Genomic DNA, 288,358 nt, shown 5'->3' with positions numbered 1-288,358 from the left:
CAGGAGGTCCTGAAGTATAAGAACTTGGTTAAGGGCCTCCGCTCCGAGCTTGCCACCCTCCGCAAGGAGTATGATGCCCATGCCGCATCATGCACCAGCACCAGCACCCTCCAGTAGTGGAGTGTCCCTTGCCCTTTTTTTATAGACTTTTGGGGGGTGGGATTTGGGAGTTGGGATCGTTTCGGGACGTTTCAAAGACAATCGTTGGGGTTAGGGTGGGTGAGGGAGATTATTTTGTTAGGGCTAAATAAATATATTTTTAAACTTTATCTGACCATACCTGTTTTTTACTGCTTTTCAGTCTGGTGGGTGGGGGGCGGGGGTGTAACAGTAACTTTGTTTTCCTGAACAGTCGTAGGACTTTAGTAGTACAACCGTCAATCTCTTGTCTACTCCGAAATAATACTCCATTATACTACCTCCCACCAAACGCTTATCTTACCTGTAATTTGTGTTAGAAATTAGGGCTAGGCCCAGGGCTGGCTCCAGGTGAAATGGGGATTAACGTTGTCAATCCTGGGCGGGTGACATTTCCTCATTGCGGTGGTACTAGTGGTGTGACACAGTGGCAGTTGCTATGGAAAAAAAGAAAACAAAACCTTGTTTGTCCTCCTTACTGTAGCATTACAACGGTTACGGTACGATCGAGAAAATAGCAGGTGACAGTACACTAGAACAGTGCCATAATGTAGCCTAACAAATGGTAAAGTATTTGCTTGCAAGTATAACTAGTACTTGCGTTGAATTTATTTGACATTGGCTACTACTACTAGAAGATATAGTACTGAAGCTGAGTAAGTCTAGAAGATATCCTCGTATTCCTTCACCAGCCTGTTGCTATGACCTTATCCTCCCCAGCAAGTGTGTGGAATTATTGATGTCATTTTAGTCAGACATCAAGTAAAACAACACAGCCCGGGGGAAGAGGGTTAGGGTTTGTAAAATGGATGGGAATGGGGGTTTCTTTTTGGGTAGGTTTTGTTGAGAGAAGAAAAAAAAAGCAGAGCATGGACAAACAATAATTGAAGATACAGACAATCTTTGGTTACAAACTAAAGGTAAGCACATGCAGTCACACTCATAGAATAAAAGACAACAATGGATACTGTATCTGTATTGCGTATGTTGTTGGAGTTGTCCTGTTGAATTTGGTAAGTAAGTTGCATGCAGCAAACAATTCCTCTTATTGGCGGCACTCCTCCATTCCAGCTGACGCTTCGTCCATCAATGTGGTGACCACTGACAGAAGACACCCTGTCCACTGCCTGCCTGGCGGATGTTGACTGAAACCCGGCCTGTAATTATTGAACGGAAAACAGGAAGTGCTATTACAATACCACTGATAAATAAATAAAAGGTATGTACGCTGTGTGGTTCAAAAAGTGACACTTTGATTTCCCTAATAGACAGTACAATATTTTTGAAATTGCGTGCTCTGTCTGAGTCACCTTTTTAAGGATCAATAAGTATGGCCAAAATATTATAGCGGATCTTTCCCCTCAAGGTAGGTGTACTACTGTGTTTTAGAACAAAATTTGACCTTCCCAGCAATGCTCCCACCAAGACCCTTACTAAAGCCAGTCGCAAAAATGTAGAAGAACCCCAATCAGATCTCCAAAAACGATGCCTAGCAGAAAAATGGTTACAAAACGTACTTTGAAAGTAACAGTAGGCCCAAATACAGACCGTGGATTGTATTCAAACCACTTGCAAGCAAGCAAAAGTATCCATAGCCAGCATCGCTCCAACAGTGCTCTACAACAACAGAACTGCGTTGCAATAGAACCCCCCGAAACACATGCGATCCTGCTGCTAGGGCTAACCCTAACGAACCCTAACTTACAAAAAGTGCCAAAACTGGTGTTTCCTTATGGATTTTGTCCAACAAACTTCTAGCCGGTATTAGACCTTCCCAGGAATGCCTCAGGCAAGACCCACCAACCCACCCGCAAAAAAACACCCGACAACACCCCCAAACAGTGAAAAAGCTAAATCTCATACTTACAATGTCTCTCGGCCTTCGGTCCAAACGCGGCGCTGTGCAGCTAGGTCATCATCATCATCATCATCATCAATCATCATAACTCCTGTTTTCCACCACGGATTTCCTGAAAAGCAAATGCAATCAAGATTAGACTGTCGCAGCAGTGCTTCGACAGAGACCCCGGCCGCAACCCACCCACGAACAGCAGGAAGCCCCCCAAAACGCTACATTGAGCAAGATGTCAGAAGAAATAGCAAAAAAAAAGGCTGTTCCTTATGGATTTTGTCCAAAACACTTCTATCCGGTATTAGACCTTCCCAGGAATGCCCCAGGCAAGACCCGCCAACCCCCCCGCAAAAAAACACCCGACAACACCCCCAAACAGCGAAAAAGCTAAATCTCATACTTACAATGTCTCCTGGCCTTCGGTCCAAACGCGGCGCTGTGCAGCTAGGTCATCATCATCATCAATCATCATAACTCCTGTTTTCCACCACGGATTTCCTGAAAAGCAAATGCAATCAAGATTAGACTGTCGCAGGCTCGCAGCAGTGCTTCGACAGACACCAAAAATTACCCACAAACACCCAGAACCCCACCAAAGAGCACCTCAAAGGCAAGCAAGTCAGCAAAAACGGCAAGAAATTTCCACCTCATATTTGGTCCAAAACACTTTTGTCCATTATTAGAGCTTCACAGCAATGGGCCCAAATCCGTCAACTCACCCGCAAAGAAGTACAACACCCCCACAAGTGCTGAGTCTTTCTTCATTGGGCGTAATCCAGCACTCTGCTTGGAGGGAAATCGCAGTCTGGAGGAGGAGGATAGAGGAGCATGTTCTTCAGAACTTGTGAACCTGAGGAATGTAGACTGCGGCACCTTCAAATCAATAAGCAAACAAGTGAAGACAGTTCTGATGATGGTCTTGTTTTTGGGATTAGGTGATTAAAGTTTGAATTAAATTAACTGTGCAAAACAAAGAAAGAGAGACACAAAGCACACAGGAATAAAAGTGAATAAGGACGAAAAAGAAAGTTCTTGATTGATTGTCTCATTTTCAGGGCTCGGTGTCAGGGAATAAGAACAAGATTTCGTCATCATACTCTGCGAATTCAGGCTGGATGAGGTCAGTGCCACCGAACAGAGAAAAAATCCCCTCATCTACGTTGCCGTCCTCCTCGTCTTCATGCGGCGTGCTTTCTCGTACTTTGTAATCTGGTGGTATGAGGTGCTGATTCATCTTGATCATTGTCAGCCGCTCCACATTTTTGGGTGAGAGGCGGCTCCGTTTGGGAGTTACAATGCCACCAGCAGCACTGAAAACACGTTCAGAAGACACACTTGCGAGTGGGCAAGACAAATAGTTTATAGCCAGGTTGTAGAGCTGTGGCCACAATTGTTTTTTGCCATGCCAATACTGCAATGGCTCATCATTAAGAAAGACCACTGTTGAGTCATTCATATAGTCCTGCACCATCGACTCAAGGTCATCAACGGTTCCTCCACTTTGCTTACTTTTTGCTGTGGCTGTGACATTTTTTCGAGAACCATACCCAAGCAAACTTAGCCAATCCTCTACAACAGCCACTGTTTTTGTTGTGTGTGGTGCAGATGATCCAGTTGCCGGTGTCTTTAACGGCTGAGAGGTCACTTGTGCCCCAGCCACAGGTGCAGAAGTGGATTCTTGTGACTGGGGATGGCCTGCTGATGCTGATGCTGATGTACTGGCTTCTCCTTCAATAACCTGCCGTTCTTTTTCAAACCTCTTGGCTGACCAGGCTAACCAATGTTTGTACTTTTGAACATCTGCATCAGCAAAAGGAAAGAATGCTTCGCCTGACAGCGCCTTTTTGTAGCGTGGATCCAGAATAGTAGCACAAATGTAATGCTGATCTGACTTGATCTTTTGAAGACGTTCATCACCACGTAGGCGCTCTAATAATTTCTCTGACAAAATGAAATGGGTTTTTTTTTCTTCATCTTCTTTTTCAAACTCAGAAGACACCGCCATCAGTTGGTGCTCCAGCATGCACAACAATGGGATAGCTTTTCCCAAATTACAGTCCTCCTGGCTGACTGCACGCGTGAAGAACTCAAAAGGACGAAGCATGTCTGTCAGGCTTTTAACTATGTCCCATTGCGCCGCACTCATCCGCAGGTCCTCCTTCTGAGATGTACCCTCTGTGAAGAAATAGTGATCGAGTACCGTATACTGCTCATACAGACGCTCAAGCATGTAGAAGGTTGAGTTCCAACGTGTTGCCACCTCCTGGATGAGTGCTTTCACTGGCATTCTACGTTGAAGTAGCAGTCTCCGCAGATGCTTCCGGGCCTTAAAAGAATGGCTGAAATGGTTGCACATTTTGCGGCAGGTGGCCATTACCGCGAACGCTGCACTGTCTCTATCACTCAAGAATTTTTGAACTACCAGGTTGATACAGTGCGCCAAACATGGCACTCTGAAATAGCCACCCTCCGACATGGCCTTAACTACATTGGCGCCATTATCCGTGGAAACATAACCAATCTTGCGTTTTAGGGGGGATAGCATTGTCAAGACCTTTTTGTTAAACTCTTGCAAAAGGTTTTCTGCTGTGTGACTTTTCTCCAAGCCAAACATGGCTAGTGTTGCATGTTTCCGAGCAGCTTTGAAAACTTTGTCCGGGTCAACACCTGCGTTTAGCTTTGCTTTAACACCTGAAAAAGAGACCCAGTGTGCAGTGATGCACATGTAATCATGGCCTGGGCCACTGGTCCACATGTCTGTTGTCAGATGTATTGTGTGAACAGCACTCTTCTGCAAAGCTGCCCCAATCGCCTGCAGCACATCTTCATGTAGTGCTGGAACCGCAACTCTGGCAAAATAGAACCGGCTCGGAACTTTCCATTTAGGGCAGAGCGTTGCCACTAATTCAAGAAAACCTACCGCTTCTACAAAAGAAAAAGGTAGAAGGTCCACAGCTAGCATTTTAGCCAGCTTAGTGTTATACAGACTCGTCAGTGGGTGGTTGCGTTCATATGGCACGTCTGAAGTAAGCATTGTTCTAATGTTGCCCTGGACCAAGCATTTACGGGCTGATAATGACTTCGTTGACCCAATTTTGCTCGCTGGTGAACTTTTGTGCGTTGGTGTCTCACTCGCTCCAACACTCTTAGTGTGCCTCACATTGGGTGTGCTGCTGACAGGGGTACTGGGTGTAAGGGAAGTGTTTGACACGTCTTCTTCCTGCTCGTCATCATCAGATGAAACATCAACGTTTCCTTGATTTTGGCCTTTCTTGATCGCATCTAGGTGCGCAAACCATTTGACAGCGTGCTTTCTCTCAAGATGACCACTCTGGCCGCCGGTACCATAGTTGGTACCTGACTTACCACGACTAACTGCAAGCTTACAAAGGGTACACATGGCAAACTTTGGATTTTTGGGACAAACAGTAAAGAAGTCCCAAACTGGGGACTTGAAGTGTCTGTGGGACCTGGAGGAGGCGGCGATACTGGTGGTGGTGGTCATGAAGCTAATGCCAGATGAAGTGGAGGATCTGGATTGCCCAACTTTTGTACGTTTTGCACTTTCACCGCCACTAATTAAGGTCGAGGTTGACGGAGGTCTCTTCTTGCCAGAAAGAAATATGGAAGCGGGACGAGTTGGTGTACTACTTAACTCCAATGATTGTGGTGTTTCCACTGCCTCCTCATCGACAACATCATCATTATCATCACGCGCAGCAGCTCTTCGGGCTAGGGTCAAAATGTCTGTTTGCTGCATGCCCGCTGGGGCTGCAGTGACCTTTATGATGACTGGGTCGTCGTTGGCAGAGTCTTCATCAGCAGCAGTATCCGCCACTTCTTGTTGAGCCTCATCACACTCCATAACTCTGAGACTTTGGACGAGCTTCCTTTTACGCTTAACTACCTTTGTTGGATCATGGTGTGCCTCACTCTCAGACGGCTGTGGTGCTGGTTCCCAAGTTTGATCCGTATCATCAGAAGGAGGTGTGCTTGAAGAGGATGTAGACACCACCCTTGATCTCTTCCTTGCTAGGGGTGTGGAAGACAATGAAGGATCATCAGGAGGAGTGGCTTCCTCAAATGATACCTCGCCTTGATTGTCGATTTCCTGATGTGCCCCTACTTCGGGAGGAACAACTATTGTGGGCACTTGTGACCCTCCATGCACCTCTGCTTGCGCATCTCCTTGCGCTGCCTCTCCTTCCACATGTACTTGGGCTTGTACTTGCACATGTGATTGTTGTTGCGGCTGTGGTTGTTCAACACTCGTCAGATGAGCTACAACAACCTGTGTTGATTGAGGGACATTGCTGCTGCTTTCTTGCGATGAGCCAACATCACTGGTCGATGGTGATTGAAGAACTATACTGGCTGCCTCTGCAGCACTCAAGGGCTTGGACTTAAGTTGGCGTGGTGGTGGTGGTGGCACTGAGCCCAATGGAGCGGGGGTGCTGCTGCCAGCTTGGTCCCCAGCAGATCCCGCTGCTGCTGCTGCAGGCATACTTTTTTTTTTACTCCCAAAAAAAGGGGCGGGCGGCACACCAGTCTCCTTGGTAACTTGCTTCTTCTGCTCCTTACTGGCACCTTTCTTGCTAGAGGAGCTACGGGTTACTTTTTTTGGGGCCATCCTCTTCAGAGCAGGTCAGCAGGCAGCAGTTGCACGAGTTGCAGAGGGTTCTGTGTCCAGACGTGACGTCGCGTGACGTTATGCTGCACACACCGCTGCAGGACTTCTTCCTGGCACTGGTGGTTCTCTTGAGTCTTCTTGTGCACCTAAAAGCAATGGAAGACAGAGGAACATCAGTTCAGTTATACACCCCAAAAAATCGACAAAACACAGAAAAATGAGCACAATCCCATGCCATCCATGATGTTTACATTGAAGACACCCCACAGAAAGACTACGGACATGCAAGTATGCAACACTCACTACCCCTGGGCATAATGGATGAAAAGTAGGCAAAATAAGTGCAGGCCTCAGACACTGCCTCTCCTCAAAATGGCCCCTTACACCCCAAGCACATGTTGCCTGTACCAGCCAGCACTCAAGATGGCCACCACCACCACCCACATGGCCAGTCCACATCAACAGTACACCCCCAAAAAACAGAAAAACAGCCAGAAATCACCACAATCCAACGCCATCCATGATGTTTACATTAAAGAGAGTGAGACCACACCACAGGCACACTCAGTCCATGCACCACCACCCCTGGGCAAAAGGCCACACCAGCAGCCCCCCAAAAACGACAAAAAACAATAAAATAAGCACAATCCCAGCCCATCCATGGCCTCAATTATGTTTAAATTCAAGAAGACACCCCACAGAAATACTAGGCCCATGCAACACTCACCACCCCTGGGCAAAGGGCCACACCAGCAGGCCCAAAAAAACGACAAAAAACAATAAAATCAGCACAATCCCAGCCCATCCATGGCCTCAATGGTGTTTAAATTCAAGAAGACACCCCTCAGAAACACTAGGCCCATGCAACACTCACTACCCCTGGGCATAATGGATGAAAAGTAGGCAAAATAAGTGCAGGCCTCAGACACTGCCTCTCCTCAAAATGGCCCCTTACACCCCAAGCACATGTTGCCTGTACCAGCCAGCACTCAAGATGGCCACCACCACCACCCACATGGCCAGTCCACATCAACAGTACACCCCCAAAAAACAGAAAAACAGCCAGAAATCACCACAATCCAATGCCATCCATGATGTTTACATTAAAGAGAGTGAGACCACACCACAGGCACACTCAGTCCATGCACCACCACCCCTGGGCAAAAGGCCACACCAGCAGCCCCCCAAAAACGACAAAAAACAATAAAATAAGCACAATCCCAGCCCATCCATGGCCTCAATTATGTTTAAATTCAAGAAGACACCCCACAGAAATACTAGGCCCATGCAACACTCACCACCCCTGGGCAAAGGGCCCCACCAGCAGGCCCAAAAAAACGACAAAAAACAATAAAATCAGCACAATCCCAGCCCATCCATGGCCTCAATGGTGTTTAAATTCAAGAAGACACCCCTCAGAAACACTAGGCCCATGCAACACTCACTACCCCTGGGCATAATGGATGAAAAGTAGGCAAAATAAGTGCAGGCCTCAGACACTGCCTCTCCTCAAAATGGCCCCTTACACCCCAAGCACATGTTGCCTGTACCAGCCAGCACTCAAGATGGCCACCACCACCACCCACATGGCCAGTCCACATCAACAGTACACCCCCAAAAAACAGAAAAACAGCCAGAAATCACCACAATCCAATGCCATCCATGATGTTTACATCAAAGAGAGTGAGACCACACCACAGGCACACTCAGTCCATGCACCACCACCACCCCTGGGCAAGCAAAAGGCCACACCAGCAGCCCCCCAAAAACGACAAAAAACAATAAAATAAGCACAATCCCAGCCCATCCATGGCCTCAATTATGTTTAAATTCAAGAAGACACCCCTCAGAAACACTAGGCCCATGCAACACTCACTACCCCTGGGCATAAGAGATGAAAAGTAGGCAAAATAAGTGCAGGCCTCAGACACTGCCTCTCCTCAAAATGGCCCCCGCCCTTACACCCCAAGCACATGTTGCCTGTACCAGCCAGCACTCAAGATGGCCACCACCACCACCCACATGGCCAGTCCACATCAACAGTACACCCCCAAAAAACAGAAAAACAGCCAGAAATCACCACAATCCAATGCCATCCATGATGTTTACATCAAAGAGAGTGAGACCACACCACAGGCACACTCAGTCCATGCACCACCACCACCCCTGGGCAAGCAAAAGGCCACACCAGCAGCCCCCCAAAAACGACAAAAAACAATAAAATAAGCACAATCCCAGCCCATCCATGGCCTCAATTATGTTTAAATTCAAGAAGACACCCCACAGAAAGACTAGGCCCATGCAACACTCACCACCCCTGGGCAAAGGGCCACACCAGCAGGCCCAAAAAAACGACAAAAAACAATAAAATCTGCACAATCCCAGCCCATCCATGGCCTCAATGGTGTTTAAATTCAAGAAGACACCCCTCAGAAACACTAGGCCCATGCAACACTCACTACCCCTGGGCATAATGGATGAAAAGTAGGCAAAATAAGTGCAGGCCTCAGACACTGCCTCTCCTCAAAATGGCCCCCTTACACCCCAAGCACATGTTGCCTGTACCAGCCAGCACTCAAGATGGCCACCACCACCACCCACATGGCCAGTCCACATCAACAGTACACCCCCAAAAAACAGAAAAACAGCCAGAAATCACCACAATCCAATGCCATCCATGATGTTTACATCAAAGAGAGTGAGACCACACCACAGGCACACTCAGTCCATGCACCACCACCCCTGGGCAAGCAAAAGGCCACACCAGCAGCCCCCCAAAAACGACAAAAAACAATAAAATAAGCACAATCCCAGCCCATCCATGGCCTCAATTATGTTTAAATTCAAGAAGACACCCCACAGAAAGACTAGGCCCATGCAACACTCACCACCCCTGGGCAAAGGGCCCCACCAGCAGGCCCAAAAAAACAACAAAAATCAGCACAATCCCAGCCCATCCATGGCCTCAATGGTGTTTAAATTCAACAAAACAGTTGTATCATGCACCCATAACCAACCCTGGTCCTACTGGATACTGTGGCTACCCACAATATAATTTATTTAATTTTCTGAAAAAGTTCCAAAATTGTACTTGCAGCAACTGTAATGCCCCAAACAAACTTACTTGTGAAAGTTGATTTCTAATCCAAAAGTGATCCAAAGACAGTCAAAAAGGCCTCAAATCCAAATATCCAGCAGCACCCACAAAAAGTAATCCTTCCAGCTCCAGATCCAAATGAAAGTGACCAGGAGATGGACAAAGCACTGGGAGGAGCCTGCTGGACAGGAACAGGAAGTTGGAGACTGTGGGGCACTTCCTTCCTCCCCCCCCCCCAAAATGGACTCCTTGCAAAAAGAAAGGCCATGCAAATGTCAACCTGAGGAGTGATTCTGATAAAAATCATAATTTTCTGAAGGTTTATCCTGTTTGCTGGTGATTTTCTTGTGCGAAATTGCAAAATCTCTACTTCGCAAGTGCGAGATTGTTCCTTTCCGCCGCAACTACGTGTTCGCAATTGCGAACTCTCGCGAGATGTGCTGTGCAAGGTGGCAAGCCGCGATTACGTATTCGCGGGAGCCAAACTCCCGCGGGAACACGCAGCAAGATCCAAAATGGCACAGCACTCTCAAAATATGATAGAGAAAAACAACTCGGCAAACGCTAAATGACGGAAAGTGAACGCCGTGCACCACGCCGCGCGCCGCAACCAAGCAAAAAATCCGCCGCGAGCGGATTCACGGATTTTCGACAAATTCGCGAGCGTTCGCGGATTGCGAATTTGCCGAAAATCCGAAAAATCCGCGAGCGGAGCGGATTTTACGCCCATGCTTAATTGCAAGGTCAACATGGCAGATTAACTCTACATTAAAGCTTACATTAAAGCTTCAGTGGCAGAGCTGGGACATGTTTTGAAGTGCTACTTAACTAAGTGCTGCAGGCTCATTAGTAGCATTTACTTTATGGGCACTGGGTATACAGTATAAACCTCTACAAGGGACTTAAAAGTAAATTACATTTTGCCATGGGGTATAAGCCAATGTAACCATGTTTGAGAAAGTGAGCATGAGCACATCAGCACTGGTTAGCAGTGTTAAAGTGCCCAAAGTTCTATGGCCAGCAAAGGCAAATGTTTGGGGGTGATCCAGCAGAGAGGATCAGGTTCCAGCAGGTATAATTTACTTCCTTAGATATATTTGTCTGCCTCAAAGTATTTCAAGTAAACATCCTCTTCGTCTGGAGGCTTTAGAGAATGTATCTACAGAGGAATATACATCTAACAACAGAACATGGGCTGGTGAAAAAAGAATGGTGTACTCACACACAAGTCACCCACCAATGTTACAATTGAATTAATCAGCTAAAAACAGTTGCAGCACTTCAGGTTAAAGGTGGTTAGAAATGTGCCTTGCCTTCCCAGAGTCGTACGTTACATGGTGAGGAATTTTGTCTTCAGTTACTGTGAAACTATTTCTATTAATTAGAAAATCTTTTATGGGTATTTATTTAACTGAATAAAGAAACATTTTCTTCTTCTTCTAATTAGAATCAAATTTTTATTTATGTGTGTTTAAGTTATTTATATTATAGGGCTTCAGCCTGCTTGCACTGACTTCAAGTTAGAAGTTGCTGAAGAAATGTGGGGGCATATTATCAAGGAGGGCGATAAGATATTAATTCTATCACCCTATTAGCAAGCTGTCGCTTACAGCAGTTAGCGACAGTCTGTAGACGATAGCGAGCAGTTTGGGGCCCGCTTTGCATGTCAGCGATATTTATCGCTAATGACATGCAAATTGGGCGTCCCCAACCTGTTAGCGACTGAAAGCAGTCGCTAACATCGCTATCGCCTATTATCAACGCAGGCGTAGCGATGGAAATATTCGGGCTAAGCGCGAATATCTCCAAAACCTAATGCCTGCTCAGACCAGTTCTTAGCCATTATATCCAATGGGAGGTGGATATTATGGCCAAGACCCTATTGGCGTCAATGCGTGAATATCGCTGTATTCTCAGCGATATTCACGCATTTCGCCGCTATCGCCGGATATTTTATCGCTTTAGAGATAAACGTTGCTAATAGCACATTATCTCTGCGATAATATCCGGCGATGCTTGGCGATAAAAAAAACTTGTTAAGCCCATTTAGCGATAAATATCGCTAGTTGTTGGTAATATGCCCCCTGGTTTTTAAAAGTGCAAAAAGGAGTTTTCAACATGCATGCTTCCCCAGTGTTTTTCCTTTAAAAAATTTAGATGACACAGAATTCATTTTATGGTGTGTTGCCAGCTCAAATGAAAAGTTAGCTGTCTGATGAGTCTTGAATGTATCTATAACATATTCAAGGTTCTGCTCTAAATGGTTGTACTGTGTATAGTTTTTCCTTCCTGCATAAATGTGACATTATTTTCACATTTCATATGCATAGTGGTTGTCCCTAAATTGTATCGTATTGCATATTCCAAGTAAGTTAATGCCATCTTTACAAGATACCATTTTCACCAGATCCCTCACATCTGACAAACTATAGGTAGCACCCTAAAAGTTTAGGATGCCTGAATGTAATCCTAAATTAATTCAATTCATATTTCAGCTCCATTTTATGTTGAAATTAAATCATTAAATTGTAATACATGAAATTACATCAGTATAGTTGTTTTGCAGAAATGTGGTAAGTACCTTTTTGTACCCTTTGAAAAATTTAATGGATGACATTCTTACATTCGGCTCCATCATAATTACATTAAAATAATATTTTAAATGTTTCATTTATTTCACATTTCAGGCATTACTTTTATATTAACAGTTACATTTGTTTTGGTAGACCTTAAAATCCAAAGTCCAAATGTGCAGGTCAAAGTAATCGATTTCAACATACTGGCAGTCAAATTAAAGGTGAAGGAGAAGTGATGGCAAAGGGAGAGGCAATAGCACGAAGAAATGCCAGGCAGAAGCAAGGATTTGAAAACATGGAGTGGAGTGCATGGTGAGCCTTCTAATGATACATCTTTGCATCTGCAGTAAGGTGCTCCTGAGTGAACATGAACATTTTCTCAGTATGGAAAGGCTTCAGCAAGAGTCCAACTTCAGTGCTCATCAACTTGACACCTAGGTATTCAATGGAAATTTGGAGATTACTGAGGGCCATTTCAATATTAAAGTGATGGTGCCTTATGAACAAAGGAAATTATATTTCATGAGGATTCTCAAGCAGGCAAGTCAGCAGTCAGAAAATGTAACTGGAGAAATGTAAATGTATACCTCCAGGGCCTCAGAAAATGTATAAGATGTTGTTTAGTTCAGAGAAGTATTTCATCACATAAAACATGTAATAAAAAAGTAATCACAGTAATATTAAAATATGCTTCACTGTATGATAAACAGATGTTATTTCTAGGCAATTCAAAAGGTGAAACTAAAGACCCCCAAATACATTGTACAGTATATTTTTAAAAGCAACGTTCTTAAGAGATTACTTTGCATTGTTAAAGTGCAATAGAATTTTATAGGATTATGAGATTATGTTGTGTATTTACTGCAAAGGTCGATTTTTGATACTGATGGCACGTTGACACATGGTTACAATTTTTGTTGATAGATCATTGTGGTTTGCTGAGGAAAAAGGGAGTTTGCATTCAACAAAGCAATTCAAATTTGTGTAACTAATTTGGCCATACAATAAGGACCAGGAATCAGTAACTGAAATCAAGTGGGTTTATTACAAATTATTAGAACATTGTAATGTTGAGAACTCCTTCTAAGATAATAGAGCAGCAGCGGCCTATATGAACTTTTATAGTCCCTCTGCACTCAATATTTCAAAGTTCTAATAAACAGCCTCTGACTTTCTCTTTCCCTGCCTCTCCAACATACATGGGTTTGGTAGGGGAAAGAAAAAGGCTAAGGCTGTGTTGCATGGCACACTGGAGTCTACCCCCTCCCTAAATCAAAGCCACTTGAGCATAGGAAGGAGGAAGACAGAATGCTGCTCAGTTCCTGGGTCTCTCTGGCTTGGCTGAACTACAAAAAGCAATTCAGCCAAGTCGGAGAAAACCAGGGGCCACCTTTCAAAGCTCTTCCTGTGATTGTTCAAAGGCTAACAGTCGTGGCCCTGTGCGCGGCTGTTAGCTGCAGAACATTCACAGCAACAGCTGTGAACAAAGGCCTCATGGAGCCCAAAGGAATTTCAACCGCCTCGGGATCCCTGAGCCCTTTGTTTTACCAATTAGAATTTTCTGCCCTGATGGGGCAGAATGTTCTAATAGCCTTATAGTCTGCCGTAGCTGGGCTATACAGGCCATTAAAGGCCCGCTCCCTTGTAAAAGGCATTCAGCTTGAACCTTTAACACTGGGATGGGCCTTAATTACCCGGTATAGCCCACGACGGTGGGCTATAAAGCTATAGTAATCAATTCTAATCAATGCAAATTAAGCATCGTTCAAGTACAGAATTAAAAAAGGAAGCGTTAGTCAACAAGGTATCCAGTTGATGCATCAATATATGACAAGTGCAGCCGCATAAGTACAATCAGCAAAAGTCTTAAAGTCATCTAAGAAAGGATCTAGGTTTAATTTGAGGATGGACCCAATGGGAAAATCTCAAGAAAATTTAAGAAATAGGAAAGTAAAGCAGGAAGGTGTCAGCATTATGAGGATTTCAGTAGAAGACCTCTAAAAGAAAACAAGTGTTTACCATCTAGCTTTACAGTCTCAAGAATGGAAAAACAGAGAGGTCTGCACCTCTTAAAGGCAAACGGGATCTGCTCTAAACTCTAACACTGTGCACATCAATTAAAATCACACTGATACATCCTCAACAGTGGATCCTCACACCAGATTTCCAGGAACCAATAGAATTGCACTTCATGTGCATCAATTGCAACATTCTTAATTCTTCCCATCCCGAGAAACCTGGACATTCCCACGACCTTGTGTGGTACACTATTACTGATACCCAATAATTAGACACCTTTCTCCAACATATTAGCTCTTCACGTTAGAGGAGAGAACATGCAAGGCAAACAGAAATGTACATTTTGGAATTCAGGCCTAGTTTAGTTAGCATAGGTTAAACAAACAATTGTGTACTTTGAATACAAAATCAAATGTGCAGGTATCATCTATAAAAATAAATGCAGCGATATAAATGTAACTTATGTAAATGAGGCAATGCGCTTTCAAATAAATGCAACGTGACTTCAAACATAAGTCTAAATATGAAGAACTATGTTTCCTTATAGTTAAACTAAACATTATTGTGCACACCTTTATGATTCTCTAATTTCTACATTGAATGCATTCCAGAAATATAGTTGAATACTTCACTTCTCATTAATAAAGTTAGGCACACAGAGTATAAGCTGCTAGATGCACATATATATATTGCATTTCTGTGACATGTAAGGGTAGATCCAAAATTACGCTGCTCCAAAACTTTGACACCTTAAGTGGCACCCTACCCAGATGTCAGACTGCTCAGTTATTTTCGAGACAAGATCTACTGGCAGCCAACTTGGTGTGATAATTTCCACTGTGTGGTCACTTAGAATGTATTACAAGTGAAATGTCTGATCTTGTGGGTTCTTCAATGGCTTTGTCCACAAGCAAATTTCAGATGTAGAAGATTTCAACATGGGATTCCTCCACTCCTGAGCTGAAGAAGAACAGTTTGGTCCAGACTGAGCAATGGAGTTTGCATCAGGTGACATTTAACTTTTTGAAGAGAGTGTTACCCCAGCTTTTACATCACATTTTTCATCCCATCAATAATTTTAAGTATCCTCTATCACAAACAAAAGACGGCCAGCAGAAGAGAAATGCACATTTTAAAAAGCAAAGCTCTCTGCTGCTGCAATTCAGCGTGACAAATGCAAAAAGAACAGTTGATGGGCAGAATGCAGAGCAATGTCATACATTCACCCCAGTACAGTGATCTCGGCCTAAATCCATAATTTTTTTGCTCCCCATGCCACTCGGCAGCACTGGCTCTGCCCCATTCTGAAACTTAGGGGTCTATTAGGATGGCGGATGGATGGCCGCTGCCGGGCCGGCGGTGGGAACTGCTGGACCAGCGGCAGACATCCACCCGCAATCGCAACCCGGAAAACCTCCGGTCCCATTAGCAAGGCGATGACGAACGCGGAGGTGAGATTTTCCACCCGCCACTTTTTCGCTGGTAGCAGTCCACATGCCTGCCTAGCAGGTGGAACTGGACCGACACAATGATGCCTGTGCAGGGCCAGGCTCTGCCAGCATGATTATAATGATCGTTCCACCGCGGTCGGATTTCGACTGCGAAGCATACTAATTGGACCGGCGGTTATGCCGCGGTCCTGGCGGGCGGTCTTTGCCCGCTACCATGGTGGTCAGGGTGATTTCCCGACCGCCATCCCAATAGACCCACTAGTTCGGTACGGGTTGCTGAAAAATAAAATAGTAATGAATAAACTTCATTACCATTTTATGTTTCAGGTGTGGGGCTTGTGGGGTGATGCTTTTCCACTCAAATGGAGGAGCCACCCTGAATTTAAATTCATCAAACATACATGACACACATACACCCAAGCACTCAAAAGTGTGTACATGTGTGTGTACACATGCACACATATGTATATTAAACAGGCAGCGATTGAGCCTGCGTAGCTATGGTTAGGTCAGAGTTGCTATCGAAAGGACATTAGTTATTTTTTTAATACCTTTGGCGCGGTTCAACAAATCTGCAAAAAAGATTCCAATAAAAAATGGTCAACCACCTTAGTCCAACATGGCAAGTTTTGTGCTGATCTGTCAACCAACGAGGGCCAGATAAAAAGGGGAGGTGGGTAATAAAAGTGACATGTTGCTATTTTAATTCCCCTAGAATACTTTGCTCTTCAGTAAAAAAAACGCTAAAAGTAATGACATCAAACCTTGAATGAAAGTAGGCATCAAAAGGTTAAATGACAGTAATATCTTGACAGTGGGAAAGGTGTATTTTGTTTTACTTGCCTATAGCTCTACTGCTGTGTGATGAATTTTCACAAAATGTTCCAACTGCTTAGCATGTTTGGTATTTCCTTGATATTTTTAACCCCTTCACTGCGGCGGCTATTCCGCCGCAGTGCTAAGGGGGCGGGGCGGACGCGCGGCGCTCCCGTGCTCGTGACGGAACCGCTCCGTCACGAGCCTCGGGTGAGGTGTACTTGTGATAGAACGGTTCCGTCACGGCCCCTCCTGCCCAATAGAACGCTCAGCACAGGCGCGGAATTCGCGCCGCGCAGGCGCGGCGAGCGGGCCGTGACGGAACCGTTCCGTCACAAGCACAGCTCACCCGAGGCTTGTCACAGAACGGTTCCTTCACAAGCATACAAGGGGTAAATTTGTGAGGGTTCGTCAAAGATGGGGCACAGTAAAATCAGTGTGGTCAAAAAAGTGTTCATTTACTAATAACTGTGACACCTTTCTCGAATCTGCAAGAAATTTGGTTAACCTTTAGCATGTTTGCTTTTCGATTTGTACACGAAGTAAGCAGATCTATCGAGGGGGAGCAAAGAGAAAGTGTGGTGATCCAAAATGTTTGATTTGCTATTAACTGCGGTACCTTATCACTGAGAGTCACAGAGTAATTATTAATTCTGATAAGGGTTTGTGAACCCTGTTTTAGGGTTCATAGTCCCAACTGTGGTACTATGGACCCAAAATTGAGGATAGGAACAAAAAGCTTATTTTTTCATTGGGGGTGGGGGATTTTTAGATGTATGTCCGCAGATGGCAGCCCTTTAAAATGTATGTGTGTAAAATGCAAACTCTGGGTTTGATTATAAGTTTTGGTGGTGCAAGAGTGGGCGGTGTTCCACTACCACGCTCCTGCACCACCAAGACTCGCTGTCACCCGCCCGCCAGATTATGAGTGTTTCTCATGTCTGGAGTGTTTTTCTTTGGCAGTCCCACGGTGGTGCCTCTGAAAATAGGCAGTGCAATGGGAACCCCAAAGCCAGTATCTGCATGGCATGGACTATAAAGTCAATCCTGGGCAGGTACTAGATTGCATGCACACAGGGGGCACACCTTATGCCCCCCCTGCATGCACCTAAGGGCCCAAAGGCACAAGGCGTCCTTGTAGGGCCCCCGCGTTTCCTTTTTGCCATGGTTTTCATGGGGGAGAAACTGTCATGAAAACCGTGGAGGAGAGGAAACTCCTAATGTGCTTGGTAGGACTGCAGTGGTCCCTCCAAGCATATTGTGGAACGCCGCATCACCACCAGGGGCAACCAGCCGCGGGCCGTGGAGGGAGTTACGGTGGGGCAGGGAGGCGGGGAGGAGAGTGCTAAAAACCGTTTTTCAGCCCTCTCCACCCTGCCCCTCCCCCTCCCCGCCTCCCTGCCCCTCCGTAACTCCCTCCACGGCTCGCGGTTGGGGATCACTGATTCCTTGCGGTTACGGTGGTCCAACGGTGGTCCGCCCTCCCAACTTGTAATGGGACTGTCTGAAAGCTGGTGCGGCGGTACCTGGACTGCCACTGCTGCACCACCGCGAGTATGGCGGTCCTCGGCCCGCCAGACTCGTAATCAGGCCCTTAGTAAAATAAAAGTATATGCAATGCACACATATTGGAGACGTATCATGGATATATGCACAGTGGGTAAAGCTTTAACAGTTGCAGAGTATGCACACCTCAATTACATGCAAGTATAGAAACTTCAAAAAGATGCACAGCATATATGCGTCCATAATATGCACAGCAGGGATGCTTCAGATATATGCACAAAGCCTCAGATATATGTACAATATGGAAGCCTCAGCTAGAGGCCTTTACCTCTGATATATTAAGTTTATGAACCTCTCATGTATGCACAGAATACAATTCTGAGGTAAAAGCACAGAACCAAGGCTTTTGAGCATGGTCATTGAAATTATGTGGCGGTGGAAGTCCAAATTATGTGGTAGGTTTGACTAAATTATGCAGCAAGAATGTGTAAATTATGGAGCGTAGAACAGCATATTTCGTGATAGCATTACTTCATTTGTTTGCCATTTGTACACATTGTCTTGCCAGAGGTTTTAGGTCATTACTTCATTAGTACCAGTTTCAAACCCAAATACAGCAATCTATACTAATATAATATAGAGAGAGCCCAAACCTTTGAGGCGGGTAATCTCAGGAACGACAGCACCAATCACAACACCCAATACAGCGTTGGAAAGGGCAGTTTATTTTTTTTCGTTTTTTTACTTTGTATCTATCTCTTTTTTTTTTCCAGATAATGATTGAACTGTAATGTGTATCTACTGATGTTTGACTGTATAAATTGCTACCTGGTCTCGCGGGGGGAGGTGGGTGGGGGGTGGGTTAAATGTAAAGTTAATAAAAATGTGTAATAAAGATTGTAAAAAAAAAAAAAAAAGGAAAGGCAGTTGCAGCAGAAGGACATAGGCTATGCAGACGCCCACCGTATACATTTAAAAGGTAAAAGAACCGTGCCAGTAAGGTAGTCCCTTGTGGGCGTGTCTGCGTTGTGCTGTGGGCGTGTGCTGGGGGGGCGTGACAACCGCTGGGGGCGTGTGGTACGATCCGCTCTTCATGCCATGTCTCTTATTGTGTGTTGTGGGCGTGTGCTGGGGGCGTAGGCGTGTGCGGGGCGCGGGATTACGGAAAAAAAGAGTTTGTTGCCCAATATTTCATTGTTTTTTCTTCCCAGGTTCTGTACATTCCAGCTCCGGGTGTCCACCCTGCTCCCTTAAAATATCCCTGCACCCCATAATCATAACCCATTCTTACTCCTTAAAATACCCCAACAACCTTAAGCACTAACCCATCTTAACCCTATAAATTTACCCTGTACCCCAAAACCCAAACCTACCCCTGAACCCTAAAAATACCCCTGTACCCCAAACCTACCCCTGAACCCTAATATACCACTGTACCCCAAAACCCAAACCTAGCCCTGAACCCTTAAAATGCCCCTGTACCCCAAAACCCAAACCTACCCCGAACCCTAAAATACCCCTGTACCCCAAAACCCAAACCTAGCCCTGAACCATAAAAATAATCCTATACCCCAAAACCCAAACCTACCCCTGAATCCTAAAATACCCCTGTACCCCAAAACCCGAACCTAGCCCTGTACCCTAAAAATACCCCTGTACCCCAAAACCCAAACCTAGCCCTGAACCCTTAAAATACCCCTGTTCCCCAAAACCCAAACCTACCCCATAATCCTAAAAATACCCCTATACCCCAAAACCCAAACCTAGCCCTGAACCCTAAAAATACCCCTGTACCCCAAACCCCATACCTAGCCCTAAACCCTAAAACTACCCCTGTACCCCATAACCCAAAACTATATCTGAACCCTTAAAATACTCAAACACCCCAAAACATATACCTTAGTACCCCAAAACATATACCCCTATACCCATACTTACCTTATCCAAACATTTTAAAAAAACATGCTTTTACCATTCATGCATTTACAACGAATTTCGTTGTGAATGTATGCGTGGTAAAAGCATATAAAATGTAATGCCATGCGTTATAATGGCATTGCGGAGTCATGGTACTTTCGTAATGAAAGTATGCGGAGTGATGGTATGCGGAAAGAAAGTTGCGGAATAATGGGTGTTTACCCTCCCCGGTAAGTACATTGGTGGCACGGAGGCCCACATCTCCAGCAACATACTCATATTTTTTCACCACCGATTTGAAAAATGCACAGGTCTCTCTCATTGATGGCCAGCACCGACATACACTTTTAGACACATCTCCCGCCACAAGTTCTTGAATTGTGAACTTTAGAGCTGGGGAGCTACGTTCGAATCTCGGCATCAGCTCAACATCCTGTGATTCCAGGCAAATCGCTTTGTCTCCCTGTGCCTGCCACAAATGAATGTGTTCTTCTGTAATGTAAATTATGCTCATGCCATGTTGTCGAGTTCGAGCTATATAATATTGCAAGGAAAAATAAAGTAGGGAAACTCGAGTTCACACACTACTGAACGCGCACTCTTAAGTGCATCAGCAGTGCACTGTGAATCGGAGCGTTTCACAGGCCTGTCACAGATAAGAAATGCTATCAAAACGAAATCCTACAAAACAATATACTACTGGCCGGCAGCAATTCATACCCGGACAACGTTGGGACGGGCTGCTAGTAAGCAAATAAAAGGTGAGCAGTTAACCTTTGCATGGGGCCATCATATATGCAGCAATACGTAACGTGTCGTAGCCTTTTTAGTATCTTTTGGTCCATTTGAGCTAAAGACTATTTATTTTTTAAATCGGAAAAGTATGAAGCAGATGATGGATTATGTGGCCAAAACGCAGCAGCCACAAACATGTGTGAATCCAGAGGTCCTGCTTTTGAGATATGTTCATTATGCAAAGCTGCAATATATGCAGGCATTAACCCCTTCACTGCGGGGCTGTTTCCCCCGCTGTGCTGGGGGGCGAGGGGGAGCGCACAGCGCCCCGGTGCTCATGACGAGCTCAGCTCGTCATAACCACGCCCGTTTCAGGGGAATCAGCCCAGCATGCGAGAGTTCCATTAAACGGGCGCAGTCATGATGAGCTCGTCATGAGTACCGGAGCGCCGTGGCTCATGACGAGCTGAGCTCGTCATGAGCACAGGAGGGGTTAAAGTATTGATAGCTTGGAAGCCTCGTCCTCATTGTTTCGCTGCTCATTGCCGACTCTTGCGTTCCTGTACAGCCCAGGGACCTCGTTTATGGTATTCTGGCATAGGGCTACGCATAGGGCTATGCAGCAAGGTACCAAGGCACCTTTCTGTGCTGCCCTACTCCAAAGTGGAAGTGCAAGAATGCACTGTATTTAAGCAATATGGTGCATTCCTGTCCTTTTGCGTGCACTGGTGCCTAGCATCAATGTAGGCACCTTTGCACCGTGGTGCAATTGTGCCTCCGTTGCAGACAGGATTGTTTTTGTGCAGGAAGGGGCACCTTCCAGCACAAAAACAATCCTATGAGGCGGTTTCCTCTTTCCATGTGTGTTGCAGAATGCAGCACACATGGAAAGAGGAAACGACGAGGAGACATCAAAATATTTCTCCTTGTTACGCCTCCCTTGGGAGGCATACGGATTTGACACTTCCCCAGGTTTACATCACTTTGTTAATCTAGGGCAGCGTCAAATTCCATGGGTGTTGCTTGGGGAAAACCCACGGAACGCCCATTGGACACCTTTACGCAAAGTAAGGTGATGCAGCGATTTGCTCTGCGTCGCTTTACTCATGATTTATGAGGCCATTCAAAGCAGCACAGGGTGGCTTTGCACGGCGTCTCTTTACTCATGATTTATGAGGCCACTCAAACCAATGCAGGGTGGCTTTGCACGGCGTCTCTTTACTCATGATTTATGAGGCCACTCAAAGCAATGCAGGGTGGCTTTGCATGGCGTCTCTTTACTCATGATTTATGAGGCCACTCAAAGCAACGCAGGGTGGCTTTGCACGGCGTCGCTTTACTCATGACTTATGAGGCCACTCAAAGCAAGGCAGGGTGGCTTTGCACGGCGTCGCTTTACTCATAATTTATGAGGCCACTCAAAGCAACGCAGGGTTTGCTTTGCACGACGTCTCTTTACTCATGATTTATGAGGCCACTCAAAGCAACGCAGGGTGGCTTTGCACGGCGTCGCTTTACTCATGATTTATGAGGCCACTCAAAGCAACGCAGGGTGGCTTTGCACGGCGTCGCTTTACTCATGATTTATGAGGCCACTCAAAGCAACGCAGGGTGGCTTTGCACGGCGTCTCTTTACTCATGATTTATGAGGCCACTCAAAGCAACGCATAGTGGCTTTGCACGGCGTCTCTTTACTCATGATGTATGAGGCCACTCAAAGCAACGCATGGTGGCTTTGCACGGCGTCTCTTTACTCATGATTTATGAGGCCACTCAAAGCAACGCAGGGTGGCTTTGCACGGGGTCTCTTTACTCATGATTTATGAGGCCACTCAAAGCAACGCAGGGTGGCTTTGCACAGCGTCTCTTTACTCATGATTTATGAGGCCACTCAAAGCAACGCAGGGTGGCTTTGCACGGCGTCGCTTTACTCATGATTTATGAGGCCACTCAAAGCAACGCAGGGTGGCTTTGCACGGCGTCTCTTTACTCATGATTTATGAGGCCACTCAAAGCAACGCAGGGTGGCTTTGCACGGCGTCTCTTTACTCATGATTTATGAGGCCACTCAAAGCAACGCAGGGTGGCTTTGCACGGCGTCGCTTTACTCATGATTTATGAGGCCACTCAAAGCAACGCAGGGTGGCTTTGCACGGCGTCTCTTTACTCATGATTTATGAGGCCACTCAAAGCAACGCAGGGTGGCTTTACACGGCGTCGTAAATCTTCTACTTTAGATGGTGCAAAAGTGACTCAGGGCTCTCATAAATAAGCCCCAAGGGTTTTTTCCTTCGTCAATAGGTTTGGTTTTACAAATATGAAATGTGCACCAACGGAGACTATCTACAGGCGTAAATTACTGTCCGCAGTTATATGAAGCCAGATGAATAATATGGACTATTGCTGTTCCGGCACCTAGCCCAAGGGTTGCGTCAAACATCGCTGGCTATACTATAATGGAGTATTAAAAAAGCAAATCCTTTTTTGTACCACTTTTCACTGATGCTTGTAAAAGTGGGCAGATTTTGCTCCAGTCCATATCGCAGAAAAAAAGTTTGACCCATGAAAGGAGAAAATTAATTGTAAAACCATGGAACAAAATACACGACTATTGTTGTCAGAATGCAAGATGGCTCCATGAGTTAAGTGTTTACTTCTGACATCTAATGTGATCTTCTTCAGGTCAACCATTGAATCACAGGAAAAACTCAGCATTTCATCCTTCTGAAGTCGAAAATGACATGAGTACTTGCTAAATAGCTAGAAATAGTAAAAATGGTGGTGCTAAGCGCTATTTAAAGAACTAATTATCATGAATAATTTTACATCAAGTAAAAAAACTTTAGTAAAAGAGGAGCGAAATAGTTTAGAATATGTTGATGCTTCCATAATCAGACATTAATTTATTTTGAAATGTCAGCCAGCACCCTGTCAGCCATGGGCTCCTAAAGGATGCCATGTTAATCAGAGCGCCTAGTGATCTTATCATGTTATCCAAAAAGTCTACTTACAGTAGTGTACTTATTACGTAATTTAGCAAAAATAGCGTACAACCGGTACCATCAATTTTATACCTGGAGCAAAAACTTTGCAAACATCTTGGGTGCCCGCTGCTTATTTTAGAAGCAGCAAAAATGGTGCAAAATGGATTTGCTTCACTTTGTCAAATAGTGAAAAGATGTATGTGTCGTGACCTTTTATGCGTGGAGCTAGACAGCTGCAGGAATCACTTTCACTTCTTTGTTTACTCATTTGGACAGAACACCCTTCTGCACCCTCCAGGTTAAACATTACAGATCTCCCTTCTCAGCCACCGGTTCATGCTTTGTGTGGTCATTACACTGGAGGTCGGTGCTCACCTCCTCACAGACCTGTCAATCTCTGCCTGCGCTCCCCACAGCCATGCGACGCCGGCCGCTCCCGATACACAGCATGTTCTTGGTGTGGTGAGTAAGGGCAACTCAGAGCAGGGGGCAGGAGGCACAACGTTGTTTGCAGACTTGTGTAACTTAAATGTGCAGACAAGCAGGTTTGTGGATTTTGTATGATCATAGTGTGCATGGGAAACAACCTTTACAACGCAACTTTTACAATGCACTACCATTACAACGAAACTTTTACAACGCAACATCCATTACATAGCATGCCATTACAACGCAACCATTACAACGCATGACACTACAAACCATACCATTACAACGCATGTCATTACAACGCAGTCATTACAGCGCATACCATTACAACGCATACCATCCATCCAACACATACCCTACTGTTGCACCCCCTGGAGTTAGAATAGTAATTTTTACCCCTACACTATCCAATACTTACCATATATGCAATGTAATGTTAAGCGTTGTAATGGTATGCGTTGTAAAGGTAGTATGCGTTGTAATGGAATGCGTTGTAAAGGTAGTTTTTAAAAATTTGTTGTAATGGCATGCGTTGTAATGGAATGCGATGTAATGGATGTTGCGTTGAAAAAATGTGTTGTAAAGGTGTGCATTGTAAAAGTATGCGTTGTAACGTCATACAAGCGTGTGCACTTCCGGCAGTAGAAAATACCTGAGTGTGTCATACTTTACACCACACTAAATTAAGGCCAAGGGCAATATTGTGCCCCTTGATGGCCCCCTGGGGAAAGTACAGTTGCAGACTACTATTCCCCTGGGGTGCTTTGTACAGAAACAGGATGTGGGTGGGATAGGTTGCTTTGCGGAACAGGCGGACTAGTGCTAGGGATAGATAAGGTTCAGGAAGGTTGTGTCTGGCCTCTTCCTGACTTTGGGCACCTCCGGGAGGTTAGGAGATTTCAAAAGAATAATTTGTGTCCACCAGGGGCGGCCTTAGGCATGTGCAAGCTGTGCACCTGCACAGGGCCACCAAACCGCCATCATTTCACGGCTCTAGCGGCCGTTTTCGGGCTTTATTGGGCATTATTTGGGGATTGGGAAATCTTTACACGGCGGCCATCTTGAGTGTGGCCCAGAGCGGTGAGAGCGCTCTAGTGGACCCCATAAAAGGAGCCCTGTGTCAGCGCTCGCGAGATTCTGTGCCAAATACGATCTGGAAGCGCTACCTGCCAAGGGCTACCAAAAATTGTTGTTCTTGTTAGCTGTTTGAAGCTTTTTTAATCAAAAATCGTAATTTAAAAAAAATAGTTTTTTTCATCCTGTGATGCAGACAGCACACCCCTAGCCCTCCTGCACGCATTTTCGCCATCATTTCACGGCTCTAGCGGCCGTTTTCGGGCTTTATTGGGCATTATTTGGGGATTGGGAAATCTTTACACGGCGGCCATCTTGAGTGTGGCCCAGAGCGGTGAGAGCGCTCTAGTGGACCCCATAAAAGGAGCCCTGTGTCAGCGCTCGCGAGATTCTGTGCTAAATACGATCTGGAAGCGCTACCTGCCAAGGGCTACCAAAAATTGTTGTTCTTGTTAGCTGTTTGAAGCTTTTTTAATCAAAAATCGTCATTTAAAAAAAATAAATGTTCATCCTGTGATGCAGACAGCACACCCCTAGCCCTCCTGCACGCATTTTCGCCATCATTTCACGGCTCTAGCGGCCGTTTTCGGGCTTTATTGGGCATTATTTGGGGATTGGGAAATCTTTACACGGCGGCCATCTTGAGTGTGGCCCAGAGCGGTGAGAGCGCTCTAGTGGACCCCATAAAAGGAGCCCTGTGTCAGCGCTCGCGAGATTCTGTGCCAAATACGATCTGGAAGCGCTACCTGCCAAGGGCTACCAAAAATTGTTGTTCTTGTTAGCTGTTTGAAGCTTTTTTAATCAAAAATCGTCATTTTAAAAAAATTGTTTTTTTCATCCTGTGATGCAGACACCACACCCCTAGCCCTCCTGCACGCATTTTCGCCATCATTTCACGGCTCTAGCGGCCGTTTTCGGGCTTTATTGGGCATTATTTGGGGATTGGGAAATCTTTACACGGTGGCCATCTTGAGTGTGGCCCAGAGCGGTGAGAGCGCTCTAGTGGACCACATAAAAGGAAAGGGATGCTCTACCGCACTAGCGGACGCGTTTGCGGGAGCGCCGTCCCTAGCGCCGGAGTCTCGCCTGAGTCAGCCCGTCTGCGCCCATCCGCGACAGGACGGGGCACAGGGGCCATGGACTCCGTCTCAGTCCGCCCAGCTCTAACAGGTATGAGCAAAAAATATATAACATATTCCGCCCAAACTTTACGGGATCTCAAGCCACCATTTGAATGTTGCACAAAAATACCCTGGTCGACAGTCGAGGGAGGTTTTTCATGTCTTCAGTGTCGACGTCATTCACTCACTAGTACTATCCAACCAGAGGTAAACACTCCCTTAGATGGATTAAAGAGCTTCCTCCTAAATGTACGATCCCTACCCAAACACCAGCATCAGGTTTGGGATTTAGTTAATACTATTCAGCCGGATATATGTTTCCTCACTGAAACATGGATGAAGCCCCACACAATTACAGCTATAGCAATGGGGATCCCATCTGGATATAAGTTCAAACATCTAGACAGAGAAGTGAAAACAGGTGGTGGTTTGGCCATAATACATAAGGACGAGATAAAGGTCACAATACTCGAGCAACATCGAAGTCTACAACTAGAAATCATGATCTTTAAAATCGACCTAACTAGCCACACTTCCTGGAAAGGCGCTCTGGCTTATCGACCACCAGGATCAAACCCTGACTTTGCGCTCACTCTCCAAGAGCTTTTAGCTCCCCGTCTTAAATCTAAAGAAGACTTTATTCTCCTGGGAGATTTTAACATCCATGTAGATCAGCCAGAACTATCCGAATCCATTTCCCTACTCACGGATCTATCAAATTTAGGTCTAGAATTACAAAATAAAGGACCAACACATAGGGGCGGCCACACGCTAGACTTAGTTTTTTCCAACTGCACTAAATTAACCTGTCTTCCAGCAAAAGAGATTCTTTGGACGGATCATTTCTTGTTAGAATTTAACTTACTGACTCCAAAAAGATCCACTAATAAAGCACCATCTTCTCCTACCTGGCGCCGTCAATGGCATAAAATCTCAGTCAATAAACTACAGGAAATTTGGATACAACCTGCCATACTGGCAGATGACACAGCAGATACAGCACTGGCTAAACTTAATGATTCAATTAAGCGAGCCATCGACATCATAGCCCCTTTAAAATCACACAAACAGCATCCTTCCTCTAAGCAGGAGAGCTGGTACTCACCTGAGTTAAGAGAAGAGAAGCGGAAATGTAGACGAGTAGAGAAAAAATGGAGGAGAAGTAAAACTGAGGAGACTCGAGCAGTTTTTCTAGATGCCCAAATAATATACTATAAAAACATAAAGCAAGCTAGGAAACACCATTTAATGCAACAATTAACAGAAGCGGGTAACTGTCCCAAAGAGCTTTTTAAAATTCTGCAGAATTTTATAAAACCCGCAGCATGTGAGAGCTCTGACGATTTTTCGCAGATTCTATGCGATGAAATCTCGCTATTCTTCGAGGAAAAAATAAATACTATTTATGGAAGAATAGTGGCAGCTAACAATAACATGGGTGATACCAATAAGCCCCTACCCCCGATTCCGCCAAAGCACAATAAACATTCGCTGCTAGCTATTCCTCCAATTGATAATGCAGAGCTCCTTTCCCTTATCGCCCATATTAAATCTGGATCTCCACATGACCTCCTCCCTGCCAAGATGGTTGCCCCTCTGATTTCTCTCTTAGGACCCTCCATAGAGAATGTTATTAACATCTCTCTTAAGGAAGGACAGGTCCCGGCAGACTGGAAAAGAGCGGTGGTAAACCCAATCAGAAAAAAAGCGGCTTCCCCATGGACAGACCTCTCAAACCTGCGTCCCATTTCACTTTTGCCTTATATCGGCAAAATAGCAGAGAAGCACGTGAACACCTATCTATCAGGACATCTAGAAGTGACGGAGGGCCTGGACTACTCGCAATCTGGGTTCAGGCCTAACCACAGCACCGAATCAGCCCTCCAAACAGTGACCAATAACATCAAAATGGCACTGGATGAGGGCAGCTCTATGATTCTGGTGCTGTTGGATCTCTCCGCCGCTTTTGATACGGTGTCTCAAACGGTGCTTCTCGATCGTTTAAAGGACGTAGGTTTGGAAGGAGTGGCTCTGTCATGGATGGAAAGCTTTCTATCCGGTCGCTCCCAAGAAGTTTGGCTGGGCTCCCACAAATCCATCTATAGGGAGCTCAACAAGGGAGTGCCACAGGGCTCATGTTTAAGCCCAACACTTTTCAATGTGTATGTGGCCCCTTGGCCAACTTAGCAAGATCATTTGGGTTTACCCCGGTGTCGTACGCCGACGACACCCAACTCCTCTTTCCTTTTAAAAGTCTGACCCCTGCAATAAAAAGATCATTTGCAGATGGAATGAGAGCAATATCAGAGTGGATGTCATCAAACTGTCTCCAATGCAACGTAGAGAAAACAGAGGTCATGCTGTTTGGACAAGCGGCAACACACTGGTCACCTTAATGGTGGCCCTCAGAATTAGGTCCTGTTCCCAGCCCTAAGAGTACGGTAAAAAACTTGGGAGTGTTACTTGATCAGACACTCACGTTTAAAGATCATGTAAACCAGGTGGCTGGTACCTGCTTTCGGGCAATTGGGATGCTAAGAAGAGTGTTTCCCTATTTACCAGATTGCCACAGGAAACCACTTGTGCAGGCGCTAGTCATCAGCAGAGTGGATTACTGTAACGGTCTTCTTTTAGGAGCCAACGAAGGACAACTTAATAAGTTACAAGTAGTCCAAAATACGGCGGCAGGGATAGTCCTGAAGTTCCCCCTAGGACTCCTACCCGCCCCCTGCTGACTAGACTCCACTGGTTACCGGTGAGGAAACGAGTGCAGTTTAAGACCCTATGCACCATCCACAAAATTGTGATAGGCGAAGGCCCAAGATATTTGGCCGAAATTTTTCGTCCACACGTACCTGCGTTCTAGCAGTCAACAGCTACTGCAGATACCTAGAATAAAGAAGTCCAGACAAGGAGGCCGAGCGCTGGCTCATGTGGGACCAGTGCTCTGGAACTCTCTACCTCTTGAGCTGAGATCACTCACTAGCCACCTGACTTTCCGGAAGACCCTAAAAACATACTTATTTACCAGTAACTAATTTCTTCCCTGTATGATGTACTATCCCTTGAATAAGACCATCTGGAGCTATATTATGACTGGCAAAGCGCGGAGATACCCCTTTGGGGGTTTATTCAGGCGCTATATAAGAATATAAAATAAATAAATAAATAAATAAATAAACCCCAGGGGCCACCACGCCAATATATATCCTTAATATATGAATCCTCTGAGGATGGACACATATTTGAGTGGCGGCCCCTGGCAGGGATTTGGTGGCCTCCAGCTCTGTTCCACTTCCAAACACCCTGACTCCCCCCCCCTCATCACTGGCCTCCGTGCTCCGCCCCGCCCAGACCCACTCTTCCGGGGCCCCATACCAACGCTCCCTGCCCAGGGCCACCATGAGCCTAGAGCCGCCCCAGTGTCCACCCACCAACCCTACATGAATATGGGATGGTGTGGGGGAAGGTACACCCTCTGCCAATTTAGGACAGATTGTAGGACATAGGCCGTGTCTTGGGGGAGGAGAGTCACAGGCAGGCGTATCCAACCACTCATGTTGGAGACCAGAGCACAGGTAACAAAAGACGGTGTGCAGGACTTCTTCAAGCAAGAAAAGACTTTCAGTGGAGGGTGTTTGGTAGGAAAATGATGGAGAGTCTGGTTATATGGGAAGAGCTCAGTGAGTGTAGGAGGGAAGCATGAAACAAGGTATGAGGGCTGGGGGATGGAAGTTGGTGTGAAGTGTGGCTCGTTACGGGAGGTGTGGGGGTGTCATATTTACAAAGTTTGATGGTACTGTTTATATATTTATTAAAGTTCAAATTAAGTGTATGCAACCATGTCCTAATAAATTGACTTTTGCTAAATCATGGAGTCTTTTTATTGCTCCATGCAGCAAGTAGGATGCAATAAGCTGCAGGTACCCTCACAATCAGATATTCAAACCATTTTATAGGTAGTTTCCTGCACAACAAAGACACAGATAGCAATTGCTGCTTAATGGCGGGAAATGAGTATAAATGTCCCCATATTTCATTGGAGGGCGGGGGCTGGAGGGGGGAGTGAGGGAAATGTGTTTCTCCATTGGGGAAATTGGAGAAAAATAAACAAAAAAGTTATTATTTCTGCTAAGGCACGTTACAGCATGATTTGCTCATGCAGACGGTACTCACTTTTAAATCCAGAGTACTATTTATCACATTATGTGACCTATTGATATTCTAAGACGTTTGTAGATTTCCAGGAGTACTTCTGTTTCTTTGTGCATCCCATAACATTTGTAAATTTAATACAAAGAAAGAAGAAGCCACAGGGAGTAGACATTGCCTTATAAATCCTGATTGATTGATTGATTCCAAACTCATCTTTGTGAATCTGGCTAGGGTTAGATTGAAAATAGCTTTGCAAATCACACCATATTGATTATTTTATTTGTGTCTAATCCTGCAATATTCATCAGGATTCTGACATGACAATGTCCAGCAAAGGCTTTAATGGCCCTATGCGGCACGCAGAATTTTATGAAATTTATGAATTTTCCACGTAAAGTAACTGGATGGTTTTACCTTGATTAAGTTACATATCTACTATTACAAGTTGTTTGCACTAGCCACTAGCCAAGCTTTTAAACTTTTCCTAAAATATGACAATGACATCATACCCCAGAATAGGGTGACCACTTCCTGCCGGGCCCCCACAGGTACTGTTTCCATTAATGGAATTTCATGTGATATACTACTGCATTCTGGGTGCTGTAGTCCTGTTTTGCTTCCATTGACCTAATCAGAGTAACACACCTGAAACCCTATTCATGAACTGTATTTTGTAGCATGTTTAGCAGCACTACAACAAAACTACTATAGTAATACAAAATGCTATTCACAAACAAAGTGTAAACGTCCACCTCTCCTTTTATACTGTCAGGAGATCCTCAAACATGTAAGTTTACAATGGAGTAGTAAACACGAGAGAAACTGGGGGACTGGCTGGAAAATGGGCTCACTTACTACAAAATGGGAGGGGCTTGGGATGGAGAAGTAGTGATTTACAGCTGGGTTTAGCGAGGGACATACAACCGCCCACCAAAGAGTAAACCTGTTGCTATTTACAAACTGCCCTTCTAAATTTACTACAGTTAAAAAGGGATACAAACCAATATTAAATTACTCCAGCTTAGAGCTGGAGTAAGACCAGCACCACGGATGGCCAACCACTACTACTGTAATACCCTTCCATTGAAATCAATGAAGTTAGGGACTTACATAAAACCCCATAGGAAAGAATGTTACACAATTAGATTATTTAAAATACTTAAATATATAAATATGTATATTTTAATGTAAAAAACAATATCTTAAACACATATTAATTGCTTAATATGTAATATTTAAATATTTCAATAAAGTGTATGAATTTAACAATTTGAAAAATATTATTTTCTCATTAAAATATAATTACTTCCAATTGTGGAGATCTTAATGCTAGGGGTTACTGAATTAAAAATTAAGCGGTAGTAAATAAACCCAGCCTCACTTTAGTGTGCATTGCAAACATGCCTGCATTTAAGTTACAATATCATAAGTGCGTTTTCCTCCTGTATAAAGATATGCTTCTTGTGAACAAGAAAATCTGTAGACCCTCCTCCTAGTAATAAGTGTGATAGCATCTGGTATCCTGTTTTTAACTTTCACCTGGTGTCACACTGATCTAAGCCTGTAAGCAGATCCCTAGGCCTGCCCCTGACTATGTGAGGTCCTGAACTTCTCATTGACCTGGTGTAAGAGCAGAGCTTAAAGTGGTGGCAACATCCAGAATTTATAAGGTTTCCATGGTGTGACCAGACGTTTTAATCTGTATCACGGGGGTGAGGTCTACTAGCCCACCTGTGTAAAGTTATGCTTTTATTTGCACTTCAAAAGGTTTGTGTTGGCATCCTTTGTGTGTGTCAAGCATGTGCGTGTGTTTGTGTCATGAGTGTAACACATCGATGGTGAATGATGTCACCAAATTAATGGAGGCCATTGGGTTTTGAAAATGTCTAAATGATGAATGCCCTTTTGTGTATCCCTGATCACATCTTCAGTTGAGCTGATAACTGCTAGGTGCAAAAACCTCATACCTCTTTGTGCCTATGTTGTGGATGCTACAGGTTGGAGAAGGCACCAGCGCTAACTTCTCATGAAACTTCACTCTACACAAAGGTGTTTGCTGGAGAACAGCCTCTGAAGAGCACCTGGAAGGAGAACTACACCAAACGGGTTCTACAGTTAGAAATAGTGGCTCCACATCCCCTGTCCAGATGTTGTGAATAAAAGTGGGACTAAACAACCACACTGTGTTCCAATTCCAAGTCATTTATGATCAAGGTAATGGAGTGTCCAACAGAGTGCTCAAAGATCTGCTGTACAACCAGGGATGGTGTCTGCCTGGCAGCCTCTATCCCAGAAGAGAGGGGGCATCCCTAAAGTATAAACATTGTACAGGAGAAGCTGTGGAACTGCCCTGGGGCACATAGTTGCCTCCTTGCCTAACTGCTGAGAGGCAAGGTGTTGGCCTGGTCCTGGAGGAAAGCAGACTGGTCAGCAAGAGCAAAACCAACCACACCTCCTAGGACTTCCAGGGAGAGAAAGGGAGGACTGCTTAAGAATAATCTAGGGATGTTCGATGTGCCTGTCCCTTACCTACCTTCCCACACTCCTTGGTCTCTCATTTTGGTATCTGACATGAATTGCTAAATTGTACTCATCGAAGGCCAAATTGGGCCGCAACTGTGTGATTGCTGTTGGCTCAGATGAGGGCTGCAACTACATGATTTCTATCAGCCTGGATAAGTTCTGCAAATGTGTGCTTGCTGTCGGCCTGGACATAGGTTTCAACTGCCATAATGTCATCGGCCAGATGAGGGCCGAACCTGCATGATTGCCGTAGACCCGTCCATGACTGCACCTGCCATTAATCCAATTGAGAGCATGACCTTCAAGACTGTTTCATCCTGTTCCTCTTTGTGCCCCCACTCTAAAAATCCTTTCTAGACACCACTGCTAATATGTGTAGAACTTTTGACAAAAACTAGCTTACCAAGTCGCCTCAATCACACAGTTGTATTGTAATAATTAAACCACAGTCCAAACCAAACAGTTAACATGAAAATGTTCAATGGGAAAAGTCTGTTTTGTACATGTTTTTGACTCTCATACATTATTTGCTAATGTTAATGCATTCACACACTTGGGGCCTTATTTATATTTGGCAGATACAATACTTCGTCAAAATGTGTTGGATATCCGGCCCTCCAGAGAGGAGTACTATAGCTATAACACTCTTGAAATACAGAAGGCTTCCACATTTGTGACCAATTATCCAGTCTCCCAAACTCTAAATAATGCCCAGTTTCTTTGAAATTTCCTTGCATCATTATATCCTGATGATCTGGTCAGTTTTAGTTTGAGCCCATGGAAATTCTATAAACACTTGGCACATTGTCATGTTAAAGCAACATTAAGCTTTAGGTATATATTGAAAACAATAATAAGGTGGTCACATTTTCAACATCCTAAGGATACAATTCAGAATTTACCTGACCTTTAAAGAATTCCCCACTACAGATTGTCAAACAATATAAATATTTTGATGTATGATTCTTAGCAAATGCCTTGTGGTCAGTTCACATTAAAACACTACCACAAATGTAAAGATTGTGGTGGTTAGAGGCCAACGGCAATTTCTTTTTACAGAAACTGAGAATGAAACGTACTACTAAGGATATATGTAAGTAAAATTACTCCAGTCCCTTTTTATTTTATATATTGGACTGTTTCCTATATAATATTATCATTCCTGTTGCAACCTGTCTCCCTTCAGCTGTAGGATTTTAATTCTGTCTCAAGATCATAAAATACAAGCGTTGATCCAATTAAGGCATTGTCACATTTTAGAAGGTGCAGGAGGTAATCTTATAATATTACTTATTTAACCCCATTGCTGCTGCCGTCGGCCGCTGACAGGGCCGGACTGGCCGTAGCGGGCACCGGCCAATCCCCCGGTGCGCCACACGGGTGGGGGCTGGTTTTGGCCCCCTGGGGGCCGTTTTTGTTACAGGGCCGTTTGCAGCATAGCAGCAAAATCGGCCCTGCAACAAAATCGTCCGAAACCCGGCCCTGGCAAAGAGCTCGGCGGCACCCCCAAGCTTCGGGGGGAGGGAGGGGCTGGACGAGCACTTTGCCGGGGCCAGTTTTGGTTCCCAGTCCGGCCCTGGCCGCTGAACATTCGGAGCACTACCTGGCTGGTGCTGCGACCGTTCAACGGCCGACGTGGCCCCGCCCACTCTTTGGGACACCCAGCACTGCACCGAAATAATGGCCGCAGCTAAGGCGTTAAAGACATAGAGATTAATTTAAAGGCTGGCAGCCTACTAGGTAATTTGTGGCTGTGTTCTCTGCTTCCCTGATGGAGGAACACCAGTCCAGTTTAGAGATCTTCTCCTAGCTGTATCTGCAAGCCTTAATTGGATACCCTGCAATAGTGGCTGTAGTCTAGACTCAATGAAATGCCAAGCTGCTCTCATGTTGTTTACACCCTAGTTGGCTCTTCTGTTTATGTAAATATATATAAACATATACACATATATATATATATATATATATATATATATATATATATGTGTATATACGTATATATATATATATATATTTATATATATGAGCAAATGAAATTCTTGTAGATGAAAGAATTCACTCGAGCCAAGTAACTGGATGCAGCGTGTTGGTTTATTTAAAACATGCAGCAAGTCAAATACCTGATGCGTTTCGGTGCCCGAAGGACCTGTGACCAAGGTGCTTCGAGCACCGAAACGCGTCGGGTATTTGACTTGCTGCATGTTTTAAATAAACCAACACGCTGCATCCAGTTACTGGGCTATTCCCAATCCTGACTTAGGCTGCAGAAGAACAGGCACCGACTCCGTGGGTCAAATCAAAGGTTTTTATTCACCAATACATACGATCAGACGCGTTTCGGCGGACAAGTCCGCCTTGTTCACTTCATATATATATATATATTTATATTTATATTACCTACTGGCGGTTGCCAGTAGGTAGTTATATTTAGGACCAAGTTTCGATAGGAAGAGCATTTTTCGTTTTGCTTATACATTTTCCAAACTTTGTTCATATCAGCTCCTATGTTGAAAGTTTGAGGGTGATTTGTCAAGGGGGGGGCCGAGAAAAAAGGTGGGGTCCCAAAACGTGTTTTCTCCATGTTAATTTCCATAGGAAACTTCAGACAAGGCTACAAGTCGAACAGGTGAACGGAATTACTCCAAACTTGGCAGAGAGAAGTGTCTTGGTCTAGAAAGCACGCTTTTTGGTGTAAATCCGTTCAGTAGTTTTGGAGAAATATCAAATTTACAGATGTTGATATTTGGGAATTCTGCCATCTGATTGGCTGAGGAGTTACGAGCAGCTTATTGGCTGCAAGCGGGGTGAGCGGTTGCAACTAGGAAGTGTTGGCAGCCATTTTGTGATTCCGTTGAAACGAGTAAGGGGAAAAAAGGGCGAGAAGAGTAGGAAACAGGAGCATAGGAGCACTGTAACCTCGGTGGTGGAGTGTGAAGCTAAGTAGTCACTCCTACCGGTCTGAAAGTGTGGTGTTGCTCAGAGTGAGATGCTGCTACACTCGGGTATGAAACCGAGAGCCTAAACCGTGAGCTCATTGCTGTAAAGTGATGTGCTCTGGTCTTGGTAGCATACGTGTGCAAGTAGTGTTAGTAGGATTTTATACCATACAGCGAAGCGAACTACTGACCCCTACTGTGCGTTTATACTATACCGGAAGTGGGAAGTGGAGTACTCACGCCTACCGGTGTGAAGACTCGAGGACAAACCAAGCTGATTGCTGTAAAGTGATAGGCTCTGGGCGCTGTAGCATACTGGCCGCTGTAGTATAACTGTGTAAGTAGTGTTAGTATGCGTTTACTGTATAGGGAGTGGGAAGCAAACTACTCACCCCTGCTGGTGTGAAGACTCTGGGATTAAACCGTGAGCCTAAACTGTGAGCTCATTGCTGTAAAGTGATGTGCTCTGGGTGCTGTAGCATACCTGTGGAAGTAGTGTTAGTTTGTGTTTATAGAATACAGGGAGTGGGAAGCAAACTACTCACCCCTACCGGGCTCAAGACTCGTGGATGAAACCATGAGCTCATTGCTGTAAAGTCATGTGCTCTGTGTAGTATTCCAATGTAACTCATAGTAGAATGTTAGTATGTAATGCTACTAGAATGTAAGTATGTAATGTTAGTTGTAGGGCTGTCATGAGGGGAATCTTGGAGAGTTTGTAAACGGTGCTGGAGAAGACGGTTGCCTTGCTGTCTGCTCCTGTTGGTGGGTAATGTTTCAGGGCCAATCCTATTATTATATTGCGGGGTCTCTGCAGCACTGGGGACCTTAATCTCACATGTAACTTAGGCGCCGGAGGGCACAGAGACGTTTCGCAGCCTAGGGGATTGCCACATCCCCAGGTATTGTTTACTAATTGTTCGGGGGGGCTTCGAGGCCAACTCAAGTCCGGGGATCGACCATCCTCCGGGGCTTTACTTAAATATGCAGAGTGGGCCTCCCCAGTCCCTTTAGCCTCTGTGGCCCTAGGCATTGCCTTATTGGTTCTGTAATCACACGGGCAGTACTCATGGTGTTGTAAAGTGATACACTCATAGAACCCTTGCAGTTGTAGAATTACCCAGGCTTCATTTATGTAATAGTCTGTTGGTTTATATTTTGTAGGTGCACCACAAAATTACAAATGTTTTCCCTAATAACCTCCTATCAACCGCCGATTTTCACAATAAACTACAGACAAGTGTTGTCAGAAAAAGAAGACCCATACACTCACTTATTTATTGGTAAAAAAAATAACCTTTATTAAAACAAAACAAATAAATGGAAACACAACTTTATTCGAACAAATAACAGTATAACATGAAATAAGTGGGTGGGACTCCTCCGGAAGCAGCGTACAAAACCTGCAAGACAAAAAAGAAACATAAGTATGTGTGCCATGTCCAAGAGAAAAAGAAAGGTAGTCAGAATGAGAATGGGACAGAGAATAAGTGGGTGGAAGGGAGAAGGGGAGGGAGAGTCAAAAGAACAGTGGGAGGAGGAGACAGAGCGTCGACCTACTGCACCCAGCCCTCACTGTTCTCCTCCCGTCATCCGTGTGCCTGGGATACTGGGGTCAGCGAGAAAGAGTGCGGTCCAGCAAGTCCTTAAAATGAAACAGATATGAATGAGGCCAGAGATTACATTATTATCTACAGCAACATTGCCTGCCTGCACCTGTGCACCCAGGCTGCTGTGTCTCAGCCCCTTCCCCCGCACTGTGCTCGATTGCAGCTCCTGCGCACCGAGGCTTCACTCCTCATCTGCCACCACCAGTGTGTTAGAGTGGCACAGCAGGTCTCCGGTCGGGGACGGTTTCTTGATACTACGATGGAAGGCGTCAGAATGCCCAGGGCTGCGTCACGGGGTGAGCACTCGCTCCGCCCATTTTGGCGCAACCAACTCAGTGTCTGAAAAGGGAGAAATAATATAATGCTGGAAACGTCTTGAGGTAAATGAAGGTTTATTTCAAGCTTAAAAGAGAACACCAGTGGAGTGCATCCTTCTTTTCCTGACGTACGATCTACCAACTGTTAGTGGTAATCGTGGTTCAAAGAGGAGTTCGAGTGCACGAGAATACACAAGGTTAAATAATAATATGTTATGCCAACGTTCACAGACAAAGGAACAAAGCGCATGCTAGAAGCATAATGTGCATGTGAAAATGCAGTGGTGCAAGCCTGTGTTCATGTACACTCAGTAATCAGCTCACTACAGTGCCCCAAAAGCCAATGCCACGTGTGTTTGTAGGGCAGCGCTGCCCGCTGGCTCAGGCCTACAGTATGGTCCAGCAGGTCCTTAAAATGAGACAGAGATGTGACTGAATGAGGTCAGAGATCACATCATTACGCATGGCAACATCGTTTGTTCGCACCGGCGCACCCAGGCTGATGCACCCCACCACTCCCAGTGCACCACGCTCAATTGCAGCCCCTGTGCACCCAGGCCCCACTGCTCACCTGCTGGCATTGTTGTGTGTCCAAACACGACAGCCAGCAGGGTTCACAATTCAGATCCAGTTTTCATTGCCAGGATTGTGTACACCTCATGGATCCCTTTTTTATTGCGCATTGTGATATGCGAGGTGGATGCAGCCATATCACCTGAGGCAGTGTGGAAGAACTGGGACATGTGGCGTCGTCGTTATCCTATTTATACATACGCAAAGTGGGCTGGGCTTGTGTACGCCAGGCCAGCATAGGGGTGTGAATAATTATTCTGGGGACCTGGGCATTGTTCAGTTCCCACTTGGCCAGGAAGTGTACTTATGTGTGTGTCCCTGTTGCAGTTTTGATGTCGCAGAATGCGCAATTTACATTAATGTAGTATGCACCGGGAGGTCGGCAACTATCGCTAATGAGATGCTGTCCGAAAACATTGAATGGCCAACATCACATGTCGTTGTCAAGCTTGTGGATATGCGCAGACATGCATGTCAATGGTGTGTGGTATTATTGAAAGTGTTGCTATCGCGAAGCGCAAACATGTGAATGTGCTCAAATGGAGGGAGGATCAGCAGTGAGGCTATGTCATACACAGTGATAACGCTCATTACAGTCAAGCAATGCATGTCAAACGTGAATCTGAAAGTCTCACATATGACACACTACTATACTTGTAAAGCCTGACAACAGCGCATACTGCAACACAAATCTACACATTACTCTTTACTGTTTGTCACATGTGATCTAAGATGTGCACTCTGCCTGTGGCTGATGATACCCCTTCGAGCCACCAATAACCAGACCGAAAGGCAGCACAATAATGCACACACATGTGAAGACAATAATCAAAAATATGAAAAGAATTACTCCCAACTTTGTAACTGAATTTCTCTGTAGGCAGTAAGACATTCAAAACAACACATAACCCATCACAAATGTATATATACAAGTTAAACATATATTCCATTAAATACAATCATATAAAACCCGGAAAAACCCTCCAAAACCCTAAAAACTACAAATAGAAAAACACTTCAGGAAAATGACAAAAAACAAGGAGATATAATATAAAAAGTTGGTTTAAAAATTGCCAACTATTTTCCCATGTAGGAATTTAAACATATACATAATGAAAATATAGAAGTTTGAAGTCAATAAAAACATCTGTAAAAGTAAGCCCAAAAATCCTACCCTCAAAACGGACATATACCACCTAAATACTAGCACACTCTTCAGAGTACCTAAAGATAGACACAAATATAACATACTTCCTACAAAAAACTACTTACCCACTACAATATATTTAGGTCTACTGCACGAACCTCAAACAGGCCTAACTAACAAGCTACTACCCATTCCCACATATAATGACTATAAAAATGTATTTGAATTAAACTTACTCTTGCCAGAGAACAGAAACACAGAATTGCTAACCTGCAGGCACCGGAGTCCCAAAAAAATGAAAACAAACTACAAAATAAAGGAAGAGGTAAAGAATGGCAGAATAAAGGAATGGAAGAAAAGGCATTCTTACTGTACAAGTGAATGAATACAATAGATATATGCACATTACGAATATGTTCTAAAAGATTTTTACAACATTTGATAAAAATTGCAAATATATTTAAAAACTGTTTTAAAAATGACTTACAATAATTTGTTTTCAGTATCTCAATATATAAAAAAGTATAGAAAGACAAATATAAAATTACAAATATAACAACAAAGTGTTAACATTTTTTAGCAGCAATATGCATGCAACTAGGCATAGCCAGTCAACAAAAATGTATAGGCAACTAAATATATATTTTATGACTTCAAGCTTTCAAATGTTTTGTAAATTTAACTTTCTATTTTTAATAAATACAAAATAAAGAGTTTTAAGTCTAATCTAAACTGGGCACATTTTTCATTAAATAATTCCACTCTAAACTTAGCTACATTAAAGTAACTGTTGGACTTGGCGGAGGAGGGGTATATTTATTATTACCATTGAAACGTGTTGGACTTTGGTGGGGGTTGATTTACCATTCCTACTCCGAGCATGGAAATAGTTGTTAAAATGTTGCACTTTGGGAGGTTTTGATTTATTATTGCCACTCCAAACTTAAGCATGATGGGAAAGTGTTGTAATTAAGTGGCGTTGGATTTACTATTGCCAATCCAAACCTAAACACATTGGGGAAAGTATTAGACATTAGGGGCAAGGATTTAGTACATTCCAAATGTTACCCTTTGGGGGGAGGGAGTGGAGGTAGATGTGCCATTCCCACTCCAAACCTCCAACCATAACCCACTTTGTGGAAAGTGTTTTACTTTGGGCAGTTTGATCATCTATTCCCACTCCAAACTTGAACCACATTGGAGGAAGTTTTGGGTTTGTGGAGAGGAGGGTGGTGATATAAGATTCACTATTCACAGTCCAAACATGGAAGCATTGTTTAATTAATAATTAAGTTGCACTTTGTAATGGTTTAATTTACTATTGCTGCTCCAAACTTCATCAGAGAAAGTGTTGGACTTTAGTTAGGCTATTACCATTCCAAACCTAACCACGCTGATGAAAGTGTTGGAATTTGGGTCTAGATTTAGTATTCCAATTTCAATCTTAAATACATTGGGTAAATTGTTGGTCTTTAGATAGGTTACATTAACTATGTCTTTTGTAAACCTAACCAAATTGGGGAAAGTGTCAGATTTTGGGAGCTTAGATTTACTATTCCCACTTTGAGCTTAACCATATTGGGGAAAGTTTTTGACTTTGATGAGGGGCTAGATCTACCTTCCCAACTCTAGACTTAGGGACTGATTATGATGGTGGTGGGACCGCCACCGTCAGGCTGACGGTGGTGGTCCCACTGCCATCCAGTCCATCTGACCTGACCACAGCATTATGATGCAGGCGGTTGGATCACGACTGGCGGGGGAAAGACCGCCGCATCCGACAGGATCAAGCACTGCTCAGGCACTGCCGTAGAGATTAGGAGGTCCCTTTCCAACAGCCCTATCATGGTCTTTTACTCGAGATGAAAAAGCAGGTGGAAAGTGACTTGGAGGCCCCTAGCAGGGCCCCCTTGCCCCCTGGACCTCCACAATGGGCCCTGGGGGACACCCATGGTGCCCCCTACATATCCCAGCACCATGTGGCAGGCACCATGTGGCATGCACCACATGGTAAGATGTGTATATTTAGAAATGCGGCGTGTGCTGCAGCCGGCAGCACACGCCGGAATTCAAAGTATACACAATGCGACTGCCATGAAGGCGGTCACATTGTAATGCGGGCAGTGGAAACACCGACTACTATTAGGGCGTTCCTGCTCTCACTGTCTGAATAACAACATAATAAGATGCTTATTCACACTGGGGAATGTGTCAGGCTTTTCAGAGAGAAGCTAAATTTACTCTTCACACTCCATTTTTAACCAGACTAGGAAAGTATTAGGCTTTGGCATATTCACTATTTCCACTCCAGACTTAACTACATTTGAGAAAGTATTGGTCTTTGTGGAGGCGGGAGAGCTAGATTTAGTATTCCCACTTCAAATGTGGAAACATTGGGTACAATTAGCATTTTGGTTTACCATTGCTGTTCCAAACATAACCACATTGGGGAACGTGTGGGATTTGGTGCTCAGGGAGAGTTTGATTTACTAATCCAACTCCAAACGTACCCATCCCTGGAAAGCGTTGGGCTATGCAGGGATTACATTTACTCTGCCTACTCTGAATTTAAATAAATTGGGGCAATTGCTGGACAGTGTAGGGGTGATAACATCTACTGTTCTCCCCTCAGACTTAAGAACATGGGGGTGTTGGACTTTGGAGGGGCCAGATTTACAATTTCCACTCAAGACTTAACCACATTGGGGAAGTGGTGGATGTTTGCAGCGTTAAATTAACTAATTTTGTTCCAAACCTAACCACATTGGAGAAATGTAAGACTTTGTGTGTTCCAGATTAACTATTCCCACTCCAACTTCACACATTGGGGAAAGTGTTGAACTTTGATTAGGTTAGATTTACTATTCCCACTTCAAACACAAACCAAATTGGGAAAAGTGTTGGACTTTGGCGGGTTACATTCACTGTTCCTTCTCAAAACGTAACCACACTGTGCAAGGTGCCGCACTTTGGGAGGATTTGATTTACTATTGCTGTTCCAGACTTTACCATACGTGTGAAAGACTATGGAGTGGTGAAATTTACTACTTTACTTACTCCAAACTTAACATAGGGAAAGTGATGGACCTTGGGATTAGCTATTTCCATTCCCAGCTTAATCATATTGGGGAAAGTGTTGGAATTTCGTAGTGTTAGATTAACTGTTCCCACTCGGAATTTAATCACAATGGGAAATATGAGAAATTGTGCTGTTGGTTGACTGGGGTGTGAGTCCTTGTCAAGCAACAGCCACAATCCTTGGCAGGGTTAATTTAGAGGCAATGTGTAAAGTTTTTGTGAAGCACGTAAACAGTAATATAGAAACACAATAAAAGGAAAATCCCACATTTAGAAAAATAGAGTACATTTTAATAAAGAATTTGACACCTAAACAACAAAAATACAATCAGCAAAACCAGAGTTATGAATTGTTAAACTTTTCAGTAAAAACAGGGGCCTAACAGATGAAAGCATCAACCGTTGACATCTAGTCATACAAGACTCAGTCAAAGTAAAAAAATATGGCCCACCGCAATGGAGCGCAGGTTTAATACAAGAAGTGGCTTGGGTCAGGTCATTGCTTGCCTTCCAACTCAGAAGAAGTTGCAAGAAAAATGTTCTGAAAAGGTAAAGTGCAGCGGGACAAGGATACAGGCAGTGTCCGAGGAAGGAGGGTCCTTGTGGGGAAGACGCAATACAAAGTAGGGGTGTGGATTTCTATTTTCCGAAATCTCTAGTGGGACAAGGCAGGAGGCTGTAGCCAAAGATAGTGCCAGGAGGTTGACTACCCTTTGGCGAAACCTAAACAGGATTTGCTGCTGCGTAGAAGAACAAGGCAGGAGCAGCTGCAAAATCAGGCCGGAACGGTGATGCACCTTGGGCCGATCCACAAGCAGGTTAGTCCCAGTCTCAGAACAGTTTTTAACCAAACATTTTCTAGGTCCAAGGTTTGGATTGTTGCTATCTGGTTACCTTTAGTACCACAACCAAGGGTCCAAGACTGGTAGGACACCACCTGGGGGTTCAGGACTCACTCAGGGTGGGTCCAGGTGCAGACTCAAGATGTTGGGAGCCTTTTATGTCTCTGTGGCTCTGAAATAGGAGGCCAGCAACCTAGCCCTTGAAGTCACTCAGGTAGGCCTGGGTTCAGTTGAAGATGCAAGGCTCAAACACCAGGGCTACATTCTGAGTGTTCAAAGCTGGTGTCAGGCAGCAAAGCAGTGCTTCCAGATGCAGCAAAGCATTCTGGTGGAGAACACAGTGGGCCACATCAGCATCCAGACCGCTGCGAGTCCTACCACATGTCCAGAAAGTGAACTTAATGGTGGATCTGAGGGACCTATTTTTATATCAGTGCCTCTTTTTTGAAGTTGGGAGAAGTTTCTAAAGGTTTCTCTTTGACGTCCTTTCATTTCCTGATGCCCCCCTGCCCTGTCTCCAAGCTGGCTGCAAGGATCAGTTCAGTGTTGACAAGCTCTTTGTGTGAAGTAAGAGCCCAGCCTACTGTGTGGCAGATGGCCCATTAAGGCACACCTAGTCCCTCCATTATGTGACTGTCCGGGAGGAATTTGCAAAAGTCTGTCAATTACTTCCAGTCATGTGACTGTAGGAAAATGCCAACTTTCTAAAAGTGGCATTTTCAAAATTGTAATTTTAAATCTCACTTTACCCTTAAAGAGGATTTTTTATTACAATGTCATATTTATCACAAATGAAATGCTTATCTGTCCTCAATCAAAAGTTGGGAACCCAATGTTATCCTATGGGATTGATGAGCCTCACAGTTTTTCAGTACTAGGAAATGTAAAACTTAAAAGTACATGTCCAACCTCCTTTTTAATTATGAAGCACCCTGACCTATGAGTTATATCTGCCCTACTTTATGGTGACTTACATGCAATACAAGGGGAGCTTAGGGCTTGGCAAGGGATTATATTGCCAAGACAACAAAAGAGAGTCGGTCACAGGGTGGTTGGAGTTCCCTCTTGATGCAGCATTGAGCAAGGGGTCGGGTGCCAAACTGATGACAAATACGCCTTGGCAGCGGTAAGCACAGATTAAAGCTTCTAGAACTTCACTAGATCCAGGGCAGTGACGCAGCTGCCTGAGACTTCTGGGCAGGCAAGACTACAACTCCCACAATGCACCCGACCACCAGGATTTGCTTGATCTCATGCAGGGCCCGATTGCCAGTGATTCTTTGGATCCGGTGAGTGTTTCTACCTACAGTTTGTAGAGAAATAGTGCCACTAGTCCAGGTGAGACTATGGGGTCCATTAGGATGGCAGGCAGATTGACCCCGCCAGGCCGGCGGTAGCCACCGCTGGCCTGGAGGGGGCGATCCACCCGCCATCCTTGCAGGAATGACCCCCGCCATATTATTATGGCTGGGGGGTCCGCGGCGGACAGAAAGACCGTCCGCCGCATTTCCGCCCCGGTCGCCTTGCGACCGGGGCGGAAAAGGCTGCAATATGGTGGCGGTGTCTGTTTGACACTGCGAGCCATAATACAATGTGTGCTGGGGAATGCCTTTCCGTGGCGAATGCCTTTCTGTGACGGCATTACCGCCACGGAAAGGCATGCGAAGTCTACCTGCGGGGGCCCGTTGCGGGCCCCCAGGGACTCCGGGGGGGTGGGGGGTGCACCTGCATTTCAAAGAACAACTTGGCAGGCACCGCGCGGTGCCTGTCATGTTGTGCTTTGAAAAGCACAACATGTATTTTTTGCATTGCGGCGGGCGGTGCTTTCACTGTGGCGGGTACATCCTAATTTCCCCCACGGGACCCCCGCCCTTATGGCGGGCAGTCCCTTTCTACGATGGGATGTCCGCCCGTCATCCTAATGAGCCCCTATGTGTGCTTCTGGCTTCCATAGAGGTCCCTCACATCAGGAGAGATGAGTTTTAGTCCAAGACGAGGGTCCTTCACTCTGTTCCAAGTCTGTTGCCAGAGGAACAATACATCCCTCTTTTACTTTGGTGCTGTGGGTAAAGTCTTGTTATCAGCGACACCGGTCTCCTCTTGGTCTTTCCTTGATGCAAGTTGTACAGATCTGAGGTTTTGGTGTCAAGAGGGTCCCTTAAATCCTAGATTTAGGGGAGCAGGGGTGTGAGAGCTAGTAGCCAATGGGCAGCTAGGCCCTGCAGTGGATGTGCCCCTGGGGTGACCACAACTGGGGATGTAGATCACTTTTTCCACCCAGACCCTACTATTTCTGCCCGCCTAAAGATGGCAGAATTTGATTTTAGGTGTCCACCTTAGAGGTGTGGCCAGCCTTCCTGGGGGTGTATGCCTACTGCATGTCTAATTTCCAGCCTTGCCTGGGAGAAAATGTGCCGGAGTCAGGGGAGGGCTGTTTTCTCCAAAGGGAGTCAGCCCTGATGCATATCAGAGGTGGTGGATCCTTTGAAGCTCACAGCATTGTAGTGCCACTTAAATAGCCTGCTAGGGAGGAGGGAGTTGTGACCTCCTTCCTGGCCAATCCTTTGTTTCTGACGCCTGGAGTGATCACTCTGCCTGACAGGAGGCCAGACTCCTGTCTTGGCAGCAGCAGGCATGGGAAAGTTCTGTCTGGCCAGCCAGTAAAGAGGACAGTAAAGCTGAGGGAGGCAAACAGGTGGGCAACCTCTAAGGTACCACCTGGGTGCATGCCACGTCACCAACAGCACAATAATTATGCCAGGAGTGAGAAGGCATGCTTTTGATACCAAATATGACATATTTTACTGGCACCATAATGGAGCTGCCAATCTTGAGAGTGCCTAGTTGGCAGCCATGTTATCCTATGAACTGCTAACACCTATATTAGTTTCCAATGGGGAACGCCACTATAGGGACATATAGCTGGAACATATGTGTCACACCTTTAATATAATACACCCTGTCCCATGGGATGAGGAGATCTTTCTCATGGGTGCCTGACATGTATTAAATGTTAGGGGCTCAGTTGATTTCGAGCAGTTTTCACTGATCCTACAGTCTTCAATTGCAGGCTTGCTGACAGTAGTTTGCATGGGTCACCCAGGGTGACACAAAAACGTGCTACAGCCCTGGGGACCTCTTTACCACCAATACCCCGGTTATCCCTGGTAACATATACTAGGGATTTATAAGGGGTAAAGTCTATGCCAAATTTGGATTACCAAGTCAAACATGACAGTTTTAGGAGAGAGCACAGGCACTGGGGTCAGGGCAGCAGACTCCAGTGCGCTATCAGAGTAATAACCATCAGCATTTGGACCAAAAAGTGGGGGTAGACCGTACGAAATAGGGCAATTTCCTACAATGACAAAAACAAATTTCAGGATTAAAATGGAGGCAAGTAAGCAAAAATTCCACCCTAAGACCACTCGAAGGCTGAAATGTCTAAGAGGGAAAATGTTGGACTTTGGGATGAGACTATATTTACATTAACAATCCACATTGAATCACACTTGTAAAGGGGAGAGGATGTAGCCTTACGGCTACAGCAGTTGACCTCGAAGCTGGGGAACAGGGTTCGAGTCTCAGCGAGGACACTCAACAACATGTGATTCTTAATCTACCCTTGCCTACCAAAAATGACTGTGTCTGTAAAGAAACTGGTGCTCATGTAAAGCGCTCTGATACCCAATGTCCCGGGTCTATTTTGCGCTATATAAAACTCTTAAAAATAAAAAATGTGTTGGGCACTGTTGGGATAGATTTATTATTCCAACTTGGAAAATTGGTAAAAATGTTGCAACGTGGGCTATTTTGGCTTTCTATTCCTACTCTAAACTTAGCCCTATTAGGGAACATGTTGTACTTTAGCCGCTAGAGATACTATCCCACTTCAAGCATAACAACATAGGGGAATAAGCAGGACATTGGAGGAGTTAAATGTACTATGCCCACTCCAAAGTTAACCAACAATATTGTGCAAAGCGTTGGAACTATAGAGGAGTCAATGACCTAGTCCAGTTCAAACTTAACAACATTGGGGAAAGTGTTGGACTTTAAGGATTCAAGATTTACTATTCCCACACCAAACATCACACATTAGGCAAAGTCATGGTCTTTGGTTAGGTTAGTTTACTATACCAACCAACCACCAAACTTAACCACATTGGGTAAAGTGTTGGACTCTGTTGGGGGCAAACTAGATCTACCATTCACACTTGAAAGTTGCCCACACTGGGGAAAACTGGTTGGAAGGTGCTAGGGTTAGATTTATCTCTCATACTCCAAACTTACTTAAATTTGGGAGAGTGCTGCACTTTTGGAGGTTTTGATTTGTTATTGTAGCTCCAACGTTAAAGACTTTTGAGGGGTTAAATGTACTATTCCTACTCCAAATTTAATCATGTGGGGGACAGTGTTGGACTTTGGGAGGTTAGAGTTACCATTCCCTCGTTGAACTTAACCACTCTGTGGAAAGTGTTAGACTTTGGGGGAGGGGCTCAGTTTACTATTCGCACTCCACACTTAAACACACTGGGGAAAGTGTTGGACTTTGCTTGGATAAGATTTATGATTCAACTTAAAACGTAACCACAGTGAGGAAGTATTGGTCTTTTGGAGGGCGTGAATAACTGTTTGGACTGCAAACTTGACCACATTGGGGAAAGTGGTGCACTTTGGGGGTTCTAAATTTGGTATTCCCACTCCAAACTTACACATTGGAGAAAGTTTTGGACTTTGGATAGATTAGGTTTTCCATTCCCTCTCCAAAAATAACCACATATGGGAAAGTGTTGGACTTTGGTGGAATCAGATTTACTATTCCATTTCCAAACTTACCCACACTGTGGAATTTTGGGATATTGGGGCGTTGATCGTAAAGAAAAGGGGATAAGACTTATGAGGTGTTAAATTTGCTATGCCTATTCCAAACTAAACTGCATTGGGGAATGTGTTGGACTTTGGAGGACAGGGGTGGAGTAGATTTACAATTTACCCTCCAATGTGGAAACATTAGTTCAAATCTTGCACTTTGGGAGATTTTAATTTGCTATTGCTGTTCGAAATTTTGGCTGGGAAGGGGTTAATTGACTATTTTCACTACACACTTGACTACATTATAGAAGGTGTTGGACTTGGTACCTACTCCAAATGTAACCACATTGGGAAACATTTTGCACTTTGGGAGGCAGCTGCGGTCGGTCCGTACAGGTAGAGTGGCTACACTCCTACCTTTTTTCCGACAAGAAGGGTGTCTGTCAGGCTGAGCAAAGGTCAGTCTAGCACAAACTCTTCTTGTTCAGGTCAGGCAGCTAGGAGCTACACATGCGGTAAATGTGCAGATGCCTGGCTGCCTGAGCTGAACTTTACTAGGGTGAGGATTTCACAGCCCTGTGGGCCTGTCCTCCTCCGCCAGGCAAAAGTGCCTATGGGCCCTCCTACCTTGTGAGGAGGGGGAACACAACTGATTGCCTCATAACTGGTGCTTCAGTTTTAAGCCCTGAAGTGCCCAGGGCCAAGTGTCAATCAGTCAACCTTGTCAAAAAGTGTGGTGTGGGGCAGCTGTCTCACTGACCCCATCCCACACTGTGATGAGTGAGGGACTGCTACCTTCTCTCATTGGCTGTTCAAAGGTCTGCCAGTGAGAAGAGGAAGCAGTCGGAACCCTCCTGAGACCTCTGAGACCTCCCTCTGCAGGAGCTGCAGCACGTTTTATGTTTTTGAATATTTGAATGTTTGGTGCATGTATGCATGAATTTATTGTGTGTGAGTGTTGTGAACGGGTGTGTGTGCACATTTGTGAATGTATGGATGTGAGATAGTCAGCAGTTTTGTCTGCGTGTGTGGCCCAATCCCCCGTTCTCTTCTAAAATGACCACCCTCCGCTGCTGGGAGGTTTTGATTTGCTATTGCAGCTCCAGACTTGAGGGTGGATTGAATTTACTATTTTTGCTCCCAACTTAACTTTGTTGAGGAAAGTGTTGGACTTTGGGGCTGCAGATTTACTTTTCCTAATCCAACCGTTACCAGTTTGAGGAAAGCATTAAACTTTGCAGTGAGAAGGCTAGATTTGCTGTTCCCACTACACTTGTAACCACATTGGGGAAAGTGATAGATTTTGATAGAGGTTATTTTACTATTCACCCTCCAGACTTTAGTACATTGGGGAAAATGTTGGACTTTTGGGGGTGCGAGCTTACCTTTACTATTCCACTCCAGAACACATTGGGTAAAGTCGTGAAGTTTAGAGGAAATTAAAATGTACTATTTGCATTTAAAATTGACCCAATGTCCTACAATTAGGAACATCTGAGTGCTATACACTTACAAAAAACATTGCATAAAGATACATTAAAACAAACAAATAACCAATAAATATAAAAAATATTGACATTTAAAAAAAATGTACATTCCTGAACAAAAGCACAATAGCAACAATTTGGGCATCGTAAGATTTATTAACTAAAAAAGTAAAGTATGTTTCAAAAACTGACTAAAATAAATTCCCATAAAAATATTTTTTTAAACTTTTTTTCCAAAACATTAAATTATTATTTACAAATCTATAACAATAATCCTGGACAACTAAAAAAACTAAAAACATGGAAATTGAACATATTTTTAAAAAGTATAAACTGTTAATAAAACAACAATTATTATAAAACATTCATATTAATTATACCAAAATATATTACATTTGAAATAAAAAAAATATTTCTGAATTAAAATTAACGTTAAGACAAATACGAAAACCTTGAAATAACACATAATTAAAATAAATAGAATTTGAACCATTTGGCTACTTAACAAAAATAAAAAATGCACACATAAACAACATTATATACAACAATATGTACAAAGTTGATATTAAAACAATGAGATTACAAATTAAAGAAAAATAACAACCTTACCTGCAATAAGATATGACATGATATATATGCCATAAAGACTGACAGCACTTTTCACCCACGATAAAGGAATAACATCTTTAAATAAATAACTATTTCTATGCCCTCAGTTTAATGGGACGAGAAATGTCTTTTATTCTACATTCCTCAAAAATGCATTTTGAAAGTAAAAGGTTCTCTGTTTTATTACCTTCTATGAAAAAAAATTCTTCTAAATAGTTTAAGTATTGAGTTGTATTTTTGTATGTTTGTACATGCATTGTTTGTGCTGATAAATATTAAAAATGCCTTTTTTTAAACTCATATCCATCTTTCCTTCATAAATATTCTTGATTGTCCCACCAAAATGATAAAGGTAGCAAATGTGAGTCCACACTGCTCACAATAACCTTTTGCATTAATAATAATAATAAATATTGCTCTCTGCCCATAGGATATGCTAGTATTCTCTCTGTTATAACAACCATAGAGAACTTAGCTGCAAAGCCTGTGCTTCACGTAAAAAGGATTGGGGCTACAAAATATCCTCGTGCAATGTACAAAATCTATTTTGAAAGCTGAAAATAACTGTTGTAGTCATATATGAATTGCAGAGAGGAGAGGTCCTGAGAGACATAACCCCTTTGTATTGAAGCGGTATGTATAATTGATGAATTACCGATCCCCGAGTTGAGGTGGTAGCTGATTTGCCAGCGATTCACAAAGGAGGGGCTGTCCTCGGGTGATAGCTCCCTTTGGAAATCATGTCCTGCTATCTCATGGGAAGCAGATCCTGTCCAGAGGACCAATACATGATCGCCCAGATGGTTTTCCTTCAACAAGAATGAATTCAAACACATAGATGTAGGAGGGGTTCTGTCTCTTGCAGACTACCATGGCTTTGTTTGAATGCATGCGGGTAGGGTCACCAAGTGCTTCATGAATATTTATGAGGCTGGGGGTTTTGCAACTTTCTGCAAATATGTGTTTTGTCATCTGAGTGATTAGTACTTAGGTCACATCACAAAATTTAGGGCACTGCGCAAAACTAGCCTGCCCATTATACACCGGGCCCTAAGTTCTCTTTTATGTGGATTTGTAAACCTAAAGTTGGAAGGCTGGGAAGAATGGTAAACAATGCTGTCTTGTGGATACTAACATGAAAGAAAGTTGGGCAAAATTATCAATTGTGCTATTTATTTAGATCCAGTGTTGTTTAGGACTTTCCAATGATTAGCTGCATGACAGGACATTGTTAGCAAAATATTGTCTGGCAGGAATATTGGGGCATATTAGCAAGAACCTCGTTAAAATTATCGCCGTTTTAGTGGCAGGAAACTGCCGCTAAAATGGCGATAATGGCCTTGCTAATAGGCATTATAGAATTCCAATAGAAGCCCAGGTTAGATGTGCAGAACAGCTAACCTGGGCTTCTACTGGAATTCTGTAATGTATATTAGAAAGCCCATTATCGCTGTTTTAGCTGCAGTTTCCTGCCGCTGAAAAACGGCGATCATTTTAAAAAGGTTCTTGCTATTATGCCTCATTGTGTTCTAAAAACCGTTTGAAAAATCTCACTCTACTGGGTTTAGATTTTATATTCTTATCTCGAGAGGGATGATGTTTTGTAAACAATGTGTATGATACAATATTTCTGTCTGATTATATTTTGGTTTGAATATGTTGGTATCTTACCCCAATGATTTGAATTTAGATGGCAGCTAGGATTAATTACAAAGATGTTCTTTTTTTATAGTGGAACCTTTAGAAAGTGAGTTCCATTATGTAGTAACTGCACAAGAACACAGTGGAGGATGCAGCCAGATGGTTGTTGAGTTGGATTTTCTAGATTCTCATCTTGGGTTTTCTATGGTAGTTAGGATTTTCTTTACTGTTGAGATCTTGATTGATGGGGCAGATACTAAACACAAATTGCCTTGAAGATGAGTCAGACCAATTCAAAATTAATGTGTACTCCTATCTAAAGATAGTTTGGAGCTTTCTGCACTGCAGTAATCAGATCAGGTTCATTCTTCACAGTGGTGAGTCTGGCAGTAGAATAAAGCACTGCCTGAAGGGACATCAAGCATATTGGTGGAAACTCATTCAGTCTTCCTTAACCCTCCTCTAAACAAGAAATCACTAACATTTGTACCACAGAAAGGTCACTGGGGTTTAAGAATTTGTTTAGTTTTGTTACAACTTGAAAAGCTGATATCATGATGTTTAGTGTAGGATCATTATGGGTTTTCATGGAAAGTTGTTATGGAGGTTTGGTATACAGGTTCTGAATTAGGATTGATGGAGAAGATTTTCATGTAAATTTGGGTGTCTTCGGCATATGGTATTGCATTTGGCGCAATCTCTGAAATGGGCAGAAAAAGCTCCTTTTTTAATAAGTTCCTGGGGCCTTTTAGAGGGGTGAGATGTTGAATTAGGGGCATGAATTTAAAAGAAGTTCTCCAAACATGGTGCAGTGCTGCACAATACATATGCATGAAGTGATGTGGTGAGTGTGAGAAGAGGTGCAATTGGGAGTGGTGATTGCTCCACTAAGAGGCTCTGGGACTTCACCTTCAGGTTGAACTTTGTGGGAGCTAGGATCAAATCCCGTGGGAAAACAAAAGTGAAAAGGACAAGTTTTGCATCTTCTCACAGGTGGTGGACCCTCTGGTGGCACGTCCTCAAATGAAATCAGGTCAGTGAGATTGTGCACCACTGAGGACAGGGGATGAGTGAAGAAATTGATGAACATAAGGTGGCTTGAACCAACTGATGGTCATTTAGATGAGTAAATTCTGTGTTACATAAATAAGTGGATGAGCAGCACAGCTGTGCAGAGAACAACTCCTGCTCTCATGTTGACAGCTCCTGCTAGCAGTTTCTAGTAGTTGGTGGGACACCTCCATCACCATACCTCACAGCACCAAAGCAGATGCCTGAGGCAGGGGTTCCTTCTGGGCTCCCTCTGGACAGACTCCTTAGCAGGGTTACCACAATCTCTTAGCACACATGCCTGGATGGATGAATAGATAGATGCACGGGCGACGGACAGATGGATAAATGGGCAGCAAATTAGATGAGTGAACTGATGATTAAGTAAATATTCAGATTCATTAGCGGATGGAATACCAAATTATTGTTATTATGTTTTCAGCGTGCTCAAATTCCCCCTTGAAGCTTCATGTAATGTTTCTTTTTCAGGGTTTTCTTTTTTCTGCTGCACAGCTCCAGCAAGGCAGTGAACATAAAGCCACAGACTAAAATTGGAAAGATCTCATACCTAATCAACCAGAAGTGCCCTGAGAGTCCATCATGCAACCAGACGTGGCACCTGAATGTGGCACATGGCTACCAGATAAAACTCCACTTCACTTACTTTGATATCGGTAGAAATGAGGATGTGTGCCAAGAATATGTAAAGGTGATTTTATAAAGACCATCTCTCCATTTTCTTCTTATGATTCTTTTCAATTCTCTCGATCTAGCCCTTACTTCAAGGGATAATCAATTTCCTGTCAATGTGCCCTCTTATCAGAACATTCTGCCTATCCCCTGTACTAGAGTTCTACTCTGCCAAATGATTCCCCTCATAATTCCATCAAGGTGATCTACTTCCAGAACTGTCTCTTCTTCCAGTAACTTTATATCCATATCTGTCTCATTTCCAGAACTGTTGCCCTATCTCAAGTTTAAGTTGAATCCGTATATGAATACTCTACTTATCCCCTCCTTCGATACTTCTGTTTCCTGCCACTGCCTTCAGAATACCTGAGATCAGGCATAGCAAGGTCACTGCCATGTGTACCAAAGACTCATCCAGGTGTATCTATTGCTGTGACTGTCTAGTTACAACTGGCATCAAGAAGATCCATCTCCTAATGCCTTCCTCATTATGATCTCCTCCAATGAACCAATCATATTAGCCCTTTTAACTCTCACTTAGGGCCAGATGTAGGTAAATAGTATTTACCGATTCGAAAATACCGAATTTTACCGATTCGGTATTTTCGAATCGGTAAATGCTATGTAGCAAATTAATCTGTAAAAATTACTGAATTGTTAAAATTAGGTATTTACCGAATCGGTAATTACCGATTCGGTAATTGCCATTCATTCCTATGGGCCTGGAGGCCCATAGGAATGAATGGCAATTACCGAATCGGTAAATACCGATTCGGTAAAATGGGGAAAACATTGAAGGGTGGTAGGGTGTCACTTTGACACCCTGTTGCATCCCTCAATTGTTTATGGGTGCACATGTTGCAGACGTACATGCCCTATTGGCATGTATGTCTGCAACATGGCACTGAAGCAATTTGCATAAAATTGCTTTTTGTTTTTTTTCCGTTATTTACCACCAACTTGTAGTTGGTGGTAAGTAACGAATCCTAACATGGGATAAGCACTCATTTAAGTGCTCCCTACATTAGGAATTCGGTAATTTACCGAATCAGTATTCAAGAAGTCGGTAATTTACCGATTCCTTAAATGACCAATTCTGTAAATTACAGAATCCTTAATTTTGGCCCCTACATCAGAAAAGCCTATTACCGGTCGGTAACGGCCGAAATTCGTTAATTTCGTCCGTTACAGACCGGTAAAAGCCTTCCTACATCTGGCCCTTAGAACCTTCTCCATTCCCTTCCATAAAGAAGATGCCAATCACCTCTACATGTCTTGCAGTGGAGAGATGATATTATCAGACCAGTGTTGGTATAACAAGAATCATTTTTTAATCAGAAATTAATCCTACAGAACTACAGACATCTATGAGTAGCGACATTGAGGAGGCGTGGATCAGTGTCTCCATCAAACAGAGGTTTCTATAGCAAGACCATCACCATCTTTCTCTCTCCCTACAGGTGATGGATGGATGGAACCCGTCTATCATCCTCTGCGGCAAGCAAAATGTGCCCTCTGGGCAGGAAACCCAGGCTCCCATGGTCTACTTCTCTTCTTCCAATACAATGACAGTGATTTTCCAATCAAGCAATCAACAGCGAGAACACATGGGAGGTTTCTCTGCTTACTACACAGCAGTCGGTACAAATCCAATTTTGAGATTCGTATATTAAGTATTGTATGGAGCTTCTTTGATGTGGCATTCTGAGATTGACACCTCACCATATAATCAATAGTGTTGCTTTCTGACTCCTATGTTATTCTTCATTTTCTTCAACAATTTTATGTTCCATTATTTCCATAATTGCATTAGCTTTAACATAAAATATTTAACTTCTATAATTGCATCAGCTTTAACATAAAATATTTAACTTCTATAATTGCATCAGCTTTAACATATTTAACTTCTATCTATTCTAATAGATTACATATCTGATGGATTCTGATAAATTCCTCTCCCGTGCCATGTAAGGATCCCTTTGAGCCCAGTGAATGAATACGTCTGGTACTAGAGATTTTGTAATATGGTGGACACGCTTGACTTCAAGTGGTTGTCTCAGCCTTTCATCAGTCTGATGTCCATAAAATGAATACCATTTTGCTGGTTAATAATTAACACTTGCGATCAATGATTAAGGACTGGGCAAAATCGAACTTGCACTAGGAGTATTATTGTCGACGAAGATTTCTAATAAAGAACTAGAGCGCTAACCTAGCTCAAAATGTGCCAGCACTGGAGCAATGCTGCAGAACAAACCTATTTCAGAATCCTTCCCTTTCCTATGCAGTAGACTGAATTTGTAGAAGCAAGAACATTATTTGTTCATATCTAAGTTGTCATAAACTTCCCAGCTTTCTGCAGTCAGTAAAATGTTTTACTTGTAGAATCAAGTAGAGTTTTCACTAAGTTTTAAAGCAATTGTTACATTGGTTACACACCTTTTTTTCTTATTTTTCAAGCAGCACGTTTCAAACAGTATGACCAAAACTAGTAAGATTGAACTCTGTGGGCCCGATTCACAGAACTAACTTAAGACAAATTCCTAAACTTACTACTTTTGGTATTCACAGAAGTTAGGATTTTGTCTTAAGTTTGTCTTAAGACAAACTTAAGACAAACTTAAGACAGACTTAAGACAAACTTAAGACAGACTTAAGACAGACTTAAGACAAACTTAAGACAGACTTTAGACAGGTTTAAGTTAGGATTTTTTTTAAGTTTGTCTTAAATCTGTCTTAAGTCCGTCTTAAGTCTGTCTTTAGTTTGTCTTAAGTCTGTCTTAAGTCTGTCTTAAGTCAGTCTTAAGTTTGTCTTAAGTTAATCATAAAACAAACTTAAGACAAAATCCTAACTTCTGTGAATACCAAAAGTAGTAAGATTAGGATTTTGTCTTAAGTTAGTTATGTAAATCGGCCCCACTGCATTTTTCTCTACTATAGGGTGCTCCATTTTAAATGCTGTGAATTCCACAGCGACTACCCCAGCAGCACAGCAAACATTGACACTTTATGCTTGTTCTGTGATATAGAATGTTAGCGCTATAGATTTTTATTAGAACTGTGTGCGTGGCAAGCATGCCTACCTCTGATGTCACGTCCATGATGCATCAATAACACCGGCTATCTTCTTTGATGCTATACTATGACGTCATGCTACCCTAAGCTGTCAGCTTCCTATCCCCTGATGCCTTCCTCTTAACTCCTGAGGTCTATTGTTTTCCACCCTTGTAGATATAGATGAGTGCGCCTTTAGGAATGGCCGGTGTAGTCAATTCTGCCACAATTACCCTGGAGGCTTCTCGTGCTCATGTGACGTTGGATATTTTCTGAAGGAAGACAACAGGACCTGCGAGGAACAAGGTATGGGCTTCACTATTGAAAAAATCATCATTTCTTTTAAAGTCGACTTTGCTGAATTTACCTAACAAAATTCAGCATTGATGCTGTTTTGGTTACCATAGCCAACTGTAGAATTATAGAACATTGAAATAACAACACTCATGTTCTTTTTGAGACTGCTGCTAGTAGCTCACAGCTTGCTGCTGAGAATCTTGTCTGTCTTACTCAGATTTTACAAAGCCTCAGCAGAGGAATCAAGAGTGCCAGTCTTGTTCTGCAAGCTGTGTTAAAGGCCCATACTTTATTATTCTAATGAAAATGGTATATTTAGAATAGATGTGTATATTGGCCGGGTTTACACCTTATCCTAAACCAGCAGATTTGTAGGTTGAGGATGTAATAAAATTATTAAACCAAATAGTAGTTATCTATAGGCAACTCAGACAATATGTGCTTCAGACGACAGTGGCCAGCTCCACTAGGACCTGTACAACAATCTCGGATTGCCATAGAGTCCATACACTTTAAACGCTATTATGGGTAAAATACCTGTAAAATGCAAAACAATTAAATTATGGACTTTTCACAAGAGAAACCAGCTAAAAGTGTCTATACCCACAAACACCCCAAGACAAACATAGAATTTTGACTAAGTGTCTTCCCCTTGGGATAGGGCCACATTTAGAAGAGTGCAACACCTGAGGAAGTATATTTGTGAGTATCTATACTGCTACACTCAGCACACTAATTAGTGATACTATCAGCTGTATTAAAACATGTACAAAATCAGCACATCAGCTCTTTATTTAGTGATGAAATTAGTGGGACATTTTGAAACAGTTTCCTCAATAATTGAAAGTAACATTTGCAGAGAGGCCACAGCTCTGGTAATAAGGATTGCAAAGGTTGCTGTTCAGGATCATGAATGTGAACTAACAAAGGTAGTATCAGAAACATATACCTTGACACACTGGGATCATGAGCCCTAAAAACGTCAACTCAAAACAAACAAAAAGTGGGATTGAGGGCTCTGTCAAGGAAGAAGCCGAGCCAGGGAATAAGAAGCTGGAGAGAGCGAGACAGAAAGAGGACTAGATCTCCGTCAATCCATGAGACCAGCCGGGGTGGTAAGAAATGAGGGACTGTGATACAATCAAAAAGTTGCATCGGTATCAGTAAGTACACTGATAGCTGTTCTTCCCATTCTTTTTAGGGCCCTGACAGTCAAAGGGAAAAAAACTGATCAAATCAAGTATTATAGAAAGGACAAAAATGTCAAGCAGAAAAGTGAATCAGGATGTGAAGCTGTAACTAGTGTAAAGAATGAATGGAAAGGTCCAGACACACTTTAAAAAGAAGTAGTAGTTCCAATAGCACACTTAGGGCTAGATGTAGGTGGGCAAATATCGGTCGGTAACAGCAAAAAATCGGTAAATTTCCTGTTAGCGACTGGTATTTAGCCCTTGGCGATGTAGGAGGCTGGATTTAAGGATTCGGTAATTTACAGATTCCTTAATTTAAGGAATCAGTAAATTAATCGAATCCTTAAATCCTATGTAGGGAGCATTCAAGTGAGTGCATTTTTGGGTTAAGTATTCGGTATTTACCACCAACTTGTAGTTGGTGGTAAATACCGAATACCTATTAAAAAACAATTTTGTGCTTTTTTAAAAGTGCCATGTGGCAGACATACATGTATGTGCGCCAATTGTGCACACATGCATGATTCAAGGGTGCAACAAGGTGTCAATGTGACACCCTGACACCCTTGAATATGCTTCCCCTATTACTGATTCGGTACTTACCGAATCGGTGATAGTGAATGGCTTCCGATTCATTCCTATGGGCCTCCAGGCCCATAGGAATGAATGGGAAGGTATTCCTTATTACCGATTCGGTAAAAACTAATATTGCCGAATCGGTAAAAGTTACCGATTTTTTACCTACATTCTATTTACCGATTCTTAAATACCGAATCGGTAAAATTCGGTATTTAGGAATCGGTAAATAGAAATAACATACATCTAGCCCTAAATTGCCAAAAAACAAATACCATGTTGCACTTCTTAAATAAATGCAATACGTTTTGTCCACTGTACACCCTCCATTGTTCCTGAACTGGTGGTCAGACAAGTTGGTAGGCAATATATTTATTGGTTGGTTGATAGCTTTATTTCGATATGCAGATATCATAAAAGCATTACAAAATATATAAAAACAGCACATCGTGAAAGACTGTACATTTAAAAAACAGAGCAGATAAAAGGTAGCAATAAAATCAGCAATAAATTATTTACAGGTATGTTACATAGATAAAAGCAGTCTTTTTGAACGGATCAACCAAGCCCATTTTAAAAATTTGGATACAGCACAAACAACCCGAGAGGATGTATCAGATAGTAAAATCCGTAGAGCCACCAAATGCTGGCGAGTACCCAATTGTCTACACAGTGGTTTCAGCCAATAGGATCTTGGACGGGCGTAATCTGGGCATTCAAAAAGGAAATGGATCACAGTTTCGGGCCTATTGGTACATAGGGCGCAGTAGCGTGATGCCTGCGCAGGCCTGTTCCATCTAGAGAGGAGGTCAGCTAGAGGCAGTGTACCTAGTCTAAATTTAATGAAAAGACCCCGGTCCATAGGTGCCGTAATTATGTCCAGATAAGGCTCAAGGGCAACAACGTCTTTTATTTGCAAAAAAGCTGCGGTGGAATTGCAGTGACGCCGATTGCTGATGAGCTTAGCAGAGACCCATTCCCAGTATAGTTTTTTTAGGGTCGCCTTCGGGGGGCACAGTGTGTGGACCAACACGACCCCAAGCCTAGGTCGCCTAAAAGATTTTTAATGTCCCTAAGCCATTTGATCTTGTTCCAGCCGTCCAAGCCCATCACCTCTGACAGCCCGCCTGCATATGATTTTAGTTCCGGAACCCTCCACAGACGAGCCCAAAGGAGGAGAGGCCGTAAGCGGGCCTGGTCCTTGATTGCTTTACAACCCGTATCCAAAAGCACAGGAACAGTCGGGGTGCTCATCGGGATGGCCAGGAGGTCCTTTAGAAATTTATTCTCTGCCTTGGTCAAGGCCTCCACGTTACCTAAGCCCCAAAGCTCGGCCCCATAAAGTGATGCGGTTACAGCTCGGGCTTTGTAGATGTCTATTATTGGAGCTACACATTGTTTAGATGAATTATTGTACTCCTTCAGCAGTGCTCCCCCCACCCTTTTGTGACTGATGGTCATTTTGTTTATATGGGGAGTCCAGCTCATGACATCACTCATTCGAATTCCCAAGTAATCAAATTCTGACACTCTTTCAAGAGGGATAGAGTTCAGGATAGGAGGGCGGCCAAGCTTACGGGGTGGGTGCATAATTAAGTATTTGGTCTTATCCACGTTGATGACAAGTCCTCTCATTTTACAAAAGTCCTGGAAGCGGTTCAAAAGCTTCTGGAGGCCCTGGGGGGTTTTGGAAATGAGGAGGGTGTCGTCGGCAAACAACAGGGTTGGAATCCTAACTCCCGCCAGAGAGGGAGCGTCTGCTGGTTCGCCAAGCAGGTGCTCTACCACCCCGTTCACATACAGGGAAAATAAGGTGGGAGCTAGTACACATCCCTGCCGGACGCCCCTAACGACCGGGATCCTATCGGTCTTTTCCCCATTAAGTCCCCATCGCACCTGAGCATAGTTGTCATTATGCAGTTTGATGAGGAGCATTAAGATGTAAGGGGGCATCCCAAGATCATACAACACCCTCCAGAGTTCCTCCCTAGGAACCAGGTCAAAGGCAGTCTTCAGGTCTATAAAGGCCAAGTAAAGACTGCTTTTGCCCAGCTCCACCACCTTCCAATAAAGTAACAGGAGTCTAAAGACTTGCTCGATAGTTCCTGTACCTGAACGGAAACCAGCTTGCATATCGGACAATATGTGGTTGTCATCCACCCACTGGAGAATCCTCCCTAGAATAGCTTTACCCGCCAACTTCTGGGTTGAATCGATGAGGCTGATTGGCCTATAGTTCCCCGGTGAATCCCGACAACCCTTTTTAAAGATTGGGACTACCTCTGCCCCTTTCCAAGACTCAGGCACAGAACCTCCCTCGAGGATAGCATTAAGGAGGCCAGAAATCAACACCCCCCATTCGCCCGGGTAGGCTCGGAGAAGGTCCCCTGGCAGGCCATCTGGACCAGCTGCTTTTAATGGTGTTATAGATTTAATCAAATTCGTGACCTCCCGTGCGGAAAAGAGGTCGATGCCTCTGTCCACGGGTGAGGGGGGGAGGAAAAAAGGGTCGTTAAGTGTGCCTTCTACGGCAGAATAAAGAGCCTTAAAGTGGTTAGACCACGCCTGGGCAGTGATAGTACAGGTCCTCAAGGTGTCATCTGGACGGTTTCTGCTACCAACCAGGTCCCAAAACCCTTGGCGTCTCTCCCTCGACTGGCAAACAGGAGGTCCTGCCAAAAGCTATCCTCCCATTCCTTTTTGGCATTTTTTAAACAGTGTGAGTAAAGCCTTCTGGCCTCCCTAGTCCTAGTTTGGGATTTGGATTTAACCGCTTCGACAAGCAATGTCTTTGCTTCCCTACACTCATGATTAAACCAGCCCTGTCTGGCCCGGGGCCGTAGTTTCTTCCCGTTGGCGCTGGCTGGGACAATAAATTGGTTGCTTAGCGCCTGAGTTAGATTACAAAACCTGTCGGACACCCCCACCACCCCACCCTCAAGAGAATAAGATTTATCTAGGGCTGCAGCTAAAAGCTGCGTTATGGAGGATGTTGTCTCGACTGAGAGCGACAGCCTTGCCCACTTTAGCCGTCGTCCACAGTTAGAGACAGATGACAGGTCCGAGACGGTGGCACATTGGGTTCCATTCCCAATACCTTCTAACCACCAAGGAGTCATGGCGAGAGAGAGCAGATTGTGATCGCTCTCGACAGAGGGTATGATCTCCATGTCTTTGACCGAGCTCCATAGGTTGACGTCAAGCAAAATATAATCGATTCTTGACGTATGACTGGGCCTATTATATGTATGTGCTCCCTTTTTGTCCGAAATGGTCCTACCGTTAAGGGCCCTAAGGTCAAACTCCATTGATAGAGAATTTACCTGGAGCACCACTTCCGTCCATCTTCTAATAGGGCTGATCTCTAAAGCCGGTATCCCCCTCCTGTAATCAGCATCCTCTTGATCTTGAGTAACATCTGAGCCAAGAGGCTCAAATGTACAATTAAAATCACCCGCTACCAGGGTACAGGACTTGAAGGGAGAGGATCGAAGCAGGCCCTCAAGGCGGGATATAGTAGGGGATTCTCTACCCCCCTTGGTGCCTCGTGCATAGATGTTATAGATGTTTAGAATAACATGGCCCTTGGGGGATTTTATGGTGATATTAAGGAGATCCGGGCACTTTGTGTCATGCTCCTCCACCCTACAATTAAGTGAGGAGGCTACCCAAACAAGGAGGCCTCCCGAGGGACGACCCTTACCAGTCTCTGAGTGTACAGCTGGTATATAATGGGATGAATATCCTGCCTTATGCGGGGGCTCCCTACTCCAGGTTTCCCGGAACAGACATATGGAGTACTCTTCCACAAGTGCGTTCCAATCGGGCAGGGCCAGTTTCCTGTCCAGACCAGCCACATTCCAACTGAGAACCCTAACAAGTGGGTCCGTCACAGCCGCAATGCTACTGGGCTCGACAGGGCCCTCCATAACTGTCTCTCCCAGGGGAGGACAGACAATGGCAGGCTCAATTTGGACCCTCGCCACCCCTGGTTCCCCTGTATCGCCTGGGGCGACCTGCTCCCCTGGGATAGGCAGTGTGTCGTTTCGTGCTACAGATCTGGAGTACTTGATGTTAGATGTTCCGTCCACTCTGCTATTTCTTCCCCTATTAGTATTCGGGTGAACAAGGGTTTGTCAGTATCCCCACCCTAAGTCTTGCCAACCACCCGGAGGATTACAAATCGGACCAGTGATATGGTTATAGTGCTGTAGCAGTGGAGCTGATGTAATAATCCCTGGCCACGAAAAACTTGAGGGGCGATTTTGCTCATTAAACAGACTAGTCGAAACACTGGTAGGACGTGGGTAAAAGAAAGTAAGGTCAACAATGCCAATTCCTCCATTACTTGTGCCCCAACCCTGTCTTGTTAACCAACCTACCACCCTTGGGTCTTGAAAGTTAACCACAATGCAGTCCCCCCTAGGCTTTTGGTGGTAGAGCCTAACCAATCTATTCTCCTTACCCCCAATATGAGACCATCAACTTCCCCTGGTAGGGGCCGATTCACCCTTAGCCAGTGCATAACTTTATTTTTGAGCATCTGGAAGGTTTCTCTCTGTCCCGGTAGAAGAGGTGGGACATTTATAAGGACTACTACAAAGGGGAAGGAATCTGGGGTGAGGTTCATGGGGGGTTTCTTATGAGGTGGCTTTGTAGGTGGTGGTACGGGCGGTCTGGGAGCAATAGGAGCAGGGCGGGGTGTAGATTTATTTACTAAAGGCTGGTTACTAGTTAATGGGGCAGATGGTAAAGCAGTGCCCATTCTGGTACACTCGTCACCCCCTGCTTCTACGGTGACCAAAGGGTTTAAACTAGGCAGCGGTTTTTGCGCCGCAATCTGAGCTGAGGCTACAATGTTGGAGGGGTTTTTAACAAGTCCCCGTGGTGCTAGGTCGGGAGGCTTAAGTGGTCTCTTTACAACCGCACTAACTTTCTTTGATGGCATTGGTGAGTTAGTTTGTTGCCTTTGTCCATTGTCTTGTGATACACCTTGGGTGTTATTCTGACACTTACTACTTTCGTCCAGCCTTGCCTGAGCTTTTATCAATGCCTTTGTTGAAAAAAAGTTATCTAATGTTACCTGCTCAAAATGGTCTAGGCGGTCAGAGAGCTTACTAATTCGTTCCTCTAGTGGGAACAAAATTGACCGTAACAACCTTTCTAAGTCAGGAAACAGATTGCTTGGAGGTGGCGGTTTATCTGCCATTGCCAAACCAGTGTCTGAAAGATTAATAGTATTAAGATCTGGGCTGTCTAATATCACAACATCCCCCTCTTGTGTAGTTTCCCTGCTACGGCTTACTTCGGTGACAGCCTTACTGGGACACGTACTTTTGTTTACTTTTCTAAGTTTGTGTGGGGGTTTCGCTGGGTAACATTTCCTAGATACAGTATTCCTTTTTCTTTTTGATCCTGATTTAAGATGGGCCAAAGAAACCTGAGCACATGATTCCGCTGTACAAGTTATAGAATCAGTGTGGCTCACACAAGATGGAATCGGTTCGCCCACAGTACCCAGGTTCTCCTCATTAGTAATAGCATCATGAACTGATTCAGCTACAACAGGCAAGTTTAGTGATGACAAGGGTGTTACCAATGCAGGATAGATTTGTACTGAGCGCTTATCTATAGGATTTTTAAGGAGTTCAATGGATAATCTCCGCTCAGCACGCCTCTCTGCAAGCGATATTTCTTTGTCAATAGTCTGGTTTGGGCGGTTAAAAAATTTATCTAAAGGACCAATAACTGCTGTCCCAGCCTCGCCCGATGGAGTCATCAAAGCGGTACTACTTGGGAATTCCGGCATTCCTTAAAGTTACCAGCCCTTTTACAAAACTTACTGGTGCATGGTATATGGCACAGTAATGTACTAAAGATTATAATGCCCGTTTGGAATCAAAGTCAGAGGGGTGGCCCAGCCCGGCCTCCTCCGGCCCCGGATGGCCACAGACGGTCCCGCCCTTGTCCCAGGCTTCTCCCGGTCACTCCCGCGCAGCGGGGCTACTCAAAGCAACTAATAGGTCTATGGGTGAAGGGGGAGGGGCAGGCGGGGAGAGCAGCCCAGGTGCAGATGATCCGGCCGCCTGCGCTTCTGGGCAACGTAGTCCCTGGCCGGCGCTAGCACTCTGCTCGCAGCCCCGCTTGACCCTCAGCAGCCCCCAGGAGCAACAGGCAGGGGTCCAGGGAGGTGAATTAACAGCCCCGCGAAGCGGGTTCCGCAAGGAGTAGAGATAAATACACAGGAGCCATACAGTTAAGCGTCCAGAGTCCTCACAAGAGCAGCCACAGCAAAGCGTCCTCAATATATTTATTGCTTTTGGAGCCATGTGTCCCAGAAGTACTGACTCAGTGCTCAATCTTTTCTTCATAATACAGAAAATAGGGCTGTCTTACCTTCACGTAAGGTATGAGTAACTCAATCTATCTACACACACTTTGTACCAAGTAAAGTTCTTTTCACTAACAGGCACATACTACTTGTTCTGATCACAACTCTGAGCCATGTCCTGAAGAAGACCGTTGGCAATAGTGCTAAGGGTTTAAACGGAACTTGTCAACTAACCCCTACTGGAGAGCCTGGGTCTAAACCATAAGCAAATCTGGAGAGAAAACTAAATGACTTTGTATATTATAATGTTTGGCCCCCAAGAAGCATGCCACACGGCCTAGGGGAGTAGGGCATTTCTACCCTACTTTCTTATATGTATTTTCTACATTTTTAAAGACAGCGGACGGAGTTTCCAAGTAGTAAAATGGCTGCCACTACATCTTTGTTGATGTGGTGGCACCCAATCAGTTCATTTCTTTTGATCTGGCAGATCTGCAAATCCACTGCAGTGTGAAATGGACACATTTTTAGAACTCGAATTTCTCAAAAACTAGGGAGCCAATTAAACCTGAATCAGAAAAGGTATGTTTTATGAATCATGATCTAGCTTTCTGCAAAATTTGGTGTGATTCCGTTTACCAGTTTATACGGTATCACTGTTCATTTGGTGATGTCCTGCAGCGAACACAAAATGCCGCTGCAAGGATACTCACTGGCACCCCCCGTAGAGTTTCAGCCAAACCTGCCCTTAAGACACTGCATTGGTTGCCGATACGCGAAAGGGTCAAATTCAAGTCCCTTTGTACCACCCATAGAGCTATGCAAAACCAAGGACCCCCAATGCTGAAATCCTTGCTCTACCCATACACCCCGAACAGACCCTTACGGTCAGCGCATGGCAACCTGGCCAAGGTCCACCGAACTAAAAGAGCTCGTACTGGTGGACGCCGTTTCTCGGTGGTCGCCGCAACCCTCTGGAACTCTCTCCCAATCCAACTCCGGTCTGAACCTAATCATATGAAATTCCGAAAACTTCTCAAAACTCACCTTTTCCCACAATAACCTTTTCTCTTCCCCTCAGCCTCTACCCTCAGTAGTTGGTCTACAATCACAGCGCTGGGACGCTTCCGGGCAGCCATGCGCTATACAAATCCCAAATTCATTCATTCATTCATTCAAGTGCGCGCAACTAATTTCATTTTATTTATTTTTAGGTTTACTTACTTGTAGTCAGCCATAATCCATAGTTTACTACCCCCTACCCTGTGGCTCCTCCTCATCACATCACCGCCCAGCAGCACTCCCATGTCCGACCTCTACTGGACTTGGCTGTTATGGCATTCATCACATTATAAAACCAATTCATACTCTTTATTTTGACGGCCTCATACTGTTTTGTATTAGTACCATATATCAAATTGTATTTAATGCCTCGAAAAACAATGGGCCAAATTCACAAAGGTAAACTAAGATAAAAGTCTAAGTTTACGACTTTCGGTATTCACAAAGGGCATTCACGAGTTGTAAAGTTAGACTTTTGTCTCAGTTAAACTTACGTTTTGGTCTTAAGTTTTCACTTTTTGGTCTCAGTTAAACGTACGACCAAAACATAAGTTTACCTGAGACAAATGTCTAACTTTACTACTCGTAAATGCTGTTTGGGAATACAGAAAGTTGTAAAGTTAGACTTTCGTCTTAGTTTACCTTTGTGAATCGAAGCCTCTATGTTTCCCAATTCACCACCAATAAACAAAAATACATTCAAAATTGCCAAATGTTATGAACAAACTGTATATGACATATGAATGTACTCCCTGCAAATCAAAGCGCAGATTCCATTGACATTACTAATATTATACTATACTAATATGCTATGAATGTTGCTGTGTTCTGTTTTGCTGATGTTGTGACATCACAAGGTACAGGCCTAGACAAACAAACCCTTTTGCCTTTTAGTCGTGAGCTGCATGACACCTCAGGAGTTGACCAATGGAGTGTACAAGTATCAGACGTCACCTGACGTCAGCACGTACGGAGCGGTGATTAAATACGAGTGTAATGAGCCGTACTACAGGATGGTGGCCCGGACTGGAGACGGTAAGTGAGTGTAGGACACAGATATATCTTGTGAACTCTGGACATGTAGTGCCCAGAAGAATAACGGCATTGAAGAAAGTTTTCTGAAAGCCCGATTGGCTAATAAGATTCTTGACTGCAACTTAAAGTTGGCATAATACTATACATTTTTTTAATTCAAAGGGTCAAACAAGAACTGGTGTCATCACCAGCACGTTATTATAAACAGCATTATTGTAGCTCTAATCTCAGTCCTCTCTGTTAACCCTCTAGTAAAATCAGCGACCGCTCCTCCATTAAGGCGGAGGAGTGTTGACCCACTACTGTCTGAGCAGTGCAAAAAGGAAAAATAATATGATAATAACACAATATTAATTTTTTATTTTTGGGTACTGCACCAGTTTAGGGCATGCTGGGTTGTCGTCAGCAGGCGGAGGAGTGGTGGGCACCATAAGTGCGCATCACAGTTTGGCCAGGTGTCTTAGGACGGCCAAACCGTCATGCGCACTTAGTATTTTCCTGGCTGTGTTGCACAGCCAGATAGAGAGCAGGCTCCCAGGTATTGTCTGAGCGGCCAGGCGGTTCAGACCAATCATGACAGCATCGTCGTGATTGGCTTAGGGGAGTCTGGGAGCTGCCAGGAGTCAGGAACGGAAGAGGACAAATGAAGGCAGGGTAGTGATTTTTTAAATGGTATTTTTCTGCCCCTATGCACCCACCCCCACTGCGCGGCCCGTTTTTATTAGCGGCAGCAACTACCGAGTAAGGTTGGGACCTAGTATGAAATGACAACACTGGATTACACCAACTAAAGGTGTTTTTCTCTTCCTGGTCTTTGTCATCAGTGAATTGGATTGTATTTTTGTTGAGGGTTCTATTCAGATGAGAAGGGAAGAGCCCAAAGTTCTTCTCCTAAACAGCTGACGGAAGCTTTATTCTGTTCCAATAGTAATTAAAATTATCTCATTTCATGGTCGGTCATGTCAATAAAAAATCACTTTTTCTGATTGCTATGAACATCAGTAAGTAGCACATGATCCATCAAATCTGTATTGATGACAAGGCTCAGTGACCTCTTCTGCCTTCAGCTCTTTGTTAATGTGACACCCGAGGTGTCCGCGTACGCCCCTAACTGGTTTTGCAGACCAGAAGTTCATCAATTATCTTGTTTCCAGAGACTATCTGCAATCTCTAACGTGAGGAGCCAGTGGACTTGTTTTTGGTGGTGGATGTTGAGTGGACCACTGTGCACACAGGATAGAGTACAATCCTCATTTAGGGCCCATGTTGAAATGCTGATGGTTTCAGTTTGGCCTTGGTAAAGTTGTGAATGGTTTTAGCCATGTCTTTGCTGTGCAGCCGGTTAATTTTCAGGTATGCACTGCAGCTGTAGCATAGATGTACAGTGGATGCAGTTAGCTAAAGTGTGGCTCTCATACCCTATTGTATATCCTAGATTCCAACTAGGATTTCCTCCCTCTCCCTCTAATATTTGTTTGAGCAACCCATGCACATATTAAAGTATTTTGAAATAATTTTCCATGTTTAGGCAGCCATCTTGCTCAACATCTGCTAGAAACCCATTCGCTGACTTTTATTGGACATTTTAAGCAAACCAATAAAAAATGTGTCAAAAAGCTTTAAAAAAAGACACAATTCTGCAAACATGCCACCAATTAAATAGGGTTGTGGTGCTTGGTTTTCTCTTTGATAATCAATGTTTTTGCTGCTTCTTCTTGGGCTGACCTAATACAGCCTCTGCACTCCTTAAATCAAAGACACATTGCACTGTTTACTCAAATGAAAAGCACTTCCTGGATTGAAAATCTCTGTCCATTTCACCAGTGCCACCTGTTTCTTGATTTATGACAGATATAGTGAGGATGGGTCTAAACGGGGTAGGGTGATTGCATCCACAGGTGGGTTGCAATGTGACTCCTCCCCTTTCTAAGGCAGCTGTGTAAGTTCACCTCCTGTATGCCCTTCTAAGACCCTATCCCGCCTCTGTTGTATTATATTGGGACACCAGTGGCCACCCCTTGATCCGGTTGGGGCGGTGTGGGTGTGGGGGGTGGGTCTCCAGAAGTGACCCTTAGACAAACATTAACTGGTTTTCCCTTGCAAATGCTTCAATGCAAACTTCCACTTTACTATCAATTTGCAATGCACACTGGAAAAAAACACATACAGGAATTTCTTCCCTTCCTGGCTACATCTCATTTAAGGGATAGAAATTTGTAAATACCGCTAGAAAATAAAGGTAAAAAGGGAATTCATCATAGAGTAACTCCAGTGGCATTTTTACATTTTATTTATTGATCTTTATAGTGAAGTAGAAAACTTGCACACCCCACACTTTAATTAGGTACAGTGTTTCACATCCATTTTGAGTTTTTTTTTAGGCCAAAGCACAGTACTTTGAATTATTGAGAATTTATCAAGTCCTCTTCAAGTCCAACCAAAGAACCATTTATATCCCTCAAATTTTTTTATGCTGCAGCAAAACATTTTGAGATGAAGATTCAAAAGATCTGTGAAGGGATGCTAAAACATTCATATTCCACAAACTGAAGAAGGAACCTCTACAGGGGACCTTGTGACTTGCCCCCGTGGTCTTCCTTTAATGCCCCTGAATTGGAGGAGGTCAAAACTTTGTATAATAAAGCCAAATATTGTTTTTTACAGTCTTGCCACATTGCAAAGTTACTAATGATAAGAGAAATTACCTATCCTTGGTAACCATTTCTATTCTAGAGGAATGGAAGAAAGGGAGTGTAAAGCTTCCACAAAAGAAGGACAATTTGGACAGCCGCAATGTAGAACCTATTGCCCGATTACCTTATTAGAATTTCTAGGCAAAATTACTGAAGAAGTTATGAGGAAACAGCCAACTGCCAAAAAGAAAGTAAGATATTACAACCATGGCAACTAGGCTTTAAAGTTGGCAGAGACACAGAAGTTACCCTTGCTCCAAGGAAATGGGATCTATTATCGATCAAGAAGATTCTACTGCTCTGCTGTTTATCAGGCTGTCAGTCAAAACTTTCGATACAGTCGCCCCATGACATTTTACGAACAAGTGTGGTAAAAAGTAGAAAGTCCTGTAATGGCTGATTTTTTTTCTTACGAGCTGTACTCAAGTGGTGGCTGGGCCTCCCTATCAGTCGCAAGTGCAACACATTTTTTGTCGGGTCCCTCAATGCTGTTTCCTTTTGCCTATGTTTTTTAACATATATTTATTCAAACACTGATTACCCAAATCAAATCCCCTGCTTGTTCTGCCTTGTCCTAGACCAACAACACCCAAATAATCCTCGGATTAGATCATGATTTACTGGTGTTTACAATGCAACTACCAAGATGTCTTCTAGCAGTTCAACACAAGCCATAGCAAACATCCTATGTTAAATGCAAGCAAGACAGAGCTAATGCTGGCTGTTAAGATTGGTAACAGATCTATGGCCAGCTGATGTAGGCATTATGTCTGTCCCTGCCTGGTCAGCATAATCCCTGTGAGTCTTTTTGGATCCTCTATTATTTGTGGTGCTGCAGATTAAGGGTGTGAACTCTTCCTGTTTCTACCTATTTATACATTCAGAACAGGAACCAATGGTTTCTATCCCAATGCATATGGGTACGCTGTCTCCTCTTGCATCTTACCTAACCTTAATTATTGCCGGCTGCTGTAGGTGGTCTTCTTGAGTGCCCTTTTCTCAACTACAACGAGTTCAGAATCACACTGTTTGAGGAAGTGTCTAGACCATCAAGAATTCCGGAAGCAGCTCAAGACCTCTATTTTCCTCACCTACTAACTGACTGGAGTCACTCCGCTACCCTCAAGTTCCGCTGAAGCGCAGAGATACCCCTTCGGGGGTCGATTCTAGCTCTAGACAAACAAATAAATAAATAAACTGGTCCCAGGCCTGAGGAAAGGGATCTCAGTGCTGCAGCTCAGAATACCTTGCACTGGCTCAGTTTAAAAAAGAGGATGACATTTAAGTTTACATGCCGACATGCATAGAGTCTTTTATGACATGGATCCTCTCCCCTACTAGCTTGCTTCTGCGAGCACAGCTGAACATGGAGCGGACACTTTCAAAACCTGTTCCTCTTTTTTAATCCCACAATCCAATGATCAAGGGCTGGACATAGGTTGCTTGCTGTCTGTGGTCAAAAGCTTTGTAATGCATTGACAGCAGTCTGAACGATATCTTATGTCATTCTAGTTTCAGGGAAGCTCTCAAAACTTTCCTATTCTGGTAAATGAGAAGGACAGTGTTCCCATTTTTAGCGGCAACCCACTTCACTATTTATGGAAGTCTTCTTCTTCCTCTTCTTCTTCTTCCTTTCCTCTTCTTCTTCTTCTTCTTCTTCTTCTTCTTCTTCTTCTTCTTCTTCTTCTTCTTCTTCTTCTTCTTCTTCTTCTTCTTCTTCTTCTTCTTCATCTTCTTCTTCTCCTCTTCCTCCTCTTCCTCCTCTTCCTCCTTTTCCTCCTCTTCCTCCTCTTCCTCCTCCTCCGTCACCTCCAATTCCTCCTCTTCCTCCTCTTCCTCCTCCTCCGTCACCTCCAATTCCTCCTCCGCCTTCTCCTCCTCTTCTTCTTCCTGTTCGTCTTCTCCTTCCTGCTCATCTTCTTCTTCCTGTTCATCTTCTCCTTCCTGCTCGTCTTTTTCCTCGTCTTCTTCTTCCTGTTCGTCTTCTCCTTCCTGCTCTTCTTCTTCCTCCTCTTCTTCCTGCTCGTCTTCTTCTTCCTGCTCGTCTTCTTCTTCCTGCTCGTCTTCTTCTTCCTGCTCGTCTTCTTCCTCCTCCTCTTCTTCCTCTTCCATACACTAACTCACACAAGCAAGGGTTGATTTGGAGGCAAATATCCATTGACTAACAGAAGATTGTTCCCCTCCAGCCAGGAGTGCCTTAATTCACAGTCAATCTCAGATACCCGAGGGCCAAAACACAGATAGATGATCATGGAATCACAGAGGGCATGAGCTAATAAAGACAAGTGTGCATGGGCACACAGACTTGTGTTCGCTGGCTCAGTGATAAGGGTGCAGGCATTGAGTTTTAGGGCCAGACAGTTGTGCACTGCATTACAGGAAGGATTAGAGGAGTTCACAGAGTAAGGCTGATACAACCTCATATTGTGGATACTTTTACTTTCAGAATATCATTTGCTCAGGTGCTTAAATCAGATTGGACTCAGGCATCTGTGTGTCTGTCCATGTATCTGCAGAATATCTAACATTCATCTATCACTGGTCTGTTCTCCTTTCCACAGGCCAATATACGTGCACCGCAGAGGGTCGCTGGAAGGACCACCTTGGCTCTGAGGGCATCCCGCAGTGTCTACCAGGTGAGTGTTGACTTAAGATGAGGGGATATTAGTTAACACCGAGTATTGATGCTGCCAGGACCTGGAATTAAATCCCCGCAGCCATTAGGATCCTTGCCTTTTACCTTTGTTGTAGTGTTTCTGGGCCCATTTTGAAACTTTGATTTCTCCTTGTATATACCACTCTCTTTCTTGGTCCTCCGATGGACCTTGTTCTGTGCCAAGAGGGGTAGGATATAAGGAGTTTCAACAGTAATCCACTGAGGACCAGGAATTTATGGCTGTACTACACACTTGAAATCAGACTTATTTGTATTACTATCAGAACCCCCCAAACAGGCTGGGGTGGAGGGGGCAGGCATTACCTGAAGTTAGAAAGAGCCAGGAGTGGCAAAGACCAAACCGTCAAGGGAAACAAGAGGTCAAGTAGTCTCCATTGTGATGATGATTGTAAATACTTGAATGTGTTGTGTAGGAATGTCAGGAAAGAGATAGACAGAGAGGCACATAGAGACAAAAAGAGTGAGATTGAGACAGAGTGGGAGATAAAGACAAAGCAAAGAGAAAGGAGGAGATGATGAAATGTTTTGCATTCTTGAGTTGTGTTCTTTTCACCTCCCTGAATCCTGTCTGGTTGATGAGAGAAGGAAGATTTACTGGAACAGACTGGAAAGGAGCTGGGAAAGATAATGTGTTCCTTCTTCTTTTATAGTGTGTGGGAACCCGAAGCACCCTGTGGAGCACACCGGGAGAATTATTGGCGGGGACAAAGCAAGGGCTGGAAATTTTCCTTGGCAGGTGTATCTGACCACACCAGCCGTAGGTGCTGGTGCATTGATCAGCGACCGCTGGATTCTCACCGCTGCTCAACTGCTAGTCTTCAAAGAGGACGGTAATACAGAGAAGAAAGTGAGCGATGTGGCTGATGTGAACGTCTTCATGGGCGATATTAATAGGCACACGCAGATTGAACTGGCCCCGTACCCTGTACAAAGCATATTCTTTCACCCCAATTTTATCCGTGTCGACCACAACTTTGATAATGACATTGCCCTGATCAAGCTGAGCGAAAGTGTGCCCATGAGTGCTGACATCATGCCCATCTGCCTGCCCTGGAAGAACAGCAGCCAGGCTGTTAATGAAGATGGCCACTTGGGCTATGTCAGTGGATTTGGTGTCACTGAGAACTACACAATAAGTAGCCACCTAAGATACGCCAGACTTCTGGTAGCTAGCAATGACGAGTGCAAGGATTTCCTCAAGGGGAAGAACGTAGGCGGTGAACCCCCGGTGTTCTCTGACAACATGTTCTGTGCAGGCCTCCGACCGGATGGGAGGAGGAGGAATAAGGACTCATGCCAGGGTGACAGCGGAGGAGCCTTCACGGTCTGGGACCAGGAAGCAAAACGCTGGGTCGCCACGGGAATTGTATCCTGGGGGATCAGTTGCGGCCATGGCTATGGCTTCTACACCAAGGTTAACAACTACAGGCAGTGGATGGAGGAGGTGATGAAGGGGGAACCTCCAGTCCTCTGAATCCACTGACTGAGTTGTATACAACCCCAGGGCAAATAAAGGTATTCTGCATTAGCCCACTCCACCCAGTTTCCAGCCACTTCAGATTCCATATTTGGAATAGAAGCTATGCCAGCATTGCCTGAGTCTTTCCCAAAGCAAGAAATCCTCCCAACTTCCTCAGTCCCTGCTTCTGCTAACAAATCAGATATTAATTTTAAAAAAGGGGGAAGCCTCAGCAATTGTGCTAAATCCTTGCAGCCAGGTAATAACTTACTTTGTAGTTCTGCACCGCCAGATTCCTCATTCCTGCTGCTAGGGAAGCATTTAAGCAAAGGTTTATTGGTGCTTGACATTCTTTTGTGTTGAGTGTCCTTGCCTCTAAAGTTAACATGACAATTGCTGTTGCAACAATAAAAAACAAATGCTGAAATAAGAGGTTTGCTGTCACTCATGTATCCACCAGCAGTTAACGTTGACTTCTTCTCTAGGTCTTGGCTGTGGATCAGCCAATCTCAGCAAGCTGTCAATGGTTTTTCGCCAGACTTTGCTGTGATGTCACAGACTCTGCAACAAGGTTAAAAAATGCATTGAGCTATGCTTGTCCTAGGTAAATAGGTGCAGAAGACCAGCTTCTGATAAGGTAAGAGATGGCACTGGTGAATTATAAGTTATTAGATCATTGGAATGTTGGGAGCGCCATTGAAAACAATGGAGTGCTCTGGGCTTATAATGGCTGGTATAAGCCTGGAGAGCCAACATTCCAATGTTTCTTTGTTCACAGCTCTGGTTGTGAACAAAGGCTTCAGGGAACCTGAGGGGATTCCAATCCCCTCGCGCTCCCAAAAGGCTTTGTTTTTTTGTTAGAACATTCTGTCCTCTAGTGACAGAATGTTCTAAAAGCCTTATAGCCCTTCGTAGATGGGCTATACCGCCTTTAAAGTCCCTCTCCCTTGTTAAAGGCCCTCGCCTTCGGCTCGGGGCCTTTAATGCTGGAGAGGGCCTTTAATAGCCGGTATAGCCCTCTACGGCGGGCAATAAGGCTATATTATTTGAGAGAACACATATTTTATCATGATAGAGGTTTCAAAATGTATTTGTCTTTCTAGTGTGTATTTTGTATGTTGCTAAATCTTGGCACATGGGCATCAATTAGGAGTTGCCAGGGCTGGCACTAACTCCCCTGGGCTTGCTCTTCATCTCTGGCACCTTACTCGCTCTCAGGGGTCAAGAGATAGGGGTAGAAAAGTCAATCAAAAATGGCTGACATTTTTTAAATGTGCATGTTGGCTGTCCTCTTTCCCTGCACCAGCGAAAAGGGAATTGATGTTCTCAATGGTCTAAATGTCACTACCACCACACCTTGCACTCAAGTAAATCAACTTTCTCAGCAAAAACTCCTCAAAGGAAATGTTCTGAATTGTGAACCCCTTATTGAATCTGAAGGCTTCAAATCCTAAGTTGGTCAGCATTCAAGTGCTCTATGATAGGATGACTACATGCTTGCCTGAAAATATATTGAAAATTAGGGGCACCATTAAGCATTACTAAATCTAAGGCTGCTTCCTATTTCCCCAGGTATGCCATTGAAAACATAAGCAAGATCAGCAAACCAGGATCTCACACTTCACTCCTAAATTCGAATTTCCCCTATAACTATGGGTCGATTGATGCCTTTACTCAGACATTTGAAACCACCGGTGTGGGAACTTGTCAGTGCTCCTTGCTGGTTAAATCACTCTAATATTTGTTCACTCCCTGGTTGTTGAGCATTTCAAATTCATCTTTGACACAGGGGTTCATCCCAGATCCACTGAAATAAGCTATTACTACACTACTTGTGAAAATAAAATATATTTGGATAAAAACTATATAGTGAAACATAGACCAATTGCAGGTCTCTAAAAAACAGTGAACTCCTGGAAAAGAATCTTACCCACAGCTTCAAAGACCTCAGATAACACTGATGCACTGGACAAGACATCAGTCAAGAGTTCAGTCCTCTTTTGATGCTGAGTCCATTATTATCAGTGGTCCAGCAGAGAGAGAGCTGCAAAACATACACTTTTTCTGAAAAAGCTCAACAGATAACTGAGGTAAGTATCTCACTCAACTGCTACAAGAACATGACCACCTACTCATCAGAAAATGAAACATGGGCGCATTGCAGCTCTTACAGTATATGGATATAAGACGGTTAGCAACCAGCAGCTACATGGCTAGTTTTCTCTTTTGTTGGCTAAATAGTCAATCTCCAGAATGAATAAAGGCGGGATGGGGGACACAGAAGTTTGAACCATGAGATCAAACACACATCCCTGGAGTAGCTGCTTTACCCCCAGATTCATCATGCTACTCTTTTGCGATTCCTTAATAGTGATTATTAAGGAATCGCTATTAAAGACTCGCAAAATGGGATGCATGTAGAAATCACAAAATTTATAGTGATTTCTACATCTTCCTTATTTGCGATTCGCTAATTGCTAATCGCAAATAAGGAATGAATGGGGAGTCAATCTTATTTGCGATTTGCAATTAGCGAATCGCAAATAAGGATGCGATTTCAAGGGTGCCAGGGTGTCCAAAGGACACCCTGTAGCACCCCTGAAATGGTGATTTACACTGGTGTTGCGCACACACATGTCCAAAGGACATGTGTGTGTGTAACATCCAACTTAGAAAAATGCACTGAAGTGCATTTTTCTAAGTTTTAGATATTTACCACGAAGCCAGACTTCGCGGTAAATAGCGGCCAAAAATTGCGATTTCGCAAATCTAAAATGGTTCATGAATTGCATTTAAGGAATCTCAAATAGAGATTTCTTAAATGCAATTCTTCGCAATTTAGCGATTTTAGAATTTGCGAATTTTGCATTTGGGATGATGAATCCCAAATGCAAAAAAAGCGCTTGCAAAGGGCCAGATTCGCAGAATCTGGCCCTTTGCGAGCCGATTTTTCCTTCATGAATCTGGCTGCAAGTCCACTAAGACACCAGCCCCTGTTACGATCTGTAAGATAGATGTAGTAGCCAAAAAATAAAATTTCAATGGTTCTACTAAAGAGAAATTATGTATTTATTGATTCCAAACTTAGGATCACTTGTAATTGGCTCAGTGGTTAGCTGCAGCATTAATTATGGCAATGGTCTCAATCTGAGGGCCACCAAGAATCTTCTGCATAGCTTACAAGTAACAGAATTCTGCGGTAAGACTCATTACCATTTTAACTGATAAAATTACATTTGATTGTGTTGAGCCAGTTATGCTATTTACTGCTTGCACAATACTAGTTGCTATCTGTGAACAATATTTTTGTGACCATTGAATATGTTTGTGAATGACCTAAGTACAAATAGGTTGGATTGGAATATTCAGATTTGGTCGCTCACAAATTGCGACTCACTCCGATTGAAGGCCGTCACTGAGATGGTTGTCAGCAGGTCACCATGTCTTTAGTTACCTTTCAGTAAAGTACTTAAAAACAATAAATAACATTTACCTTAAAGGAAAAGAGAGTGCATTTAAAAAAGAAAAGTTTTTTTTTTTAAATAATTGTTTGAGAGTTGGCAGTGGTCTTGTAGACCACAGTCGACTCCCCAATAATACACTCAAAGTGAAAAGGCCCGACTCACAAAGGTAAACTTAGAAGTCTAAATTTACGACTTTCGGTATTCACAAAGGTAAGTTACGAGTAGTATCTTTATATCCGCACTCAGGAACGAATCTCCACCCAACGGTGTACTTTCTGGGTGCGGAGTGGAATCTCCAATTTAGAAAACTAGAATAAAATGTAATAAGTCATTTGAGACAAAACAAGAAAAATCCAATCAGTAGAACTGGAGTAATTAATTTTTAAACTTGTTAGTGAAAAAAATGCCTAAAGGATCAACCTTGGACATCTAGTTGCGCCAGACCAGGAACAATTCGAAAGTTACAGCCAACCACAATGGAGCATGGTTTGAATACAAGAAGCAGATTGGGCCTGTTCTTGGCTTACCTTTGGATTTAGATGAAAATGTCTGAGAAGGTAAAGTTCAGTGGGGGAAGGCAGCTAACGATGTCTGAGGAGGAGGCACCAACTTCAGGGAGGCGCTGGACAAAGTTGCGGTGATGATTTCTATTTTGGTGCTTTGTCTGTTTTTGAAAGTCGAAAACCTTCACTAGGCAGGCCCGGACTGGCCGTTGCGGGCACCGGGCAATACCCTGGTGCGCCGCAAGGGTGGGGGCCGGTGTTCAGCCCAGGGGGCCGTTTTTGTTACAGGGCCGTTTTTGCAGCATAGCTGCAAAAGCGACCCTGTAACAAAATCGGCCGAAAACCGGCCCGACAAAGAGCTCGGTCGCACCCCCAGGGGGCCGGCCGAGCACTTTGCCAGGGCGGGTTTTGGTTCTCAGTCTGGCCCTGTCAGTAGGATGAGGCTACAGGCTGTAACCAAGAGGGTTCCTCAAGGCCAGATACTCTTTTGAAGAGGAGCCACTGAACAGGATTTGATGATGCAGAGAATACAATAGTGGGAGGTACCGCAGAGTCAGGCTGACCAGTGATGCACCTTGGGAGGCCCAGGTAGGTCCTGGTCTCCTGTCAGTTCTGAGAGCATTTTTAACTGGAATTGTTATGTCCCAAGTTTTGTTCTTCAGCTGTTTGGGCTCCGTTTGCACTGCTTTCAAGGGTCAAGGGCTGGGTGGGCACCACTTGGAGGGTAGGAATCAATTCAGACAGAGGTCCAGGTGCAGGGTTCAAGTTGCTGGGGCTTTAGGAGTCCCTTTATCTTGAACAGGAGGCCAGTCAACTAGCCACTGTAGTCACTCTGGTAGTCCTGGGTTCAAGCAGCAAGGCAGGCCTCAAGTAGCAGGGCAGTCCTTTGAAATACAAGGCAGTCGTTCTGGGTGTCCTCCGCAGGTCCAGAAGTGAACTGAAGAGTGAGTTTGAGGGTCCTATTTGTATGACTCGTGCCATCTTTGAAGTGGAAGAAATGTCTGGAGTTTCCCTCCATAGTTGGTTCTGGAATTTCCTTCCTCCCTGCCCAGGTCACAAAATGTCTGGGGTGACAACAGCCTGGGGTCAGTTTCTTTGTGAGTGCGCTGAAACAACTATTTTGAAATGTAAGTGGGGCAGAGAGCAGCTCTGTCCCTCCCATTCTTACAAGATGACAATCCTGCCAAAACCTAGTCCACCTTTGTTTCACTGTTTGAGAGAAATACAAAAAGACCAATTGCCATCTAAACCTAATCCTGTGACCCACTGACACAGGCTGCATGTGTGAAATGGTTATGGCAAGAAAATGCCAACTTTCTAAAAGGGGCAGTTTCAGAATTGTGACTTAAAATCTGGCTTTACCATTAAAGAGGATTTTAAATTACAATTCATTAGAGACCCACCATTACATTGCTACGTGTTACCAAACACAAGTTGTGACTTATTAAATGTAATACAGTAACCATTTGTTATACTTTGGGAGAGGTAGGCCTTGCAGAAGTGAACATTTATTATGTGTGTTTTTCCCCACCAGGGAATGTAAAACTTAAAAGTAGATGTTCAACTTTTTAAATACACTGCAACCTGCCCTAAGAGCTGTTTCATATCTTAGGGGTGTTTTATATGTATTAGAAAGGAATGTTTAAGCTTGGCCAAGGGTTTATTTTGCCAAGTCAAAAACTGCACACAGGCTGCAATGGCAGGACTGAGTCATGATTTAAAGGGCTACTTAAGTAGGTGGAACAGTAAATGCGTAGAGCCACTAGTAGCATTTAATTTACTGGCCCTAGGTAAATGGAGTGCTACTCTACTAGGGACTTATAAGCAAATTAAATGTGACAATTGGGTATAAACCAATGTCACCATGTTTAGGGGGTGAGCACCAGCACTTTAGCAATGGTTAACGGTGGTAAAGTGCACAGAGTCCAAGAGGCCAACAAAAACGAATTCCAGCAACCAGGAGGGAAAAGGCAAAATGCTTGGAAGGAGACCACACCAAAAGCTGATAGGTCTAACACACCACAACTTGGGGGTCAGTTTCTTTTCAGTTGTTTATAACTGATGCAGGGCATATAAATGATTAATATGTATGGATTGGAATTGCTATTTGGAAGGACCACCTACAACATTCCCTTCCAAACAGCAATTATTTATCCAGTTCTGAAACCACTTTAGGAGATTGAAAAAAGGTACAGACCCCCTAAAATTGGTTTAGTACATTTCATAAAGCATTTTATGTGGCCTCAGACTCTGTTTTGGAATGTTTGCGACCATAAAAAAATGCTTTGCACATCTGGTGCCTTGTGCCTTACTCTAGTGGTTTAAAGTAGATGACGGGGATCACTGTCAAAAGTTTATGCAAAATTGAAAAGGCCTTAAATGTCACTGACTCCCGTACATAAGAGAGACAGTCCTCACCATCCAACACAATAGTCAACTATTTTTACTTGAATAACTCCAAAGCTTTGGGTAGGTACCTAAATGCCTTCGAGGACTTCTGTCTTTAAGTGTTCTATGCACGTGTACTACTTTCTTACGTACTCACACCACTGGTCCACCTATATTATGTGTGCTTTGACAGGGCCAGATTGCCAGAGACTGAAATTACACAGTTAAAGCCCATGTATGTTATTTAAGGCTCGCCAGGAGTTGTAGCTGTGACCACTGGCATGCCCTTTGCAACCCCTGGTGCTGCCTTTGTGACCCTTGGCTTCAGAGGTGGAAAAATCAGTGCCAAGAACACATGGGTTATTCCACACTCTTTATTTTCCGTCCATTTAAAAATGGAGCACAATTAACTGGAATGTGACCTTTTGTGGCAATTAAGGTAAGTAAAATGCTTTTAAATGTACATTGTGTTCGTGCTTGTGGGTGACAGTGTGTTTATGTGAGATGAGTGAAGTATGTGTATACGTGTGTGTGTGATACAGTGACTGTGAGTGTGTACGCCTGAGTGTCAATTAGTCTGAGATATTCATAATGGGGAAAATGAGTGCCTGCAAGTGAGTGAATGAGATTGATTATGGATCAATGTAAGGGAGTGTTAGAGTGAATGTGAGTGAGAATGAATAAACAAATGAGTGTGAGTTTGTGAATGTGGAGTATGAGTGACTTTATGAAGGCCATCTGAGATCACTTCCTGTGATGTGATTAAGGTTAAAGAGTATGTGATGTCGCGTCCGCTACCCATGGCACTTTTATGAATCGACACAGATGTATGACGTTTCAACGCATGCTTTTACAACGCATGCCATTACGACGCAGGTTTTACAACGCAAGTCGTTACAACGACTTGCGTTGGGGGGTGCTGGATAGTGAATTGTTTAATTTACTATTCCAACTCCAGTCCCCGTGGATAGTAGGGAAGGTGTTGGATAGTAAATTAAACTATTACCTATCCTAGAGCGCCCCCCAGCGCAATGCATTGTAATAACTTGCGTTGTAAAAGTTGCATCGTAATGGTAGTGCGTTGTAAAAGTTGCGTTGTAAAGGATGTTCCCCATCGACACCCATGTTGAAACCTATAGGTGATCAAAAACAGGGGGAGAAGGAGGATTGGACTAGGTTCACCCTCCTATGTGTTCAAAGTGTAGCAAAAAGGATCCATGAATGACGGATCAAAAGAACCTAGCCAAGGACAAACGGGTTGTTCACCAATTGGGTGGAAACCAACCTCTATTAGCCGAAAAGAGAAATTTATTTTCTTGAGTCCCCTCACTCACCCAGATGCGGTCCGCCCTGGGAACGAGTAGGTCGTATTGACGGAGGGTTGCTGAGCACAGGTTCTACAGGCCCCTCCACCCAGACAGACCATGAGGCGCAATTTGGCCATAAAATAAATACTACCTGTTCAGAATCAACCGTATGTATTTATTAGAAATGCTCACACAATAGGTGTGCATTCATTATCTTTATTTCCACTTAACTATAGGTCCTGCATGGAGTGGTACACAAGGGGCTGGTCCCTTTGTTGTCCTGAAGAAGAGGTTTAGGGTATACCTTGAAACATGCCGACACAATACTAGGGATTATAATTGCATAACAGTTATTTTTCCCTTTTATTAACCCCTTTTTATTCTTGCCAACTGGGAGCAGGAATAAAACTTTGGCTCACTAGTTAGATACGTTTTTAAATATCACTTACACCACTCCCCCTACACTGCACTACACATATTCAAGCATTAGGATGCATGCTGAAATAAAACATGAACACAGGTTTTGCATTGGCAAGCTCAATTTGAGCCAAATGGCTTGTTTTGAATGAATGAAACATCAACCCCTGAATAAAAAGAAGGTCATTGGTGAAATAAACAAAAATGAACAAAGAAAAGAGATGAAATATGTTGGCCTGCTACATTATTGAAACAAATCACCTGAGAGATACACAAGAGACAAGTAAACACAAAACAATTACAAACCCCGGGAGAGCTTGACTGGAGTAGGAAACACCACCCCTGAAAGAGCAAGAGATAAACTAATCTGCTGAGTACAATAATACAATACAGACTGTGGAGAAGTGTGGCTCACTGGTTAGAGGCGGCAGACCCTGAAGCAGAGATCAGGCCCGGGACCAGGGTTCAATTCCCGACGCGGCAGGGTCTAGGATCAATGTCCGCGGACTCGATAATTCTCGCTTCGGCGCCTTCTCTAATCATGGGCCCCACGCTGCAACTCTGGGCAATAGCTTGCTTAATCTCCACAACGGCCCCACCAGCGCTGGGATGCCTCGCTCCGCCCCTCACAGGGAGAGCCAGGAAGGGTTCCACAGCCTAAGCGCCGAGATACCCTCAGGGTTGATTCAGCGCTATATAAATAAATAACTATAACTATAACTACAACTGACAATGGGGAAACCCCAGTTACAAGAAGCATCAAACGCAGAATGAGATATGGGAACATGCCCTATTACTTACCAGTACTTACTCATCGTCCCATTGTCATCATCCCATTCATTACATAGTGAATATGTCTATCTCACAGACAGAAATAAGAATGAAAGGGACGCTGGATCCCTCCCCTACCCCTCCCACCGGGGGTACTAAGTTGTACTTACCCAACATTCCCTCTGAACTACCAAGCCCCAATATGAAGGCCGGTTGTCCAGGTGGGAGGGAGGCGAGTAATGAATGGGTCAAGGACATCAGGACCAGGAGTAATGAAGATTACTGGTGAGTATTAGGGCATTACCACCAGGTCCTCATCCCATTTGTTAAATAGGGACAATACCGAAACCAGAGACCTGACAATCATAGTAACAGAAACACAGGGACACACCGACAACAGTAGCGCCCAAGTGATTCATTGGAACAGCAAATGGCTGAAGTTAGGATTTCACAGCCTACAACAGCCCCAATACAAAATTAATATCATCACACAGAAAATTCTGAAGCCTATAATGCTGTACAAAAGTATTAGAGGAGGCCCAAGTAGCTGCTCTGCAAATCTCAGACAGGGAAACCCCCGTAATTCGACCCAGAATGTTGCCATCCCCGAGTAGAGCGCCCCTATACCCCTGCAGGAGGGGGAGACCCCAAAAGAGAGTAAACCAAATCAATGAGCTGGTTCAGCCAATGACCAATCAACAAAAAAGAAGCCTTCGCACCCCAGGGGGAGACCACAACGGAATCAAACAAGGAGTCCAACTTCCTAAATGGACCGGTACAATCCAGATAGATTCACAAGGCCCTCCTGACATCCAGCAAAGACCAATGAAGATCATCCCCAGACTCCTGCTCCACCCCTAAAGCCGGCCAAATAACTTCCAGAGAACGATGGAATTGAGGAGCCACCTTAGGCAAGAAAGAGGAATCCAAACGCAAGACCACCCCATCCTCAGAAAAAGACAGGAAGGCTTCCCTTGCCATCAGAGGCCCCAACTCACCCAGGCACCTGGCCGACGTGATGGCCACAAAGAAAACAACCTTCAAAGTAACATTTTAAGGTCTGCCGCGGCATTAAGGTTACTCCGAGCAACAGAGAACAGGACTAGGAGGGAATAGGAAAACTTAATTGTATAAAGTAAAACAGGAGGAAAGGACCGCGACCGAAGTAAAGAACAAGGGGGCATATTACCAACAACTAGCGATAATTATCGCTATGTTGGTTTAGCGGCGATATTTTTATCGCCGAGCTGCGGCGATTTTTATCGCTTAGGAGCCTTGATATTATCAAGGTTTATCTCCTAAGCGATAAAAATCGTCCGAAATGCATGAATAGCGCTGAAAAGTCAGCGATATTCATGCATTACCGAGCTAATGCTCTTAGCCATGTTATCCACCTCCCATTGGATAACATAGCTAAGAACTGCTCAGGGGCAGGTGTTAGCTTTTGGAGATATTCGTGCTTAGCGCGAATATCTCCAAAAGTTGATAATAGGAGATAGCGATGTTAGCGACTGTTTCCAGTCGCTAACATCTTGGCACATCCACTTTGCATGTCATTAGTGATAAATATCACTGACATGCAAAGCGGGGCCCAAGATGGTCGCTATCTCCTACTAGCTGTCGCTTACTGGTGTTAGCGACAGCTAGGTAATAGGGAGATAATTTTATCTCCGCTTTCTTGGCTTTTAAAGCCAAAAAAGCGGAGATAAACCCCCTTGATAATATGCCCCAAGGTTCAGAAAGATGAACTCTGACTTTCAGCTCACGCATAAATTTAGCTGGCTCCAGCACACTTGTAAACAAGAATAGATTTCAGAAATACTTGGACCACCGGCACGAAAACATCGAGAGGTAGAATACAGTTATTTTAATGGAAACCCCAGTCTTATAAAGAAATTCACGACCATGAAATAAAGAGATATAGCTGATGAGGAGTATCATCATTTCAAAAGAGAATCAGAAAAAGAGAATCAGAGAGCCCTAATGAGAATCTAGGCAATCATAACCTAAGATTCGAAACGCGTCGGCACATCAGAAAGAGCATAGAGGAACAAAAAGAGACTTTTTCCCTTGTATAGATAAAAGAAGTGTTTATTAAATACATGCTCTTATAGATACATAGATACATGTTCAGTTTTTCATGAAATTAGTTTGTCCACTGCATGAGTTACACTTAAAAGTTATAATTGATTTAATGTGTTTTGTATATAATTGTGTGTGTATTGTGATGTAAAATGTACAGTCTCTCTTTGTGATGTAAAATGTACAGTCTATTTAATGTAGTTGAATGTAAATAGATTTGTTAAAAGTGTCTTTGGAGTATATGTAAATGTTGCACCATCTTTTCCTTTTCACACAAAAAAAAATTGATAAAACAAAGATAAGAAGTTTAAAAACATGGTATAAATAAATAAGAGGTTCAAACATAAAGAAACGTGTTTGGCTGTTGAGCATAAATTATAAGAGCTCTTAAGTAGTAGAGATTCAGGCATTATCTGTTTGTTGTCTTTATCCTTCAATGCACTCACCTCCGCTCTTGAGAACAGGCTTCATTTTCTGTTTTCAGTCTTCTGTCTGTAATATAGAAGTGTGTCCAGGGGGTTAATGTGAGAGTGCTTTCGGAGGCACTCCAGAGTAAGAATCATGCCCTGAGGATTCAGAATGCCCCACATCTTAAGGTTGAGTGTCCGCAACTGAGCCTGTGCCAACTTTTCAGACGTCGCAGGGAAAAGTGGGTGCCCCATCAGTGGGGCAAGAGGGGTGTGCAGTGGTCTAGTGTTAGAGTTTCTTCTCAGCCCTTCCCTTTTTGCATGTAAAAAGCCACTGTATCTATTTCTCTGCTATTAGAAGCCTCCTATCCCATAGTCCAGTCTGTAGGAGTGCAGGGGATGCAAAAGCATTTTCAACAGCTAGGTAAGCCATCTACTTTTGGGGAGGTGAAAGCAAAAATGCATGTGGTGTGTTTGGGCACAAAGATAATATAGGGCTAGATGTAGGTAATTGTAAATTACCGATTCGAAAATACCGAATTTTACCAATTCGGTATTTTCGAATCGGTAATTGCCATGTACATAAAAAATCGGTAAAAATTACCGAATCGTTAAGATTCGGTAATTACCGAATCAGTATTTACCGATTCGGTAATTGCCATTCATTCCTATGGGCCTGGAGGCCCATAAGAATGAATGTCAATTATCGAATCGGTAAATACCGATTCGGTAAAATAGGCAAAGAGTCAAGGGTGGCAGGGTGGCACTTTGACACCCTGTTGCACCCCTGATTAGTGCTTGTGTGCACATGTGGCACACATACATGCCCTAAGGGCATGTATGTCTGCCACATGCCACAGTTGAAAATGCATTGATTTGCATTTTCTAAGGTATTCCTTATTTACCACCAACTAATAGTTGGTGGTAAATAACGAATCCTTAAAGCACATGAGCACTGTTTAAAGTGCTTTCTACATGTCACTTACCGATTCGGTAAATACCGAATCGGTAAATGATGATTCGGTAAATACCGAATCGGTAAATACCGATTCGGTATTTACCGAATCTGTAAATTGGCCCCCTACATAACAAAAGCCTATTACCGGTCAGTAATGGCCGATTTCGGCCGTTACCGACCGGTAATGGCCTTCCTACATCTGGCCCTTGGATACATATTGGGAATGCTGAACCCACCACTGTGGTACGGCAAGATGAGGATGTCACAGGCTTCCCTCGGCTTCTAGCCTGCCCACATGACACTAATTAAGACAAAGTTCAATGTATGAAAAAAACCTGCTTTTCAACTTATTTAGGATATTCACAAAGTAGTATAGGAGCTTTGGGAGTACCACCATTATGATTAGATGGATTCTGCCAGCCATAGACAGCAGCAGGTTAGCCAGCAATCAATCCGTTCTTCCTGGGAGATAACTGCTCTGCCATAATTCAGGGCCGGGATTTCCTACGTATCATGGCTGATCTATTTGATCGGAATACTCCAGGAGGTATTCCAAAGTGAATCTAGCTGTACTCTTCATCAGCAAGATTTGTGCCAGTATATTGTCAGTCTGGAGAGACCACTGAATCTGACCAACTCCCTCAAACTAAGGGGCCGATTAGGAAAGTCCGTCCGCCATCCTGTCATGGCAAGGGACCGTCCGCCATAATGGCGGAGGTCCCGTGCATCGAATTAGGATGCACCCGCCACAGTGGCGGGTGAACCCGCATTTTTAACTGAAAGCACCGCCCGCCGCAATGCTAAAAATGCATGTTGTGCATGACAGGCACCGCGCGGTGCCTGCCATGTTGTACTTTGAAATGCAGGGGGGTATCATAGGTACCCCCCATGTGCACCCCCCAACCCCCTTCACCCTGGGGGCCCGCAACGGGCCCCCAAAGCAAAGACCTTATGCCTTTCCGTGGCGGCATTGCCGCCACGGAAAGGCATTCCCCAAAGCCCATCCTAATATGGCTGGCGGTGTATGATAGACCATATTAGACCTTTTCCGCCACGGTCGCAAGACCGTGGAGGAAAAAGCGGCGGACGGTCTTCCCGTCCGCCGCGGATCCCCCAGCCCCCAGCCATCCTAATGTGGCGGAGGGTCATTTGAGTGAGGATGGCGGACGGATTGCCCCCGCCGGGCCGGCGGTGGCTACCGCCAGCTCGGCGGGGGCAATCCGTCCGCCATCTTAATTGACCCCTAGGTTCGAGATTGATGTGTGGGTTCCTGACATATTGGGTAAGATCATCCACATACATCAGTATTAATAAGGGTAGATCACAGGCTCGCAGGGCAGAGCTCGCATGATGCTGCTCCAGCTTGGCAACTAGGGGCTCCTTCGCAAGCACAAACAGGGCGGGCGACAGGGTGTCTCGCCGACTGGAGTGTGTACGACAATCTTGAGGCATATATCTTTCACTGACTGCAAATTTCAAAGTTTCAGATTTCAACCTATGAGAGAACTCAGTCAAGCAGTGCAAATTTATAAGTGATTCGGGATTCATAAAGCATAATGATTTAGTACCTGGTCGATAGTGTTGTAAAGGAACATCTAATGCAGTGTGTAGACATCAGCTAATAGGTAGCAAAGGCGCCAGTCCAAAAACTTGTGACCACTCCAACAAACTATCATGTATGTAATAGTCCTTCCTCGCTTTCTGGCTACCCATTGCATTGTGGCGCTTTCAGTTTTATATTTCATACCTTGTCTTTTGCATCCAAATCACAGGTTTCAAAAGCACCCTTTTTTATGTCCCAATGCATTTTGGGGTATCTAGTTACTTATTTGATAAACATGCATGTCTTCGATATTCGGTTTATGGACATAAAACTAGAAAGTATAAAATAATACATCGTAATCACAAAATAAATTAAAAACAATCTATAAGCATATTCACACACTAAGATACATTCCCCATGGTAGTTCCCCCTAACAATTATAACTTGGCAGCATAAATTCTACTCTTATTGACCAACAGAAGGCTTCTAAAGGCAGGGGCGGCAGGTGACATTTGAAAGTAGTGAGGCGTAAAATGCTAATCATACTGCACCGTAGCAAGCGAGCGTAGCGAGCGAGCCCGAACTCCCTAAGGAGGGAAGAAAATTTTGAAAAAAGCATGGACAAATGGTGCGTTTTCAAGCAAATTTGAGAAAGCAGGAAGGTTAATAAAGCAATTGTGAAAGTGCAGTTATTACATTAATAGATGTCATAACATAGGTAGCTGCTTATTCAGTATAACCACAGAGCTTCATACATTCCGTCCTATTTCGCTGCTGAATTCAGACTATAAGACTTTCATGAAAATCTCAGCTCTAAGAGTAGAAGAAGTTGCACAGCAGTTGGGAAACTTCTCTTGCAGGTCAGTGCAAAACATGTTTGTTGCACTCTCTCGTCTTCCTGCCATGGAGCTTTCTCCGTGCTCCTGACAACAATAACCACAACTGCCACCATGGTAAGAACTAGACAGCAAAAGCTCAAAGCTCTAATTAAGGCAGTGATGGTATATGCCACCATGACTTTTACAACAGCGTCAATAACTTTGGCATGGATTTCAACCATGAGAGCTGCTCTATTCCCTCTGTTAGTTAGCAGATGAAGAGATTACCCGAACTGCATTGAGCATGCATTACAATATGGGTGCCTCTTTCAATGTGAGCATACCTTTCAGTATTAGTGGAAGCGTTCCTGTGTGAGTCTGCTTTGCAGTGTGAGTGTGCCCTGAAAAATGAGTATGCTTTGGATTGTATGTATAAGCACACAACATGCATACCAACCCTCCCAATTCAGGTGAGAGAAAACCGATTTCAAGTCTAGTCTCTTGCTTCAAATGCTCCCACATGCAAACCACACATTCTAAGCGAACTTCTGCCAGCTGGGACTAGTATCGGGTATGTATGCACTGCGAGTAACCTGATATTAAAACATAGATTGCCTTCAGTTATGTCACATCCTCCTTGCAGTCTTTACCTTGGAAAATACTCATACAGCCTGTCTTAATAAGTTCAAAGGTGCTTTGATTTCCAAACAAGGCGCACCTTTTTTAGCTTCGATGTTGGCGCCCAGCCCTATTTTTGCCCCAGTCCGGCCCTGACCAGAGCCATCTCGTGAACACGCCGATCTACTAAAAGGCAAAGCCAAAGCACTGTGAGTTGGAGTTCATACAGAACATGTGGTCAGACAAATGTTAGCGATCAAGGATGGGTTTCATGGTTTGATTTGAGAAGCAAAAAACAAAAAGGTTTGTGGAGGGTCAAGGGGCATATTTACCGACCTGTCTGCTATCACCCCTATTTAAACTATGAAACATACAACAAAGCAGACCAGGTCGAGCAATGGTGTGTAACTGTACCAGTAACTGGAAACCAATAGCATGCAAGTGCGCATCTGTGCCGAAGGTAATAAATGGCAACTTATAGCTAGAAATAATCCCATCAGACCACCCTTCTTGGTGGAGTTTGCGTCATATGGGAGTCATTGATCATACCATAACACTTATGGCCATATAGTGCCGCAGTGGAAATGGATGTCAGTGATCTAGCCATAGTATATGCCATAAAGTGGACATACTACTGTGCAGTGCTCAAGTGATGATAGTGAATTTGAAAGTGAAATAAAATTGACTACCTTAGTTCTGGCAGAATGTACATACATAAACCTTGGTGTCAAGAAATTAATTAATTAAAAACGCCTGGTGAAAAAATCTACCCTATGGCGCTGTGCAGGTCGGTCGACATGTTTCAGCCTATGGGAAGATCTCCCGGCTTTCTTCAGGACCATAGAACTACAAAAGCTACTGCAACTGTAACCACAGTAAAAGTGTTGAGTAAAAAACTGATACTTATCAATCCAAACGTTTTAGGCGTCCACTAGTGGGAGAAGACTGTCTTCTTCCTATCGACAAACAAAAGATGATTGTACAACAACAACATAGAATTACACCTACATGACTACCTGAATACAGAAAGACCGCATACAGGAACACACCTGCGTGAATACATTATATTCCGCATATATAAGAAAAAGCATAGTAGCTCAATCGCCTAGAGGCATTTCCTCTAAGTGATACTCACCCAGCCTTGTGTGGGTGAAGACCTCACCTCACCCGGCAACCGCTCGGGAGTAGGAGGCCCCGCTCTATGGTGTAGAAAAAGTACACAGTAAGTAAAAACTTTACGGTGCCCAAGCCAATCGCTCTACACACTGAACCCAACTAAACTGTAGTGCGCCCCCCTCCGCCAAGCCCAGGTCCCCACATATCAGCACAAGCGACATTGTGTAATCGCATCTCTTGCGAAATGTCTCATGTGGCGAGACTTAATATAGACCCTGAGAAGTGTCTATATATAGCAATTACTGTTCTCATTAAATAACTGCTACATCCCAGACATATGCTCAAGTTGTAAGTATAGGCTAGGAGGTAGTCCTATGGTGACTAAATAAGACTGCCCAAAAACTACTAAGGTGAAATGGGATGTGAATCAAGTAAGTTCCCTGAGACTTCCCAAACATACAAAAAAGCTGGGACCATGCAGGCTCCATTCGATCTAAAAATGCTTAGGGCAGCTGTCTAGTCTGCAATTATCAGGTGGTCAAAGCCTTCAGACACTCACCTGTCCGTCGGTGCCCCAGCATGTGAGCCAAGCGGCATGGGAGGTATCAAACTAAGCGCCCCGAACATTTAAATAACTTCCAGGCAACGGAGAAAAACGCGATAGGAGACACTGCTCCCTCGCGCATGCGCGGGCGGTAGTCAGGCGTCGATCCCTACTACTCGCCCGTTTCCGCATTGCGTTGCGCAATATAAGGAAGAGAGGAAAGAATATATCCTCAAACTGAGATTGGATGCAGCTATAAACCCCCTTAGGAGAGGGCCGACCTGCGTTATTATCCAGTGTTTATCACAGTGCCGGGGAGCATGCCCAACGCGGGAGACACTGTTCTCTGGAGCATGCGCCCGGCAACTGTGTGTCCACAGCCCCGAGTCTGTTCGAAAATGCTTTGAAAGCGCAACGTATATCTCCAGATAGGAGAGTTGCCATTGTGTCAGAGAGCAGCTAACATGGTAGGTGTCAAAAGCAGGTACAAATGTTGAGTATAACCTGTGCTCTCATCATAGAAATTATTATAATTATATTATTGATGCAAACAAACAGTAAACATGCTGTAGGAAGTAAATACACATACTCATGTAAGAGCATTGCGTATTAATGTGTAATACATCAGAAGTCTGGAAGAAATTCATTCAAAGTTCTAAGGCGACTCGACTAGAGAGTCATGATTTCCGCAAGCTGAATGTCAAGGGAATGAGTCATAGATGTGAAAATGGACTCCAGATGTCACTTGGGAAGGGATGCGGAGGAGAGGGGCCGGGCAGAGAAGGAGCACACACACAATCAAGTTAGGGGAGCTAACAAGGTGCGAATAACCAATGATTCCACCTGAATTTAATGGACCCGCAACTGAAAAGTTGCTCTCAATACAAAAAACAAAAAGGTTTGCGGAGGGTCAAGGGGCATATTTACCGACCTGTCTGCTATCACCCCTATTTAAACTATGAAACATACAACAAAGCAGACCAGGTCGAGCAATGGTGTGTAACTGTACCAGTAACTGGAAACCAATAGCATGCAAGTGCGCATCTGTGCCGAAGGTAATAAATGGCAACTTATAGCTAGAAATAATCCCATCAGACCACCCTTCTTGGTGGAGTTTGCGTCATATGGGAGTCATTGATCATACCATAACACTTATGGCCATATAGTGCCGCAGTGGAAATGGATGTCAGTGATCTAGCCATAATTAATTAAAAACGCCTGGTGAAAAAATCTACCCTATGGCGCTGTGCAGGTCGGTCGTTTTAGGCGTCCACTAGTGGGTGAGGTCTTCACCCACACAAGGCTGGGTGAGTATCACTTAGAGGAAATGCCTCTAGGCGATTGAGCTACTATGCTTTTTCTTATATATGCGGAATATAATGTATTCACGCAGGTGTGTTCCTGTATGCGGTCTTTCTGTATTCAGGTAGTCATGTAGGTGTAATTCTATGTTGTTGTTGTACAATCATCTTTTGTTTGTCGATAGGAAGAAGACAGTCTTCTCCCACTAGTGGACGCCTAAAACGTTTGGATTGATAAGTATCAGTTTTTTACTCAACACTTTTACTGTGGTTACAGTTGCAGTAGCTTTTGTAGTTCTATGGTCCTGAAGAAAGCCGGGAGATCTTCCCATAGGCTGAAACATGTCGACCGACCTGCACAGCGCCATAGGGTAGATTTTTTCACCAGGCGTTTTTAATTAATTAATTTCTTGACACCAAGGTTTATGTATGTACATTCTGCCAGAACTAAGGTAGTCAATTTTATTTCACTTTCAAATTCACTATCATCACTTGAGCACTGCACAGTAGTATGTCCACTTTATGGCATATACTATGGCTAGATCACTGACATCCATTTCCACTGCGGCACTATATGGCCATAAGTGTTATGGTATGATCAATGACTCCCATATGACGCAAACTCCACCAAGAAGGGTGGTCTGATGGGATTATTTCTAGCTATAAGTTGCCATTTATTACCTTCGGCACAGATGCGCACTTGCATGCTATTGGTTTCCAGTTACTGGTACAGTTACACACCATTGCTCGACCTGGTCTGCTTTGTTGTATGTTTCATAGTTTAAATAGGGGTGATAGCAGACAGGTCGGTAAATATGCCCCTTGACCCTCCACAAACCTTTTTGTTTTTTGTATTGAGAGCAACTTTTCAGTTGCGGGTCCATTAAATTCAGGTGGAATCATTGGTTATTCGCACCTTGTTAGCTCCCCTAACTTGATTGTGTGTGTGCTCCTTCTCTGCCCGGCCCCTCTCCTCCGCATCCCTTCCCAAGTGACATCTGGAGTCCATTTTCACATCTATGACTCATTCCCTTGACATTCAGCTTGCGGAAATCATGACTCTCTAGTCGAGTCGCCTTAGAACTTTGAATGAATTTCTTCCAGACTTCTGATGTATTACACATTAATACGCAATGCTCTTACATGAGTATGTGTATTTACTTCCTACAGCATGTTTACTGTTTGTTTGCATCAATAATATAATTATAATAATTTCTATGATGAGAGCACAGGTTATACTCAACATTTGTACCTGCTTTTGACACCTACCATGTTAGCTGCTCTCTGACACAATGGCAACTCTCCTATCTGGAGATATACGTTGCGCTTTCAAAGCATTTTCGAACAGACTCGGGGCTGTGGACACACAGTTGCCGGGCGCATGCTCCAGAGAACAGTGTCTCCCGCATTGGGCATGCTCCCCGGCACTGTGATAAACACTGGATAATAACGCAGGTCGGCCCTCTCCTAAGGGGGTTTATAGCTGCATCCAATCTCAGTTTGAGGATATATTCTTTCCTCTCTTCCTTATATTGCGCAACGCAATGCGGAAACGGGCGAGTAGTAGGGATCGACGCCTGACTACCGCCCGCGCATGCGCGAGGGAGCAGTGTCTCCTATCGCGTTTTTCTCCGTTGCCTGGAAGTTATTTAAATGTTCGGGCGCTTAGTTTGATACCTCCCATGCCGCTTGGCTCACATGCTGGGGCACCGACGGACAGGTGAGTGTCTGAAGGCTTTGACCACCTGATAATTGCAGACTAGACAGCTGCCCTAAGCATTTTTAGATCGAATGGAGCCTGCATGGTCCCAGCTTTTTTGTATGTTTGGGAAGTCTCAGGGAACTTACTTGATTCACATCCCATTTCACCTTAGTAGTTTTTGGGCAGTCTTATTTAGTCACCATAGGACTACCTCCTAGCCTATACTTACAACTTGAGCATATGTCTGGGATGTAGCAGTTATTTAATGAGAACAGTAATTGCTATATATAGACACTTCTCAGGGTCTATATTAAGTCTCGCCACATGAGACATTTCGCAAGAGATGCGATTACACAATGTCGCTTGTGCTGATATGTGGGGACCTGGGCTTGGCGGAGGGGGGCGCACTACAGTTTAGTTGGGTTCAGTGTGTAGAGCGATTGGCTTGGGCACCGTAAAGTTTTTACTTACTGTGTACTTTTTCTACACCATAGAGCGGGGCCTCCTACTCCCGAGCGGTTGCCGGGTGAGGTGAGGTCTTCACCCACACAAGGCTGGGTGAGTATCACTTAGAGGAAATGCCTCTAGGCGATTGAGCTACTATGCTTTTTCTTATATATGCGGAATATAATGTATTCACGCAGGTGTGTTCCTGTATGCGGTCTTTCTGTATTCAGGTAGTCATGTAGGTGTAATTCTATGTTGTTGTTGTACAATCATCTTTTGTTTGTCGATAGGAAGAAGACAGTCTTCTCCCACTAGTGGACGCCTAAAACGTTTGGATTGATAAGTATCAGTTTTTTACTCAACACTTTTACTGTGGTTACAGTTGCAGTAGCTTTTGTAGTTCTATGGTCCTGAAGAAAGCCGGGAGATCTTCCCATAGGCTGAAACATGTCGACCGACCTGCACAGCGCCATAGGGTAGATTTTTTCACCAGGCGTTTTTAATTAATTAATTTCTTGACACCAAGGTTTATGTATGTACATTCTGCCAGAACTAAGGTAGTCAATTTTATTTCACTTTCAAATTCACTATCATCACTTGAGCACTGCACAGTAGTATGTCCACTTTATGGCATATACTATGGCTAGATCACTGACATCCATTTCCACTGCGGCACTATATGGCCATAAGTGTTATGGTATGATGAATGACTCCCATATGACGCAAACTCCACCAAGAAGGGTGGTCTGATGGGATTATTTCTAGCTATAAGTTGCCATTTATTACCTTCGGCACAGATGCGCACTTGCATGCTATTGGTTTCCAGTTACTGGTACAGTTACACACCATTGCTCGACCTGGTCTGCTTTGTTGTATGTTTCATTGATTTGAGAAGCAACACAAACAAGGAAATATCGATCTTTGTGTCTTCATGATATGTGATAGTGTGCATTGTTGAGAAGTGTGTGTGTTTGGGTGTATGTTTGAGTGATTTTTTAATGTATGCACATGTAATATGGAATTTGTACTGGTGTGTGTGTGCAAAAGAGAGAATGAGTTTGATATAGTGTTAGAGATGGTGGAGTTATGAGGATTGGTGTGTCTGTGTGTATGTGTGTGATGGAGTTTGTGATGGGTGTGTGACTGGTGGTGGTGCTTGTGGTAGTAATTGTCATGGCATGTGTGTTGGTGTGGAGTAATGCTGCATGTGCAAGATTGAATATGGTAGGTGTTTGTTAGGGGGTGATGTTTGTGTGTGTTCACTTTGTGATGCTGTTGTGTGATGGTGGAGTTATGAGGATTGGTGTGTCTGTGTGTATGTGTGTGATGGAGTTTGTGATGGGTGTGTGACTGGTGGTGGTGCTTGTGGTAGATATTGTCATGGCATGTGTGTTGGTGTGGAGTAATGCTGCATGTGCAAGATTGAATATGGTAGGTGTTTGTTAGGGGGTGATGTTTGTGTGTGTTCTCTTTGTGATGCTGTTGTGTGTGTATGTGTATTTGTGTGTGAGTGTTTTTGTGTCTGTGTGTACTTGTATGACAAACACAGAATATCTCGGGGTGAACTACCAAGGAACCACCACAATCCAGGGACACAATCCAGGGACACAAGCACACCCAGCCATGCAGCCACTTCCACAGTGTTACAGTGATGTACAGCTTTGTTCACTCATATCCCCCTTCTGGGCCTTTCAGTGGCTCACTAGGCATGCAGTCTATATGTCTTTTGTGAAATATGTATGTCTTTATTCTATGCAGGTAGAAGCAATTGTTGCTTTGGCCTTGCTCCAATTCCACATAGTGGATATAGTGGATACGGTGGACATGGTGGCCAAAGACTGGCCACTACTTGTGACCCGCTCCAGCGGGTGGCAATTTGGTTGCATCCTGCCAACTCATCAAATGACTCTTGCCTCTTGTTACAGGACCATATGCACGCTAATACGTGTCCATTCAAGCGTGTCCGATTCGGGCACTTTATCCTTTTGGATTAGGTAAATTTTGTACTATCTAAACTGGCAAATACACATACCAGTCTAGTGCCTTGGTTTGTTAATTTCTCAGTAATGGCACACTTCTTGAAAGACTACTGCAATAATTAGAGCATGGCGAATTCAATGGACCACTGTACAAAAACATAAAAATCCAGCTAAGATAAGATTTGAGAGAAGGCGAAATGGGAGAGTGAACAGTGGGAGATAGGCAGGTGTAGAGGTAATTTGGGATGTAGCAGCTGTAGAGATTGGGCTTGAGATAATAATATGAAAGAAGAAGAAAAAGGGCAAGATTGGAAAAGTAATGGAAAAATAAGAAAATAAATAAGGGGAGGAAGTACGGAGAATGCTACCCTACTCTAAGCTTGCCTATTCATTTGTTTCTAAATATTAGGCAGCTCAAGTATGCTTAATGCGGAAAAAGGTCTGCCATTTATCCCTAAACTTGAAGGTTCTCCACTGTCTCCCTGAATTCAAGCTGCTCTGCTCCCTTCAAAATCATTCTGAAAAAGGACCAACATAACATTACCTAAGAAAAAAACCTTCACACTAGTGTTTCCCCAAAAACTTACATTCCAGCCAAGTGTACCTGAACCCCAAAAGGTGTCCAAAAGAAGAAACCTAGAGGAATTTATTAAGCATTATGGAGGAAGAACATTCCGTGATTTAGGGCTAACACTAAAACAATATGGAACTGGCTTCGAGAGACCAGCAGAGACCACCCTTTCAGGAGGGAAACGAATAGCAGATGCAAATTGGGTATATTGCACTGCCCTCCTCCTCTTCATTGAACACTCCTTCTGTCTACTTCTCAATTTCCAATTCCCTCTGGGCCTCAGTAGTCTTCAGGGGCCTCACCCACCTCCCGCGCTCTTTCCAGAAATAGTGGACAACCTGTGATTTGCTAGAGAGGTAATGTAATGGTGTCTTGGTGATATTTAGTCTGGGCAACCTTCACCATAAGAATTGGTTTGTTTACTAAAAGGGAGTTGCAGTTGACAGGGTTATTTTCCTGTTTATTTGCCTGCATGGCGGATGGCTGTAGTGCATAATATTCCAGCGTCAGCCATTGATGAAAAGATTGCCAGGTCATCGGGGGAATTTTGCGATCTGGTGCTGATGCGAACAGAAACTAGTGTGAGTAATTTTGGAAAAGGAGACTGGCACTGAAAGGTATCAGACAAGGAGCAGAAATGGATGAAGGCCAAGAGCCGCAGTTTGTAGACAAGTAATCAGATGGAAGCCTTTGTACAGGTATCTTTCTGAGTAACTCATATTTTGAGAGTTACTAAGGAGCTCTCTCAAACACATCCTGAGACAGGCCTTAGATTCGTTGGGCACCAAACCTTTACTCAGTAGAACAGCGCCAAAATTAGAGATATATCCTGAAAAACATTTAATGGGAAGTGCATGATGCCACAGTATACAGCAGCAGTGCTGTAACAGAGCTATTCCATTGTGTTTCTGAAACAAATACAGGATAATCAGTCGAGAGAATGTAAGGTGGATGAGCTTGAAAAAGAAACAAAGCAGGGAGCGATGACGAGACCCCTCCGTTAGCACATTCTCAGTCATCAAATGGTCAGGAGACACACACGGATTGAAGACCCATCTGTCCCCTTTACGGTTTCATTCATCTGCCATTAGTAAGTTTAAAAGGGTCACCAACTTGATGAAATAGGACTTGCAGCAACTGGTGTCAGCATGATGAACCAGTCCAGACTGCACACTAAACCCACTGACTCTCCGCCTCAACTAATCGAAGAGCCCATGGCAATCCACAAATGACATAAACAGCAGACCCACCACCAAGTGTACTGTACATCCGTTCCGACCCGAAGAAGGCATCGCGCCACACCGTTCTGCTTTGAGTACATATACGCATGCTGAAAGGCAGACTTTTGGGAACGTATCTGTGCCAGCCTTTCCCTGTACTTCCGGATTGCCGATGCCACGGCTTCTGTCTTATCCCATAATCAGAAATTTTTATGTAACAAGTAACTAGGCTTTCCCTCAGATCACTGAGAGCCGTCACGGAGCCCGCCGGTGTGCTGAAAGCAGAATACACTAATCATCCCCAGTCTCCTGAGATCCATTCATCTTTTCCTTAAGCCATTAAGCCAATATCTGAAATCCTTTACAGTGAGCACTTTTCGCCGCTGCCCCCTCCGCCTGCTGTCCTTGTACTTTTCCCACTCGTGATGACAGCCTCTCTGAACTCAGACTGCCACAGCCATCCCTCAAAGAGAGGCGTCGCAGCCCGCAGAGGAGGAGACACATTTCAAAGGTGCAGAACTAATAAGAGCAGCTGAAAAGATGGGAAACACCACTGAGTCACAAGCAACCCATAAAGATGACACACAAGTGACAGCTTATCAAACATGACCTTAAATTGTGTTTCTGTTTTTTAATAACTGCGTTCTGCATGCAGGTGGCCCTGACACACGGGATCTCTTTCCATCTTGCATCATTGGCAATTGTGTGTATGGGTTTTCATTTAATTTGGGGTTGTCACACATGACCTAATTAAAAATAATCAGGGAGAATGTCTCTTTTTTTACAGTATATCGCCTATCCTGTATATGGGCTCAGATTAAAAGCAGAGTGACAGTGGTGCATTGCTGTTAAATGCTTCATGGGTTGTTCCCATACATTGTTTTTGCATGAAAAAGATTCTGTACCGTAGCCAGCATCACTGTCAGGGTGTATGGGGGAGCAAACTGCCTTTCCAAAGAGGCCAAAAGGCCCCCGACAAGATTCAGAATAAGTACAGTCCCTATACATTTGATTTCCAACACAGTAGCCTCATTCCGCCATTTTAGTCAAGGCCAATTTAATAATGTTATCATTATACTGTACATACTACACTTAGTACACTAAACTGTATGCACTGACTGTGGCCTTACTTACCTGGTACTAACTGTACACGAGCGGAGCAGAGCACGATAACAGGAGCAACACAGGCACAGCACAGTGACAGAAAGTCGCGGTGAGGCGCCTCAGGCGGGAGTCACGGTCTGCTTCTGCCTACGCACGAGGCAAGCCCCAGGCTATGCTGACAGATAGAAGATCCGACGTCACAGCGGCACGCGAATCAAATGGCCAATCACTGCATGGCTTCACATGAAGTCAAACAGTGATTGGCCATTATGCAGTGCGGCTGGACCACCCACGCGCCGCATCCAATAATGGATTGCCCTGCGGTGGCCCAGCCAATCCTGGCGCTGCATGCAGCGCCAGGATTGGCTAGGGGGGCACAATGATTACTCGCCCAGTCGCCCTTTGTAACGCCGGGGGCTGCTACCCGGCAAAACCAGCATCCCCTGGTCCCTCTCTCTTAGGGGAACTTCCACAGCCTAGTGTTTGCGCCTGCTCGGGCAAGTTTCAGCCCCGCAATTCACTTGCGCAATGCACACTGTCTGCTGCAGCTGAGTGTGTGGACTGTCACTCAAGCTGCAGCAGGCCAGCCCCCCTGTCCCTGCGCACTCCGGATATGTCGGGTGTGTCCCAGATTCCCGGCGGCGGCGGGTAGCGCCGCTTATAATTCATGCAATATTTTTAGTGTCCTCTTCAACGCGACGGTGGGTCCATGTGTGGCTAGTGGGGCTACGTCCCTACGCCTCAATGGACGCACCGCGGCTGTCTAAAGGGTCTAAAGAACATCACAAAATCGGGTGGCTTCAGACCCTTCCCAGTTTCCGGGCGGTAGACATTGAAGTCAAATTATTAAGTCAGAAATTAAGAAATAATGGGTTGCTCTAGTTACTCATATGTTAGAGCCTCGAGGTATGCTAATTTTTTCCTTCTTCCTATAGCCATTGTAATAAAAGTTATAACAGACAAGCAGATATCACTTTTTTCCAGGGCACATAAATAATGAGAAGCGTCCTTATAAAATACATATTTGCCACTTTTAAAAAGGGGGGGGCTAAAAAAAGTTTCTGATGCTTGTTTCTGGTCCAGGGAAGGCATGGCTTGGCAGTTCGGGCTGGACTGTTCCCATGAGGAACAGGGTCAGACTGATTTTCAGATGGCCATGTCTGAACTGGGGTGGCAGAGTGGGCAAAAGAATGATGATGGATTATACCCAGATCAGTTGACTGGGGGTGAGTGCTTGCAAAGCGAACACTCCGTCCATCATCCCCCTTGGTTTTGCTTTGTTTTTAACAATTGTCAGATCGTTTGACTGGCCTTCATGAACATAATGTTGCAGGTAACTAGCTACCGTAGATTTTTTTACTCTCATTTTATTCTCTCTCCTTTTCTTTTTGCCCCATAAGTATAGTCCTGACCTCTTTTTTGGAGTGGGGACGAATTTTGGCTGTGTCGCTTACGCCTATGTCAGGATCCAATTTTCTTAGAGAAACATCCAGATAGGACAGCCATTTAATTTTCCTCCAGGCAGCCTAGAATTATCTCCTTCGTAAACTGTGTCTCTGTTTAACTCCATATATGGTGCCACAGGATTGCAGGTCTGATTTGTAGATCATCTTCTAAAAAGGGGACAGCCAGTTCCTTATGTGATAAGTATGATGAAGTTGATTTTGGTATTGCCAGTAAACGTGCCAGAAACAGATCTTCTAGTTTTGCACAATTTGTATAACCCCATAAGGAACCCCCATAACCAAGACTTGGTAAACATTTATTTTTGTACAGCAGCAACATTTCTCTAATCGGTTTTTGGCCTATATTACTAGAGAACCTAGACATCGATTCTACCACCCTTAAAATTTTAATTTTTGATATGTCTAATTGACTTTCCCAAAAGCCTCATGAAGTAAACTGAATACCCAAGTATGTAAAGTTTTGTGTCTCCCCTAGCCTTTCCCCCTTAATGTGATGTATCCTCTTTTTTGCTCTGCCTTTTCCAGCTACCATGGTGACAGTTTTCTTTAAATGAACTTTCATATCTTCATCATTCATAATTTTTACAAATGTATCTATCAGCAACTGCAGCCCATTAACTGGTCTTGAAAGAAGGGCTCCATCATCTACATAGAATAAAATAGGGACAGGGCGAGTGCCAACCATGGGGATATCAGCTTTAGTTTCTTGTCGGTATGCATCCACCCCACTTATATAAAGTGAGAAGAGGAGGGGGCGAGGACACAATCCTGTCTAATACCACCGGTGACCTTAAAGCTGTCTGTGCTCTCCCCGTTTGTGCCGTATCGTACCTGTGCTGTAAGGTAGGAATAATGTAATGTGTATACTTGTAAAGCACACTGTTGCCAGCTGGCGTCCTGGCGCTGTATACCGCTGGGGAACCCGTCCTGGCTTTTCCCTGTGGGATGGTCCCTGCTGGCAATCCCCAAGGTGGAGCCAGGCATCCCCGGCGTTGATGGGGCCGTTGTGGAGATGAGGCAAGCTAATGCCCAGAGTTGCCGAGTGTGACCCCTGGTTAGAGTAGGCACCGAGGCGAGAATTATCGAGTCCGCTGACCCTGGTCCACGACCCTGCCACGTCGGGAATCGAACCCTGGTCCCGGGCCGACTTCTGCTTCCGGGTCTGCCGCCTCTAACCAGTGAGCCACACCACTCCACTGGGATAGGTAATTGATGATACCCCGTGGAACTTCTAGGTCCACAAGTGTTTCCTAGAGTTTGTTATGGTTTGCCAGATTGAACGCACTGCTCAGATCGGCAAAACACAGATGCACTTGTCCTGTCCTGGCTACGGTATATTTATTATTGCGTGTCTTCAAATTTTGCTTCAACCCACCTCATAATTTGTTGTTTGGGGCTCATGAGAGCAGTGAAGTTGTGCTGATTTGTAAGCAGTTAGTTGTCCTTAATCATTGACCTTCCTTTGATATTGTGTCTGATTCTGGCATGACTTATTCCAGTAACATCTCACTCTTGTCATCTCACTCTTGGTCCCAATAACACTAAAGAGTGTTGAGCACAAGGTATTTGGGTTCAACTTCAATATCCATTAAATGTTACCCTTTCTGGACATCTGACCTTGATATCTTAAGGCCCAGGTGGGGGTAAATTTACCTGTGGACTAGGAAGGGATCTCTCAGCTGGAGGACAAATCAGCATCATCGTGATACTGCATCCAGAAGAAACTGGAAATGTGCTATAACACAGGAGTCACCACATCGGAACACAGCCAGGAAGTCAGAAGTGACGCGGACATGGAGATGCAGAAGGCATAAGGGCAGCAGAGGGGTTGTAATAAGGCGAGAAGGGTGTTATGGCAGGGGAGTAGAAGGGTTAGTAAAATAGGGCGCGTCCCAGAAATAAACACTCCATATGTGCTAACACACCAGGAGGTCAGCCATTTAAAGGATGGGTCAAGAGCATCCTATGTAAAGGGTGATGTATGGTGGGGGACAGATGATGACAGGCAGGGCAATGGCATATGATGCTTGTGCAACAATAACAAAACAAAGGGAACAACAATCAAGAGGCAGGAAGGGAAACAGAGAATTTAAAACATATATACTTTTATTAAGGTTCATACATGGATAAACAGATAAACAAACCCCTCCCAACTTTATGAGGCATGTATTAAAAAATGCATTAAAAAAGAACCAGTCCTCATGTATTCGTTCCAGGCTGTACCACATCCCTCGGTGGAGAAGTACATGGTGGTTTACCACCCCTCGCCGCCCTCTCGTCTCTTTCAGAACCTCCCACACTCCTTTGTCTTGCTACCTTCTACCTCTCTCGTATCCTCATCATGTCACGCCTCTTGCTGTCATCCACGTGCCCCAATTCACGTGAACAGCCCCTTGCTATACCAGTCTCTCTGCCCCCATACACCCTCCATGCCTTCTTCTCCCTCCTGCAGGGTTGGCAGCAACCTCTAACCCCAGCATTTGAGTTGAACCCTCCACACCGGATGTATGACATTACAACGCATACTTTTACAATGCATGCCTTTACAACACATTTTTTACAACGCAAAATCCTTTACAACGCATTCCATTACAACGCATGCCATTACAACGAATTTCCTAAAAACTACCATTACAACGCATTCCATTACAACGCATACTACCTTTACAACGCATACCATTACAACGCATACCATTACATTGCATGTATGGTAAGTATTGGATATTATAGGGGTAAAAATTACTATTCTAACTCCAGGGGGTGCAACAGTAGGGTAAGTGTTGGATAATGTAGGGGTAAAAATTACTATTCTAACTCCAGGGGGTGCAACAGTAGGGTAAGTGTTGGATAGTGTAAGGGTACTATGCGTTGTGATGGTATGCGTTGTAATGGTATGGGTTGTAATGACTGCATTGTAATGGCATGCGATGTAATGGATCTTGCGTTGTAAAAGTTTCATTGTAATGGTAGTGCGTTGTAAAAGTTGCATTGTAAAGGTTGTTTACCTCCACACCACCATCAGGATATTACTAAAGAGCAAGCCACAACAATCAAGGAGCTGCTCCCCCATATGCCTAGGGAGATCAGACTGAGCATCACCCTAAAGTCTGACATCTTCAATAACTTGCCACCTATCCTCTCCCAGTATTATCATGGCCCCCAGACACTTGCAAATAGTGTGAATCAAGGTACCCCTCATCCCAGAGTCACCGGGGACAATGGTCTTTGGCCGTCCTCCCTTTCTTGAATGACTGGCTCCTTGTGTAGTACACCTTGTGAAAAAGTTTCTGTTGAATTAACCGAAAACCTGCCCCGATCACTACCTCCCCGGGTATCGACACACCATCCCCAATCATCATCCCTAAGTAGAAACGGATGATTATGGGGTACATAAGGCAGTTTGAAGTCTGCAGATGGGATAAACAAGACATGGGTGGTACACTAGATGAAAGGGCCCTAGCATAGGATAGTGGGCCCTACTCGGAGTAGCGGATGCAGGGTACACTTGTCGTGCCAGAAACTGCAACAGCTTCCTTTCTGCAAAGGTTCCCTGGACCTAATGACATGAGAGGTCTCTCCTACACTTCCTTGAATGATGTGGATATTCTGTCCCTGCTGTGAATTGTCTGTCACTGATTTATCCTTTGATTTCTTTGTTGTTGGAGAGGAGGGTTATTCCCCAATTCTGGCTGAAAATGTTCCTCCAACACTGCACCATTAGAAGTCCTGCCCTAATTAGTGTTATCCTTCAGAGGCAGTGAAGGCGTCTGCCCTGCGGCGGAGGGATGTACGTTGTTACAACGCATGCTTTTACCACGCATGCTTTTACAACGCAGGTTTTTCAACGCAAGTCGTTACAACGACTTGCGTTGGGGGGTGCTGGATAGTGAATAATTTAATTTACTATTCCAACTCCAGTCCCCGTGGATAGTAGGGAAGGTGTTGGATAGTAAATTAAACTATTACCTATCCTAGAGCGCCCCCAGCGCAATTCATTGTAATGACTTGCGTTAAAAACCTGCGTTGTAAAGGCACTGCGTGGTAAAAGTTGCGTCGTAAAGGATGTTTCCCGCGGCAGAGAGACGCAGGCAAAGGGTTTTCAGTGGCAGACCCAGCTGAGGTGCCATGGTCAGATAAAAAGTGGTTGAGAATCAGGGCAGAGGGACAAGCCAACTTTTGGTGGGTTTGATGTCACCACCCTACTCTAAATGACAGCCTGGATATAAATTCTCTGTGGTGTGCTAGATGTCACTACACGAGTTCTCCTTCTCAGTAGTTGAGTTGGGTATAAATATAAGCTAATCTCTCCTGGCCCAGGAACTAGGTAGAATTTAGTCATTTAGAAAATATTTATTTATTCATGTTAAATTACAGGGATTCAGGACTCCATGTCATGGTCACAATGTCTTCTCAACTCTGCATTTCATCTGCCTAACTGAGAGCCCTGAAACCTATGATTGCATAAATTACACTCTGGATTTCAGGCACATACACCCTGTATTCATACATTTTCAAACAAAATTAAACATCAATAGTAATGGTTAAATTGTAATACATTTCATTAATCACATAGCAGTTTTCTTTTCCTTTTGTGATAATAAAAAAAACATACGATCTAAAATGACAATCAAATGAACAAAAGTACAAAGGGGTTTCAGAAAGCCCTGCACTCAAATGAGAAATTAAATTTGCTCCTCCCCGCTAAGCCTCTCAGTATCCTCACATTCCAATATGTTTTGAAAGCCATCCCAGTGCTACAATTTACACAGCCTGCACCAGTGTGATTTTGCAGGGAATCATGGGACAGATGTACAACCATTTTCGCAAAAACAGCATGGAGAATGTACAAACCCTATTTTGCGAGACACAATTATTTGCGACTCGCAAAATAGGGTTTTGCGACTCACTATTAGGAAGGGGTGTTCCCTTCCTAATAGCGATTGCAACCCTATGTAAGAATGTTTTGCGTACGCAATTGCTGGTGCAAAACACTCGCAAATGACCACCCTCTTCAAGTATTATTTCTTTGAGTGTGAGTGAGAGGAAGGCTCTTATGTTCTTTATGAGTATGTTCGTATGCCTCTGATATCTTGGGGTCCTGATTTATCTTTGGGGGGAAAGAGGTATGACTCAGATTTGTTCCTATGACGTGCAAGGTCTGATCTGAGTTTGTCCATAGATGTATGAATCTAGCTCCCATTTCTTTGTGTGAGGTGAAGAGTGTATACCTGATTACTCATTGAGGACAATAGCAGTGGCCCACAATTCCTGGTAAGAGGTACAAAGTATGTCCTTAAGGTAAAAAGATGCCCTACATTTCTCTGGGTGAGGTAAAAGGTATAAATCAGATTTCTCTCGCTGGGCAATAGCAACGGCTACGATTTAATTGTATGAGGTACAAGGTATGCCCTTGTTTTGCAATATGAGGTATACAGATGCCCCTCATTTATTGGTGTGAAATGCAAGGTATATACCTGATTTCTAATTGGGGGTGGAAGTGAGAGGCATGGCCCAGATATCTCCATACAAGATACAATGTATGTCCTTGATTTCTCCATGTGAAGTATGAAGACTGTCCCTCATTCCTCTGTGAGAGGAGAGAGGGATGTCCTTGATTTTTCTTTAGGAGATGAAATGTAATTTCTCTCTCTGAAGTCCTGTTCTTGATTTCTCTATAGGAATGAGAGGTCTGAGGTTGGTCAGTTCTCTGAGGGAGCCCAGAGGTCTGCTGTAAGAATTCTCCAGGAGGAGAAAGTTTGTTCTCAAGTTTCTCAGTAGAGGGATGGATGCTACATGTGTTTTGCATTGGAGGTGAGAGGTCTCTTTCTGTTTTTTCTGTTGTGCAAGAGAGTATGTCTGTTTTTGATGCAGTAGATAAGAAGTCTCTCCCAGACTCAGACCTGTCTCCAATAATGTCTTCAAGGGTGGTGAAATGTAGTGCAGTGTGTGTGTGTTTGTTCTGCAATATGTGGGATTAAGGGGCTGTGTCCTTAACTGCTAATTTAGAGGCCGATTAGGATCGCGGTGAATCCGCATCCTCCGGGCCGGCGGAAGCCACCGCCGGCCCGGAGGATGCGGATTCACCGCTGCGGAGGCTCCAAAGACCCACCGCCAGATTAGGATGGCTGGTGGGTCAGGAAGACCGCCCGCCGCTTTTCCGCCATGGTCGCATTCCGACCGCGGCGGAAAAGCTCTGATATGGTGGCGGTGTCTATCAGACACCGCCAGCCATATTAGGATGGGGCAGAACACATGCTTTTCCGCGGCGGCTTTTCCGCCGCGGAAAAGTATGTGGTCTTTTGTTTTTGGGGGCTCGTTGTGAGCCCCCAGGGTGTTGGGGGGTGGGGGCTGCACATGGGGGGTACCTATGGTACCCCCCTGCATATGCATGCACTTTTAACCTTGCGGCGGGCGCTGCTTCAAGCAGCAACCGCCGCAATGTTAAACATAGGGTATGTGACCGCCAGGGTGGCAGTCACATCCTAATCTGCTTGGAGGGAACGCCGCAGCCCCTGCGGATGTTTCCTCTACCTCGGGGGTGGCGGACGGACGCAGGTCCGTCCACCATCCTAATAGGCCCCATAATTTTTCTGCCTTTTGAAACTTTTCTTCTTTTATCTTAATGCAGCTGTACATCCTCACTAGGGAAAGAGGGCACTCAGGCCTTCTTCATAGTATCCTTTATCCACTGGAGATAGTTGCCCACTTTGGTATAGAGGGCAAAGCTACCACAGGCCGGGGGGCCCCAGGATACAATGCCCCCTGCATAGTAGCGGGAGTAGTCATCAGGGTGGTTAAACACATACGCTCCCCCACTGTCCCCACTGCAGCTGTCGGTCTTCGTCAGTTTGTCCCCTGCACATACCATATTGTTGGTGAACATTTCTTGAGGGTATTTTATACCTCCCCCCCCTTTCATGTCTTTGCAGTTCTGCATCGCTATCACTGGGATGGGGGCCTTCATTAGATCATCTGATACTTGGTTGGCATTTATTCTCCCCCACCCAGATACATACCCAATTGTCTTCTCCTGAAGTCCATAGTGTGGACTTGGGCCTGGAAGGCAAATGGGAGAGATAAACTGGTTCATTGTGACCTTCTCATTGAGCCTGATCAAAGCAATGTCGTTGTTGTAGTTTGTACGTAACTTCGAGCCAATGTTCTCTTTCCAGTCTGGGTGAATGAAGATCTCTTTGACAGTCAGCTGAATGGCAAAGTCCATCTTTCCCAGGTTGGTTACATTAATGTGCATGTCAACGCTTTCTTGAGTATCTACCACGTGGGCAGCTGTCATGACCCACTCATCCGAGATTAGGGCTCCTCCACCCCTCTGCGGGCTAACGAAGACCTGCCAAGGGAAGTTACCTGGTTGGGCTTTGCTTCCTCCAAACACACGCGCTTCTCCTTCAATAGGTTTACTAGGGAACCCGCACACTGGGAAGAGAGAAGAAGGGGAGGTCAATCTTCAAAAGCTCATCCGAAGGTGGCACGGCATTTATATGTCTCTGGCTGATTTGGATTGCCTAGCAATATAGTGGCTTTGAAAAGAAAGCCTGGAATCAACCAATTTATTTTACAGCCAGGGGCGGCTCCTCCACGTGGGTGGAGGAGCGTCGCCCCACTGCTTTCTCGCATTGCGAGAAGCAGAAATGTGAAATGGTGTAAATACCATTTTACGTTTCTGCTTCTCACACTGCGAGAAAGCAGAAGAAGGGTATGCCTGGTTGGGGGCGGGCGGGTGGGAGGGTCAGGGAGGAGTGGCTAGCCCAATGTTATGGGCGCTGACTGTTTGGTCGGCCTCAGGGCCGACCAAACCAGTCATCAGCACTCTCCCATTTCCTCCATGTGGCCTGCATGGAGAAAACGGCCTCCCCATAGACGCCTGTACCGACGGCGTCCTAGCCAATCATAATGCTGCCATTGCAGCATTGTGATTGGCTTAGGGCAGGAGAGGGAGGCTGCCTGCTTCTGCTTCCAGTGAGCAGAGAGAGAGCAGGACACGCGACACAAGACGGGAGGCAAAGGTACGTTTTATTCATGCCAGCCACAACTTTTGATACATCAGGGTGCCAATCACAATTTGGAAGGATGCCTACAACACTCCACTTCCAAATTTCTATTCATATTCCATTTCTAAACCCATTTACTGAGTCAGAAAGAGATCTCTGAATTGGTAAATGGATGTAAAAAAATGGGAAATGCTTTTCAGAGATCGCATTGCAGCATCTACAACCATTAAAATGGTTCTTCATCTGGCCCCTAGCACCCGCTCTCTAGTTTCTTCCCCTCTACAGCCCTCACTTCCACCATACCCCCTTCCTTCATCTACGCTGATATGGTACTAGAATAGAGTTGCCAGAATATTGTGTGCCATAAATATTGTATCCTAAATATTGTTCACAAAAATATCCTTTGGCAAAAATAATAGAAAATCTACACCCAATAAGATGACATTTTTCTAAACAATATTTAGGGCATGCATTTAATGTCAAGGAATATTTCTACATATGATATCCTTTCATAGAACATCTGCACCATTCTTATAACCCTGTGCACCTGTCACTGCTGCCTTACCATGTCCTCCTGCACCTACCATACTCACTGTTTTCTTTTGATCATATGTCTTTAGATAAGTCCTCAGCTTCTTCCCACCCTTGAAGGCTATCTACCATAGTACCTCCCTCCCTTCCTTCAACTGCACCTCTTTCCTAATTCTGTGCATTTATCTCTGCCTTCATATCTCTTGCATCGGCGACCCTCCCTCTATTCTTCTGTTCACATTTCCATACTTTAGTCTTTACCTTCGTTTCTCCTTTGAAGGCTACCTACCACAATACCTCCCTTTGACCATCCGCAACTCTTTTCTAACCCTGTGCATCTCTCACTGCCTTCGTGTGATCCTCCGTCTATCCTTCTGTTGACATCTCCATACTTCAACCATTAACTTCTCGGCTCTCTTTCCCCCTTGTAGACCTCCCGCCAAATCATCTACACATTCATCTTCCCTATGTCTCTCCCTACCTCCTTGCACCTCTTTTTTCTTTTTACACCCCTACTCCTGTCCATTTCTCTCTCCCTCAATCTGTACCTCAATTTCTGCCTTCACGCGTCTTCCATATAACCCTCACTACTTCCAAGCATCCGTTCATTCCTCTCCCTTAGCCCATGTCTCTCTACAACACCCTTGGCATCAAAACCTCCCATGTTGCTTTGATACTTCACCACTTTACATCCTTCCTTCCATAGTTTGATCCAGACTTCCTTCTCTACTGCCAACCAACCCTCACTACATGCAAGACTACTCCAAGGCAGCACCACCTTCCCCAACCATTTCCTGCGTTACCTGCAGTGCATTCTGTCATATTGATCGGTTCATCTTTTGACTTCCAGAGTCCGTCTGAAGAACAGTGGTACACACCTAGAGAAAACAAGCATTTGTGCTTATACAGAGATGAAGAAGGCAACCCTACCCCCACCCTCACAGACCAGAAGTGACCCTACAACCATCCATTGACAGCTCCACTTACAGGAAGTGGGATTTCACATCTAGGCTGCCTTTGAAACTACCCTTTTGCCCTAAAATGTGATTAACCCCTTGGGCGCGGCCGCAATCCTACGCCTGTGCGGCCGTTTTATTGAGTGGGCGGGATCATGACAGCCCACAGCCGTCATCAGCACACACCCACCGTGATGCATGACGGATGGGGGCCGTCATCAGCATGGAAGGGGTTAAGAACCTTGTTTAGATTTTGGCCGACAGGATATTCCATCACAAACATGGTGGGTGTCCAGTCCACTCTATTACAAGTGCATTCATTTATAGCCTTAGGCAGTTGTAATGCGGGCGATGAACTATACACCGCCTTTTGAGTGCGTATCCCATCCACAAAACTTTACAAAATGCCCTTAAGCCATTTACAAGCCTACCGGTCTTTCAAGTAAGTAAATTTTACAGATATGAAAAAATAAATTTGAATATTTGTTAAGTTCCATTTCATGGAATAAACATCATTACCTCATGGAGCTGGCACGTTATCGTCCCATTGGGTGTGTGCCTGATATGAGGTCATGCATCACTTTACTAGCACTCTATCAGGTGTTGGCAGTGCAGACTACAGGATGGTGTATATTTTATGATTCAAAACCTTAAACCTAAATATTAGAGATCTACTGTACGATGGATTTCATCTTTTTCATGATAAATTGGCACTTCTTGCCATGTAATATAATGTGAAACATGCATATCATTAAACTTTCGAAATGGGTACCAAAACCAAATTATAGTCCTCTTCTTCTGTGGGCAATAGCATTAAAATGTCATACAGAAAAACAGAAGGTGTTGTTTACCTCAAAGATGTTTTACATAATGTATAGGAAAATGGAGTATGCAAAGGCTGTGGCCAGAAGGAAGCCATGGGCCATATGTAGGTGGGGCATTACCGGTCGGTAACGGTGAAATTCGGTAAATTTCACCGTTACCGACCGGTATTTAGGGATTTGAGATGTAGGAGGCAGGTTTCAAGGATTCAGTAATTTACCGAATCAGTAATTTAAAGAATCGGTAAATTACTGAATTCTTAAAATACCGAATCAGTAAATTACCGAATCCTTAATGTAGGGAGCACTCAAGTGAGTGCATTTTTCATTTAAGGATTCGTTATTACCACAACTACAAGTTGGTGGTAAATATCGAAAACCTATAAAAAAAAGCAAATTTGTGCTTTTTGAAAAGTTCCATGTGGCAGACATACATGCCCTTAGGGCATGTATGTGTGTCACATGTGCACACATGCACAATTCAGGGGTGCAACAGGGCCACCCTTGAATATGTGCACCCTATTACCGATTCGGTATTTACCGAATCAGAAATAGTGAATGGCTTCCCATTCAATCCTATGGGCCTCCAGGCCCATAGGAATGAATGTGAATTACCGAATCGGTAAATGCCGAATCGGTAAAATTTACCGATTCATTACCTACATCACATTTACCGATTCCTAAATACCGAATCGGTAAAATTCGGTATTTAGGAATCGGTAATATGTGATTACCTACATATGGCCCCATGTGCGTTAGAAGAGCCCTGCATTGTTGTGTTATGAATTCAGTATGTTGGTAGTCCTTATTGTGCTAAACGGCACATAGATCTCCCCAGAGACACAGGAAAGCCATAAGCAGCGTCCTGGGACATTTTGCCGATTGGTCTAGGCAGAGATAACATATGATTGGGCAGGACACTGGTCGCAAACATCCCTAACTTTCATGTGCTAAAGAGTTGACTCTCAGGTGAAAAGTCACATGGGCACCATCAAATTACCTTCATACTGTACTCCAAACCTACCCAGCTGATTGCTGGCTGCTACACCAGTGCCCGGGATGCAAGCTTTGACCTCAGAGCACTAGTACCCATTGACCTGTAGAAAAAGAGGTCAACGTGGGAATCGCAAATAAGAAAAAATAAGAAATCGCAAAAATATATGCGAATTTTTTAATGCATCAGTATTTGCAATTTCTAAATTGCGATTCCTTAATTTTCGCAATTTAGGAATCGCAAATACCAACACTGATGCATGTGGGCCTTAATCCTTCTCTGACCAATGGAGTAAACACTGCCAGGCCCAGACTTAGCTAATTTAGTAGTAGTTTCTTTTTGTCTTACTACAAACAGTTAATGCACAAAAGCCTTGTTACAGTTTACATGTAAACATTTTTAACCTGCAAGGGAAAGTCACACCTCAAAGCAGGCAGGAAACCCACAGAACTTTGACAACTAAGTGGGTAAAAAAGTGAAATGATTTAAGAAAGTGCCTCACATAACCTACTCAGGGGGAGCTGCTGGTAGGTACTCACCAGTTAGCTCACTGTATCATCATCAGCACTTTCCTGATACAAAAGGAAACGTAACCAAACTCCCAACTGTGTGTCATCTAAAGAAAAAGGAGTATCAAAGAAGAAATATCAAACAACTACTTGAAACCTACAGATCCCCGTTATACAAAGGAGGCTGACAGTGTTCTCCTATAAGGCTAAAATTGAGTTACGGAAACACATTACTCCTATTTTGATTTTTAGTGTCCGTACTTGTATAAAACCAATATCTCATTTTTAGGCCATATTTTAACCTGAACGGCCAACATGTTTCATTGCCAGTGACTTTGTGGCAATTTCATGAGGGCACGAGGACCCAATTCCACTGGACCAGGTAGTTGCCAGTTGGAATCCTACCAGCAAGTCACCAATAAAAATCAAAGGGGATCCACAACCAGGTCCCAAACGCAGCCCGGCGTCCACACCGATTCGGCACCTATTTGCCACCCTTTCATGCACCTCCCTGACTGCCGGGCGTGAGGTGAGGAGCATCCACAGTGGGTGAGCTGCTTTCTTCCTGAGAACCCCGGCATGTCTTGGCCAAATATTCTGCCCTACAGACCCCTCAAGTGGTCCAGAACACAGCAGCTCGCTTGGTTACCAACGCCCCTCGTCGCACTCCTTCCCTCCTCCTCCTTCACAAATTACACTGGCTCCCCATTCGTAAACGCATCCATTTTAAAAGTTGTTGTTTAGTCTTTAAAGGCCTCCATCAGCTTGGCCCTATATATTTATCCAACAAATTGACCACATATACTCCTTCGCAGAGGCTTCGTTCAGAAGGCAAAGGCCTCTTGGTCATTCCCTGCTTCAAGAAAACCAAGTGGGGAGGGAAAGCCTTCTCCCACCTGGCGCCCACAATGTGGAATCAGCTACCCGAGGCACTACGCCTCACCCAATACTACTTCAGCTTTAGGAAGAAACTGAAGACATTCCTGTTTTAATTGTTATGATCTCTTGCCTCTACGGTCAGCAGCGCAGAGATACCCCATGTGGGGCGATTCAGGCGCTTTATAAATCATCTAAATAAAATAAATAAATGTGATGGTGAGCGCTTCTGGGGTTTTGCTGCCTGTCTTCCAGTGAGGACACTTCTGTGAGGGACAGGCACACCAATAGGGTAGGCGTGCCTATGACAGCTAATTGGGAGTCGGCGCAGGAGACTGCAGCAGGTTCCATTCACCTACTTAGGTGACCCTGGGGTGGGTACCACCAAGCGGTTGGTGAGCTGCATTCGCTAAACCATAGTGCGGGTTGTGTCTTGTGCCTTCCTCTTTCTTTGGTAGTGTGCAGTCCTGTGTCACTTGCGCAATGGGGAAACATGCCAGCAAACATAGGCATTTGGAGGTTTCTTCTTCTTTCTCCTCAGTTTCCTCTTCTTCTTTGCCTTCACCACCTAGGTCAAGATGCCGCTGGGAAGGTGAGGATGCCAGACTGCGACGCCTGATTCGGGAGACCTTGCAAGAGATGGGCAGTGGGAGCAAGCCCAAAGATTCTGTCCCAATTCAGGCCTCTCATTCTTCAGATTCAGGGGAGGAGAGTCTGGGTGTGGAGGAGCATAAAGGCAAATATCTTGACAAGGATATGTTTCCTGAACTGTTAAAACATGTGAAGTCCAATATGATGTTTCCTGATGAGGAGGTTCCAGGCACTTTTCAGAGATCCCTGCTTCGCCAGTTCTAGAGTACCGCCTCAGTGGATGTTCCTGTCCATCCTTACATCTTCAAAGTGTTGAAGCTGTAGTGGAAGGACCTGATAGGATCGTGCTTCCTCGGATATGGCCATCAATACATTTGTGGCCTATCTGGTGGGGAGGATGTTGCTGACTAAGGAGGCTGTTATTAAGGATTCAGTTCACGAGAAAGTGGATGCTTCCCTTCGTCAAGTGTACTTGGTGCTCATTTGGCTTGGCGTGCTAGCATTTATGGGACATATGGGGCCATATGTATGAAGGTACCCATTTGCGAATCTCAAATAGCGATTTTTTAGAAATCGCTATTTGAGATTTGCAAATTGATATGTATGTAGAAAATCGAATTTTTTTTGCGATTTCTTAAAATTTCTTAATTGCGATTCGCAAATTGCGAATCGCAATTAAGGAATATTTTCCCATTCATTTCTTTGGGCCAGGAGGCCCATAGGAATGAATGGGAAGTTATTCTCAATTTGCGATTTGCAATTTGAGAATCGCAAATTGAGAATAATTTCAAGGGTGCAGGGGTGTCCAAAGGACACCCTGTTTCACCCCTGAAATTAGCATGGGTGTACATGTGGTGCACATACATGCCCTAAGGGCATGTATATGCTTCACAGTGCACTTTGAAAAATGCAAAAAAGTGAATTTTTCAAGGAATTCGCAAATTACCACCAACTTGAAGTTGGTGGTAATTTGCGATTCCTTAAGGCCAATTTGCATTTTTTAAATGCTTCTTACATTGCATTTAAGGAATCGCAAAATTTGCGATTCCTTAAATGCAATCGCAAAATAAGGAATCGGAAATTTTGCGATTCCTTATTTTGCACGCAGATACGCTTAATACATACCATTTGGCCAAATTGCATTCGCAAACGCCGAAATTCTGCGAATTTCGGCATTTGCGAATTCAATTTGGCTTGATACATATGGCCTATGTTGCTCAATTCTTGATTTCAGATATCAAAGCCCTATATTGGTCCTAGGATGACACTTCTGACTGCTCTGGGCTGTTGGAACACAACAAGCGCCAGGTTGAGTTTCTTTCCGATGTGTCCTTTGATGTGGTGCAGGCCTCGCCCCTGTCAGGTGGGGCTTGTGTAGCAGCTCGCCTCAATCTGGTTCTGAAGGACTGAAAAACGTATTCTGCCCATAAGGCATCAGCCTTGAGGTTGTCTGTCCAGGGGAGTATGATGTTTGGTGAGGAATTGGAGGGTAAATTGCACAAGCTTTTTAAGAAGAAGAAGCAATCTGCTTCCCCGCTACCAGCAGTTCCTGTGATTCTGCATTTATGGAGATCACTATCAGTTTCATGTCCTGCCCTTTTGCCTTCGGTGTGCCCAAGGATTTACACCAAAGCAGTGGCTCAGTTGGTGACTTTGTTACATCTCCAGGGCACTCACCTGTATCCCTCGTTAGTCGAATGGCCGCTCTATGCTCCATCCCAGGAGTCAATCAATCAATCAATCAATGCATTTGTATAGCGCGCTACTCACCCGGAGGGTCTCAAGGCGCTTGGGGAGGGGGGGGGTCCGCTACTGCTCGAACAGCCAGGTCTTGAGTTGCTTCCTGAAGGCGAGGTGGTCTTGGGTCAGGCGGAGGTGGGTGGGGAGGGAGTTCCACGACTTGGCGGCCAGGTAGGAGAAGGATCTTCCTCCCGTAGTGGCTCTTCGGATGCGGGGGACGGCGGCGAGGGCGTGGCTGGTCGATCGAAGCTGGCGGGTGGGAGCGTAGAAGTTGAGGCGGTCGTTGAGGTATCTTGGGCCTTGGTTGTGTAGAGCTTTGTGTGCGTGGGCGAGGAGTCGGAACGTGATTCTCTTGTTGACGGGGAGCCAGTGCAGGTCTCTCAGGTGTCCGGAGATGTGGCTGTGTCTGGGGATGTCCAGGATGAGTCGTGCTGAGGCGTTCTGGATCAGCTGGAGTCTTTCCTGGAGTTTTGCGGTGGTTCCGGCGTAGAGGGAGTTGCCGTAGTCCAGTCGGCTGGTGACGAGGGCCTGGGTGACCGTCTTCCTGGTTTCGGTGGGGATCCACCGGAAGATCTTCCGGAGCATGCGTAGGATGTTGAAGCACGAGGACGAGACGGCGTTGACTTGTCTGGTAATCGAGAGGGAGGAGTCCAGGATGAAGCCCAGGTTGCGTGCGTGGTCCGTTGGTTTGGGTGCGGTGCCCAGGGCAGGGGGCCACCAGGAGTCGTCCCAGGCGGAGGGTGATGATCCCAGGATGAGGACTTCCGTCTTGTCTGAGTTCAGTTTCAGGCGGCTGTACTTCATCCACTCGGCTACGTCTTTCATCCCTTCGTGTAGGTTGGCTCTGGCGGTGGCGGGGTCGTTGGTGAGGGAGAGGATCAGCTGGGTGTCGTCGGCGTAGGAGATAATGTTGAGGTTGTGTTGGCGTGCGATGGCCGCAAGGGGGCTCATGTAGACGTTGAAGAGGGTGGGGCTGAGCGAGGAACCTTGAGGAACGCCGCAGATGACTTCGGTGGCCTCTGATCTGAACGGTGGGAGGCGGACCCTCTGTGTCCTTCCGGCGTGACTTCTGCTCCATCTGCAAGTGGTTTGCTCGGACCTGTCGAGATATGTATGTATGTATGTATTTGTTTTTATTAAGCGCCTATCTCACCCGTAGGTCTCATAGCGCTAGCTGAAAGGCCAGATCAAAACAGAGTGTTTTTAGAAAAGCCATATTTTTAGGGCTTTACGAAAAGTCTTGTGATTAGTTTCAAGACGAAGCTGCAGCGGTAAAGTATTCCATGTCTCCGACGCGGTTCTGGAAAAGGACCTGCTGCCGTTTTTCACCGTGCGGACCTTAGAAACGGTCAGAAGGTGTTTGTTGGCCAAACGAAGTGTTCTTACTGGTTGATATTTACTCAGTTTCTTTGCCAGATAGGTTGGGCCATTATTGTTGACTGTTTTGTGTACTAGGCAGCATATCTTAAATGTAATCCTCTTTTTAATAGGGAGCCAGTGAAGCATCTTTAGGCAGTGAGAGTGATGAGGAGTGCCTTGTTTCCGGCTTGACTGTGGTTGTGGCTTCTGGGTCTCATAGTAGCAGCAGTGTTCACAGTCCCCTAGGCTCATTTCCATCTCCGGCCTTTGTGGATCCATCGGCTGGCCTGTTGGGATCCAGTGTCTAGGGCACTCTACCATCTGGTTCCAGTGCCTCCAGCCATCCTTCCTGGTCTGCACTGGTGGATGGTGTTGGACAATCATTTGAAAGAGGTGCCATTGCAGCTGGATCCTCCTGTGGTTTTTACTATGGATGCCAGTGCTTTCGGGTGGGGAGTCACGTTGGGGGACGGCTCTCTGCAGGGTCATTGGTCTCTACAGGAGGGGAGGTGTTCTTCCAACTGGAGCAAGCTGGTGACTGTCTGTCGGGCAATCGTAGGTTTCAGTCTTTCTCTGGTGGGCCAGAATATTGTGATTTGGTCCAAGAACTTGGTGAGGGTGGCTTAACTGTACCGTCAGGGTGGGATTCAGGCCCGGTTTCTGAATGCCGTGGCGGTTCCCTTGTTTTGTTGGGTGGAGGGGCATCTATTCTCCCTTGTGGCAGGCCACATCAAGGAGGTGGACAATGGAGTGCCAGATGCTCTCAGTCATTTCTTTCCACCATCCCAGGAGATGTCTCTCACCCAGGAGGTCTTTCAGCAGATGTGCGGTAGGTTTGGTGTTCCTTTCCTGGACCTATTTCTGCCACACAAAATACTCAGCTATCCCGGTTTTGTGCCTGTGTTCAGACAGTGGTGGCATGGGGCTGGATGCTTTGACCTTTCCTTGGGCATCCCACCTGTTGTATGCCTTTCCGCCAATTGCTTTGATCCCCTGGTTTCTGGCTCAACTGCTGCGGGGCTCCTGGGAGGTGGTGCCCTTTTGGCCCCGGCGATCTTGGTTCCCCACTCCCAGGCTCCTATCAGTTCAAGGTCCTTGGTGATTTGAAGCTTCCCCTCAGCCAATGACCCAGTTAATCCAATCCACATAATCAGTGTGGGTTCATTAAACAATGCAATTGAGGCAGCCAACACGTGTATCGTCGTATGGTAATACGTACCTTGACTTCTTCAGGGCTGTGGTGATATCGGTAACTGTAGCAGTATATATAATCTTTAAAATGCATCCTGTATGGTCCGTTTTGAGGTCTAGTAATGATCTACAGTCTGTAATTAATCGCAAGAGATCCACAGAGTAATCCACCCATATTAACGGTCTGATATGGTAGTCGCAGCAACAGTTTGAAGTAGAAAACTGGCGTGCTAAGCATGGAGAGTATCCATGGCTTTCGAGGATTGGATTTATTTGATCATTGGCTGTATTAATAACTCGGATTGAACATTGGATGAGAACAAACTGGATTTCGTATGACCTGAACTGACGTCTATGGATTAAAAGTGGACAAAGAAAATACTTGTGATCTCAAGAATATCATTGACTTTGAAATACTCTATGTGTGCTCAGATAGGATTTTTTTTATTTGCTTTGTCTCCTTCAGGGATACTACTTTGTTTTGGCTCAAGGCTTTCCTGCTAGTCTGATGTATTTTTGGGTACTTACGCTCAAAGTCTTCACTTGAGAAAAAACTCCTCTGAACTTGGAGATATCTGGAAAGATTCTGAGGGGTCAGCTTCTTCCTCTACCTTGGTACCGTGTTCCTTGAAGATGTTGGGGTGTCATGTTATGCCTCTTTATCCTTCAATGCACTCACCTCCACTCTTGAGAACAGGCTTCATTTTCTGTTTTCAGTCTTCTGTCTGTAATTTAGATGTGTGTCCAGGGGGTTAATGCGAGAGTGCTTTCGGAGGCACTCAAGAGTAAGAATCATGCCCTGAGGATTCAGATCGCCCCACATCTTAAGGTTGAGTTTCCGCAACTGAGCCTGTGCCAACTTTTCAGACGTAGCAGGGAAAAGTGGGTGCCCCATCAGTGGGGCAAGAGGGGTGTGCAATAGTGTAGTGTTAGAGTTTCTTCTCAGCCCTTCCCTTTTTGCATTTAAAAAGCCACTGTATCTATTTCTCTGCTATTAGTAAGCCTCCTATCCCATAGTCCAGTCTGTAGGAGTGTAGGGGACAGCTAGGTAAGCCATCTACTTTTGGGGAGGTGAAAGCAAAAATGCATGTGGTGTGTTTGGGCACAAAGATGATATAGATCCATATTGGGAATGGTGAACCCGCCTATGTGGTACGGCAGGATGAGGATGTCCCAGGCTTCCCTCGGCTTCTATCCTGCCCACATGACTCTAATTAAGAGAAAGTTCGATGTATGAAAAACCTGCTTTTCAGCTTATTTAGGATATTCACAAAGTAGTATAGGAGCTTTGGGAGTACCACCATTCTGATTATATGGATTTTGCCAGCCATAGACAGCAGCAGGTTAGCCAACAATCAATTGGTTCTTCCAGGGAGATAATGATCTGCCATAATTGAGGGCCGGGATTTCCTACGTATCATGGCTGATCCAAATCCCTAAGTACTCCAGGAGGTATTCCAAAGTGAATCTAGTTGTACTCTTCATCAGAAGATGTGTGCCAGTTTATTGTCAGTCTGGAGAGACCACTGAATCTGACCAACTCCCTCAAACTAAGGGGCTGATTAGGATGGCGGACAGACTTTGTCCATCCGCCATCCTGTCATGGCAAGGGACCGTCCGCCATAATGGCGGAGGTCCCATGCGTCGAATTAGGATGCACCCGCCACTGTGGCGGGAGCATCCCGCATTTTTAACATTGAGGCGGGTGGTGCTGAAAGCACCGCCCGCTGCAATGCTAAAAATGCATGTTGTGCGTTTCAAAGCACAACATGACAGGCACCACGCGGTGCCTGCCATGTTGTACTTTGAAACGCAGGGGGGTACGATAGGAACCCCCCATGTGCACCCCCCCCCTTCACCCTGGGGGCCCGCAACAGGCTCCCAAAGCAAAGACCGTATGCCTTTCCTTGGCGGCATTGCCGCCACGGAAAGGCATTCCCCAAAGCCCATCCTAATATGGCTGGCGGTGTCTGATAGACACCGCCACCATATTAGACCTTCCTGTCCTAATGTGGCGGGGGGTCATTTGAGTGAGGATGGTAGACGGATTGCCCCCGCCGGGCCGGCGGTGGCTACCGCCAGCCCGGCGGGGGCAATCCGTCCGCCATCTTAATCGGCCCCTAGGTTCGAGATTGATATGTGGGTCCCAGACAAATTGGGTAAGATCATCCACATACATCAGTATTAATAAGGGTAGATCCCAGACTCGCAGTGCAGAGCTCGCATGATGCTGCACCAGCTTGGCAGCTAGGGGCTCCTTCACAAGCGCAAACAGGGCGGGCGACAGGGTGTCTCGCCGATTGGAGTGTGTACAACAATCTTACTAGTACCAGAACTGTGGGTGAATACTCACATGACCAGCCATGTCACCAAATAAATTCATTCCAGTGAATCAAATACCTTAGTGGTGTCGAGTAGTATTGCTGCTGTCTGGGTGTTGGGATTCATTTGGTGCAGCACGGCAAACATGGTCTTCAGGTTATGCATGGTGGATTTGAATGAATGAATTGAATGAACTTGGCATTTGTAAAGTGCAACAACCACCTCGAGAGGCATCTTGTTCCTAACAACACTGAAACAAAAAGAAAGAAACCTGCCCCTCTAGAAAATAAACACTTACGATTGAGTTAACAGCTATGTTTTCAGAGAAGGGTTAGAAGTCTGTCTAGCCTTCTGAGAGTCGCAGGATATCCAGTGAGGCATTTATCTTTCACTGACTGCAAATTTTAAAGTTTCAGATTTCAACCTATGAGAGAACTCAGTCAAGCAGTGCAAATTTATAAGTGACTAGCTGCCCGTCCCGACGTTGTCCGGGTATTAAAAAGATTTACCTGAAGGACGGCAAACTTTACCGAACGCTACCCCACCGCTTTCCAATGCAGCAGGCGTCTTAAAATGCACACGGCCACACACAACAACGCTGAAGGGCACGCACACCTCACGACCTGCACGACCACTAATCTCATCACAGTGAGATAGGTGTGCGTGCTGTTCAGCGTTGTGTGTGGGCGTGTGCATTCTGAGACATGTGGGCGTGTGCTTTCTGAGACGCCTGCGTTTATCCCCGGTTGAGATCGGTAACGCTTATGCCCACAAAGGTTGCTTCACAACATATGTTATTAACGCCGCCTGAATGGCAATGTCCGTGAATGCGGCGCACCTTGTGTCTTCTATACGGACGTGTGAGAAGTGATTATAACTCGTGAATGGAAAGGCGCGCTACTGAATGACGCAGCCATTTTTTTGTTATAAAATTTGTGGCAAGCCCCTCTGAGGACGCTGTTGTGGTACGCCCCTCTCACAAAGTATAATGTGTGTACTTTGACACGGCTACGACCACGCCCCTGACACGCCCACGGCCCTCTGAGTACGTAGTTTGACACGCCCACGCCCCTCTGACATCGGTTATGGCCACAAAGTAAAATGTGTGTAGTTTGACACGCCCACGAACACTCCCCCGACACGCCCATGCCAACGCCCACGCCCACAAGGGACTACTTTACCCCTAAGGTTCTTTGACGTTTCTAATGTATATGGTGGCCACCTGTATAGCCTATGTCCATCTGCTGCAACTCCCCTTTCCAATGCTGTATTGGGTGTTGTGATTGGTGCTGTACTTCTTGAGTTTACCCGCCTCAAAGGTTTCAGCTCTCTCTTTATAATAGTAGTATGGATTAGGGATTCATAAAGCATAATGATTTAGGACCTGGTCGATAGTGTTGTAAAGGAACATCTAATGCAGCGTGTAGACATCAGCTAATAGGTAGCAAAGGCGTCAGTCCAAAAACGTCAGACCACTCCAACAAACTATCATGTATAATAGTCCTTCCTCGCTTTCTGGCTTCCCATTGCATTGTGGAGCTTGCAGTTTTATATTTCATACCTTGTCTTTTGCATCCAAATCACAGGTTTCAAAAGCACACTTTTTTATGTCCCGATGCATTTTGGGGTATCTAGTTACTCATGTGGTAAACATGCATGTCTTCGATATTTGGTTCATGGACATACAACTATAAGTCATAAAATAATACATCGTAATCACAAAATAAATTAAAAACAATCTATAAGCATATTCACACACTAAGATACATTCCCCATGGTAGTTCCCCCTAACAATTATAACTTGGGAGCATAAATTCTACTCTTATTGACGAACAGAAGGCTTCTATAAGGGTCTAAAGAACATCAGGAAATCGGGTGGCTTCAGACTCTTCCCGGTTTCCGGGCGGTAGACATTGAAGTCAAATGATTAAGTCAGAAATTAAGAAATAATGGGTTGCTCTAGTTACTCATATGTTAGAGCCTCGCGGTATGCTAATTTTTTCCTTCTTCCTATAGCCATTGTAATAAAAGTTATACCAGACAAGCAGATATCGCTTTTTTCCAGGGCACATAAATAATGAAAAGCGTCCTTATAAAAGACATATTTGCCACTTTTAAAAAGGGGGGGCTAAAAAAGTTTCCGATGCTTGTTTCCGGTCCAGGGAAGACATGGCTTGGCAATTTGGGCTGGACTGTTCCCATGAGGCACAGGGTCAGACTGATTTGCTTATGGCCATGTCTGAACTGGGGTGGCAGAGTGAGCTAAAGAATGATGATGGATTAAACCCAGATCAGTTGACTGGGGGTGAGTGCTTGCATTGTTCAACACTCCGTCCATCATCCCCTTTGGTTTTGCTTTGTTCGCCCTAAGTTGGCAGGGTATGCCCAGACGTGGGTCCCTTGCTCACTTTGCCACTGAATTTAAGCTAGCCTAGCTGATGACAGCTGAGAAACCGGTCCCAGGATACTTGCTTCCGGTCCAGGGAAGACATGGCTTGGCAGTTCGGGCTGGACTGTTCCCATGAGGCACAGGGTCAGACTGATTTGCATATGGCCATGTCTGAACTGGGGTGGCAGAGTGGGCTAAAGAACGGTGATGGATTAAACACAGATCAGTTAACTGGGGGTGAGTGCTTGCAATGCTGAACACTCTGTCCATCAACCCCTTTGGTTTTACTTTGTTTTTAACAATTGTCAGATAGTTTGGCTGGCCTTCATGCACATAATGTTGCAGGTAACTAGCTACCGTAGATTTTTTACTCTCATTTAATTCTCTCTCCTTTTCTTTTTGCCCCATAAGTATAGTCCTGACCTCTTTTTTGGAGTAGGTAAGAATTTTGGCTGTGTCGCTTACGCCTATTTCAGGATCCAATTTTCTTAGAGAAACATCCAGATAGGACAGCCATTTAATTTTCCTCCAGGTATCTATCTTGAGACAGTCTAGAATTATCTCCTTCGTAAACTGTGTCTCTGTTTTACTCCATATATGGTGCCACAGGATTGCAGGCCTGATTTGTAGATCATCTTCTAAAAAGGGGACAGCCAGTTCCTTATGCGATATGTACGATGAGCTAGATTTTGGTGTTGCCAGTAAACGTGCCAGAAACAGATCTTCTAGTGTCTGCAGTTTTGCACGATTTGTATAACCCCATAAGGAACCACCTTAACCAAAACTTGGTAAACATTTACTTTTGTACAGCAGCAACATTTTTCTAATCGGTTTTTGGCCTATATTACTAGAGAACCTAAACATCGATTCTACCACCCTTAAAAATGTCATTTTTGATGTCTAATTGACTTTCCCAAAAGCCTGATGAAGTAAACTGAATACCCAAGTATGTAAAGTTTTGTGTCTCCCCTAGCCTTTCCCCCTTAATGTGATGTATCCTCTTTTTTGCTCTGCCTTTTCCAGCTACCATGGTGACAGTTTTCTTTAAATGAACTTTCATATCTTCATCATTCATAATTTTTACAAATGTATCTATCAGCAACTGCAGCCCATTAGCTGGTCTTGAAAGAAGAGCTCCATCATCTGCATATAATAAAATAGGGACAGGGTGAGTGCCAACCATGGGGACATCAGCTTTAGTTTCTTGTCGGCATGCATCCACCCCATTGATATGAAGTGAGAAGAGCAGGGGGGGCGAGGACACAATCCTGTCTAATACCACGGGTGACCTTAAAGCTGTCTGTGCAATCCCCGTTTGGGCCGTATCGTACCTGTGCTGTAAGGTGGGAATACCATTGGGAGAGGTAATTGATGATATGGTGCTTCTAGGTCCACATGTGTTTCCCAGAGCTTGTTATGGTTTACCAGATAGAACGCACTGCTCAGATAGTAAACATCCTTTACAACGCAACTGTTACAACGAAGTACCTTTGCGACGCAACCATTACAACGCAACCTTTACAACGACTTGCGCTGGGGGGCGCTCTAGGATAGGGAATAGTTTCCAACACCTTCCCTACTATCCACGGGGACTGGAGTTGGAATAGTAAATTAAACTATTCACTATCCAGCGCCCCCCAACGCAAGTCGTTGTAAAAGTTGCGTTGTAAAACGTGCGTCGTAAAGGCATGCGTTGTAATAGCATGCGTTGTAATGTCATACATCCGCTCAGATTGGCAAAACATAGATGCACTTGTCCTGTCCTGGCTACGGTATATTTAATATTGCATGTCTTCAAATTTTGCTTCAACCCGCCTCATAATTTGTTGTTTGGGGCTCATGAGAGCAGTGAAGTTCTGCTGATTTGTAAGTAGTTACTTGTCCTTAATCATTGACCTTCCTTTGATATTGTGTCTGATTCTGGTATGACTTATTCCAGTAACATCTCACTCTTGTCATCTCACTCTTGGTCCCAATAACACTAAAGAGTGTCGCGCACAAGGTATTTGGGTTCAACTTCAATATCCATGAAATGTTACCCTTTCTGGACATCTGACCTTGATATCTTAAGGCCCAGGTGGGGGTAAATTTACCTGTGGAATAAGAAGGGATCTCTCAGCTGGAGGACAAATCAGCATCATCGTGATACGGCATCCAGAAGAAACTGGAAATGTGCAATAACACAGGAGTCTGGAAATCAGCACATCGGAACACACCCAGGAAGTCTATAAGTGACGCGGACATGGAGATGCAGAGGGCATAAGGGCAGCAGATGGGTTGTAATAAGGCGAGGAGGGTGTTATGGCAGGGGAGGAGAAGGGTTAGTAAAATAGGGCACGTCCCAGAAACAAACACTCCATATGTGCTAACACACCAGGAGGTCTGCCATTTAAAGGATGGGTCAAGAGCATCCTATGTAAAGGGTGATGTATGGTGGGGGACAGATGATGACAGGCAGGGCAATGGCATATGATGCTTGTGCAACAATAACAAAACAAAGGGAACAACAATCAAGAGGCAGGAAGGGAAACAGAGAATTTAAAACATATATACTTTTATTGAGGTTCATACATGGATAAACAGATAAACAAACCCCTCGCAACTTTATGAGGCATGTATTAAAAAATGCATTAAAAAAGAACCAGTCCTCATGTATTAGTTCCAGGCTGTACCACATCCCTCGGTGGAGAAGTCCATGGTGGTTTCCCACCCCTCGCCGCCCTCTCATCTCGTTTGGAATCTCCCACACTCCTTTGTCTTGCTACCTTCAACCTCTCTCATATCCTCATCATGTCACATCTCTTGCTGTCATCCACGTGCCCCAATTCACGTGAACGACCCCTTGCTATACCAGCGTCTCTGCCCCCATACACCCTCCATGCCTTCTTCCCCCTCCTGCAGGGTTGGCAGCAACCTCTATCCCCACCATATGAGTAGATCCCTCCACACCGGATGCATGACGTTACAACGCATGCTTTTACAACGCATGCCTTTACAACGCATTTTTTACAACGCAAAATTGTTTACAACGCATTTCATTACAACGCATGCCATTACAACAAATTTCCTAAAAACTACCATTACAACGCATTCCATTACAACGCATACTACCTTTACAATGCATACCATTACAACGCATAACATTACATTGCATGTATGGTAAGTATTGGATAGTATAGGGGCAAAAATTACTATTCTTACTCCAGGGGGTGCAACAGTAGGGTAAGTGTTGGATAGTGTAGGGCTAAAAATTACTATTCTAACTCCAGGGGGGTGCAACAGTAGGGTAAGTGTAGGATAGTGTAGGGGTAAAAATGTACTATTCTAACTCCAGGGGGTGCAACAGTAGGGTAAGTTTTGGATAGTGTGAGGGTACTATGCGTTGTGATGGTATGCGTTGTAATGGTATGCGTTGTAATTACTGCGTTGTAATGACATGCATTGTGATGGTATGCGTTGTAATGGTATGCGTTGTAATGACTGCTTTGTAATGGCATGCGATGTAATGGATCTTGCGTTGTAAAAGTTTTGTTGTAATGGTAGTGCGTTGTAAAAGTTGCGTTGTAAAGGTTGTTTCCCTCCACACCACCATCAGGATATTACTAAAGAGCAAGCCATAACAATCAAGGGGTTGTTCCCCCATATGCCTAGGGAGATCAAACTGAGCATCACCCTAAAGTCTGACATCTTCAATAACCTCTCCCAGTATTATCATGGCCCCCAGACACTCCCAAACAGTGTGAATCAAGGCACCCCTCATCCCACAGTCACCAGAGTCAATGGTCTTTGGCAGTCCTCCCTTTCTTGAATGACTGGCTCCTTGTGTAGTACACCCTGTGAAAACGTTTCAGTTGAATTAACCGAAAACCTGCCCCGACTACTACCTCCCCGGGTATCGACACACAATCCCCAATCATCATCCCTAAGTAGAAACTGATGATTATGGGGTAAATAAGGCAGTTTGAAGTCTGCAGATGGGATAAACAAGACATGGGTGGTACAGTAGCTGAAAGAGGTCTAGCACACGATAGTGGGCCCTACTTGGAGTAGCGGATGCAGGGTACACTTGTCGTGCCAGAAACTGCAACAGCTTCCTTTCTGCAAAGGTTCCCTGGACCTAATGACATGAGAAGTCTCTCCTACACTTCCTTGGATGATGTGAATATTCTGTCTCTGCTGTGAATTGTCTGTCACTGATTTATCCTTTGATTTCTTTGTTGTTGTAGAGGGGGGTAAGTCCCCAATTTTTGCTGAAAATGCTCCTCAAACACTGCACCATTAGAAGTCCTGCCCTAAGTAGTGTTATCCTTCAGAGGCAGTGAAGGCGTCTGCCCTGCGGCGGAGGGATGTACGTTGTTACAACGCATGCATTTACCACGCATGCTTTTACAACGCAGGTTTTTCAACGCAAGTCGTTACAACGACTTGCGTTGGGGGGTGCTGGATAGTGAATAGTTTAATTTACTATTCCAACTCCAGTCCCCGTGGATAGTAGGGAAGGTGTTGGATAGAAAATTCAACTATTACCTATCCTAGAGCGCTCCCCAGCGCAATTCGTTGCAATGACTTGCGTTGAAAAACCTGCGTTGTAAAGGCACTGTGTGGTAAAAGTTGCGTCGTAAAGGATGTTTCCCGCGGCACAGGGACGCCGGCAAAGGGTTTTCAGTGGCAGACCCAGCTGAGGTGCCATGGTCAGATAAAAAGTGGTTTAGAATCAGGGTAGAGGCACAAGCCAACTTTTGGTGGGTTTGATGTCACCACCCTACTCTAAATGACAGCCTGGATATAAATTCTCTTTTGTGTGCTAGATGCTAGATGTCACTACATGAGTTTTCCTTCTCAGTAGGTGAGTTGGGTGTAAATGTAAGCTAATCTCTTCTGGCCTAGGAACTAGGTAGAATTTAGTGATTTAGAAAATGTTTATTTATTCATGTTAAATTACAGGGATTCAGGATTCCATGTCAAGGTCACAATGTCTTCTCAACTCTGCATTTCATCTGCCTGACTGAGAGCCCTCAAACCTATGATTGCATAAATTACACTCTGGATTTCAGTTACATACACCCTGTATTCATACATTTTCAAACAAAATTAAACATGAAAAGTAATGGGTACATTGTATACATTTCATTAATCACATAGCAGTTTTCTTTTCCTTTTGTGATAATAAAAAAAACATTAGATCTAAAATGGCAATCAAATGAACAAAATATGAATAAGTACAAAGGGCTTTCAGAAAGCACTCAAATGAGAAATTAAATGTGCCCCTCCCCCACTAAGCCTCTTAGTAACCTCACCTTACAATATGTTTTGAAAGCCATCCCAGTGCTACAATTTACACAATTTACACAGCCTGCACCAGTGCGAATCTGTAGGGAATTATGGGCCAGATGTACAACCATTTTTGCATGCACAAACAAGTTTGCCAACCCATTTGCGTATGCAAAAAAAGCATGGGGAATGTACAACCCCTATTTTGCGAGTCACAGTTTTTTGCGACTCGCAGGAATGTTTTGCGTCCGCAATTGTGGGTGCAAAATACTTGCAAATTACCACCCTCTTCAAGTCATATTTCTTTGAGTGTGAGTGAGAGGAAGGCTCTTATGTTCTTTATGAGTATGTCTGTATGTCTCTGATATCTTGGGGTCCTGATTTATCTGTGGGAGGAAAGAGGTATGACTCAGATTTGTTCGTATGACGTTCAAGGTCTGATCTGAATTTGTCTATAGATGTATGAATCTAGCTCGGATGTATGTTGTTACAATGCATGCTTTTACCACGCATGCTGTTACAACGCAAGTTTTACAACGCAAGCCATTACAACGCATTGCTTTGGGGGGTGCTGGATAGTGAATAGTTTAATTTACTATTCCAACTCCAGTCCCCGTGGATAGTAGGGAAGGTGTTGGATAGTAAATTAAAACTATTACCTATCCTAGAGCGCCCCCCAGTGCAATGCGTTGTAATGGTTTTCGTTGTAAAACCTGCGTTGTAAAGGCGCTGCGTGGTAAAAGTTGCGTGGTAAAGGATGTTTCCCATCTAGCTCCCATTTCCTTTTGTGAGGTGAAGAGTATATACCTGATTTCTCATTGAGGACAATAGCAGTGGCCCACAATTCCTGGTAAGAGGTACAAAGAATGTCCTTAAGGTAAAAAGATACCCTACATTTCTCTGGGTGAGGTGAAGGGTATAAATCAGATTTCTCGTGCTGGGCAATAGCAGCGGCTACGATTTCATTGTATGGGGTACAAGGTATGCCCTTGTTTTGCAATATGAGGTATACATATGTCCCTCATTTATCAGTGTGAGATGCAAGGTATATACCTGATTTCTAATTGGGGGTGGAAGTGATAGACATGGCCCAGATTTCCCCATACAAGTTACAATGTATGTCCTTGATTTCTCCATGTGAAGTATGAAGACTGTCCCTCATTCCTCTGTGAGAGGAGAGAGGGATGTCCTTGATTTTTCTTTAGGAGATGAAATGTAATTTCTCACTCTGAAGTCCTGTTCTTGATTTCTCTATAGGAATGAGAGGTCTGAGGTTGGTCAGTTCTCTGAGGGAGCCCGGAGGTCTGCTGTAAGAATTCTCCAGGAGGAGAAAGTTTGTTCTCAAGTTTCTCAGTAGAGGGAAGGATGCTACATGTGTTTTGCATTGGAGGTGAGAGGTCTCTTTCTGTTTTTTCTGTTGTGCAAGAGAGTATGTCTGTTTTTGATGCAGTAGATAAGAAGTCTCTCCCAGACTCAGACCTGTCTCCAATAATGTCTTCAAGGGTGGTGAAATGTAGTGCAGTGTGTGTGTGTTTGTTCTGCATTATGTGGGATTAAGGGGCTGTGTCCTTAACTGCTAATTTAGAGGCCGATTAGGATCGCGGTGAATCCGCATCCTCCGGGCCGGCGGAAGCCACCGCCGGCCCGTAGGATGCAGATTCACCGCTGCGGAGGCTCCAAAGACCCACCGCCAGATTAGGATGGCTGGTGGGTCAGGAAGACCGCCCGCCGCTTTTCCGCCACGGTCGCATTCCGACCGCGGCGGAAAAGCTCTGATATGGTGGCGGTGTCTATCAGACACCGCCAGCCATATTAGGATGGGGCAGAAGACATGCTTTTCCGCAGCGGCTTTTCCGCCGTGGAAAAGTACGTGGTCTTTTGTTTTTGGGGGCTCGTTGTGAGCCCCCAGGGTGTTGGGGGGTGGGGGCTGCACATGGGGGGTACCTATGGTACCCCCTGCATATGCATGCACTTTTAACCTTGCGGCGGGCGCTGCTTCAAGCAGCAACCGCCGCAATGTTAAACATAGGGTATGTGACCGCCAGGGTGGCAGTCACATCCTAATCTGCTAGGAGGGAACGCCGCAGCCCCTGCGGATGTTTCCTCTACCTCGGGGGTGGCGGACGGACGCAGGTCCGTCCACCATCCTAATAGGCCCCATAATTTTTCTGCCTTTTGAAACTTTTCTTCTTTTATCTTAATGCAGCTGTACATCCTCACTAGGGAAAGAGGGCACTCAGGCCTTCTTCATAGTATCCTTTATCCACTGGAGATAGTTGCCCACTTTGGTATAGAGGGCAAAGCTACCACAGGCCGGGGGGCCCCAGGATACAATGCCCCCTGCATAGTAGCGGGAGTAGTCATCAGGGTGGTTAAACACATACGCTCCCCCACTGTCCCCACTGCAGCTGTCGGTCTTCGTCAGTTTGTCCCCTGCACATACCATATTGTTGGTGAACATTTCTTGAGGGTATTTTATACCTCCCCCCCCTTTCATGTCTTTGCAGTTCTGCATCGCTACCACTGGGATGGGGGCCTTCATTAGATCATCTGATACTTGGTTGGCATTTATTCTCCCCCACCCAGATACATACCCAATTGTCTTCTCCTGAAGTCCATAGTGTGGACTTGGGCCTGGAAGGCAAATGGGAGAGATAAACTGGTTCATTGTGACCTTCTCATTGAGCCTGATCAAAGCAATGTCGTTGTTGTAGTTTGTACGTAACTTCGAGCCAATGTTCTCTTTCCAGTCTGGGTGAATGAAGATCTCTTTGACAGTCAGCTGAATGGCAAAGTCCATCTTTCCCAGGTTGGTTACATTAATGTGCATGTCAACGCTTTCTTGAGTATCTACCACGTGGGCAGCTGTCATGACCCACTCATCCGAGATTAGGGCTCCTCCACCCCTCTGCGGGCTAACGAAGACCTGCCAAGGGAAGTTACCTGGTTGGGCTTTGCTTCCTCCAAACACACGCGCTTCTCCTTCAATAGGTTTACTAGGGAACCCGCACACTGGGAAGAGAGAAGAAGGGGAGGTCAATCTTCAAAAGCTCATCCGAAGGTGGCACGGCATTTATATGTCTCTGGCTGATTTGGATTGCCTAGCAATATAGTGGCTTTGAAAAGAAAGCCTGGAATCAACCAATTTATTTTACAGCCAGGGGCGGCTCCTCCACGTGGGTGGAGGAGCGTCGCCCCACTGCTTTCTCGCATTGCGAGAAGCAGAAATGTGAAATGGTGTAAATACCATTTTACGTTTCTGCTTCTCACACTGCGAGAAAGCAGAAGAAGGGTATGCCTGGTTGGGGGCGGGCGGGTGGGAGGGTCAGGGAGGAGTGGCTAGCCCAATGTTATGGGCGCTGACTGTTTGGTCGGCCTCAGGGCCGACCAAACCAGTCATCAGCACTCTCCCATTTCCTCCATGTGGCCTGCATGGAGAAAACGGCCTCCCCATAGACGCCTGTACCGACGGCGTCCTAGCCAATCATAATGCTGCCATTGCAGCATTGTGATTGGCTTAGGGCAGGAGAGGGAGGCTGCCTGCTTCTGCTTCCAGTGAGCAGAGAGAGAGCAGGACACGCGACACAAGACGGGAGGCAAAGGTAAGTTTTATTCATGCCAGCCACAACTTTTGATACATCAGGGTGCCAATCACAATTTGGAAGGATGCCTACAACACTCCACTTCCAAATTTCTATTCATATTCCATTTCTAAACCCATTTACTGAGTCAGAAAGAGATCTCTGAATTGGTAAATGGATGTAAAAAAATGGGAAATGCTTTTCAGAGATCGCATTGCAGCATCTACAACCATTAAAATGGTTCTTCATCTGGCCCCTAGCACCCGCTCTCTAGTTTCTTCCCCTCTACAGCCCTCACTTCCACCATACCCCCTTCCTTCATCTACGCTGATATGGTACTAGAATAGAGTTGCCAGAATATTGTGTGCCATAAATATTGTATCCTAAATATTGTTCACAAAAATATCCTTTGGCAAAAATAATAGAAAATCTACACCCAATAAGATGACATTTTTCTAAACAATATTTAGGGCATGCATTTAATGTCAAGGAATATTTCTACATATGATATCCTTTCATAGAACATCTGCACCATTCTTATAACCCTGTGCACCTGTCACTGCTGCCTTACCATGTCCTCCTGCACCTACCATACTCACTGTTTTCTTTTGATCATATGTCTTTAGATAAGTCCTCAGCTTCTTCCCACCCTTGAAGGCTATCTACCATAGTACCTCCCTCCCTTCCTTCAACTGCACCTCTTTCCTAATTCTGTGCATTTATCTCTGCCTTCATATCTCTTGCATCGGCGACCCTCCCTCTATTCTTCTGTTCACATTTCCATACTTTAGTCTTTACCTTCGTTTCTCCTTTGAAGGCTACCTACCACAATACCTCCCTTTGACCATCCGCAACTCTTTTCTAACCCTGTGCATCTCTCACTGCCTTCGTGTGATCCTCCGTCTATCCTTCTGTTGACATCTCCATACTTCAACCATTAACTTCTCTGCTCTTTCCCCCTTGTAGACCTCCCGCCAAATCATACCACCCTCTACACATTCATCTTCCCTATGTCTCACCCTACCTCCTTGATTGATTGATTGATTGTGGGTTTCTAAAGCGCTAGAATCGACTCCCGAAGGAGTATCTCTGCGCTGTAGACCACTGGGGAACCCGTCCTGGCTTTCCCTGTGAGATGGTCCCTACTGGGTTTCTCCAAGGTGAAACCAGGCATCCCCGGCATATGTGGGGGGCCGTTGTGGAGATGAGGCAAGCTAATGCCCAGAGTTGCCGAGTGTGATTCCCAGTTAGAGTAGGCACCGAGGCGAGAATTATCGAGTCTGTTGACCCTGGTCCAAGACCCTGTCGCGTCGGGAATTGAACCTTGGTCCCAGGTCATCCTCTGCTCCTGGGTCTGCCGCCTCTAACCAGTGAGCCACACCACTCCACCTTGCACCTCTTTCTCTTTTTACATCCCTACTCCTGTCCATTTCTCTCTCCCTCAATCTGTACCTCAATTTATGCCTCAATGCGTCTTCCATATAACCCTCACTACTTCCAAGCATCCGTTCATTCCTCTCCCTTAGCCCATGTCTCTCTACAACACCCTTGGCATCAAAACCTCCCATGTTGCTTTTATACTTCACCACTTTACATCCATCCTTCCATAGTTTGATCCAGACTTCCTTCTCTACTGCCAACCAACCCTCACTACATGCAGGACTAATCCAAGGCAGCACCACCTTCCCCAACCATTTCCTGTGTTACCTGCAGTGCATTCTGGCATATTGCTTTGTCCATCTTTTGACTTCCAGAGTCCGTCTGAAGAACAGTGGTACACACCTAGAGAAAACAAGCATTTGTGCTTATACAGAGATGAAGAAGGCAACCCTACCTCCACCCTGACAGACCAGAAGTGACCCTACAACCATCTATTGACAGCTCCACTTACAGGAAGTGGGATTTCACATCTAGGCTGCCTTTGACACTACCCTTTTGCCCTAAAATGTGATTAACCCCTTGGGCGCGGCGGCAATCCTACGCCTGTGCGGCCGTTTTATTGAGTGGGCGGGATCATGACGGCCCCCAGCCGTCATCAGCACACGCCCACCGTGATGCATGACGAATGAGGGCCGTCATCAGCATGGAAGAGGTTAAGGGCCTTGTTTAGATTTTGGCAGACAGGATATTCCATCACAAACATGGTGGGTGTTCAGTCCACTCTATTGCAAGTGCATTCATTTATAGCCTTAGGCAGTTGTAATGCGGGCGATGAACTATACACCACCTTGTGAGTGCGTATCCCATCCACAAAACTTTACAAAATGCCCGTAAGCCATTTACAAGCCTACCGGTCTTTCAAATAAGTAAATTTTATAGATATGAAAAAATAAATTTTAATATTTGTTAAGTTCCATTTCATGGAATAAACATGATTACCTCATGGAGCTGGCACGTTATCGTCCCATTGGGTGTGTGCCTGATATGAGGTCATGCATCACTTTACTAGCACTCTACCAGGTGTTGGCAGTGCAGACTACAGGTTGGTGTATATTTTATGATTCAAAACCTTAAACCTAAATATTAGAGATCTACTGTACGATGGATTTAATCTTTTTTATGATAAATTGGCACTTCTTTCCATGTAATATAATGTGAAACCTACATATCATTAAACTTTCGAAATGGTTACCAAAACCAAATTATAGTCCTCTTCTTCTAGGGCAATAGCATTAAAATGTCATACAGAAAAACAGAAGGTGTTGTTTACCTCAAAGATGTTTTACATAATGTATAGGAAAATGGAGTCTGCAAAGGCTATGGCCAGAAGGAAGCCATGGGTCATATGTAGGTGGGGCATTTCCGGTCGGTAACGGTGAAATTCGGTAAATTTCACCATTACCGACCGGTATTTAGGGATTTGAGATGTAGGAGGCAGGTTTCAAAGATTCGGTAATTTACCGAATCGGTAATTTAAAGAATCGGTAAATTACCGAATTCTTAAAATACCGAATCAGTAAATTACCGAATCCTTAATGTAGGGAGCACTCAAGTGAGTGCATTTTTCATTTAAGGATTCGTTATTTACCACCAACTACAAGAAAACCTATAAAAAAAGCTAATTTGTGCTTTTTTAAAAGTGCCTTGTGGCAGACATGTGCCACATGTGCACACATGCACGATTCAGGGGTGCAACAGGGTGTCAATGTGACACCTTGCCACCCTTGAATGTGTTCCCCCTATTACCAATTCGGTATTTACCGAATCGGTAATAGTGAATGGCTTCTCATGAAATCCTATGGGCCTCCAGGCCCATAGGAATTATTGGGAATTACCAAAGTGGTAAATACTGAATCGGTAAAATTTACCGATTCATTACCTACATCACATTTACCGATTCCTAAATACCGAATCGGTAAAATTCGGTATTTAGGAATCGGTAATATGTGATTACCTACATATGGCCCCATGTGCGTTAAAGAAGAGCCCTGCATTGTTGTGTTATGAATTCAGTATGTTGGTAGTCCTTATTGTGCTAAACAGCACATAAATCTCCTCAGAGACACAGGAAAGCCATAAGCAGCGTCCTGGGACATTTTGCCGATTGGTCTAGGCAGAGATAACATATGATTGGGCAGGACACTGGTCGCAAACATCCCATCCCTAACTTTCATGTGCTAAAAAGTTGACTCTCAGGTGAAAAGTCACATGGGCACCATCAAATTACCTTCATACTGTACTCCAAACCTACCCAGCTGATTGCTGGCTGCTACACCAGTGCCCGGGATACAAGCTTTGACCTCAGAGCACTAGTACCCATTGACCTGCAGAAAAAGAGGTCAACGTGCCCTGAAAGGAGGACAGCCACTTTGTCATAATACGTGGTTGGCCACAAGGGCTGACTAACTAGTCCTGCTAAAGTATACAAAAATGTTGTGCAACTCAATTGAAACTGTTAGCCATTTCCCCTTTCTCACTAATTCCACCAGGTTCTGCCGCCACGGAAAGGCATGCGGTCTTCACTTTGGGGGCCCCCTGCGGGCCCCCACAGTGAAGGAGGGGTGGGGGTGCAGGGGGGTACCTTTGGTACCCCCCTGCATTTGCATATACAATGCGGTAGGCACCGCGCGGTGCCTGCCGCTTTGTGTATGCAAATGCATACATGCATTTATAGCATTGTGGCGGGCGGCGCAGAGAGCACCGCCCGCCACAATGTTATAAATGCAGGATGCGCCCGTCACTGTGGCGGGCGCATCCTAATACGCCCCACGGGACCTCCGCCCTTATGGCGGGCGGTCCAGAATTCAGATAGGATGGCGGGTGGACTAAGTCCGCCCGTCATCCTAATGACCCCCTAAATATGGTTCTCATCTCTTTATGACCCCACAGACAATTTACTCGGAATTAGAACATGCTTCTTGCAGACTACGCCAGGCTACATTGGATTATATGTGATGTGCATATGCTGCCACCAAGACCCATGGCGCCCCCATGTGCACCTAGACTGCTCACCGTCTCCTGGAGGGTTCAGTTCATAGTAGACTGACGTGCAGTTGATCTGAATAGCTGCTCCATAAGTTGTCAATTCGGCATCTGATAAATATGTGATTTGGCCATTATCAATTTCAACTGGAGAGCCGCAATCCATCACTAAAGAGGAAATGAAATAGGTCATCGATTTTCTGCTTAAGATCATCACCTCTCGACAGTCTCTTCCATATCACCTCTCTTGACAATTTCTCTCTCCCATTTTTTATTATGTAACCCAATGTTTGACATCATTTTTCAATGTCATGGAATATGCTACAATTCAAATTTTACTCATCTGGAAAAAGTACTGTTTATTCGTTTTCAATTGAAATATCCAACAAATGTATTTACAGACTACAGATATGTTCAAAACTATTTCTTAAAAGTGCACCATTTTTTGAAATTTTTAAGTTATTCTAGAGTTTTTCTTTCAAGCAACTGCAATTTTTTTAACGCTCTTATACAAATGTTCTAACTGGACAGAATTCCAACTTGTTTAACAGCTTTTAATGTCTTTAAAAATGTATTAACTACCTCAACTGATTTCAAAACTCAGAAAGATTTGTTACCTTTCAGTTTGTCTGGTATATTTCTTTAACGCTTTTAAAAAACTGCTTTAACTTTTTAATTAGCAATTGCAACATTTTTAAAATTCCGAATTTGGTTTGTAAAGCAATACTTCGTACTTCTTCGTTGCTCCTGAATATATTTTGGAATTCACTTTTTTTATATTTAATTTAAAAATATTTCAATTTCAAACCTTTTTCAACAATTTGAACATTTTGAAATCATGCGAATCTGTTTTCAATTTTCTATTTGAAAATTTCTAGCTCAAAACTATTTTTTACAAACACACTTTTCCAAAACTTCTAACTATAAGGACGACTTTGAAAACCTCTAACAATCATATTAACCTTCCAGTTAAATATTGCAAAATATTTAAACTTCGTTATGACTTTTAAATAACATTCCCAATATTGCTCAAGAGCCATAAATAGCAATTTGTGTTAATTTCAAATTAACTTTTTTAACCTTTATAAAGCCCACGAATGAACAGGTAACTATTTAATTCACTGTTTAATTTTGTGAAGACATGTATACATTCTCTCTTGTGACACAAGTAAGTGTAATTTTATTACAATTTCCTCTACAGCTATTACCTTGGTGCCACTGGGCTTGGGTCTTCTCTTGGTATATTGGCATTTCTTTTATGAAAGCCACATACCTTCCAGCCAACTGGGTGGTCACTTTGAGGGACTCTTTAACTCAATTTTCCTAGGATGGCCTGGTCCAGCTATAAGAAGATGTTGTGCTCTAGAAAATGATTGTGCTGTTTGTGTGTCGACAAACCAAAAGTTTGTCCTCTCTTCTACTTGTACCTCACCACACATTTTGGACCAAAGGGAGTAACCCCTTCTTTGCTGACCTGCCTTGTAATAGTGTCTCCCACAGGTTAAAGTATAGATATGCAGGGTCCTGTGCAAGATCTTCAAATCTGAGATTCCTTACACACCTTTTAACTCCACCTGCCACTTGAATCAACACTACCCTGCTCCACGGACACGCTGGCAGAAGACCTGACATGATCGGTCAACATACTCACATTGGCAGTGGTGGTACTGACTCCACTGCCCATCCGGTTTGCATGTTGCCAGGTAGGAGGTCTTGCTGCTCTTGTCCTAAAGGATACAAGGTGAGATACAGACAGAGTTTGGTCCTGAGCAAAGCTAAGTATACCTGGAGAAGATCCCCTAAGACAGAGTAAATGGAGAAGCAGAGAAAGGATGGTGCAACGATGGCTCCCTCTATTGTGCATCCATAGGCCTCTTGCAGCTGTGAAGTCTACATGTCTGAATGTTATCAAGCATAACTACCTTAATCATAGTCTGAACATCACCTAACATTCCCAGTTATGATTTTGGAGAATGACACCTCTATGTTCTGTATTCAAAATCCTCTTCTTCCTTACGCCCTTTGCTTGTTTCAGTTTGAAGAAAGTTTGCAAAAGAGTGGGCAGTGACAGCCAAGCAATTTTTTTAGTAAAGTAAGCAGTAGAAGGGAGGGTGACCAACTTCTATGTCTTACTCACCGGCATCACAGCTTCGTACCCTTTGAGACACGTCACGTTCACAACCTGGCCTGCTGTATATTTTGTTAGTGTGGGCTCTTGCTTCGCATGCGATGGCACTTCTGTTGTGCAGAGTAAACCTAGAGGTTTAAGAATCATGATGATATTAAGTAAGACATTGATTCACCTGAGGTCCACCATTGTCCTTCTCCAGAATAAATGTGATGTGGCAGTCGTTGTCCACTGCATCAGCTTAATGGAAGCCCAACAGCATGGGCCATGGAGAGAAGAGGGAGATGGGCAGGCATGTGTAAAAATGAGAGGAGAGTAGAAAGACTCAGCAGGAGCATGCCAGGCAAGGAGGGAACTCAACCACACACAGAAAGCACAGGTTAACAAGAGGAAGGAGAGCAAGATTGGATATACATGGGAAGAATGGAGCTATGACCTCGAAGTGAAAGGGAGACTGCTGTGCAGGATAGGAAGTGGCTGGTGGAGGGGTAGGGGAACTAGATACATAGAGAAGATAGGTGGTGGGAGGGGACTTGCAAGCAGAGGGCAGAGTCAAAAGCAGACCTGGACATAGAAGAACAACAGCCCGATACTCCACTGACCAAGCATGGGGAGCGCACATTTCATTTTTCCTCCACAAATTTATTTTAAATGAGTCCAAAACATTCATTATAAAGTACAAATATGAAAATATCATGGATAAAAACTCATAGTTTTCTAGGATGTTGAGAGGAGAAGTGCCAGAAATATTCCGGTTCTTCAGGGTCTAGCGCTGTATGTATATGTATAACCACCGCAGGATGTATGTGCCCATAAAAAACATGGTGTGCTACTTCCCTGGGGCTACTTTCAGCCCTGGATGGGTTGAGGCCTATCCGTTCCTGTTACCTGTCCTCAGCCTAACGTGGGTGTATCCTGCACTGATCCAACCCTGAGGATATGCGCAAGGTGGGACACAGGTAGATGCGTGCTGCTGTCAAGCAGGGGACAGGAGTTTGTTGGAAACTGGGCATGAGTCAAAATGCAGAACAGGAGGTGGGATCAGCGGGTGTAAAATGACCGTAGACCCTAGCGAAAAGAGGGATAGAGAAATTGGAGAAAAAAACATTGGTGTTTGGTAGACAGTGAAAATGAATCATCGTGCAGTGCCCCAGTCTATTACATCAAATAGTGAGAGAATACGCTAGTCTAAAAGCATATATCAAACTAAAATCCAATCACTTGTGGATTGGTGAGGAGTAACAATATGAACAGACTGTGAGTCACAGTGATTTTGAACATGGAACAGTATATTAAGCTCACAAAAAAGCTGAATTTCTGCTTCGAAACAGATCTCAATTCACAAAATCATAATTGATGGCTAATTCAAATCAAATACTTATCAATGTGCAAAAACTGCAAGGGTGCTCGTGGATTGGAGAAATGGGTATTTCTCTTAGATCCCTTTTGGTAGCGGGCAAAGAGTGCACAGACATAATATCGAGTTTTAAATGTCGACATACACAAATATTGAGTTTGAAATATCGCGATGCAGAAATATTGACAGCAAGAATATCATGGTCAAGAATATCGGCTTGAAGGTAAGAATATCTTTTTTGAAAATATCAAAGTCATTAATATAATTTGCAAAAATATAGCTGTTTAACATATCGATGTTTTAATTAGTGTTATGTATTTTAGTGTGGATTTTAATATGATGTGAACAATTTTTTGTATACGTATTGCTTTTGTTTTTTAATATTTGTGTTACATTTTTAGTAGTTATTCATTGTATTTTAATTACATTTTGCATTTTCTAGTTCTGTAGCGGGTTGTGGGTTTATAGGAGAAAAGGGTGGGAAGTAATTTAATTATAATAAATATATTGAAATGTTTGTATTTATTAGTATTTATTTAATTTAGATTTTATAGTGTTAACTGTGGGAATTAATTTAGTATTAAATAATAATTAATTGGTTGATAATTATTATTAATTAATTCATTGGTAATTATGTTAATTGTGCCATTTTTTTAGGAGTAAGTCGTGGGTTTATAGGGGAATAGGGTGGGAAGTAATTTAATCATAATAAAGTTATTAATATTTGTATTTATTGTGGAGAAGCGTGGCTCAGTGGTTAGAGGCGGCAGACCCGGAAGCTGAGATCGACCGTGGACCAGGGTTCGATTTCCCGCCTCGGCGGGTCTCGGGCTCAAAAAATCCACGGACTCGACAATTCTCGCTCCGGTGCCTACTCAACTCACGGGGTCACACTCTGCGACTCTGGGCAATAGCTTGCTTAATCTCCACTACGGCCCCTCGCGGCGGGATGCCTGGCTTTCACCTTGTGGACACCCTGCCGGGGTTTCTCACAGGGGAATACCAGGACGGGTTCCCTAAGCAAGCGCTTAGAAACCGTGTCGGTGATTTGCGCTATATAAATACATGTACATTTACATTTACATTAATAAATATTTAATACATATATTATCGTGTTAATTAAGAGAATTAATTTATTATTACTTATGTATAAATTGCTTGTTAATTACTAATAATGAATTGATAAATAATTATGTTAATTGTTGGATTTTTTTAGGGGAGGGTGGTGGGGTTTATAGGGGAATAGTGTGGGAAGCAATTTAATTATAATTAAAATGTAAATATGTCCATTGTGTAATACATTTTAGATGTGAGTTGTGGGGTTTATAGGGGTAAAGGGTGGGAAGTAAAATGTTTTAATTTAATTAATAGGTTGTTGTTAATTGCTGTTAATTTATTAATGTAAAATTAGTCAAGGAAATTGTGTAATGATTTTTAGGTGTGGGTTGTGCTGTTTATTGGGGTAGAGGGTGGAAAGTAAGTTATGTTTAATTAATTATTTGAGCATTAATATTAATTCATCAATTCATAAAGATGTATGGTAATTGTTTATTTTTATTTTGTGTATGGCTTTCAGTTTTTTAGGGGTAATGTTTGGGGAGTAAATGAATTTCCATCTGTTTTAATTTGTTTTTTAAATTAATTATATTTCTTTAATTGATAAGTAATTATGTTAATTATGGAGGAATATATTTTTTTATTTAGATGTGTGTTGTGAATTTTGTTGTGTTATAGGGTAGAAAATAAAAAAGATTACATTTATGTAATAATTAATGCTGTTGAATATAAATATAAAGAAATCATTTCTATTGAAAATAATTTTTTGAAATTTTTTTAAAATTTTTAAAAGAATTTTTTTTTTAGGTATTTGTTAGATTTTTTTAACATTATAATATGTTTTATCTTTTGTACATTTTTTATAATTTTATATATGTTCTCTTTTTTTGTTTTTTAAAGTATTGTTGTACTTGATATTTTGTTTGTTTTAAATTTTTAACTGACGCTAATGGGAATATGAATTTTTACCCCTCTGCTATCCAACAATTTCTCTACTGTTGCACTCACTGGAGATAGTAATTTTTATCCCGTCGCTATCCAGCGCTTTCCTTACTGTTGCACTCACTGGAGTGGGAATAGTAATTTTTACCCCTTCGCTATCCAACATTTTCCGTACTGATGCACTCACTGGAGTGGGAATAATAATTTTCACCCCTCCCCTATCCAACACTTTCCCTACTGGTGCACTCAATGGAGTGGGAATATTAATTTTTACCCCTCTGCTATCCAACACTTTCCCTACTGTTGCACTCAAAGGAGTACATAATTTAAGTTTAAAGACTAATACATATTAAAAAGTTTAAATTTATAATATAATGTTTTTATTACATTTTATATTATAAGTGTATATATATATATATATATATATATATATATATATATATATATATATATATATATATATATCCAAACAACCTCCTTCACGAATGACGAAGCAGGAGCCCAAGGGGACAGGTAAGAAAAGCTTTATTTCACAGGTTTCAGTTCCAATGGCGGCGAATGCATTTCGGCTAATGCCTTCATCAGAGCCCAACACCGGATAAGTCAATCACTGTGCGTTGTTCCTTGCTGCCTGTAAGTAGTTGCCGAGGGTCCGCTCCTCCCCCTCTCAATGCCGATCACCTATTGCAGGTCGTCTGTGCTACCACAAACTACAACTCCCAGGGTGCCAAATGTTCAAGCAACACAGGTCGGTGAAAAATAGGGGGAGAGATAATGATGAAAAAGTTCTCCGTAGCGGAACCCCAATAAGGCAGGGCACGATGACTCACTCTGCTGTTCCCTGAAGACAAAGCCCCTCCTCGGGACCCCTCGTATCGCCACAGCCACCAGTGCCAGGAGACCAATGGACAGGGGCTAAATGCCAAAAGCAAAATGCCGCAATAGAGGTAAGATACCTCAACTGCTCGCGTTCTCCTGTTCCCAGGGCGGGTACCGGGCATATCCCAAACAGGAAAAACCAAACAATGCCGCAAGGCGTGCCAGCTATTGTCCGGACCCAAGAGTGTGACGAGGGCTCCTGAAATGTGCCGCTGGTTGGCTCATGTAAAGTCTCCAAACAACCTCCCTCACGAATGACAAAGCAGGAGCCCAAGGGGACAGGTAAGAAAAGCTTTATTCCACAGGTTTCAGTTCCAATGGCGGCGAATGCATTTCGGCTAATGCCTTCATCAGCGCCCAACACCAGATAAGTCAATCACTGTGCGTTGTTCCTTGCTGCCTGTAAGTAGTTGCCGAGGGTCTGCTCCTCCCCCTCTCAATGCCGATAACCGGTTGCAGGTTGTCTGTGCTACCACGAACTACAACTCCCAGGGTGCCAAATGTTCAAGCAACACAGGTCGGTGAAAAATAGGGGGAGAGATAATGATGAAAAAGTTCTCCGTAGCGGAACCCCAAAAAGGTAGGGCACGATGACTCACTCTGCTGTTCCCTGAAGACAAAGCCCCTCCTCGGGACCCCTCGTATCGCCACAGCCACCAGTTCCAGGAGACTAATGTGCAGGGGCTAAATGCCAGAAGCAAAATGTCACAATAGAGGTAAGATACCTCAACTGCTCGCGTTCTCCTGTTCCCAGGGCGGGTACCGGGCATATCCCAAACATATATATATATATATTTATTTGTACTTTTTATATATATATTTATAAAATTGAAAACATAATTGTTTATTAATTGTTTTGAAGTAAATATATATATACGTATTAATATTTATATATTACATTTTATATATATATATATATGTTTAGATTATTTTAAATTAAATGTATTTCTTATATTTGTTGAAATGTATATTAAATCCCCCCCCAAAAATGTTACGTTATTTTATTATTTAATATATTTAACATAATTTTTTACATATATAAAAAAATCGATATTTTGTACATCGATGTTTATGACGCGATATTTGTGTATGGGGATATTTTGGGCGTCTATATATCATCAATGAACCGCGGGCAATGTACATGTGGTGAACATCCACAAACTTGCAAGTCAGTGTGCATTTACACAAATGTGTCACATCCCCAGACTTACTCTATAAACTAACACCTGAAAATGTAAAGAGAAGAGATATAGAAAGTGTGGAAAAGTGCCCATAGCACTCCCAATTTGTCATTATGTGTAAGGGGAGAAATTGCTTCACATGGAAAATGTTTGTCATGTGCAGGAAAAAGGCAAACAAAACAATCATAAAAAATCCATTTTCCCCTAACCCTGCTCCTCAGGATTGTCCAGCGTAAGGTTAGGAGCATCAGAAGAATGGAAGGAAGGAATATTTAAAGGACACTTTTTCTGTGCATCCTCTTGAAACTTTAGTGGTCAATGAAAAGGTTGCAGATATCCATATTACATGACTTTATGACTTATCTGTGAACTCTGCATGTCATGGTTTGCCTACGTCTTTAGAGAAGATAGCATAAACTCCCCTTTGTAGATCAACATTGATTTAAACAAGGTTTCCATCTTAAAAATGATAAACTATCTAAAAATGGCCGACAGCCAGGCGCTCACCTAGTGGCATTCATCCCCTCAGTGACATGCAAAGGTCAAGAGGTCTTAGCCTTCTTTAGGATAGGAAGACAAGTGAGACTGTGATGAGAAAAATTAGGATTTAGTTATGAAGATTACCTCTTGTGATCAGGCAACTCCCGCTCTCCCAGCCGTGCCTTTATCATTATATGGCTCTAGTGTTTCTGAGGTGCCTCACTTCAGCCCTAGCTGGTTTCCATTGCCAGTCATTTCACATGCAAGTCTCCAATCGAATAGTATAGTGTGAATCTCTTCCTGGTTTGCGGTCCAGGAACCACGCACTGCATTGGCCAACCTGTAGCTGTCTCATCAGCTGTGATAGAGGCACAAACTGCTTGGCCTGTCACCACTATAAGATGTAAACACCTGAAAAATGCCCTGTCCTGATCCTAACTGGGATAGACCATTCTTATAAGCAATGACTGTAGTGGTCTAACTCAAAGTAGCCAATGGCAGAAAGTGGCTGGACCAAAGGGCCCCTGTATAAATTTAAGACATGGAATCAAGCAAACAGCAAGAGCAGTGATTAGTTAGACCTAAAAACATAGTTGCAGACAAAAGGGTTGGGAGGATGTCAATCTGTGGAAGGGAAAAGGGAGGCAACCTACAGACTGCAACTGGAAAAGAGAAGTCAAGAGTTGCATTTTGGAGCAATGCCATCAGCACCAGTAAGCAACGGTGAGTAGATGGTCACCGAGGCTAGCATCGTTTGTGCTATGTAAAACAAAGAGAGAGAGAAAGGGATTTCAACTACGTGGAGGGGAATACTCCTGGTCCCCTTAATGGTCAAATAAACAAACAAATGGAGGAGTACCACCCTAAGGGGCACATGCATCATTGGTTTTTGCATTCGCAAACGGTGCGAATAGCAAAATTCGGCCGTTTGCGAATGCAAATCCAATTTTTGAGATGCATCAAGTTTTTTTTTGCAATTTAAGAAATCGCAATTTTTTTGCGATTTCATAAATTGCGATTGCATTTAAGAAATCGCAATTTTGCAATTTCTTAAATTCAATGCATCATTTTAAAAAAATTGCGAATTCACAAATTAGAAGTGGTAAATTACCATGAAGTCAACCTTCATGTTAATTTGCGAAAAGTTTCAAAAATGCACAAAAGTGCCTTTTTGAAACTTTCATTTTACACAAACACATGCCCTTGGGGCATGTATGTGTGAAAAATCGACTTCATGTTACATTTCAGGGGTGCAGGGGGGGTCCTTTGGACCCCCCTGCACCCTTGAAATTGCATTCTCATTTTGCGATTCCTCAATTGCGAATCGCAAAATGAGAATGCCTTCCCAATGATTCCTATGGGCCTCTAGGGCCATAGGAATCAATGTAAAGGGATTCCTTATTTGCGATTCGCAAAATTGGGAATCGCAAATAAGGAAAAATAAGAAATCGCAAAAATATTTGCCAATTTTTAATGCATAGGTATTTGCGATTTCTAAATTGCGACTCCTTAATTTTCGCAATTTAGGAATCGCAAATACCAACAGTGATGCATGTGGGCCTAAGACCTGAAGAGGTCTCAGTTGACTGGGAGGGGGAGAAGAAGCAAAAGAAAAAGAAAAGGGAATTGTCCTTTTCTAAGAAGACCCCTCACTCACCAACCTGGTTGGTGACATGCTTCATCATCGGGGTCCCACCCGAACAGGAGAGTGTCGTCCGGGTGTGCTGTGACACCTGACTACAGTGGAGCGGGTTTTTTTTGTGTGGAGTTGTGAGTGTAAAAAAGTTAATTAAAAATTGTCCTGGTATAACTCAGTAGAAAAAACGTTTATTCTTGAGCTACTGGACAATATTAAAAATGTTTGTCAGATACATGTATGGATATTATTGGTCCATTCTTATCTATAAATAGTGAAAAGAAGTGCAAAGTGACGGTCTACATGTTTCAACCTGTAACAGGAAATTGCCAGGTTTTCGTCAGGACCAGAGTGCGTGACCTGGGTGGTATACACACGCTAAGGTGTACCCTGCCCTCGATCACCAAATGCCAACTGTATACTTACAGTTGGCGCCCTTTCATCCAGTGTAAGAAAGAGAAAAATCTGGAATTTCCAGATTAGTGTGCCTCATGGGAGTTGGGATCGTATCGCTAACCCTATTGACACTATTGTGCCCGAGTTGAACGACTGCTGCTGCTGGGAGCGGAGGTCGCATACTAGGCGCAGCAGCAGTCGTCCAGTAGCTCAAGAATAAAAGTTTTTTCTACTGAGTTATACCAGGACAATTTTTATTTCACTTTTTTACACTCACAACTCCACAGCACAGCACACCCGGATGGCACTCGGCTGTTCGGGTGGGACCCCGATGATGAAGCATGTCAACAACCAGGTTGGTGAGTGAGGGGTCTTCTTAGAAAAGGACAACTCCCTTTTCTTTTTCTTTTGCTTCTTCTCCCCCCTCCCCCCCCCACTCAACTGAGGCCTCTTCAGGTCTTAGGGTGGTACTCCTCCATTTATTTGTTTATTATTTGTGCTATGCCAGCAAACCTGCTCTGGGCTTCTTAATATATGACACAATGATAGTGCACTGTCTTTATTTGATTCTGGAGCATTTCTTTCTATGTCAGACTGACAGTCACTATTTATGTACATAGACTATATAGCACCAGCGCACTTTACACCCACTTATCTCACTTGCACTGCGCACCTGCACCGCTTGAGATAACCTTTTTATCTTTAAATTCACTTGTTTATGAAATTTCAATGATTTTTTCTGCTGTTGAACAAATTGAATACAATTGTTTTGGTTTGAAATGGAATCAGTCTGTTGATGGTTAAACCAATATTTTCAGAAGTAGAGGTTCACACTTCCCCCTCAATGGACCACTGTTTTTCTTTATCACTTAATTACCCAGGTCCCAGGGTTCCTGGGTTCCCCTTGTTCATTTATATACTGGGCTTCTAGACTCAGTATGTTTTTTGCACTGTTGTTAATGCAAATATTTTATTTAATATTGCTGTTTTTTATCATTATATAATTAGTATATAGTTCTTTCATAATTACAATTGTTATAATTACATTACTTTTACTTTAACTTAAATGCCATTATTGTTATTTTTATTTTCTCATTTGTATAATTTTTCTTATTTTGATTTCTAATAGTGTTATTACTTCTAGTTTTAATTTTGCTTATTATCATTACCGCTAACATTACAACACAACACTCACCCGTCTTTTCGCAGGATGCCTTGTCTTTTCCCAAAGTGTACCCGTGGGCACATGAGCAAAAGTAGCCCTCGGGGTGGCTGTGGCAGTAGTGTGCGCAGGGTATGATGCTGTTGGCACATTCATCGAAGGCTGGTCAGTAAAAGAAAGAAAGAAAGGGCATGTTTTGGGGAAGGTTACTACACAAACAACTCTGTTTGATGAGAATTTTTATTCCACATCAGCTACAACAATATCTAACATAACAAAAGGTAACATAACGATCAGGTGGACCTAAAATCACCATTGGAACATGCGCATGTTATATAAGTAGCAGACTGTAACTGAAGCTCAACCCTATGACAGTAAACACAAAAGTACAAATGTACGAAGAATTTTACTGCTCGCAAACTGCCCATCCAGCCAATTTCGACCGTCAAAATGCTTTTTGGCATGTACAGACCCTATTTTGCAAGTCAATAACCTATTACCCACTCACAAAATAGGGTTTGCTAGTCGCTACTAGGAAGGGGTGTGTTCAGGGTGTCCCTTCCTAATAGAAAGTTGCACTGGTATGTAGGAATGTTTTGCGACCAGGAATGCAGTCACATCACATTTGCAGTTACCACCAACTTCAAGTTGGTGGCAAGCCATTCGCAAACTGGAAGGGGTCCCAAGAGACCCTTTCCCCTTCGTCAATGGTCGTTCATCATTTTTTAGAGCAACACTGCCCACTCTATAACACTGAAAATATAACTTTTCAATTTCTTTTAAAAATACATCCATTTTCCTTTAAGGAAAACGGGATACATTTCCCAAAAATACTGCTTTATTCAAAAAGCAGACACCGACATAGTGGTCTGCTGATCCCAGCAAGTCACCATCCCTGCGAGTGCCAACCATTCCCAGTGGGTCGCAAATTATGACCTGCCTCTTCAACATTAATGAGGCAGGTTCCTTGCGACCCATTTGGGAATCGCAAACAGTGACTCAGGCACTGTTGTACCATAGAGATTGTGACTCACAATTTGTGGGTCGATAAAGTTTGCAAATTATGAGTTACAGTCTCTAATGGCCGTACATCTGGCCCATAATCCCTGTATGCTTCCTGAGGACTAGAAGACAGCCTTCATCACCCTCCTTCTTTGTTGCAATGCTTATGTATTGGGCAACTGACTCAGCCATGGGCATGTTACTGGTGTCTAATGTTAGTCTCATAGGTTCCCTCACTGTCCTTATGCCATTGTTATTGAGAAATGGTATGAGCCAAACCATGTTCAACAGCTGCATAAATGGCAGACGGGAAGGCTATGATTTGGGGATTCTTTAGGGTGTGCTTCCACACAGCCAAGTATTCGACTCCCTTGCACCAAACGACCGCCAGCATGTTGCTGTGGCGAGTGGCAACTAATCCACCATGAAATTCAGTACCACCGTCACATATCTGCTTGCTAAATATTGGTGAGATACAGTGCTTAAATTGTACAAGAACAAGTGCCAGGGCCCAACTTTTTTGTCAGCAACCCGCAGCCTGTACTGTTGAAGGTCGGGGTACAGAATACCAAGGATGCATAGTCTTGATTCCACTTCATGCCTCTTTTATCCACCACCAAACTCTAACTGCTCTTTTACCTCAACCTTGCAGGTTCTTTTTCATCCATACTTTCTCCCTTTGTGACTGGTTAACCATCTTTCTCTTCCTCCAGCTTTAATGTTTTTTTCTTTCTTAATCTGGATCAAGGTTTCTTGAGAAGAATTAAGTGCCAGTCCCCAAAAATAGGAGGCAGTGGACTTGGACATAAACCACTGACTCAAATTAAGAAATAGCCCCCAAATCCTACAGTCGATTTGTTTCCCAAGTAGGCCATGTGGCTTGCCCCTACCTGTTAGAGATCTCTATTTAGAAACATGCCCGTGGTCATGTCCTGTGACATGACAATGTCCTTTTTTTCTAGGCTCTCAGAGTCCTCTACCAGCTTCCTAAGCCAAGCTCTATTAGTCTGGTTTGGACTAGTCCCACCCACTGCAACTACTGCCTACACTTCCAACTTCCTCAAGTTGTTACATGCTCATCTGTAGAATTTCTACACAGGTTTGCCTGGAGTCTCGGCCAAAAATCTAGCTGCTTGAGTTTGGCCAGATCCTCGACTGATGTCACTCTCAACTCCCCACTCAAGGCTGTAAGAGGGGTCACTCTGCCTACCCTCAAGAAGCTTGTGAGGAAGACATTTTGTATTCTTACCAGCCATTTGACCCAAAGTCATCCCCAGAGGCGAGTCCCATATAGTCCGTTCCCAATCGCTGTAAGTAAGTAAAGTCCACATTTGTAAAGTGCACAATCACCCGTAAGGGTCTCTAGGCGCTGGGGGCCGTCGGGAAGATTAAGCGAGCTACTGCCCAGAGTCACATGGTGCTGGGCTAACCTGCCGCCGGAGCCGGGTAATCGAACCGTGGTCCCCAGATTCCAGCGTCAGTCGCCCTGGCCGCGGCGCCACACCTCTCCCTTTTGCTGTTTGTCTACTTCCTGGAAAACTCATGTAGCTGCTAAGTTTTCTGTATGGAAGTGTTCATTTACCCGGCTGCCGGACAAAAAGTACAAAATCTCTGCTATTTACCCAGCAGTCGGCAAAATAGTACGTTATCTCTGCTGTTTAGCTGGCGATAAACTAAATAGTAGAGAGGATCTACAATTTGAGAAGCAGCTAGAAAAATAGTGTGAAAAATAGTCCTAACTTTACTACTCCTAAACTGAGAAAAATCCTAACTTTAAGACTTTCGGTATTCACAGAAGGCATTTAGGAGTCCTAAATTTAGTAGTCCTAACTTTACTACTCTTAAACTGAGAACAATCCTAACTTTAAGACTTTCGGTATTCATTAGGACTCCTAACTTCTGTGAATACTGAAATTAGTAAGTGCCTTCTGTGAATACCAAGATGAGTAAGTGCCTTCTGTGAATACCAAAATGTTAGTAAGTTTAGGAATTTGTCTTAAGTTAGTTCTGTGAATCGAGCCCATTGTGTTTTTTTAATGTTCATGATTCTCCTTTTGATGATTTTTTTAGGGCTGGCCTCATTTTGGTCTTCTTATGGAAGGCCTTTTGTTAGATTTAGGCTTCGGTTTAAGGGGGTTTGTGCTTGCTTAGTATTTCAAATCTGGGAACACAGCAGCAGTCAACAAGCAGGAGCAAATAGGGAATGCAGACAGATAGGTGGTATCTGGGCCCCAGAGGGAGGGACACGTACAGTAGGTAATTGCTGTTTGGGGCACAGTGTTTTAGCGCACTTGCAGGAGGCAAATTGAGCGAGACACTGTAATGGGGCTTCTATGGAATGGGGAAGTGAAAGCAGACAGGTAAGTAATTCAACTGGGTAATTCACAGGCAGCATTCACTCTCTTGCCTGTGAATAAACACACTTTTTCATCCTATTCACCCAGCAGATTACGTTTAGGGCATTGATGCTTAATGGTCCCATGTCACAAGCAGCCCTTTCACCCACACTGACAATTTTGTCACCTGCACAATGCATCTTGGGAATGTTTGTTTTGATTTTTAACAAGTTATGCAATTTTTAAGTGGGCAAGGTCCTCTCTCTACCGGGCCCCCATTTCTGTACTTGACAGTGTTATCCAAGCAAAAGTAATCTGGAAGCCAAAAGAATAAAAATCTGTGTGCTAGGCTTGGGGGCTGTACCTGACTAAAGTCATTGTGGAGGGGGCAGGAAGCAGTAGGAGGATTAAAAGTAGGAGAATAAGGGCGAAAAGGGAAACCACTAGGAGGGCAAGGGGACCAGAGTCACAAGGACTAGAAAAGAAGAGCCAGGCCCAGGGAGATCTAATCTATGAGGACCAGAGTTACCAATGCCAGAGGGAACCAGGAACAAATAGACGATGAGGAACAGGACAATGAAAAACAGCACTAGTGGTACAAGGACCAGGATGAGAAGGATCAGGAGGGCCAGGAAAATGTGGAACAGAAGGATCTCGACCCAGTAGACAAGGGGCCGAAGGAATAGAAGGGCCAGAGGCCCTGGACCATAATGACAAGGAGGGCTATGAGGGCATGTGCATACCGACCAGGACCTAAGTGACGTGGACGACCAAGGCCAGGAGTAGCAGACCCAAGTAGACAGGCCAAAGAGGACTAGTACCAGGAGACTAACGGAGAGAAAGACTAGAGACAGGAGGGCACAGACCACAGACATCACATCAAGGAGGAGCAAGGGGTCAGGAGCAACATGACTAGGACCAGGAAGACAACAACCACAAAGGAGGAGGGCTAGCAGGACCTGGAGATTATCGATTAGAAACGACGAGTAAGATGAAGTCCAGTGGGACCAGGATCAGAGGGTCCAGGAGTGTCAGACTCAGAGGGATCCTAGATCAGGGCGACAAGAACTAGATGAACCAGGTGGACTAGGAGGACCAGTACCAGAGGGATAAGGAGGACCAGGCCCAATAGGACCATTACTAGGAGGACCATGATAGAGAGGCCCATTGTCAGATGAACACAAACAAAGTAGAATAGGCAAACCTGGAGACCAGGAGGACTAGTAGGAGTAAGATGGAGCAGGAGGGCCAGACAAACTAAGGCCAGTGGATCTAGCATTAGAAGACCTGTTACATGAGGGCCAGACAAAGGAGTAACTGAGCTAAGACCAGGGCTACATGGACCAAGGTTACCAGGATCAGAAGGATTAGGAACAGGCAAACGATGGGACTAGATCAACCAGAGGAGCCACACCAGGAGGACTGATGGAACAGAATTAGGGTGAGGAGGATGAAAAGGTCCAGGACCGAGAGCCTGTGAAACAGAAGACCCAGGATCCAAGGGTCTAGGGCTAGAACTGCATGGGAATGACGACCAGTCAAACCAGGAACAGGAAGTACAGGGCCAGAAAGTTCTTAGACTAGCATGAACCAGAGGTCAAGGAACATCAGAACTAGGGAAGGCTAGGATGATCTGTGACAGGACAAGTTATTGCAGAGCCATGTGGGTAAGGAGTAGGAGGGCCAGGGCCAGGAAGATCAGGACCAGAATGAAAAGGACTAAGAAGATCAGGACCTGAAGGGAAATGGCCAGTATGTCTAGGATACTAGGATAAGAAGGACAAGAAATAGAAAGACCGAGTTGGGCACTCAGAACACCAGAGCAAGAAGACTTAGTAAACTAAAAGAAACATGACCAGGCATACTAGAAACAGGGCTAAGAAAGTCATGAAAGTCAAGATCTAGGGGGCCAGGGTTGGAATTACCAAGTGGGGCAGATCAACCATTACCAGAAACAGGACCAGGATGAGGAGGATCCGAGGTACGAAGGCCAACCTGCAGCTGGAAGACCAAGTGAAATGGAGAGTGGTGTGCAGGATTACTTGGACCGGAATGACCAGGCTCCAGAGGTCCCTAACAAGGAGAACCTGGATCAAAAGGACCTGGATCAATGGCTTCAGTACCAGTAGGATTAAATGCCAAGGAACAGAGTCAAGCGATCAAGGACGTCAGTATTGCAGGTTTCGAGGTTAGACCTAATGAGATCAGACAACCAAAATAAAAGAGCTTTTTGGAACCTCTTGAAGTGGTCCTAATAGGGTGGTTTTGACTGGGTTTTTTCCCCCCTGTCCAATGATTACGCTGCCCTTGTTTTCTTTCTTTTTTTGCTCTCGGCAAATCCAGATATATCAGTCCGTGTCCTGTATATGGATATACATGCCCTACAAGGTAGCTCTCCTTGTGTCTCTGTACGAAGGTCTTGGAGTTCCTGACACTACCGATTGGCGGGGGCTATTCACAAACAAGCCAGGCCATCCAGTTTACTGAGGCAGTGTGTGTCACTTTCTTCAGACTTTAACGGAACAACCAGGGTAGATTATGAGGACCAAAAAAAAAGGAAAAAAAAAAAAAGAGATCAAGGACAACCTAATCCAGGAGGACCAAGAGTAAGAATGCCAGGATACGAGAAACAAGATGGACCATTACTTGCAGTACCAGGGCTAGGAGGTTGACAGTGAGAAGAGCCAGGACAATGTGACCAGTACCAAGAGAACCACAAATGAACAGGGCCAGATCAACCAAGACTGGAGGAACCAGGAAGGGCAATGATGGTAAAAAGGCAATATTTATGATACCAAGCACAATAGGACAAGAAGGACCTGGGCGACCAAGACCAAGATAGCAGGTGGGTTAGGTCCAACAGAACTAGATCCAGGAGAAACCAAACTATAAGGAACAGGATGAAGAGGAGCAGGGACAATAGACACAGAACCTCAAGAAGTTCAAGGACTATGCAAAACAAGAATAGCATGACTTGGTTGGAAGGGCCAGGTAATTGAGACCAGAAACACAGGCAGCCAGAGTCAGAAGGAAAAGTTCTAAGAGGACCAGGAAACAAAATACTAAGGGGGGCAGGAAGATCAGGTAAAAGAAGATCAGGACCTTGAGTACAAAGACCAGGAGGAACAGGGTGTTGAGGAAAAGGAGGAGCAGGGACATCAGGACTGGGATGGTCAAAGCATGGAGGTCCTCCCCAAAGGGCTAGGAACAGGATTGTCAGGAAGATGAGTAACAGGGTGGCAGGCCCGGAGGAGCAAATACAGAGGGACTTTTATGAGTATGTGTGGCAGCATGAGGACACGCAACAGGAAGACCAGGGCCAAGAGGATCAAGACCAGATCCAGGAAGACAAGATCCAGACCACTAGGACCTGTGGCCAGAATAGGCAAGGAAGACAAGGGACTCAGTACCTAGAATACCAGGAGGACCAGAACCAGAACCAGAGCAAGGAAGAGTAGAAGGATCAGCACCAAGAGGGTTCACGCCATTGAGTGCAGTGATTGCCAGAAGGACCCTGAGGGCAAGGACAGTCAGAAGAACAAGGATGATGCAAGGCAGGAAGACAAGAGCTAAGAGGGCAAGGTCGAAGAGGGCCAGGGCACAAGAGGCCAGGTAGACCGAGGGGGCCAGCAGGACGAAGATCTGATGCACTGGGAATCAGATGAGCAGGGTGAGAAGAATCAGAAGAACAAGGTTAAATCAATGAGGGTCAAGAGGATCGGGAAATAAAAAGATAAGCTAGGAGAACGGAGGAAAAGAACAGGATGGCCAAATGGATGAGAACCCAGAGGATTAGGCATACAAAGACCCAAAAGAGGAGGACCTGAAAAAAAGGATCAAGTCTAGTGGGAACAAAACCAGGAAGTGAACAAGGACTGTGAGGACCAGGAATAGGAAGACCATTGCTAGGCAAAGCACACAGTCAGGCTACTTCTCGTTTCGTTTCATAAACTTTTATTCGATTGCCACTTATTATTGCAACCATAAAAAGTACAAAGACATTAAAATTATACATTTGTAAAAAACGTTTAGAAGCAGGTCAATCATGTTATACACGAGAAAGAGAAACACATTTACTTGAAAAACGTTAGCTATAATATGAATTACTCATAATTACGTCGATATTTAATGCAAGCTTTTAAAAAGTTGGCTGTGTACTTCGCTATAAAACTTGACTCAAGAGATTGCAAGGACAAAAATGCTGGGCGACAGGATCTTAAGCCCATTAGTCGCAGTAGGGGCAGGATCCAGACCTTCCTAGGAAAAGTATAATATTTACAGAAGAAAACAATATGTAATGTTGATTGAGGGGAAAGATCATCGCAGGGACAAGGAATGATTGTCGGAGACCAGTCTTGGGAATTTGGGAAGGTTACAAGCCGGAAAAAGGAATTAAAACGAAACCTTGTCAGAAGGTACTTTTCGTAATTATTCAAATGGAAGGTCAAGTACGGTTGAATACCCAGATACTTCTGGACGGCAACGATTTGAGAATTTGCGGGTTTCATCAGTTCTATCGAGCATAGAAGAGCTCTTAAATGGCACAAACACAGCTTTTTTAGTTCTTTCCTCGAGATGTCGCCCATACTGGGAGGATCCTGGAAAAAACTGCTACGGGCCATGTCCCGGCAAAAGTTCCTTATATATACAAGCCAGGGTATTTTTTCCCAGTTATCAAGGGCCAAACAGTCCAAGATTAATGAGCGGGTTAGGTGGCACTCCTCTTTAGTCCATAAGAGCATAGGTTGGCAGCGAATGGTGTCTGTGATGTAATCCATACCCAATTCGGCTAGCAAGGCATAGATTGGGGCACTTTGTGGTAGTGCCAACAAATACTTAGCAAACCCATTTTCAACAGTTTGAAGGGGGTTTATCGGTCCATAGCCCCAAACCCCTGCACCATACGTTGCCACACTGTGACACTTAGCGTAATAGATGGTAAGAAGTTCAGGAGGAGCCGGTTTCCCCAGTTTCCTTGAGAAGGTGACTAGGGCTGCCGTTGCTCTCTGGTTGTGTTTTTTTCTTCATGTCACCCCTCCAGAATGGGAGGCTTAATAGATTTCTTTTGAATAATCTATTGTATGAATCCATCTTGCTTCAACAATTATTACTTTGCTCGCTTTACTTTTGAAAACCTTTAAAAGACATTACTGTTTGTTACGTGTGCACAGGACTTGTTTGTATTTAATTGGGTGGGCTCTGACCACCCCTCACAGAGGTTTTGGGTCTCCTCTGACCGTGTTGCACCGTTCTCATACTGTTACTTTGTTGTACACTTACCGCTACCAGCATATGCGCCATTTTTTCTTGTACACTCCAAAACCCTACACTGAACCCACAGGCTAAAAAGGTGGTTGAAGGGATATGGCAATCAGCCACAGGATGCTCACGATCATTAGAAGGATCTGAAGAGCAGAAGCTGGTGTGATGGAGGCTCCAGATAGATCGTCTCTAGATCCAAAGAGGGATTCTGTGTGCCCCCCAGATCTTTGTGCTAACATTCCATGTGTGTGCATGTGAGGTGGGTATGTAGCATGGAGCAGATTTACTAAGAATGCAAGGCAGCACTTCCTGTGCTGCATTGCGTGACATGGAGGAAGCAGAAATGTGCTGTACCTGCTAAGATATCACATATTTCTGCTCTCTCCTTGCTCTGGTGCACTGTGTGCTGCCCAGCACCAACAGGGACACCCCTGCACCATGGTGCAAGGGTGCCTGCATTATGAGAAGGATTGTTTTTGTGACGGAAGAGGCACCTTCCTGCACAAAAACTATCCTTTGAGGCATTATCAACTTTTTATGTGTGCTGCAGACTGCTGTACATATAGAAAAAGGAAGTAACGAGAAGTATTACAGATATTTCTCATTATTACGACTCACCTGGGAAGGCATATCATTTCGCCTCAATCCCAGCTTTACTTACCTTAGTAAAACTGGGATTGAGTCGAAATCCTTGTGTGGGTGCATGAGAACACCCATGTTCCACCGATGGAACGCCTTCTCAACAAAGTTCAATGCAAAGCAACGATTTTTGCGGCCTTGCAAAACTCTAGATTTACTGAGCCACAGAGAGCCATAAAAGGTAGCTTTGCGTGGCACAGAAGATCTTGTTTAAGGGCTTGTGTTGCATCTTTTTGCATTTTTGCTTAACACAAGGGCAACACAAGTACTTAGTAAATCTGCCCCTGAGTGCGTAGTAGTAAGACTCCTTGTGTGATGAAAGTCTTAGTGCATGTGCCATGCCACCCTAGCAGATCACAGGTGCAGGCCGCCATCTTAATTTAGGATCCACCATTTCATCAAACCTACCTAGTGCGGTATAGATGGCAAAAAAGCCCCGGAAATGCCTGCTCGGTTGCTTTCTTGAGACAAATGTCACTGTTGAAGTGTTGGAGAGAGAGATGAATTCGAGAGGTTCTGGGATATCCCCAACGTCGGAGGAGAACTTGCCGCAGACTATAATAAGGGTCTGACTGCCATCGGTCACCTGTGGAAAACGACATGAGAGGAGAACAAAGTTAAGCGCAGTTCTCTGCAGGTGGCAAGGCATTCCTGCAGGAAATTCTGAATATTTCTCAAGGGAGGGAGGAATTTTTACAAATACAAAAGGCCACAGCTTCTTTCATGTTACTCTTTGCTGGACAAACTTTAAGCACTTCTTTCCCCGTTTAAGCTAGAGGAACTAACCTTTTAATTAAATATATTGCATTTTTAAGTACAACAATATAGTTGTCCCTATTGATTAAAACCCACACCCATGTTTTTACTCACACGTTGATCTAATGCCTTATAATATTCTATTTTTGAGGATACATTTTAACCTCAACTTAATTTGAAGGTGCTCAAGCAACCTGCAGCGATCAGGATAGTTACATTGATGCTGGAACAGCATACTCATCTTCATTTTATAAGGTAGTTTGTTTTATCATTTCTCTGGGGAGGGCTTTATACCGTGAAGTACTAAGTCCTTCTTTCTACTTTTATCTTTAGAACCAAATTGTTGCCGGTAATTTGTGCCGGTGCTTTCCGGTGTTCGGCACCAGCACTTATTTGTCAGCACCAGTTCTAGCGACAGTCCACCACATGGTGGTGCTGTCTTCTTATTTATGAGATGAGCACAACAACTGTGTTTATTTAGGCAATATACATTGAAAATTAGTCATACCAGGCTCTTATGCCATTATGATATCTTTGGCCTGAAATTGTCTGAATTGTCACAATTGTAGGAGTGCGATGGTTATGTGTTATGTTGGTACTGCCATTGGCAGCGATGGCAGAGTATGGGTGGTACAGGTTTCAGTAGCCTTCTGGGGAGGGCCCTGGCACTTAATTTGTTTCACATTAAGCACTTGAAACAATTACAGATATGTTCCTAAAATATGTGTATATATGGTGTTTGTGCATTTAAGTACAATTAAAGTACAATTCAAGACCTTTTTTAACTCAGAAATATTTCCAAATATATGACAGAGAATTTTGATTAAAACATATCATTAATTTTGGTTTCCACACATTTACTCATAAAATATTAGCATTATGTGCTAGTTTTCACACAAAACAGCATACTAGGCATAAGAGCCTACTTGAAGAACTTGGATGCTATTTTACCCCCTAGAAGCTGAGTAGGGCCGAACCTGTAAGAGGACAAGCAATGACAAAGCTGATAGGTCAGGTGTTGACTGCCAGGCTTTTCTCTTTGTCATGGTTTTATTATATTCCCAGGTAAGGCTGATGTAGCGAAGCAGCTTATTTCTTGATTTGTCCTCACAAATAACATTTTCAGCTATGACCTTTTGCACACGTTTGCATGCACGACAAATGTTGGATTAGTTTCTCTGAAACTAAACTTATTTACACATCTAGCTTCGCACAACATTATCACAAAGCCCTGGACATCAAGTACAAGGTCTCGTTCCGCATTACGTACAAATGTCACCACTATCTTCATCCACGGGGTGACAGGACTATCTACATATCCATAACATCACCAATCCAAACGCAAATCGCAAAGCTGCTTTCTATTATAAAAGATGAGCATCCAGATAGATTAGCAGAGGAGGCACTTCCGCTGACACCGAAGGGCCCTGCATGCTGAGAAATCACCACTGACATCGTGTGAGAGGTGTCCAGTTCATGACCAAGATGGGGTCCTTCACTCTATTCCCTCAGGTAATGGGGTTGGATCATCCCTTGGATTGATTCTGGGCTTTACAACTACATACACTCTAGGTACACTTAGAGTAGGGTTTACATCGTAGTAGTATGCTTGACGACTGCCTTGTGTTATATGCCTGCATAAATACATTTTGTTTTAGCACCATGTTAGAACTCTATCTACTATTTACCCTCTTGGTGCTTGTAATCACGTTAATCTGCTTCTGTATACTAACCATGGCAGCACACGTATTTTATGCAAGAATAACATTGGTTCAATAAATATTTTTGAAAACATCCCCCATGTGTATTCTCTGTATATTTCTCTGAGAATAAATGAGCACAAGTGACTGAGTGAAAAGTTCTGTACTGTTTCAACGATCCCTTAGGGGACAGGGATGTCATGCTCAGTGGTTACCAGAAACCTTTCGCTCCCTGGTAGGTTCGGGGGATTTACGGTGGTGCTGTGAGCTAGCCGGTCTATAGGCCAACATATCCTGCGGGGTGTCCAGAATCAGTCTAGACCCCAAGCCCCTAGTTTATGTTGTCCAAACAATGCACAGATCCTATGGATCGGTAGGAACTATTTGACATGGCGCCACCAACGTGGGTTAGGCTCTTATTTAACGGTCAAATCTGAGTAGTCTGTCGTTCTTTCTCAGAGACCCCTACTCACATTTTTACCAGAGACATCCATACTGGGAAGGGAAAACAAATCCGCCTCAGCTGACTAGGTACACCCTATGTATTGGATGTAGGTTAATCAAGCTTGGTGGATTAGAAGTTTCCGCATTGCGCAAACACAAACGCTATAAAATATCAGTTAAATACTACTGCTGTGACAATGGCCGAACAAGGTGAGGACGTTGAAGAACAGATAATTGGACTAAATATTTCAGAAAAGACAGGCAGTTACAATGAAATTATTACAACAGGGCCTCCCTGCAACGGGTGGAGATGTTACCTTCGTGGTTGAGGCACGCGAAGCATTTAGAACAGAGGTATTCTATTCTTGGGATAAATTCCCTCCTGCAGATGCACACACATGGTTGTTTTCTTGACTACATTGAAGTTGAACCACTGGAAGAGTATTATCCATACGTGGACTTAGGAGTCCTGTTAACTTACCAAGAGCACATTCATTGGTTTAAAGGCACCCTACCCCATATAACAGAACACATGAGACTCAGTTCCCTCAGCAGAGAAAGAGCGACCTAGCCGGTCCTAGGTTCATACACACCGCATCCAGACGTCGCTGCTTTAACAGCTGCAGGAATGTGTACAGTCTTTGGAGACCTAATAAAAATGTACAGGAATCTTATACAATACATAATGAGAACATTTACAATACAACCTGTGAGGGCTGCTCAGGCTTTGCAACCACACATGGTTACTACCGGTATTAGCCCACAAATATGAAATGCCATTATGGGACAAATTCCCACCAGCCGGGAGCAAATCTCGTTCTGGATAGCACAAAAAACAGCACAGCTTGAGGCAATTTTTCCCCATGCAGCCCGCAGGAAAAAACAAAGAATACTGACAGTTTGCTTGCCATTGGGGATGGCTGCCCAGATAGGAGATTGTGTCACTTGGGGTACAATCTTTGCGGCCGTATATACCAGAACACATGGTGCCCCTTCAATAGCAGTCATAGCAGATGTACTGAAACAGATTCAGAAAGAATACGGGGCAGAGCCTGCCTTAGATCTAGGGATGAAACTGATGGGCAATTTTGCCCAGGTATCAGCCACTATGTTGAGTAACATAAAACGGGAGGCAGCAGTGGTGGTTATATGCCAACTCCTGAGCAAATTCACTCCTGCACAGCAGTAGCAAGAATTACCTAAGATTATCAAAGACACATACGCTTTGCTTGGGAGAGATAATCTGGGAGCCAGACCTGAGAAACCAATTGTTAAGAGTACTTCTAAAAAGGAAAACTCTTAGCAAGCACCCGATTCTTTGAAAAGGAAATGGGCTAATAAACAAAAAAATAAACAAAACAAAACACAGTCATGGGGTGGTTCTCCTCAACAGGAGCACACAGAGAAAAAAAATAACTTGAGAAACCTTAAAAATATTAGGAAGCCTGATAGGTATCAGGATACTGATACATGTTCCTCTCGTTCCTTTCAGGATTCATCCGAAAAACGTTCAGCGAGAGACAGACGGTCAGAGCTCAGATCTGCAGACTGAGTCAAGCCGAACAGGGGAACACATTGCACTTTAGACTACAAGAGCTCTGATTATTCCTTGAGGTGGGCAGTCAGTCATCCCAAATAAATATGCAATTCATTATAGTTACAAATAGATATTCTGCCTTACACAAAAAGGAGGAGCAAAAAGCTGATTCTTACGTGTGAAGCAAGCATTCTTTCTTATTCACAAGATATTCTGAATGGACAGATGATAAGGCAATAGCACGACAAGAGGCATAGGCACATGCGTAAGACACACTCACCTTGACGTAGTCTTGGCAGTATTCTTCATCTTCCCCAACATCAAAGTGGGTAAACTGGAGTCTCAGTCTGTAGCCTTGAGGCACAGATACTGTCCATGTCATGGACTGGTTTGAAAGGTAGGGCGCAGGATATCCAGGGGATGTAATCGTCCCAAATAGTTCTGCGTCAGAACCTTGAAAAGTAATGCAGAATACTGAGAGCAGCCAGATGTAGGCCCTGGAAATGGAGAGGCATGGGGTGAGATGCTGTTTAGCTTTTGGTTAAGTAGAGTGAGGTCTTAAAAGTAGGAATGTGAAAATTGTATTTGCCTTTTATTACAAGCAGGACTCTTCAACAAAGGGCAGGAGTGATATATGAGACAAACTGGTCCATTTACTTACGTAGGCTCTAACTGTAGAGTAAGCAAATGGAGGTTACACTGTCTCAACAGGATATAAATATTATGATTCTAGATTTAAAGCTGATATTTGTATGAAAACGCTGCAGTATGAACCTGTAAAATATATAGCTTTCTGTCTATGGTCTGGGATTATGAGATTTGTGTACACTTTATTTTTCATCTTGGCCCTTCTAAAGAGATACTCACTCATTGAATGTGTCAGAGAGAATTTATTAGAGAAAGACATGTTGGAAAACTAATAGAGCATGCGCAATACCATTTTTCATAATGCCTATTTCACCAATAACCATTGGGGGTTTTTAGCAAATTTGTGCTGAAAAATACAACATTATGCCATAATTTTCAAAAAATATTGTTATAATGGGTGAATCCCCACCCCCATGAGCCTGGGTAAAGGGGCCCTTGATTGACACACTAAGAAAGTCTTGGAATATTTCATCAGTGATTCTTCAGATCCTAAGGCATAATAGCCTAATTAGATGAATGTATGCTGTAAAATGTATATTTGCTTTTAAAGTTTCCCTTACTCATAAAACCTGGAAGAAGGTGTGCTCACTTCCGTGAGTCTGCCTTCTGTGTTTATGTCACGCCACTTTCAAAGATCAGCAGCTGCCACAGAGACAGACTAAGTAAAAAAGCAAAGCAAACGGTGGAGATGCAAATAAATAGACTGTAAGGAGCTAAGGGACATATGTATCAAGCTAATTAGCATTCGCAAAGGCCGAAATTCGCAGAATTTCGGCCCTTGCGAATGCTAATTTGCAAAATGGTATGTATGTAACATTTTTGATGCAAAATAAGGAATCGCAAAATTTGCTCTTCCTTATTTTGCGATTGCACTTAAGGAATCGCAAATTTTGCGATTCCTTAAATGCAATGTATCAAAGAAAAAATACTTCAAAAATGCCCATAAGGATTCGCAAATTACCACCAACTTCTAGTTGGTGGTAAATTGCGAATTCTTTAAAAAAAACAATTTTCAAAAAAACCAAAGGTGCCATATGACGCTCATACATGCCCTTAGGGCATGTATGTGCGCCATATGCCCCCACATGTCATGTTCAGGGGTGTAGCAGGGTGTTCTTGAGACACCCCTGCACCCTTGAAAATATTCCTAATTTGCGCCCATAGAAATGAATGGGTAATTTGCGATTAGCAATTTGCTAATCGCAAATTAGGAATGTTAAGGAATCGCTAAAAAGAAGCGATTTTTAACACACAAACCGTTTTCTGATTTCTAAATAGCGATTCCTTAAAAATCGCTATTTAGGAATTGCAAAACGGAATGTTGATACATATCGCCCTAAAACATTATAAAGGGATGCAATTGCAGGACTGGGACAGGGAAGTATAAACTTGGATCATTTGGGTATTGGGATCAGATTCACAAAGGTAAACTTACAGTTTTGTGTATGTTTACTATTGTTTTGGTATTCACAAACTACAAGTTTAATTTTACTAATAGGAATTCTACCACTCCGTAAGCATGGCTGAGACCCCACACATAAAAAAAATTGGCCCTATCCTGACAACTGTCCAATGGGCACTTCTTCCCCTCCCCACCCCCAAACAAACCCTCAGCCCCTCTCTGGGAGAAAAAAAAAAGCTTGCTGAGGCTGGCGCCAATTTCTTGGGGTATTTTCATATCCCTCAATGGACGTCGACTGCTTAGACCCACCAAAAATGTGCAGGAAACCACTCAGAGCTGGGGGATTCCTGCTCACTTTCTCCTACACCATGTGATATCAGTTCATCACCATGTGACTGTGTGACGGGAAGGTGACACACAGTGGCACCGTGTGAATTGGGGGTCTGAAACCAGCAGCGGGTTGCCCTTGGCTGTGTTGGGCAGGCTGCGGTCAAAGGATTTCGCCTACGAACAGGCCCTGTTCCCAATCCCAGCCCCCATCACACCCAAGTCAACTGTGCACATCTTTAGGCTGTGCATATAACGGGTCTCAAGCACAGGCTTGGGACGTCGGCCAGGCCCTGATCCCGTCCCAGTGTCCTGCACTGCTCACTGTCGACAAAACAAATTACGAACATATTTACAACAGACGGCAATAAATATCGCAAAGTGCGCTTAGCGCTTTTATATTTATCGCCGTCTATCACTGGAATTTATCACCATGCTTGCGCTGTATTTACAACGCATAACTGCAAACCAACAAACGTGCCCCCTCACTCAATCACTTAAGTTTTTAGGGACCAGATAAACATGGACGTTAAATTTGGTCCGGTATCTTTATTTAAACCTTTTTCTTTAAATGATTATTTCGAAAACAATTTTGTTTGGCAGATAGAGAATACAACATACACAATTATTGACAATTAACACTAGCCTACATTAACACAATACCACTAACAAACTCTGTGAAAAAAAGATTTCAAGTGTAACATCCCACAAATAATACAGTGCTGAACCATAAACATAACAATTAGACAATTTTATACAGACAAATCAAAAATACGTGGAAAGAGCCAATTCAATACAAGAGCAAAAAAGCGTAAGGCAGATATGTTTTTTGATACACATTCAATGTATATAATTAGCTCTTGCTGGGTTGCCGACGCGTTTCAAGTTTGGGCATGGAGTTTCCAAACTATCATCAGGGCTCTTGTGATTCTTCTGAGTATTGGTATTTGGTTGGCCTGTATGGGTTTCTATAAATGGACCAAATCCTCTATTCAGGACACAACCAGGGTAACTTCAGTGACAGCACCAACCTTTAGTGGATCGATTTTGTAGCCAAAAAGGGTCTGGGGGGCGGAGGGTTAATTTTTCTTAGAATCCTTTCACGCTCTTCTGCTGGAAGGCGGCAGACACTTCTACCCTGTGCCTTTAATTATTGCTGTTGGCGGCACCCCTCGCCCCCAGTCTACGGCCCCAGCCGGGGCTGTCGGGAATCACAGTGACTTGGTTCCGCTCCGCGCTTTGCAGTCACGTACCGTCGTGATCTCTACAATCTTTTCTTTACGCGGCTTGGATACGATGCTTCAGCTAACAGCGAGCGAGAGAGAAGCATCGTATCCAAGCCGCGTAAAGAAAAGATTGTAGAGATCACGACGGTACGTGACTGCAAAGCGCAGAGCGGAACCAAGTCACTGTGATTCCCGACAGCCCCGGCTGGGGCCGTAGACTGGGGGCGAGGGGTGCCGCCAACAGCAATAATTAAAGGCACAGGGTAGAAGTGTCTGCCGCCTTCCAGCAGAAGAGCGTGAAAGGATTCTAAGAAAAATTAACCCTCCGCCCCCCAGACCCTTTTTGGCTACAAAATCGATCCACTAAAGGTTGGTGCTGTCACTGAAGTTACCCTGGTTGTGTCCTGAATAGAGGATTTGGTCCATTTATAGAAACCCATACAGGCCAACCAAATACCAATACTCAGAAGAATCACAAGAGCCCTGATGATAGTTTGGAAACTCCATGCCCAAACTTGAAACGCGTCGGCAACCCAGCAAGAGCTAATTATATACATTGAATGTGTATCAAAAAACATATCTGCCTTACGCTTTTTTGCTCTTGTATTGAATTGGCTCTTTCCACGTATTTTTGATTTGTCTGTATAAAATTGTCTAATTGTTATGTTTATGGTTCAGCACTGTATTATTTGTGGGATGTTACACTTGAAATCTTTTTTTCACAGAGTTTGTTAGTGGTATTGTGTTAATGTAGGCTAGTGTTAATTGTCAATAATTGTGTATGTTGTATTCTCTATCTGCCAAACAAAATTGTTTTCGAAATAATCATTTAAAGAAAAAGGTTTAAATAAAGATGCCGGACCAAATTTAACGTCCATGTTTATTTGGTCCCTAAAAACTTAAGTGATTGAGTGAGGGGGCACAGTTTGTTGGTTTGCAGTATATAGGGTCCAGCCCTCCCTCAGCCCCGCCAAGGACCTTTCTCCTTTTTGTGTGCTGGTATTTACAACGCATAGCGCAATGGCGATATAAAATCCAGCGATAGCGTGGTAATCGCCGTTTTGCAGGGAACATCGCTGGTTTTCCAGCGATGTTCCCTGCAAAATATGCTTGTTGATACGACCATGTGGTTGTAGCACAAGAATCCACCCCCCATGTTAGGTATGGGTTAGTCATGATTTTAGCAGACATTAGTTTTTGGCGGAAACAGCGGTTTTCGCCCAAAACTAACACATGCTAAAATGAGTGGGCCACCTTGTAAATATTGCGATGTGCACATCAGCGATATTTGAAAGGTTGTACTGTCCAGTGACGCCCACTTTGCATCTCATTATGCAAAGGGAGGCGTCGGAAAAAAGGGTGCTAGAATGCGCTAATGCATGTTAGCACCCTCTTGTAATTAGGGTGATAATTTAATCTCCGCTTTTTTGGTTTTAAAAGCCAAAAAAGCGGAGATATGGACCTTGTAAATATGCCCCTTAGATGGAAGTGTATTTATTTGTATGTTTTGTGATTCGCCAAATGGGGGCAACGGGGTAATAAAGAAAACCGTTTGCTATGAACTACCGGACACAGCTATAACTACGGGGTCAATATTGCAGACTTATAATGTACAGAAACTATACAGCCACTCACCTCCCTGTGGCACTTTTGCACTAGAACCAGTGTGCATTGTCTAGAGTCTCAAGCCATACCATTCAAGTAGAAAGAACCCACTTGGCCTTACCAATGTATCAGTGTTCATTTAACTCCACAGAGTGTTAATTCCTGTGAATTTTATTGGCCTGGCATTGCCCCTGGTATAAGCAACTGGCAAAGAAGAAATCCTGAATTGGCCACTTCTCTGTTTTCAACCAAATGCATATACCTATATACAGGGCTTTAAATGAGATTAAAAAAACTGGGGCGGTCTCTTATAGGGGCGTGGCCAATGTAATTAAGGGCGTGGCTTACAAAATGTTAAGCTAAAAATCTGTGCTTAGCATAGTGTGCTGCCTGACTGGTATTTCGCTGCATCTGTCCATTCATTCAGATATATAACACACATTTACGCCTACAACAAGACAGGACTATTGGCTTTGTCAATGGTTGTAAATTACATAAGATAAATAAGCAACAATTATGACTTTGTTGTATATAATATTGAAAATGCTTCCGTTCTTGCGAGCGAGGTTGCGAGGTAAGGCAAGAGCTGCCGACTTTTGAGCTGAGAAAACAGGTGCGAGCATCACCGTGGCTCAACATCCTGTAATTCAAAACATGAATATGTGCTTGTGTAATGCAACTGGTGATCATCTTTGCTCCAAGTTTGCGCTATAAGAAACTAAAAAATTAGGGGCATATTATCAATGGCCAGTGATAATTTTCGATGGCCGCTGTTAGTTTGAGAATTGTTATCGCCGGCTATCGCTGATAATTATCGCCATGCTGGCGCTGTATTAACAACGCATAGTGCAATGGCGATAATTATTCCAGCGATAGCAATGTTTTCCATGGAACATTGCCCGTTTTCCCACAATATTCCATGGAAAATGGCGATAACCTTGCTGATAACACCCTGTGGTCGTATCAGCATAATCCATCTCCAATATAAAGTATAGGTAAGTCAGCATTTTTGCAGGCGTTAGGGAACTAACGTCTCCAAAAATTCCTGGGCCTCCTTGTAAATATCGCAATGTGCACATCAGCGTTATTTACAAGGTTGTTCTGCCCAGTGACACTAACTTTCCATCTCATTAGAGATGCAAAGGGAAGCGTCGGGTAAAAGGGTGCTAACATGTGCTAATGCATGCTATCAACCTCTTGTAAATAGGGCGATATGTTTATTTTTTTGCTTTAAAAGACAAAAAAGCAGAGACATGGCCCTTGTAAATATGCCCCTTAGTCTCTTTGAAGTTACATCAAAAGCAGTGACGGGTGGCGGTACTATTGCAGAGTTAAGCTTGTTTTCCCTTCAACCTGAAGGTCAAAAAAAAAGAAAAGTCAGACCGACACCCGTTTCGGCACCAGCTTTTTAAGAACGGCCTTTTAAGGACCCGGCACACTTAAAGCCCTGCCTATACATACAGAGGTCAATTCATATCTGATAGGGTCACAGACTGCTTCCTACACAGCTAGCTAGATTTAAGTTTATCTATCTCCTGTCTTCTCACTAAAATGGTCACAGTTTGTCTGCACAACGTTTTTCAGTGTCACAAAACTTTCTGATCCTATCAGGTCTCAAACAGTACAGTAAATAACCGCTTGGTGGCGCTAACCGATTGGTTTCCACGACTTCAGCCAAGACATCTTGAAACATTCCCCGCATTGTGGGAGGGTGGGAATGGGGTCTGATATTTGTATTTACTACCCAGAGAATAGCCAAAGCGACGATTCAAGATTGTATACGCTTATTTCATTTTAAACAAATGTTGTGCCTGGGCAGCGTCCTCCCAGGACGTTTCCTGAAATTCACCGGCATGGGGCCGTCCAGCTGGTAAACATAACTTATCGGTGTAAATTTTCCTAGGCATTTTCCGACCTAAATGGACCCTAATTCCACTGATTTGTAGAATAATTAGAAGTGGGCGAGCCATTGAAAATTCGAGCCTGAAGCCTGACTCTGGCTCGGCCGAGGTCTTGTTGGAACCTCGAGCCCAGAACGAGCCGAGCTTGAATGTGGCTTCTGCCTGTCTGCCCTCTGTAATGTTGGGGGCCCTGGGCCCTCATTGCTAAGAATGACTGACACGGACACAGTCAGGTACTGGTACAACTGGCCTCGAGCACGTGCGCTCGGCCCCTTTTATTAGAGCTGTGTCACCTGACCAGTGACATCAGTGGTGGGTGGGTGTCTAGTGTAGGGAATACAAGAAACACTAGACTGCTGGCTGTAACTCTGGATCAGTACATCCCTCCCAAACTTCGGGAAAAATGAAAACAAATGAAAGTCCAACCTGTGGAAGAAAAATGCAGTTTGCAAACCCCACGATAAAGTTCAACCTGTGGGAATGAAAAATGTACGTGCAATATAACACTGGACTCTGTAAATTGAAATGAGTCTCTTTGGTGGATTGCAGATCGCAGATGGTGTAGTTACTGCATTCAGGACTCATGAGTCATTGTGGCATGGTTTGCCGTTCTTCAGCGGGTCCTACCTTCTATCTGCGCCGCTTGGACATTGTTCTCGATCTTGCCTTTGCTTGGCACCACTGGTGACAGTTGGTAGTTTAGATAGAAGGGTGACGTGATCCGAGTATGGGTTGTCTTCTCGGTTCTCCTCTTCAGTCCTGGTCCTTGGTGATGTCTCTGGGCAGGCTTCAAAGTATTTCTGGGCAGATGAAAGGAGTAGGTGCATACATCCCTCTCACTAGGATGCCCCTCTTCGCCGGTATTCCTCTCTCACAAGATGTCCGGGAGGACCTCTTTGCCAGGCTTCCACTGGACTGGTGTTGTCGGTCATGTTGCTCCACCATAGCCTTCGGGCCGTGAGCGGGGCGCTCCACGATCTTCACCGTTGTGTCCTAGTTCCACCTGAAGGTTACGCTGTTGACTCTTTTCTTGCACGCAAAGCTTTCCTCTCCGTGGGTCTTGCAGACGCACCGTCATGGATCCGTCTCTCTTGCGGGACTTGCTGCCACCAGAGTCCCTTGAGGCCTTTGCTTATTGGGCTGCCACGGGTTGATGTGGAGTGGTCAGTTCCTCAGCCGGATGTGTGAGCACTCTCGCCATTCAATCTTCCGCTCAACCCCAAAGGTAGATTGTTGTGAACAGTCCAAACTTGCTCTCTTCTACGATCGCCACATGGATGGATGGCTTGTAGGTGGATATCTTTGACTTGTGCCGCCGGTGTTCATGCCAGGCCTTGTTCTCCGCTGCACTCCGGTGTTCCGGTGCATGTCGCCATCTTCTTCTGATGGGTGTGTGAGTTGACTGGTCACACCTCTTCACTTCTCGTGATCTTCTAGTGGCACCGTGACATTCACTACCCTTCTTCTCCAATTCCTTTCACGATGTGGTCGGTCCCTTTCTTTTCTTCAATCACCCAGGCCATCTCCGTGTGGCGTGCACTCCACACGAATCTCCCTGGTTGCGTCCTACCCTTAGGACACGCCTTCTCTTTTTCCGATGACCAAAACCAGGCATCGCACCTTTCTTCCTGTCGCTCCTTCTTTACTTCGGGTCGGTGTCATCAGACCTCTTCTGGGTCCCGTCCATGGACCTCTTCTTGATCTATTCAGTTGCTATGCCTTCGATCTTCTGGCATGTCTTTGCAGTCGTGATCTTCTGACTGTCCGCTTCTCCTTTCTTTTCCTTCCGGGTGACCAACGGCCTGGTCATCTTCTCCTTTCCTTTCTGGGTGACCAACAGCCTGGTCATCTTCTCCTTTTCTTTCCGGGTGACCAACGGCCTGGTCATCTTCTCCTTTCCTTTCCGGGTGACCAACAGCCTGGTCATCTTCTCCTTTTCTTTCCGGGTGACCAATGGCCTGGTCATCTTCTCCTTTTCTTCCCGGGTGACCAACGGCCTGGTCATCTTCTCCTTTACTTTTCCGGGCGACCACTTGACTGGTCCGCATCTGGCGGTGACTTTTTGGCAAGTCATCTTCGCTGTGACCTACTGACAGGTCTCCGAGGACGCGATCCCTGCGTTACTCGGTCGTGGTGGCGTGGAGTTCCTTCACTCCTTGCGCGGTTCTGCGCAATGCTGTTTGGTTCTGAGGTGTGGAGTTCCTTCACTCCTTGCGCGGTCTCGCACAGTGCTGGTCTGTGGCGTTGGTGTGTCGCTGGGCAGCGTCACTGGGCGCTCCTGACTTCTGGCACTTCCGGCGCAGTGCTGCGCTGTCCTGGCGTGTTTGCACACACTGCCTTGAACTCTGTACAGTTCTTTGTCCTTCAGTCTTGCGCATTCCTGCGTCATTTCTTGAAGTGTTCCTGGAGTGTTGGCGCGTTCCTGCGCTATCTCCTGGTGCGGTCCTGAACGTTCTGGCACTTCCTGGGGAGTACCTGTGAAATGTCTTTCTTTGCAGCTGACAGTTTCTGTCGAGTGTCCTCTGCGGGTAGTCAGCTGTCTTCTGGCGCACTTAGGCTGTGCTGCAGGGTTGCAGTGGTCCTGTGTTTCTGGCGCGTTCCTGCGCCTCTTGGCGTGTTCCTGCGGTTCTGGCGCGTTCCTGCAGTTCTGGCGCGTTCCTGCGCCGTGCAGACCTTTGTTCCTTGCTTGGCTCCTTGCGTGCTTTGCAGCCCGTTGTCCCCTGCTGGGAGTCTATTGTCTGGGTGCCTCACATTGTCCTGGGGCACGTTTAGTGCGTTGGCAGCCTTGGGCTTGCTCCAGTCTCTTTACAGGGTTTTGCAGGTGCGATTTCGACACTTGGCCTGCAGTTTGGAGGCTTCGCCACTAGGTGGCAGCGTTGGATAGATCCTGTTGGCAGTCTACGTCTTGGTGTGCTTCTTTAGAGCTTCGTTCGGTTTTTCCTAGTGGGGCTGGGCTGTGAGCTGCTTGGCCTCCTGTGTCTCAGGCCAAGACTGGAGCTGGATTGCCTGGTTGGGGCTGCGGGTCAAGTGACGCACGGCGCCAGTGGGGTACTACCCGAGGGTCCTTTGGTGCCAGGTGAGTCGCTTCACTTTCTTTTAGCTTTGGGGCTATAGGCACATGTGTGTTCATGGAGCGAGGGGGGGGGGGGGGGGCAGGGCCCCCGCTGATCGGCGATGCTCCTTTCCTTTGCGCTGGGGGCTACCGGCCGCCACTCATGCCTCCTGCCTCGATCCTCTGCACCCTTGCTGCCAGGACGGGGGTGCTTGGCCTCAGTCGATACCGGCCGCTCTGGACGGCCTTATGCTGCCGCTTGTCTCTTACCTCCCCCTCACTGTGGCAGCATTACTAATTCACACGCTGCGCGGGGGGGGGGGGTGTGAGGAGTGTCGGTGCTGCTCTCCGGTCACTCTGCCTTGCCGCCTCTGTTCCTCTCAGTGGTGATGCAGGCGGTCTCCGCGGGACCACTTTTCTTTTGCAACCGCGGTGAGTTTATTCTTTGGCTGGGCTGTGCCGGGAGTGCTGGTGCTTCTTTTGTCGGTCGCGGGCCGGGTGCTGGTTGCTCACTCTTCTCCACCCCGCCGCCGCAGCTCCACACTTCACACGCGGCGCGGGGGCGATCTCGCTACTCGGTGCAATTGCGGGTGGGCTCCGCTTCATTCCTTTCACTCTCCCCGCCCGCGACAGCTCCTCTGCACACACGCTGCGCGGGTCGGGGGAGAGAGGACGCTTGCAGCAGGCCGCGGGTGGGCTCCGCAGGCTCTGCTTTGTTTTACAGTTTATTGTGGGCACACTCCTTCTGGCAGGCCGCGGGTGGGCTCCGCGAGCCTTGCATTATCACGGGGCAGTTTGCGGCCAACGCCGTGTCGCTGTAGGCGGGCCGCGGGTGGGCTCCGCTGGCCTCGCTATACTGGGGCACAGTTTATTTACAGCGGGTAGGCTCCGCTTTGTGTTTTTCGGCGGATTGTGCCCTTGTGTGACGTCACTGGTGCTCATGTAAAGCGCTGGGCATAGGGTCGAGTTCCTACTGTAATCGAAAACTGCAGAAAATGAACTCAGAGACGAAAACAAAGCCTTCATTTAAGGAAAGACAAATAGACGTCCGTTTCCTGGCTGATTTGCACAACGTGGAACCAAAAATCATTGATAAATCGCAGTTTCCCGCTGAAATTGTGCATCTGTAAGCAAATACTTTATTTCACCAAAACTCTCATTATTACGTAATCAAGCACTTTCAAATAGGAGTCCCGACACCTAGTTGTACAGAACTATTAATAAACTTTTAATAGGTACTTCTCCGTGCACTGCTATAATTAGCGCTTTGTTAATGTTAAAGTTTCAACGTGTTAAAGAAAGACACTTCTCGGCTCGTGCGCCGGCTCTAAGGTCCGAGCCGGGCCCGTGGCTCGGCTCTGGCTCGACTCTCGCCACGTTAATGTGTTGGCTCGCCCACCTACAACAATGACGCAATTTTCAGATCGTGTTGTGATATCATTGGTAGGTTAGTGAACTCTGACCCGGGAATTATTTCTAATATTGAGCAAAACTGAACAGCGAGCGCGGTGGACAGGGCACTCACCTCATCTTTCGGAGTGACACTGGAGGACGAGGGGAGAACGGAGGTAGCGCCAGGGCCCAAAATACGGAGTGTGGGTGTGTTTGTGTCTCTTGCAGAGTCAGGCTGCCAATAGATGCCTCGTGCTGATTCAGGCCACCAGAAGATGCAGAGTCAGGCCGCAAGGAGATGCAGAGTCAGGCCACCAGAAGATGCAGAGTCAGGCTTCCAGAAGATGCAGAGTCAGGCTTCCAGAAGATGCAGAGTCAGGCCGCCAGAAGATGCAGAGTCAGGCTTCCAGAAGATGTAGAGTCAAGCTGCGAGGAGATGCAGAGTCAGGCTGCCAAGAAATGCCTCGTGCTGAGTCAGGCCACCAGAAGATGCAGAGTCAGGCTGCCAATAGATGCCTCGTGCTGAGTCAGGCCACCAGAAGATGCAGAGTCAGGCTGCCAGGAGATGCAGAGTCAGGCTGCCAAGAAATGCCTCGTGCTGAGTCAGGCCACCAGAAGATGCAGAGTCAGGCTGCCAATAGATGCCTCGTGCTGAGTCAGGCCACCAGAAGATGCAGAGTCAGGCTTCCAGAAGATGCAGAGTCAGGCTTCCAGAAGATGCAGAGTCAGGCCGCCAGAAGATGCAGAGTCAGGCTTCCAGAAGATGTAGAGTCAAGCTGCGAGGATATGCAGAGTCAGGCTGCCAAGAAATGCCTCGTGCTGAGTCAGGCCACCAGAAGATGCAGAGTCAGGCTGCCAGGAGATGCAGAGTCAGGCTGCCAAGAAATGCCTCGTGCTGAGTCAGGCCGCCAGAAGGTGCAGAGTCAGGCTTTCAGAAGATGCAGAGTCAGGCCGCAAGGAGATGCACAGTCAGGCTGGCAAGAAATGCATTGTGCTGAGTCAGAAGGTGCAGAGTCAGGCCACCAGAAGATGCAGAGTCAGGCCGCGAGGAGATGCAGAGTCAGGCCTTCAGAAGATGCAGAGTCAGGCCGCCAGAAGATGCAGAGTCAGGCTTCCAGAAGATGCAGAGTCAGGCTGCCAGGAGATGCAGAGTCAGGATGCCAGGAGATGCAGTCATGCTGCCAAGAAATGCCTCGTGCTGAGTCAGGCCGCCAGAAGGTGCAGAGTCAGGCTTTCAGAAGATGGGGAGTCAGGCCGCAAGGAGATGCAGAGTCAGGCTGGCAAGAAATGCCTTTTGCTGAGTCAAGCCGCCAGAAGATGCAGTCAGGCGGCCAATAGATGCCTCGTGCTGAGCCAGAAGGTGCAGAGTCAGGCCACCAGAAGATGCAGAGTCAGGCCGCGAGGAGATGCAGAGTCAGGCCGCGAGGGGATGCAGAGTCAGGCCACCAGAAGATGCAGAGTCAGGCCTTCAGAAGGTGCAGAGTCAGGCTGGCAACAGATCTCTCGTGCTGAGTCAGGCCGCTAGGAGATGCAGAGTCAGGCCGCCAATAGATGCTTTGTGCTGAGTCAGGCCTCCAGGAGATGTAGAGGCAGGCCTCCAGAAGATACAGAGCCTCGAGGCCGCCAATAGGGGTAAGTCTCCGGGAGGTCCTTCCTTCAGACTCAGCCTGCAGGTGGGGGGCTTCAGGCCGCTCGAGGGCGCCTGGTTCCGAGTAAGGAGCCGTCCGGCGCTGTCAGTGACCCTGGCGTGTGCAGACCCGGCCCCGGGCAGAGTGCGGGGGCCCCGGCCCTATGAGCAGCTCAGCAGCCATCTGAGGGTCACTGACCCTGGGCGGAGATCGGAGTGGGCGCAGGGCCAGGCAAATATTGGCAGAACAGCCCCGTAGGGTGCAGTGAGTGCAGCGAGCGAGCCTGACCCCTACGAGGAGGGTTTGGGGGTGCGCCCCAAGAAAATATGGGCAAAACGGCACATTTTTCTGTATATATTCAATTGCGTTAGCTTTTAAAGCCTAGTAAAGGATGACCTTACAGTGCACCAGGATACACCAATATTTGTTGGGGCTCTTCAATGTTGCCCTCACTACCACCCTCCCAGTGGCCCCCATCTCTCCATAGCCCCCCTCTCTCGTGTATTTAATTTGTTTTACATCACCTCTCACACCAGTGTAGGGTGTCTAAGCACTTTACTTCACACACTTTGAGATAATAAATAATTCGGGTCAGATTTACGTTTTCTGGCGCATCCCTGTTGATGCGCCAGGAAAGATGCGTGACGCAAGTTTACCCGTGCGCCACCACATATGCGCCGCAGTTACAATGCGGCGTATCATGGTGCAAGGATAAACAGATGCGTGTCTCATCTGCCGGGGTAAGGTTGGCGCAGTGCTGGAGTTGTGTCGCGGGCGCGACACAACTCCAGCACTGTTCCAACCTGGCCTCTCCTCAACATGCTGCGTCACGCCTTACGCCTGCTTCAAGCAGGCGCAAGGTTTTGACGCAGCGACGTCGGAAAAGTGACTGAGGGAAATCTTGTAGATTTCACTCAGGCACTTTCCCGAGGCGTTCCTGCGACGGAACGCCCACCCTGCGCCGGAACGCCCAACATGAAAGCTGATGCAGGTTTCATGTGGCGCAGGTCTTTACAACGTGACGCATCTCCCAAGATGCGTCACGTTGTAAATAGGGCGCAATGTGGCGCATGGTTTACGCCACTGCTGCGTCACAAAAGTGACGCAACGGCGGCGCAAATGTGGCGCACAGGGCTCGTAAATATGCCCCTACGTGTGTAAATCAGTGTATAAAAAATGTTACTTAAGACAAAGTCTGGAGAAGCACAAACGCAGGATTCAGAACGTAACACAGTGGTTGAGGTTGGCTTTGCTAATAAGAATTTATTTCTACCCAAGTAAACCCATTTTTAGTAACATTAGGATAATGAAAGACTGGGGTGGGGGGAGGGGGGAACAAACCCTTCCAACCTGTACCATGTAGTTTGCATAATGCTCTTTGAGGACACTTCATAGCTCACTGTGCTAGATTATTGTAATTTATGGACTGCACAGTAACAAAAGCGTCTCTGTGACAAAAGCAGTAACTCATAGAGCTATGCACATAAACCACTGGTCTGTGAGTTGCATGGTACAAGTCCATTGCAGCAGGCACATTAACCCACTGAGCTACCTTAGATGAGTCAAATCTGTGATCTCTCTCCAACAGGTACATTCATCACCAGAGTTATCTTGACATTTGATGACAAATATGTATTTCTTTTGAATGGTAATGCAAGGGAGTTACCAGCTGAGCTGCAAGGCGCTTGCTTTTAAGGAACAGTTGTTAAAAAAATTGAATAATCTATTTTTGGAGCACCATTTTATCTTAAACCTTTTTGCACATTTTGTAGAAGTGTATCTTATGCTGTGTGCAATCAAGTTTAAAATATTGACTTACATATTCACAGTGCTTTCTGTCACAGGCTGGGACCTCGTAGCACTAAAAATACACAAGTCACTATTATTCACTGCACCGACCAAGATTCAATTCTGAGGTTATCTGACGTCCACTGGCTTAAAGAAAATTGAGGGGGCCTCCCTGCAAGGTATATGGAGGGCCCCCCTCTGGGCTCAATCAGGAGCTCACCGGACAGAATGCTCTACTGTGGGGGCCCCCTGGAGCTTGGGGGCCACCCGCACCGCGGGGGCTGTGGGGGCCTATGTTACGCCCCTGCAGACGTCTGCAGTGCAGAGGTTCCATAATATACTATAGGGCATTTCCCATCGATGAACTTTTTTTTTAAAAACATTTTTTAAAATTTATTTATTTATTTTCACATTTCATGATGTGCTTTATTTAATGCATGCAACCTTTTACTCACATAGTTTCACATTCATTTCAAAAAGTGTCATATTGATTGTCATTTTACTTTTGATGTGGGCCATATTAATTTCAACAGGTGTCATATTAATTTCAAAGTGGTTCATATTGATTTTAACATGTGTCATGTTCCTTTAAATGAATGACATATTCATTTCAATAGATGTCATATTCAAATTAATACTTTAATTTTAATTTTAATATTAATCATATTAATTTCAACATATATCATATGCAATTCAATACATGTCATATCCATTTCTTTTTTTTAAAAACTTTTTTTATTGATAACACAAGCAGCTGACAGTTAATGGAAAAGGAAAACAAAAAGAAAAAATACAAACAAGAATGCATTTAATCAGTAAATACTGTAACTTGAACTTCTTAATAATAAATACAGAGAGTAATACATAAAAAAAGAAAAAAACATCAAGTAATCAGAACAAATTCATATATCATCTAAGAGACAAATAATAAGATATCAAGGTAGTCAAACCCTCACTTAAATCAATTCATATCTGAGCACATAAAAACACATCCCCATATTCTGTCTATTTTCTTATGTGCTTTATCACCCCTTTTCCTAGCTAAAGATAATTCCATATCATATATCTCCTTCACCAAAAACCACCATTCGTTCACATGAGGTGGTTGGTCCGAGATCCATGCCCTTGCAATAACCAATCTTGCACATGATAGCAAAATAAAAACAACATCCCGAATTGGGGAAATAGTAGGTTGCATACCAAGAAGAATCATTTCGGGTCGTAATGTTGTGTTAATTATTAGTTTCTGTTTCAGAATGTTTTCTAAACTATCCCAAAATGAAAACAAAACCGGACATGAAACAATCATATGTTCTAGATCAGCAGCCTGTAGTTGGCATTTTGGGCATTTCATCCGATCGTTGTGAACGTTATTAAGAGACCACTCACAGAATTGTTGCGGGGTGTAATAAAGCTGGCAAATGGTCTTATAGGCTTGGAGTTTTAAACTGGATGAATGAACTAGAGTATCAATATTATTTAAAAATGAGAAAATGATATTTGAAGAAATACCGGTCGTAAATTTTAAGGTCCATTTCTGAGCCAATTTAGGGCAATCATCTATCATATATTGACTGAAACATTTATACCCTAGGCTGATCGTAGCTTTGTTCTTCCCCCCTCCTCTATACATACAAATCCAAAAATCTGAATCTGAAATCTCTTTAAGCTTTAGTTTCCCAATAAGAAAATCTCGGATTTGTATGTATTTAAAGTACGCATGCCCCGGTAGTTTATATATTAGCCTAAGTGTTTCAAACTCTAACAAGCCTGAGGAGCCATATAAATCGCCCAATTTTGTTATGCCTAAATTGGGCCAAATCCTGCACCCTAAATCACTAAAAATACCTGGTAAACCCGGATTGTTCCAGAGAGTTAAATCTGGGTGAAAGATTGATGTTTTGTTCAGTATCAGTATTATATTCCATATATATATTATGTCTTTGGCGGTCTTAAACCTAACTCTTTTAAAATAGTTTGGGTCATTGGTTCTAGCAAGGAATTGAATAGAATCGGTACCAAGCATGAATTGGTGAAAATAATAAGGATGATTGGAATTAAAGAGACTCTGTAAACGTCCCAAAAAGGATGCAAAAAAATAAGTTCTAAAATCTGGAAAATTAAGGCCGCCCTTACTGAACGGTAACTTTAAAGTAGACAGTGATCTGCGTTTTTTTTTAAAACCCCATATAAACGATTTAGTAATTTTCAAAGCAATACACCTAAATAAATACTGAAACTTTGGCAGAATGTTCATTTTGATGAGATTTATTCGCCCAATAAGGTTTAGGGGAACCTTATGCCATTTTTTAAGAAGAATGCTAGTATCTTTTAATAAAACATCACAATTCAGTGCCATAATACCCTTAATGTTGGATGTAATTTTAATACCTAGGTAGGTAGCTGTATGGCATATGCCAGCGACTGGAATCCATGGTTTATAATTAACTATGATTTGTGTTTTATTTAGGTTTAGTTTGTAGCCCGATACTGCACAAAAGCGTCAGCTTCTTTAATAATTCCGTCCATGGCTTCTATGACATCCGTTGTATATATCGCCAAGTCGTCAGCATATGCTGTAATTTTAAGTGAATTAGTGCCAAAGGTAAATGATTTTATATGTTCCTGGGATTGTATAGCATTGATAAATGGCTCCATAGCAAGAGCAAATAAAAGAGGTGATAGCGGGCACCCTTGACGCCTCCCTCTTAGAATTGGAAACATAGAAGACAACAAATTATCATACCCTATTATAGCATTTGGACAGTCATAAAGTGCTTGTATTTTCATTAGGAAGTGTTTTTAAAACCAATTTTTTGAAGAGTAGCCCACAGATATTCCCACCCCACTCGGTCAAATGCTTTTTCAGCATCGAGTAGTATCATGCCGAGTGGGGAGGAATTAGTTGCAGCAACATCAAACGCAGTAATAGCCATGTTAACGTGCAATGTTGTGTCTCTGCCTACCACAAAACCGTGTTGGTGTTGGTTAACTAATTTGGGCATAAGAGGAGATAATCTTGTAGCAATTAATTTAGTATATGCTTTGGCATCTGAATTAATAAGGGAAATGGGCCTGTAAGACCCACACTCTGAAGGTGTTTTATTCTTTTTTAGAAAAAAAATGATTTTAGCGGTATTCCAAGAAATCGGAGCCTTACTAGTTATCCCTATTTGATTTATAACTGAGCAAAGTAAAGGAAGAAGCTCCTCACTACAACTTTTGTATATTTCAATCGGGAGTGTATCGTCCCCAGCAGCTTTCCCGGAGGGAATGGAAAAGATGGCTAATTTTAATTCAGCAAGGCTAAAATCTTTTTCCAATTCTTCCATCGCTTCTGCATCTGTTTCTACTAACCAATTATTTCTAACGTACCTTTGAACAGATTCAATTGGAGGTAAATTCTCGGGGGTATAGAGTTTAGTGTAATATTTAACAAATTGTTGTAAAATCTGATCGGGTAGAGTATAATTAATTCCATCGGCCCCTCTTATGCTCTTAAATAAAGAGGTAGCTCTATCATCTGCAACCTTATAGGCGAGAATTTTGCGGATTCTGTCACCGCTCTCATATTGTGATAGTTTATATTTGTGCGACTTGGTACTAACTCTATCCCTAAGAAATATTTTAGTCTCGCAGCGTAAAGTAATTAGTTTACGTTCTAGCCTTGCTTTATTCAAATTAGTAGTTAACCCTGCATCCTCCTGCTTAGTAATTTCAGCCAAATGTTCTTCTAGAGCCCTGATCTTAGATGTAATGCCCCGTATCTCCTCTTTTTGATTAGCATTCTGCTGAATAATGAATTGCTGGGCAAAGCCACTAATACTTGTTTACAAGCATCCCATACAGAAATAGAAAGGGCCGAGTCAATATGAAACTCCAAAAATTCTTTTATATGTTCCTTCAACTGATTGATGAATAGGGAATTGGATAACAAATGTCTTGGAAATGAAAATAGCCTGGGTTCCTGTTTTTTAGATACAATATTAAAACCGAACAGAATGGGATTGTGGTCTGAAGTTACTTTAGGACAAATCTCCATTCTACTACCTTTGAGTATATTATCCGTAGTCCAAGCCATATCAATGCAGGAGCACATTTTATGTGGTATTGAATAGTAGGTATATCCTGCCAGTGTAGGATGGAGATTTCTCCAAACATCTTTTAAGTTATGTATGCGTGCTAGTTCTAAAATGGCGGCCCTTGTTTTGCGCATACGTTGTGAGGGGGTGCACTTCGTAGTATCTTTTACATAAATAATTACACAATTAAAATCTCCCATTAATATTAGCTCCCCCTCCCAATCTAGTAATTCAATATTAAGTCGGTCAAAAACTGCCGCATCGTCATAATTTGATCTGTACACTGCACATAAGATATATTTACGGTTTGATAACATTAATTGTGCAATTGCCCACCTACCGGTTTTATCAGCAGCAGCTCTAAGAACTTCTACCTTAAGTAATTTTTTCTTGAGTATAGCCACTCCCCGAATTGATGCATTTAATGGAGTACATATTATTAACTCAAACCCCCTTGTTCTAACATTTTTGTATCTTGAAAACGAATATGGGTTTCATTTAAAAGTGCAAAATGAGGGTTGTACATTTTAAGTTCCTCAAATACAAGTTGTCTTTTACTTTTATTGTTGAGACCTGAAACATTCCAGGCTAAGCAATTAACTTGATACATATCTTAATTCAAATATGTTCTGAATGACTGTTTTAATCATAAAAAAATAAACAGTTTCTTACTCAATCTGTACCTTAAATCTTTTTTGGTTGTGTCATCTTCCCCCCCCCCCGGAAACCCCCCTCCCCTCCAAACCTTATCCCCTAGCCCTATCCTCCAACTCCTAGAGCTCCCCCCCCAAAGTACCTACCAGGAAGCCTCCCCCTATCAACGGCTGCCGATAAATGGGCAGCCTACCAGCGAGGTCTCCACAAGGACCCCCTCCCTCCATATAAAACTCATAGAAGGTGCAAAAAAAAATATGTAAGAAAGAGCAGAAGAGAGAGAGAGAAAAAAAAAAAAAGATCTTTTATAGTAGGATCAAGACCATTAAGCATCTAACATCTAGTTATCCGATGTCATCTTAGAGAGCAGTTGCTCGGCCTCATTAACTTCAGTAAATAAATAAGTATGCCCAGCTTTCACAACTTTAAGGCGTGCAGGCTCTTGAAGATACACCACAGCTCTCACAGATTTAAAAGGGTCAATCAATTTACGTAACCCCCAGCGTTTTTCCATCGTAACCTTACTACGGTCTGATTTTACGAAGAAAGTTACATCGTCCACCGTCACTGGTTTATTTGGCCTCACTTTGATGGAGACCGCTTGTCGTAAGAGAAAATTACCTAAATACATCAAAATAGGTCGTGGAAATTTGCTCCCTTTATTTCAGGTAAACATAGGTAATCTATGGGCTCGCTGTATTTGTGAGTCCCAATCCCAATCAGATAAATCGGGGAACGCTTTTTGAAGCAGCTTGACCAGGTATGCTCGGGTATCCGCACCCTCCGGCCCCTCGGGTACTCCAAAGAGTCTCAGGTTCTGGTGCCTTTGCCGATTTTCTAGGTCTTCAACTTTATTCTTTAGGATCACAATATCTCTATCATGTTGGTTGGTGGAAGTCACAGTAGTAGCTAAAGATTCCTCAACAGCGACAACACTCTGCTGGATTTCTTCAATCTCTACGGTAACATTATTCAATTTGCTTGTAACCTCTAACAAGCAGGTCTGCATTTTACTGTTATCTTCTCTTAACTGAATAAAATGTTGCTGGACCTCTTGCCGATGTTCCAGCAGTGTCGTCAGAATCAGATCCAATGAGGTTTGTGTCGGGTGTTCCGGGGGGGCAGGAGCACATTGTTGAATTATTGCTGGTGCCGTCTCTCCTCTAGTGGAAGTGATGGTGGATGAGGGAAGAGAACCAGTATTCTCATATCCCATAATAGTAGAACCAGTAGTCACCAGATCATCACCTCCTGCTCCTTTTGAAAAAGTCTGAAGACGTTCCGGAGAGATAGGGATAGTGCTGTTGAGGGAGGCATCTTTAGTGATCTTCATACCTTCTCCCTCTGCAGGGTTATTACCGGATAAACGCAAGGCCATACTTTTAACTCCCCCTTTTGCCTGCATCCATTTCCTTAATGGACTTTGATATTTAATAAACTTCTCCCGGGCGCTAATGGAGGTCAATGTTGTTGATAACATGTTAAGGTTCGTGCTTCTGCCTTTCTTAGCCTTGATCTTAGCTTTCCCCTTCCATTTTTTAAGGCCAGAAATTTTGCCGGCTCCCATTGTCGTAAAGTCCTCCTCCATTTCCTCTGTTTCCAACCCTCCTCCTCCGACAAGCAGATCCACCACCTCCTCGTACTCATCCTCATTGGATTCCGCAGCTGATATATCTGTCTTATCCAACTCATCATCACCTTGAATTATAGTACTTGTATTTTCAGGATCCAAGATTGTAACTATCTGGGGTTGTATCGTTTGTGCAGCTTGTCTACTTAGTAAATCAAGTTTATCACCAGTGATAACCTCCACCTCCACAGCATCACGGCTGTCCAAATCTACATCCGGGTCCGGGCCAACCAGCCCCCCTTCATCTTCCTCCAAATCGTTCCTCTCCTGAGTTTGGGATGAGCTTTGCAATGTACATGTCTCTGTTGTACAAATATCTGCTAAGGCTTCTTTTATAGTTTTATCAGCCTCTCCCTCTGCTACAGTTATGTTGTTAATAACCCCCTGAACAAGCACTTTGTTGATCGGGGGATCGGTTTTAGCGTAGGTTTTTTTACCCCCATTAGCCCTGACATTCAGATTAGCAAGTACTTTGTTGCCCGTGGTATTATCTTTGGTAGGATTATTATTAAGTGTACTCTTATCCCCAGAAACCAGCAAAAGAGGAGGGCGGATAATGGGCTGCTTGCCACCAGTTGCTGCTGTCTTACTCCCTGCAAGCGCTGTTGATGGTTTTACAGGGGTCGTAATCTGCTCCTCTATTTCTTCGTGCCCAGAAGTATTTTTTGTAGTTTTATTCTGTTGCGCCGCATTTTTATTATCAGTTTTATCGTTTTTCGGCGCCATCGGTCCGTTACTATTGTGTCTCTTTTTGCTCCCCATTCTCCCCACCTTAAATTCGAACCTGGCTCAGCTCCTGCTGTTCAGACCTAATAAATCGAAAATCCAACGTTGATTGATCGGGCAGCTAACCACCAGCACTTTGCTTCGTCTCTGCTTCTCTCCGCTCCACCAGCTGCCAAGACAGAGCAGCAGAGCCACAGCCTCCAAACCGCAGCGCCGTCGATTACAGGAGTCACTGGAAGCACAGAGATTGCAAAGCGGCAAAAGCAAGTACAAATTGAAAGTCTTGATTTTTTACATGTATTGCTCTCCTCCCGACATCTTTCAAGAAGTTGTTGTCGCAAGCGTGCGTTTTCTTATTGAGTAACCGCCCGCAACCTCTCCGCTCCACTCTGCTTCCTCTACACTCCACCACCAGCTGCTAAGACAGAACAGCTGAGTCAGAACCTCAAAGCCGCAGCGTTACCGATTACATGAGTCACTAGAAGCACAGAAATCGCAACTCTGCAAAAGCAAGTGCAAATTGAAAGTCTTGTTTTTTTTAAATGTATTACTCTCCTCCCGACGTCTTTTCAAAAGTTGCTGGCACGCGCTTTCTTGTTGAGTAGCCGCCCGCTGCCTCGCGGTCTGAAACGGATTCTCTCAGTCTCTCAATCAACTCCCTCCACAGGGCATAGGTAGGAGGCAATTGAAATACTATGCGTGCATTGCCACAAACAGACTCTTATTTTACTTCTCCTTATCTAGAAAACATCAATATCTCAAGTAGTGGAGAGTTTTTCATGGAGCTCACGGAGTTCTCACTCAGGTTTTCATAGAGCTCAGGGAGTCCTTGTTAGATCGTCCTCACTGTGGCGGCTTCAATCCGCCATCTTGCTTCCCCCAGCATGTCATATCCCCATTGATTAACTTAAGTGTTTTTATTTATTTTTCATTTAAGCTGCAGGTTATTTTATATGTGTTTACCTGAAGGTGGAAGACAACAATAACTTACAGAATATTTTTTTTTTTAGCCACAGTCTTGACCCAGCCCCCAACTCTGCCTCCTGCCTCCATTGCATGCAGCATTACATATCTCATACTTTTTTAATGCACTTTTACCGCTGCCCCTTGGGCGATGATCCCTTCAGGGCACCAAACACCGAGGAAATCTAAAGTCTCTGTCTCTTTAGCGGAGAAGCGAGAGATCGCTGTTTGCTCTCAATGCAGACTTTGCTCCTAGAGTTCGTTTGTCAGGTTGTTGGTTTTGGATGTCCACATAGTTCACAAACATACGTGATGCAGAGAGGCCCCTAGGAAAGCTCCCCAATCTGTTCTAGGAATTAGTTGGGGTCCAGGAACTACAGCCCACGATGACACCTCCCTCCAGGTCATTACATACACTGTTTCCAGTCCTGAACTTTTGTAGGATTGCCTAATGTATAGTGGGTGTTGTGGACTTGTTCTGATTCCATTGAACTAATTTGACTAAATCACCTGAGATCAATGTGCGCGGTCATAAGTTTTAGTTTCTACAATCGATTCTCATCCAGGAGTGATGACCAGTCTCTCCTACCTGGCCGTCCTGTCATCTCTCAAGTCAGGAGAATATATCTTGTTACATGGGCCTTGTACGGCCAACAAGCATTATTGCATCTCTAACGGATCTGGAACGCCGGTTCGGCCTTTGGCTTCCGTATAATTATATATAAAAACTAATTACCATGCACAGCTTAATACACGCCTGGACGGTAGATGTGATCTGTTGAATTAAAAAGAGTGGTTATCAGTTTGTTATTCATGTTTTTGGAAGACATTGTGCCAAACCCTAAGGTGAACTAAGTAGGATTAACATGGCCCTGATGAAGCCCTGTTGAGAGTGAAACGTGTTAGCTGCGCATGTTTTGAATGCACATATTAAAGAAGGATACAGCTTCAACACTGAAGGCTCAAGATATTATTTTCTCTCATTGTCTTGTTGCTATTGTTGCCTCTCTGTTCATGAATTGATAGATATAGATATGTATTTATTTAGAGTTAGAGTTAGGATAAAAGGGGGGGGGGGCCCAAACACATTTTTCCATCAATGCATTTTCTTTTGACTTTACACTGACTTCTCGCCAAAATGGGCAAACACATTTTCTTCAAAAGAGTCCTTTCTGTTACTACATCAAAATTGGTTCCATAGTTAAAAAGTTGTAAGGCATAAAAACTTGGTGCTAGATTAGGGCACGGTTCACCACGGTAATTTCACAGTATACCATGTTACATGCTGATGCCAAGGCATTATATGATTGGATAATCAAAGCCCTTACACATTTTAAAGGCAGCCATATTGTTTAGCCCACGCTTAGTTTGTGTTGTAGGGTTTAAGTGAAAATATAGTATACTAGTGGTTTATAAATGCATAGAAAGTATTGAGTCTAAGTAGGTAGGTTTATAAAGGTTGGGAAAAGTAGTTTTATTACTTTATACATTTAGAAAAAAATTAGAGTGCTGCAGTACTACCTAGAAAGTAGTGCAGTACTTAAAACATTTTTGTAAAATGACAGATGTAAAAAAAAATTAAAACCGAGTACTACACTATATTGCCCCATAAAACCCAGAATGCAGACACGTGTGGTCTAAACAATATTTCGCCCATACAAATGTAAAATGCAGCCTTATTGTTCAAACGTCGTTAAATCAAAAATAAAGAACAAAAAATGTAACTACACCGTTTTTATTCACAGTGTAGATGTATTCGAATACCAAATCTTTGAATCAACACTTCAAAAAGGCTGTGGAGTGCCCAAGAGAGGGAGGGAGGTGATAGGGTGAGGGTAGTGTGAATAGGAGAATAGTGACTTTAAAAACAGCCAAATGGCGTAATTGTATCCATATGTTAATTTAAATATATAAACCAACAAGCAACCATAGGTTCAATACATTACTTGAACAAAATCATGCTTCACAAAATACATTCATGCTATAATAGTGCGTGAAGCAGAAGAACAAGGAACAGTCGTCGACGTTTCGACCCTCTAACAGTTGCAGGAATTAATAACACCCTTGCTGCGGGGTCTTCATCAGGACAAGATGGGGGCAGACAACCAAATCAATTGTTGCTCTATTCGCATTATTCATAGAAAGGGGATGAGTGACTCCTGATGATTACTTCAAATCATGGTGTGCTGAAAATAGAGCCCTCAAATGTTGGGGACTGGCGTGGGCGGTCGGATCAAAAGGAATCACAAATGGAGGTCAAGGAGAAGAATCCGGAGGGAGACTTCAAAGGATCACATCCAAATTGGATCGTCGTCACATACACCGGCACCGGACACAAACGCAGAATAAATCCGGCGTCTCACGAACTCGCGTCTCGCAATGCAATGCGACCACCTGCACAGCGCCACAGTGTAGTCATAAGTTTCAACTACCTGGCGTGTTTTTAACATTAACACTCGGACAGTTCTAAATAAAATTGTTTTTGTCTGAGTCGCTAATTTTAACTTTTTCACCACAGCACTGCACATACACTTTAAGCACCACCCTATGAGCAGCAGTTTGGCTAGGGTGTACATTCTTCATCCATTTCAGCACCATCAGTTGATGGTTTGGGCGGTAGTTTTGGATGTTCTAACAACTTTCCCATATGATGAGACTCCGCCAAAAATGGGTGGTTTGATGGGAATATCTCAGCCTACTGCTACTCTACACACTTGTTGTAGCCTGCTCTCACAGCCACTTTTATAACCACGCACCTTAGACCTTTCATTCTCTTTGGTATATAAGATGTTGTTTTAGGAGATGAGATGATAGGTCTCTAAATATATCTCCATTGACCCTTTTCACACTTTGGTTTACACTCCACTTTACGCCCCTCAACTCTAAGACACTATATCTCACGCCACTAAATGGCTTGAGATTCCACTCTATGCCAGTCCAAGCTACCACACACTACTCCACTCTACGACATTCCACTCCACTCTACAACATCCCACTTCACTCTATGCCACTCCAATCTACACCCCTCCACTCTAAGGCACTGTACGGCACACACTGAATGAACATCATTCCACTCTATGATATACCACTTCACTCTACAGCACTCTATAGCATGGTACGGCGCCCTATGACACTCTACACTCTTCCAGTCTACAACAATGTACTGCACACTGTGCAACTGCGCAACACTCTACAGCACAACAGGCCACTTAAAACACTCTACTCCACTCTAGAACACTCTACCCAACTTTCTCTATGCCACTCCACATCACTTTACGGATGTACGTTGTTACAACGCAGGTTGTAACAACGCATACCTTTACCACGCGGCCGCTACAACGCAAGTCGTTACCACGACTTGCGTTGGAGGGGCGCGGATTTAGGATTTTTATAATTTTATATTCCAACACCAGTCCCCGTGGATACTAGGGAAGGTGTTGGAATATAAATTTATAAAATTCCTTACCCCACAGCATCCTCCAGCGCAAGTCGTGGTAACGACTTGCGTTGTAACGGCCGCGTGGTAAAGGTACCGCGTGGTAAAAAGTTTGTGCTAAAGGTTGTTTACCCACTTTACTCCACTCTACTCTTTGACACACTACTTCACTCTACTGCACTGTTTTACAAGATTACACTGTATGCCACACCCCTTTATAACACTGTATGACACTTCCCCCACCACACTCTACAACAATCAACTCCACTCTACACCACTCCGCTGTACGCTAATCCACTCTATGTTACTCTACTCTACGTTACAAAAGTATATGTCATGACACTACACCACAACACTCTAAACCACTCTACCCTATGCCACTGGAGTGGAGTGGCATGCAGTTGAGTAGTGTAGAATAGAGTGGCGTACAATGGTGTTTCATATAGTTGAGTGGCTTAGCGTGAAAGAGCATAGGGTGGAGTGGCAGGGAGCGGGGGCGCCTTGATTGGAGTACCATACATTGGCATGCTGTACAGTGGAATTGAGTGGGGTAGAGTGGATTGGGGGTAGAGTGGGGTGGTTTAACTGAAACAGTGTAGAGTTGAGTGGTGTAGAGTGTAGTTCCATACAGCAGAATAGCATCGAATCAAGTGGCATAGAGTGGAGTGGTGTACAATGGAGCGGCAGAGATTAGAGTGGCATACAGTAGAGTGGTTTAGAGTGGAATAGCATAGAGTGGAGTAAGTTAGAGTGGAGTGACATGGCATGTAATAGCGTAGAGTGGAATGGCACAGAGTATAGTTGCGTACAGTGGAATAGCATACAATGGAGTTGCGTAGAGTGGACTGGCATAGAGTAAAGTGGTGTAGAGTGGAATAGCGTACAGTGGAGTGTCGTAGAGTGGAGTGGAATATAATTGAGTGTCGTAAAGTTGAGGTGTAAATGTTAATTTTTGGTATTTGGTGTTAATACTTTAAGTAGTGTACAACTTATAAGCGTGAAAATGCACATTGTGCCGTGGTATACCGCAGTATTTTTGTGGTATATCGCTGCACATGGAGATAAAATGACAGTATATGATTGGGTAATGGTTGTCTGTACTAAACGTAAACGGCAGCCATGTAGTTTTGAGCACACTTTGGCACACTTTGGCTGCGTTCTTGGATAGGGCTTTAGATATAGGTAAGTAGTAGGTTTGATGCTGTTCCCCACCTATTACTACTTTATGAAAATGGTAGTAAGTAGTGAAATTTATTTATATTGTTCCATGTTTATGGAAAAGTGTGCTACTACATACATAGTACTGTGGAAGTTACAGAAACAAAGTATGGAGTAAAAAAATACATTGCAGTATAGTATATTAGTGAAATATAGTGTAGTACAGTGTATTTATAATTTTAAGACGAATCTAAAAAATTTTAGCGTGGTAATGTGTACGTATTACTGTGGTGGTCTGCCGACTTTTTTAGAAAAAAAATAATATATAAATGATTTAAATACACTGTAATATACTATAGTTGTGAAATATAGTGTAGTACAGTAATTGTAATTTGTTTACCAATTTTGTAATTATTTTTTTGTAATGGACTGCGACTTCCTAGGTAGTACTGTGATTCTCTGTAAATGTTTTATTTCTGAACCCCTAACCCAGAACATAGTCAAAGTGTACTTAAAACAACATCGCTGCCTTTAACTTTCATAAAGGCAGTCATTAGCCTATCACATAATGTCTTGCCATCACCATGAAATTTTGCGAAACTTCAGCAGTCACAGCTATCAAAAAGTTCAAATGTCTTGTAACTTAAAAAATACATAATTTACTAATTTATAGTCTAAAAAGTTTCATCTGCACCCCATAATCTCTAATCCTGTCAAATGCCTAATACATTACGCAGAGAGTCGCGATGACTCTGGTAACCGCGACGATCATGTCTTTTTAAAGAGGTGTAAAACTCATATATGCACACATTTTACCGTATTTTAGATACTAGGGTTTATTACTGCACTGTTTAAAGTCACATTTTTATAGGGAGTTTGTCCAAAAACAATCATCTAACCCGATTTTCCATTGTCACGGTGACGCCAGATATCGCAAAGATATCAGTAGCTGCAACCGCCACTAATACGTCATGAAATAACAAAACAAATGCAGGCATTTAATAGCCACCATCACATTCAAAACATATAACGGCAAAATGGATTATAACCAACAGACCAAACACATTATTATATAAATAACTGTATAATATCATGTACAACTCCCTTAATATCCCTATAACACAGTGCATAACGTTTCCAGTGTAATCTATAACGCATGCATCACTGTTTCAGTATGTCTCTCATTAACTGTATAGCTATTTCAGTGAATCTGTAACATGGTGCATCAGTCTATCAATGCTTCTGTAACAAACTGCGTTACTGGCTCCGTGCATCTATGAGTGGGCGCATCAGTGTCTCAATGGGTCTGTGATTCGTTGCATGACTCTCAGTCAATCTGTGAGTAGGCGCAGGAGGGCCTTTCTGCACTTGTAAGTAAGTATTTAACTGTCTGGCGGGATCTGTGATTTGTTGCATGACTCTAAGTCAATCTGTGAGTAGGCGCATGAGTGCCTTTGTGCACTTGTTAGTAAGTATTTAACTGTCTGATTGGATTCTTGATTTGTTGCATGACTCTAAGTCAATCTGTGAGTAGGGGCATGAGGGGACTTTGTGCACTTGTTAGTAAGTATTTAACTGTCTGATTGGATTCTTGATTTGTTGCATGACTCTAAGTCAATCTGTGAGTAGGGGCATGAGGGGACTTTGTGCACTTGTTAGTAAGTATATAAATGTCTGATTGGATTCTTGATTTGTTGCATGACTCTAAGTCAATCTGTGAGTAGGGGCATGAGGGGACTTTGTGCACTTGTTAGTAAGTATTTAACTGTCTGATTGGATTCTTGATTTGTTGCATGATTCTTAGTCAATATGTGAGTAGGGGCATGAGTGCCTTTGTACACTTGTAAGTAAGTATATAACTGTCTGAATGGATTTGTGATTCGTTGCGTGACTCTCAGTCAATCTGTGAGTAGGCGCATGAATGCCTTTGTAAGTAAGTATATAACTGTCTGACTGGATCTGTGAGTGGATACTTGAGTGTCTCAGTGGGTGTCTGAGTGGGTCAGTGAGTGGGTGCATGAGTGTCTGAGTGGGTCTTTGACTAAGTACATGAGTCTCCCAATGGGTCTATGACTGGGAGCATGAGTGTCTGAGTGGTTCTGTGAGTGGGTCCATGGGTCTCTGAGTGGCACTGCAAGTGTGTGTGTGAGTTTCTGAGTGTATGAGTGTCTAGGTGCATACATCTCTGAGTGGGTCTGTGAGAGTGTGTGTGAGTGACTCTATGGGTGTATGAGTGTTTTAGTGGGTCTGTGAGTAGGTTTATGAGTGTCCGAGTGGATGTACGAGTTTCTCAATGGGTCTTTGAGAGAGAGCATAAGTCTCTGAGTTTGAGTAAATGGGTGCATGCATGAGTGGGTCTGTGACCCGGAGGGAGAGTGTCTGGGTGGGTCTGTGAATGAGTGAGTGGGGAGTGAGTGGATGCATGAGCCTTGAGTGGGTGAGTGAGTGGGTGTGTGACTTTCTGAGTGTATCAGTAAGTCTCTGAGAGAGTCTGTGACTGAGTGTAAGAGTGACTGTATGGTGGTGTGAGTGGGTGTATGAGTGTCTCAGTGGGTCAGTGAGTACATACATGAGTATGTGAGTGGATCTGTAAGTGAGTGCATGAGTCTCTGAGTGGGTCTGTACATGGGTGAATGACTCTCCGAGTTAGTCTGTAAGTGGGTGCATGAGTATCTGAGGGGGTCTGTGAGTGGGTGCATGAGTTCCCAGGTGGTTCTGTGAGTGGGTGTAAGAGTCTCTAAGTAGGTATAAAACTGTGTCTAAGTAGGTGCATGAGTCTCTGAGAGGGTCTGTAGTCTGTAGTAGTTTTTTATATATATATATACAGAGATAGATAAATAGATAGACAGACAGACAGACAGACAGACAGACAGACAGACAGACAGACAGACAGACAGACAGACAGACAGACAGACAGACAGACAGACAGACAGACAGACAGACAGACGGATAGACAGACGGATAGACAGACAGATAGATAGATAGATAGATAGATAGATAGATAGATAGATAGATAGATAGATAGATGGATAGATGGATAGATGGATAGATAGATAGATATGTCACCACTGGGTAGTTATGGTTAGGTTAGCTATTCCAAGGGAACAGCATTTATTGTGTTGCTAATAACTTTGCGACCGTTTGATAAGCCTCCATAAAGCATTCCATGAAGGTGCTACTTTTTGACTAGTTTGTGCATGGAAAGTTTAGGGGTGATCTGTCAAGCGGTGCTGAGAAAAAAGGGGGGTCCTAAAACAAAAAATCCCCATGCATTTTCCATAGACTTCTTTAAGCCGGGCTACAGCAAACACGCTCAACAAAATTACACCAAATTTGGCAGGAAACTAGATCTTTGTCTGCAGACTGTGCTGTTTGTGATTTGGTATAAATCCGTAGTTTTTGAAAAATTACGTTTAAAAAATAATTGAATGTCTGCATGGTTGGGCCCACTAGAGTCTTGGGAGCACCACTTTAAACATAGAGCATTCTGATTGTCCCAAGGAGATTTATTTCCACTGGGCCAGCTCTCTCCCGTAAGAGTCACACTCCCGTGGGAGCGAGCGCTCTGACAGGCTGCCAGCAAAATTTTGCTGACAGCCATTACAGGACGCAGTGAGTAGGGGCCAGATGTAGGAAGCCGAAGTGCGATTGCAAACGCTAAAATTCTGCAAATTTCGGCGTTTACGATCGCAATTCAGCTTTGTCCAATGTAGAAAGGCAAATGCCTACTCGCAAAATAAGGAATTGCTAAAATTGCGATTCCTTATTTTGCGTAAGCATTTTGAGAATCGCAATTTGTGATTCCCTAAATGCTATGCTGCTAGTAGGCATCGCAAATTGCGAAATTGTCTTGAGGAATCGCAAATCACCACCAACTTCAAGTTGGTGGTAATTTGCAATTTACTCTTAAAAAGCACTTTTTTGCTTTTTTAAAAGTGCCATGTGGCAAACATTCATGCCTTTAGGGCATCTGTGTGCGCCACATGTGCACACATGCCCCTTTCAGGGGTGCAACAGGGTGTCCCTGTGGAACCCTTGCACCATTGAAATTGTGCATGCAATTTGCAAGTACCTATTGGGTCCTCGCAAATTGCGTGCGCAATTCCCATTCATTCTCATGTCACGAGGAGCCTACCCCGGGCACATAGCAGTTCCCCTGCTCGCACTGGCGTGGGTGGGGAAATCTGTGTTTGTGCCCCCTTGGCGGGAGCGTTTTTGTATATCCTGCCGAGCAGGAAGCAAATAACAAGTCCGCTCCCAGTTGGAGTGAACTTTAAGCATGTTTCTGCCCACTGGGAGTGAACGTTTGTTCTTTTTGCCTGTCCAAGGTGATGCGGCCAGGGAAACCGATCAAACTATTGTTCCCGCCCGGAGGGAACAGCATTGGTAGTTGCTCCCTCCAGGAGGGAGAAATGTCGGGTCCCACTGCATGCAGGGATCCCCAGTGGCCCCCACAAGTTTATGGTGGGTGCCCTGGGTGGGCACCAGGGTATACACCTTTAAGAAATGCAGGTCCTGGAAATGTGGTCCCACAGGGCTTAACAAGGCTCAAGAAGCCTCCCCTTTAGTTAGGATAAGTGGACCTGTGGGATGGGGTTCCTAGGGTCTAACAAGGCATGTAGGGGGTGTTGCCCTCCTCCCCTTTAATTTTAGTAGTGGATCTAGGTGGATAGGGTCACCAGAGCCTAACAAGACTTTGTGAGTGGGGCTACGTGGCCCCCATCCACTTTTTTATTTTTTAATCAGCCCTAGTGGACTGGGACCCGAGGGCCTAATATGGCTCGGGAGGGAGGGACACACAGCCACCATCCCTGTTCATAACAAAATGGCCCTGCCAGATGGGGTCACTAATGCCTAATAAGGCTCAGGGAGGGGTGCCATGCAGCCCCCTTTCTCTTTAACAAATATAAAACAGCCATGGGAGATGGGGTCCCCATGAGGCCCCCACCTCTTTCATCAAACACTTGACCCCCTCCCCTTTAAAAAACATAAGGTCATGGGGTCTCCAGGGCCTAATGGGCTTAGTAAGGCTCATGGAGGAGAACCATGTGCTCCCCCTCCCCTTTAAAAACATAAACCCCTGTGGCCAACCCCCAGCCATGCACGGCCCAAGGCTGTGCACCATGGGGGGTCGGGTTTATGTATGGTAATAAAATATTACTTTACATTTTAAAAAAACTAGAAATTCACTGAAAAAAACAAAGGTTAAAGTAATGTTCCAATTAGGTGTGATAAAAGGTTTGTTGTTTGTTTGAAACAAAACCTTAGAAATGTAATTAAAAAACACAAAGGTCAAAGTAATGTCATAGTTAGGAGATTAACGTTTTTAACTAAAAAAAACTCAGCAATTCACCAATTATACTTAGCAGAGCTAACTATAAATTGCGCCCGCCATGCACTGCTTATGACTTCACTTATTACATCACTCATGACATGTTCTATGAGATCATTCATGACATCAATCATGACATCTCAAATGACGATATTAAAAAGGGGGCGAGCAGCTTTGAAATGGGGGTTAAAAATCCTAAAATGAGATTTAAGCACTGTGTAATGAGATTAGAGATCTGAAATGTGGAGTAAAAGATCAGGGATAAGATTTAGGATTTATGGTATTTTGAGCGCCGTGGAAACTATCGAATAACTGGGGTTGGCTTTAGACACTCTGGGTGGCTTGTAAGTACTGGGTGATTGGGTTTGAGTGCTAGGTGATGGGGTATATGGAGTTTGATGTCAAATTTAAGTGCGCTGTGAAGGGGTCTAATCAGTTTGAGTTGACTTTCGATATCTAAGATTGGGTTTCTGACTCTGTGATGCACTTTAAGAACTTTAGTATAGAGTTCAAGAGCTATAGGAAGGTGGTAAAGGCCATTGGATGGGAGTATATGTTTTGGGGTGTGATTTAAGAGAACTTGGATGGGATTTATGCATATTAGTAGGGGGTTTACGTGCTTTGGGAGGATTTAGATGTTCTGGGTGAGATTTATGGGGTTTGTATTAGGCTTATATGTACTGAGTATGGGATTGGAGAGCATTCGGATTGAGTTTAGTAATTATAAAATAGGTGTGATGCTCTGAAATGGGGGCTTTGAGTTCTGAGATGGGTTAACAACTCTTGCTATGGTTGTATAAGATGAAAGTGCTTTTAGATAGGATCTATACACTTTAGAATAGTTGTTAGTTGCCCTGGGATGGGGGTTGATCACTCTGGAATGTGTTTACTTGCTCTGTGATGAGGTCTATAAAATTTGGCTGAGATTGAATGTACTCAGGTATGGGAATTAAAGTGCTTTTGGTCCTCGACTCACACACAAAGGAGGTAGAAGAAGAGGAATGGGCAATACAAGACCTGTTTGTTATGTATGGATTGTTTGAATAACCTGAAAAATAAACCTTCTATTAAGCAAGGTGCTGTTCCTGCAAACCACGTGATTTCCTATCAGGCCCATGAAAAAAGTCAGGTGTGTTTATCTTCTGGGAATTACAGCATATTTACTTTAGCCTGTCAACGACCTTATGAAATACAGCAAAACTCTGGTTATTTGCATGTTATTTTTCGAATGAAAACTTATTATGTTGGCAAAAAGAGTTCCTGGCCTCTAGCAGATTTCCATGGTGTAGACAACTCTTTATATCTAGATGTTTTTACCTACTCATCTCAAATCACAAACCAGTTTTTTTAAATTGTGTATGTGCTTCAGACTTATCAATTGTTTCTCATCTTTCATTTCTTTCCTGATCAGGCACCAACTTACAGGATATGAGAAGTGTAGGACCCAGTTCAGCAAGAGAAAAATATATAAAAGTGGAAAGGGGTGCAGTGCAATGAATCTCTTTCTGATAATCAAATATTTTAGGTCTTGTTGGTGATGAGTCATGGAATAAAAGCTTCCAGTTACACTTAGCATCATTCACAATTCCTCCTGTCTCCAGACATCCTATCTTTAAGAAATTGTTTTTTCAGCAAGACAATATTGAACAGTGTGGATCCAGCATAAATCATCCAAGGAAGAGTCATTTATGGTTTTGGAAACTGTTGTTGTCTTTCTTAAAAGGCTGTTTGGTGTTCTAAGACCGGGGAAAATCCTAAAGTTAGACAAGGCATTTTCCACAAGTTTACTCAAGGGAGAACCCTAAGGGACTGAGAGATATCCTCACTATGGGCCCAATTCACAAAGATAAACCCACACTTTTGTGTTCATTTTCTACTTTTTGGTGTTCACAAAGGTAAACTTAGACCAAATATCTAACTTTACTACTTTCCAGTATACACAAAGGTAAAGTTGGACCAAAAGTCTAACTTTACCATTTTTCGATATTCACAAAGGTAAACGTAGACCAAAATTCTAACTTTGCTACTTTTCGGTATTCACAAAGGTAAGTTACTGCTAGTAAAGTTAGGCCTTTGGCCTAAGTTTACCTTTGAGAATACCTAAAAGTAGTAAAGTTAGACTTTTGGTCTAAGTTTTTTTTTGTAAAAAATGATAAGTAGTAAAGTTAGAATCTTGGTCTAAGTTTATCTTTGTAAAAAATTATAAGTAGTAAAATTACACTTTTGGTCTAAGTTTATCTTTGTAAAAAATGATAAGTAATAAAGTTAGATTCATGGTCTAAGTTTACCTTTGTGAATACTGAAAACTAGTAAACTTACACAAAAGTGTAAGTTTATGTTTGTGAATCGGGGCCTATGAGTGTTTAATTATAGAATATGGTAATTATTTAGCTTTTCGTGCAATTGGTGATTTTTAGAAACGTGACTATTAAATATGATTCTTTGAAGCTTCCTAGCTCTAACAATAAGTACACTTTGGTGCAAGATGTAGAAACATAAATTCAAGTTGTTTTTATAAAAATAGGTGCACAAATTAAGTTTTTGTACCCAAATACGTTTTGCAGTTGGTATAACAATCCTCAAATCAAAGGTCATATATGTTCTGTGTGAAATTAAAAATTACATTTTTGGGTCATATTAGATTTAAATACCTTATTTTTGGGCGTATACCTGTATGGAAATCTGGTAACATTACAACACATCAAGAGCTACAGCTACGATGTGACATCGAGGTAAATACAAAGTTAAATCTATTTCTTTATTAAGAAAAAGAAGGTCTTTTAACGTATCAGGCTGAAACATTGTTGAAGTTTCTGTGTGTAAGCGACATATAGGTTTTCAATGAAGGTCCAGGACGGGCAGATTCTTGCACTACCTTCAAAATGCCCACCTAAAATAAATCTGAACACAATTAATCTAAATATGACCCGGAATTGACCATACTAGACCTAGGCTGAATACCCCGGGTAACAGGATACCTTACAAATTGCAGTATTAGCATGGGACGAAAATGGCCGCCCCCTTGTGGAGTGGTGTTCAGTACTTTGTAAAGTTGAGAAAGTCGTTTGTAATGCTTCATTGTACCCTTGGCTGCATGTTCACTTGATTGCAGCCGTTAAAAGTTTGCTCTAAGTTTAATGTATTGGACCTTTGAATGAGGCAATGTCCATCTGAAAAGCTTTTCACAACTCTTGACTGACTCACACCGTCCACGTCACTAATGAGAACTGTTTTAAATTGGTGGAGTGTATAGCAAAATGTATTGTTTGGCTTTTTGGCTTCCTGACTTGCAGCCATATATGTGTTGCTGCACCTTGAATAATCACATTTAACATCTCTTGGGGATCTTTAAAGAATTTATGAATATGTAGTAACTATGTAGGTCTTGCTACTACTAGTGAAATTCATGTAACGTTGCAAGCCAATTTTTGTTGTTGTTGCAAGATACCAGATATTTCACCCTTTGGGCATTTGATTTTGGGACTATCATAGAAACCCTCCATTCTGTATTGTTTTCTGTTTGGAAGTATTTGTAAGAAGGAAAAAACAAATTTCTCATCCTCTTTACACTGCCAATGAATAGATCATAGTGCTGACATGAGCTAGATTTTTTAATTGATACCAACGACGGTGAATATGGAAAGCATTAGTGTCTGACTTAATAGCCCCCTGCAATCTCTCTGCAGTTAGTGGGTTAAATGGCTTCAGTCTGCTAAAGCAAGACTTGTGTCTGACTCCAGTGGCCTCTTGTAACAGCTTACAGTACTGCAGCCTTCACCAAGTAAGTGTGTATTACTCAAAAGACCACGGGCCTCATTTATGAAAAGTGACGCATCGCTGCGTGAAAACAGCGATGCGTCACTTTTCACTGCGCTCTCCCTGCGACATGATTGATGCGTCATATTTATAATATGACGCATCATGTCGCAAGGAGTTACAGATACATCAGTATTTCTGACGTATCTGTAGGCGCAAAAGTGACGCATTGCTGGAGTGTGTCACAAAAGTGACGCAACTCCAGCAATGCTTCCTTTCACATGGGGCAAGCCCCATGTGTAAGGGCCTGCGTCAGTCTTACGCCTGCTGTGAGGCAGGCGCAAGATTTTGACGCAACAGCGTCCTAAAAGTGACGCAGTGAAGTCTCATAGATTTCACTGCGTCACTATTACGAGGCTTTTTGCGGGTGAACGCCCCCTCTGCATACATTATACCTGATGCAGGTATAATGTAGCGCAGGGGTTTACAAAGTGACGCATCTGCTTAGATGCGTCACTTTGTAAATAGTGCGCATCAGGAGGCAAGTTTTACGCCGCCATTGCCCAATCAGCGATCGCGGGCTCTGTTTACTGTTTTTCTAACAGCGAAGCGGCAGAGCTTCGGTACGCTGTATACGCACCCCGAAAAAACTTTGGCGTTAGGGACGCTTTTGTGCTTACTATTCTTCCTCATTGGCGTCTGCACACTGGGCTTTAGTGAGGTTCTTCTTCTTATAAGAAGGATTTAAAGCCAACGATCGCAGCACGCCCCATGCTAGTTTGACGCTTAAGTTAAATAGCGGACCACGGTGTAACATGTAATACGTGGTGCCCCTTTTTGGTCCGCATGACCAAGTGTTCTGTCAAGAAATTGTGATTGGCTAACACACACTAGAAACAACCCACCTCCTCGTTCAGTCGGTACCTCCCCCCTTGGCTTAGGACGAGGCCAGAGGTACCGACGGAGAGGTAGGAGATAGCAGGAAATTGCGCGATCTGCAGAACTACAGCGGGTCTTTTTTTGTTTTATTTTCCAGTTATTTTGATGTCAGAATGCATAGATTGAACCCTATTCTGCTAAAGGGCTCTTTATTGAAGTGTTACCCTGCCATATTTTCTTAAATATTTTCTTAAATACATCAGGATTGAAATACATCAGGATTGTAATTCATCAGAGTTCAAGTTGGCAGTTTGGTAAAATCTGTGTTGGATTATTAATAAAATCAACACACCATGTCGTCGTTAGATGTGGGTTCAGTGGATCAAGCCGTCTGTGGTGTTTCAGAAATCAAATACCAAGGTTCTATTAAACTATTGAGTAAATACAGTGAATAAATGGGGTTGGGTATCTCCTAGAGTTGGAACCTATACTACCATTGAATCGTTACCTTTATTATATATTTTTTTCACTGATTTAGAGCGGTGCCTCCATTTCCTGAGCAGTGGCCAGGAGAGGTGGGGCTTACTCCCAAGGATTATTGGGTGAGTTACATTAAGCTTTTTTCATCAATCAATCAAACTATCTCTTGAAGTTAGACGTAAGAGTGACATCTAACATTAGGTTAGAAATTGTATTCTCTGTGTCTGTTACATGTACAACTTTTCTTTGCTTGTAAATCTTTCAGGAAAGAATCCAATAGGATTTTGAACCGGATAAAGAGACGTAGGATATCTTCCACGCTCAACAGTATACCCGGTATCATTTATCTTGGTGTACATACTTTGTTTTGCACTGTTTTCTTTTTTGCAGTAGTGTATTATTAGGTCCTGATGAAAGCCAGAAGGGAATACCCCTAGTAAATGGCAGAAACATGTTGACCACTATACCATCTTTGACTGACAGTTATTTTGTCAAACTGTCATACACTTTGTTTTAATATTGACACATTGATTGCTTCCTATTAAAATTATTCCTTGCTGTCACGGTAGCCAATTTTAAATTATACACTTTTTTGTTTACACATTTTTCTCACTGCAATTATATATCCCACACCATTCTATCCCTCCCTGTCATTCTATGGTTGGATCCATCGCTAGTGGTCTCGGTGAAGTGGAGATTAACACAGTATTTCAACAAGTGTATCTTCCTATCCATACGAGTTTCCCAAAAAATCCCAGATGATGATGCTCCGCCATTTGGGTGGGCTGATGGGATTCATTTCCTGTACATAGTGACACCTTCTGTTATTTCAGACACATAGTCCGCTTACTCTACAGACCACTGACAGTCAGTTTGTTTGTTTGTACGGTGCGTACACCCAGCGTATATGGGGTACGGTGCGTACACCCATCGTACATGGGGTGCGGTGAGTACACCCATCGTACATGGGGTATGGTGCGTACACCCATTGTACATGGGGTACGGTGCGTACACCCATCGTACATGGGGTACGGTGCGTACACCCATCGTACATGGGGTACGGTGCGTACACCCATCGTACATGGGGTACGGTGCGTACACCCCATGATCGGGTCGGGTCTCGTCGGGTCGTACGGCATGTGTACGAGTCGTACGGCATGTGTACGAGTCGTACGGTTCACGGTTTCAGCCCTGCAATACGTACGGATCGCGACGATTCGGACGGATTCACGGAATACGGATCGTACTACGCGACTCGGATGAACGGGTACGATTCGTATGGAGAGGGCTCCAGATACAAATCGTACGGACATTTTTTTTCCCGAATCGGAATCGACCCCTAAGTGTCAGTACCTAATAGGTATCCTTCATCAAACTCCCTACTTTCCAGTCGTCTGTATATTCTGCTATGTCTGAAAATGTATGAATCATGGGTACTCTCAGCATATTGTGATACAATGTTGGTGATTATGCTGTGGGCACTGCAACCACCTGTATGTTGAGGGAATGCGTTTTTTTCTGGTTCTGTTAAAGATACCCAAGATTGGAGGGGGGTCAAATAGGCACATCTGTTCCATCTAAGCACCCTATGACCTGGGAAAAGTTAGCCATGCAATAGAATACAATTTGGTAATGCGCATTTCCTCCTTATTCCTAATCATGTATGGGGCACAGACAGAATATCGAGTTTTAAATATCGACATACACAAATATCGAGTTGGAAATATAGTGATACAGAAATATCGAGAGCAAGACGATCGTGGTCAATAATATCGACCTGAAGGTAAGAAATATTGTTTTTTAAAATATCAAAGTTACTAATATCGTTTGCAAAAATATAGTTGTTTAAAATATCGATTTTTAAATTAGTGTTATGTTTTTTAGTATGGATTTTACAAGTATTTGATCTATTTTTTGTATAAGTATTGCTTTCGTTTTTTAATATATGTGTTAAATGTTTTGTAGTTATTAATTTGATGTTAATTACATTTTGTATTTTTTAGTTCTGTAGTGGGTTGTGGGTTTATAGGTGAATAGGGTGGGAAATAATGTAATTATAATAAATTAACTAATATTTGTTTATTTATTAGTATCCATTTAATTTAGATTTTATAGTGCTAATTGTGGGAATTAATTTATTAATAATTAAGCATTAATTTGTAATTATGTTAATTGTGTTAATTTGTTTAGGAATGGGTTGTGGGGTTATATGGGAATAGGGTGCTAAGTAATTTAATTATAGTCCAATTATTAATATTTTTACCTTATTAATATTTTTTTAATTTATATTGTTTAATGTTAATTATGGGAATTATTTTATTAGTAAATATACATTAATTGGTTGTTAATTATTATAAATTATTTGGAAATTTTGTTAATTGTGTCATTTTTGTAGCAGTGGGCCGTGGGTTTATAGGGGAATAGGGTGGTAAGTAATTTAATTTTAATAAATGTAATAATAATTTTTATATATTATTACTTATTACATTTATAATTTATAGCGTTAATTGCAGGGTGTAATTTATTATGAATTATTTATTATATTGCTTGTTAATTATTAATGAATTCATTGGTAATTAATTATATTAATTGTGTCCTTTTTTAGGAATGGGTGGTGGGGTTTATAGAGAATAGGATTGGAAGTAATGTATTTAAAATTAATTAATAAGTAATTGTTAATTAATGGTAAATAATTAATTAAAAATGAAATAGGGCAATTGTGTCTTTAATTTGAGATGTGGGCTGTGGGGTTTATAGTGGTAGAGAGTGGGAAGTTAATTCTTTTAAATTAATTAATAAATTGTTGTTAATTGATATTAATTTAATAATGTAAAATTAGTTATGGAAATTGTGTAATGATGTTTAGGTGTTGTGGTGTTTATTGGGGTATAGGGTGGAAAGTATTTTAAGTTTCATTAATTAATAACTTGTTTCTCATTATTATTTATTCATTAATTGATAAATATTTATGGTATTTTTTATGTGTGGATTTTGGTTTTATAGGGGTAACGATTGGTGAGTAAATACATTTTTATCTGTTTTAATTTGTTTTTTAATACACATTTTAACATTAATTATGTTAATTATAGAGGTACACTCTTTTAGAAATTTAGATAGGTGTTATGAATTGTGTGGTCTTATAGGGTAGGAAATAAAAAATATTAAATTTATGTAACAATTAATGTTTTTGATTATAATTATTTTTATAAAGAAAAATCTTTGAAGATAATTTTTAGATTCTTTAAACATTATAATGTTTCTGTCTTTTGTAATTTTGAATGTTTATATATATTTTTCTTTTTTTCGTTTTTAACATCTTTTGTATTGTAGTTGATATTTTGTTTGTTTTTCATTTTGGAATGACTTCAGTGGCAATATTAATTTTGACCCCTCTACTAGCCAACACTTTTCCTACTGTAGCCCTCAATGGAGTGGGAATAGTAATTTATAGCCTTCCGCTATCTAACACTTTCCCTACTGTTGCACAAACTTGAGGGGGAATAGTCATTTTTACCTCTCCGCTAAACAACACTTTCCCTACTGTTGCACTCACAGGAGTGGGAATAGTAATTTATACCCTTCCGGTGTCCAACACCTTCCCTACTGTTGCACTCACTGGAGTGTGAATAGTAATTTTTACCTTTCCGCTATACAACACTTTCCCTACTGTTGCACTCACTGGAGTGGAATTAGTAATTTATACCCCTCCGCTATCCAACATTTTCCCTACTCTTGCACTCACTGGAGTGGGAATAGTAATTTTTACCTCTCGGCTATCCAACACTTTCCCTACTTTTGCACTCACTGGAGTGGGAATAGTCATTTTTACCCTCTGCTATCCAACACTTTCCCTACTGTTGCACTCACTGGAGCGGGAATAGTAATTTTTACCCCTCCGTTATCCAACACTTTCTCTATTAAACAGCAGCACAGCTTGGGTATCCAAAATCCTTTTTATTTACTTAAAGATCGGGTGCCAACATAAGACCAATGTACCATAGAATTCCATTTGGTAATAGAGTTTCCAATGTTCAGAAAGTATTTTTAAAGGGACAAACCCTTTACCTGACTGACATCATAATCAGGCCCAGAGTGTCTTTATCCAAGTCCCTTTGGTCAAACATAGGCAGGAATAGAAAGATAATATGTGTTCAATGTTCACAGCAGTCGGAGGCTTACAGACCAACATCCTAATCCGGCCCAGAGTGTCTTAATCCAAGTCCCTTTGGTCTAACATATGCAGGAATAGAAAAATATTATGGGGCTCATTAGGATGGCGGACGGACTTGCGTCCGTCCGCCACCCTAGAGTAGGAGGGACCGTCCGCATGGGCTGCGGCGGTCCCTCCGTGCAAATTAGGATGTGACCGCCACCCTGGCGGTCACATCCTGGATATTTAACATTGCGGCGGGTGCAGCTTCAAGCTGCACCCGCCGCAATGGTAAAAAAGCATACATTGCATATGTATGCAGCAAGCAGCAGGCACCGCGCGGTGCCTGCCGCTTGCTGCATACATATGCAGGGGGGTACCATAGGTACCCCCCATGTGCACCCCCCACCCCCCCTTCACCCAGGGGGCCCGCAACAGGCCCCCGCAGTGAAGCACCGTATGCTTTTACACGGCGGAATATCCGCCGTGTAAAAGCATTTCTTTCTGTGCATCCTAATATGGTGGACGGTGTCTGAGAGACACCGTCACCATATTACAGCTTTTCCGCCGCGGTTGTAAGCCAACCGCGGCGGAAAAGCTGCGGACGGAAACCAGGACCCACCAGCCATCCTAATGTGGCGGTGGGTCTTTGGTGGGTCCGCTGCGGTTTTTCCGCATCCTCCGGGCCGGCGGTGGATTCCGCCGGCCCAGAGGATGTGGAAAAACCGCAATCCTAATGAGCCCCTATGTGTTCAACATTCTCAATCACCAAATTCCATTACTAGGGTACTCATTTTCTTTAAAGAAACAATTTATTTTAAAGTAAAAAATTGTCATTCATCTCATTTTATTTATTAAATTAAATTATTGAATTATAAAAAAAAACAATTAGGAGCGGATGGAAGGGATATAGGGCAATAGGTGGGGAAGTGTATTAACACTTGGGTATTAATTAAACAGCCTGGGTATTACTTTTTTTTATGATTTATGTTAAAGTATTCTTTTTCCTATATAATAACATTTCTAAAATGAGCAATAATAAGCCAATAGTCGGTCAAATATTCCTTCACTTTTTTTAACTGTTCGAGGATTCAAGCTACTTGTTAATGATTGCGCCTGTCTCATTTCCTGAAAACTTTGTTCCTTTTTAAAATTTTCAGAAAACAATATAAATTGGGGTGAGGATTACAAATTAAACTGTCGAGTAGCAGTCTCACCATTCAGTAGGAAAACATGGTTTGCTCTTGTGACCCACCTACTTAGATTGTCATGAGTTCCCTTTAGGGCCCACTGAATTCTCCCTTATTGTAGCTTAACTGCACATTGTAGTCCGCTTTGCTTTGCACAAGTTAAACACTGCACATTTGTTTTTGGGCCACAATATTATTTTAGAAAATGTACACGATTTTATTATTCAACTCTGCTTTCTTGGACTCAGTCTGAACATTTTTTACAAGGTCGAACAACACTCCGCCCTATTTTTGTTGCGATCGGTTAGCAACATTGCATGGCAATTAGAAACAACACAGAGGAAAAGCTGCTGTTTTCAAGTGAGGCATGTCTTATAATCTAAAGGGAGATTTGCCTTTTGAAAACAGAGAGGAGGATTCTTGCAGGGGGGAAAGGTCCTGGGACGGACGCGCTAGCTTTGCGCCACCTGAGCAGCAGACCACCTAACTACAAATGCTAGGTATGGGGGCTGGTTCTAATCCCACAGATCTCTAATATATCACTGTGCTCACGTAGTGAGGATAGGCTTAGGCCGATATATAATTTTCCATGGTAGTGCTTTTCATTGTATTTAGGGGTCGATTACGATGGCGGAAGGAAGGACGACCGCCTGCCTGGAGTAGGCGGAAAATGCTGTTTACAGTCCGCAAGCCATGGATAGTCCGTCCGCCAGATTAGGATGGGAAGCACTGCCGAATTCCCGTACGCCGTGGAAGAACATGATCTGCCGCGTAAATACACCCGACCCCACGGCGGACGTAACCAATCCAGAGACCCCGCCGTACGGAATGACGTCTCGACCGCCCTCAAAATCACGATGGCGGAAACCACACAGCAAATCGCTGTGGAAAAACCACCAGCCCAAACACAGCGGAACCACCACAGCTGAGAGGCAAAACATTGCAGAGAGGCCCACCACAGCCAGACCACCGCCATGGAGCCAGCCCTACACGCATTCCCGGTACTCTTCGTGCTCCACCACCAGCAAGTCATGGACTGACGACGACGCAGGTACGCAAACACACAACACACACACCACGCATGTGTCGAAGCTCCTGCCCACAACAGAACCCCAGGTCTGGACAGGAACACACATACATGCACCCCCAGCAAAACCACCTGGGCACAACAGACCCGACTCACCCAGAACACACACGCACCGCGAACAAACAGCCACACCAAGGACAACGCAATGTAGTGGTGCAGACGACGGAAACCATGCCCACAATCAAGTAGGCAGGCAGGCAGGCAGGAATGGCTAGGCCACACAGCTCATAGGCCCACATACACACACCAACACACAAGGCATACCACACATAAGGAGACATGCTGGCCCACCCTCAGGCCAACCCCACACCTACCCCACTAACAGACAGGGGCCCATACACCACACACCACTAAAAACAACCCTGCTGCACAGACATCAACAACCAACACACACACGATGAGCCCTGACATGTTGACTGACAAAGTCGAGACTGAACAACCTACTGGGTAGCCACAAATCATGAGTGTGACACATGCACCATATGAAAAACATCCACATAACCTGCAGTGCCTGGGAAGCCACTGTTGTCCCAAAATAAGCTTCAAAGTGCCTCCCCCACCCTTACACAGTCCACAGCCACATTGTAATGACTGTCACCCCTGCCAAACAAAAGGAAACAGTGCTGGGCAATGGTTATGTGAAAGTGACAGGCACAGCATGTACGACAGCAGCAACATATCAACAATGCAAGGAGACAACTTGCTTTATTGCACAGCACAGAGGTTGACTTTGTGAGCAGCCAGGAGCATGCACACTGGATAGAACAGAGCAGGTCCATCTGAGGCAGCACATGAGAGGGTCAAATTGCATCAACAGTCCAAGGTACAGAACAGAGCAGGTACATCTGAGGCAGCACATGAGAGGGTCAAATTGCATCAACAGTCCAAGGTACAGAACAGAGCAGGTACATCTGAGGCAGCACATGAGAGGGCACAATGCAGTATCAGAACAGCAACAGGGCAGTGTTCACAACAGAGCAGGTACATCTGAGGCAGCACATGATAGGGCAAAGTGCATCAACAGTCCATGGTACAGAACAGAGCAGGTACATCTGAGGGAGCACATGAGAGGGCACAATGCAGGATCAGAACAGCAACAGGGCAGTGTTCACAACAGAGCAGCTACATCTGAGGCAGCACATGAGAGGGCACAATGCAGTATCAGAACAGCAACAGGGCAGTGTTCATAACAGAGCAGGTACATCTGAGGCAGCTTTTAGAAAAAATAGAGTATGTTTTCCAATTTTAAATACGTATTGTTTTAAGGTTGAATCCTGTAATCATTGATTCAGATTTCCACTCAAATAATAGGGTCGCTCCAGTTTTAGAAAAAATAGAATTTTATTGATGCAGAATTAAACATTGACAACCGACACGTGTTTCGCCCTCTGTTGCGATTTTTCTAAAAACTGTTCAATTTTAAAACTCCAAAAGGTCCAGAGTTTTTGAGTATGTTTCCCTTGTCTTCATAATAAAAAAACGTCTGTGAAAACAGATATAGTTCTGGAATCCTTGGACCTTCCATTTTCAGCTGTTATGAACATCTGAGGCAGCACATGAGAGGGGCAAAGTGCATCAACAGTCCATGGTACAGAACAGAGCAGGTACATCTGAGGCAGCACATGAGAGGGGCAAAGTGCATCAACAGTCCATGGTACAGAACAGAGCAGGTACATCTGACGCAGCACATGAGAGGGGCAAAGTGCATCAACAATCCATGGTACAGAACAGAGCAGGTCCATCTGAGGCATCACATGAGGGGGCACAATGCAGTGGCAGGACCTTATACAGGATTGTGAGAAACAGCCACTGCTCTAGTGACAGACACATGAGCGTTAGACCCAGACACACTGGCAGGACCTGATACAGTAGTGTGAGAAACAGCCACAGCTCTAGTGACGGACACATGAGCGATAGACCCAGACACACTGGCAGGACCAGATACAGGAGTGTGAGAAACAGCCACAGCTCTAGTGACTGACACATGAGCGTTAGACCCAGAGACACTGGCAGGACCAGATACAGGAGTGTGAGAAACAGCCACAGCTCTAGTGACCGACACATGAGCAACAGACCCTGACACACTGGCAGGACCTGTCCCTGGACAGTGACCAACAAATACCATGCAAGCATCTGAGACATGAGAGTGGAGGACACACACAGTGGCAGTACCTGAAACAGGAGAGGGCACAACTGACACAGTGCTACTACATGAGGCATGACAGCGAACAACAGACACAGTGCCACTATCTGACACATGAGAGTGAACTGCAGCTGACCCACTAGGACCGCTGAAATGATGTGCTACAGGGCTGTATGGGCCAGGAGGCAGGGTGGCTCTGGGAGCTGGGGACAGCTGTACTGGAGCGACATTGGGGTGGTCAGGTCTCACTGGTGTGTGTCTCCGTTTCTTTGGGATTTGGAAGGGCACCCTGGACATGACTGGACTGGTAAGTGGTGCAGGCTCATCTGAAACATCACCCATCAAAGGCGGATCATGTGCTGGTGGGGGTCTGCTCTCTGGGGACGTGCTGGACCCTGCTTGACGCTTGCTCTGGCCCTGCCTTCTGCCCTCTGCATCATGTGTAATGGGGGATGCAACAACAGTGTACTCCTTCCTCTGCATCACCCGGGTGTGGATGGGAGTAGAGGTATGGGGCGACTCCACCTCTGACACATGTCGTTTACGTTCCTTCACCAACACCAGCTTCAGGGGACACATGGGTGATGGATGTCTGTCCTTGGTGGATGCCCTGTCCATGGGAGATGCCTTGGCCATGGGATGGGCCTGCTCCCAGGGAGGTGCCTTGGCCGTGGGAGTCGCCTTGGCCTTAGGAGGTGTCCTGTCTTTGGAATGTGCCTTATCCGTGGGCGGTGCTCTGTCCTTGGGAGGTGCCCTGTCCATTGAAGGTGCCCTGTCCCTTGTAGGGGCCCGGTCCTTGGGAGTGGCCCTGTCCTTTGTAGGGGCCCGGTCCTTGGGAGTGGCCCTGTCCTTGGGAGGTGCCCTGTCCTTTGTAGGGGCCCGGTCCTTGGGAGTGGCCCTGTCCTTGGGAGGTGCCCTGTCCTTTGTAGTGGCCCGGTCCTTGGGAGTGTCCCTGTCCTTGGGAGATGCCCTGTCCTTGGGAGGTGCCCTGTCCTTTGTAAGGGCCCGGTCCTTGGGAGTGGCCCTGTCTTTGGGAGGTGCCTGCTCCTTGGGAGGAGCAGTGTCTGTGGGTGGTGTCCTGTCCTTTGCAGATGCCCTGTCCTTGGTCTGTGCCTTAGGAGGTGTCCTGTCTTTGGAATGTGCCTTATCCGTGGGCGGTGCTCTGTCCTTGGGAGGTGCCCTGTCCATTGAAGGTGCCCTGTCCCTTGTAGGGGCCCGGTCCTTGGGAGTGGCCCTGTCCTTTGTAAGGGCCCGGTCCTTGGGAGTGGCCCTGTCCTTGGGAGGTGCCCTGTCCTTTGTAGTGGCCCGGTCCTTGGGAGTGTCCCTGTCCTTGGGAGGTGCCCTGTCCTTGGGAGGTGCCCTGTCCTTTGTAAGGGCCCGGTCCTTGGGAGTGGCCCTGTCTTTGGGAGGTGCCTGCTCCTTGGGAGGAGCAGTGTCTGAGGGTGGTGTCCTGTCCTTTGCAGATGCCCTGTCCTTGGTCTGTGCCTTAGGAGGTGTCCTGTCTTTGGAATGTGCCTTATCCGTGGGCGGTGCTCTGTCCTTGGGAGGTGCCCTGTCCATTGAAGGTGCCCTGTCCCTTGTAGGGGCCCGGTCCTTGGGAGTGGCCCTGTCCTTTGTAGGGGCCCGGTCCTTGGGAGTGGCCCTGTCCTTGGGAGGTGCCCTGTCCTTTGTAGGTGCCCGGTCCTTGGGAGTGGCCCTGTCCTTGGGAGGTGCCCTGTCCTTTGTAGTGGCCCGGTCCTTGGGAGTGTCCCTGTCCTTGGGAGGTGCCCTGTCCTTGGGAGGTGCCCTGTCCTTTGTAAGGGCCCGGTCCTTGGGAGTGGCCCTGTCTTTGGGAGGTGCCTGCTCCTTGGGAGGAGCAGTGTCTGTGGGTGGTGTCCTGTCCTTTGCAGATGCCCTGTCCTTGGTCTGTGCCTTGTCCATGAGATGTGCCTTGCCCTTGGTAGTACCTTTTGAGGGGGAGGCCTGTGTGCCCTGTGACTCCGTGTCCCTCATCACCCATGAGGGTCCTGTGTGTCATCTCCAGGGTAGCTGATGTCGTGTTCCGTGAAAGATTTCCCTCTCCTAGGGGATGGTGTATGTGGCCTCCGTTGCCTGCCTTGCTGCATGTGCCTGCTTCTAGTGCAATGCCCTGAAAATGAGGCATGTTCAGAAATGTCACTCTCCCCTTGGACAGTCAGTGGTGTGGATGGGGGAACTGAAGTAGAACCTTGTCCATGTGACTGTTGTATGGCTGCAGACACTGTGTTGGATAAGGACTGTACTGTTCTGTGGAGACCAGCAATATCACCATGCATCCCCTCTATGAATGCTACCACCTGCCCCAACTTCCTATCGTGGTCCAGGAATGCATTTATCATGTTTGTCTGCCCTACACACAGCGGTCGCAGCAGATCAACCACCTCAGCACTAAGGGCAGTCTGTGTCACAGGGGCAGGGGCAGAGGTGCCTGCACCAAAGCCCACTCTGTTCCCCCTACTCTGGCGAGCACGAGCAGTACTTGTTGCAGTTGGTGGCAGTGTGGGTCCAGCGTGCTGTGTACCGATTGAAGGTGTAGTTTGTCCACTCCCTGTGTCTACCAACAGTGACGACTCACCACCGCTGTCTGAAGATGAGGACGATGGTGTCTCCACATGTGAGTCCTCAGGGATAGTTCTGTCCCCCTCTCCAGGGCTGCTCTCTTCCGTCTCAGTCTGCGTTTGTGTGATCTCTGATCCGGATGCATTGCCACCACAAACCTCCGTCGTTTGTCTGTCAGAGCCTTCGTCCAAAGCTGAAAGGGAGAGATAAGAGGTATACCTAAGTGCCACACTCACGTATTGCAAATTACAAAATCCAAACTTCCTTGACTGCTGAACAACATGTCGCACCCATCCTGCACATGAACCACCCCTACCAGACATCCTCATGTCAAAGAATTAGTGGGCCCTGTGACACATGTATATGAAACAAACAGGGCAAGTGCAGGCAGACCACCACACATGTGATGCCATGGGACCACAGACCTGAATGGCATGTCCTGGGCCCCTGCACTACAACGCAACTGGTATGTCCAGCTGGCTGATATGGATGCTAACTCTCACTCCGCTAATGCCACCAACATGCAATAGCAGCACACCATATACAGCACGGATGTCACTACTGTGCCTGACCAGCAATACGTGCATGCAGTCCCAAGTCACAAACCCATTCAGTGTGCTTACCGCTTGTTTGCTGCTGCTCTTCTCTCAACCATGCGGACAGGTCAGGATGTGTCACAGCTATGATACGTAGCATTAGAGGGGTCAAGCAAGCCGGCCTGATCGGTGAATCAGCCCCAGTGTCATCTCCGCCACATTCTTGCTGAGCCTGGAGATGTCGTCCCACCGCTTGTGGCAGTGTGTGTATCGCCTTTTGCACACCCCCACTGCCCGTACATCACGTGCTATGGCCCTCCACACAGCCTGGCGATGGTGCAGCTTGACCTACCATAATGGGAGACAAGAGGGGGCAAGTCAGTGAACAGTTGGCCGTTCACACAGATAGAAGGTACAGGTATCTGTCAGCAGCCATGCACAGTACAACATATGTGACTGACAGGTCTATATGGCATTAGTCCATCATGGAAAGCAGGTGAGGTACACACCCACAAGATAGCTGTGATCGGTTGTGACCCAGCACAGCCACAAGACTACTCATGTCATGTTTGTGACCCCTCAAAGATAACACTTTGCAGCATAGAGGTCAATCAGTCAGTGACAAACCAGGAACACATCACAGCGTGCCTGGCCTGCTGGGGCATACCCACACTGCCTCCCACAGAACACCACCCAGATTGCAGAGGCCAGGAGTCAGGGACCACCTCATGTACACCAACATGTCCCCCACTGCACTTACCACCTGTCCTGGGGCACCGTAGAGCTGTTCATAGTGGTGGAGCACACCGTCTACAGGGACCTCCAGCTCCTCTGCACTGAAGGGACGGGACCGGATCTGTCTAACTCTCACCATGGCAGGTCCGGGACACTGGCACAACAGCAGCAGTTGGTGGAGTGGGCAGCAGCAGCAGGTAGAGGTGATGTGTGCAGGCAGCAGTGGCTGGAAGCAGTGGATGTGTGGTGCTCAAACTCACACATTTATAGGGCCCTGATCTGATATCAGTGGCACACTTCTGCAGCAATTGGTGTTCCCGGGCTGCCTCATTCAAAATGAGCCAATGACTGACCCCACTGTGGCGGTGCATGGCTTCCGCTTTTTTTTTATTCGCTTACGCGTCCCGCCGTACCTGTTTCCATTGGCTGCATGTGCAAGGACCATCACAGTCACACACTGCCAACCGCAGGTGCGCGCTACCGCGATGGTGCATCATTTGAAAATCATCACTCGCTGGCATCGCAATGGCGGAGCACGCATTCCGCGGGGGCGGGGCAGGCTAACAGATACATTAGAATGTGCAAGTGGAATTGGCAGTTGGTATCCCCCCATTCAGTCACATAGCGGCACCCACCGCCGGGTCCGGGCGGTGGGTGCCGCCATGTGTATTGATGTCACCGTGGAATGGCTGGCCATTGGCGGTTACCCACCGCTGGGTCCGGGCTGTGGGTGCCGCCATGTGTATTGATGTAACAGTGGCATGGCTGGCCATGGGTGGTTACCCACCGCCGGGTCCGGGCGGTGGGTGCGCTATGTGTATTGATGTCACCGTGGCATGGCAGGCCATGGGGGGTTGCCCAACACCGGGTCCGGGCGGTGGGTGCCGCCATATGTATTGCTGTCACGTGGCATGGCTGGCCATGGGCAGTTACCCACCGCTGGGTCCGGGCGGTGGCTGCCGCCATGTGTATTGATGTGGGTAACCGCCCATGGCCAGCCATGCCACGGTGAAATCAATACACATGGCGGCACCCACCGCCCGGACCCGGCGGTGGGTGCCGCTATATGACTGAGTTAAATGAGCTCAAGTTGTGTCAGATGTGCATGGCAATGTGGTGACATCTTGGTTTTGAGTTCACACGTTTCAAAGTGCACACATCTACACAGTCCCTTAAGGCTGTGTACCCACAGTTTGATCCAGTCGGGAGTGTGTGTTTTGTGTGTGCAAGAAGCAATGATGGGGGGATACATGCATTCTCTGTATGCGTCTGTGTGTTGTCTGTTGTGTGTCAATGCCTGTCATGTGAGCATGTACAGCATTGTTGGTGGTGTCATGGATGCATGGAGACAAGGAGGGTGTGTTCCAGGTTCGTGTTGTGAGTGCACATCCATGTGTGTCTATGGGGATGCTTGTCCACACATAGGCCCTCCGTCATGTGATGTTGGCTGTTCTTGCAACATGTGTGCACATACCATTGTACATATTTGCACACAGGATGTTGTTTGTGGTTGAACATTGTGTGTGTAGTTGGCTGTAGTGCCTTATATTTCTGTCACGTCACACATACAATCAGTGTCTGCAACATGGATTATTTGTGGTGTGTTGGTGAAGATGTGATAGGGTGGTTCAGCTGTGCTGTGTTGTCCAATTGACATCTGCTCCCATCTACTCCCACATAGGAGGGCTCCAAATATGCATCGACCATACACTGTCCTGGAGGACATGGTTGGAGAGGAGGTGATCCGCAAATTCCGGCTTGACCGATCGACATTGCAGGAGCTTGTAGCACAATTGGCACCGCACCTGCAGCCACACAGGACATATCCTGGAGCAATTACACACAGCAAAGGTGATGGCGGCACTTCACTTCTTCGCTGCGGGCACATTCCATTACACAGTTGGCCATGCCGGGGGGATGTCCCAATCCATGTTTAGCATGGTACTGCGGGATGTGCTGCAAGCCATGATGCGTTACAAGGATGATTCCATCCATTTCCCACGTTCGGCAGAGTTGGCAGCAGTGAAATGGGACTTCTATGCCCTAGCCCAGATTCCACACGTAGTGGGTGCCATTGATGGCACACATATTGGTCTAGTTCCACCCCAGGCAAGAGAACCCATCTATCGCAATCGGAAGCACCACCATTCTATCAATGTGCAAGTGGTGTGCCTGGCTGACAACATCATCTCCCAGATTTCCGGGATCCGCACATGACTCCCACATCTTGAGGAGCAGCATTGTCCCCCAACTGATGGCTAATGTGCGCCAAGAACGTGCGTGGCTTGTAGGTGAGTGTGCTGTGATGACTACTGTGTTGTATGTGTGCCATGCTGTTCCCACCAGTACTGGTACTGATTTATGTGTCTGTCATCCCCCCACCTAGGTGACTCTGCGTACCCAAACCACCCGTGGCTGCCGAGCCCCCTACAGAATCCAACTACCCCAGGTGAAATGCGCTATAATGAGGCCCATGGGAAGACACGTCGGTGGTGGAACATACATTTGGACTGCTGAAGTCTAGGTTTCGCTGCCTGGATAAAACCAGAGGGGCCCTGTCATACTCACCCGGCAAAGTATGCAAAATCGTGGTTGCCGGCTGCATGCTCCACAACCTGGCCTTGCGCAAGAATATTGAAGTGATCCTGGACCCTGCAGACCAACAGGTTGCTCCGCCTCCCATCCCACCCATGTCCAGTGATGAGGATAGTGGGGAGGAAGGAGGTGTGGACCAGAGGCGTCAGCTCATTGACCGCTACTTTCCTTGAATGTGAGTAACTACGTCTTGTGCTGCTGTTCAATGCATGATGTATGTTTGCTGGTGATGGGTGGATGTGGTGTGTGAATGCTGCCTGTTCTGGTATGTTCTGTTCGCAAATGGGTGTGGGACATGGTGTACATGCAATGCTCCCTGATGTGTGTCCTGTGATCCGCTTAATTTGTGATGAGTGTGGTTTGTGGGATGTTGCAGTACGGTGTGGTGTGATGTGTGTGATTCAGTTTCCTGACCTGTGCTTGTTGTTCTCTCATTATCCCTAGGTTACTCCCACAGATCCATTATTCCGAACAACTAAGACAAACCTGTGTTTAATACATGGAGGTCACACAGCCTTGAGTGTTTCCGTGGTGTTCTTTACAGGGGGTGGATTTGTGGTTGTACATATTTACAAAATGTTGGTGGAGGGGAAGAGTGAGTTGAAGGTCATGTCAGATGATCCCACCGTGTAGACACCACATTGTGTCGTGTAAACCTAGTCCAACAGACGTGTGCCAATGCTTGGTATTGTGGGGCAAGATAGTTCACAGAGTGAATGCCAGGCTCAATGAAGGGTGAAGTCAGTGCCGGCTCCTCTTCAGGCGGTTGGCTGGTGCATTGCCACTGCTCTGTCCTGGATTCAGCCTCAGACGGCCCCTCCGTCTTCGAGCCAGAGCGGACCCAGCTGTGGGGACAGGTTGTTCTGGGGACACCTCCCTGTCAGTGGCCTCAGGTGATGGTGGTGGTGGTGGTGTCCTGTCCCGCTAGCCACTTGGGGGAGGGGGAGGTGGTGTGTTGTGGGATAACCACTCCCTCCAAACAGATGTTTGCTGCCCCATGAGGTCCACCATTTGTCCCATACGGTTGTCCATGGACCTCAACAGCTGGCGGGTCTCAAGTGAGTCTTGGCGCGCCCGATCCGCCTGTGCCTGCGACCGCTCGTATGACGCATGCACTCTTGAAATGAGATCCAGGGTCTCGGTCCCAGGATTGGGTGTGTCTTGTCCCCCACCTGGCCTTGCACCTGCTCTCCTGTCCGGAAGCTGAGTCCTCACCTATGTCCTCACCCGTCCACTCTCCCTGCTAGCCTGTGATGTTGATGGTCTGCAATTGTCCAATGGGTCAGGGAGGGTGGTACAGGCAGGACTGGTGGTGGTGGTGGTCGTGGTGGCTGCACAGGTCACAATGGCAGAAGTTGCTGTGGTTCCACTGGCCAAGGTGGTGGGGGCAGGGATGTCCTGGGAGCCTTATGGCCCTGGGAGTGTAGGCGGACCGGCGTCGCCCTCCGCATCCGAGGTATCCACGGAATCATCACCGGAGAGTCCATGCTGTGAGGGGGGCGACTGGTGTTGGCGGTTGCTGGGTACTCCTGCCCGTTCTCGGTCACCTGAGGGACAAGAATTTAAGAATCAATGCTGTGGACATGACAGGTTTGTTGTTGTTACATTTCAAATTTCTAGGGATTCAGGACATGGTTGTTGATGTCATCACATTGGTGTGGTACACAGTGCTGGGCATTATGGTGGTGTGGAGGTGGGGAGACAATACTTGGATATGTGTTGTGCTGTTCTGCTATTGGATGGTACCCCTGGACTCTGTGTAATTTTGTAGTCATTTTGACATTGTTGCTGTGGCTCAGAAATGTGGACTAGGGCATGTTCACCAGGGCTGTGGACAACCTACCTTGCTACTGTACCTGGTCTAGTCATTGTCAAAAGAGGCATATTTTGGACTTTCATGTGGATGGTCTACCTTGTGTTAGGGACAGGCTTTGGACATTGCATCCATGTGCCTTTGTCAGGAAACACATTGTACTTGCTGTTGTGGGTATGTCAAGTCTCACATCATGCACAGACTGCCTACTACATGGATTGTGTGGACTGCCACCATGTCCAAGTTTCCCCTTGCAGGTTCTTTGATGTGTGCAGATGTGACGCTTCTCTTCCATGTGTCCAAGGGTCTGTTATTTGTGGGTCCTTCTGTGCACATATGGTACTTGTTTGTTATTCGTTGAATGCAGTATGCAGGCACTGCATACTCACCTGTCCCATGTTTAATTTCACAATTTAACCATGGAGTTACTACGAAGCCATGTGTTGTGTTGCTCCTCGCTGCAATCATGAGGGTGGAGGGTGCACATTGGAATTTGGAGTACAGACTTCCCCCTCACACCCACCCCTCCCTGTGAAGATGGCTACCTACCTGTAAGTTTGAAGAGGGAGGTGCACGGGTCAGCACATGATAGGGGGGACTCCATTTCCGCTGGGGTGGGACAAGGGTGCCTGTTGGGAGTTGTGGTGCTGGCCTCTCACCCACACCCACCCTCCCTGTGGACATGGGGGGGCCTGTTGGGAATTGTAGTGCTGGCCTCTCACCCACACCCACCCTCCCTGTGGACATGGGGGCCTGTTGGGAGTTGTGGTGCTGGCCTCTCACCCTCACCCACCCTCCCTGTAGACATGGGGGCCTGTTGGGAGTTGTGGTGCTGGCCTCTCACCCATACCCACCCTCCCTGTATACATGGGGGCCTTTTGAGAGTTGTAGTGCTGGCCTCTCACCCACACCCACCCTCCCTGTAGATATGGGGGGGCCTGTTGGGAGTTGTGGTGCTGGCCTCTCACCCACACCCACCCTCCGTGTAGACATGGGGGCCTGTTGGGAGTTGTGGTGCTGGCCTCTCACCCACACCCACCCTCCCTGTAGACATGGGGGCCTGTTGGGAGTTGTAGTGCTGGCCTCCCACCCACACCCACCCTCCCTGTAGACATGGGGGCCTGTTGGGAGTTGTGGGGCTGGCCTCTCACCCACACCCACCCTCCCTGTAGACATGGGGGCCTGTTGGGAGTTGTAGTGCTGGCCTCCCACCCACACCCACCCTCCCTGTAGACATGGGGGCCTATTGGGAGTTGTAGTTCGGGCCTCTCACCCACACACACCCTCCCTGTAGACATGGGGGCCTGTTGGGAGTTGTAGTGCTGACCTCTCACCCACACCCACCCTCCCTGTGGACGTGGGGGGCCTGTTGGGAGTTGTAGTGCTGGCCTCTCACCCACCCCCACCCTCCCTGTAGACATGGGGGCCTGTTGGGAGTTGTAGTGCTGGCCTCTCACCCACCCCCACCTTCCCTGTAGACATGGAGGCCTGTTGGGAGTTGTGGTGTTAGCTGCTTGACCACATGCAAGCCTGGGAACGTAGGAGGCTACATTTGTGGTTGATCATGGTGGGTGCATTTGAGCCCTGGGCTTCACATTTGGGTGACTGTGTGGTCCACATACATGGATTGGTGCCTGGGAGATGTGTCTTAGCGGTTGTTCAAGGCAGGACATAACAGTGTGATGGTGGTCATTGGTTTGTTCTTGCCAGCCTCCACTCCCTCATCTATTCCTTCCAGGCTCTCAGGGTGCATTGTGGCTAGCACATTCTCCTCCCATTGGGTGTATGGGATTGGATCCATGGGAGGGTGTTCTGCTCGATTTTTGGGCTCTATTTATGAGTGATGGTGACTTTAAGCTTGCTACCATCCTGAATCTTTATTCTTGCCTTGTGTTGGTCCTTTTAAGGCCTTTTTGCCATACCTAGAAGCATAAACTAGAGGATAGCTGCTTAATATGATGATAGATCCCTTATTGTTGACTCTAATCCATCTATTGCCTATTGGCTTTGACATAATTATGTGTCCTTTCATGATTCTACCTATAGTAGAGGGTGGATCCTGTTGTCTTGACTTCATATTACATATTGGTATGGTTTGTGTAGGTACTCTGATAGAGCTAAGTGTTATTTCATCCTTCTCAGGCCTACAAGGCCCAGAACTAGAGAGACTCCATTTTGCTTTCTGTCCCTGCAGACTGAGATGCTTGCAGGGTAAAGGTAATGTTTTAGTTATGAGGTGTTGTTCGCTTGGAGAGAACCGGTTCAGGCCGGCCCTTGTCGAAGGATTGTATTTCTCTTCGTGCTGAAGACACAACATCGGGCCGGCCGGCTGGGGATGTGTCCTTGGTACGGGGAGGTGCAAGAATTTGGAGGGCGGCAGGCTGATGCCTGGAACTTTCCATGAGGAGACAGCATTCCATATTAGTGAAGTGCAGAGGCGGAGTCAGGGAGGACTTTGGGTTGGAAGGAGTGCAGTCGTGAATTGGAACGGAGAGCGTTAGAGTGCAGAAGGAGAGGAGATGGAGCAGGGGAGAAGAGACAGTGGATGCTTGGAACAGAGGGAAGACAGGCAGCCAGTGAGCTGGAACCAGAGAGAGAGAAACTAGAAGCAGTTGTGAGTAGATGGTGTTCTGAACAGAGAGAGATGAAGCAATGTTTGGAGCTGAAGACAGCAGTTAGAAGTAGTTACTTATCCGGAGGAGTTGTGATCAGCTGGAGTCTGAGGTGGTGCCTTTTGGAAGAGACTGAAGTTATACTAATCTGTGAGAGCAGCTGGAGTGAATTGGACATTTGAACAGAGATAATCAGACAGAATGAAGAAGCTAGTGGAGCGAACGGTTATCAGAGCGGTCGAAACTAGACTGAAGCTGGAAAGCGGAGACAGTTCGTGGGGGAGAGGTGTCCAGTGCAGAGTGATCAGCGCAGCATGTCCAAGAGTGCAGAGGAGAATCACAGACGAGGGAGGAATCCAGATGACAGCTAGAACACGACTCCATACTAATCAGGTGATATTTGTCCTGTTATGTTAGTGTCCATGAAACATTATTACTAATCCTTTTCCTTTCAGCAGTGTGCAGTCTATTTACAGTCCCTGTTAGTTAGATGTGGATGTGGTCCTCACAGAGACCCTGCAGATCTGTGTATGTGTCTATTATGTGTTGTAATATGGTGTTATATGTTTGTTTATGGTAATGAGAAATAAAGATACCCCAGTTCTTAGTGAACCATTGTGCAGAACTTATTATGCTTAGTGAGGCTAACCTTTCTTCTAGTCAGGTGCAGGTGAACGGATGCATCTCCCGTCCATGTGGGTCTGAGCAAGGGGGTAGAGGAGAGCTTATATTTGATAATAACCTTTGCATAGTGAACCGGTGTGCTTCTTATTCTTGTATGAAAAGGTAACCTGTTCTTCTAGTCAGATGCTGCTATGTGAACAGATGCTAACCCTGAGCAGGTAAGTGGTAACTGAATAAGGGAGAGAGGAGCTCTTGGATTGAAGGATAGGTGGTACATCACCTAATTTGGCAACTATTGTGTGATCCAGAATATTGTAGTACTATACCCCTGATGAATAATGAGACTGATCCCTTTATGTAATGGTAATCATAGGATATGCTGCCGTCTGGGTAGGTTGTCTGGGTCTGTATGAGACCGCGAGATCGCCGCTAGTGCTGCCGTCTGGGTAGGTTGTCTGGGTCTGTGTGAGACCGCGAGATCGCCGCTAGTGCTGCCGTCTGGGTAGGTTGTCTGGGTCTGTATGAGACCGCGAGATCGCCGATATTGATATTATGAGAGGTCTGGGTATGTATCTTAGGAATTCCCTGTCCTTAGGGGGTAGATACCTGTTGTGAATAGGTCCTAGGGAGGGGCAGAGGGTAACGTTCTGGCTGGGTTAGTAAGGCTCTGATGAGCTGGTTCTATCTAATCAGGAAATCCAGGCAGAACAGAGGGCCACCGCCAGTTTGGTGTGCCTGCAGGTGGTTCTTGGCCCTGTTGCCTTTCACCTTTGCCTTGAGGTCGTGCCACCGCCTCTGGATATTGTGTTTGGTGCGTGGCACAGTCCCTGAAGCATTCACTCTGGTCACTATCCTGTCCCACATTGTGGTTTTATTTGCCAAGGTGGTCTGCTGGACTAGGGTACTGAACAGATGTGTTCTACACGGATGATTTCATCCACCATGTCCTTTAACTCACTCTCTGTGAACTTGGGGTTTTTCTTGGGGGCCGTGGTGTGTGATGTGCAAGGTGTTGGGGGTGTTGGGTGTGCAGGTGTGTGGTATGAAGGGATGGTGTTGTGGGGGTTGGTGTGGTGGGTGTGTTGGTGTGCAGGTTGTATGTGTGTTTGTGTGTGTCTGTTGTGTGTGATATGTGCCTCTTTCTTGCAGCTGTGCTGTGATGCAAAGGATTGTGGTAATGGGAGGGATTACTTTTATACTCTGTGTGGTGGTTGTGTCCCAATGGTTTTTTTCAGTCAGGTGTTCTGTGGGTGTGGAGACTTGGATGCTCTTGTTTGTGCTGGGGGGTGTGTCATTGGAGCGTGTAGTTGTTGGGGGTGGGTGTTACAGGTAGGTGTGTGTCCTGTTTTTTTGGTTTACTATTTACTTCCGTCCGCCATTTTTGTTTCGGTATGACGGCAGGGGTGATGTTCGTTTGGTCCTTCCGCAGCCAAGCTCCATTTTCCTATGCATTTTTTCCGCAGCGGTCGTGGACGGTGGTGAGTTCCGTTGGTCGGTGTGTGCTGGCGGAAAAATCCTAATCGCACCGGCGGTTTATCCGCGGTGCGGTCGGGAGTATATTTGCCGTGACCATGGCGGTCGGACTCGTTTCCGTACACCATCCTAATTGACCCCTTAGTTTGCTTGTAATGCTGATTACTCTGCTCAGTTGCATATGTTTTCTAATTGCAGCACAGTTGCTTCATGATGAAGCACAATAGTTTCCATAAATATTGTAAATTTTCCTTTTATCTTTCTTTTGTTTATTACGTACATGCTTGAGTGAGAAAACATAAGGAGACAATCTGTTTCCACTGTTCCCTTGGGGACTAGAGACTTGTGTTCCTGGGAGCCAATTTACCTGTTACTCTGGGAAGGTTAGGAGGGAAGTTAAGGAACTATGAACTAGTCGGATTTGGGCCCATAGGCACTGATGTGGTATGATGACTAAGGGGCCTATTACGATGGTGGGTGGGCAGCTGCAAAAGGGGACTGCCCGCCATAGGGGCAGTAGTCCCGCTATACCGATTAGGATTTGCCCGCCACACTTTTTATGAAAAAGAAGAGGGGCCCCTTTTAAACCAAAGGAGTAGGGCACTATACAGTGAATACAATGAATATCCTTTGGACAAAGCAGATTTTATACAGGCAAAAATCCCTCCATAGATAACATTCAAATCTACTTTCCCCCTTTTCCACACTCATTCGTCCATACTAAGGAAGATTGAACTACATGTAGTCAGCAGATAAACGATACAAAACAGGTGTTAAAAAACTACAAATTAATTTATTAATTTTCCAAAATACAGATAAAAAAGGACAGAAAATCAATAAACATGATTTCTCACAGTATTCATTAGCAGCAGTCCTTAATGCAAAACAATACCATAAAATAATAAAAAACAAGGCAATAAAAAGACCAGAGTCATTAACACAGACAAGTACAATATGTCATTGAAAGATTTACACATCCGTAATAACAATACATGGGGGTAGAACCTGTCGTTTTATACTCGTTGGCCACCGCCCGTGTTTACGGATTGTATAGTTAACACCTTGCATGCTCATGACGAGCTCAGCTCGTCATGAGGCACGGTGCTCCTGTGCTCATGACGAGCTGAGTTCGTCATGAGCTGTGGAACGCTCACACGTGGGGATAATTCCCCTGCTGTGCTGAACATTCAACGAAAACGGGTGCGGACGTGACGAGCTGAGCTCGTCATGAGCACAGGAGCACTGTGCCTCATGATGAGCTGAGCTTGTCATGAGCATGGGGTCGCTGTGCGCGCTCCCCCACCCCCCAGCACAGCAGGGGAATTACCCCCGCAGGGAAGGGGCTATATGGGCGTTGACGCGTTTCGATGGGTAAATTATATCTCCATCTTTCTCAAGACCAAACACTTGACTCGCTTATATTTAAAAACTTGCAAATAACCAGTTAAACGCCTATTGTTGGTGAGGCAAGCCACCATCCATGTTCTAATCCGATATTTTTCTCTTAACTGGGGGAGGGGACTCCTATCGTGTATCCAGATATCCCTACAGTTTATCTTTCTTTCACTTATACTTTTCCTTACAAGTTGGTAGGTTGTAACTGATATGGCCAGGTTGTATCATTTAAGTCCATACATAACATAAAACTTGCTCTTAAAATAAAGCGCTTATAATTTAGAGATGGACTGTCTCAGAAGATCACAAGGATTCCGCCTCCATGGTTTCCCTCTTATAATTAGGGTTTTCAGCAGTGCAAGTTCCCGCGTATGGTCGGTAACCGGCAAACAGTGTCAGTCCATCTCTAAATTATAATTGCTTGATTTTAAGAGCGAGTTTTATGTTATGTATGGACGCCAACCTGACCATGGGTTTCTAGGAAGCCGAATATGTCTGGTGTGACAAAAAAAAACAATGACTGACAGAGTGGTAATATGGCTGCATTACGTAGACAACCTATTTCTAATCTGGGAAGGAGTTGAGGAAGAACCAGAACTCTTTATAAGATCTTTTAATGAGAATACATTTTATCTAAAATTCACCTACAATATAAGCCATCAGGAAATTGAGTTTTTAGACACACGAATATACATTCAAAATAAAAAGATCCGTGCTACCATATATCACAAACCTACAGCATGCAACAGCATTCTGGTGGCAGATCACATAGTGGAATATACCTTATGGGGAAATCTATGTGCCCGAAGAAACTGCTCTGAGGAGGAAGAATTTATGTTACAATTGGAACAAATGTATACCAGATTTTCAAGAAGAGGATATCCAACAGTGGTCCTGGATAATGTGAAATCAAGAGCTATAAACAAAAGAAGAGAGGACCAACTATATTCCAAACAGCTCACTGGCAAGAAAGAGGAAAGCAAAGATGAGCTAAGGTTCATAACACAATTCAATACCTCTAGTAGAACAGTCAGACATACTTTGCAACAACATTGGAAAACACTGACATGATGAAGATCTAATCTAACATATTGCACCCAGAACTATCTCAGTATCACGTACAGAAAAGCGCATCTCTGTGTGACATTTTTACACACATTTTAACACATAGTTACTTTGACAAACCAAAACAGAAAAACATTGTAGATAATTGGTTACAAACAAATGAGTGCTACAAATGCCATCAGTGTAAAGCGTGCCAGTATGATGCAATCACCAGGATGTAGTAACCTTCACTGGAGAGAAAAGAAAGATTAGAGAAAGAATATTGAGTGAGACAACACTAAGCATAGGCGAATTTTGCGAATTCGCGATTCGCGATTCGCGAATTCGCGGATTTGCGTATTCGTGGATCCGCACATTCGCAAATTTGTGGATTTGCAGATTTTGCGAATTTTTTAAATGGGGGAGGGGTCTTCTGTGCGAGTTCAAGTGCCTCTTGTGTGTATAAATGGTCAGAGACCGATCAGAGCAGCAGATGAAGAGAAAGAAGCTCCTGGTCATAGGAACAGCACGAGGATTGCGCTCGTGAAAGTCAAGGATACAAAGGCCTCTATCCAGCATCACAGCTGATTTTCGACGGTAGATTTGGGAAGAAGGCACAACTGCCCAGCCTCGACGGCGCTCGCGATTGTTTTTGGGCTGATGAATGAGTCACTGAATTTGAGCTTCAACTAGTTCCAGCGACCATGTGTGTGTTACTATGCAATCACACCGATGTGTGCAGGGGTCCCTTGAGTGAGCTGTCCATCATCCTGTAACTATTTTAGGATGGCGCCGGCAAGCTGCCAGCGCCATCCAAAAATAGTTACTAAATTAGCTTCATCAGTAAGCACTAATAGATCAAATAAAGCAGGTGCTCGAGCACCTCCTTTATTTTATCTATTAGTGCTTCCTGTTGAAGCTAACTTAGTAACTATTTTAGGATGGCGCTGGCAGCTTGCCGGTGCCATCCTAAAATAGTTACAACAACTTCAAGCTTGAAGGCTTGAACTTTTGCCCCCGGATCCGCCGCTAGCGGATTTGCGGATTTTCGGTAAATTTGCGGGAGTTCGCGTATTGCGAATTTACCGAAAATCCGCAAAATCCGCGAGCGGAACGGATTTTGTGCTCATGTGGTCTACATCCTTGAATGCCAGTGCGGAAACAAATATATCGGCAGCACTATAAATAAACTAAAATTGCACATCCTGCAACACATAAGAGCAATAAATAACAAAGACAATTATGCCATGGCGAAACATCTTTGGAAAGACCACGAAGGGGATTCAAACCAGTTATCATTTTATGGAATTGAACACATAGCCTGGAGAATAAGAGGATGTGATGGTGAACTCTCATTTTGAAAAGCTGAGCCCAAATGGATTATAACGGTTGGCACAGAGATACTGTGATACAAAAGGGGATGATAGACGGAGCGTTTGAGCAAATCAAACACTCACCCCCAGTCAACTGATCTGGGTTTAATCCATCACCGTTATTTAGCCCACTCAGCCACCCCATTTCAGACATTGCCATATGCAAATCAGTCTGACCCTGTGCCCCATGGGAACAGTCCAGCCCGAACTGCCAAGCCATGTCTTCCATGGACCGGAAACAAGCATCCTGGGACCGGTTTCGGATTCATAATCCTCATTAGCCAGGCTATCTTGAATCCAGTGGCCAAGTGAGCAAGGGACTCACGTCTGAGCATACCCTGCCACACTTAGGGCGAACAAAGCGATACAAAAGGGGATGATGGACGGAGCGTTTGAGCAAATCAAACACTCACCCCCAGTCAACTGATCTGGGTTTAATCCATCACCATTCTTTAGCCCACTCAGCCACCCCATTTCAGACATGGCCATATGCAAATCAGTCTGACCCTGTGCCCCATGGGAACAGTCCAGCCCGAACTGCCAAGCCATGTCTTCCATGGACCGGAAACAAGCATCCTGGGACCGGTTTCGGATTCATAATCCTCATCAGCCAGGCTATCTTGAATCCAGTGGCCAAGTGAGCAAGGGACTCACATCTGAGCATACCCTGCCACACTTAGGGCAAACAAAGCGATACAAAAGGGGATGATGGACAGAGCGTTTGAGCAAATCAAACACTCACCCCCAGTCAACTGATCTGGGTTTAATCCATCACCATTCTTTAGCCCACTCAGCCACCCCATTTCAGACATGGCCATATGCAAATCAGTCTGACCCTGTGCCCCATGGGAACAGTCCAGCCCGAACTGCCAAGCCATGTCTTCCATGGACCGGAAACAAGCATCCTGGGACCGGTTTCGGATTCATAATCCTCATCAGCCAGGCTATCTTGAATCCAGTGGCCAAGTGAGCAAGGGACTCACGTCTGAGCATACCCTGCCACACTTAGGGCGAACAAAGCGATACAAAAGGGGATGATGGACGGAGCGTTTGAGCAAATCAAACACTCACCCCCAGTCAACTGATCTGGGTTTAATCCATCACCATTCTTTAGCCCACTCAGCCACCCCATTTCAGACATGGCCATATGCAAATCAGTCTGACCCTGTGCCCCATGGGAACAGTCCAGCCCGAACTGCCAAGCCATGTCTTCCATGGACTGGAAACAAGCATCCTGGGACCGGTTTCGGATTCATAATCCTCATCAGCCAGGCTATCTTGAATCCAGTGGCCAAGTGAGCAAGGGACTCACATCTGAGCATACCCTGCCACACTTAGGGCGAACAAAGCGATACAAAAGGGGATGATGGACGGAGCGTTTGAGCAAATCAAACACTCACCCCCAGTCAACTGATCTGGGTTTAATCCATCACCATTCTTTAGCCCACTCAGCCACCCCATTTCAGACATGGCCATATGCAAATCAGTCTGACCCTGTGCCCCATGGGAACAGTCCAGCCCGAACTGCCAAGCCATGTCTTCCATGGACCGGAAACAAGCATCCTGGGACCGGTTTCGGATTCATAATCCTCATCAGCCAGGCTATCTTGAATCCAGTGGCCAAGTGAGCAAGGGACTCACGTCTGAGCATACCCTGCCACACTTAGGGCGAACAAAGCGATACAAAAGGGGATGATGGACGGAGCATTTGAGCAAATCAAACACTCACCCCCAGTCAACTGATCTGGGTTTAATCCATCACCATTCTTTACCCCACTCAGCCACCCCATTTCAGACATGGCCATATGCAAATCAGTCTGACCCTGTGCCCCATGGGAACAGTCCAGCCCGAACTGCCAAGCCATGTCTTCCATGGACCGGAAACAAGCATCCTGGGACCGGTTTCGGATTCATAATCCTCATCAGCCAGGCTATATACAGAGATACTGTGTGCATTAAATATGGACGCAGAATTGCATAACTTTTTGTGAATCTTTTAGTTCATGATTGCACTGTCTAATAACTAACCGTGGGTGGAGAACTCTGCTCCGCCAGGGGAGTGTGTGGAAATTTGCCTACTCCAGGTTCCCTGGAGAACGAGGAGTAGGCAAATCTCCGCACACTCCGCAGCAGAGCGAAGTTGGCTAGACCCCGCCTCCCACTCCCTATCAACAATTGATGAAAATGAAACAAAAACACTTTAAAGTAAATTCCGATTCTCCTATTAACATGACCAGAGAATCTGGATTTCATTAAAGACACGGAGGCTAACATTATGCTTACAACTTTTAATGCAGACCGAAGCAGCCGCATATGTCATAAAGTAAAATTTCTATACTAGTACTTAACAGATGAAACAATAGCAGTAGTAACCAGGCAATCAGCCTCTTTTAAATGTGGAGAAAAGGAAGGAAAAGTCCAAGGAGCATCCACGGAGTATAACTTGAGTGAAGAAATAGAAATCAAAGAACTTCAAAATTCGAATAACAGGAAGCAAATCCAAAGGATGTAGAACAGGAGCCAAAGAAATAAATTTCATGAAAAGAAAAGGTATAAATGAATTCAGAAAAATGAACATTCATAAAAAGTGAAAAATAAAGATAAATCTTGTAGTAAAGCATAAAGCAATCAAAGATAAATCTTGCAAAAAGCATAGAGAGAACAGCAATAATGAATTTAAACACAACCACCCAAGGGATGGGTGGGAGGGATAATGTTAGCCTCCGTGACTTTAATGAAATCCAGATTATCTGGTCATGTTAATAGAAGAATCGCAATTTCATTACAAGACCGGAGGCTACCATTATGCTTGTTGGTAGTCATGTAAAACAGCATCAGACATATGAGTAATACGTTTGCAATAATGGTGAGCAAAGGTCCTAGAATTTGAACAATCAGTAGATTTAAGAATATCTTCTAACTTACCACCACACCAGAAAGACTTACTGGCCATAGCACCTCTGATGGAATGTGGTTTAAAAAGATCCAGATTGACGCCAGCAAGGCCCATAACAATTTTAACCCATCTTGCTATAGAACTGGAAGAAATGCCTTTATGAGGTTTAACAAAGGAGATAAGTAATTGATTAACACCCTGAGGACGAAGAGGATTCATTCCTAAATCATATTCTTTCATGCAGTGAACAACACAAAGTTTATTACACATGTCAAAGCGAGGGTAAAAAATACTATCAGACATAGTTTTGGTTCTCCTATGTAACTCAAATTTGACTCCAAACATATCATAACACCTATATGAAATGTCAAGAGTCTAAACATCAGAAACTCTTCGATATGATATTAAGCAAAGAAGAGTTGCCAATTTTAAGGAGAGATTCTTATTACTCAAAAGAGAGTTCTCAGGCCAGGAACAGAAAAGGTCAAGAATTAATTTAACATCCCAAAGAGATTGGTATCTTGGTTTGGGAGGTCTCCTAATCCTTACACTTTTAAGAATTCTACAAATAATTGGATTCTTACCTACCGTCTTATTATTGACAAGGGAATGGCCAGAAGAAATAGCAGACCTATAACAGTTAATAGATCTGTAACTCAGACCTCTATCAAATTGTTCTCCCAGAAAATTAACTATATCAACGATAGGTGCCTCCACGGGATCCAGGTACCTCTCCAAGCACCAACGTAACCATATCTTCCAGATGTTGTTATACCGGTAATCTGTACTGGGAGCCCAAGATTCTCCGAGGAGAGTAGAAGCTGTTGACGAAAGTCTAGCGAGATGGTTAGATCTCCTGACACCTTCCAGGCAAGAAGGTTCAAACTCCCTGTCTGAACGAGAGGGTGAATTCGACCGTCTACGTCTGTAAGGAGGTCTGTGAGAGAAGGAATCAGAAACGGGAGATCGTAAGTTAGTTCCAGAGTAGTGCCCCATGGGAACAGTCCAGCCCGAACTGCCAAGCCATGTCTTCCATGGACTGGAAACAAGCATCCTGGGACCGGTTTCGGATTCATAATCCTCATCAGCCAGGCTATCTTGAATCCAGTGGCCAAGTGAGCAAGGGACTCACATCTGAGCATACCCTGCCACACTTAGGGCGAACAAAGCGATACAAAAGGGGATGATGGACGGAGCGTTTGAGCAAATCAAACACTCACCCCCAGTCAACTGATCTGGGTTTAATCCATCACCATTCTTTAGCCCACTCAGCCACCCCATTTCAGACATGGCCATATGCAAATCAGTCTGACCCTGTGCCCCATGGGAACAGTCCAGCCCGAACTGCCAAGCCATGTCTTCCATGGACCGGAAACAAGCATCCTGGGACCGGTTTCGGATTCATAATCCTCATCAGCCAGGCTATCTTGAATCCAGTGGCCAAGTGAGCAAGGGACTCACGTCTGAGCATACCCTGCCACACTTAGGGCGAACAAAGCGATACAAAAGGGGATGATGGACGGAGCATTTGAGCAAATCAAACACTCACCCCCAGTCAACTGATCTGGGTTTAATCCATCACCATTCTTTACCCCACTCAGCCACCCCATTTCAGACATGGCCATATGCAAATCAGTCTGACCCTGTGCCCCATGGGAACAGTCCAGCCCGAACTGCCAAGCCATGTCTTCCATGGACCGGAAACAAGCATCCTGGGACCGGTTTCGGATTCATAATCCTCATCAGCCAGGCTATATACAGAGATACTGTGTGCATTAAATATGGACGCAGAATTGCATAACTTTTTGTGAATCTTTTAGTTCATGATTGCACTGTCTAATAACTAACCGTGGGTGGAGAACTCTGCTCCGCCAGGGGAGTGTGTGGAAATTTGCCTACTCCAGGTTCCCTGGAGAACGAGGAGTAGGCAAATCTCCGCACACTCCGCAGCAGAGCGAAGTTGGCTAGACCCCGCCTCCCACTCCCTATCAACAATTGATGAAAATGAAACAAAAACACTTTAAAGTAAATTCCGATTCTCCTATTAACATGACCAGAGAATCTGGATTTCATTAAAGACACGGAGGCTAACATTATGCTTACAACTTTTAATGCAGACCGAAGCAGCCGCATATGTCATAAAGTAAAATTTCTATACTAGTACTTAACAGATGAAACAATAGCAGTAGTAACCAGGCAATCAGCCTCTTTTAAATGTGGAGAAAAGGAAGGAAAAGTCCAAGGAGCATCCACGGAGTATAACTTGAGTGAAGAAATAGAAATCAAAGAACTTCAAAATTCGAATAACAGGAAGCAAATCCAAAGGATGTAGAACAGGAGCCAAAGAAATAAATTTCATGAAAAGAAAAGGTATAAATGAATTCAGAAAAATGAACATTCATAAAAAGTGAAAAATAAAGATAAATCTTGTAGTAAAGCATAAAGCAATCAAAGATAAATCTTGCAAAAAGCATAGAGAGAACAGCAATAATGAATTTAAACACAACCACCCAAGGGATGGGTGGGAGGGATAATGTTAGCCTCCGTGACTTTAATGAAATCCAGATTATCTGGTCATGTTAATAGAAGAATCGCAATTTCATTACAAGACCGGAGGCTACCATTATGCTTGTTGGTAGTCATGTAAAACAGCATCAGACATATGAGTAATACGTTTGCAATAATGGTGAGCAAAGGTCCTAGAATTTGAACAATCAGTAGATTTAAGAATATCTTCTAACTTACCACCACACCAGAAAGACTTACTGGCCATAGCACCTCTGATGGAATGTGGTTTAAAAAGATCCAGATTGACGCCAGCAAGGCCCATAACAATTTTAACCCATCTTGCTATAGAACTGGAAGAAATGCCTTTATGAGGTTTAACAAAGGAGATAAGTAATTGATTAACACCCTGAGGACGAAGAGGATTCATTCCTAAATCATATTCTTTCATGCAGTGAACAACACAAAGTTTATTACACATGTCAAAGCGAGGGTAAAAAATACTATCAGACATAGTTTTGGTTCTCCTATGTAACTCAAATTTGACTCCAAACATATCATAACACCTATATGAAATGTCAAGAGTCTAAACATCAGAAACTCTTCGATATGATATTAAGCAAAGAAGAGTTGCCAATTTTAAGGAGAGATTCTTATTACTCAAAAGAGAGTTCTCAGGCCAGGAACAGAAAAGGTCAAGAATTAATTTAACATCCCAAAGAGATTGGTATCTTGGTTTGGGAGGTCTCCTAATCCTTACACTTTTAAGAATTCTACAAATAATTGGATTCTTACCTACCGTCTTATTATTGACAAGGGAATGGCCAGAAGAAATAGCAGACCTATAACAGTTAATAGATCTGTAACTCAGACCTCTATCAAATTGTTCTCCCAGAAAATTAACTATATCAACGATAGGTGCCTCCACGGGATCCAGGTACCTCTCCAAGCACCAACGTAACCATATCTTCCAGATGTTGTTATACCGGTAATCTGTACTGGGAGCCCAAGATTCTCCGAGGAGAGTAGAAGCTGTTGACGAAAGTCTAGCGAGATGGTTAGATCTCCTGACACCTTCCAGGCAAGAAGGTTCAAACTCCCTGTCTGAACGAGAGGGTGAATTCGACCGTCTACGTCTGTAAGGAGGTCTGTGAGAGAAGGAATCAGAAACGGGAGATCGTAAGTTAGTTCCAGAGTAGTGGGAAACCATGCCTGGGACGGCCAAAAAGGAGTTATCAAAACTATTGAAGAGCGTTGTTGTCTCACCTTTTGAAGTACTCTCTGGATCATTGCAAACGGAGGGAAGGCATAACCGACGATCCCTTCCCAAGATAGGAGGAAGGCGTTCACCGCTAGAGCACCCGGGTCGGGCATCCACCTGTAATAATTTTCCAGTTGGAAGGTCAGTCTGCTGGCAAAAAGGTCTATTTGGAAAGGACCCCAGAGGTGATTGAGGGTATTGAAGACAGAAGTGTTGAGTTTCCAATCGCTGTAGTCTATGAGGAACCTCGAATTCCAATCTGCACAGAGGTTGGATTTTCCCGGAAGATATTCTGCTCTGAGAGATATTTTGTGTTCCAGGCAGAATATCCAAAGTTTCTTGGCCAGGTTCGACAGGTCCTCCGATTTGGTGCCACCCAAGCGGTTTATGTAGGCAACAGCGGACATGTTGTCCATTTTCAGAATGACTGATCTGCCTTGGAGAGACTGCTTGAAACTCATTAGAGCATAGAGCCCTGCGGTCAATTCCAGATAATTGATGTGTTGAAAGGATTCTTCTTGAGACCAAATCCCACCAGTGTTTTGATCTTGGAGACAAGCGCCCCAGCCATGAAGGCTCGCGTCTGATTCTAAAATAAAATCTGGAGCTGAACCAAAGATCGCCCTGCCATTCCATGCGTCCAAATTGTCTAGCCACCAATTCAGTTCTGACACAGCCTCCTGGTTTAGAGAAACGCGGTCTCCATACCAGAGACCTGATCTGAGAGCCTTTGCCTTTATTCTTTGAAGGGCTCGATAGTTCAAGGGGCCCGGAAAGATAGCCTGAATGGAAGAAGAGAGAAGGCCCAAGAGTCTGGCTAGTTCTATCAAAAAGAGATTTTGTTATTTCAGGACGTGTTTTATCTCTTTCCTTATTTTTGAGATTTTCTTTGGAGGAAGAAGAAGAAGACAGTTCTTTGTGTCTACAGTGAAACCGAGGAATTCCATCGTAATGGAGGGGAAAAGAATGGATTTTTCCTTGTTTATCATGAAACCCAAGTTTTCTAGAAGGTCTACAATGGTTTTGAGATCTTGAATGATCTGATCGTAATCCTGAGACAGTATAAGGATGTCGTCTAGATAAATGATGAGACGAATACCTTTTTCTCTCAGAGATGAGGTGACTGCCCTCATCACCTTGGTGAAACACCAAGGGGCTGAGGAGAGGCCAAAAGGAAGGGCCTGGAATTGATAAAGACGGTTCTTCCAAATGAATTGAAGAAAAGGTTGATGAACCTTGGCCATGGGGATGGTAAAGTAGGCATCTTTCAGATCCAATTTGACTAACCAGTCCCCTTCTAATAAAAGGTCCCTGAGAAGATGGATTCCTTCCATCTTGAAATGTCTGTAAACAAGGTATTTGTTGAGTTCCCTGAGATTCATAACAGGTCTCCAACCTTTGTCCTTCTTTTCTACGAGAAAAAGAGTACTTACAAACCTCAGGAATTCCATAGGGACTTCTATAATAGCACCTTTTTGGAGCATTGAGGAAATTTCTTCCTCTATTATCTTTTCTTGATCCAAAGTAAGTGGAATTGCCTTCGGAATTGAGTTCTGAACTGGGGTTTGAAAGAAATCCACATGGAAACCAACTACGGTATTTAGAACCCAAGGATCTTGTGTGATAAGTTTCCAGTTGTGGTAAAAGAACTTTAGTCTGCCTCCCACTCTTGGATTCGAAGAAAGGGGAGGGGAAGGAGTACTCACTTTGAGGGTTGGCGTCGGCAGCAACTCCTCTCGCTCTGAAGCCTCTGGAACGAAAGCCTCTTCCTCTCGGGGATAGAATGGGGGTTGGCTGGGGGGTTGGTATCCTCTTCCGCCATAACCCCTGGATCTAGAAAAGGGCCGTCTGTTGAAGTGGCCGAAAGATTGGCCCCTTCTTCCGGCCCTTCCAAAAAGGTTATTAGAATTAAATACTTTCTTCATGTTTTGATGGGCCTTATCCAAGGCGGTAAAGGTATTTACATATTTACCAAGGCTTTTAATCAAGTCTTCACCAAAGAGAAGACCTTTGGGATTAAGAGAAGGTTCCTTGTCAGCCAAATCACTTAGTTTAGGGCTAATTCTGGTTAAGACTACCCTTCTTCTCTCAGAATTGAGCCCTGCGTTGGCGTTGCCCAACAAAACTAGAGCCCTCTGACTCCAACCACGAATTGAAAGGATATCAAGAGGGGAGTCGTTGAGGTAGCTTTCCTCTGCTGCATCAATAATCTTGGTCAAAGGACCCAGGATGTCTAAGACCTTATCTTGGCATATTTTTAGGGATCTTTCCAATCCTTTACGAGGATCCCTGCTGAGCTTAAATAAATAGGTAATTAGCTCAGGGTCGAGGTTTGGGGTTTGGCAAACTCTACCCTCTATAGAAGGTCTTGAGCATTCTACTCTCAAAAGATTACGAGTCTCCCTCTCCAAAGGGTTTCTGAGCCACTTACTGATGAATTTACAAACGTCGTCATGGGGGGTCCATTCCGAATTTCTAGGATGTTTAATATTAAGGGGGGAAAACATTTCCTCACCCAAGGGGTCCATAATGCTATCTTTTGAAGATGACGGAACGTCACCTCCAAAGAGAAGGGAGTCAGTGTCTTGATCATTTTCATCTAGATCAAGGATATACTCATCATGAAATTCAGAGGCATCATCATTTATATTGAGATCATCATTAGTATCATTCTGAGCACTTTGATAATATGTGTCGCGAGGGACACCCATAACTTTTGTGCCGCTAAGGACACCTTTCGATTTTGTGCCGCTAGGGACACCTGAGGCAAGTGAGGTGAAATTACCTCCCGTAAATCTCGAGGTGCTAGGACCTCCCGTGCTCACTGGGGTAAAAATAGTATTATTTGTCTTTTTTTGCCTCTTACCCATTAAATCAGCGTTCTCATCTTTGAGGTCAGTGTCATAAAGGTCATCCCTTTCGGGGGAAAAGACCTCTTGGAGGACATGACCTGGGAAAGTGTGGAGAACATGCAAGATCTCATTTCTTTGTGTATAAGATTCCTGATAGACTCATGATTAAGATCAGAAACTGGTGGGTTAGACTGATCTGAGTCGGAATCAGACATAACTAAAATATATTAATATATATTCCTCTTTTTTTATGCCTTTTAATATATAAATAATATATAAATGAAATTACCCCTTTTTTTTTTTTTTTTTTTTTTTAAACAATCTATTTAGTAAGAAAAGGGTGCGGAGGGTCCAGTAGGACAAAGAGTCTCGAAATGTAAAATATATAAATGCGCTAGGGTTTTAAAAGGGTTTCCTCTTGAAATATCAGGGCAAGAAACGAAGAAGAACACAAACTGTCAGCTGGCCGGTCGTGAGCAACAGAAAGATCGTGCTCGAGCGACCGGCCAGAGTAAGATGAGGAAAGTTCCTTGGCAACGTGCGTGCGCGATGCGGGCGTTGCCAAGGTGCGCTCCTCAAACGCGCCTCGCATTACTCAAATGCGAAATGCCAAAACGCTTCATAAGAGAAGTGCGCGACTCTGAAGATCGGGAGCACCGGAGGGTAAAGGGGTCCAATCGGAGCACACAAGGTATACGGGGGAGAGGTGCCTAAAGCGGCAGGCCTCTCCCCCGAAATTCTGGAATTATGTATGAAATTGAAAGGGAAAGAAAGAAACGACCCAAGAAATAGATTAAATTATCATGAAAGCCGACCTCCGTAAATTGGAGGTCGGAAATCCGAGCGTGAAGTAGGGTAGGCCGTGTTTTAACCGGCAATATGAAAGGTTGGAGGAATCTAGGAAAAAAAGCGTTAAAGGCGCTGTAAAGGAAAAGAGGGTTACAATATATTTATTACTACTAAATATAAACGATAAAATAATTTCATATAGAAAGTAACATATAGGCAAGAATTATATAATAGTCAGGAGGAAGTAAAAAGCTTGACTTATCTGCTTGGAGCCGCATTTAAAAGAGGCTGATTGCCTGGTTACTACTGCTATTGTTTCATCTGTTATGTTCTAGTATAGAACTTTTACTTTATGACATATGCGGCTGCTTGGGTCTGCATTAAAAGTTGTAAGCATAATGGTAGCCTCCGGTCTTGTAATGAAATTAAAAGCACTTACCTGAGCTGCAGTGTCCCCTGGGTTGCCCCCCTCCTCTTCATTGCCGTCCATGGAAAAACTGCACATGCGTGCGCGTCTGCACATGTGCATTTCTCGCGATTTTTTGCAAGACTGCTGATTTACATAATGTACACGCCACGCACGGCCTGGAGATCCAAGGGGTTCTGCCTAATACTGCCAGATGGGGCAGTTCTTCTAAAAGAACCTCCCTTACACTTGAAAACATCTAAAGATATTCATACACAAGTCTACCTCTCCAGGTGCAGAAATTATAGGAACCCCTTCCGGGTTGAAATTATCACCGGAACTAAGAGACTACTTGAAACTGACCTCAGCCCTGAAAAAGTCGCGGGGTAATCTCCTGTAACAGCGACGAAACATGTGTTGGCTAAGAAGGCTTAAGATCTTGAATTAAAGACATCTGAAAATAAGACATATAAGCATTGTGATATTTTATGAAACTTTATGTATTTACTTTTAAACCTGTTGTAGAGGATTTGTAAAAAAGGTATGTACATGGCACACAATATCGTGCTCATTTAAATAATAAAGACCCCATTCTCATTGGTGAATTTAAACTGATGTCAAGTGACAAAGGACTGCCCTAATGTTCTTTCAGTCAGTCAGTCAGTCAAAATAAACTTTATTCGGCTGATTAAAGCCATCAAAGTACAAATAACAAAACAGGACAAATGAAATCTACAATCATAAAATACATGGATATAAAATCAGTTAAGATCCCCCGTCTTGTAATCATGAAACAGACTTAAAGAGTAAAAAACCATGAGACAATTAATAGTCTTCATAGAGACCTGCTCCACTCAGTGTTCATTAACTACCGCTCCCGAAGGGAACAATAGAATAAAATACACTCCATCGTGTAATACAACAATTCATACAAGAATGAACACACCTCTAGGATCCACAACAGGAAAAATAACAGGAAAATGACAATACAACCCACCAACACATAATTAGGCCTGGGAGTAAATAAATCAATAAGATAAGATTAGCCCAACTTAGACTTATCCATCTTTACGTATAAAAAACAAAAAATTAAATTTTAGATAACGTGATTCAATGCTATATCCAGAGGGGAGCTCATAAGTGACCTGTTCCTATGCCTGATTGCTCCTGTTAGAAAACTTGCTACCCCAAAACAGACCATGGGTGACGCTAGCATTTGTAAATATACCAACGACGGCCTAACTTGTTCAAAGTTACAACCTCTAAGCAAAGGAATGATACATTTTCTGCGCAATGAATTGTAATAAGCACAGAAAAATATTGTGTGAAGAGTGTTCTGGTCCGAGAAATCATCGCAAGGACAAGGGTTTAATGTTCCTCCTATGAAGTACCCTTTAGGAAAAGCAAGGAGCCAGGGAAAATTTTCGAGTTAGCGAATGGCGGTAAACTAGGTGGCGCACTGGCATCAATGAAAATGCCTCTTCCCTCAACGGCTGAAGCGCTTTCCCACTCTCTGCTTCGGACGTTGCTCGTTACCTCAGGGCTTGTGGCCTAGACTCCGCCCCAGCGCACCCTCAGTCCTGTTCAGTGGAAGGCTCGACTGCTCACTGAGGCCCTTGCCGGTCTTTCGCATGGGGGTCTGGGAAGATGATGCGGCTCTGTGCGCGCTCAATCACCTGCTCTGACCGGTTTGTTCCAACACTTCTTCTCTGAGCCCCGTCAGCGTCAATACCGTGTCTCTCACTCGGTGCCGGCTCTCTTTCTCGAGGGTTGGGGCTCCGCGTACTTCGGTTGCTCGTCTAGTCAGCCGCAAGCCATAGCTCCGCCCTGGTCTCGTCGTCCATGCACCTGTGCGCGACTGCTCTCCGCTCCGTGTCCTTCTGAGAGAGGTACGTTTTTCGTCCGTGCGCCGTTGTTAGGCGGACCTGACCTCCCACTCGGGCCTCTCTCCTTGTGGGTCTTCGAATGCGAACAAAGTGGGGCCCACAAGCTGAATGGAGGACGCGCGCCCAGCTACTTCCTCACTGCACGGCCATGAAACCATATTCAGCCTAAATCTTGTCAAAACAAAGAGATGGTACGGTTTGTTTATATAAGATAAATATGGTTGTATTTGTCGTCCCAGGCTCAGTATAGCAAATCTTCTCACCATGGGTTTTTTCAATTCGTTCTCCTCCCTTAGTAACCGTCGTCTATCTAAGAACTACTGCTTGAGGTCTCAAATGGCCGGTTTACCCAATGCTGTGGGGCTCAAAAATAAATCAGGGCAGTCAAAGATTCCCATCTGGTCCTTAATATATCTAATCCACGGAATGTCTAACACCTTTTCTAGGCTGAGACAATCTTGGATGATCAATTGGTTAAGATTTGGAGTAGGTTGTGCCCAAATTCTCAGCCAATGCAATTTCTTTAGTTTAAACTTAATTACTTTCAAAATACATCATAACAATGCAATAATTATCATGATATTATGGATTTCATTTGTATGTGTAATCACGCCCACCAATCACATGATTTAAATGGTTGTAGGTAATATGGCAACACCAATCCATTGTTAATAATCTTGTAAAAATTGCTCATATTTTCTAGGAAACTTATAATTACATTAATTCAAAGCCTCAATTGGTAATACACCCATTTTCGAGATTAACTTACAACATTCATATTCTCCATAATGAGTGAATTACCTATTGAGGGTTTGATTTAATGTAATTATAAGTTTCCTAGAAAATATGAGTAATTTTTACAAGATTATTAACAATGAATGTGGTAGGCATGACGCGTTTCGTCATTACTAACTTTCTCAAATGCAAAACATCAGAAACTGACACCAGCTGGCATTCAAACGATCCATTTAACTCCCATTGGTGGGAGCCCAGCAGAGTCAACCAATAGCGTGAACACCTCTTTGTAGTCCCTCTATGCGGACTCCAACTCCCAGCATGCACCATGTCGGCTTGCAGGTAAGTGCTTCTGGCTGTTGACTCCTTGTAACCCGTAATGAGTGCTGGCGATCTGTGACATGTCAAATGTGGGTGCAGATTAAAATAACAAGTGTCCTCGCAGCACAGAGACCTCTCCCGGGCCCACTTAGACATCTCACCGCAGGCGTGAAGGTCAAGGCAAATCCGGAGACACAGCAGCAATGTGTTGGCCTCGACATGCAGTCACGAACTGGATTTTCAGCAGTATGAGCACTGTTCCTTCATGCGGGGGCCAGGGCTTTCCAATAACTTTGAGTTCAGTAAAAGCTGTGAAGCTTGTGCCCTATTATCTCCGGACAAAAAACGAGACGGTCCCCCTAGCGTGCTCGGGGCATAGCGCGCAAAATATCCACAGCAGGATCCCTCACTCCACGGAGAAAGAAACCAGAGGGACACAACGGGGAGCCAAGGAGAAACTCTTTAATGCAGAATGGTAGGTATGACGCGTTTAGTCATTGCTGACTTTCTCAAATGCCAAACACCAGAAACACATTGGGCTAGTTAGGCCATGAAAATAAACCACACTAAAGGAACTTCGTTGTGGTAGTGTATCCCTTTCAGGATGGAGTGTGTGTTGTGCAGAGTTCTGCAATCTGGTGACTTTTGTATTAAAGTGGGTTTCCTCTAACCCCGACACGCACCGGGCTGTATATATATATATATATATATATATATATGACAAACAAAGGAGGCGGCACATCAGGAATTGTTTTAAGTCTTTTTAATCAAGACTTCACCCCACCAACGCGTTTCAGCCAACACTGGCCTTGCTCACGGTTGGTTAGTCCCTCTTCAGTGTCAGTATATGTACTATCCCAAAACTAGCCATTTAGGAGGCATTGTGGGAATTGTAGTTACAATAATAATTTGTGAGAAAATAAAAATAAAAGAAAGACAATTGTGTGCTTTTTAAGTAACTGCACATTAATGACAGATAGTTCACTGGGGCTGTGTCAATGTAGTTATCGGTATAGTACCCAAATCCTGCATGTATGTTCTTCATTATTGTGGTGATATTCCCAATTCATGGTATAGTACCCAATTGTCATAATGAGAACATTTTCATTCAAGATGAACGTGCAGATCCTCTCCAAAGTTCATCCCTTTTGGGTGTTTGGTTCTGAGTCTGACTATCATGCGTGATTCCATTTGTCGCAGCCTGCGGACCACATCACCACCTCTCTCCATTTTGTCCAGCATTCTTGCACCATAGAAATGCATTTGTCTCCAGTCTCCATTTTGGCAGATGCTCATGTGTTTTGCTGTCGCATATTGCATATTGGAATTCTTGACTGCTCGGATATGTTCCAAAATTCGTTTTTTTAACATACAAGTTGTACATCCCACGTACTTCAATCCACATTTGCATTCTATGATGTATACAACATTCTTTGAAGTACATGTAATCTGTTGTTCAATTCTCATTGATTTTCCATCAGGTTCCTCAATCACTTTCATATTTTTGCCAATTTTGCATGCTTTGCAAGAGTTGCATGGTGTAAACCCTTTTTGTTGATTTTGCAACCAATTCTGCTTCTGTTTTTCTTGAAAGTGACTTCGAACCAGCAGATCTTTAATGGATGTGTTCTTTTTGTATGTTATTTGCGGTGTTTCGCCGAGAGCTGTTCCAATGTCTGGATCCCCAGACAGTAAATGCCAGTATTTTTTCAGTATGCGTGCAATTTTTCCACTCTCCTTGCTGTAAGTTGTTATGAATCTAGGAGGTGTGTGGGTATCAGTTTTTTTAGGCTGTTCCATTAGTGTTTGTGTCCTTGTTTTCAAATCAATCTTTCTTTTGCATTGTGTCAGTACTCTTTCTTTATAACCTCTTGCTCTGAATCTGCTTTTACTTTCCTGTATTACTCTCTCCGCTTCTTCCGGCACAGAGCAATTTCGTTTAAGGCGTGTAAATTCTCCATAAGGTATGCTCCGTAACAGGGATGTCGGATGGAAGCTTGTTCCGTGGAGCACGCTGTTCGTGGCTGTTTTTTTACGAAAAAGAGTAGATTCCAGTTTGTCATTTGACACATATATTTTAGTGTCCAAAAAGTCTATTTCCTTTTTGCTCGTGTTACATGTAAACTGTAGACCAATTTCATTTTGATTCAGTTTGTTGAAATAAGTTTGGAATTGATCATTTGTACCGTGCCAAATAATGAACAGGTCATCGATGTAACGCACCCACAATATTATTCGATCCAAATCATGTTGGTTCTCCTCGTTCCACGCCACAGTCTTCTCCCACCACCCCATTGTAATGTTTGCATAGTTAGGAGATAGAGAAATGCCCATGGCCGTGCCACAGATTTGTTTGAATAACTGTTTGTCAAAGAAAAATACGTTGTTTCTCAGGCATAAGTCAATCATTTTGATTAGCATTTTTGAATGTTCAAAGTAAATGATGTTGCGTTGTTTCAGATAATATTCCACAGCTTGCATCCCGATCTCATGACGGATTGAAGTGTAGAGTGAGACTACATCGATAGTAGCTAGCAAGTATTCTGGGTTCCAATCTACATTCATTAGTATTCTCAAAAAGTCCCCCGTATCCTTGATGTATGAAGGAAGACTTTGTGCAATAGGGGCTAAGAATTTGTCCACATAGTTGGAAATGTTCTCATATAGTGACCCACAAGCTGAGACAATTGGTCTTCCTGGCGGATGGTTTAAAGTCTTGTGAATCTTTGGGAGAAAATATATACAAGGTGTTACTGGATGGTCAATTGTTAGATACTTCTTTTCATCCTCATCTATTAGACCTTTAGCGTGCCAAATTTCCAGGTATTTTTGTAATTCTCTCTGCATATTCACATATGGGTTGTTTTCCAATTTTTGATAATTATTTTCTTGGTTTAATTGCCTCATAGCTTCATTTACATAGTCAGATGTTCTCATCAGCACGATATTGCCCCCCTTGTCCGCTGGCTTTATAGTGACTTTGTCATTTTTCATCAGTGTTTTTATGGCTTCTCGCTCTGTTTTTGTGAGATTTTCACGTGTCTTGTTTCTTACTTTAGATAAGTTGTCAATTTCCTTTATTATGGCTTCTGCGAAGAGATCGATTTTGTTGCCAGGAGATAATATCGGATAGAATCTTGATTTCCTTTTTAAGCCAGTGGCTGGTCTCTCATCTGTTGGGATTTGTAACTCTTCCAGCAATTCCGTATCTGATATCGATGTGCCACTTAGGTCAAATAGTGATTCAAAACTGTTCCTCAAGTCTGGTATGTCTGCAATGGTGTTGAACATGATATCATCAATATGCGACAGCAAAACACATGAGCATCTGCCAAAATGGAGACTGTAGACAAATGCATTTCTATGGTGCAAGAATGCTGGACAAAATGGAGAGAGGTGGTGATGTGGTCCGCAGGCTGCGACAAATGGAATCACGCATGATAGTCAGACTCAGAACGAAACACCCAAAAGGGATGAACTTTGGAGAGGATCTGCACGTTCATCTTGAATGAAAATGTTCTCATTATGACAATTGGGTACTATACCATGAATTGGGAATATCACCACAATAATGAAGAACATACATGCAGGACTTGGGTACTATACCGATAACTACATTGACACAGCCCCAGTGAACTATCTGTCATTAATGTGCAGTTACTTAAAAAGCACACAATTGTCTTTCTTTTATTTTTATTTTCTCACAAATTATTATTGTAACTACAATTCCCACAATGCCTCCTAAATGGCTAGTTTTGGGATAGTACATATACTGACACTGAAGAGGGACTAACCAACCGTGAGCAAGGCCAGTGTTGGCTGAAACGCGTTGGTGGGGTGAAGTCTTGATTAAAAAGACTTAAAACAATTCCTGATGTGCCGCCTCCTTTGTTTGTCAAAATTTCCCTGGGTCTGGATCCGACCCCTGGGCTGAGCACACACTGTCGAGCGCTCTCGCTAGGCTTGAGGATCACTTTGGAGCAAAAAAAAAAACAAAAAAAAAAAAAAAATATATATATATATATATATATATATATATATATATATATATCCAAATACTCGGGAACAGGCAGTGAACAAAATCATCAGTTGGAAAAGATTCATCGATGATTTATTAATAATTTGGGATGGCACAGAGGAAGAGTTCCAGGAATACTTCAACATAATGAACAACAGCACTAAAAACTTAAAGTTCACTTACACCATAAGCAAGGATAAAGTCATCTTCCTGGACACTGAAATCTATATAAAGAACAATCAAGTCCACACCACACTTCATAGAAAATCAACTTCAACCAATGCTACTTTAGAAGCAACAAGCTTTCACCAAAAACCATTGCTGAACAGTATACCTTACGGAGAATTTTTAAGGATCCGTCGAATATGCAGTGAACAGGAACAGTGGGGAAAAAAACAGTAAACATACGATGGAAAGATTTGTGAGGAGAAAATATACCGCAAAGGCAGTGAGAAAATGTTGGATAAGGGCAAATCAGAAAACACGAGAGGAATGCCTAAAAGAAAAGATCTAAAGGAAGATAAGGAAAAAGGAAAAATCTGAATGATCATGAATTTCTCCAAAGAAAGTACTCAAATTGGAAAGATACTTAGAAAAAACTGGAAATTGTTACAATTGGATAATACTGTCAAAGAAATTATGGGCAATCATCCTGTAATAACTTACAGACGTGCTAAGAATCTTAAGGATCACATGATACGGAGTCACTTTAAAAAAAAGAGACAAGATGATTGGTTGAAAACCAAAGGATTTGTAAAATGTTATTCATGCAAAATGTGTCAGATTGCCAAACCAATGAAGGAAATAACAATGGCCAACAAAAAGAAATGGCAAATCCGACAATGTATCACTTGCAAAACATCATTCACAGTCTATATAGTAGAATGTCCATGCCCCATGTTGTATGTGGGAAGCACCACAGTGGAACTCAAAAACAGAATACTACAACATATGAGGGCAACGATTCATAAAGATCGTTCGAATGCCATATCAAAACACATGGAAATATTTAATCAAAGTGATTGGCAAAAAATGAGATTTTATGGCATCCAAACCATCCCAAAAGAGGTACGAGGTGGAGATCGTGAGAAAAAACTGCGACAAACAGAATCACGATTCATATTAAATCTGAGAACGCTGCACCCATATGGATTTAATCAGTCGGAAGAATTATATGTAGATTTGTAATAATTGGATACTATGATTTCGTGTACAGAGCAAAGGAGAGAGAGGAAAAATTTGATAAGCCTTGACTTGAATAAAAAAATAATGACACAATGCCAATAATTATATAACATAGCCTATTGGAAGGCGGAGAAATGATGTATGTGACTTATAAACATAATCAATATCGAACTGATGTAAAATACAAACAAAGATAAAAACTTTATAACAAAGGAATAATAACATATAATAGATAATTATGTGGTCAAAAGTGAGGACTGAGGATACATTCAAGTCCCGATAAAGGACCATTGTTTGAAAAAGAAAACATATGGTGTAGAAATCGAATTCCAAATAAAATCACGAAGTCATTGTAAATATTGAACTACAAGTACCACAATCCTTGGTGCATGGACATGTGACAGGAAATGATCACAAATCTAACTAAGTGCAACATTTAAATTGGAAAAAGGCGACTCAGTCCGTTTATCGTGAGCAACATTTAAATTGGAAAAAGGCGGCTCAGTCCGTTGATCGTGAGCAAGGTGAAGTCACACCGAAACGCGTAGATCTATACGTGATGTCAGCCTTTGTATTGTTAAAATAAAGCAGATTTGGTAACGATTATTGGGTGTGCGACCCATTCTTTCCCTATCCGGGGAAAAGTTGTTGGATATATATATATATATTCACTGAAAAAACCATAGGTTATAGACCATATATAGTTAGGAATTAGCATTTACAAAACCTTGAAAATTCACTGAAAAAACCATAGGTTATAGACCATATATAGTTAGGAATTAGCATTTAGAAAACCTTATTTTACTCACACAAAACCATTGAAATTCCATATATAGTTAGTTGCACTAACTATATATCGCGCACCCGCAATCCACTGCTGATGATGTCACATATTACATCATTCATGACATGGTCAGTGACATCACTGATGACATCACTGATGACATCATCTAGTGTCTGTGTGTTTTTGTAAAGTTTAAATACGTTTTACATATTGAAGAATGACTGGATGTATGGAAGACTGAGTGTGTGTGTGGCTGGCTGGGAGGTGTGTGACTCTGTGCATATCAATGTGTACTTGTATCAGTGATTGTATAAGAGAGTAAGTAAGTGTTAGTATATGTGTGAAAAGTATGGTGTTCTGTGTTTAACTATAGATGAGGAAATCGAAGTGTGATTGATTCTTCACAGGACTGACTAGGTGTATGAGTGCATATGATAGTGTTCTAATAATAAGTGACTGTATGTATGAGTAATTGTATGGGTGAATGAATGAATGTGTGTGTAGACGTACGAATCAGTGAGTGCGTATGTAGTAACTGGTATTGGTGTGTCATGATGTCATCAGTGATGTCATTTGAGATGTCATCAGTGATGTCATTTCAGATGTCATTAGTGATGTCATCAGTGATGTCACTGAAGTATGGTGTTCTGTGTTTAACTGTATAGATGAAGAAATGGAAGTGTGATTGATTCTTTACAGGACTGACTTGGTGTGTGAGATACTCCATGGATGAGTGGCAGTGTGTGACTGTCTGCATAGGTGTATGAGTGCATATGATAGTGTTGTAATAATAAGTGACTGTATGTATGAGTGATTGTATGGGTGAATGAGTGAATGTGTGTGTAGACGTAGGAATCAGTGAGTGCGTATGTAGTAACTGGTATTGGTGTGTCATCATGTCATCAGTGATGTCATTTGAGATGTCATCAGTGATGTCATCAGTGATGTCATTTGAGATGTCATCAGTGATGTCATCAGTGATGTCACTGACCATGTCATGAATGATGTAATATGTGACATCATCAGCAGTGGATTGCGGGTGCGCGATATATAGTTAGTGCAACTAACTATATATGGAATTTCAATGGTTTTGTGTGAGTAAAATAAGGTTTTCTAAATGCTAATTCCTAACTATATATGGTCTATAACCTATGGTTTTTTCAGTGAATTTTCAAGGTTTTGTAAATGCTAATTCCTAACTATATATGGTCTATAACCTATGGTTTTTTCAGTGAATTTCATTGGTTTTTTAACAGCTAATATCTGTAGCTGTAAAATGTATTCTTCTTTAAATCCAAAAATATATTTTATATGTTTATTAATAACTTTTTTTTAAAATATTTTTTTTTCTTCGTTCCCGCTTCGCGAATCGGGAAGCTTCCCGTTAGCTGCCCTTGATGCCGCGAAATAGACCGCGAGCCGGTAAACGTTTCTTTACCGCAACTGCCGCGTTAGAAAACAACATCGTGACGCCTCCCGTCCGCATGACGTTTCGCGTTGTCGCGTGATACGTCATATGACGTGCTACGTTAGCGAACTGGTACGCTTACCGAGTCGCAAAGCACAGGTTTCTGGAAGCAAACCGGGAGGCCCTGCAAAGCGCGTAACGTAAACACAGCAGGTCATGTGACTTGGTAATAACACTTTTCATTGGTTCATTTCACTTTTGGTTTCCTAATGATGTAAGACTAGGTCATATAATCTAAAATGAACACTTTTCATTGGTTGAGAACTATTGTTTTTCCCAAATGATGAAAATCCCTCCTTCTTTCCTCACTCTGACTTTCATCATTGTGAGAGAAAGACCCTTTGTTACCAGTGAGCAATGGCTTCTTTAGTAGCTTCAGCTGGTGCTTCCCCACCACCTCCACCACATCCAAGGAAGAGTGGACCACCTGCTAAAGTTATAATTCAGCAACAAGAGGAAGAAGAGGAACAGGACGACCTAGATAATCTCCCTATTATGGCCAGAAGATCTGTTGTACCGGAAGTAACGGGACCAGAGGGCAGGGAGATGGTGCCAAATATACAAACGAGATTTCGTGAAGTAAAACAAGTCTGCGTACATTGCAGTGGATTCATTTGCTACGGAGAAAGTAGCATCACTCTGATCAACAGAGCTATTGACAATCATGCTCATGTTTGTCCGAAACGCCCCAAACAATAAATTCTTTTTTTTTGTTTTGTTGCTCCTGTTGAGCCCTTTACAATGAATCGTTTTCGTTGCCCCCTCCGAAAAAAAACCAAAAAAAATATAAAACTGTTCAGAAAAATTCAAAAAAAGTAAAAAAATGTTCAGAAAAATAATAAAAAAAATATAAAACAACAAAAACAATTTAAAAAAAAGTTCTTTTCAGAACTACCTCCCCGTTATTAAAAAATTGGTACAATATTTGGAACTGTGCCAACCTCTATTTCTCTTAGTTCGCTTTCCAGTTCGCTCCCCGGTACGCGAACCGGAAGCGAACCAAAAATCTTTTTTTTTAAAAAGAACAGTAAGTATAAGGGAAGGAAACAGACAGTTATGTTAAAAGAAAGACAGCTATAGGGGAGTAAACTAGAGATACTATTACCCGTAATCCACTGCTGATGATGTCACATATTACATCATTCATGACATGCTCAGTGACATCATCAGCAGAGGATTGCGGGTAACAGTATCCCTAGTTTATTCCCTATAGCTGTGTTTCTTTTAACATAACTGTCTTTTTCCTTCCCTTATACTTACTGTTCTTTTTAAAAAAAATGTTTTAGATCAGTCAGAAACAGTGAAAGTAATGAAATATAAAAGACTACGTAGAATATGAGCACTGTATGCAACAACTTTGACACTTACAGAAGCCTCACCTTCTCCATGCCTCCTACACAGTTCTACATGTACATCATAAATGCAAACAGAACTGAATTAATTATACATGTTAAATGGTTTATTTTTGCTGTTCTCAGAATGTATCAAATTTCACTAAAACAGTGACTTGAAGGTATTCATCATATAACAGCGGGGAAAAAAAAACACAATCAAAATGATTGTGTTTAAAAAACCCATACAACATAACAAATCAGAATTCAGAACTCCTTAAAGTTAACTTACTTTCCATGACGGCCAAGGATGTCCTATGAACAGCTTACACTCTGTTGTGCTGTTATTACTTTCAACCCGCCACTTTCTGAAAGAAAACCTCCATCGTTTTCAAAAACATGTTACATACAATAAATGACTTCTCGCTCTCTACCACACGTTTCCACAAGGCCAAATCGTGTCTGAGCCATTTATAACTCTTAGAATTCTTTTAAGCCAATCCCGTCATGTTGTATTTCCGCAACTTTCACAATTAAAATGTTGAAGATCATTTTCACAATCCTGGACTAGTAATATCTTCCCCTTCTTGCTCAATCATGTTCTACATTTCCTATCACACTGATACTGCTTACTATGAAGCAGACTTACACTACCTTTATGACTAGTACAATTATTTAATTCTCTACATCACTTTTAATGACAAAGCAATGTAAAACAGTAGAAAGCATTGCAGACTTACATTCCCTCTACTCCATGTTTTGATTGGCTGCTTCAATTAGCTTATAAAAAGAAACAGTTTTTCTGAACTCATTCAAAGTGCACGTATTTCTCCATGACGTCCAGTGTTATGGTAAGAACTTATGTCTCTGTACTACACTTATCCTCAAGGCCAAATCGTGTAGGAGCCATTAGAACTTCTTGAAATTCCTCAGAGCACATCCCGAGATTCTTTCCCTAAAATTTTGGTTTTAAAAACACCAGGTAAGAGTTTTTAAGGTCATACGGCAATTTTTTTTTGAAAATTAAAACAGAATCATTGCAGAATGACCAGCCATTTCTACACTTTAAATAAGCTGTATAATGTCCTGATGTTATTGAAGGACCATCATGATATATAATTGCTACAGTTACAAAAGTCCTTCCTGATATTGACAACTGTGAAGCCACAAAATTTTTAATTAAAGTTGTCAATTTTGTTCCATCAGGCCTACATCGTTGGAACATTAAAATGACATACTGGCCATATGTTCGTATAAATAATGTGGACATCATTTCAGATTTACATTGGCTACACTCCATGTTGTGATCAGCTGCTTTTACTAGCTTATTAAAAGAGACTGATTTACTGTCTGGCAAAGTTAAATATATAAATCTTTCTGAGTCTACACTAGTAGTACTTGATACCCTACAGTTCTCGCAGTCATGCTGCCATTGAAAAGAAAGCCCAAACAGGTGATCTACATCTACACCTTCATCATGAAATACATCAAGGATATACATTAAAAACTCCTGACAATCTTGCTGACTATTTTGAGAGAATTGTGTTTGGCCTGAACATCTGTCTAACAGATTTCGAATTTCAGACACACTTTCTATGTTTGTTCTATCAGTGCTACATTTCTCTAACACAGAATTTAACAAACTGCAAAATCTTTGATCAGAATTGACCACAATCTCTTCTTTTACATTTTCTAGAGAAAACAAAACATTAACCACTACATTAGCATAGCAGTTGACACCAGAACTGTTTTCAAATTGAAAACCAACAACATCTTCAACAGAATCCTTTTTGTTTCTGCTTATAATTTCAGGTTCATCGACTTTTCGTCTTTTTGCTACAACCTCCCCAGTATTGGTCACATTTCTTCGTTTCCGGCCTACCACACGTTTCTCAAACAAAGGATACTGAGGCAAATGTGGCGCATACTCTCTTCTTAACCTATTGTATTCCTTAACACAATCTAGATCCGCACAAATGTTTGTGACATCACACTCAATCAAGTACAATCCCGATAAAGTTCTAACTCGTGACAATGCCACATATGCCATACCCTCCTTGAACACAGAACTGCCAATATTCACCAATGCACAGTCTACACTTAAACCTTGCGATTTATGGATTGTCACCGCATATGCCAAGCAAACAGGAAACTGCTTACGACGAACATATAAGTCTTTTACAAGCAAAAATCTAGCAGAACAACGAGCAATTAGCTGTACTTCCTCAATGCCATCAAATTTAATTTTTAAAAATTCAATTCCATCTCTATTTCTGTATTTCACAAAATCAACAACATTACCCATTGATCCATTTACCAGACCTCTTTCAACATGTAAATTCCTTCTTAAAATTATACGGCAGTTCAAGCACACATTCAGAGTCTTTTCAAAACCCGCAGTTTTAGATATACTCTTCTCTAATGAATCCAATTTTGTTTTCAGATTCTCAGACAAAATAATTGTTGATCCCATATGCTCTACTCTGTCAATAGCTTCCAGTTTCACAATCTCTTGCTTTTCTAAATGCAACATTTTGTTGTTGAATTTGGCACATTCTGCAAGAGTTGGCATCAAACATATTCCAGATTTTTTCTCAGTAACTTTCTGAAAAATATTCTCAGGCACAACATCTTCGTCTGGATATAAATTTGTCAGTAATCATGCATGTAAAGCTTCTTTCCCATGCTCGGTCACTTTTCCAATTCTAACATCTTGTAGAATAGTCTTGTAAACTTCATCCTTTGCCTGACGCATATTTTCATGCAGTTCAGCATAATTGAAGTTTAACCATATATTGACGTTGCCAATGCTCCCTAAGCACTTCCTGGTATCTTCATGCGTGAGCATTTTGAACACAGGTTGCCCTTTCACTGGTGTCAGCTGCAGAAGATCTCCGAAAACAATGATGTGTTTGCCACCAAATAACACATCATACTCTGTTTTGAGAACTTCTTGCATTCTCAAATGCACAAAGGCAAGCATGACATTGGAAACCATGCTTACTTCGTCAATGATAAGAAGTTTCATTTTCCTCAAGACTCTTGAAACTTCAAAACAAGCATCTCCAGATAGCTTGTGATATTCTAATTTGTTGTCATGCTCCACTGGCAGCATCAGTAAACGATGTAAAGTAATCCCTTTAATGTTATGTGCTGCCAGTCCAGTTGGAGCGGTGACAACACAAGACAGCGATGACTCTGTCCTTTCCTGCAAATAACATGAAATTGCTTTAATAAGGAAACTTTTTCCAGTTCCTGCTTCTCCACTCACATACAGTCGGACAGGCTTCAACGACGTACATGAGCACTCTTTCTTGTCATGACTTAATCCATGATCAATTTGCATGGTAAGTTCGTCATATATTTTCCTCTGCTCAACGTTGAGTTGTCTTTCCAACTCTTCTAAGTTAACCGCATCCTCCTGAGCATGTGCCATGGCTCTTTCCACTTCATTCATAGCAGTGGCAGCTTCATTTTCGATAAGAGGTCCTCCTAGTGGATCCTGACTCAATGAAGCAGAACTCTGACTGTCCTGAGAACTGTCTCTGGCAATCTCGGCTGCAATCGTTGCTTCCTGCTCAATTTCCACATTAAAAATTTCTACATATTTGGGAAAAGCAGGACATTCTATGGTCTCCTTGGCAGCATTGAATGAGTCTTCGTAACAAAGGAAATCTCCAAGCAGTTCCTCTTCTGCACGCCATGGCTTAAAAAGTTGCAAAAGTGCTAAATAGAAAAACTCCTTTTTTTCAGGAGATTCGCCACTCAATTTTCGATGGTTTATCAAGTGGCATTTTCTTTGCTTGACCAAACATCCCTCACTTCCTATTACAGCATACACTCCTTTCTCAGTATCTTCTTTGATGTTCCTCTTGAATATGTAATTTTGCAGAACCTCATACAGACAAACATTCTCGAGGTGACTGCTTCGATTTGGATAATATGTATCCAACATGTTACTCTTCAAAATGTCGGTACTGTTTGGCTCCTTTTCCGCCAAATACTCAATTTCCCGCACAGGTTTCAGAACTCGATTACGCGTTGCAGCAAGACCAACACTCGCCCAAACGATACTCCTTGACTTGGCATAGAGACTTGCTGAAGACAACCGGTCAGAACATTCGTAAGCTCCGATTTCTCGATGCGACAACATCTTCAGACTGAAACTGTACAACTTCTTGCTGAGGCTCTTTTCATGGGAAATGTCCTCCCACATATCCTTCAATTCTGTCTTCTCTTTTTTGGTGATGTAAGATGTCACATACCGAGCCACAGCCATACAGTTATCAGCCACAAACTGTATATCCATGTTAGCATTCCACATGGACAAAATCACCGGGTTGTAGTCGTTGATGTACTTGGACTCTTCGTTCCTCTTCAAATTGTATGTGTTTTTAGGTGATTTCTTCATCACATTATGTCGCAGCGAAGACATCAAACTGTTTACTCTTCCTTTAGAAATCACCGGTCGTGGAAAGCCGAAACGACATTTGGTGTAGAACTTGTCCTTGTTTCGGAATTTACGACGGCAGTACTTTCCACATCGATGGCTTTGGAAACGCAGAACTTTTTCTCTTAGGCTTTTCTTCTCCTTTGCGTTTGGAACAGCACACGTAGAATACTGTTGGATGAAACTCATCACTGAGTCTTCTGGATCCGTTCCAAATTTAGGTGCATCCTTGATCCACAACAACATATGTATATGAGGAGCACCTCTTGCTTGGTACTCCTTTCTCCAGAAGAAATCCAACACCTCTCCAAGAGGTGGATTCTTCTTATTCATGATGAAAGACATCATAGCTTCAAATCTATGATTGAAGTACCTACATACATTGACTGGATCCAAAGAGCACAGTTCTCCGGGTGTCTTGAATTCGATGTTATCTACGTTAGCATTTGCCTCTCGTAGAAATTCAAGTAAGTCTTCCCAGCCATACTCGGCACAGCTCAGAGTGAGGAACCATGTGGGAGTACCTAAGTTCCTCAGCATACATTTTAAATCACCATGACGACGGTACCAGTACTCATTAGTACCACGCTGACACGCCATGAGATTAATCAGGTGAGAATCCAAAATACTGTCTTGGACATTGACTTTATCCATAAAGTCACTTGCCGAGATGTTTTGCATGTGTATACCACTTTTCAAGATGTGGTTCACTGCATATGACAGTCCAGACAGATCGCTTTCAAACAGGAGATGAAACAAATAAGGAATGCATTGTCGAAACCTAGCATCTCCTGCATACAATCGCAAAGTCCGGTATTCAGAAGCAGGAATTTGATGAGGTCGCTCATCATATCTTCCTCCCTGACCTGTTGGAAAAAGCTGTGGGAAACACCGAGCTTCCACTTTCCTCCCAAACACTAATGGGACTCCCTTTGGCTTGTTTCATTTGAAACAACTCAATAGCATTCCCCATGACTTCCTTGGAATGCAAAGGATGAACACTATAATGTTCATATATTTCTTCACTAGTAGAGGGTTCTACTTTCTCAATTTGACCAGCACACAAATCGCTATCCTCTTCCTCACTTACTTCCTCTTCTGCAACATATACATTCTTATAGAATTTATTATTTTTTTTCAAATACAATGTTGCCTTTTTAACTTTCCTAACATCTACTAAATCTTGCCATATTTTCTTATTCTTTGTCGGAACCCCATTAACTAAGATAACCAGAGGTTCCTCGTCCACTTTTTCTACTCCAATTGTGTTAATGTTTTTCTTCAAATCTAGAGGCAAATAAACAACTCTTCCCTTTAATCCTCTCTGTAAATCTGATGGAGGCAATTTCCCTGTCTTTGGCTCCATTCTTACAATAGCCTGAAAGGGATGGATACTTTGAATCAAAATAGATTCATAAGTATTTAAATCCTTCAATTCAGAAGGAATCTCAATCAATTCCAGATTATTATGAACTGCTCTAGCAGGCATCTGGTTTTGATTTAATTTGTTACAACAATAAGTACACACACGTTGATCCAATCCCAAATCAAAACAATTTTCTACCATCAAGTATGTTGTGAAATCCTTCCATTCACTATTATTTTCCCTTTCACTTTTTGCATATAAATCCACTAACTTAGTCTGATTCTTATAATAAGTGCGTCGACAACACACACAAGTGAAATTTGGCCTCTCACTTGATTTGACCTGAAACGTCGCAATTTCCCTCTGGAAATTATCTGTACTGGAAACCTGTACACTATCTTCCACATTACCCGCTTCTTCTTGGTCAATTTCAACATTCTCCTCTTTACTTCCAAAGTAACAAAACTCAATTTCTTCACATATATTCTTCACATCTATTTCAGAACCATGCAAAAGAGCAGCGCATAATTGTTTAAGCATAATTGCTGGACTCTTAGCATAATACAACATTCTAACTAATTTCCTCACTTTATTATGATGCACTGCTAGCATCCTGAAATGATGAAAAACACTCTGGCATACTCTCCTGGAAAGACAAGCCAGTGAATGACCATGCAAACCTGTCACTTCTCTCACTCTGCAAGGATCTAATTCTTGCAACAACATCATTTTCTGCTTCAAACTTTTCTTATTAAATGACCGTACAAAATCACAAAGCAAATTGATGGAATCCTGTCGCACACTACAAATACTACTACACTTCCTGGTGTACACACGACCCTTAGCACGTCTTCCTAAAACCTCATTACCTAACACCTCTTCTGCCTCTGTTGTCACAAGTTTTTCTTTTTCAACTGGACAACCATCTTTCACTTCATAAGCACGACCACTGGTGTCAACTGCATGCACCAAATCATTATCCTGGAAATAACTCTCCTCATTAAAAAATGCCTCGGAGCTTGAACTATGCATCCATTCTCCAGAAAAAACTTCACAAAAATTACTACGATTAACTATTCTCTTCCATCTACTATTTCTTTTGAAATCATAAATTGCCTTCTTTAGCTTCCTAATTCTATTGATTATCAAAATAAATAACTTACGTTTAATTTCAAATGCCTGATCAATAACTTTCTCAACTTTTTTTTTTCTCTTATAAAAAACCACTTTCTGTTGACCTTTCTTAATATTTTTTAACAAATTGCCAATTATCCTGTTGCGGAACATTCGTTTACGAATGTCCCTAAACTGTTGTTTCCTTCTACTATCATGCACAGAGTTATCTCTTGCTCTAGCAGTAACATTTTTGATTGGCCTTTCCTTTCCATTTGAATTGCTTCTCTTTTTATGGACTGAAACATTTTCTGTAGTAATATTTTTTTTACTACACATATTTCTTATGAATGTTTTTGTACTCTTACCCGGTGCTTTCTTCGTGACTTGACAAATCTTTTTGTTAGAGGACTGCTGCTTCTTTTGATTGGCCTGCTGTCTTTGACGTTTTGCAGCCTTTCTCTCTCTTTCTTTCGTTGGCATGGTGAAATGTTGAAATGATCTGCAGTTGAATCTGTGGTAAAATATATTAAAAAATGTTATTAACCACTATTACCAAACAGTAAATCAATAACAGTGATCAAAAACTTAACACACTACTTGACATTTTAAATAGAAGATTTTTTAGTCCTTGGCAAATTTACAATACAGAAATAGCAGAAAAGAAATGGAATTTATATTCATGTTACCTGTGCTATTTTATATGTGAATCTGATCTAATTTTATGAGCATATTTTAATATTTTATTGAAGACACTACACATAACCTGTTTTTGAAGGTGTCTTTATTTTTAAATTAAACGGTTTACACTTTTACTTTTTATTTATTATAAATTTTAAAAATAAATGTTTATAGTTCCATAGGCTCAAGCAGGTCAGCTTCCTACCCTATCTCATATAATTCGGACAAATCTGCATCCTCATCACGCTCTTCTTCATCCTCAGGATTTAAATCATCCAAGGGATCAACATCCACTGATGTTTCAATTACAAGTTCAATGATGAGGTCAAAATCAACTGATTGCAGATTGTCGCTCATGTTGATGTTGTCTTTATCTTTAAAGAAAGATAACAACAATGAGATGTTGCAGAGTAAGAGACAAATCTCAGAGATTATAATAGTAAAATTGTTTAACAAGAGTAACATTTTGCAGCTATTATTTAGCCATGTCCAGCGATGCTGAGCAGGTGAAGCCTATGTCTAATTTTTCAGTGAACAGGACTTATCTCTTCTTAACCTTGGATAAGCCTCACCAACTCTGTGTCCCCTGCACATACTTAAATGTAAAGGGGCAGATTTATGTTAAATGGCACATCCCCAGGCATGCACCAGTTAACGTGCACCGCTGCTCTGCCACCCATGGTGTGCCGTATTTACAATCAGATAGGAGAAAGCTGCGTCAAAACCCTGCGCCTGCTTTAAGCAGGCATAGGTCTTGACGCAACATTGTGGAGATGGGGCACCCCTGAGCCTTGCTTGAGCTGCATCGCACTTGCGATACAATTCCAGCAATGCGCCACCTTTACAGCACAGATACGTCACGCATCTGTGCCATTTTTGCCCCATGCTGCGCCGCATTGTAAATGCAGCACACCATGGGTGGCGGAACAGCGGCGCAAGATGACTGGCACATCCCTGGTGATACGCCAGTCATCATAAATCTATCCCTAAGCTTCTTATCTTGTTACAGATGAACCGCCATATGTACCATCAAACTATTTTGCATTTCCTAAATAGCGAATTTTAAGGAATAAATAGCAATTCTTTACCATTCCTAATTTGCAATGAGCAAATTGCTAATTGCAAATTACCCATTCATTTCCATGGGCTAGGAGGCTCATAGGAATGAAGGTGCAATTTGCGATTAGCAATTAGCTCATCGCAAATTAGGAATTTTTCCAAGGGTGCATGGGTGTCTCAAGAACACCCTGCTGCAACCCTGAAAAAGAAATTTGGGGGCATATGGCGCACATACATGCCCTAAGGGCATGTATTGGCGTCATGTGGCACCTTTTGTTTTTTTTTAAAAAATTCTTTTTGAAAAGAATTCGCAAATTACCACAAACTAGAAGTTGGTGGTAGTTTCCAAATCCTTAATGTCATTTTTTACATATTTTTTGTTTGATACATTGCATTTAAGAAATCGCAAAATTTGCAAATCCTTCAGTGCAATCGCAAAATAAGGAATAGCAAATTTTGAATTAAGGACATTTTAAGTCATTTCCACATGTGCAGTGTTTTGAAATTATGATTTGAAAATCGTTTTTGGGGAAAAGGAATGGTTTGCAAATTTATGACAAGGACATAATGGTGTATGCTTCTCTATAAGGCATTTCACTGTCTCTGATGTCATTTTTCCCATATTACATTATAAGACCTTTCCCCATGGAGCACATTCCTTGTAAATATGCTCCCACCTGTGCATGGTGAATTTAGATTATGACTGTTTGAGTCACATAGCCATGTTAAAAGTGACCCAAAAAAATTGCAAACGCTTTAAAAAAACACATTCATGTGTCTTAAGCACATTTTAAGTCATTTCCCCGTAGACAGTGTTTTGTAAGTGGCGCAAAAGAGGCATACACCTATCATAAATCTGTCCCTAGCATTTTAAATGATTAATTCATGATGACGATAAGGTGTGGCCTATCCAGAGGTTTGTTTAAGGTGAGGCCTACTCAGGATTGCAGATTAAAGTTACGCTTGATGAAGAATACAGAGGATATAATACATGTAAAGCTCTACCAATGAAGTAAGTAATGTCCACTTCATTGCGCCAGTCATCATAAATGTATCCCTAAGCTTCTTATCTTGTTAGACATCAACCGGCATATGTATCATATAACTATTTTGCATTTCCAAAATAGCAAATTTTAAGGAATAAATAGCAATTCTTTACCATTCCTAATTTGCAATGAGCAAATTGCTAATTGCAAATTCCCCATTCATTTCCATGTGCTAGGAGGCTCATAGGAATGAAGGTGCAATTTGCGATTAGCAATTAGCTCATCGCAAATTAGGAATTTTTCCAAGGGTGCATGTGTGTCTCAAGAACACCCTGCTGCACCCCTGAAAAAGAAATTTGGGGGCATATGGCGCACATAAATTTTAACAACATTCCATTACCTCAAAAACGATTTTCAATTCATAATTTGAAAACACTGCCCACAGGGAAATTACTTAAAATGTTCTTAAGACACATGAAAGTGTTTTTTGAAAGCCTTTGCAATTTTTTTGGGTCACTTTTAACATGGTTATGTAACTCAAACAGTAAAAACCAAAATTAACATGCACAAGTGTGACCATATTTACAATGAATGTGGCCCACGGAGAAAGGTCTTTTAATATAATATGGGAAAAATGACATCAGAGACACAGAAATGCCTTATAAAGAAGCATACACCATTATATCCTTGTCAGTCAGTCAGTCAGTCAGTCAGTCACTTTTATTCGATTTTTAAAAAATCATAAAAAGACACAGGATACATTTCAAATATTACACGTACAAAAAAATTAAATAACACAGGGAGAATATTTACATAATATGTACATAACAATTCATAGTTCATAGCAGCAAAATGTAAAGTGACATGAGCGCACGCAATTCCTATATACAGAAGAAATAGATAAAAAGGTTAAAAAGGTACATTTAAGATATATAAAACATCGCTAAATCTATTTTCTTGTGAGAGTTTGATTCTTAAGAACAGTTGCCTTTAAAAAATTTCGTTTATAATCAATCCGTTATTACATTTTCTGCGCTTTTTATTGATGCGTACTCCTGCTACTAAAAAACTTGCAACATGAAAGGTGACGTGTGCATTGTGCAAAAGTTGCAGGAATAAGAGCGCTGGCTTCACGTGTAAGAAGCGGGCCTCTCTAAGGATGGGGACAAGATATTTCCTTCTGATTTTATCATAGTGATCGCAGAACATAATAAAATGTAGGGTGTCCTGGGGTGAGAAGTTATCACAATCACATGGTTTATTATTTTCCGGCGTCTCCCATCTATAGTATGAGCCCAATAAAAAATGAATTAAATTCAACCGAAATCTAATTAAAAGAAAGCGGTGGAAAGAGTTGTTTACAAGTATCAGGTAGGGTTCTGGGCCTGGGACGGTTTTCAATCTGAAATTCCTTCTCACTGTAAATTTCATAAGTTCGGTTTCCTCTCGCTCTGAAATAAAAAGGTTCATCAGTGAATCCTTAACTGTTTTAACGTCCACTTTGGTTATGCTCTTAGGTGAGTAAAAAAGGTCGATGCGTCCCACCTTTGCTAACATATTTTTTACATACAACATCCAGGGGATCTTGAAAACTCCATCCAGTTTTAAACAATCATCTAGAATTTTATGATTTAAAGAGATCTCTTCATTTAACCAGGTTTTGAGCCAAGTAGTAACCGGGGCAGATTTTATCAAATCAGAAACATACCCAACTCCCAGTTCAGAGTGGGTGGAAAAAGTAGGGGTCGACTGGGGAACAGAAAGCAATGATCTTAAAAACCTGTTTTCTGCCCTTTGAATAGGGACGGGCTCTATGTATCCCCAGATTGAAGCCCCATAATTAGCGATTGCGATGCTCTTGGCATTATATACTTTGAGGATCGCGCTCGTCGGTCTTGAACCCAGTTTTCTGGCAAAATTCAGGATGGCTCCTGTCGATCTGCTTAGTGCATTGGATTTGGCCTTAAGTTGGGGACCCCACGTACCTTTATCATCGAATAGGACGCCCAGGTAGGTAAAAGAGGGAACCCTCTGGACCTCCTTTCCTAGACAGACCATGGTTATTGGTCTCCTCTTTATCCCTTTTATTCCCATGAACATGACGTGAGATTTTTGTGTGTTCACTTTTAGGTCTAGTGAGGTCATGAATTCCCCAAAGGAGGCCAGGAGTTTATTCAGGGCAACACCGGTTCTCGCCAAGAGGACCGCGTCATCCGCGTACAGGAGAACTGGGATGTTAGTGTCTCCTGCACGCGGGACGTCGGCGCCCAAGGCAGAGAGAACCGGCTCGAGGGTGTTTATGTACAAAGTGAAGAGGAGCGGGGCAAGAATACATCCCTGCCTCACTCCTCTCTCGGAGCTGAAGGGATTTGTGCACCTGCCGTCCCTGGTCACTCTCACTGTGGCCTCCAGCCCCTGGTGTAAGTCAGCCAAAAAGCCCACTAAGGATTTATCAATGCCTATCTCCAAAAGGACCCCCCACAGCCTCGACCTGTTAACCAGGTCAAAGGCTGAGGAGAGGTCCATGAAAGCCATATATAACACTCCTTTTTTGACTATGGTGTATTTGGAGGTTATCAGATACAAATTTAAGCATTGATCCAATGTGCTTCTTTTGGCCCTGAAGCCATATTGGGCGTTCGAAAGAATTCCCCTGCCCTCCAGCCAGGATGTTAATCTCCCCAAAATGACTCTGCCCAAGATCTTAACAGCAGAGTCAATTAGGGAGATAGGCCTGTAACAGGCAGGGTCGTTCTTGAGGCCTTTTTTAAAAATGGGTATGATGATAGAGGTAGCCCAAGACTGTGGTATCACACCTGTTCTGACTGCATTAAACACATTTCTCAAAACCTTTGACCAGAATGTGGGTGCTACTTTATACAGATCGGCCGGAACCCCGTCAGGTCCTGGGGCCTTATTAATAGATGTCTTATTTATTGCATCCTCTATCTCTTCTATTGTGAAAGCTTCAATTGGGTCAGCGTTAGAGTGGTCAGGGCTATCCTGTGATGGACTGAATACAGTTTGTTTATAAATATTACCAAAGTGGGATAGCCACTGATCGTCAGGGATAACACACTCTACTGAGTGGCTATCTCCTTCCGAGAAGTATGAATGATTAATAACTTCCCAAAATTTTGAACTATCCCGGAGGACCTCTGGCGATTGAAGGTCCAACCAGGCCTGCTCTTTGATGTCCTTCTTTCTTTTCCAAATGGCCTGTTTATACTCTTTCCTTAGTTGGATGACTTTGGCCTTGTTTCTTGGTGTCTCTTTGAGGGCATGTAATAAGTTAGCGTGGGCCCTTGAACAGTAAGAGTCAAACCAACGTTTAACAATCTGTCTCCCCCTTTTTGGTTTAAGGGTTAAATCTTTGTTAATTTTTTGGCATATTGTTTCAAAAGCCTGTACGATGTTGCTATTGGTAGATAGAGGGTCTAGGCAAACACCGACTTCCCTTTCGGTTTTTGTTAAAACTTCCTGTAGGAAAGCAATTGGTGTCACTTTAGACCATTTCAACTTTCCCCCTTTACATGTTGATGTTAAATTTTTCATCAGTTGTACCCCTGGTTCATTAGAATCTTTAAAATCAATAAATCCTACTTGCGATACCTCTAATGCCACAGGGTTGTGATCGCTAAAAATAGAGTCCACGACTCTATAACTTAAGATATAATTCAGAATAAAGGATGAAATGAAAATAAAATCTATAATTGAACCTGTGTCATTCCCTTTGTATGTCGAAGGTCTTGGCCCTGGCGGGCAGCAACTAGACTCATATAAGTTATGCGTGGCCAAAAGATTCTCCAGGCCCTCCCCTCCTTTTGTATGTTCAAAATGTACTGGGAGAGCATTGGATGGGCCATCCTCATCAATAAGCTTACAATTCATACTACAGGGATGAATATTAAAATCTCCTGACAATATAATCTCGTAACCATGTTTGCTTAATTTATAGTTTTCCAGAAATTCATCGAGTAGCATCAGAATTTGGTTGTTATGAACAAATTCAGGAGAATTATAAAAATTAATCAACAGAATAATAAGTGTGTTTGACATTATTAACTCTACAACCAAGAAATGCGGGGAGCAAGACAATAACTGTTTGGCATTCCCTTTCAAATTAAGTGAAATGAAAGTGGATAAGCCACCTTTTGCTCTACCTGAGGTACTCGGTGTAGCTAAGATATTAAAATGCATAAATCCATCAATCTCAAATTTGTTATCAATGTCCCATGTTTCTTGTAAGGAGATGATATCAAAAGATGAGATAAAACTTAGCCAGTTTTCATCATCAGCCTTCGATCTTAATCCTGCAATGTTCCAGCTGAGGATCTTACAGGTCTTCCCATTAAACTCACCAGATGTCTGATTGGTGACATTTGGCTTCTCTAGTCAAACCGAGTCTTCTGTTGTTAACAAAGGCGAGAAACGGTTAGACAAGGGGACACTTTCTCTATGTACGTTAGTCAGTTGTAAATTCTTTTCGATGAATCGGGTGGCAAGCTGGTTAATAGGTGCTAACGGTTTAGCCTTAGGTTGCATTGCAAAGTCACAGGGTCCTAGGGTTGGGCTATATCTGCCCCCAGATGACTTATGTTTGGACAAGATGGTTTTCTTGGCCCCCCTCGGTGGATAAAAATAACCCAGAGGTAGTGGTCTGATGTCATCGTCAATTATGGGTGAACCATCCCAGAATAGTTTATCAGCCACTCCTTTGTCCGAAAAGTTGAGAACAATACAATCTCCTTTAATACACTTGTTACCATGTCCAACCCACCCCACCCTTCTGGCCATGATAATGTAAGGAGTAATATCTAAATCGCCGCTTGAATATTGCTTGCACCAACCTTTAGATTTATCTAAGAGATCTGTAATAGACTCTCTATCCTTGTCGAGATGTGGTGGGACTCCGCATATAACTGCTACATACGGGGCTGCTTGAGGGGGAAGGTGCAGTCTAGCGGTGTTGGTTGTAGTGCGATTGTGTAAGCTGTTATGGCTTGTTAGGGAATTTCCTTGGGTGGTGATCTGAGGGGTAACACCCCCACTTGGCACAGTATTTAAGGCTAACAAAGCCGATGGTGGTTGGTCAATGGTGTGTGTCGTTTTTGTATTGGCTGGACTAGTTTTGGTTGTAGTACAGTCCATTATTTCAACACTATTCGAGGTATTGGATGTGGCCTTGATAATAACATTTGACACCTGCTCTTTGGCCCTAAAGTCATTTATAAATGTGTCAATTCTCTCACACCTTTTTAGCAATCCTGCTAGACAGCTGTTTAGGCAGTCCACGATGTCTTTCCCAATTTCTTCTAGTATTGGCTCAAGACGAGCAGTGACCATATCCTCCAGTTTGTCCCCCAATGTTAAACAGATGTCATTAACAAGATCCTGGTGGTTAAAAATGGGGGCGCCTTCCTTTCCAGTTTTGCTAGCTTTCTTTTTGGGGCTGTTGGGAGATAGCGGTCGACCCATCTCCCCGTTATCGGTTTTGTGCTCCACTGGAACTATAGTGTTTGGATTGTTGGCTGGCAAACCCTCCTCCTGCGTGCTCGCCACAATGGGGTGCTGAGAGTGCTCGTTATCAATGACAGTCGAGTTAGAAGCTTTACCCAATTCTAGTTCTTTCTCGACATTGGCGATTTTTTGATTTATTGCACCTACCGCCGATGTGAGATAAGAGATAATAGTGTCTGCCTTGCGTGGCACTTTAGCTTCTTTAGCCCCCTGACCCTCAGGGCCCAAGTGCTTGTGCTTACCCATTTGCAGATCCAAAGGGGGTGGCCCGTCCCGGCCTCTTCTGGCCCCTGACGGCCACAGACGGCCCGCCCTTGTCCCGGGCTTCTCCCGCGCGCGACTCGCGGGGCGAGGGGGGTGTCAGCGTTTTGCTGGCGCCTCCTGGCGCTTCTGGCGCGTCACGGGCGCGCTGGCGCCACAGGGGCTGCTGGGAGGTGTAGTCCGGTGGCTCCGGTTTCCCGCTACCGCTACCGCCGTTTCCCTCACGGCTTGGCCCGTTGGCCTGGCAAGGCTGATGTGAGTGTTCTGGTGTTCCCCCAGGTCTCGCGGGGGTCAGCGTTTTGCTGGCGCCTCCTGGCGCTTCTGGCGCGTCACGGGCGCGCTGGCGCCCCAGGGGCTGCTGGGAGGTGTAGTCCGGTGGCTCCGGTTTCCCGCTACCGCTACCGCCGTTTCCCTCACGGCTTGGCCCGTTGGCCTGGCAAGGCTGATGTGAGTGTTCTGGTGTTCCCCCAGGTCTCGCGGGGGTCAGCGTTTTGCTGGCGCCTCCTGGCGCTTCTGGCGCGTCACGGGCGCGCTGGCGCCCCAGGGGCTGCTGGGAGGTGTAGTCCGGTGGCTCCGGTTTCCCGCTACCGCTACCGCCGTTTCCCTCACGGCTTGGCCCGTTGGCCTGGCAAGGCTGATGTGAGTGTTCTGGTGTTCCCCCAGGTCTCGCGGGGGTCAGCGTTTTGCTGGCGCCTCCTGGCGCTTCTGGCGCGTCACGGGCGCGCTGGCGCCCCAGGGGCTGCTGGGAGGTGTAGTCCGGTGGCTCCGGTTTCCCGCTACCGCTACCGCCGTTTCCCTCACGGCTTGGCCCGTTGGCCTGGCAAGGCTGATGTGAGTGTTCTGGTGTATCCTTGTCATAAATTTACAAACCATTCCTTTTCCCCAAAAACGATTTTCAAATCATAATTTGAAAACACTGCACATGAGGAAATGACTTAAAATGTCCTTAAGACACATGAAAGTGTTTTTTGATTGCCTTTCCAGCATGGTTGTGTCACTTTTAACATGGCTATTTAACACAAACATTCAAAATCTAAATTTGCCATGCACAGGTGGGAGCATATTTACAAGCAATTTGCGCCACAGAGAAAGGTCTTACATTAAAATGGGAAAAATAACATCAGAGACAGTCAATTGCCTTATAAAAAAGCATACACCATTATGTCCTTGTTATTAATTTTAAAAACAATTCCTTTTCCCCAAAAACGATTTTCAAATCATAATTTCAAAACACTGCACATGGGAAAATTACTTTAAATGTCCTTAAGACACATAAAAGCGTTTTTTGATTGCCTTTGCAGCATGTTTGTATAACTTTTAACATGGCTATGTAACACAAACATTCAAAATCTAAATTTGCCATGCACAGGTGGGAGCATATTTACAAGCAATTTGCGCCACAGAGAAAGGTCTTACATTAAAATGGGAAAAATAACATCAGAGACAGTCAATTGCCTTATAAAAAAGCATACACCATTATGTCCTTGTTATTAATTTTAAAAACAATTCCTTTTCCCCAAAAACGATTTTCAAATCATAATTTCAAAACACTGCACATGGGAAAATTACTTTAAATGTCCTTAAGACACATAAAAGCGTTTTTTGATTGCCTTTGCAGCATGTTTGTATCACTTTTAACATGGCTATGTAACACAAACATTCAAAATCTAAATTTACCATGCACAGGTGGGAGCATATTTACAAGCAATTTGCGCCACAGAGAAAGGTCTTACATTAAAATGGGAAAAATAACATCAGAGACATTCAATTGCATTATAAAGAAGCATACACCATTATGTCCTTGTCAGAAATATTATAACCATTCATCTTCCTCAAAAACGATTCTCAAGTCATAATTTGAAAAGACTCCACAGCTCCTATGCAGAAAAACACCCTGTCAGTACTAATACTTCACATTTTCTCCAATTACATTTTCTCAAAGAAACAAAATCTATTTGTAAAACACTTGAGACAAAGCAACATTTGAAAAACACAACTTTCTTCATAATTTTCTCCTTAAAGCACACTATTCTCTATCTAAATTAAAGAAATATTTTCTCACCTTAGCAAATACTTTGAGTTTGAAAACAGTCTCAGAAACACACCAATTTGTCTTCAGCAGAGCAAAAGGTATGCACTCCAGAGTCTGCAGCTATCAAAAGCACAGAAATGCTGTAATTCTTCACACATATCTCTCATGTCACCCAATCAAAACTCTTCCCTCACTTTTTTTCAAATGAAAACCCTTCCCCCCTCTGCCATTTCATGCCTTTTCTGCATAGCAGCCACCTCTTGCAAGACCTCTGGTGTTTGCAAGTTCACACAACAATGTTGCAATTGAACTCTGAACTCTCAGTGCACCTGCGTATCCACTGCAATCTTTCATTTAATGATTATTTATTGACCATTCAAAATACATCTTTCAAAGAACTCACCCATGCACCCTAACTTTCTGTTTTCAGCAATCAAAATCCACCAATCACTGTTACTGCTTCATTAACACAGAAACTCCACAGTTCTTTTCATTTTAAACTCTCATTTTTTCAACTGCCATTTCATTGCCACACTTCATCTGACTGCAGCAGAACCTTCTCTCACCATGTTTTCTGTCTGGATTGTTGGACATAGTTATATCCACTGGGCTCACAGGTATGCTGAGAACAGAAAATTACCTAACCTCAATTTACTAGATGTGATAATTAAGTGGTTTGGCCACAGAGGATTAAAATGTCACCAATTGATACCATTCGTGAAAACTTTATGCATTTGCCCAAACCTGACCTGTTAATTGTGCACTGTGGAGGTAATGATTTGGGCACTTTGACTGGGGTAGGTCTGGAAATGCTTTTAAAGGACACCTTTGAGCAATTGATGGCACTTTTTCCTCAGACTGCCTTGGTATATTCAAATATATGCCAAAGACAGAAATGGAGGTGGTCAAACCAATTTTGTCCACAAATTGAGAAGTCGAGGAAGCATGTAAACAAATCTGTTTCAGCTTACATGAGAGACCATGGAATGGGCTCCCTGTACAACAATAACTTGCGTTACTACATGCAAGATATCTACAGAGGAGATGGAGTTCACTTCTCAGATGAGGGCAACAGAATTTTCATTCTGAATTTAAGAATGTGCATTGGTACCTACTTATAAGTACCTAAATGTACCATAAACCCAAAAGCTCTTCTCAGAGCTACCCTACATCTGATCACTCACAATTATTATTTTACTCTAACTTTTTTCACTAATTTTCAACAAAGTACGCTCCCCACATATAAGCCTCCTCAGCCATCCTCACAAAACCTAGGGGGTCAAGATAAGTCTACCGTGCCCCCTTCTACCCATTCTGAACATTATTTGCCCTCCATTTTGTATCTTAATTTGACTGAAACACAAAATGGTGGACTCCCGTAACGCTTAAGGTTCGCGGACCGGGCGCTACCCACGCAAAAAAAACAAAAAAAATATATTTTTTTTTTGCCCCGCGGGGTCCTTTTAAAACCTCCACATTAAACCTAGGGGGTCAGGGAGGATCTACTATGCCCCCTTATGGTTATTTCCCCCTTTGTTTTGGCCTCCTCTTGTCTCTCAATCCTACCGAGAGACAAGATGGCGGCCGCTACGGACTGTTTGGAATGTTGACAGACGCCGGAGAACCAATCAGCTTCGCTTCACAAAGCTCCGTTGCGCGAAAAGTCCGCGAACCGGAGCGCTGCCCGGTCCGCTGTTACAGATATATATTTTTTTTAAACGTTAATTTCTCAAAATCCACTGGAGCACATATATTGAGACCTACAAAAGGCACATCGGGCTACCAGTCCCTACAATTTTGCCAAGTTTCGTGCAAATCCATTCAGCCGTTCGGGCTAAAAGTGAGGCCAACCGCCCTATGGAAAACTCAATGTTAAAAACACGTTTTGGGACCCCCCTTTTTTCTCGGCCCCCCCTTGACGAACCCCCCCCAAATTTTCAGGGGCTGCTCAGAAACAAAATGTTCCATTTTCCAGAAAATTTCAGCCAATTCCGTCCACACACGCCAAAGTTATTAGACATAGAATTTTCAAAAATCCCATAGAGAAAAAATCCTAACTATATATACCTACTGGCGACCGCCAGTAGGTAATATATATATATATATATATATATATATATATATATATATATCTCTAAGGAATTCACCGTAGATATATATATATATATATATATATATATATATATATATATATATACAGACACACACATACATTTACAAGTTTACCACGTGTGTGTGTGTGTATATATATATATATATATATATATATATATATATATATATATATATATATATATATACACACAATCCTTACTCCAGCAGGAAAAAGGTACGTACGCGAGGGTTGTATGTTTACAGCTTCATTTAGTTAAAAGGGCCCCTCACGACCCAGCAAGTGAAGGAGAGACGCGTTTCGGCTTTGACAGCCTTTATCAATCTGACAGACGCCATGTTATACCTGACTATATAGTGCCTAATCCATAGAAATGGAAAGCATACTACTACACAAGCTGCTGAACCGATCTTAGAAAAGTTCGCAATACTAAAACTGCTCAGTGCAGCCAACATATTGTACCGAATATGCAAATGTATCCACATTGAAAACATATTGCGCAGCACTTGAAATACATTGCAACCATTTCATTCTGAATGTGCACGGCGTCAATCACCCCCCATGTTTTCTGTATAAATACATTGTAATGTTAAAAGTTATCAGTTATCATAGGGCTGGATGTATTGCGAGTCATTTAAACGTGCGGAACTGCCAAAATAGAACATGTACGTTCTGCTAGCCAAATGGCTGCTGAAGGGAACAAACAGGCACATGCATCATTGTTGGCTTTTGCAATTTCTTAATTGCGATTTTTAAGGAATCGCAATTAAGAAATCGCAAAAGCCTATGCATGAAGAAATTGCTGAAAAATGTACGATTTCTAAACATTCTTTAATTGCGACTCGCAAATTGCGACTCGCAATTAAGGAATACCTCCCCATTCATTCCTATGGGTCTAGAGGCCCATAGGAATGAGTGGGAAGACATTCTCAAAATTGGGAATGCGATTTCAAGGGTGCAGGGGTGTCCAAAGGACACATTGTTGCACCCCTGAAATTAATCTGTCCACATATGTTGTGCACACACATGCCCTAAAAAGCTTTGATGCATGTGCCTGTAAGTCATTACTTCTGCCAGTTCTTCGACAGGTGAAGTACAAATAAAATCACAGTATGTAGCAACTCAGCTTCAAGGCACAACAACCATTATCCAGGCCTTGAGCGGTGATGCTTGAAGCTTAAGATAAACAGCACTCACAGCCTGGCATTCGCCATATTGCATTAATGGACCACTCCGGGACTCCCACTCCCATAATGCAACAGTACAACATCGTCATTTCACTGTCCTGGAAAACGGCGACTGCTGAAAGCCATTAAGTAATGTCAAGCACTGAATTTCACCGCCAACCACCCACTGTGTCACAAGCACTTCACGATGCTGCAAAGGCGTGCAAAGTGACAGAAAAGGCGGGAAAACTTTCAGCATGAGGCAGATGGATGGCAGCTCACAAAGTCACAGCAAACCTCTGTTCACAACAGCCTGGCCTGTCCCAGTTTATGCTTCTCAAAATCTGGTGTCACCCCAGGGACGAGTAGGTCAAGCAGTCTTAGGCGGTCCTCTGTCCACTCAGCTTCGCATCCAAATATTTGCCATTGCTGACCCACCCCCCTTTGATAACGCTGCCAAAGTTTTTTTTCTCTTCTCCTGCTCATACAACCTGCCTTTTCTATTTTCCCCTGTTCAATGAACTTTGGTCTGACCGAAAGTTTGACCAGTTTTCAACATTTTTTACGCCCCCGGTTGCCAGTAATCCCGCTCTCCCCAGGCCTAGAGGGTATTTCTGCTGCGTTCTACGATGAGGTAAGCTTGTGGAGTTTGTTTACACCTGGATTTCCATTCGCCATGTTCTGCCTGGGGAGAGGGTCGGAGAGAGAGGGGAGGGGTCACGAGACACTGAGATGGTGGTGGGTGCAAAGGCTACAGGACTTCTGCCAAATCTGATCAGAGAGGCTCAGATCAAAAACACTTGTTTGGGGGGTGCTTTGGGGTGGATAGGCGGTATCCTAAATGGTTTCACCCAAAATGAACATGTCCCCCTGCAACGTTTTTCTCTATTCAGATTCCATAACTACAGAATGTGGGTTTTGCTTCAAAGGTCTGGGCTCTGCTCTTCATCCTGGTACTTGCCCTGAATTTTTTGCCCCATTATAGACTTGGGGAACATGTTTCTGAGGTTCTTCATAAGTTTGGGTTTTGTTGCAATTATGTACAATTTAATGCATCACCCCCTCCTCTCAGCACCACTGCTTTTAATAGCTTATTATAAATACATGAAATAAAGTTTAAGTGCTCCCTTCTTAGGTCTGGGATAAAGCCACTGCTTGCCGGAAGTGTCGTTTGCATTTTAGACAGGCTGCCATTTGCTGTTTGAAGTGTCAATCATCAGGAGTGATGGAATTTTGTGGCTTTATATGGAGGGGGAATACAGCGAGGCAAGGAAGCCCACCCCAGCCCCCACCGATCACCACACAGCGCGCAGTCCCTCAAGGGGGGTGCAGAATGTGGGCTGTAGACAGCACAAAACCCCCTCACATAGAGGGTAACTGCAGCAACATGTATGGTGCTCTGCACTGAAGGAGCATATAAAGTGCAGTCATCCGCACTAAGCGCCACCTGAACTGCACGCGTGCCACTGTCCCCGGAACCAGAGTCTCATCAGGGAACTTGACGCCTGAACTGGACACTTGCTGTGGAACAGGGCTGTCCAGAGTCGCGCCAAGGGATCCTGTGGCAGCTGAAAGTGCCCTCTCCCCCCCCAGAGGTTCTGGCTTATGTTACAGTATGGCAGTCTTCCCACTACCCTCTGGAGGTTGCCCCTGACCTGATCATTGGATCTATCAGGTCTTGCTCCAGGATGGGGATTTCTAGCATTACCGCCTGCTCCTACCCAGGTGCCCTAATGGCTTCATAACCCCCCCTCCCAACCCCCCTCCGGTAGCCACATAGTGAAGAGTCCATAGTGCGGCTCATGAAGCTTAGACGCGGGTGTGTGACAGAGCAGAGCGGCATTGGCTGATGACATCAACGCAAGGGTGGTCTCCCGCTCTGCCGCCTCTCACCCGCTTTGGAGTTTGGACCAGACGGGTTCACTCCACTTGTGCCAGATAGATCTGGTGAGGCCAGTGTGCCACTTTCCACCTAGCTACCAGGTATTGGTTATTAGAGGTATAATAGTAGAGGCCATATTGGGTTGGTTTCAATGTTGCCATTGGTCGCCATTGAAGGTGCAATCTGGGAATGGGGAATGGACTCACTTATCAACATATCTAAACTATATGCACATTTCCCAATACCTGTATTTAGGGTTGGCATGATGGCAGTTGCTGATGGCATGTATGAAGCATCAGAGCAGGTGTAGTTGTTATGACCAGGTTTGAGGGAAGTTTGTGAGTTCAGCTGAGAACAGGTGTGAGGGCAGTGGGTGAGTTTAGTTGTTGGTGTTTATATGAAGGAGGCTGGTGAGGGAGTTGAGGTCAAGTGTGAGGGCAATTGGTGAGGAAGTTGAAGGCAGGTGTGAGTGTGTGAGATCGAGTTGGATGGTAGTTAGAGAGAGCAGTTTGTGAGATTAAACGTGGGGGGTGTTGAGGACAGTCACAGGTGTGAGGTACCTTGGCAAAGGTGTGAGGGAAACTGGTGAGGGCAGAGGTGCGAGGTCTGTTTGCATGGCCTCCCTCTGTCTGATTTCACCCTCTCTTTGGTGAGTTAAGTGTTTTGTGATGAAGCATGAACAGCGTCTACATTTCAGGTTTCAGCTCTCCTTTTGGGTCTGGTCTGAAGACAGCTTTAACTCCCTGCCAGAACTTATGTAATGAATGAAACAAGGCCCCAGCAGAAGTCATGGTGACACACATTTTCTCACCAGAGACCCTACTTTTTCACATTGATCATTTCAAGAAGAAGTGTCCCAAGGAGATAAGTTCACAGTGGTGAATTTGTGAGTGGTTTGGACTAAAAGTAATTTGGGTAAACAAGTCTGTTAAAGTAAGAGTCTCATTGAGAATATGCAATAGTGACAGTCTGCTTCCAGAACAGAGAGTCACACCAGTGTAGTATTCGTGCCAGTTGTGTGTGACTGTGCATAGAGGTGTGGAACTCACATTGAATGAGTGAGACAATGATAAGAGACCCAGGTCCAATGAGTGAGACTGCGCTCCTAGGATAGATGCCGGCACCTAAGGGCGGACGCGGCGCACCAGTCCTCGACAGCCAGTGATTGGGACTGCGCTGTCGGGCGAGTGACTCACACCCAATGAGTGAGTTGCATTTGCAGAAGAGAGGCAAATAAAAATAAGTACAGCTGTCCATCAAAAAATTGAGACTCACGCCCAGTGGGTAAGACTCAAACATGCAATCCTCATAACCAATACACGAGACTGTCTCCAGGTCATGAGTGTTGCCGCAAGTGAGAGAGTGTTCACCAAGGAGTGGTACTCACTCCCAAAAGAGTGAGTCTGAGCTCCATCAAACAGTGAGGGACACAGGGATCCAAGAATGAAACTCACACCCAGCGTGTGGAGCTCAGACCCAACGTGTGAAATTGGCCACAAGTCAGTGAGGCTTCTGTTCCCCGGTGTTGCCTCTCTGCCCCTAGTTCTTTCATCACTTGCCCTAAGCCTCGGCTCCATCGACTCCAGTCCGTTTATGCAGCTTAGGTCTCCTGCATAGTTCACCTCTCCATAAATGGAGCCAGTAATACAAGTCGTTTAATGTAATAGATGGATGCATGCATGAACAAAGACATAAATATAGAGAGATCTGAAAAAAATCCAGAAGTGCATGCCTAGTAAATTCCTCTCAGCTGTGCTCTTCCTCTTCTAGGCTTGGGTGGACCTGGCTGTCTTGGTCCTGACACAATACCTATTTATAATACTTTAAATGTGCCATGTGTTCATTTTTTTATATAATCCTTCCCTATATATGGAGACGGATGGGGCATGGTGGTGGTGGGAGAGTGTGTGGATGTGATCATGAAAAATCTGCCTAACCTGCACCCTCTCTTTGTGGAGTGTATGCTTCTCTAGGGCTTCCACCTTTCTCCTACTCTGCTCATGGGCGATGGCGTCTGGTGGACCAGAGACTTCCCCCAAAGTGTTGCCATCACCCGCCAATCAAGACACTTGCCATTGGAGTCAAAATGAGTCCTGGAACCTCACCACTCCCGGACCTTACCCAGGCAACCCACAGCAGGCCTTGGGTGATGCTGGCGAGATGCGGGCTAACTCACACGACGTTCTGCTGGTGAGTACCACAAAGAACCCAAGCTGTCCATCCCATCTCTTTGTATGGAGCTTATCCTGCTGTCTGCCCACGTGTTGCAACCATGATCACAATGGCAATCAGATCCATGCCAGATTTTTATTTAAGACATGTACATTTATCTAAATGTGGATATGCTAAAAATCGGTCATTTATCCTGACCTCCAGGACCGACTTTGGAGAACCCTGCATTATTGTGTTATTTCACCAAAAATGGTGACCTTGGATGAAGTAAGGCAAATTGAAACTGTAAATGTTTCAGGGCCCAAAATGATCCGATCAGAAAAGTCAGAGACACCAGGCCTCTCACAGAAGCCATCAGGGGCTGCCCAGAATAGCGTTGCCCAGCCCTTACGCACCCCCCTAAGCAGTCCGGGGGCAAACATACGCATACGGCCGAACAGAGGTAAGTAAAGAAATTAAACTAATTACATTGCGCACGCTGCAACGCCAAATGGCGATGCAGCTCGCACACTGTAATTCGTTTTATTTATTTATTTATTTACTTACCTCCATTCGGCCACATGCCAGAGTTTACTACCCGCCACCCTGCCCCTGCCCCGCCCTACCGCCCCGCAGCACTCCCTCGAGGAGCCGCTACAGTTTGTTACGCCCCTGCTTGAGCCCCCATCACCCCGCCCCGGCTCCCTACTGGATTGCCAGTTCCGCATACACCTTCCGCCAGACCTGAAGGTATGGGTTCCAGCCTGTATGGATAGATTGAACGGGCGGGGCGGGTCCCCCCTACACACCCCTTCCATATAAACCAATCTTCTTCCATTTCCTAGTGGTGATTTCCATAGAGGATAAAACATGATGAGTAATGTTGCTTTTTCTTCTTTCATTTGCCATATTCTAGTTTTGTGCTTTTTCTTGAATTTTCTTGTTCTTATTTTTTCTTTTCTCTGATGTTTTGATTTTCCATCTCCTTGAATTCCTCAGAAACACCAAGGAGCGCCTGCTTGGGAAGGGAATCCTCGCCATTTCATTCCCACTGTTGATCCCTTGATCCAGCCAGAGAGGGGCCAGCCCAGGAATGGGCACAATCAGGCGTCCGGTAAGTGGGTGACCGATTAACAGCGTTGCTCCTCTATGAAACATAGTGCAAATCAAGGGAGTAGCCAGAACATTAATATAACCCCCATTTTGATCCATACTTCAAATGGCATCGGGTGACCGAGGGCAGTAAGCCCTCCCCACCCTTGATGAGGTCCCGTCATCCCACCTTGTGGCCATCTTTCTCTCCATCCTTTACGCCATTCACACATCCCTTCATCTATCTATCTTTTCACGCTTCCATTCATCTATCTGTTCACCATCCCATCGATCCATCCTTCCGTTACCATTCTGGCTATCTCCCATCCAACATTACTCTCTTCCATCTCTCCTTCTATCCTTCCACCCTCACTTCCAGCCATTCGCCCATCCTTTTCCCAACAATTCATTTTCAACCACCCATCGTTTCACCCTCCTTTTATCGATTCATTCATCCACCCGCCCATCCATCCAGACTTTCATTCATCAATCCCCCATTCATCCTGAATTTCATCCTTCCCGCCATTCATTCTTTCACCGACTCACCGACTATGCCAGCTCTCTCCTGGCTGGGGCCAACCAGGCTGAACTAACCCGGTTACAACGGGTTCAGAATGCTGCGGCGAGGGCGATTGTCGGCCTACCAAGATTTTGCTCAGTGACAGGTGTCCTTCGCTCCCTACACTGGCTTCCGGTTAGGAAGCGTATTCTTTTTAAAGTCTTGTGCCTCGCTTTTAAAATCTTGAGAGGTACAGGCCCGGAAATCCTGTTGAACTGTTTGTCTTTCTATGTTCCTGCCCGTTGCCTCCGCTCCCAAGGTCTGGCCCTCGCGGTGGTTCCCAGATTCAGGCTTAGCCGCATGGGAGGCCGCTCGTTTAGGGTAATGGCTGCGTCAGCATGGAACTCCTTGCCTGTTGAAATCCGTCTGCTGGAGGACCTTCTGACTTTCCGGAAGGCGATAAAAACCTTCCTGTTTTAGTTGTTTTTGTCCCTGTTACTGTTTTAGCTGTTCATTAGCTTTTCTTTTACATCCCGTTGTGTTACGAGCTACCTTGTCTTTGCGCCGGGACGCTCCTTGGCTGGAGTCGCTGTGCGCACAATAAATAGACGTAACATAACATAACATAACCATGCAAATGTTGTTTCACTCTTCATCCATCAGTCCTTCCACCTTCGCATCCATCTTTTAATTATTTTGACACTTCCTTCGTGTCATGGTTTCTTTCTTCTTTTCATATGTCCTTCACTCTTCCTTCCAGCACTCTCATCGCACACTCAGTAGTTAGTGGCCCCAAGTGAAAGGAAGGAAATGGCCCCCATCAAGAAGCAGGGTTCAGTGGGTCCTTCAGACTTCTGGCCACAAGTGCCACTGCTCCTGCCGCAGTCATTGAGGCTACGCCCCGGCGCACTCTTTCCCTCTTTTTCTCTCATCACTTCACCTTACTCTGATTGGCTTCGCATCCCTAACCTCTTTTATAGTTTTTCCTTACTCAAATTATTATAGGTATCAACCTCCCTCCACCCCCCATTTAAGCTGTGACAGCAGCGGGTTAAAAACACCACTGCTAAAAATCCTTTACGCAAGTAACCGGGGGCGTAGCTTCAGGGGGGTAACAACCTCCTAATAAATGCATTCTCTAGTAAATAGTTGGGTGCAGGTTCTTTCAGTCGGGTATGGAGCAGTGGATGTTGGATTTTACCTACATGTTTACATGCACACACAGATAAAAACACAAACACTCTCTCTCTCTCTCTATTAAAGTTCTTAACCCCTTCGCCGCGGGGTTAATTCCCCCGTGACGCGGGGGAAGGGATCATGCGCGGCGCCTCGGTGCTTGTGACAAGCTCGGCTCGTCATGCAGCACGGTGGCGCTGTGCTCATGACGAGCTGAGCTCGTCACGACTCCGCCCACTCAATGGAACACCCCGCACAGGAGGGGAATTATCCCAGCGTGGGCGTTCCGCGGCAGTCATGACGAGCTCAGCTCGTCATGAGCACAGCGCCACTGTGCCTCATGACGAGCTCAGCTCGTCATGAGCACCCAAAGTGTTAAAACTGTATTTTACAACATATTGTCTTTTAAGTAACCCTAACAATCTGCACTGCTCATGGCTGCAACCAGTTATCTACTTTTTGTACTATCACTCACATTTGTGTACACTTTTATCTTAACCAGAAAACAAAAGTGTTTAAGTAATTATACATTCTAATTCCTGTTAGAATCTCAATATTTATCTGTGATAAATGTGCGAAATTATGTATCTTGTGGCCAGAATTACTATCATGCTCGTCACAAAAAGTGGTTGCAATTTGCAACCAGTATCTTTGCAACCAATATGGAATTTTTTCAAACCGACCTATGTACAAATAGGTGGCTTCATAAAAGTTGTTATCCAACCCACCTAATTAATATCCATTAGATATTTTTAAATTGTGTCTCAGTCCGATTGGTCACAATCACAAGAATGATTGCTTGCAAAAGTCAGTAGGCCACCATGTCTGTGATTGTTTTTAAATATATATATTTTTTTAAAGCAGCCTATTTTCCTCAAAGCAAATGGGCTGTTTTGAAGAATTTTTTCTCTGGACCACTCCTGCTCCCCCTTGGAATCTTTTTCACAGTTCAGAGAGGGCAAAGGGGTCCAAAGTTGTCACCTTTCCTTTCACAAAAGAGTTTCCACCACAACTTGGGAGTCAGTAACTTTTCAATGGTTTAGAACCAGAATTGGTCCCTCAAACCAATGATAAATATGGTACTGATTCACACCTTGGAAGAAAGCCCTAAGCTGGCATGCTTTGTGTTTACTTGTTGCAAAATTATGTTGACCCAGCTGTGAAGTTTATTCCTCCACTAGTCTGAGCAATTTAGTGGATGTGATAAGGAACAATGGGCCAGATTCACAGAGCTAACTTTAGACAAAATCCTAAACTTACTACCATTTACTCATTTTGGTATTCACAGAAGGCACTTACTCATCAATGAGTAAGTGCCTTCTGTGATTACCAAAATGAGTAAGTGCCTTCTGTGATTACCAAAATGAGTAAGTGCCTTCTGTGAATACCAAAATGGTAGTAAGTTTAGGATTTTGTCTTAAGTTAGTTCTGTGAATCGTGCCCACAGTTCCTCACACCATGAGTAAAAAGGATATTGCAAGTCACCACAAAGTAGCGTGACCTTCTACCTGAACTTGACCTTTGGCTTCATTCCTCTTGATGGTCATAGAGCTTCTTGTGGGTTGACCGTAAAACATCCTGCATTTGATACTTTATCACTTACATTAATTCAAGTGAACAATGTAAATATAAAAGAATCCTACGTACAGAAAGACAAATACAAAGAAATGTTTCCAAAAAGTAAACTGCACACATACAAAAATATACATTTTTTTATAGTGCAATTGCTCCATGCCTACTGTTACTGAATCATTGAATCATGTGAAATGAATTGTTCGAAATTGTTTTTTTTTTTTATTCACTTTTCTTTATTGGGTTTTACATGTCTTAAGCACTAAACTAAAGCAGGGTACAACTAACATTCCAACACACATGCAGGTTACCACACTGATCAGAGGCACATGCCGCGTAACTGTTGTTTACCAAATCTACATTGTCTAGAACAGGATCACAAGTCGATTTTTTGCTGGGTTGGGGAAATCCAAGCAATACATTCTATATGTATCTTGTCACATTTGCCAATGCTTCAAATACAGAGGCCAAACGTCAGGCTATGTCTTGTGACAGATAGCTGCTTATTCTTTTAACATGGGATTGGTGTTTACTTTTCAGTCTCTGGCTGCAAAGTGAGAGGAGTTTGTAAAGTCAATGATGACAATCTTGCTGGAGCACAGGGAGTGTGAAAGGAAATGCTGTATGATGTTGTGTTGTTGTTTGTAATTCTGAAGTGTGGTGCAAACAGAGATTTGAATGGGTTCAGAACAAATGAAAACACTTTACTTGGCAATGCACAAATGATAACTATCACAGAAACCTGATTTCCACAAATTTTTATCTGAGTGCTAAATATTTTTAGCAGTAAAACTAAATGGCTTTGCAAAGTAATTGGTCATTTGAATGAAAAAGGTGTTGCCTGTACATCACAATGCACTACCACACAAAGTTTTAGTTATATAAAAAAATTGCCGCCTCCTATCCATTAAAGGTAGGTGGGTCGCAAAAGATTGTCGTTCTAAAAAGTGGATCGTGGTTCTAGAGCGTTTGGGTCTAGAAGTTTGTAGCATAGGTGTTAACTCCTTGGACAGTATCATGATGAGATGAGCAGGCACACCTCATCATGGTGTGGCCCCTGGTAGTCTTCCTACTTTTTATTAAAACTGGTCTCTCTAACATCTGCACCCTCAACTGGATGTTAGGCTTCCTGCAGGCGACTGTGGTCATCAGACTGATCACCACGTGCAGGCGTTTTTTGTTGTTGTTTTGTTTGGTTTTTTTGTACTTGTATAGCGCACAGCTACCAGCAGTGGGTTTCCTGGCTTTTCCTGTGAAGTGTCCTCTCCTGGGCACCCCCATGGTGCAGACCAGGCATCCCTCGCGTTGTGGGGGCCATTGTGGAGACTAAGCAAGCTATTGCCCAGAGTTGCAGCGCGGGACCCATGATCAGAATAGGCACCGAGGCGAGAATATCGGGTCAGGGGAATTAATGAGCCCAAGACAAACCGAGGCGGGAATCGAACCCTGGTCCCTGGCCAGAGCTCTGCATCTAGGTCTGCCTGCTCTAACCATTGAGCCACACTTCTCCACGTGCACTAAAGTTTCAGTTATTTATAGCAATAAATTAATTGTAGAATTCTGCAAGCCCTAACATTATCTACTTTAAAAAATTTCATTTTTTCTGCTAACGTCCTGTACATTTACTTTTTATTTCTTGTGTAATAAAGTTCAATTTTCTTCACTCCTGCGGAGAGAAGTACTTTTTCTGCAGCAATGTTAGGACGCTATGTACTTGTGATTGGCACATTATCTGGTGACAAGGTGACAATATAGTGTAAACACCATTATAAACACCTGATCGAAGGTCTCATAAGAGAATGGATTCGGATTCTTTGACAATCACACAGCCAGTTCCTTGACCTTTCTATGTGGTGACTTCTTTTTAATTGGATTTTTTAAATTCTTGATGGGACCTATTTTTCTAACACATTCTTCTCAAAGTGCCTGAGTCAGCTGTTTTTAATTGTATATACATCATTTTCAGCTTTTCACCTTTGCACCACGTGATCACTTTCAAGTGCACAAATAATTACATTTTTCAGCTTAATTGGGATTTATTGACTGGATCGCATGCGTTTTGTTGTACACTATTTTCATGTGCTTGATTGTTATTTGAAGACTAATTTCCTGGACCATATACACCTACTGTTTTAATGCTTGGATATTGGTTATTCAGGCATATTTTTAGGAAAACGTTCCTCTCTCTGCCTTATTCTACTATGATTAGTTCTTGAAACTTTGCAGATATACGTATTTTGCTAATAAGTGACCAATATATTTTTGCTGTCTTTTTTCTTCAGTAGGTTGCGGGCAGGCTGCCGGGCCCATGTTCGCGCATGCCCGGATCATGGGTGGAGCAGAGGCGCAGGCAGGTAGCTTCCCATGGCAGGTCCTGCTGAGTGTCAACGGACGGGCAGCTGGGGCGTTGGTTGCTGACCGCTGGATCTTAACGGTCGCGCACATACTCCGCCCAAAGATGGCTCCCAGAGAGTGGGCGCATGACACCAAACAGCAAATTTGGGCATACCTTGGCGACACCGATGTCAAGAAAATGGTAGAGCTTGGATTCCATGAGGTGGAACGTGTCGTTGTCCACCCTGAGTACAAGGACGATGCCAATGACTTCCGCCATGACATTGCCCTCATAAAGCTAAAGCGGCCCGTTGTCTATGATAAAAACATATCACCAGTCTGCCTTCCAAAACCAGGGAACATTGATTTCTATTCACCGGGCCGGCTAGGCTATGTGTCGGGACATGGAGAAATTGAGAAACAGAGACTGCTGAATAAACTAAGGTACATACAGGTGCCCGTGGTGGATCCGGAAACTTGTGCAGCATCTGTGAAGAGCAAGACCATCTATGACCTGCCCACAATTGTGGACGAGCACATGTTCTGCGCTGGGTATCCTGAGGGAGGGAGAGATGCTTGCATGGGGGATAGCGGAGCAGCCTTTGTTGTTTTTGACCAGGAAAGAGGGGCCTGGGTGGTGACAGGGCTGGTGTCCTGGAGCATTGGGTGTGGTACGCCCAATCAGTATGGATTTTACACTAAGGTGGGAAGCTATGTTGGCTGGATCAACAGTGTCCTCTCCAGCCTTTAGGATTCATTCCTCTAATACAAATGAGGCACAATTAACTGCATGAATTCATACATTTCAGGTCTAAGTTTACCTTTGTGAATTGGGCCCACCATCTCCTTGGCCAAGCCATTCATAAAAATATTGACATCACGGCGATGTCCACATTTTGCTACGTGAATTGCTCTGTCTGGTAGGTCATATTACTAGTGACTTTCATCCATTTATTATATTTGTCTTCAGTTGCCATCTGTAGTGCTGTGCTTAATTTCATCAGAACTGCATTATCAATTAGGAAACGTTAAGAATTGTGTTAGGAAAACCGGGCAATGCGATTGAAGGGTTTAAATCGATTCTGTTATTTTCGGATAGCGATAGAATATGCTGAAAGTTGTTTATCCACCCTAAATGTTGCATTTAAAAATTCTAAAGATGTTTTACGTATGATGTTTACTTTTATCATTCAATAAATCGAATAAAGTTATTTGATGATGACTTTCATCCAATCCTTACCTGCCTTTTCCTTTCTGGATCTCCTGTGGTAACACCAACCCTTGAAAATGGCCTTAATATTTGCCTCCTGCCCATATGCCGAGCATAAATGTGCCCTTTGCTCCACTTGTCACTTCTTCCTGCTGGCTTTGCTGACAATTATCAAGACACAACAGAAAAGTGTCACAGTACCAACACAGTTTTTAGTTGCCACCTTTCAGGCATGTGCTGCATACGCCAAGGCTATACCCCTGTCCTCAAGATGCAGAGTCAGGGCAGACCTTGCCATATGCCATACTCAAGCACCAAGGGAGATCTAATGACTTGAAATGATGTGTTAGTGAGTAGTGAAACATATCCATATTACTCAAACAAGAACAGAATATGTGTGGGGCAGTGTTCTTCACAGGATGCATCTGCATGCTCAGTAATGGTTTCCTAGTTGAGAGGCACCTCCTGGTGTATGCCCTGCGGTTCCACGTGCCGTATGAATATGTCACTTTACTCCTCATGCGTATACAACCCGTGCCATTACCCCGCCTTTTTTACTCCGCAAAGTCTTTTAGAACGAAGGACTTTACATTGCATTCCATTAGAACGCATTGTCCGTTACAACGCAATTTACTATTCTAACTCCACCGGGGCGTGGTAATGGGGAATGCTTTATAATGGTTTGCGGAGTAAAGCTCTGCGTTGTAAAAGATTTTGCGGAGCTAAAAATGCAGGGTAATGGACTGCATTGTAACGCAGTCGTTCTAAAGGATGTTTACCATGCCATCTGAATGAACATTTCAGCCTTACTAACTCCTGGCCTTAGCTGTTTTGGAGGGGTGCCTTCAGTCAGAGTATGTTTAATGGGATAACCAACGCAAGTTAAGGAGGGACATAGCCAAGAAACGCCCAATAGCATTGATAGGAGGCGGAGACAAGTATACAACCAATGACTAGCCTTCCACAGGTCCAAAGATGGCTCATAGCCAGTGCTGGCAACTAGAACATCTTAAGAAAGCCAGACTGAAAGGAGTCAGAATAGTGTCTGGCCGCACCACAAGTCAGCAGCTAGCTGGTATAGTGGAGAAGTGTGGCTCAATGGTTAGAGCGGCAGACCTTGATGCAGAGGTCTTGTCTGGGACCAGGGTTCAATTCCCGCCTCGGCGGGTCTTGGGCTCAACTTCCTCGGACCTGATAATTCTCGCCTCGGTGCCTATTCCAATCATGGGTCCCACTCTGCAACTCTGGGCAATAGCTTGCTTAATCTCCACAACAGCCCCACCAGCGCTGGGATGCCTGGCTTCACCTTGGGGGTGCCCAGGAGTGGGCATTTCACAGGGAAAAGCCAGGAAGGGTTCCACAGCGGTATGCGTATAGCGCCAAGACACTCATGAGTATAAGTGCGCTTTACAAGTACGAATCATTTCATTTCATTTCATTTCATATAGCCAGGCTCCCTCCAGGGTGGCTTATAAACAAAGTTATCTGACTTTTCAAGTTCCAGGCGTCTCAAGACATCGCTTGAAACCAGAAAAAGTACATAGAACAGGTGATCTCCCACTGAGTGAAAGGAAAAGGGTTTAGAGTTTACTGTGAAAAATGAATCCACCTAGATAAGCAGTAAAATTAATATACCTTGAAGCGCCCAATGGGTGATTTCGGAGATTTGCAAAAGATGCTAAAATTCAGCATTCCTCTAAAGTGAATCCTACCTGTATTAAATTTAAAATACGTGTCACAAAGTTTAATCTGTGTCAGTCTCTGTCTTGTGTTGGGTCCAGGATGAATCAGGTTTTCCTAAGAACTGTGAAGGTGCCTTTTCAGATCTGGCTGTCTTCTACGCTTATGTATTCCATAAAGAAGTGCTCTGGGTCAGCACGTGGGAAGCATCTTTCACATTTTGGATCAGCCCACTGCATAAAGAGGGGCGGCTCCTCCATTGGAGCAGAGGACCGTCGACCCACTTAAAATCCCCTCAAAACCCATGAAAATTAAAATAGTAATTTATTACCATTTTATTTTTCATCCCCGTCCCGAGCCAAGCATCAGGGCGGGGCAGGGTCACGGCTCAGTGACAGCAGCAGGGAGGAGGGTGGGTTATCTATCACTTATGTTTAAAGTGTGCATGTCTTTCTGGCCTGCCGTCTTTTTTTTTGCAGATTTTATAGAGTGTGAACTCGACCCGAAGGTCTTGGAGCACTTTACATGAGCACAGGTTACGTTACAAATTCAGGCACGGGGAGATTAACCCCCATGTGCATCAAGCATCCATTTTGCGATTCCTTATTAGCGAAAAATAAGGATTTGCTAATAAGGAATAGCAAAATGCTATGCATGAAGAAATCGCAAAAAAATTGCGATTTCTTAATATTCCTTAATTGCGACTCGCAAATTGCGAGTTGCAATTAAGGAATACCTCCCCATTCATTCCTATGGGCCAAGAGGCCCATAGGAATGAATGGGAAGACATTCTCAATTTGCGATTAGCAATTAGCGAATCGCAAATTGAGAATGCAATTTCAAGGGTGCAGGGGTGTCAAAAGGACACCCTGTTGCACCCCTGAAATTAACCTTTGCATATATGTTGCGCACACACATGCTGTGTGTGCGCAACATGAAACTTTGAAAAATGCACAAAAGTGCATTTTCCAAAGTTTTTGCAAATTACCATGAAGTTCAACTTTATGGTAATTTGCTCCCCCTATTAGCGAAAACGCTAATTTTTTTACTTTGTTGCATTGCATTTAAGGAATCTCAATTTGGGATTCCTTAAATTCAATCGCAATTTAAGGAATCTCAATTTAGAGATTCCTTAAATTGCGATTTTTGCATTTGGGATGATGCATCCCAAATGCAAAAAATACCGGTCGCAAAGGGGCAGATTCTGAGAATCTGCCCCTTTGCGACCAGATTTCCCTTTATGCATCTGGGCCCATGTGGTTTGCCCAGAATCACAGGATGTGGACGCGACCCCGAGGCTCGAACCCTGGTTTCCAGCACCAAAGTCGGCAGTCTAGCCGATGGACCACACTATCCACCCATGATGAGACAGCCAGCCACACATGCGCACTTTAAACTTCTGTAGCCCAGCTGTCGCAGCTGTCTTAAGACAACTGGGTTAGAGTCAGTGCCGGCCTCCAGGGCGCTGTAGAGTGCTGAGTGAGACCACTCCCTCTAATCAGGGCGCTGATTGGTCAAGGGAGTTTCAGGCTTCAGCTTTCAGTTTCTGTGGAGGTCCAGAGCAGAGGGCCCCACAGTCGCTCAGTAAGTTTTTTTAAATTTATAATTTATTCATTTTTTGCGCGCAAATGGGAAAGTGATTAGCTTGCTATGCCACCTTGCCAGATAAAAGGATCTTTTACTAAATGTTGAAATTAGTTCTTATCAAACAAGAGTACTGTTCATCACTATATACTACTGTTGAGTTTATTAAATACAAAAAGACATTGACATATCTTAATAGTTTATTGTGGAAACATGTTGCTATGTAACATTCAGTAACAATCATTTCAATTACATTTCAAAATGTTTGAGTGCAAATAGCAAATGTGTCAAGTAACCATCACATTATAAACAAGCATAAGTGACATTTTAGGTGGGCTTCAGACACCATCCAAGCCTGATGTTACTTTTTAACTGTGATCTGCATTGATCCGGAAACCTCGCATCTCATGGTTAAAACACATATTTAATTGTGGTGATCCACTATGTAGCAATTTAAGTATTGAAACTGCACCTTAGTCTCGTTATGTTAGCAAAATCGAAAGAAAAAAAACATATTCTGACTTTAAATTCTTTGCAATCGTTGCATCTTATTATGAAAATATTTTTTTCCAAGTCAGCAAACATCTTCACAACATGAAGGAAACAAGATATTACATTCTCCCTATGTTGACGTAATTCACTGGAAAATGCATAACGTCGTATACTTTTTGCTTAATGTCTAAACTCTACATGCAATGAAAGTTAAACCAACAGACCGTGAGTGTGATGAACGAGGCAGGAGTATGTATATGCATATATAAGTGTGGCACATTTGTACATGTATATGTACATATATGTATATAGAAGGAAAAATATTTGTATTGACAGGAACCGTACAATATATATATTTGTATAAAGACAAAGAAAGTTTATGATAGCAGCATTTTGTATCCACACACTATTATCTGTATATTTATCAATTATAGCAATGTACAATACAATTGGAGTTCTAACTGTTGGTTTTACTTAATTTTAGATTTTTTAACTTGATGGTATTTCCTGACGAAGACATACCTGTGTTGAAACGCGCGTCGAAGCTACCATCACATACTTCCTTTTTATTGTTCTAAATATAATGATTTACAAATGTATTATTGAAAGTCAATAATTCCGTTTTTAATAATTATCATGATCATTAAAACTTAAAAAAACTTTTTATCATCTTTGTTGTTTGTACTCTTTGTTCTACATTGCTTATGTTCTACAGTGCCTCGGAATGTTATTTTTCATTGTATGAACGAGGCAGGAGCCATATATTGATATAGCTTACATAAACTTTGAAATAGTTGAAACTGTTTGTGCCATCCCTAAAAATGAAAAGAGCAGAGGCAAAAAAAATGTGTCCAGAATAAATACTAGGGGCTTTATTTGTGAGGCCTTGCGACAATTTTGAGCTTCCGTTGCGTCACTTTTAGTAACGCATCAGTGGCGTAAACATGCCTCCTGTTGCGCCCTATTTACAAAGTGACGCATCTAAGCAGATGTGTCACTTTGTAAACCCCTGCACTACAGGGTGGGCGTTCACACGCAAGTACGCCTCCTAGAAGTGACGCAGTGAAATCTACGAGATTTCACAGCACCACTTCTAGGGTGCAAATGCGTCAATATCACAGCAGGCGTAAGACTGATGCAGGCACATTTAACATGCGGCTTGCCTATGTGAAATGACCCATTGATGGAGTTGCCCCACTTTTGTGACACACTCCAGCAATGCGTCACTTTTGCGCCTACAGATACATCAGAAATACTTACGTATCTGTAACACTTTGCGACATGATGCGTCATACAGTAAATATGACGCATCCATCCTGTCGCAAGGAGGGCACGCAGCAATGCATCACTTCTCATAAATGAGGTCCTAGGAATTTATGACTGCGTTCAGATGGGAGGGTAGTTGTGTCTCCTACTCAGAGTGAGCACTTTGAATAGCAAAGCCACCATATTGGTGGGACAGAGTATCAAGGACAAAATAGCTCATACTAAATATTGACAGATAGATAACTCTAGATTTTCTATACCCAAACCCCCCTATATGTACCTACGAGGTAGATATATCTTCAAGGTACTTAGATGTGGAGTTACGAATAGTAAATCGATACTTCCCTATATGCACTTAGCTTTCGATATTTCGAGCCTCAGTATTCTGTCCTCAATCTGCTCTCTCGACATTGATGGAGTCGACATTCAGTAGTGCAATCATTCAGATTGGAGGGCAAGGTTTAATGGATTGACAAACAGCTGAAGGTGTATTTTAATATAAGCCAATTAACAGATCATGCTAAGAGATCTTATTTAGCAAACGCGTTTGCTGAAGGTGTTGAAGCAATGATAGTTTGAGTACTTTTGACTAGTAGAAGGAAAAAAACTTCAGCTATGCCAAAGGGTGGTTTCCAGGAAAGTAGCACACATGTCTGCAGCATAAGGAGGTGGAAGTTAATTAAGAACTGTGCCGGGTACAGAGAGGGTCACCTAGTATTGCACAGTACATAAGAGAGACATTCCCTGGCATAATGGCAACAGATCACCCCACTCAGGCCTCTAGTTGTGTTGTGTCTCAGGCCATAGATCTTGCCGTTTGTATGGCATTACAACGTGGGCTTTTACCCCGCATGCCATTAGAAAGCGGGGATTACAACGAAAGTCGTTACAGCGACTTTCGCTGGGCTTTCGCTGGAGGGCGCTGGATAGTGGAATAGTTTAATTTTCTATTCCAACTCCAGCCCACGTTGACAGTAGGGAAGGTGTTGGATAGAAAATTAAACTATTCCCTATCCAACAGCGCCCTCCCGCGAAAGTCGTTGTAACGACTTTCGTTGTAATCCCTGCGTTGTAATGGCAGTGCGGGGTAATCCCAGCGTTGTCATGGCTGTTCACTTATCTTGCCTTTAGGTTCTGGAGATGCTACCGTCTTAGGCCTCAGACAAGCAGAAGAGCTACCCCTAACTTTCTGGGAAGTTACAGTTCAGAGTCTCGGAGACGCAGTTAAAAAGAACTTCACACCACAACTTGTCCCTTTTATCCCTTCTCCTACTTCGAAGCGTGGAATTTGCGCACACCCTTCGTCAAAACAAGTTCCAGTTCTGTCAATGTCAACTTGGATTCTTAGTCTGTGGCAGGAAATTGTGTTTTCATTGTCAGGCAGCAGGTGGGGGATCCCAGAATGGATGGGGGTCACTGCAATGACAAAATGCTGGTGATCCAAGGAAGGTACTGTGAGATATGAGTATAGAAGCTGTACTTGCCTGGATTTCCACACCCTCTGACCCAGGTGGTCAGCCCTGCCAAGACCCACGCTCGCCTCTCATATTCGTAGACAACCAACGGAGTACCCTCGTCCCCCTGACAGGGCCCGGTCGCCTTCCCCCCTTCCAGGTAGCCAGCACAGAAAATGTTATGGCTTCCATCAATCCCAGCCTCTCTCTTACCAGTCTGGCATGTGGTGTCATCCAGTAGGGGCTGTACTGTGTATTTCATCCGCAGGGTGGCCTTTCCAGATTCCGTTAAGCCATAGCCCGACACATAACCCATTCGTCCTGGAGAGTACAGGTCACCTTCCAGACCCTTTGAGGGCAGGCAGATGGGCATCACCCGCTTGGTGAACTCTACTGGTTTCTCCAGTTTCAGCAGAGCGATGTTGTGTCCAGGTGCCCTGGGGGTGGCGTATGATGAGTGCAGAAAGATGCTCACCACTTTACGCCGTATGGTTGATGATCTCCTTCCCAAGTCCATTTCCACTTGTATTGTTGTTGGTAAAACTGCGGCTAAGTCGTTGCCGGAGGTCAGCACCCAACGACTATCGATCAGAGCACCAGCTCCCTTGCCGTTATCTTGTTGGCCTATGACCTTAATCTGTACATGCCAGGGGAAGTTCTCCACCCCTGCCGAGGAGCCACCAAAAATTCGGGCATACGTCACTACTGGTTTCTCAGGACGTCCACAATCTGCAAAGATAAGAAAGGGCTTTAGCACATATGATTTTGATGACAAAACCCAGGTACAGCAGTATCTAGGGTATTATTTTTTTGTTAAATTAGGAGCATTTTTGATTACTCGAGCACTAGCTGCCCTACCTCTAACTTAAGGCATTGCGAGGCGAAGGCCGGCCTCTTTTCTCTCCACCGTGCACCAGTATCCAACATACCTCATCACGTACCCAACCACCCACTCCCGGAGGAAGGCAGAATTGGTAGAATTTGTTGCAGCAGAAAAAGGGGGCTACATAAAATTTGGACTGGTTTACTGAACTTACACCTTGGAGAGGTGTTGATTTGTATGGGCACTGGGCAGGCAGGAGGGGGAACTGACCTGCTGTTGGTCCTGGACCTTTCTGTCCTACCCTGGGATGCCTAGAGTTGAAATTTTAGGGGATTTGCCTGGTGAGAGGTCCCCTTTTAGGAATGGAGCACTATGCAGTGCCCTGGTTATGTGTTGGTATGGAACTGCGGGTAATGCCCACCCCGCTGTATGATGGAGGTGAAGTTGCCACCAAGATATGCTCTGAATGCCCTTGGTTGAGGATGTGGACGATGGATAGGGAAACAGGGCCTTCTGGCAATTTTAAGTTCTGAAGTGTTGTTCTGTAATGGAAGGTGGATGCAACTGTTGTACTGCTTGCAATCCTTGACCTGTTTTGCTGATCTTACTTCCTGTATGCTCATAGCAATAATGTCAGCTTAACTATGGTTATAAGTTCTCACTTACACCATGTGACTATGTGAATAAAAGGCTACGCCATGGTTGAATCATCTTAATCGCAGTTGTCTATCTCCTTGGGATTCGTTTCAGTGGAGGGCAGCGACTTGCACGTTATGAGCGCGCTATAAATAACCCATTTGTATTGACTTACCTTCTCCACTGCTAAACAAAACCACCCCGCTCATGTAGCTTTACCGGCCCTATCCTGAAAAACCTATTTGATCTCCCAAATTTTTCTCTTACTCAGCATCTCCAAGTCCCCTGCAGGCCTCATGTCTCAATATAGACCTACCAGTAATTTTTTTACATCTGGATCTAATGGCCCATGAGACAGCTTACCTCGTCGGTGTAACAGGGCTGTTGCAAAGCGTAAACTTCTATGAAAACCATTAAATCCACTAAAGTTACCTGAATATTAACTGACATTTTACTCTAACTATTATCAACTAGGGATTTGTTTAGCTCCTCCCTCTTGTGACAAATACTGCTTATATTTTTGAATTAGCACTATTCG

General features: G+C 44.0%; 3 protein-coding genes across 6 annotated transcripts; 2 read left to right on the top strand and 1 right to left on the bottom strand.

Moving 5' to 3' along the window:
* Positions 1 to 24,097: 24,097 nt before the first annotated feature.
* Positions 24,098 to 74,622, top strand: LOC144766615 (complement C1r subcomponent-like). Its single transcript, XM_078650400.1, has 7 exons — positions 24,098 to 24,183; positions 53,618 to 53,837; positions 55,279 to 55,459; positions 57,050 to 57,178; positions 67,223 to 67,363; positions 72,618 to 72,692; positions 73,384 to 74,622. The coding sequence occupies exons 1-7, from the start codon at positions 24,140 to 24,142 to the stop codon at positions 74,205 to 74,207; spliced, it is 1,614 nt and encodes a 537-aa protein (XP_078506526.1). The 5' UTR covers positions 24,098 to 24,139; the 3' UTR covers positions 74,208 to 74,622.
* Positions 74,623 to 129,144: 54,522 nt separating this feature from the next.
* On the bottom strand, positions 129,145 to 174,273 carry LOC144768092 (complement C1s subcomponent-like). Its single transcript, XM_078651477.1, has 9 exons — positions 173,060 to 174,273; positions 161,654 to 161,870; positions 157,345 to 157,522; positions 147,731 to 147,859; positions 138,618 to 138,736; positions 138,132 to 138,207; positions 136,511 to 136,648; positions 133,766 to 133,840; positions 129,145 to 131,489 (listed from the first exon to the last, which is right to left on the bottom strand). The coding sequence occupies exons 1-9, from the start codon at positions 173,062 to 173,064 to the stop codon at positions 130,714 to 130,716; spliced, it is 1,713 nt and encodes a 570-aa protein (XP_078507603.1). The 5' UTR covers positions 173,065 to 174,273; the 3' UTR covers positions 129,145 to 130,713.
* LOC144768093 (complement C1r subcomponent-like) lies at positions 171,155 to 279,903 on the top strand. Of its 4 annotated transcripts, none has more exons than XM_078651480.1 (5): positions 171,155 to 171,558; positions 199,497 to 199,560; positions 271,825 to 272,041; positions 273,002 to 273,116; positions 278,624 to 279,903. In XM_078651480.1, the coding sequence occupies exons 3-5, from the start codon at positions 271,859 to 271,861 to the stop codon at positions 279,424 to 279,426; spliced, it is 1,101 nt and encodes a 366-aa protein (XP_078507606.1). In that variant the 5' UTR covers positions 171,155 to 171,558; positions 199,497 to 199,560; positions 271,825 to 271,858; the 3' UTR covers positions 279,427 to 279,903. The 4 variants fall into 4 exon arrangements, with proteins under 4 accessions (XP_078507606.1, XP_078507605.1, XP_078507604.1 ...); XM_078651478.1 differs by lacking the exon at positions 171,155 to 171,558 and adding an exon at positions 171,661 to 171,966; XM_078651481.1 differs by lacking the exon at positions 171,155 to 171,558 and adding an exon at positions 199,704 to 199,774.
* The last annotated feature ends 8,455 nt before the right edge of the window (positions 279,904 to 288,358 follow it).

This window comes from Lissotriton helveticus, chromosome 7 (assembly GCF_964261635.1).
Source record: "Lissotriton helveticus chromosome 7, aLisHel1.1, whole genome shotgun sequence".
Taxonomy (NCBI): Eukaryota; Metazoa; Chordata; class Amphibia; order Caudata; family Salamandridae; genus Lissotriton; species Lissotriton helveticus.
This window is presented reverse-complemented; position numbering and strand designations above follow the sequence as displayed.

What these genes read in the sequence shown, in the direction of transcription:
- LOC144766615 (XM_078650400.1), top strand. Translation starts at nt 24,140, where the DNA reads ATGCGACGCCGGCCGCTCCCGATACACAGCATGTTCTTGGTGTG. An exon ending in CACAGCATGTTCTTGGTGTG is followed by an intron (nt 24,184 to 53,617) that starts GTGAGTAAGGGC and finishes TTTCTTTTTCAG; the next exon opens with GGTTTTCTTTTTTCTGCTGC. An exon ending in CAGGACCTGCGAGGAACAAG is followed by an intron (nt 57,179 to 67,222) that starts GTATGGGCTTCA and finishes TTTGCCTTTTAG; the next exon opens with TCGTGAGCTGCATGACACCT.
- LOC144768093 (XM_078651478.1), top strand. Translation starts at nt 171,924, where the DNA reads ATGCAGGCGGTCTCCGCGGGACCACTTTTCTTTTGCAACCGCG. An exon ending in TTACTCCCAAGGATTATTGG is followed by an intron (nt 199,561 to 271,824) that starts GTGAGTTACATT and finishes ATGCTTCTCTAG; the next exon opens with GGCTTCCACCTTTCTCCTAC. An exon ending in ACTCACACGACGTTCTGCTG is followed by an intron (nt 272,042 to 273,001) that starts GTGAGTACCACA and finishes TGAATTCCTCAG; the next exon opens with AAACACCAAGGAGCGCCTGC.
- LOC144768092 (XM_078651477.1), bottom strand. An exon ending in ACTGAACCCTCCAGGAGACG is followed by an intron (nt 133,841 to 136,510) that starts GTGAGCAGTCTA and finishes TGTTTTCTCTAG; the next exon opens with GTGTGTACCACTGTTCTTCA. An exon ending in TATGCCAGAATGCACTGCAG is followed by an intron (nt 131,490 to 133,765) that starts GTAACACAGGAA and finishes CTCTCTTCCCAG; the next exon opens with TGTGCGGGTTCCCTAGTAAA.